The sequence below is a fragment of the Sinohyriopsis cumingii genome, chromosome 18 (assembly GCF_028554795.1).
Source record: "Sinohyriopsis cumingii isolate HCF-2022 chromosome 18, ASM2855479v2, whole genome shotgun sequence".
In the NCBI taxonomy this organism is placed as follows: domain Eukaryota; kingdom Metazoa; phylum Mollusca; class Bivalvia; order Unionida; family Unionidae; genus Sinohyriopsis; species Sinohyriopsis cumingii.
In genome coordinates, this window is record NC_142978.1 from 88,148,501 (window position 1) to 88,436,858 (window position 288,358).

General features: G+C 37.6%; 5 protein-coding genes across 6 annotated transcripts; 1 reads left to right on the top strand and 4 right to left on the bottom strand.

Moving 5' to 3' along the window:
- Positions 1-12,230: 12,230 nt before the first annotated feature.
- LOC149777246 (uncharacterized) lies at positions 12,231-46,225 on the bottom strand. Of its 2 annotated transcripts, none has more exons than XM_089941988.1 (7): positions 46,114-46,225; positions 41,260-41,628; positions 31,931-32,081; positions 31,118-31,305; positions 22,974-24,750; positions 20,287-20,555; positions 12,231-17,998 (listed from the first exon to the last, which is right to left on the bottom strand). In XM_089941988.1, exons 2-7 carry the CDS (start codon positions 41,611-41,613, stop codon positions 17,690-17,692), a joined length of 3,048 nt encoding a protein of 1,015 aa, XP_089798114.1. In that variant the 5' UTR covers positions 41,614-41,628; positions 46,114-46,225; the 3' UTR covers positions 12,231-17,689. The 2 variants fall into 2 exon arrangements, with proteins under 2 accessions (XP_089798114.1, XP_089798115.1); XM_089941989.1 differs by lacking the exon at positions 46,114-46,225 and adding an exon at positions 45,532-46,075.
- Positions 46,226-58,906: 12,681 nt separating this feature from the next.
- Positions 58,907-74,508, bottom strand: LOC149777247 (metalloprotease mig-17-like). Its single transcript, XM_089941990.1, has 7 exons — positions 74,453-74,508; positions 72,939-73,047; positions 71,179-71,349; positions 70,609-70,744; positions 64,218-64,328; positions 63,844-63,885; positions 58,907-63,469 (listed from the first exon to the last, which is right to left on the bottom strand). The coding sequence occupies exons 3-6, from the start codon at positions 71,283-71,285 to the stop codon at positions 63,844-63,846; spliced, it is 396 nt and encodes a 131-aa protein (XP_089798116.1). The 5' UTR covers positions 71,286-71,349; positions 72,939-73,047; positions 74,453-74,508; the 3' UTR covers positions 58,907-63,469.
- Positions 72,988-133,261, bottom strand: LOC149777248 (uncharacterized). Its single transcript, XM_089941390.1, has 11 exons — positions 133,207-133,261; positions 127,551-127,795; positions 93,983-94,072; positions 89,811-89,943; positions 89,300-89,455; positions 88,450-88,522; positions 87,248-87,341; positions 85,802-85,879; positions 80,214-80,368; positions 74,890-74,947; positions 72,988-73,047 (listed from the first exon to the last, which is right to left on the bottom strand). The coding sequence occupies exons 1-11, from the start codon at positions 133,259-133,261 to the stop codon at positions 72,988-72,990; spliced, it is 1,197 nt and encodes a 398-aa protein (XP_089797516.1).
- A 20,136-nt stretch (positions 133,262-153,397) lies between these two features.
- LOC149777249 (cyclic GMP-AMP synthase-like receptor 1) lies at positions 153,398-192,206 on the top strand. Its single transcript, XM_089941992.1, has 5 exons — positions 153,398-153,526; positions 181,133-182,142; positions 186,790-187,051; positions 188,113-188,325; positions 189,117-192,206. Exons 2-5 carry the CDS (start codon positions 181,303-181,305, stop codon positions 189,551-189,553), a joined length of 1,752 nt encoding a protein of 583 aa, XP_089798118.1. The 5' UTR covers positions 153,398-153,526; positions 181,133-181,302; the 3' UTR covers positions 189,554-192,206.
- A 37,286-nt stretch (positions 192,207-229,492) lies between these two features.
- Positions 229,493-279,715, bottom strand: LOC149777250 (uncharacterized). The gene is made up of 5 exons (XM_089941993.1): positions 278,945-279,715; positions 238,216-239,567; positions 235,233-235,494; positions 231,590-231,802; positions 229,493-230,699 (listed from the first exon to the last, which is right to left on the bottom strand). Exons 2-5 carry the CDS (start codon positions 239,380-239,382, stop codon positions 230,275-230,277), a joined length of 2,067 nt encoding a protein of 688 aa, XP_089798119.1. The 5' UTR covers positions 239,383-239,567; positions 278,945-279,715; the 3' UTR covers positions 229,493-230,274.
- Between the last annotated feature and the right edge of the window lie 8,643 nt (positions 279,716-288,358).

The window sequence follows — 288,358 nt, forward strand, 5'->3', positions numbered from 1 at the left end:
TGCTCAACAATAAAATAATGCACTTACTATCTCCTGCAAGGATAACGCTTCCGCATAGTGCATGTGCTAATTTTCCCGCACCACCAACTCATTTCGAGGCCAATGTTTACAGTTACACTTCTGACACAGTGAGTGTAGTGTTTCATCATACATTTTTAAATAAAATTGTAATAATATAATTAGCATTTAACATTGTCTTGAATCTCAAAATTTTAATGATATTTAATATTTATTGCTTCTTAAATGCCTATTATTAGTATGTACTTTTTGGGCTGAGTGTTACATTGTGTAGCGCAACTGAAGGTTATAAACATATGTGGCGTTCACATCGGTCAGTTTCCCTTCAATTGGCACCAGGTTCGTATACAAATGCAATATATGCTATATAATCGGTTTCCAAAAGGATAGGGAATTTCATCATTCTCTAAATAGAAATTAATAGAAAATAATCAAATTAGAAAAGATACATTCATTTCTGCAATATAAACATTTAGCAAATTTCGGTCCTAAAGAAAATAAAAGCCAAATATATAGCGAAGAGTACTCGTAAGTAGGGATATAGGGCCTCTATAACGCTATTCAGTACATTTGTATGACTATGTTTTCATTGTAACAGAAATGGTCATCCATTTCGCATGTTAATTATATTTATTTTAGTTCGTTTGTTATTGGGATTTTAATGCTACCCCTATTCATATTCTTGAAACTTAACAGTAAATTTTATGTGACCAATATTATTTATTTAATATAATTCGTGGAGACTATTGGTTGTACTGACATGTAATGAAATAGAGGAAACATAATGAGAACATACGTTAATTATATTATATTAATTTATATATTTACTGACGTTTGAAGACTAGAATACGAATAATAAGAATTATAGAATAAAAGACTAAGAATAGGATATGTAAATCCTGTTATATTGATTGATTTATTGACATTGGAAGACTGGAATAAATCTTCTATTTTTCGCATTGAGGTTTTATGTTGTTTATATAACTTAGATAAATAATTTCCTCACGTATAAGTAGCTAGTATAAGAAGCCATTATTTCTACAGGGATTTCATCTGTTATCAGACGACCCTCTATATACTACCAGTACATTATAATATTGCAACCAATTCAATGTCTCAATTTAAGGAATGCCGAAGTCCAGAAAGAGGAAGTAATTCTCTAAATGTAAGTGAGCTTGCGCTGAAAATTAAGCCTGGGAGAGGACGTTACAATATATATATATATATATATATATATATATATATATATATATATATATATATATATATATATATAACCATTGTGCATCGTAAGGGACTGACACCTGCATAAGGAAGGCCAAAATGCTACATTTCTCTCTTTCGACCTGAAAGTTTTTCCGCTGATAAATTGGTAGGCAAAGAAAACAGCTATATGGTGGTCGAAAGCTTTTATCATAATGATTGGTGGACATTTAATCATATTATTCCTAATATACTGTCCGCATATAACGTTTACTATAAATATTCTATGTTTAATTTCTGTTGTTTACATTACCATTTATTTAAATAATTGTACCAAAAAATTCAAATGTCCGATTTCTAAGATGCTATACTATGCTAAATTCTGTTTTAAACAAGACCTTAACCTCAAAATAGTAAGTAATTGGATATTTTGATCAAAACTTGTTAATGCTTGACAAATGTACCACGTGAACAAAAATAAATTATCGAAGTATTAAATAAACCATAATGATATGTTTCCTTAACTATATTTTTTTTTACTATTATGCATAACTTTAACACGTCTTCCAAAGATAATCTTCAAACATTTATTTTACGTCCATTCAAGTCATGTTTACAAAACAGGCAAAAAAATTTTCTTACCTGTTATCATATTGTTTCAAGATTTCAGGCCAGCTAGATAACCAAACTTTATTACAATCTATCCCCAAGAATCTGCAAAATTCTTATAATTGAATACTTTCACGTGCTAAACCATGTTTTTCCCTTAATGTAGGCATAGTGCACACACACGCATATAAACGTGGCTCAGATGGATTATGCTTGTACGTTATATTTGCGTATGATGATATTATCAAACTGTTTACAGAGGAAACGACTGCGCAGATGTATTCTACGACGCTTTGAGAATTTTTTTGGTTCTATTATATAATGAGTTCAGAACAAAACAGTACAAAACATATGACCTATACAGAAGAAAGGAAGAAACATTTTGACTTAAACAATACCTTTCATATATGTGATAAATGTTGTTACTAAAGTCAGCGTGAACCGGATGTACAATCACGGGTAATAACCTTCCCGATCATGACCGTTTGGTCCATAAATACAGAAGTCCCGCTTATGACAAATACAATTTAAATTTTGAAAAGACATACATGATCTTTTCTTGAACAATGGGAGTGAAATAAGCGGTAGAATAAGCATACTACATTTATATACTGAAGTAAATCACGAAATTATGCAAATGAGACAGCGGAAGATGATGCTGGTTATGACAAGATCATACCACATCCTTCATTCAGCAGGTGCTTCTATCATAACAATTTACATCAGATGGCCATGAGTCAATACATGACGGTACAAAACTTTGAATGTGCAGAAAAATCTATAGTATATACTGGTTGCCATTAAACTGCTTACATTTTAGAAATTGCTTAATATATACCGAGAGATATGGATAGTGCATGGACTACTTTTTATCTAGTATCGATACTTTATTTGAACGTTAGAACTTATTTATACATTCAGAACAGTGCAAGCAAACATTACCGAAACCGTTATGTGCTCAAACAAAGAAAAACAAACAAACAAGTACGTTATACATGAAAGAAACTTTAAGTTATATGTATAATTAGATTCAAAACTAAAACAAAGATGCAAAGAGTTGTCTTGTTTGAACAACAAATCTCGGTTTAAATCATACATCAAGATAAATATTAGTCTGAGACAAATAAACCGCCGATTCTTTTGAGAAGGATATATCTAAACTGATGAGCGGCTGTGAAAACATTGGGGAAGCAAAGAATAGAACAGTTGTTAAAATTGGTCGGAAAGGAATGAAATTTTCCAAATGTCAAAATGGTATTTCATTTGTAAAAGAACAATAATGTATGAGGATTTGACTGTAGCAAGCATGAGAAACAAAAAGACTAAATTTTGAGAGCTATTTAGGTGGCTTTTACGGTGTCGGAGCAATCGAACTGGCAAAATACTCAACGACCTTGCAGAGTAAAGTATTGTTTCAGAAAATACTAGTTCATATTTTCCCATACAAATGCAGTATACTGCTTATTATATGCTCATTTTGTTTCTTGTAGTATTCTTGTTGTTATTGAGAATTGGACAGAAAAGCAAAATGAGCATGTATGTATAATAAAAAGGTTACTACATTTGTATAAGAAACTATGAACTCGTTTCTTCTGAGCAATGCTGTACGCCTAACGTTGTGCAATATAACTTAGAAAAACTAGCTCATATTTTCCCATACAAATGCAGTTAGTCCCATAAATCCCTCACCCATCTGTGTTGATGCTGACAGTCGATATGTGGGTCTCGTGTCACCTACTTATTAAAATGTGCAATTTTGGTGCATGCAGATCTTTCCGGAACACACCTGCGGAGAGTTAGACACATACCGGTATTTTTCAGAATGGTCACATGACAGTGGCTTATTCTATTCCACGTATATTTACAAGCCGCAAACGTAGGATTTGATCCAGAAATAGTGTGTACATAACGCAAAAGAACCCCTCAGCCGACGATAGCTCAACAGCCACAAGAAATACCGCTTAGTATATAAAATGTACACCGATGTATGCATACAAGATTTTCTGCAGATTTTTGCTGGTTTTAATGAAAAGGCAATATCATCCCTTACAGTGCCATTATTGCTGTGGGTCTGATTTATCGGCATCAAATGCAGTCACCTATAACTAGTGGTCATTTATTTAAGGAATGCTTGAATTTTTCGTTTATTTACTATACCAGAAAGAGAATCATAGAGTATGAGGTTTAATGGCACACCTGATTATGTTTACTAGATGTCGCATAGAGTATGAAATCCGCTGAGCGGTGGAGCCTTCTAGAATAAGAATAATGTTACATAAGGTTGTTATAGGGAGTGATCCAGAGCCCGCTTATTCAATACTACTCTTAATTCTCGCTAGTAGTGCATACAGTTCTTAATGGGATGAAGCACAGAAACCTTTTCTCCATAAGCACCAAATTATGAACAGGAAATCATGGCGAAAAGCTCATCTAAAGACAACTCATATCAGGAAATCCTTTTCCAGAACAGTCTTTAGTTCCATGAAACGGTGCTTGCCTATCAGATGTCATAAACTCTGAACAAGTTCATAAGCAGACTGAACAGGTCGCCGCTGCAGCATCAGTGCATTATATTATGCGTTATCCCAGCAACATATCAGAGATGACACCAAATAGTAAACCACATGTCAGAAATGAGAACAAAACGACAGGCTCACTAACTCAACAATATACATGTATCAGAGTAGTCCTGCGGTGCAAGACATATCACATAATATTTATCTTTTGGTGCTACCAAACAAAAATATCATGTGATACGTCTGACGTTGTAGAACTACATATGAGAGATGAAAACAAACTGACAGGCACGATACTTCAACAGGATATCAAAAATGAGAACAAAATATCAGGCCCACTAACGCAACAGCATATCAGAGATGAGAACAAAAAGACAGGCCCTTTAACTCAATAATATATCAGGGGTAGTCATACAATGTAAGACGTATCACATATTATTTATGTTTTAGTTCTACCAAAATAACAAGATCATGTGATACGTCTCACGTTGTAGGACTACATATCAGAGATGAGAACAAATTGACGGGCACGCTATGTCAACAACATATAAGAAATGAAAACAAAATGACAGGCCCACTATCTCAACAACATGGCAAAAGTGAGAACAAAATGGCAGGCCCACTAAAGCAATAACATATCAGAGATGAGAACAAAATAACAGGCTCACTAATTCAACAACATATCAGAGTAGTCATACAATGTAAGACGTATCACTTATTTATGTTTTGGTGCTGCCAAACAAAAATATCAAGTGATACGGATTATATGGAAGGACAGCACGTCAGAAATGAGAATACATTGATAGGTACGCTATGTCAGTAATGAGACTGCCCACTATATCAACAACATATGACAGATGACAACAAAATGACAAGTCCAGAATCTCAACAACATAGCACAGATGGGAATAAAATAACAGGTCCTGGAAGTAATTTTGATTATGCCCGGATTTTGATCAAGGTATATTAAATATAAATGACTTTGTAAACGTTTCAATTTTATTTGCAATAAATATGCGACAAGATACATAACTTGAAGGGCAATCGATTGAACTTATTCCTCCAGGCAAAATGTCTTACTAAACTAGTAAATTCCCCCCCCCCTCCATTGGTATTATACGGTAATCCGCAATACAATGGTAGAACTGCCCGCCTGTTTCAGAGACTACTGCGTCATATGCGCTTACAAATGTCGCTGGGAAATATCGTTTGCGGCTACAAAGCGATAAAAAAACTTATTGTGCCTTCGCGACACCTCCTGGGTTAATTCTGGTATCGAATGACATTTCCTACTAAGGCTAACACCGTGGCTGTCAGTCTTGTTTTAGGTCAGAGACATTCGCTGATCCTGCGGTAGATCGTTTCATCTTGAGTTATGGACATGTAATTTAAGTTTCTCATGAAACTTTCAGCTTTTACTGATTTGGAAAAGAGATCGAAAGAGATAGACTTGCCTCGTTTAAAAATCAATTATTAAGTGGGCATTGCTGTAATTTAAGCCTTTACCAAGTTAATAATTTCGTGAGAATTCAGATGCATACATTTTATATACGGATACTTTAGCGCTAAACAAGCCTTATAAATCACCCGGATGATATTATTCTAATTCTTGATACACACCGTTGGTATAGACTTGATATCATTAGCATCAGATTCGTGTCATTTTACCAGAAGGTATGGAAAATGCATTATCAGATCATATTATCGTCGTTCTATCTAGATGCTAAGATGAAATAAATTTAGCGATTCTTCCTAATTTTTGCTTTTCTTTCTACAAGCTGTATAAAAATTACGTATTTTCAAATTAATTTTAGTTACAAAATGAGTAGAGTTTCAGAAAATAATAAACAATGTACAAATAGATAATTTGAACGTTTGACCAGAGACACACAACATAAATGGCATGAAACGTCTAACTGATACACGTGCATTTAAAGCTCAAGCATTATTATGTAAGCCGGATATGGGAGTGTTATATTTTCTCACGCTCAATCAGGGCCGTAGACATAATTATGGACCCTAGGAAAAATTCTCCAGTAGGCCATTCGAATCAAATTGTGACAGCGGTGCCCCCCACCCACCCCCACCCCGCCGACCACTGAGTGCCCACCTGAATTTTGTCCCAGTTGTCGGACCCAATCCGTGGCCCTGCGCTGAATATTGCTCTCATTGTTTTTGTTTTCGTTCACTTTCAAAAACAGTATTGGATTACCGAAAAGAATTGCAATACTTTGGAAATAGGTATGAGCCAGTTCGTGTTTACATGTACTTATGGCATTTTCTCAAACATAATTGGTACGTTAAATAATTAAGTTTACTTTGGAATTCATTCTTGCAGGAATGCGTTTAATTTGATACCCTAGCCCCCCATCTGAAGACAGACGTACTGATGCGTGTAGAAAGCAGAGCCAAAAGCGTAACAATAGGAGGTAAATGACGCCAATATCTTCATGCCAAGACTAATTTAATAAGCAAGTAACGGCATATGATACACAAAATGGGGAAACCTTTGATCGATGATTGTATTATTCATGAATTTACATACAGGGAAACTAGTGAGAAGTATTGCTGTTTGAAACATGTTACTCAGTAGACATTTTTATACAGATTGGCTAACAATACTTAATATGTGATGCCGTTATTGTCGTTGCTTTTTAAACTGGCAGTTCTAAATATGAACAGATTTGAAGTGGAAGATTTTACACAAGCTGCTGGGATAAACGCTGCTGACAAATTTGAAGTTCTGCGAAGTCCTAAACTGTAGTTTCTTATCCTAGGTAACTGTTTACTCGAAGTCATCACATTAAAATAAACTTAATCAATTTTATCCAGTTTCAATAAATTATGTTTATATGTTCTCATCAAATTTTAAAAGAAAATAGATATCAGATATATGGTGTTTCCTATATCAACGTTTATACAACAGCTTCCAGAAATGGAACTGACATGTGTGTCAGCGACGTAGAATACGGTAAACAATGCAAGCTTTTACAAATTGACATTATCAAGGAATTACAGAGAGATCATTAACGTCAAAAAGACGACTACCTTGAATAATCTTAACTTTAGATCGGGGATTTATGTCGGAGTAAAGCAATGGATCACTAGGATTACAGTTTTAACACACCGATATATCTGTCTATTCAGTCCAGCTTTTTACTCATCTGTCGACATTTAACTACAATGAAAGAAAGAAGTCGACTAGTACAGAAACTGATTCATGTGGCAGTGGAAAAATGCAGACACATATTTAGAAGGAAAGAGGGATTCTGGCACAAAGAGACACGAACAACGAACAGGGACAGTGAAATAGTATACAAATAACACACAGACTGATTAATGACCTAGTTGATTGTATTGTTGACTGGTTGATGTATATACAACAAGCAGACTGATTAATTACCTAATTGACTGCATTGTTGACTGGTTGATATACAGTAACAAACATACTGATTAATGACCTAGTTGATTGCATTGTTGACTGGTTGATATACGTATAACAAACATACTGATTAATTTGCATTGTTGACTGGTTGATATACATATAACAGTCAAACAGACTGAATGAATACCTGGTTCGCTGCATTGTTGACTGGTTGCTATACAGATAACGTTCAAATTGATTGATTACCTGGTTGGTTGCAAGGTTGACTGGTTGATATACAGATAACAGTCAAATAGAGAGAACGATTACCTGGTTCGTTGCATTTTTGACTGACAAAAATCTACAAATTTATCCCAGTTCATAAACAGTCGAAAGTCCAAAGTGGCATATAACATATCAACTCTTCATGCGTAGAAACATATTCAACGCATGAAACGCCCAGATGTTGAGACAGTGCATTAAGCGACATCTTGGCAAATTGGTAAAAAATGTTATTTGACTAACGGTTAAGATAAACTAGTAGGGATGCAGCAAGCGACCTATGTCCTCGATAAAAACAACGACCCAAATATGTGCGTGCCAGTTCATCTATTAAGGAGGAATCAAATACTGTATTTTCAACTTGCGAACCTTTAAACTATTACATCGTTTTCGCAACTCTTTTGTAAAATAATATACTGTATTGCGCCATTTCGACTGAACTTGCTGTATTGCGCCCTTGGACTGAATTTGCTGCGTTTTGCCCCTGGACTGAATTTGCTATTTTGCCCCTGGACTGAAGTTGCTGTACTGTGTCCTCTAAACTGAACTTTCTGCATTGTGTCCTTGGACTGAAATAATATACTATATTGCGCCATTTCGACTGAACTTGATGCATTGCGCCCTTGGACTGAATTTGCTTTGTTTTGCCCTTGGATTGAATTTGCTGTGTTTTGCCCTTTTGGGATGAATTTGCTGTGCTGTGTCCTTTAAACTGAACTTTCTGCATTGTGCCCTTTATCGAGCGCAAAGAAACTGAGCCTCTGTTGAAATGCTCAGATAGTTGGTTGTCTGACTCCCCCTGCCCAGGTCATTTGACTGTAGCACATATTTAGACAAATTCATGACATATTTCATATACACAAGTAGAGGCCACGATTAGACAATGATGCAACAAGCATGGATAAAAACTCAAAAGTTTGTGTAGATAGTTTAGCTATCGCGGGGATGGTTTATGTACATATCTTCTCCAATAATGATCAAGATCTGCCTCCCCCATCCAATCATCAAGAATGTTTACAGGCTCAAATAAAAAATATGTACGAGACATAATAACGAACCCTGCTAAAACTAGGGTCGAGGGAGTGATCGCTCATGCATGCCTACATTTAGAACCGATATAATTGATGCATGAAAATTGGCAAGATTACTGCAGATAGTACAAAGGACAAAAATTGAATTTGGGAGCCTATTTGAAGAGAGCTACTGGAAACATGGCATCACGAATAAACGTGATGATAAATATGTGCAATCTGCGGGACGAAAGAACTGCAATCCCACGCAGTACATAAATAAAAAGGCAATGTAGCGAATAAAGCACTGCATGTAAGCCTTCATGGTGGGTGAGGAAGCAAACTCCAGGTCCTCATGCACTTTGGCTCTAGTTGTATAACAGCGATCATCGCCGTGATGTCACTGGGTATAGCCACATAGAGGGTTTCCTAGTCTACCGTCTAGTTGGCGACTAACCACGATGTTGTCGAAATAACCATCTCTCCTTCTCTAACATTCGGTCTAACTTGGATTACATACTTTGGTTTAAAGTCGATAAAACATGTTCTGAAGCTGATGATGACTTTTCATAAGGCCTCTGTGTTCTTCCACTAGATTCAAGACTTAATCCTAAAGATTAGATTGATGCGTCTGTATCCTAAATTGGTATCATGTGCACTTCGAATACCCATGTATTGTTAATGGGAGATTTTAAATGCCAGAACTCAAAACGTTAATAATTATTTAAGACTTTATAAAGAATTGTTTTAACTGAAACACAAACATGGGCATTTTCCAAATCTGATGCGTAAGATGTCCAATCCGATAGGTGTGAAATGGCCTTAGCGCTTGTAGTTAGTACCTTGCACATTCCAACAGGTGTGAAAGGACCTAGCGTCTCTGCCAACAGTATAATGTAACCTCTAACAATTAGTTCCCTGCCTAAATGACGTGTGCGAGTACACCTTCGCTTTGATGGACAAGGGGTGGCGATTTCCAGCAAACAGTAAATCCATTTTCAAAAAGGCATAGAAAGGAAAAATAAACCCTGCACTTATTAATATATATGCTAACAACAACGGCTTTGTACTAATGTAAAACAGAATAGCAAGCGTTATAATAACATCAAACTCGTCTGTCCCTACAACTGGTCCCTGTACCTATTAGTTGTATGAAGCCGAAATCTGTATTACTATCTTTTAAAAAGTAACGACAATAACGGCATCGAATATTAAGTATAGTTAGAAATTCTATTATCAGATTTTAAGTATATTTGGTAATTTCATTGTCAAAAATTTAAGTATAGTCGGTAATTTTATTGTCAAACATTAAGTATAGTGGGTACTTCTCTTTCATATCTTAAGCATAGATGGTATTTCTATTGTCAAATTTTAAGTATATTAGGTAATTCCATTATCAAATTTTAAGTGCAGTGGGTCATTCCACAGCTGGGTAATGACTTGAAAACTAGAATAAAATACCAAATTTGGAAACATACTGGAGTTAACTTTCTGCGGCAAGATGTTTGGGTCGTTGGGGAGTGGTATTGATATGCAGGAGTGACCACAACTTAACATAATGGAATGTATGTCCACGAACAGTTCAAAATATTTCTGGAGTGCTTACATATGCCGTTGTTGTTGTTGTTATAGGGTTTAACGCCATTTTCAGCACAAGATAGGCAATGAATAGCGGCCAGTATAAATGTGGAGGATGGACCCAGGAAAAGCCCGGAAAGAACCAACGACCCACTTTCGACCACTCGGGGCCCCGTTTACATATGCTTAAATAACGTACATGCATCAAAGAATAGTTTCACGATGTAGACTATTTGTACCCAGGCAAAAATAGATAATAACATGATCGTATCATGTTGGAATTCATTTGAATGTGTTAAATTAATGAGTATACATTAAAGTATAACCTTCTGAGCCAATCATATTTCGCCGTTGACGTGTGTGCTCCATAGTTACATGTTTTGAAAATGAGAGTCGTTTGTATACGATGTGTGCAGTGAAGACAATGTTTAATTCTTCCATGGAATCGAGTTAATGGTAAGTAAAAACTTTTGCATCTACCTCTGTTCTGTAATTAAAGAAGGGATGTATCGTGGAGTCGCAAACATGGCATATGTAGCTCTTTTTTCCGGTTGTCACATGAGCTCGGCGTTGTCTTGGCAGGTAAATGTCGCACATTTCGTAGTCCGTAACTTCAGTTTGGTACAATGCAGAGAAGTCAGTTATGGTTTGATGAATAGAAAAATATCACAGGAGTAAAACAAGCCATAGAGTATGGTCGTGTGCCTTTAAATACGGAAATAGCAGAAGGAAATCGAGGGTCATGGGTGTAACAAAGTATTTGGCATCTGGCATAATTTGCATTTTGCAAAGCTGTCTGCGAAAGATCTCATAATCCAAACTTTATATTTTTCCTTGTCTAGCCACTGAAGTTGGAATCGAAAGCCATCCATTTCGAAGCTTACAAATGGGTCAAATTTAAACTGCGTCTACTAAGTTCAAAACGTACGAATGCGCAGTGCCTAGTTGTGGAAATTTCCATTTCCGGACAAATTTACTGAGTGAGAGTTTTGGTTTTATTTCTTCTCTTATTTATATTTAAATCTCCAAAGCGAAACTGTTTATTAATTCCTTTAGGTTTCAATAAAATCAAGGCTTTTCAAGGTACCCGGACAATTTATTTAAATTTTCAAGGTGTTTTCAAGGTCTTCAAAGACCAATTCAGTTTTCAAGGCTTTTCAAGGCCCCCGCCTGTTAACGATGGAAGCGTTTAATACTCACCAGAGGGTATCAATACCCAAAGAACCTACCGTCTATACTCGCTTATAAGTACAATCCAATTGCAAACTGCACAGACCCAGATCTGCCATTGCATCATGCACCGGCGGATCTAGGTCTATGCAGTTGGGAGTAATCAGTGTAACAAACAACAGACACTGGTCTGCATGTGCATTATGATATGGTAGAGCAAAATCTTAGTTGTTTGCAATTTGACTTGACTTATAAGCGAGTACATATGGTAACCAAGGTGAGGAAGGAGGAATTCCTCAATAAAAGGCATAGAGGTAACACTACATATCTTTCCTGTACTTAAAGCAGGAAAAAACCCCACAAAAAGCTAGGTACTAATACTGAAGGTAAAAGACAGTCAAATGAACAGAGAGATAGAGACTATGTTCTTTTTCCCCAACAGGACTGTAAATCATGGTAAAATAAAAAGACAACAGAATGGAACAATTACAATTTATTGAAAGAACAAACAAATAAAAAAATCAATAGGAATATGTTCTTATTAACTGTAAATTTTTAAGAATACACCAACAGTAGAAAAAAGAACTTGCAAACACACTTGCAAAGACTTAATGGAAGTAGAACTAATGAAGAAAAATCTCAAGGCCTTTAAATAGTCAAAATATTTATAAACATTCGGGTGTGGAAAGGTTATGACTAAGACACTTTACTTAGGCAAACAAACACATAAACAAAACCTGACTGAGAAATGACCCAAGTCAAATTAGCCTATCACACAATAACCCTATTTTACCAATAAAAAACATAAGCTATGACACATTTCAAAATTCTCACTAACAATGTGGAAACAAAATACTCAAGCTTGTGTATTATTTTATTAGTAAGTGCATGCATGAGATAGCTTATCATTGGAACATACAGCTGGAATCTTATCATGGGAGAATTTTTAGCAATTTAAGTTTCATAGAAGATCACAAAAATAAATCCCATTAAAATGTACAACCTTTGATACTGTTGTCTCTTTAGCAGTCCCTAAAATATAACTGACCAAATTAAATTCCCATTTCTGAACAAAATGGCCAAATTTCTGGCCTGAGAAAATATCTGGTATATGGTACTTTAAGGATTGAAAAAAAAAGAAATCTTCAGGCAAAATGAAATAGCTCCATAACATGATTGCCCAATATAAAGTGTAGCAGAATCAAATAATAGGTGGATAGGACAGATTAATTACAGTGTGGAAAGAAATGGACCAATGACTACAGAACTGCCAGCTTTCGGCTATTTGTATAATGGCTGAATTAGATCAATACTGAAATTATTTTATTATACAGATCTTAATGACTGTTACTGGTCTTAAATTTTAAAGAAGACGTTGATATTGATATAAATTTCAATTTCTAAACTGAAGAAATCTTAATCAGCTTGACCATGCAACATATTGTATTGTTGTTGTTGTTGTTGTTGTAGGGCTTAATGCCATTTTTCAGCACAAGATAGGCTATACATGGCGGCCAGTATTAATGGTGGAGGAAGAACCTGGAAACCCCCGGAAAGAACCACCGGCCCACGAGAAGCTACTGGCAAGCTTTCTCACTTAACCACATTAGCCGAATCCGAGACTCGAACCGACGCAGACAGAGGTGAGATGGCAGTGATCTGTAATGGTAAGCGCTTTAGACCACTCGGCCATTGTATTGTTAAATGTTGTGGTTATGGATTTAATGTAATTTTTAAGCACATTATTGTCATATATGAGACCAATTAACATAACATCAGTGTTCTGTCAGATGTAAGAGACCAATTAACATGACATCAGTGTATTGTCAGATGTAAGACACCATCTCACATAACATCAGTGTATTGTCAGATGTACAAGACCAATTAACATGACATCAGCTTATTGTCAGATGTAAGAGACAATCTCAAATAACATGACATCAGTGTATTGTCAGATGTAAGAGACCATGTAACATAACAGTGGAGACCATGTCACATGACACCAGTGCATTTTCAAATGTTAGAGATCATGCAATATAACATTATGTACTGAATCTACCTATTACTTTGCAATGAAAAATGTCTGTGGATCATCTACTATTTCTGTTTCATATCAACATTAGTTTTATTTCATGCTAGACATTCACTGTATGAACTACACCATATTGAACATATGAAGCAAACCTGTAAATCTGACTGATACATATCTGATAGTTATACAGAGCTGAAAACGTGTATAAAATCATAAATTAAAGAACTACATGTATTTACACCAACATCCATACGTATATATATAATCTTAATGCTGCCAATCAAAACAGACAAAAAGGTGTAATCCAACAAAGAATTACACATTTATGTGAAAGATTTGCCATTGGTAAATTAATTTAGCAATGTAAAGGTTCAAAATACATTAATATTAAATTTTGACATTTCTTTGCAGTTAGGTTCCATACACTGAAGTATAGAGCGGCTAACAAATTTAAAAGAAATGCTTCATTTTTGTGCCTGTATTTATTTCATAAATTATGAGAAAGGTCACAACTGTTTGCAATTACAATTTTCAATTCATTTCATGAATAATTTAGGCCAAATTCTCAACTACAATAATTACACTAATAAATTCAAATACAGTTAAGTTATAATTTCCACTTACACCTATTTTGCATTCATTTTCTTTCATATCACAGAGCATCTGACATGGAATAGGCAGTATTTACAGATGCTACAATGGAAAAATGTGTTTTATTAACAAAGTCAATTTTATGTACAGGCTAAAATATAAACTACAACTCTACACGGCTGAAAAGAACCCTAAATGTGTCAACTTTTTCCAGGTCCAGATTTCATCACCAAAACTAAAGTCTTGACTTGAACACATGTTTAGACTCCAACAATCCAACTGGCTCAAATTAAAATTTAACTTTGAGCAGGCTTATCAAATATCCTAAGTCTTGACTTGAACTTCAAGCATGTTGGTGAAATTGAGAATAGACCTGTGATATTTGTGTCAAAGCAAACTGCATATAAAATGCTGGGGAAGTAACAAAATTTCAGTTGTCCAGTTTTCCATGACAAAGATTTTTTATTATTCAAGGCAGGTAACTCCACTGAAGAGTTGAGTATGTAGTCATGACATGACAGTGATAACAATGACAGTATATCTTGTACAAACAATTCTGCTTTTTGTCATAGAAGGCCTTTAACAATTTAACGTAGCTGGGCTGGTTTGGTTAGTTTTAGGTGTTTTGTGGCACAGCAACACATAATGGTCATCTTATGCTATTACAATTACAGTAACATACCTTGCTCTGGGACACAAAATGGCAGCCACTCCTGATTAATCCAATGGCATTTAATACATCCAAGACAGTGGTTCCCAATCCCTGGGTCACAAGGAGTTTTTTTAGGGTGGCAAACTTTATCAAAAATGTGGAAATGGGGTCAAGAGGCTCAGAAATGTTATTTTTTAGGGTCATGGCCAATAAAGGCAAAGAACCACTAATTTATTTTTCTTTAATGCAGATAGATATAATTACATGATTTCCAAACACAAAATTTACAGCATGCTATGCCAATTTACAGCATGCTATGCAAATTTACAATACTGATCCAAAAATTAATTCAAAATTACTTGTTAGCATATTATAAAATGAAGAAAATGCATAAAACTGCACACTGGTATGCACATTTCAATATCTCAGTATGTCTTTTGTTTTGCATCTGTAAGGAAACAGTTTCTGCAAATAGCATACTTCCAATCTGAATCTAAGCAACAGTGATGTCATGAGCTAAACTGGCTCAACCCAAACAGCAAAACTGTACCAATAAAACACACAACTGTACCAATAAAAACACATGACTATACAAATAAACACACAGACTGTACAAATAAACACACATGATGACCTAATGACACATAAAATATATATATATTTTCCCTTTTTTTGGTAGCAGTTGGCACCATTCATATGCATTGTTTCAATTTACCAGGAATCTATACCAATGCAGTTTAATGGGATATTATTTCTTGAAAACACCATCCAAATGAGTGTGCATGGTAAAGTTTTCTATAAAAAAAACTGATGACTGAAAAAAATCTTGTCTAAATCATGCAATTTTAATAGTACATGACCTTAAGAGATATAGTACATGGTCTTAAGTTCAATCTTTTGTTATAAATTATTTCTTCCTGATGACCCTTTTCATTTATTTTAGCAAAGTTTATACTATAATTTACATAATAATAATGGAATAAATTATATGTTTTCTGATCAGTTTAATTTTATTAAATGATATGCTTTAGAATAAAGGTATGGCTTTCATTACATTTTGTATGGATAATATGCTAGATTTATACTTTCCGGACCAGAAATTAACCATCATATTCCAATTTTCATTCCTCATCTCCTCCTCCTCTATTTTTCTGAAATATATAAAATTAAGCCATTCCAAGTTGGAAGAACTTGTGTCCTAACTTTTATAACGAATTTGCCTAAATAAAATATCTTTTAATTAACTTGCATACCATTTTGAAACTAAACAAATACCATTTATTTAATAAACAGAAAGCCACAAATCTTTTGCAAGAATAGGTGTGATCATGTTATCTTGTATGTTTTGTTTTAAAAAACATAAGAACAAAAGACATTTGACCTGGTCTTACTTTATACGTAGTCCCTTTGCCATAAATTAAAGCTGGTAGGAACAAGTACATGCCTTATACATGTATGCATGAAAAACCTGTGCCTGGAGAGGATGACTGGTTGTGAAAGAAAAAAATCACCCAAAAAACTTTTTGTCAGGTAGATGTCTTCTAAGTTTATTGCTGTATGTTTGTTTTTTTAATTTCACTTTGAAAACTGTTTCCATCACATGACTGACTTACAATAAAAATGTATTTTGATTCTTCACAGCAATTTTAAATTTTATCTACACTGTCATATAACTGTTGTGTTTTTTTCAGTGCACAATGTATCAATATGATACATACAGTTCCACCATCTTAGGATATACTAGACAGTGAGTATCTTCTATGTTCTGATAACTTTTACAGACATAGTTCTTTTGTAAAAAGAGAAAATCATACACATTTATACTTCAACTATTCAACTTTAATTTTTGGTGCCTTAAATATCGTTAAGAAACCCCCATTAAAGCGTAATAATGTGTTTCTTGCAATTTTGTAAAAAGAAAAATGGAGCTTGGTAAAATAAAATTCTGATGTTGAAACACAATTCAGGCTGCAACATGGATAATAACATGAGAAGCAAGGGGTGCACACATCACAAAATATGGATAAATCTCTGACATCTTCAATTTCCTGAATTTGGTTAAACTTTGCTTTAATGATTCCAGAAGTCAGGATTTTAACCCTCAAATGAACAGACAACTAAAGTAAATCCTGCTTAACCAAATGGGTGCCAACCTCATCATGCCACATGCAGGTCTTGGCAAATCATCAAGGATACTGTGATACAAATTGGGTTCTGATGGCTACTACATAACTGTCTTAATCTTGCAAACCACTGAAGAAAAAAAACACATTTACATCCAGAAAACTCCTTGATACTGATTCAATACAATTTTTAAATTACATTCCATCTTTAAGTTCCACTAATTTGAAATTTTTTAAACACCTGTATTTACTCCAGCTAACACATTAACTTGTTAATTATTGACATTGGATGTTTTAAAGGAACAGTTAGACATTATCCAGTCCCGAGACATCTCTTCCCATCTTATGGCAAATACTCCAACCAAAATTAAGTTATATAATCATCAAACATTTAGCATTAGAAGTAACAGACCACAATCTAGGCAAACTGAGCAAGATTTGCTTAACAGATGTGCTGATGCTAACTATACGACTATTTACTCCAAAATTAGATTTTTTTTCTTCAGATGAAATAACAGAGCACAGTTCTGGCAGCTAATCACTACTGTTGAATGATGTCTACTCCCGTGGCTATATTAGCAAGTGTGGCCAGTGTCTCCTGGTCTGCAGTGAAGGTAACATGGGAGTCAGAGGTCATTGTGCCCTGATCACCTGTCTCCTGAATGATCGCAGTGCCCTCCTCAATCTGTTGGATGTCCTGAGATTCGATTACCTGTAACTCCTCGCCGGAGCCTGCAATGATGTACCGCACACCATCAGGGCCCTCTATAACTTGAGTCTCCTGTACATAGGTTGTCTCACCATCTCCAGAAGGCAGGCCGATAAGAAGTACACGCTGTGTGCCATCTTGCTGCAAAAACATACAAATAATGTGTAATCAGCAGCAATAATGTGTGCATTCAGAATATTGTGTTATTAGTAGAATAAAGAGTGGGTTAAAAATTAGGTGTGATTAGGAACATAGAAAATAAGTTCAGAATAATATGTGATTGGCAACAGAATGAGTGGGTTTAGACTAATGTGTGATTAGTAACAAAGTGTGGGTTCAGAAAAAACTGTCTTAAGTACTGACTGCCTATTGTACGATATGGTACATCATAACATGTTTTGACATTCAATCAAATTAAAAAGAACATAAAAAGAAGAGTCATCTAGAGTTGACATATCTCTCCAGTACCACACTTATGTAAAGACCCTTACTAAAAGTAACCCCCAGGTCCCCACTTATGCAATCACTCCAAAAACAGACTTATGTAAAGGCTCTTACTGAATATACCCCAGATCCCCACTTATGTAAAGATGCCTACTGAAGGTATCCCACAGCTCCCCATTAATGTAAAGACTCCTACTGAAAATACCCCCAAAGGTCCCCCACTTATGTATAGATTTCTACTAAACGTACAACCTAGCTATCCATTTATGTTAAGACTCCAACATAAAATACCCCTCATATCCCCCATTTATTTAAAGACTCCTACTGAATCTGAATGTACCCTATGCATGTCGATCATGTCTGGGTAAAATACCTTTAACGGTTTCAGTTATACCATAGATGCAAAAATGTTTATAGACAGAGTGATACACATATTGATAGCTATACTCCACCCTATGTCTTAAATTCTGAGGGGATACAATTATAATGATCTTTAAATGATGTTCTAAAGCCCATTTACTGGCATGTGCAAGTTTCAATGCTTACATAACCATGGCTGATTGATGGCAAATGTTTAAATGAAACATGTTAAATTGCCTAACTGGGGACAACAATCACAGTTCATCATGATATATTTCCATCAATTATCATATACTTTATTTGGTATATGACTGACAGGTGTAGTTTGGATTACAGAGTGTACAACTTAACTGTAGTTCAGATCTGCACATATAAAAAGAACTGCTAGCTCCACTTAGTCTTATCTGGTAAAATTCTTTTTACCTATTTTAATAACTGTTAAAGATAGTATACGTTAGATGAATTCAGGCTGATTTTTCAAGTGCACAAGAGCAGCCACCTTGGTTAGCTGTATGCTTAGATTATGTATGTTTTCTACATGTACAATATCCAAAGAAATTTCAGTCACAGTACATGAAAGTATCTGAGGTATGCCAACATTTTCTCCAATGTACATGTTGCCAATGCAATAAATTTCACATTACACCTGTCACTGTCAGAAGTTCATAATATATGTCAAGCGCAACCATAAAATGGTGCCAAGTATTTTTAAATGGAATAGCCAATCAAAAGTGTTGAAATTGTTCAATAGTCCATAGCAAATGTTTAAACCGAACAGTCTATAACAAAATGTTCAAACTGAATAGTCCATAACAGATGTTTAAACTGAATAGTCCATAACAAATGTTTAAACTGAATAGTCCATAACAAATGTTTAAAAAGCTGAATAGCCCATAACAAATGTTTAAACTGAATAGTCCATAAGAAAATTTTTTAAACCAAATTGTCCATAACAAAATGTTTAAACTGAATAGCCCATAACAAATTAAACTGCATAGCCCATAACAAATGTTTAAACTGAATAGCCCATAAGAAATGTTTAAACTGAATAGTCCATAACAAAATGTTTAAACTGAATAGTCCATAAATGTTTAAATTGAATAGCCCATAACAAATGTTTAAATTGAATAGCCCATAACAAATATTTAAACTGAATAGTCCATAACAAATGTTTAAACTGAACAGCCAATAACAAATGTTTAAACCGAATAGTCCATAAAAAATGTTTAAACTGAATAGTCTATAAGAAATTAACCTGCATAGCCCATAATAAATGTTTAAACTAAATAGCCCATAAGAAATGTTTAAACTGAACAGTCCATAACAAAATTTTTAAACTGAATTGTCCATAAAAAAATGTTTAAACTGATTAGTCCATAACAAATATTTAAATTGAATAGCCCATAACAAATCTTTAAAATGAATAGTCCATAACAAATGTTTAAATTCAATAGCCCATAAAAGGTGTATAAATGTATAGTTTAAATATGATATGCTTCTTACAAATACTAACGATAAAGAGCAACAACTGCATCCAATCCATAAATACCAGGCCACAGAACATTCACTGAAAATAACGTCCTAAGTAAATAAACAGATTTTGTGAAAATCTGGTTAGATCTCACCTGTATTACATCTACATGCAGCTCATTCTCTGCAGAGGATGCCACTGCATCAGCAGGGATAAGTGCCTGAACCTCTGCATCATCCAATGGTTCTGCCTCTGTTTTGATGATAATTGGTGCGCCATGTCGTGTAATTCTCCGTGTTGTAACAATATGAGTCTGGTTCATTTTATCATCCTTCTTCCCGTGACGTGATTTCAGGTGGCGGCGCAGTTTATCGTTTCTGTGGAAGGCTTCTCCACATATATCGCACTGGAAGGGAGTCTCACCTATAATATATAGAACTGTGTCAGTGAAGGTCTTGAGGTTATCAAATATTGAAAGGAAAAGGCAAGTTTTCAATTTCATGAACCCTTATTCCCCTCAAAGTATTATGCTGTAGGTTAAAATAAATACTTCTGATTCTCAAAATTAATGGGCACAACATTCTTTCCCCCTCCAATAATGATCACCTTGTAGAATTATAGCATGAAAACGCTACTGCCATTAGAAATGCAGCTACTACTAGCAGGATACTATATTACTACCATCTTTCATCACCATTTACTGTTACAATGAGGACTATTATTACCACTACCGTTACAAGATGACTATTATCATAACTGTTACAATGATGACCATCATTACCATAACCATTACAAAGATGACTATTAGCATAACTGTTACAATGATGACTATCATTACCATTACTTTTACAATGACTATCATTACCATTACTGTTACAATGAGGACTATCATTACCCATTACCACTGTTACAATGATGACTATTATTACCACTACTGTTACAATGAGGACTATCATTACCCATTACCACTGTTACAATGATGACTATTATTACCACTACTGTTACAATGAGGACTATCATTACCCATTACCACTGTTACAATGATGACTATTATTACCACTACTGTTACAATCAGGACTATTACCATAACATTACAATGATGACTATCATTACCAGTATTGTTATAATAATGACTTATTTCCAATACTGTAAAAATGATGACTATTATTACCATTTCTGTTACAATGATGACTTGTATTACTAATGCGGTTAGCAAAAAATTATGACAGATATCTGAAAAGTTCTGACTATTCTGTAACAACTGTTTCATTTCTTTTTACCTAGCAATTTAATGGCAATTGACAGACTTAGTAATGTTCTATGGAATGATCTGCAGATACGTGCAGGTGAGATAGGTCAATGTCAGTGACACAAAAATGTTGAAAAAGGAGAACAATTTGGCTACTGTGCAAAAAACATACTGTAAAATCCAGGCCTTCTTAGTGTACTCTCTAAATGATATCAAGGCCAACTTGTATAAAGTTTGTGAATGCAATTCTGTCATATTCAAACATTCTGAAGATGATTGCATCTTTTTAAGAATGGTCATGAATTCTGGAAGACCATTTTATGTGACTGGTGAAAAGGAAGTGGCTGTTGTGAAGAAGGCAACTGATAATGATGTTTAATACACTGTGGAAGATATTTCTATTATCATGGTCATTAATTTGTCAGCTCTTTTTAATATCCTCAAGAATCAAAGTGTAGAAAACTTTGTGCAAGATGGGTGCTGTAGTAGCTGATGGCTAATGAAAAACAGACTTGGGGTTGAAAATGCTCAACAAAATAGCTACCTGCCAAAATATGAACATATACTTTTTAATGGGATAGTCACAGGTGATGAAATACAGAGTTATTTTTCTGAACCAGACTAAAGAGAAACTAATAAAATTTGTATTGCAAAAACAAAAGCAGATACCACAAATCGCTCAACAAAAATGAACTGTAAATAGAGTTTTATATACAATAGCTTTTTTGCAAAAGGCATGGTCATCCAGGTAATTATTCCTTACTCATCTGAAGTTATGTGCACCTGTATGCACTGTTGCATGAATCTGCTGTAGTAACAGATTTCCTGAATGCTGTCAAAACAGATTTCCTGAATCTTGTTATCAAAGATTTCCTGATTGACAGAGGATTTGAAAACTGACATATGGTTGGAAGTGCAGTTTTCCAGTCTATGAACAACATGTTAAAAAAGTGAAGATAAAATGGCATTTAATAACTGGATAATCAGACTGAAAAGTTGTGTACAGGTGCATGGTGAGCACTTTGCAACAATACATTGATGTCGGCTGTCTTTAATATCATCAGAATCAAAATTCATTAATCAAAAACTTTCTTATACAGTGCACAATTATGCAGAACTTAAAAAATACTTTTAGATATCAAGAAGACGCGGTAATCAGTTGACTTGTTTCAAAATTTGATAGTGTGTACATGTATACATATGCAGAAAATATGCAAATATAGAACGACATCACATGAATGCTCATTTAAAAAAGTTTATGAAATGAATTGAATAATTTTGAGTCTCTTCAAGCAATGGTGAAATCAGTAAAAAAGTACATTAATGACAATAGAATCATGCAATTCATTAAAAACATTGAATTAGGAAGTTAAATGACTCTGATAACTGTTTATATGCAGATTATGATTTTGTGATAAAAGGAAGTGTTATTAAACATATTTAAGATACAAAGAAAAATACAATATGCATTTACGAACATAAATAACAAACATGATAAATCAAAGACAAATAAAACAAACATACTATCTGAATATTCAGATGCGTTGTAGAAAATAACATAAACAGATAATACGCATACAAATAAAACTAACCTGTATGGACAGCTCTCAGATGGTGCTTGTATCCTGTGACCTCTGTGTACTCTTTCCCACAGAACTGGCACTTGTAAGGCTTGGGTCGTTCCTTGGGATCAATATGAACCAGGGCATGCCGCACCAAACTTCGATAGTATATGAAGTCCTTGCCGCAGGTCTCACACTTGTGTGGGTCTAGACCATTATGTATCCTCATATGATCGTGAAAGTGCTTTCTGCTCATAAATCCCTTCCCACATACATCACAGATGTATGTCTTTGAGCCCCAATGTACCACCATGTGCTGATTTCTTAAAGATGATGATGTGAAATGCTTGTCGCAAATTCTGCACTTGAATGGCTTCTCACCCTTGTGTACCCGTAAGTGGTCCTTCAGCCGACGGGGTGTGAAATATGAATTTCCACAAATCTCACACTGATAAGGTTTATCACCAGTGTGTGTTTGCATGTGTAGTTTAAGGTAGTTCTTGTACTTGAGAGTCTTATTGCAGATAGGGCACACGACAGACTCTGCCTTTGGAGTTGTTGGTAGACCTTTGGAGATTTTCTCGGCTCTGTCTCTGTGGTACTTGACATGATACTTCCACTTGTTACGATCCTTGAAGAGCTTCCCACATCCCTCCCAGTCACACACCAGTAACTCACCAGTGTCAGTATCTTTGGAGGCTGAAAGGAAAAGCTTGTGTTCTCGCCTGGCATGGAGAATCAACAGGTTTCTCTTGAAGAACTTCTTGTCGCAAGAGTCACATGCAAATTCCTCCCCTTCCTCATGCCTTTTTGTATGCTCAGCCAACATTTCCTCTGTTGGCAAACGGACTCCACAGAGCTTGCATTCAAACTTGTTGCTCTGGCCTTCAAGCTGCATCATCTGACTTGTGAACCAGATGTTGCGAACATGGGTCCTGCGATGATCAATGACGCTGTCACGCTTTTTAAACGTTTTTCCACAAAACTCACACTTGTAGGGTCGAACAATGTGAGCAGCACTTCTGTGCATCTTCAAATCTTTTTCATCATCGAAGCCTCTACCACACATCCTGCAGACAAATGGGGAATGTATTGGGTGGGTGTCCACATGCTTGTTCATGGCGTGGAGCTTGGCATAGCGGCGTCCACAAATGTGACACTTAAACATGGCTTCCTTTGTCTTGCAGTTGGACTGGATATGTGTCTCCAGTTCACTGAGGTCAAAGAAGCCCTGCCAACATTTTGTACAGAAACCCTCATAGTCAAAGTGGACTTTACGATGCTCCATTAGCTCTTCAAGTTCATTAAAAGTACATTCGCAGATGTCACACTTCATTGGGAGCTCCATGTTGTGGAACTCTTCAATATGGCTCTCCAACTCATCATGATTTGAAAATTCCAGGACACAAGTGTCACAGATATGCTTGTCCAGCTCCACATTCTCTCCCTCAAAGTGTGCATCTTCCATGTGGCGATCTAGTGTACGCTTCATGGTAAAGATTCGTGAGCATTTCTGGCAACTGTGATCTCCTTCGTCATGCCTCTCCAGTTTGTGGTTTTTAAGGTCTTTAAGTGTGTTAAAGACCTTGCGGCAGATCTCACACACAAAGTAGATGTCATTTGTCCCACCTGTTGGCACCCTGGAAGGACTTAGGCTTGGACTACGTGTGGTCAACCTGCGCCCAGCTAGGCGACGCCGTGGTCGACCTGTATACTGATGGTCATCACCAAGTGATTTCTCATCTTTAGACTTTCCGTCACCTGAAGCACCGTCATCTCCAAATGTTGATAGGTCAGTAGTCTCAACCTGGAGACGGGAAAGGAATAAAACACTCTTCATATGAAAGAAATAACATATGAAAATATCAATCTGATGAATACTTTAATCAAACACTTTTGTTCTGAAAACTATCATAAATAAATTTAAAAATGCAGATGTACAATGGTATTTCTTTATTAAATATTTTACTTTTTATTTATCATCATGAGGGATTTTCCAGTGACTTCTAAAATTAGGTCCTGGACCCATGGAAATAATGAAATATAAACAAAATAATGTAAAATTTAGACTCTAGAGTATCCTTTTGTTTCATATGCTTTTAAGAAGTTTAAAATGTATTTATTTTTTGGGCTTTTCATTTAGACTGAATTTACAAGTATGTCAAGTAAAATAAAATTAAAAAACCTCTTTTATTGCAAACTCTGTCAATACACACACAGTGAAAACCCCACAATAGCACACTTTGTTATAAAATGAATTTGGATAGAACACAATCATGGCATGGGTAAAAAAAATTCAAACATTTTTCTTTACATGAAAAAATAAATATTTTTTCTTCAAAGTATGAATAAAATGTGTAAAAATTTAATTATGATTTTGGGGAAAAGATTTTTTAAAATCTGGATTATAAAAGATTGTGGGGTAGCTCTCCAACTTTTACAGTAATTTCACTAATTTCTTATGTACAATTAGAAAACAAGATGTGTCAAATTCTTGAAGGAAAAAGGGTTTTATAAGTGTGTCTTTCTTTAAACAAATCAAGACCAGCTCATTAAAAGCTGACAAATTTTTATCTTATTATTACTGAACCATGAACAATAAAGCCACTAGTCTTGTTTGTGTTTCTCTTTAATGCATTCTGTTTACAATTTTTGCTCAGGAGAAAAAAGATTCATAATTTACAAATCAACTAAATAAAGTAATTGCTAATCATCAAAGTCAAATCTCACTGCTAAAAGTTCAAATTAAGGGGGTTATGATTCAGGAAAACATAACCCCCACAATGAAAACCACCAATATGGCTTTGCCTTGTTGTTAGACAATCATCAGTCAATCATAGGACCAGTGAATAATATTCAAGCACTCCCCATCAAAATTAACACTCAATCCTCAAAAATTATTATTGCTGTAGTTGCTCAAACAAATGGGTGTAAAGGTGTTAATTAGTGGGTATATACAGTGGATAATGCGATAGTGAAACATAAAGCTTTTACAATTAAAGAGAGACTTGAAGGACTGGGCAGGATTAAGTCAAGAGTTAAACAAATACAATTAGGTTCAAAATTTAGGTGGTCACAAGTGAAGCAAAAAATGTGGTGGTCTGAAAAACTGTCTTACCTGAATTAATAAATCAATTAATTTATCTCCCTTTTTAAGGAAAGAACAACAAACTATCAATGCCTGCTCAACCAACCATCCTACACCACTGAACAAGTTTATGACCTGAAATGTCAGTAGTAGTTTTTGTCATTGCCAAACACAAACCACCCCAACATCATAACCCTTTATTATTTTTTAGCTACTGATCCTTTACATGTACACAGAAAACCATCCCTTCGGTGTTAACACTGACTTGAACAGAACCATTTAAGTTTTGGGGGTGGAGGGATGGGATAATATAATCAAACATTCTACCCACTGTGTTTGCCCTTTAGTGAAGCAAAGTCATAGTTATAAACAAAACTTTTAATGAATCTTGTTTGTTTTTGTTTCCTCTGTCCTTTCGAGAATGACTCAACTGTTGTTAAGGAACTCACTCTCTACCCAAACTATCACTGCCAAACTGGGTCCAGACAGTTTACATATATATATATATATATATATATACCTGTATAATTTTCATCGTAAGGATAATACCTCCTGTATGAATTGTCAGCTCAGGTACACATACTTTTCAAGTCTAAATACAGCTTTCATTAAAAAAATATCTCCCAGTGTCTGAATTATGCATTTTATTTTGGTCAGAAATCAGTTCCTTTGAGCATGTCAAGCATATATGAATGTGTGGGAAATAAAAAAAACCATTTCATGAGTTTGAGTGAAAGTATTAGAAAGAAATTAAGTACTAGGATTCAAATGGCTCTGGCAAACATTTTTTCATTTAGAAGTTATGCTACTTGTTCACAGTTTTGATGGAGTTACTATTACAGACACAACTAGATTCAACTATTGAATACATATGCTCTGAACTAATTAAGCTCAAGTTACAGATTTCATTAACATTCATATTTACAAATGAAAGGCATCTCTGCCAAAAAAGGAAAATTAACTATGTAATGACTGTTTTAAGCAGTTCCTGTTTAATATGGAGCAAGCTGATAACTGTGTCACTGAAGTAGTAATGTCCTTGCTGCCCACCCCCTTATGCACAAACTTCCGACACATAATGATCTATGGTAAAAAGACTAAATATTATACTTCTTTGTGAATATTTTTGATGGAAATTTTGTGGATTTACTCTTATGGATGCAGTGAGATCAGTCAGTAAGCATATGTGTTGATACTTCAACCATTTATGCTTTATGTTAGAAATGTGTCTGCACATGTAACAATGCACTGTTCCATGGTCCTGCCACAAAGTTAGAAAAAGATTTAAGACCTTTTCCAGACCAAATAAATAAAAATTTCCAGACCTAACCACGTGACAAGTTTATTAACCTAATTAGTAATGATAAAAACAGGGGATGAAATTTTCAGAATTTTAGAATAAATAAAAATGGAACGTTTCCTGCATAATTCGAATGTGCTGAATCTAAAACTGAACTCATCTTCATAATATCTTTTCTGATAAATTCTCAGGAAGCACTGAAACATGCACACCATCCACCATTTTTAATATTTTTTTTGGTCACTTGCAAAATCTTGACCTCATGTTATTTAAAGCTGACATTTGTATATTTCTTACATATGGGTATATAGAAATGTTGAGTGTACATTCAGCTATAAAAATAAACAAGACTTTTCATGTGTTCCAGGTACTTCGAAAGCCTTTCTGTGCATTTTTATCAAGTGGCCCCCAACCATGTTTGCGTGAAATACAGTAAACTGTAGTCTTTAGTCATGCACGTTGAAATGATATGTTGCTCTTAAAATTTAATGTTTTATGCATAACTTGTGAATAGAGAATTCAAAATTGAACTCATCTTTATGATATTGTTCCAAAAAAATTCACACCATGCATCCAAAAATTTTAATATTGGTCTTAGGTCACTTTTTGCAAAATCTTAACCTCATGGTTATTACAAGCTGAAATTTGCATATATCTTACATATGGTAATATAGAAATATTTTGTAAACATTCAGCTTTAATGATAAATTTACTTTTTCATTGTTTAAGGTATTTAATAAAGCCTGTCTGTGCCATGTTCAAGTGACCTCCCACAATCATTTATTTCATACAATACCCTAATGATGAGTCATACAAAAGTTGAAATTATATCTTACTCTTAAAAGAGTGCATAACCATTACATTATTCTTGTACATGTGTATGTTGATCTGAAATCAGAATTTAGTAACAGAAATTGCCACTTCTGAATTAAATTATGATAAGATAATTTGGGTCAAATTTTATATGATTGAAAAAAATGACAATGAATAAACAAACTGAAAAATAACTTACACTGAATACTTCCACAAATCTACAATAGATGTCAGTCACATGGCCAAAATTCTTGAAAAATCCATCGTTCACTCTTTCATATTGTACAGGTTTTAACTATTATTACAGTAAATCTGCATGTCTATGGTGTAAATTGTGTATATTGCAACATGGAATTTTGGGCATAAATTCTGTGTACTTTTCTTAATAATTCTAATAAATTTTGAGCAACATCATACAGTTCAAGAAGTATTAAATTGTGAAATCAGAGAGTGCAAGAGAAGGAACTGGCACATAGTTCTCACGAAATATTTAGGATTATTTTATTTTTTAAATAAAGTAGTATGTACAGACAGATATTCACAAAATATGGTATGCATTGGTTTTCTTGTCTTCAAAATAATTAAAATTTTACCTCTTTTTGCATATACTAAACAGTAAATTTTTTTTATTAAATAGGCCTTCCAATGCCTGTAGATATCATGTGTCATTTGTAAATACAAGTCCAAGACTAACCTTGAAAATACATTACACATAAAAAATGTACCCAACGTTTTTAATACAGTTAGTATAATAAATAAAAACGTGTGTATCATCTGATTCCTTGATATAAATATTCACTTTGTCATAGAATGTGCTTTTGTGTTTATAAACTCAATTTATGCTACAGTATGGCCATTATTTACATATTTACAGACCCACATGCCGGGAAGAGTTACTGTAATTGCTAGCAAAAAGCTTGCTCCAAGAATGTCAAATCAAATAAAATCCAGCAAAATTAAAATGAATTCTCACTAGTACAACACAAAACTTAAATTTTACTGAAAGAATCAATGAAATGGTAAAGGTAGATTAATCAATCCTCAATGATTCAGCAAACACCAGTCAAAATTTCGTGGCAGTCTCCCGCAAATTTATTAGCTATACTCACCTCAAGATGTTGCATTCTACAGATGCCTGAAGAGCAGTCACGTTTTCCGGAACAAAAATTTAAGACTTTTAATACCTTTTTTTTTTTGCCATTTTAAAAATTTTCCAGACCTTTTCAAGGCCTGGAAAAGCAATGTTCAAATTTGAGACTTTTTCCAGAATTCCAGACCCGCATGGGAACCCTGATTGTTCTCTGAATAAAGTAAAATTTTAAAAATGCAATCTGGTTTTACAATTTCTCACTTAATGTACATTTTTAATATACACTGATTTAAGATGGCAACTGTGCCAATGAAGCTCTGCACCAACTTCTATCTTCAGCCCCACCCATCATCATTTTCTACAGCTATCTGACTTGTTCATCTATAGCACAATGTTGTCTGGTGATCCATGATAACTGTGCTATACCATTTATTGTTTTGTGGACACCAACTGTAGTGTTATACTGAGGTTTATTGTTTTGTGGACCCGATCATTGTGCTATACTGGGGGTTATTGTTTTGTGGACCTCGATCAATGTGCTATACTGGGGTTTATTGTTTTGTGGACCCGATCATTGTGCTATACTGTGGTTTATTGTTATGTGGACCCCGATCATTGTGCTATACTGGGGTTTATTGTTATGTGGACCCTGATCATTGTGCTATACTGGGGTTTATTGTTAAGTGGACCCTGATCATTGTGCTATACTGGGGTTTGTTGTTGTTGTTGTTGTGGGGTTTAACGCCATTTTTCAGCACGATAGGCTATACATGGCGGCCAGTATTAATGGTGGAGGAAGAACCCGGAAAACCCCGGAAAGAACCACCGATCCACGAGAAGCTACTGGCAGGCTTTCTCACATGCCCACATTGGCTGAATCTTAGACTCGAACCGCCGCAGACAGAGGTGAGATGGCAGTGATCCGTAACGAAGAGCGCTTTAGACCACTCGGCCACTCGGGGCCCCCTATATATACTGGGGTTTAACTGTATTATGTTCAGATTTCGAATGAGGGCTTTTTTTCTTCTTCTCAAAATTGACATTTTAAAATCCCATTAAGTGACATCTTACTAACATGCTCATCAAGATATGAAAAGCTAACTGGATCTTTAATCATAAATATACAGATCATTATTTGCCATAAAAGAAACACAATCATACCAGCAGATGACAATTTCATTACCCAATTAACCTCGACAACTAACTACACTGTTGTGCAAGAGAAATTTCGTAGAAATAAACCAACTTTACATTAAAAAAAACCAGAATGTTCAGGGTCATTTTCCTTGCATTATCCTGATCAGGCTTGAATGTACAAAGTGTAAGTTTCTACCCACCCCCCTGCACATACAGCATACTACTGCAGAATCACTGAATTGGCAAAAATTCACAACCCCAAGAATTGGTCTCAGTTTCAAAATTTTTCTGTGTGTGTGATTTGGATTTTTAACATAGCTTTAACAATTTTTTGTCATATCGCTACAATGTCTGCAGTGTGGCAGTTTACAGTGATGTCTAGAAGTGGGGCATCATGCGACAGACATGCAGCATGATGTCCCACCCAGTCACATTATCCTGACAGCCAGGCCGACCAGTCCTAACATTAACCTCTTAATGCTGAGTGCCTAGCGAGGCAGCTGTTAGTACCATTTTTTAAAGTCTTTGGTATGACTCGGCCAGGGATTGAACCCACAACCTCCCGCATCCGAGGTGGACGCTCTAACCACTAGGCCACCGAAGCAGTCAAAATTGTCCTGTGAGGTTCCAACAAACGTAAGAACAGCAAAAGTGCATGATACTTACAAACCAAAAGGTATGGTTACTACAGGTTTGGCTACACAAATTCTGCGTGCAATAAACATTTAACAAATTTATTTCCTTACTTCCATGCTTTCTTCCACAGCTGACTCTGAATCGGCATCCTCTGGCCCTATCTCTTCCTCCTCCTCCTCATCATCTTCCTCCTCAATGTTCCTTACTCCATCAACAAATGTCCCTTTGTCTTCCATCAGTGGTGTCACCTCGCTAGGGTCAACCATTTGTGGCTTGCTATCTAAATCTCTTTCCTTCCCTAAGAATGGCAACAATATGTAAAGTCCACATACTTCATTAAGGTTAGGGACAGTATGTAAAGTCCACATACTTCATTAAGGTTAGGGACAATATATACAGTCCACATACTTCATTAAGGTTAAGGACAATATGTAAAGACCACATACTTCATTAAAGTAAGGGACAATATGTACAGCCATACATACATACATACATACATACATACATTCACTGGGTTTGATGAACAAGACTGTCACTTTAAAAGTTTTGACTTTTTTAATAGATATTTGTTTGTTGCTCACCACCAATCCCATAAATGAAAACCAAAAAACCTACAACTGAATGGCAGCATCAGGATCTCTACTATAAATCTTCAACTGTAATGCAACAGTCCTTGTGAGAGCATATCCATGATGGTAAATCACTTGCATAACATCATGTATACTGAATACACAAATTAACAAAATATACTTAAAATTGCAATACCCTTGCCATTACTGGCACCTTATGCATGTCACTGCTCTTCAATATGCTATGTGTGTTTGGCAGTAGCGTCTGTGTATTTATTTATGAAACTAATTTTACTTCAAAGGAGAGATATAAACCACTAACAATGTTTATCTTTTTAAAGGGTGCCAACATACCGAGACAAAAGTCAGAGAATTCCTGCATGATCTCCTGTCTGAGTAGCATGAAGTGATCTCCCTTCATGGATCCTACATGGCTACTTGTACCATCAATCACCCTTACAGACACCAGAAAAGACTCTTCACCAGCATTTGAAAGCTGCAAGCACTGTAATATAAAAATAAACACATCATACAGGTCTGAAATGATTTTCCATTGTTTTTCTCTAGCTTTTCATTAGGGACCATAGGTTGAGTTCATTACATATTTTGAAATTTCAGAGGGCATAAGGGCATGCCTGCTATTATTTACAAATAACTTACTGTATGCCATAAATTGTCAACATTTACTCAGAAGCTTCTTTAAATTAATGCAGTATATTCATACTAGTAGATCTCTTTGATACCAAATATTTCTTCAACTATTTGTTGCTGTTTCAAGATTTTTAATAGAACATTATACTAGAACTGAAATTACAGTACCTACATATAAGTAGCTTTATAATGGGTTCTTTAAAAAAAAAATGCTGCACAGTAAGTTGGATTAGAAACTCCAAACATATGAAAGTACCAGATTATTCCTCAAGACAAAGTGGGAGCTGCAAGTTTCAAGCACATGTTGATATAAAAAAAATGCTGGGGCTCATACATTGTAAATACAGAAGCAATCTGATTAAAATCATAGCTACACTGTCCTACAGGAAGATCTGACAGCGACCTGGGTTACGTTCTGGTGACCAAAGTTATTATTTGACCTTTTTAAATGGACAAACATAATATTAATCACACTGACCTTCTGTTAAAGCAATGGATAAACATATTTCTAATCACAATGACCCTCTACTTATTTTATGACAAGGATGGTAATACATATTTCAATTTTAAAGTGATGAGAAATAAATGGTGATAATAAAGTTACTCTTGATTGGAAGATTTTAATATTTTTCTATTTGTTTTCTTCAAAAATGAAGTTCAAGTTCTAAAATTCTGCCTGAAATGCACTGTACCTTATGTTGGTACACAATTAACTTCCAGTATGATTTAATATTTATTAGTGTCATCTCTGACAAGGAAAACCATGCCCACTACTACAATATAGGCATCCTTGACTCAACATTTTCCAGGTATGTATGGTGGGTGGGTGGAATGCATGCAGATTAACAAGAATCAATGAAGTAAAGAGGCAAGTCACAATGTCCATGCCACAATGAGCAATGCCGTGATATACTAGATGAGGTAGGTATTATCCATTGAAATGATTGTCCTGGTGATCTGGATGAATGACTCATGATGGTGATCTGGATGAATGACTCATGATGTGATATACATGGAGAGGTAGGTATTATCCCATTCAAATGATTGACATGGTGCCAAAGAAACCAAGTGTCCTCTTTCTCAAACTCTACACAACAATAAGAAAGTGAGACATAAAAATTAAATTTTTCTATTCTTGTTTCTTTCTTTTTTAATAAAAAAAAAAACAATACAATGATTCCACATTTGGCAAGAGAAAATTTAACATTATCTACAAAATATAAAAGTAATGGAATAGAAATTCAAAATCACAACAGCTTTAAACAATATTTATTAGTAAGCTTTCAAGGCATAATATTAACTGCATACATTGATCAAAATAGAGGAACAAATGGATTGGTAAACAATGAACTGACATGCACTGAATACATGCATCAAACACAGAGGATCAAATGGATTGGTAAACAATGAAATGAATGCACTGAATACAGGCATCAAACACAGGATCAAATGGATTGGTAAACAATGAACTGACATGCACTGAATACAGGCATCAAATACAGAGGATCAAATGGATTGGTAAACAATGAAATGAATGCACTGAATACAGGCATCAAATACACAGGATCAAATGGATTGGTAAACAATGAACTGACATACACTGAATACAGGCATCAAACACAGGATCAAATGGATTGGTAAACAATGAACTGACATGCACTGAATACAGGCATCAAATACAGAGGATCAAATGGATTGGTAAACAATGAACTGACATGCACTGAATACATGCACCAGAACACTGAGGATCAATTGGATAGGTAAACAATGAACTGACATGCACTGAATACATGCATCAGAACACTAAGGATCAATTGGATAGGTAAACAATGAAATGACATGCACTGAATACATGCATCTGAACACTGAGGATCAATTGGATTGGTAAACAATGAAATGACATGCACTGAATACATGCATCAGAACACTAAGGATCAATTGGATAGGTAAAGAATGAAATGACATGCACTGAATACATGCATCTGAACACTGAGGATCAATTGGATTGGTAAACAATGAACTGACATGCACTGAATACATGCATCAGAACACTAAGGATCAATTGGATAGGTAAACAATGAACTGACATGAACTGAATACATGCATCTGAACACAGAGGATCAATTGGATTGGTAAACAATGAACTGACATGCACTGAATACATGCACCAGAACACTGAGGATCAATTGGATAGGTAAACAATGAAATGACATGCACTGAATACAGGCATCAAACACAGAGGATCAATTGGATTGGTAAACAATGAAATGAAATGCACTGAATACATGCATCTGAACACTAAGGATCAACTGCATAGGTAAACAATGAAATGAATGCACTGCATACAGGCATCAAACACAGAGGATCAATTGGATAGGTAAACAATGAAATGACATGCAGTGAATACATGCATCTGAACACTGAGGATCAATTGGATTGGTAAACAATGAAATGACATGCACTGAATACATGCATCTGAACACTGAGGATCAATTGGATAGGTAAACAATGAAATGACATGCACTGAATACATGCATCTGAACACTGAGGATCAATTGGATTGGTAAACAATGAACTGACATGCACTGAATACATGCATCTGAACACAGAGGATCAATTGGATAGGTAAACAATGAAATGAATGCACTGAATACATGCATCTGAACACTGAGGATCAATTGGATTGGTAAACAATGAAATGACATGCACTGAATACATGCATCAAACACAGAGGATCAATTGGATAGGTAAACAATGAACTGACATGCACTGAATACAGACATCAAACACAGAGGATCAATTGGATAGGTAAACAATGAAATGACATGCACTGAATACATGCACCAGAACACTGAGGATCAATTGGATAGGTAAACAATGAACTGACATGCACTGAATACATGCATCTGAACACAGAGGATCAATTGGATAGGTAAACAATGAACTGAGATGCACTGAATACATGCATCAAACACAGAGGATCAAATGGATAGGTAAACAATGAACTGACATGCACTGAATACAGGCATCAAACACAGAGGATCAAATGGATAGGTAAACAATGAAATGAATGCACTGAATACAGGCATCAAACACAGGATCAATTGGATTGGTAAACAATGAACTGACATGCACTGAATACATGCATCAGAACACTGAGGATCAATTGGATAGGTAAACAATGAAATGACATGCACTGAATACATGCATCAGAACACTGAGGATCAATTGGATAGGTAAATAATGAACTGACATGCACTGAATACATGCATCTGAACACTGAGGATCAATTGGATAGGTAAACAATGAACTGACATGCACTGAATACAGGCATCAAACACAGGATCAATTGGATTGGTAAACAATGAACTGACATGCACTGAATACAGGCATCAAACACAGGATCAATTGGATAGGTCAACAATGAACTGACATGCACTGAATACATGCATCTGAACACTGAGGATCAATTGGATAGGTAAATAATGAACTGACATGCACTGAATACATGCATCAGAACACTGAGGATCAAATGGATAGGTAAACAATGAAATGAAATGCAAGATACATGTACTTAAATATGACTATGAATACTAGTCACCCACAAAAGTGAAAGTGTTTACATTGTGAACATGTTCGTTGCTTTCTGTTTGTCTTGGCTGTGTGAAAATGGCACATTAGCTGTGCAAAATTGTCCAAAATGGTGAGTATTCTTAGAAATCCATTTGTCCACAATGATTAATATTCTTAGAAAACCTGAGTGTAATCAGCGATTACACATCTCACCTTTATGAAGCCTTTGGTAGGCTCTAGCAGCCATTGTAAACATTAAGTATGAAACAGAAAATAAATTCACACCATGTGATCTTAACAAAATTTTAGCCCTTTCCTGATTTTTTAAAAACAATTTGTTCTCTTTACATTTTAAATTTTAATCTTTTTAAACTGAAAATTGTAACTTGTAATGAGCATTGTATAGCACATATCATTCTGACACTCACCTATTTACTTACCTACCAACCCACCAACATATTGTACCTACTCTGACTGTGCAGAGAAGACATAAAACAGAAAAACCCAGAACATTCTTTTCTATTGTATCACAGTAGAGGTACTATAGTGAGTTGATAAACCCCCAAGACTAATGATTTAGCATTTTTTTATATATAAAAAAATCACTGTTCTAAAAATATGCTTGAGAAGCTAATATTACTGTGGACCACATGCATCCAAATTTGACTGGGTGAAGGTCACAAGCTTTGAGAACCCATGCAGAACAGGGATATCTCATGCCTCAATAACTGGCTTGATTAACTAGTGTAAGTGTTGCCTTACATGAAAAACCTGCTGCATGAAGTCCACTCCTCCAATTCATATACTCAGTCACATGTAAAACAGTTCACTAGTTGAGTAAAATCTACTTTGTGGCATTATACAATAAATAGCAATTAATCATTTACCATGGAAAGTTTACAATTCAAAAAACATAAATTCCTGCTTCCAACACATTGGTCAGAAAGGACCTACCAAGTAGGTTATGACGTATATAGCTTAAAAGAATCTGTGATCACAAATATTGAACACACGTTATCAGTTCCTAAAATGTAAGCCTTTGTTGGCCTTCTTTGCTTTTAAGAGTAACTTAGATGCATACAATTATCAAGTTTCATGACTGGAGCATCAACAGTACCTATCGCGTAAACTTTTTTCACAAACCTTTAAAAAAAAAAATCAAGCATGAAATATAGGTCACAATCTCTCTTGTCTTTTTAAATAAAATATGCATCCCCTCACTAAATGATGTGATTTTAGACAGGATAGTATTTACACAGCATGCTAAAATCTAATTGGTCCTGAGATGCATGCAAAGCATAACCTAAGCCATTACTATATTAAATATATACAGTGATCTTTTTTGTATGGTGTAGCACACAAAAATGAGATGAATACAATCATCTGATTTAATGATTCAATCAGAACAATAAATACACAAAAATTAATCAAAGTCATATAAGTGCAAATTATGGGTCACAGTAATCTACTTTCATTATGAGGGTGTATTACTCAAGATGCATCCTCTCAGGGAGTTTCATGATTCCAGGTATAACAACATTATAGATTGCAAAATATTGGTAGCTCCAGTGGCCTAAATTGGTACTAGCAGCTGCCTTGCTTGGTGCTCACACACACACACAAAATATAGGTCACAGTGGTTCCTTTTGTTTTGAAAGTATGGCACTAATAGAGATACGTATATGTACAATCAAGTCTGATGATCATCGATCATCAAGTCTGATGATTCCAACAGGAATTGTGCTTGAGACTGAATGCAAGTCAGTTAAGCACGAATATAGATCACAGTGACCTATTTTGGTGATGAGAGCATACAGTGTAGTACACATCAACTTTCACGATTCTAGCTTAACAGTATATTTGAACCTGTCTTGAAAGACAACCCATTCTGCCAAAAAGAAGATAGGTGGTCTCATGACGAGTAATAACGCGATAAAACCAATAAATCTGTGCAAGGTCTTAAGACAAGTGGTTTTCAAAGCAGTGGTTTCATGAGACAGGTTTAACTGTATACATACATACATACATACATATATATATATATATATATATATATATATATATATATATATATATATATATATATACACACATACACACACACACACAGACACACACAGGGTGTACAAAAATCCATTTGGTAAAGACACAATTAACATATCAGGTAAACTGTGAGATGAAGGGGTCACTATGATTGTTTTTGAAAGGTGTGGAAATAGTTCAGATGCATTCAGTCAATTGGTCTGATGATTCTAGCATGAGCAGAACTTGATAAATGATTTTAAAACAGAAAATTTAACCAAAGCCAGTTAAAGCATGAATTATGTGTTAGTTGTCTATTTGTGTGATTGTACTCATTAAGATTCACCACCTCACCAATTTTCATAATTCTAGGCATTACATTATCTATAGTATACGTAACTTTACTTACCATGATTCAATTAATAGAAGGAATAAAACAAAATATGCCATGCAGTATATGTGCTCCCAAAGAACTAATTCTGAGTAAATATTTTATATAGTAAACAGTGTTACATGCCTTAAACTTAAGGAAATAAGGTGGGATATAAAACATGTAATAAACAGTTGCCACATGTACAGTATCTTGTGACTGTTGTTTTGAACTGTTAAAATGAAGTCCTGGGCATAGTAAGTTACAACAAAATAAGGCATCGTTCATTTGCCTGTCAACTGCTGGTGCTTATATACACACACTGTAAAACATAGTTTCTTTGAAGTATGTCCGAAGGGCAGTCCTTTTCACAAGATAAATGCAATGATAAGGATTAACTGTTAATTAGTCACACTGGTCTTATGCTTGTGTACTTTAGTCTAACAGAGTTATCACGCAGTTTAGCCACAGCTGAGCAGAATATGAAAAGGGAGGCTTGTCCTGTGGGAAAATAAAGCGTGTCACTGAGAGAAATGGTGCGGCGCTCACACATTTGGGCAAGGGGTGGGGACAATAGTCGCCTCCCCTAATTTCACCTTTATACATAAAATTTCATGGCTGAGCACTATGTGCCCCTTCACCAAGTTTCTGCAGGTGCCTCTGGCACGTCCTTTGAGTATTTCACCTTTACTGGATATGGAAGAATGATAAATATTTATTGAAACTGGTGATTAAAAAATGCAGCATAAAAACCTCCCCATTTTAGGTCCAAATCTCACTATTTTATTTGTTATTCTCCCTACTTGGTTTTTGAAAAGTTGGCACGTATGGTGAACTCCAATTTCTACAAACCCAAAATTTAATAGAAACGAATTACACTTGAATACTATTCCCACAACTGAAATGATCATGCTTTGTATTGTATATATGCAGTAAAATCCAACTTCAAAGAAACATTGCCGCTGTTCAATGCAACCTTCTACACATCTTACTGTTGTCAGCCAGTTAAGGTGAAACTTTGATTTTATACCTGACCCCTTTTCCTTTAATTGCCACTGTTTAAAATGCCCAAAGGGATAGTTTTATATCAGTTCCAATCATTACAGATTACCGTGTATACATACTACATGTAACCAGCAACATAGACTGAAAGTTTTTTTTTTGTTAAATGTTTTTTTTTGAAGATTACTGAAAATTGTTTTGTCGAAACACGACCATGTCTGAGGGTTTGGGAGTACAAAATCATGTTTTTAGCAAAGCTTCAATTTGATTAAAATCATATTTCAATTTCACGTAGGACAGTGGTAATCTGATTAAGATCATGCCAAGTTGAAAGTAGATTTACTCTTTTCCTCAGGAGAACTATTTTATTTTTCGACAAGCCTGATGGGCACCTCACTTTAAATACAGGACGAGCCCTAACTAAAATTAGAAGGGCCCCAGGCGTCAGACTTTTTAGCACTGTTTAATGATAACTTTATAGTTAAAGCAATCTGGTATAATAGGCACCTTATGTAACTGTTCATGTTCAGTCACTGATTGTGATTCCCTGTATCAGCCAATGACTCTTTCTCTCTAAATATAAAAGTTTATGTAATGGTCTAAAAATGACACTGATGTCTCTTTCAGTTATAGATTTTTGGTAAGTACAATTCATTTTAATTATGTAATACTTTCTGCTACTATTGCAGTGATGTCCATTTCCAGGAGACTAATCCCCAGTCCAAGCTAATTATTCCCTCCTCCAATTTGTACTGAAGGGCCAGAATTGATAGAACATAATGTCTGATTCATTGGGTAACAGTAAGGATGACCTGAACAGTGGAGATCTTGACTGAACATGTGCAGAGTTATTTTGAAACGTGGGCAGTCATACATGTATGCATACAGACCACAGGAGACTGAGAGTGCCCATTGCCCAAGATCCTGACCTGGTGCTGAAGAGACATAAAAGAATAACTTGTTTTTTTTTTTAGCCTCATAGCAAACAAGTCCACCAAGTGTCTCCCTCACAATCACCTTAAACATGAATAGCTTGCTGGACTCCATCTAATAAAAATTCCAGATCAACAGTTTGATAATGCAGATGCTTTGCATGAACAAACAGGTGCAGATTAAAGTGTCTGATGTGCTGCTGTAAAGTTAGCCTGGTTCCCTGACCAATTTCACTATTTCTAATATAAAACACGGATCCAAATCAAACACAGAAGAACAAATTCTCCGGATTTTTCGGCAATGATCATTTTTTTGTAGTTTTTGCTTTTATGCCTTAAGTCCGTATTTTAAGGGTAATTTTTCTAAGACTTACGGCAAATTCGTAAGAGTTGGCAGGTCTGTTATAGATATGACAAAAAAATAAGAGCAGCAAATATCAAGTGGAACATAGCATAATATGCCTGGAGAAAACAGATTACATTTGTAGGTGGTTGGGTCACCTGTATACCATTTACAAGAACTGCAGTTCATATATTGAGTTATAATTAATAATTTTGATTATAAATAAGGAGCTGATTCATCTAATTTCTAAAAGTGCTTTATATAGTATGAAAGTCTGATACTGAGATCAGTACTTTATTTGAATGTACACTATTTTGTAATTCTGTCTAATTAATGTCACCAATTGTTTTCAACTTTTTGATTGATTGATGACCATAATGAATGTAGGTATAGCATTGTATTGTTTTCATTTTCTTCATTCCACAGGATCATTTCTAATTTCATAATGTGTCTGTGAGTTCAGTGCTCTAGTGATGCACCACTTTGGCATAAACAACAAGGGCAGACAACTTTTGTAAACATGATACTTTTAAACACAATTATTCATAAATGATGAAACAGAAAATTATAATAACCCATATCAGGCTTTCATGCTAAAATTGCTAAAAAATATCATTTCCATCAACCCCCATAAATATTTTTTCAACGTAAAAAAAAAAGAGTTAAAATAACCAGATATGCTTATTAGTAAGCAGGCTATTCTCTTTTATATTCGAGAGGACAATTCAGAACCCATGCATATAATGCTTTTTATTTTTAGTGCATCTCTTAATTAAAAACAAAATCTTACCAATTCTTTAATCTGGACCTTGAGTGCCTCAATAATCTCCTGTCTCTCCATCTTGATTAGGTCATTAATTACCTCCTCTCCCGATTCTGTCACTATTTCTGGGTCTGCCTTCTGTAGGGTGTCATTTGAGAGGTGCAGAGGCTGTTGGAGTGCATCGCCAACACCTTGATCAACCATCAGGGTTTCAGTCTGACCTGAAGCATGGACTAGCCCTTCTCCTGCATGCAAAACCACCATTCCTGTCTCATCACCAATAAAACCACTTTCCACTTCCTCTGCAGAAATGATGGTCACCCTGACCCCTTCATCTGTCTCTACCATTTGTATGTCCGCTGAACCTCCTGGATCCTCCATACATCTGCTTTTATTCTATAAGAAAAACAAATATTGTCTAAATCATGAAGGCTCTGTTTAATAAGCAGGTCTTGAAACCAGAATGGTGCAGGTTCAAATCCCACTTAGACATGCAGCTGAGGCATGTCTTCGGCAAAGCACTTATTCAAATTGCCAAATAACCCGTCATGTGTTCATTTGACAATATAAACCAACCAATCGATCGTTTCAAGTTACCTCACCTGAAAATAAATGCAGGGGATGACAACTCCCAAGCAAAACTGCATGTAGCTTGGGCAAATGAAGCATTTTGATGGGCTAGAGAAATTTCATGCAAGTACCTTTAATTCTGCATAAAAGAAAGGAAAGAACTTTTAACTTAAAACCCATTTATTCCTGCACCATTTTATGCTGAGTTGTCTATCAGTTTTGGTAAACTTTCTTTAACAATTTTACTGACAGTAACAGGAGTTTGTTACATATTTCATGGACTGTTGACAAATTTTTGTTACCTAATAGTTACATATTAACAATAATTCTGTGATAAAAAGACATTGTCTTCTTGACATATTTCAATATTGGTCATAAAATCAATTTCCCTCATACATATAATACCAAAGAACTAACATTGCAATGTTTATATATGTAAACAGCTGAGTTCTATTTACTGGCTGTGAACGTATACAAAATTGGTAACCATGTAAATAGAACATTGTTTTATCTGATGCAAATGTCCCTGCTGTGTTTCAAGTTGCGTTAATGATTTTTGCATCATGTACATATTTAGCACTTCCAAACATAGCAACCGCTCCGGTGGCCTAGTGGTTAGAGCGTCCGCCTCGGATGCAGGAGGTCGTGGGTTCGATCCCCGGCCGAGTCATACCAAAGACTTACAAAAACGGTACTAACAGCTGCCTCGCTTGGCGCTCAGCATTAAGAGGTTAGTGTTAGGACTGGTCGGCCTGGTGTCAGGATAATGTGACTGGGTGGGACATCATCCTACATGTCTGCGGCATGATGCCCCAGTGCTAGACATCACTATAAACTGCCACATTGCAGACATCATAGCGATATGACTGAAAAATTGTTAAAGCTACATTAAAAATCCAAATCACACACACTCCAAACATAGCAGTTCCAAACAATATCACCAGATCACTCCACTGGCCTAGTGGTTAGAGCATCCGCCTTGGATGCAGGGCAGTGGGTTCAATCCCTGGCCGAGTCATACCAAAGTCTTACAAAAATGGTACTAACAGCTGCCTCGCTTGGCGCTCAGCAAGAAGAGGTTTGTGGTAGGACTATTCGGCCTGGTGTCAGGATAATCTGACTGGATGGGACATCATGTTACACGTCTGAGGCATGATGTCCCAGTGCTAGGCATCACTATAAACTGTCATACTGCAGACATTGTAGTGATATGACTGAAAAATTGTTAAAGCTACATTAAAAATCCAAATCACACACACACGATATCACCATGAGTCTACAGATGTTTTACCTAATTTGACAACAAAAAAAAATTTTGTGTGCATAAACTGAATCTTGTCAGAATAAAGATGGGTCAAGATATCATTCCCACCCCCACAATCCCTGATGAAGTTGTTCCATATTAAATTTGTCCACATCTTAGATAATACAAGAAAAGGATAAAATATATCAATTTTTTTTACAAGGACAAAGAGAAAAAGATTGATTGAAACTTTGACAAGCAAGACATTATACATGATTCTTTCATTCCTAGTCACAAAATATAGAATCCCGTTTTATTTGTACCACAAGCATATTTATAACAATTTCTACAATTTTTAATCTTTCTCTTGGATAAAGAGGTAAATGAATTAAAAAACTTGCATGATCCTATAAATCATAGCTTTATTAGTAATACTTGCAGGGATCATTCTGGGCTTTGCCAATGTCGCAAAATGAGATTTTTTTCTCCCTTATTGGCGACAAAATATACCATCTGATGAATTTTTTGCAAGAACATTTTTGGCTGTTAAAAATTGTATATAGTTTTAGGTTCTGAGTGGAGAAATTCAAAGGCACCATGACAGGATGATGAAAACTTGGATATACAAGTATAATTGCACTGAAAACTATTTTTCATAAACAAATCCTTTGTTCACATTGATAAACCACCCTAACAGAAACATGACATTGTTATGTCATAATCAGCTTTTGCTGATGTCTGGCCTTAGTACTACTGTATGCCATAAGATAACCAAAAGTCATGATAGCTACAACTGTCCACCTCTGAACGACTACAACTGACCAGACAACAGCAATTTTTTAAAAATCTTTTTGAAAAATTTACCAAAAAGAAAGCTTGTCTGAAACTTTAAAGAAAAACTATTACCTTTAACACACTGATCATGCTGTATATATATTAAGCAAATGGAAAAACAATATGTCTCAGTCAATATTCTACAATTATTTGATGTTGCCACAGCAATAACAAACAGGTATTTGTTTGGTTCATCAGAGAGGGCCTTTAGTGGCACCTTCAATAGCAAATGCACCTTTATCAAAACAATTTGAAGACCTTTGATGAAAGGAAGTCATTAACAAACATAAAAAAAGCATCGTTTCATTTTTAACTGGTTGGATCATATTTATTATGCCATTAAAGTTTCCCGTTTCCAATATTTTGAAACAACAGATATCTGGCCATTAAGTTAAATGAAGGTAGAACATCTCACAAAAATGTTGGTTAAACTCTTTCATTTATACACATTTTCATTTCCCTATGAAAAGTTTCATCCCCTTGGTAGCCTCTGCATCATGGTAGTTGTCTCGGGCTGACCAAAATCTAGGCCAATTTAAGTACATGTAAATGTAGCATATAAATAACTATACAACCACATACTACAAGGATAATGAATATCAGAGTAAACTGAAACATGTTTGTTGACAATGGCATAGAGAGCAAAAGAGGACTTATATACGTTATTTGCATTTTTTAATGGGATTTGACTGATACATGACTTTTCTAACATATGAGCTAGTACTCATTTCATGGATTTTTCACACACATTTACATTATTTAACGCATTGTGAAATGTATTACACAAATGTAAGTTGTCAATATACGAGAATATTTCAGACTACCGGTACGTGTCTTATTTAATCAACATTTCCCTTTTTTTCTCTTTGTAAATCCTAGTCACTGATGATAGGTCACTTCTTAAAAAATTTCACCTGACTGCTTAATTTAAATTTATTTTCAGTCCACCCCCCTTACTTATCTAAACATCTGCTTATGTCAACAATATTATCTTGGTCCCAAGGATGTTGAGATAAACAGAACTGTATTATGAAAATGCCAACATTTTTGAAAATTGGCAACCAAATATTGGGGTTGGCTATTTTTGGGGCAAAACTTTTTTAAAGCCAGCGCGAACCCTGACTTGTAATATCTGTTGCAAATTAAATCCACTCAAATATTAAGTAATGGTTCAAAATGCTTTTACAGTTAAGTAAAATGGTACACCAAGCTAATTTTGATTATTACCTCTCAAATGCAAACTTAAAAATACAGCCATTTTAACTCTGAGTGATTTTGAAACGAAATCCTTTCATGGATTGGAAAACCTATAAACAGTAATACTGCGAGTCTGGTTATGTTGAAACTTTTCTGATCTTTTAGCTATAACATCATAGCCTCAAGAAAAGTATGTAAGGGTACTATAATAATAATAATATTAATACAATGGATGTTCAATTTCATATATCTCATTAACTGAATATTGATTGTCTAAGAAGGAAATACAATTCTGAGGTCTTTTCTTGCATACTTTCTAATACTAAGATTGATATAATCACTTTTATGAAGTGCATGTTAGATGATGCTACCATAATAGAGAGAAGAATAAATACAAAATTGGTAACTTTCAGCCTTTATACCAGTCTATGACTGGTTCTCAAAACTTGGTGTACCTGAACTTTTCCAATCTATGATTATAGGAAGTTGGTCAAAATTTCTCAACTGGACTGTAACAGTTGCAGTCTGGACCGTGTACAACCAGTTATGGCGAATATTACAGATAGGCTAAACCTCGCTTCGGACTTGAGACGGCAAATTCAAACTGCTTTCACTTTAATGGCTATTTGTTCAATACGTGGCACGGCGTGGTCATAAACAAAGCCACAGCACGCAGAAACGTGTGACCTGTATTGCGCCATTTCCAGTCATTGGATTATTGTGTTATTTCTTCTGAGAAATTATGAATTTTTATTTAATTTAAGATGAGAAAGGCCAAGCAGCTGTACAAGAACTAAATCTGGTTTCATTTAATGGAATTTTCAATGCTAAATATTGGCAAAATAAATGAAGGTCAACCCCTATACGGAGTTGCTTGCCCCTGTTCAGAACGCGTCAACGCCATATTTCTCTATCCGTTTTTCTCTTTGGACTGGTCCACGAGCTGTAAGGAGGAAATTTAGGCCTTTAAAATCAATTTTCAAATGTAACTATGCCTTTTTGAGTAATGATTACTTCTAACTTTTTGAAAATCTCACCTTTTGTCTTGAAAAACGAGGATGACACTATGAAATTTGAGAATTTATGAAGTCTTCTGTCTCCCCTGTCCGCGCTTTTCGAATGGATTTTCCGGAGAGGTCAAAGTTCAGATTTGTCCTTTCCGCCAATCTTCGGAAAGATCCGGAAATATTTTAAGGAGTTACTTCCCCTACATAATAACTTTTTAACGATAAATAATAAGCAATGCAGTTCGTGTGTCAAATTTTGCGTATTATTTTGATTTAAGTTAACAATAATTATTTTAATCTTTTTATTTTATTTCTGAGCAACATATTTCAGGAGTATCAATATTAGAGCAAGTTGATTCACTCGTACTTAATGCTATTCAAGGTTCTGGTCGGTATTGTTTGATGTTTCTTTAAACTTTATATTTCTTCCAAAATTTCAATTAAAAAGACCAGAACATCACACTATTTAAGATGCAAACCGTGCTGACTGCAAGTAAGTTTTTTTTTTTTACGCTATAGGTTCCCTGGCTATAATCAAATGGGCTGTAAAGATTGCCCAAATCAGATTAACAAAAACAACAACAAAAAAAAAACAAAAACACAGGCCAAACTATCAACTTAGGCAGCAGTAACTGCCAAAAATAAAAATAATGTTTAAAAATCAGTAGGGGAAGGAAGAGCAGACAAAGAAAATGAAGATTAGATAGGTTAAAACATTAGAAGTATAATGAGTCAAGATAGAAGTGGGGGTGGGGGCTTGGTGTAGTGATACGTAACAATAATATAAATGAAACTTTTCCAGGTATACCAATAATAGTTATTGAAAATATAGTCTACTTGAGTAACCATGGAAGAATGTACTAACAAGTGAGTCACATAAAGGTAGTGGATGGCATATAATAAAAGTATATTATGTTCTCAGAATATTGTACATGGTAAAATTCATAAAAATGGCAACTGGAATTCGTCCAAATTTTACTGAATGGCAACTAAAATTCATGCAAATTTTACCCAATATGTTCATCTGTACTCAATGAAATACCTAATAATAAGGGGTGACATTAACTGGAATGTAGAGTCCATATATGGGAATACATACAGACCTATTAAGTATTATAAAACTATCAAGTTATCAACATACATAGAAAATGAATTAAAGTTGAATTATATTTTTGGTATGGAAACAATGAAGGCAGTTATATAGATACATTTTAAAACCCCCAAAATAGGCATGAAAACTACCAAAAAAAATGCAGAAATATTATGTATATTAGATTATGATATAAAAAATAATGTTGTAAAATTTGAAAATAGGAATACATTATGACAAGGTTTGTGTAAAATTAATAACTCCATATTTCATAAGAAGAATATGCAAAAAAAATTGAAGCTATAGTTTTATGAATTATGACAGTTATAGTAGTAGAATGTGGGATTGGGTGGTAAAAAAATAAAAGTATGACAAACCAATACTGTTAAATGAAATAGAGGCAAAGGTAACAAGTTGAAAATGGTTATATTTTAATTCTAAATACATGTTATCGTTAAAGCTATGTTAAAAATCCAAATCACACACTCTAAATACATGTAATGATAAAACGACTAATAGGGAAAAGCAACAGTTATATATATATATATCTATCTATATGACTATAAATTTCGAGGAAATAAACAAGAGCAGGTAAATAGAGCAGACTTTACAAAAGAAAAAGGAATATATGAAGAAGAAAAAAAGAAAATCAAAAAGACAAACAGCACAACCATTAACGGATAAGTAATGGAAGAATTATGTGTTTTCTATAAAATTGTATACAAAACAGCATTTACCATGGGAAGAAATTGGCAAATACAGCGAAGAAATCAATTTCCCACACATAAAATGTATCTTATGCAGCATGTGAGAATGTTTTACCTTTAGATTTTTTGTTGTTGTTGTTATTGTAGGGTTTAACGCCATTTTTCAGCACACGATAGGCTATACATGGTGGCCAGTATTAATGGTGGAGAAAGAACCTGGGAAAACCCCGGAAAGAACCACCGACCCACGAGAAGCTACTGGCAAGCTTTCTCACATACCCACATTGGCTGAATCCAAGATTTGAACCCACGCAGACAGAGGTGAGATGGCAGTGATTCGTAACGGAGAGCGCTGTAGACCACTTGGCTACTCGGGGCCCCTTTACCTTTAGTAGAAGATATTGTACAAGCTTTAAATCAACTAAATACAAAGTAAGAGCAGGTTCATATGAACTTAGGCAGGTATTTACCAATTGTTCCAAATACATTTACTGCCTTTCACTGAACATTTATGCAGTAATATTTTCTTAAAAGAAGAAATGACATGACATATTAAAGAAGTAATAATTTAACTAATGTACTGTCCAAAGAGAAAGGAGATCGAAACTAATCTCCCTATTACATGGAGATTATAAAATATTTGCGAATGCAAACAATGCTATGAGCAAGATATTAACCGATCTCAACAATATATTTTGTGTCAACAAATCAGAATTCATAATGATGCTGCAAAAATGAAATGTATGACAATTGCAACAAGGCAATGCCTATCCAATAACATGGTTTTACTTCTAACACTAAATATATCACAAACAAATAATAACAAGCTCAACAGGAAGAAAAATTTGCAAATATGATTACTATTTTAGAACAGGAAAACAATATAAAAAAATTACATGAATTAGAGAGTAAAAAGAGCCAGATCATGCCAAAATAATGTAAGTGGTCACGGAATTATCTGGAGAAAAAATGGATTGAAGATGGAAAGTGGTTTAAAATATTTGTTATTTGGAAAACATAAACTGTACAAATAAGATGATGCCAAATTTAGCTAAACAAGATGGAAAGGGGCCTCAGGTTGTCAAGTGGTTTAAAGCACTTGCCTTTATCAATCGCTACGATCTCAACTGTGTCCACATGGGTTCACGTCTCAGGCTCGGCCAGTGTGTGTGTGTGAGAGAAAGCTGCCAGTAGCTTTCCAAGGGTTGATGGTTCTTATTGGGTTCTTCCTCTGCATGTTTTACTGCACTGAGAAATGGAATCCAATCCCAAAACAACATTTACACATAATATACTAGTATATTTAACAGAAACTAAATTATATCACTTTCAAGATTGGCCTATTTTAATTTACTTCTATCTTGTTCGTGTCAGTATCTAATACAGAAACTGCAAAAAGTTAAAAACACAGCTGCTAAGATCATCCCTAGAGTATGAAGAACTTGCATACCGCCTCCTTCTGTAACCTTCACTGGCTACCCATTAGAATCAGAATCAAACAACAAAATCTGTCCATTATGCTACATTTTATTGACTGGCTGCAGTCAGTACACCTATCTGACCTCACCCATGTGTACACTCAATCTAGAAACTTGTGCTTCTCTTCTCATGCTCATATTCTCATTGTTCCCACAGTTAAAATATAGTCATATGGACGTTCTTTTGTGTACCAGGGCCCAGCTACATGGAAGAAATTGCCCAGAGATCTTAGATACGAGGACACTGATCTCATTCAAGAGTGCTCTTAAAACTCACCTCTTGATAGCAGCACTACATATATAAAATCCTGTCCATTTGATGAATGTATTATTTAATTAAATGTAGCTGAAGGGAGAACCAAATGTGGTTAAAACTCACATTAGCCTATTTTTCCATTGACGATTTAAATGACAGAACCATCATAATGGCCTCCACATTAGCTTATTTTTCCATTGACGATTTAAATGATAGAACCATCATAATGGCCTCCTTGAAAAAGATGACTGTTTATTCATAGGTGCAGTGGATACATGAGTGTACTGGTGTCTGTTGACAATTCTTTACTTTGAGAGGATGTATTTACGTTGCGCAGATGCAGTATTTTGACACAGGAGTTTTAAGCTGAGTAAGAATTGCATCATCATAATCAGTTGTACCCCCCCCCATATTTCTTATTTTGACTATAAGAACAGACATAAAGACTTCATGTTTACTTCCTTAATTATTGTCAGCAGTTTTTGTCTTGTAATTTTATGGTGTTTGTTTTTGTAATCTTGTCGTATGTATTTTTATGTTGTAGAATATTGGAAAGCCCTTAGAGGTTTTAAATATTTGGTACTATTCTAAGCTGCATTCTTCTTCTTCTTCTTCTTCTTCTTATTATTATTAAAAATTATATTCTTATCACCATGTAGACCCAGCTGATCTTGAGACTTCAGTGAAGTTTATAGATACATGTATCCCTAAATTGGATAACATTCTTAGTAAATCATCAGATGGGTGAAATAACATATAAAGTAGCGGCAACAACAATTCTTAAAAACAAGCCTAATAATAAAAAAAAATCCAGGACCAGATGGATTTTCAGTCCATTTCTTTAAAGTCCTTTGGAAAGATATTGGACAGTATTGTGCAAGAGCAGTGAGTTTTGCCTATGATAATGGTGAGCAATCAGAAAGAAGGTGTTTTATGTCGCCCGAGATAGTATAGGCCAAAACAATTTTTAAGAAACCGGAAACCCATTTCCTTATTTAATGTCTCATACAAACTCGTATCAGCATACAAATAGACTTAAGCTTTTACTTCCATTAATTATAAGTAGTGACCAAACATACTTAACTAATGGCAGATTCATAAGAGAAAATATCCGTACTCTTTGGGACCTTATGTTTTACTTGAAAAAAATGCAAGTTACCTGGACTTCTTTCAATTGATTTTGAGAAAGCATTCAATTCTAATGCATTTCCTTTTATTGATAAATTTGAAACTTTTTAAATTTTAGCAAGGATTTTCAAGGCTGGATTCATCTCTTTCATAAAAATTCCACATCCTGCGTGATTGTAAATGTTTCCTTTTCACCATGGTTTGAAATCAAAAGAGGTTGTAGATAAGGTGACTGCCTATCATTCTCTTTTTTTTGTTGCAGATGATTAGCTCATGTGATTCAGTAAAAAACAGATATCAGAGGAGTTAAATAAAAAACAGAATAGTCTAGTTTCACAGTATGCAGATGACACCACTCTCACCCTGGATGGCTTGGTTCTAGAGCTTATCCAGTGCGATGTCCAAAGAACTTGCAAATAAGTCCAGGCAACAGTGCACCTGCAATACCAGCAGCTAGCTATGGTAGAAGCGGTAAGACTCCACCTTGATTTGATTTGTAAGGTGCCACTTTTTACTACTGCACTTTGTTTTTTCACTTTGTCATGTTGGCATTTTGTTAGCTTCTGCTAATTAATTGCTTTGCTGACAGTCTTATTTTACAATGGGCAACTTCTAGAAGAGACCAGCACAGTTTGCTTACATTGAGCTTTAGTCAGAGAGCTAGATGAACTATCTGACATGATATTTTATTTAGAGCAGTAAGACAAAAGTTTCTGTAACTGATGTCTGCCTAGCAGTCCTTTGCTCCTTGTTGCCTTTTCTGTTGCGCCAAATATTTTTCCAGAGGCCAATGAACCAAAATTGTTAATATTTTTGGGAAATTATGTGAAACCAGTTTCTGTTATATAATAGTTGTCATCTTACCACTAATAGCATCCAGTGTGTCATCTTACCCTAACAGCATCAAGTGTATGTCATCTTGCCAGTAATAGCATCAAGTGTGTGTCATCTTACCACTAACAGCATCAAGTGTGTCATCTTACCACTAATAGCATGAAGTGTGTGTCACCTTACCACTAATAGCATCCAGTGTGTGTCACCTTACACTAATAGCATCAAGTGTGTTATCTCACCACTAATAGCATCAAGTGTGTGTCATCTTACCCTAATAGCATCAAGTGTGTCATCTCACCACTAGTAGGATCAAGTGTTTGTCATCTTACCACTAATAGCATCAAGCGTGTATCATCTTACCACAAAGAGCATCAAGTGTGTCACTTTCAACTAGAATAGCATCCAGTGTGTCATCTTGCCACTAAAAGCATCAAATGTGTGTCATCATACCACTAATAGCATCCAGTGTGTGTCATCTTACTCTAATAGCATAAAGTGTGTCTCATCTCACCACTAATAGCATCAAGTGTTTATCATTTTACCACTAGTAGGATCAAATGTTTGTCATCTTACCACTAATATCATCAAGTGTGTATCATCTTACCACAAAGAGCATCAAGTGTGTCACTTTCAACTAGAATAGCATCCAGTGTGTCATCTTGCCACTAAAAGCATCAAGTGTATATCATCTTACCACTAATAGCATCAAGTGTTTGTCACTTACAACTAATAGCATCCAGTGTGTTATCTTACCTATAATAGCATCCAGTGTGTGTCATCTTGCCACTAATATCATCCAGTGTGTGTCATCTTATCCTAATAGCATCCAGTGTATGTCATCTTTCCACTAATAGCATGCAGTGTGTGTCATCATACCCTAATAGCATCAAGTGTGTGTCACCATACCACTAATAGCATCAAGGATATGTCATCTTACCACTAAGAGCATCAAGTGTATGTCATCTTGCCACTAATGGGGGTGCGCACCAGTTATTATGTACTTTTGAGAGAATGACGTATGTAAGATGAAGTTGTTTGCATTTAAAACATGCACAGTGGGGAGAATGTTGGCATACCTCTGTGCTAATTCATGTAATGTGGCTGACATTTCTTTGTAAATTGAACTTTTGGAAATTGTAAATGATCTAATCACACTGCTAATTAAAATCATTGCTCCCTTGCGCTCCAAAAAACAGTCTGAATTTGTCTAAAGTCCACTATCCTTAGCAGCTATTAACATAGGGAAAATGAATTTTGCCAGACTAGACAATACCACCTTCTGAAAGTGCAATGAATTAATTACCAAATATATAAAATGTAAAAGAAAGTTATCGGGTCTTTTTTAATACAATTTACCTCTGAAGTTCAGGAAGTGAAAATGACCAAGTGGAGCTAGCACTTTTTTGAAAGGTGTACATCTGGAGTAAGGCCAAGCTGTATACTCTATAACCCATATTACACCCATCAATCACACACCAAAATAAAGGGAATTAAAGGTTCTTTGAACTATACCTAAGATATACAAGGTCTTTTTTAAATAGCCAGTATAACCAGTGAGGAAACCCAGGGAAATTTGTTTTGTTCAAAATATTAATCCTGTGCAAAATATAAAACTGTAGAGTGCCACCTTAAAACAAATATAAAAATGTATGCCATTATTTTCTTATTTTCATATCATTATGTATGATGTTCTGAATAAAATAGTACATTAACATTGATTTTATGCATCAAAATAAAGTTAGTTATGTTTATTTTGCTCTTGCTTACATAATTTGCCATGAGGCCTGTTTGTGTGAGTAGTGTCATTAGTTTTGGGGAAATTAGAAGTATTAGAATATAGGAATAAAGTCAATTTAAATTTAAAACTGTTGCATTAAGTAACAAATATATTGTGAATTTTTTTTCTTTCTCTCGTGTATTTGCAATGAAATTAAAGAACAAATTATGACCAAGCAAATTCTCTTTCTTCCATATTACACAATAAGCAGATATTTTAACCTTTGATGTTCATGAACCTAATTTGTTCCATCCCTTTTCAAACTAAAATTTATTGTTGACATCTCAGGAATAATTCTGGCTAGTTTCATGTTCCTGTCTTTTTAGCATAACATTGGTTGCTATGTTGACAAAATGTAAGTTGCATTTTTAAAATAGCTCACTTTTTATCATGGAGTGGGGGCTAGACTTGTTTAAGATTGACATTAATAAATACTGTTCTGTGGGGGGAAATACAGGAGAATTATTCAAAAAGACTAATTTGATGCTTGTGACTTAAATGTTTCAGCCATGCAATCAAAATAAATCATACAATAATAATACCTATGTGCTCTGTAAAGGGGTGCTCACACATTATTATGTACTTTTGAGAGAGTGACATAAGATGAAGTTGTTTGCATTTATAATATGCACAGTGGGGAGAATGTTGGCATACCTCTATGCTACTTTGATGCAATGTTGCTGACATTTCTTTGTAAATTGTACTTTTGGAAGTTGTAAATGATCTAAGCACACTGCTAACGGAAATGACTGCTTCCTTGTGCTCCTAAGGTCAGCCTGAATTTGTCTAATGTCCACTACCCTTAGCAGCTATTAAAATTGGGAAAATGAATTTTGCCAGACTAGACAATACCATCTTCTGAAAGTGCAATGAACAAATTACCAAATATATAAAATCTTAAAAAAGTTGTCTGCTTCATTTTTTTTACAATGTACCTCTGAAGTTCAGGAAGTGAAAATGACCTAAGTGGGTCTAGCACCATTTTGAAAGGTGCGCATCAGGAGTAAGGCCAAGCTGTATACTCTATAACCCATATTACACCCATCAATCATACACCAAGATAAAGGGAATTAAAAGTGCTTTAGCAGTATGTAAGATATACAAGGTCTTTTTTTAATAGCCAGTATAACCAGTGAGGAAACCCGGGCAGATTCTTTTTTTTTAAAATTCAAACCCTGTGCAAAATACGAAACTGTAGGTTGCCACTTATGGCATCAAGTTCACGTCATCTTGCCAGTAATGGCATCAAGTGTATGCCATCTTGCCATTAATAGCATCATGTGTGTGTCACTTACTTTGAATAGCATCATGTATCAGAAATCTTGTGGGGTAATTACAGTTCAAATGTGATAATTTAGAGCGATGGCTGGTGAATAGATTGAAAAGGCATAACCTTGTATGGAGAAATACAATGCAACCCCATGACTGGGATTTTCTTTTCTTGGTGCAAACCCCAACAGAGATTCTCTTAGTCTTCACAAAGTAAAACGATTTCATAGTGAGTACCCTATGATAACCCTATGAATGTTCTATATCTGGCAATAAAATTACTGCTGTTTCCTTGAGCAAACATGGAATGAAGGAGAAGAGCTTGTGACGTATTGACTATATCAGATCATTGAATGACTAGTATGTGATTTTGATTTTTAACTTAGCTTTAATAATATTTCAGTCATATCGCTACGATATCTGCATTGTGGCAGTTTATAGTGGTCTAGCACTGGGGCATTATGCTGTAAACATTTAGCATCATATCCCACCAAGTCACATTATACTGACACCAGGCCAACCAGTCCTAACAATAACCTCTTAATGCTGAGCACCTTATGAAGCAGATGTTAGTACCATTTTTCTATTTTTGGTATGACTCAGCTGGGGTTCGAACACGCAACCTCCTGCATCCAAAGCGGATGCTGTGATCACTAGGCTACTGGAGTGGTTCCTTGCATGAATCTTTGTGTTCTGCATTACTAATGGAAGTAATTGGTTGAGTATTTCTATGATTTCATGATCAATGCCAATGTTGCTGCTTTTCTACTTCAAACATTAGCTTCAATCGCAATACTAATTCTGCCAGACTTTTTAAGGTATGTGATCTTGACTCGCATCTGTTTCCCTTTTCTAAAAAGATTTAGCAGCTGCATTGACTGGAAGCATCTGTTCAAATTTTTTTCAATGTCACTGTACGATGTTTTGCATGCAATATTGTTGCTATAGTTATAAAAATTGATGTGGCATATAAATCTCATCAAAGCCATTACGATACATTTTAGGAACAGCTTCTGGATGTCTGTGAGAACCATAAAGTTGTTTCCTTGGTAATAATTTAGCCTACTGCTAAGCACCATATTCAAAGGCAAATTGGTTTTTGCCACAACTGGTTATATAATGACAGTCTGGGAAGATAAAGTAGACTTTTTAATGTCTGCTGAATCAAGGTTGATGCTGCACATCTCTCTCTCTCTCTCTCTCTCACTCTCTATATATATATATATATATATATATATATATATATATATATATATATATATATATATATATATATATATATAGTAATTAAACAGCTTTTGGCACTGTTATTGGTGGCGCTGACAACGGCTGTTTATGCAGAACTCAACATGCGCTTGAAAATGTTATATATATTTATTTTGCATTGCTGGTTACTTTTGTTTTCTTGATATACTGTGGGTTATGTAGAATTGTATTTTTGTAGCTGACCTTGTCCAGAATCAGTGACAGTTTTGTAAACAACATTTTTACCATTTTCTCACTTCTGACTAAGGGATAAATATTGTGATTATTATCTTGGTTTGAGTCATGAACATTGTTGTTACCAATTTCTTTATTATAATTTTTTAGACCTTCTAATAATAACCAAGATTTTATCTTTTAAATATTTTGAACCATCATCAGTGAAATTTTGCATTAGGTAATAGATTTTTAGTAAATGCTAATTTTGGGCGAGAAGTATAAACATTTATTTATTGGAAAAATTATTTATTCCTGCAAAAACGTCTAAAGCAGCAATCAGTTTTATCGTTGTGTCCAGCATTTCATTTGGGCTGGAAGTTATTTACTCAAATTCTTTATTCACTGGAAATACAAAGTGCTCATCTAAAATAATATTCTTGGAAATAGATACTTGGATTTAAAGTGAAATTCAAACAAGAATATATTCTTGGATATTATTATTGTGATTCAAGAAAGGACTGTTGGCTCATCATTACTATCCAAGCCATCACAGGCACGACAACGCTTTAAGCATTGGATTTATTTCAGAATATCACTTAAGTTTATTCAGAACTTTATTCATTAGGACTTATGTTAGCAATTCTAGGATTATAGGGGATATAATTTGCAATACCATAGGGTCTTCTTTTTTTTACATTTTCACTTTGTATTTGAGGGAGATATATTATTTGTTGAATTTTACAACACTTGTTCGGTTTTTACTCTTTCTGTTTCCATAGAGTCATAACACAAAATATGGCGATACTGTGTCTAGACTGCTAAACATGTCTTTGCAAAAGATTTCAAATGTGGCTACACTAGAACTTAGGGCAGATGCAGCCTTAAACAGCATACAGATAAGTATACAAATACTTGGTCATGGTTAACAGATGCCAATACAAATTTTCCATGAGGGTATGAACTTTTTTTAGGAAAACATTTCGCACATAGGTAATCCTTGGTAATGAAATGTCATTGTCAGCGCCATATGTTTTTCCATTAGCTGGTGGAACTACGGCTGGCGACATCAACATGAATTTTAACAAATGAGCAATTTAACCACACCAGAAACTGACCAGGATATGGCTACCAAACAGTTTGCAGATAAAAACGTAGCGTCGATGGCAAAATTTTGGTTAACACACCAACCACAGTAAACATATGCATTGGAACTGCGGAGCTGTAAGTGGGTAGATACCTGTATTTTGTTTTTGGTTAACAGACAAGGTGGAGTTTGGTGAAAGATCATCGAGGTTATCTTATAGTTCAATCATTATTTAAGCACCAAGAAGGTTTAAGAATCAAAGTAAACTTGATTATGTTTAAGTTACTGTCGCTATAATAAATTCGAGTTTTGCTCAGATAAAGAATGGGGGCGATTCAGTAGCCTGTCTTTTTCTGACCAATTTCTTCAGCATCAAGTAGTGAATGGGCTACAGCAGGTGTTTAATATAATTTTTTTTTTTGGTGTCATGACTCCATGGTCATAAACTAAGTAAAAGAAAGAAGCAACACCAACACTTTTTGTAATATGTAACAATTTTATTAATCATGTTATAATGGAAATGTGAGGAAGTAAATACAAAATAATCCTGACAAAGTTCTAAGAAAGACCAAAAGAATGCTGTTGCTGTTGTTATAGGGTTTAACGCCATTTTTCAGCACAAGATAGACTATACATGGCAGCTAGTATAAATGGTGGAGGATGAACCCGGGAAAACCCTGGAAAGAACCACTGACCCAGGATAAGATACTGGCAAGCTTTCTCACATACCCACATTGGCTATCAGATAAATGGTTAAAAAGGTAACTTACATGCACAAGATGATATATATATATATATATATATATATATATATGTGTGTAGATAGACATACAGACATATAGATAGGTAACGTTTCAAAGAAGTGCAGACTTTTTTAAAATAATTTAGGACATTACCATTTTGAAACGTATCGTCTTGTCATACTATTTAAAACTATGTAAATAATTTCTTTTACACATTTCTCGCGATGTTGGGGGTGTAGGTAGGATCCCATAGACTGCTTTAATCTGAAGATGCTAACAATAGTGATCTTAAAAGGAATGTGTCATAAACCTGCCTTCAAAAGCGCACATGAAAGTAACACGTACACAAAACTGTACCTTTGTTTGCCGCAGCTTTATGAGGAGCTGCACAAAGATCTGTTTATGGCATTGGTTGTAATACTTAGTAGGAGTCTTCATACAACGTTGTGAGAATTAAATGAAGCCTTCATCTATTGATGATTGTACTAATTGATAAATAAGCATCTCAACTCTACTGAAGTCCAGATGGTCATTCAAGAATACCTTATAAAATAAAATATTGACTTTAATGAGCATCTGATCAGGATGAAGTCAATGACAATGTGGAAAAACTGTTGGTAGGAAAATGGCAATTATCATATTTCAGACTACTAGAGATCAAGAACATTTGATCCGATCATTACAAATCGCAGCTAAAAAAAGGCCAGGATTTGGTCAGTATTACTCGTCTGCATATTCACATGCTTCCACGTTATGAGGTTCTCAATAAAAAGAACGCTTAAATGATGTATTAACAATACACAGCTAGTACACATTGATCCTTGTGCATTTATTTACGTGTTTCTTTTTTCGTTTTGAAATAAATACGTCTGAATGCTATGATACTATCTTTTAATGTAGAGAAAGACGAACCTAGTTTGATTTATAAAGAACAGGGAAGTATCTTATGATGTCATGCTATCACCTATCAGTTCCTTCTTTAGTCTTAGAATAATCACAGACTTTACGAAAGAAGCAATAGCAAACACAAATGAATTGACAATGTTTGATTATGGTTTATTTGAAACACATTTACAGGATGGAAAATATAGATAACACATATACCTAAAAATACGCACATCTGTCTATATAACTATCTATTGATAACGTAGCAATACTGTTTTCTAAAATGAATTAGTTTTGACCTTAAAAACGTTTGTCATGTTTATTTGTTTTAATGTATGTACCAGCAAAAAGATTTCATACTACAAATGTCCGTTCGAAATTTTGCTTTGTTTCGTGTATAAAAAACGTAAATATTCACATCATCTAAGTGCATTTGCTTATTTTTTCTTCTATTTTTCGGGGATTGAACTGAAAACTAACAAATTTCGTGAAATGCATTGTTGCGCATTAGCTGAAATTTGAAAACAAAATATATCAGAAATCGAAAGGAACAAACAAACCACTTGAATTTGTTACCCCTGCGTTTGTCATGATGTTGGACGAAATTATGGACTTTTTAATATTAAAATAAACGACATTTTCATGTAGGCAATCAGATTGTAATTTTGTATTTGTTATGAATAAAAACCATAGAAAGGTCATTCTCTAATTGTACGAATATATACTGATTTTCTAAGACAAGGAAATTATTTTATAACATTAGAATTGACTTTCTAAATAAGAACATGCACCTATAATCTAAGAAAATTTGTACATTTTCTGAAACAAAAAAACAAACAAATAAAAAACCACAAAGCAAAACAGACAAAATAATAAAAATCCCAGAAACAAAAACAAAACAAAAACCGAATTTTCATCATATTATATTATGCATTTCTTGTTTCAAATGGGTCGCTGTCACGCCATTGTGGACAAAAGTATGCCAATTATTAAAAAAGCATGAGTATATTGTTATAAATTGATCCGACTTTTGCTTCATCATAAGGTGTATCAATTTGATATCAAGTTTCTAGTATCATTTTGCATAAAATTCCAATATATTTCTAAATATGTCTCAGCTATTTTTGTTCTTTATGTTGGATGTGTGGTGTTTAGAAGTAAATGAATATCTTAAAGGAATGTTTATATACACAGGTGGGTAATTATCCTTTACGTAATTATTCATACATTGGACAAACAGTAATAAATGAAATTTATTTTCGATATGAACATACACATTTGTTTCAAGTATGCCTTTATCTGATCCACATCAATCCTTAACCTTGTCATCCGATATCTATTCAGAAGTTTTCAACCATAGAGATTTGACTTCCTTGATTTGCCTCACTATACATGTCTTCTTGATTTGCCCCACTATACATATCTTTTTTGATTTGCCCCACTATACATATCTTTTTTGATTTGCCCCACTATACATATCTTTTTTGATTTGCCCCACCATACATCTTTTTTGATTTGCCTCACTATACATATCTTTTTTGATTTGCCCCACTATACATATCTTTTTTGATTTGCCCCACTATACATATCTTTTTTGATTTGCCTCACTATACATATCTTTTTTGATTTGCCCCACAATACACGTCTTCCTCTTCTGTAGCATTAGATTCTCGATATAGGTCCATCATAGTTGGTAAAATCTGGTTATGTGCACGTAGAGACAATTATCGGTTTTTTATTCCGCATACTTATAATTTTCGGTACGCTATTTCATTTTCCATAACTGCATATCCATTTTCCTCAGTGAAGGGATGAGTATTCAGGTGCGATATAGACAAAACCAAAAAGTATGTTCGAATTCAACATGCTTTCCTTAGGTAATATAACTAACAAAACAATATTTATGAGATGCACGTTTCTCTTGATATATTAAAATGCTTGAAGAGGGATTCACAAAAAAAACCCCACAAAGATCCCTGTTGCAATTTTTTGTGTGATTTTGTAGACACGATATAAACGTTTTTATAAATGTTATCATTAAACTAATTTATAATTTTATGCACACGTTTCAACACAGCCTTGAATATGAAATGTTCCAAAATATTTAATAAAATTAGACATCTTTTCTCTGGCAAGTTTCCACTTCATCCAGATATATTCCATACTAAACTGCCTAATACAAAATTAGAACAGTTTTCATGACACACATTTTGTAGCCGAAGTTCTTTATTTTGTCTACAAGATAACCATCATTTATAACCTCGTCCAATACATAAGTGTAAACATCTATTGTTAGCATGCCATATTTGTATAATTAAAAAAAAACCCACCAAAAACAAACTATTTCCGGAATTTTAGGTAGTTTTGTTCAAAGTCGGGTAGAGTCTGGTTCAACACTTTGTAACACTGAATATGAAGTCCTCAGCTGTATACGCACATTAACTGGTCTGTAAGCTGCTGCCTTATCTTCAATCGCAGACGTGCTCCTGTTGGCTGCTTCTTTCTTTATCTCTATACAAACACATACATTAACAACATTCTTTACATAGGTATACATCTTTCAGCATGTCCAGAATCACATATAAACAGATGGAATCAAACATGCACACATTATCTCCGGAAACGATGACAAAAGTCTCTATTGCGGGGCTTTACTATATCATTCCAGCTGGTGAAGAAATAATGTCTTTAATACAGTTTTAAACGAAGCAAATAAACTTGAATTACGTTTCGTCTGGGTTAGGTAGTTTAAAACTTATGGTGATGATACAGTACAGGAGCTTTATAAATGTTTACTATTCAATCACGGAATTTTGAGGTCTTTGTTACTTGTTGATCGAACAATACCCCAAGTATTGGATGACTTTGATGACCTTGTTAGAGATATAACCTGCTCAACGATAGTTTAGAGACCTGTACGTCATGATTTGTTTAAAAAGATACTTTTTTGCATAGGTGGTCATTGAAGACGTGAAAACAAAACTTAATAGGGAGTCAATAAAAGGAAGTTTTCGAAGTATTTATAAACTCTAGATAGGTTACATTTGGATGTGTTTTCCCATATTCTAAAGCCGTAGTCTATCGGTAGTAGTATATGTCCTGAAAAATGAAGCGCAAGCGACTGCGGAAGTAGAAATGTCGACAGTAATGTTATTGTTTTCACAAGCAGTGCACCTATGTGATTGATATCGATATTGTATCTGAAAAGTTTATCAATGTAGATACAAAAACTTTCTTATTGTCAACAATTGACAAGTCTAAACTATTTTGAGTAAGTAATAAGTCCATATGAGAAGGAAAGTGTTGCCTTGTTTTGACTGTCATATATTTCCCTTTAGATGCATTACTATGGTTTCTGTGCTGTTGAAACTAACTTAAGTTAAGCCTCTAGATGTAACAATTTGAGGTTTATTTCCAATGAAGTCAAGAGATTTGTCAGATGTTTGCAGTGTAGAGTCATCATCGAAATGAAGATCGCTTCAGCCAGCTAGCCAGCTTCAAGTAGGCACTGGTTGACATGAAAGCGATGGTGAATTATGGAGAAGTTGGTAATTGTTAAGATATCCAAAAAGATAATTGCTGACATTTTTAAATAATTGTTGAAGGTACAGATATAATAAAAATGGGTTGATAGATGAATCATTATTTTCATTGCCATTATCAATTGCAAGTACTGATGTTAATTTCAGTTTTGTTGGACATTTACAGGAGGTGATACTATGATTAAGTTTTTCTTTCAACGACTAAGATCGATTAGGAATTTTGTGGTAAATTCCATCTAGACTCGCCAGAGTGTAATATTAGTAAAAATGAGTTTCAGTTTGTTTCAAGGGTTCTGGTGAAAGCGCTCGCCTTTAATGATCCCTGCCATCTCACCTGTGTCCGCTTGAGTTGGAGTCTTGGGCTCGGCCACTGTTGATACTTCAGAAATCGTGTCATTAGTTTCCCTTGTGTTTGTGGTTCTTACCGGAGTTTTCCCAGGCCCTTCCTCTACAAGTTATTCTGGCTGCCATGTATGGGCTATCTTGCGCCAAGTAGTTGCATTAAACTCCAAAACAACAACAACAAGAACAGCAATGGTTTGCAATATCATTTTAATCAGTGTAAGAAGCGCACTAAAATTTCACATGGTCTTAGAAGTACTGCATTCGAACTAGATAAACCTCTGAGTCTTTCAGTCACTGTATACATTGAACTACTCTGAACTAATGTATACATCGGGGATAACTTTATCAGCACAAGTGCCCGATATATTAAAGAAATTTCGAAGTTGGTTCTATCAGACTAGACACGAGTATATCAGCAAGTAACGTATGCTTTAGCCAAGGAGAGATGGGTATATTAAGAATGGGTAATTAATTGACGAACACAAGATGCTAACACAATATGCCCATTGGATAGTTTTTGCAAAAGGAAAATAATCTCATGATTATATAAGTGTTACTGACGTGTCACGGGTACAAGTATAGTAACTAACACTATATAACAACTTTCCGTGCATTTCAATAAGAATATAGTGTTGATTTCAATACATCACATTAAAAGAGTGTGAATATCGTAAACGAGTATACAGGGATATATGTATTCAATTCATCAGTGTGTTCTGAACCGAAGTTAGTTTGGAAAATATAAATAAAGATTTCGTATACTATCCAAATTGGAAGTCCTGGTCTTTTATATTTCATAACTGGCTGACTATCACTGCGGTTGAACCTGCAAAATAAAATGGACTACTTAATTTGCTGTCACCTTGTTTTCTTGAATAAACGGGCAAAGTTTATCTGCACAATTCCCATCGTCGTTATGAACATAGTCGTCATCACTGTTATAAGCATACTTCATACGTTAAAGTTTCACTGATTAAATGTTTAATTGATAATTAAAGGTTTGTTAATAAATTTGTTTTTGTGCTTTAAGAAATATCAACATACGAAAGGTTAAATCGTATGGAGGTAAATCGGACGAAGTAACTTGCCAAAGGAGACACCATGTCAAAAATGACCCTGCCTGGTCTCAGCAGGATATGAGCTTGCTTAACGAGTCTGGAAGGCAAAATAGTGTGCCAGTATGGTAAGGGATGTACTCGCCTATTTAGGTGGTTTTGCAACACATGTTCCTTCTATACACCACTGAAAGAACACAAAAAGACAGCAATGAAAGTTTCATCTATATTTGTGAGAAAAAAACAAAAAAGATATATTTTACACCAATATTTCACCAATAGTTCTTAATTGAATTTACAAGCATGTATACGTACATGCCTAACTGACTACATGAAAGCGCGAATTATGGTACAACACACTGAACGGTTTTCATGTCACACTTGAATAATATTTAATTTTATTGCTTCTATCATATCCTTTTGTTAGAAAGTAAAAAAGTACCATAGCCATCTGATTAATGCTTTTGTTCAATCTTGAAAAGAAAGCTATAATTCTGGAGAGAGAGAGAGAAAGATTACCATATTTCTACCACAAATGGTTCCTCTAGCAGCACTGAAATTTGTTGGCAGGCATTTTTTTGTTTTTGGATCCGCACATTTCATGAAAAGACAAATGTCTTTAGTGTCCGTCTTAAAAGAAAAATAAATGACACATAGCTCGAGAAGAAATGACGCAAATTTCGAGTATATGAGATAAGGTACCTAACTAGCCACGTTATGTTCAATAGTGTGTCTACTGGATAGCTGACAAATTTGGTTCTAATCCTGACGGGAATATTTATATTCAGTAGGATGTGAGACATATTTTCAAACGTGTTTATGTGGCCTTTGAAAATCTCAAGGCATCACTACACTAATTATGCATACCTAATATGTTTTGATGAAGTGCAGTGCATTAATTGCAAGCTCAGTTGCATAGTTTTACTTATATAATGCATTAACGTGGAGAGAAAAAAAGAAAATAACTCAGCATAGATCATGTTGCATTATCTCGAAACAGTTATGTTTGAAAGACATTACTCGAAATTTATGCAAGCGACCATTCCAGAAATTACCCTAAATCAATCCTCTCAGTATATGACTGACGGGTTCAGAAGACTCGAAATATATCAAAAATGGCAAATTTATCTCATTCAGACACAGCTAGAAAAGAAGCTAGCTGAGTAGGTTCTATTCTAAATGGGAATTTCAAAATAGAAATGGCAAAATGAGGAAAGGTTAAAATTCCACGAAACAATAACTTCAAACGTCGTGTAACTATGCTACCAAACCATATTTGGGAAACAACCATCTTAAAGTTTAAATAAACAGACCTGACCTTATTTATTGTATGGAGCAATTTTCCATTAAGATGGTTGTTTCCCAAATATGGTTATTAAATAGGTCAAGCATGGAGGTTGTTTATATACTCACAGCGTGACCTATGTCGCATAGAAAATAAGAGTTCTTGCATGCGACGCAATATTCCGTAGTGTATTTGGAGTAGAGAAGCGGTAATGCTTGTATTATTTCGTCTTGTTTTCCTTATAATCTTTTTTTAATTAACTGATCTGGTTTTTAAATATATTTTTTCCTGTAGCTTTTCGTAGTTTTTCTTATGGGCGTTACCAAAAGTTTTACAAAGACCACATTTGTATTTGCTTCATGTTTCTTCCATTATTTGTTTCTCTGTGTTTTTGGACGTTTAACATAGCTTTATCAATTTTAATAAAATTGTTATACCAATGTCAATTTAGCAAAGAAGCAAAAACAAATGAAGTCACTAATAGAGAAGAAAAACAGAAGTATTAGAACAAATACACTTTCAAAATTAATCAGTACGAAAATGCATAATACATTATGAAAGAATTAATAGTTTGCCACATCACCAGAAAACAAAATGGACCCAGAAGAAAGAAAAGCAACTGAATAAGAAGTAAGACCAGCAATGGCATCATTAATTGTTTATCTATAATTGCTTGAGAATTGTATTCGAATGTGACAAGAGCCGAGGGTAAACTATCACAATATACAATATATACTCATTTATATGCAAAGTATACCAGTATCCAATATATAGTCATTTATTTGCAAGGGAATCGATCGTTTTATGCTTTATAAGCAAGGTCATGCTGATAGCACGCAGCGTTAATAACATTCACACGTGCTTCACCAACCTTTGGTTGGTTGTTAGAATCAAGTTGTATATCCAGGCATATACCTTGACCACGTTAATTATATCCAGGTATTTCTTTTTAACCAGGGTATTTTCTATACGGTGTCCAAGGTAGTTTTGTTAATACACCGACTATTTTTTTAACATGACCCTCTGCGTTTACGTCCATCGATGGAACTTTAAGTAAGAAGGCTTTGCCGTCCGTCTATCAACATGACCTTTTTTGCTTGACATCAACCACAAGTTCCAGTAATCGCTGGTGATCTATTAAATGTTTAAATTTTAGGTAGGTAATTTTTGCACGACATCGTACACACTATAAAGACCTGATTGTATTATATATTTTATTATTCTATCACAAAAAGGAAATTCACAGATTCATTTAGTAAAAACGAAGACTTGAAACTCTCAAAGATTCCATCGTCATTGATGTTTCCGCGCAGGCAAAACCTAAACCTTCTAAGCAAGGAGATATATTTCCAAACTCGCTTGTAAGCTAATGATTGGTCCCACTGGATCAGGTAAAACTCAACTGTTGTTAAATTTAATTTTACGATGGCTGAAATGGGATCGGATGTACGTGATTGCACCATCGGCTGATGACAAGCCGTGCTATGAAGCTTGTAAAGATTTTCAAAATGTATTGAATGGCAAGAGTGACAATGCCACCGTTGATTTCTTTTCCACTATAGATGAAGCACCTACTATTGACTACTTGGATTCAAACAAAACCAGTCTTATATTGTACGACGATGGGATGTTTGAAAACAAAGTCAATCCTGCACACATATGTTTAAGGAGGACGGTACAAAAACACCAATGGCATCTATTTGATTCAACGATATTCACATGTGCCTAAAGTCTTCAGTGGCAACTGTAGCATGCTAATGATGTTTCGTGGCATTGATGCACACGGCCTTAGAAACATTCATTGGACCTGGTGTGACGCTGTTCACACGTTGGATGAATTTCATGCCTTGTTTGCGCGAATCAAAAGGGATCGATATAGTTTTGTCACTATTGATCTTACAGATCTCGCATCAATTTAACAATCAATACAGTTATATAATATATCTGCCAGTTATGTCATAGAAGAATATGATCCGAAGCGAGTCCGCAAAGCGCTTATAAGCACCAGCAATTGAATCAAAATTGCATTAAAAAACAACAAAATGTCAAAGATATGGCAGAGTTGAGACAGGCTGCACGAGAAGCCCCTACGGCGGGCATTAAGCAAACATTTACAGTACCGATTAAATCATCAAAGGAAATTGCCGAAAGTGCCAAGGATAATAAAGGGCCACAAGAGCAACAATGAGACAGGTGGCAGCGCTGACTGGAACATAAGAAGAACCGGGTGACTTCGTAATATAGCTAAGCGCACATAGAATTTGAAAAAGAAACTCAAGCACCTGCAAATACTAGTAAATACTTGCCACAGGCGATTGGGGCAGCCAAAGAAGATGTTGGTGATATTGGAGAAGCAGTTGGTGTACTTGCAAATGGTTGTTGTTGTTGTTGTGGTAGGGTTTAACGCCATTTTTCAGCACACGATAGGCTATACATGGCGGCCAGTATTAATGGTGGAGGAAGAACCCGGGAAAACCCCAGAAAGAACCACCGACCCACGAGAAGCTACTGGCAAGCTTTCTCACATACCCACATTGGCTGAATCCGAGACTTGAACCCACGCAGACAGAGGTGAGATGGCAGTGATCCGTAACGGAGAGCGCTTTAGACCACTCGGCCACTCGGGGCCCCCTTGCAAATGGTACCCATGTTCTTGATGAAGACCTTATAGGGGCACTTGCTAGGATACCCAGAGTGTTTCGAATCGATTAGTAATGTTGTTAGAGTCAAACAGTCCACCAAGGCCTTCACTTTGTTTTGGTTGTTGCTCTGATGTGGTCGAGTAGGTCATTTTGGTGTGGGTGTAGCAGGTCGTTTTGATTGTTACTGGTATCATTTTGTTTATTTGTTTGTTTATCCAATTATCATATTCTTCTTGTGTGCGAAATTCAGATCAAACTAAAACTTTCTTCAACATAATTAATCGGAAACGCCCCCGTGTGGCTGACCAAAACACAACTCGCTCATCTAATTGCGGCAAAACAAAACAATATCTCATTAACATTAAAGATATCTAAATTCGAGGTGACACAAATGAAAAAGATCGGTGGAATATTTCCATGATTAGAGCAAATGAAGGTTTTAAATTTTTAGATATGTGATCTCAATATCGTTGGTTGTCGGAGATGAGATGCAAAACGGCGCGTTACGGGCTGTCGGAGCTGCATCCGGGATGCCGCTGAAACAGGTGGTGGGTAGTCACATAGTGCATAGCAATACTGGAAGGTCTATACCAAAAGGAAAACGCCTTGCATTACCTGGAACAAGGCGACAAAATAACTTCAGACAAAGGTCTTAGATTACACGATACAACACGAATATCACTCCATTGACCAATCTTGATTTATTTGTGAAGGCAAAGTCAGTCAATGATTTTCAAGTTGTCTTTATGCGAAATGAATTTGAAATAATAGTGCCACACACACACGTGAAACCGTGACTGTCAAGCTGGATTTGACGACAGGACCGGCACCCATTGGGTTATATATATGGCGACACCATGATATCGTTTGTATTTTGACTTGTATGGGCTTGAATCACCAGTTGAAATTGTTCATTAACAAAGGGCAATAGCGCCATACACGCACGACAACCATTATTCTATTCGATTATACCAGTACAAACTAAATTGGACTGACCTACATGTGGTAATCTTATTGTTGAAGCTTTGACTTGAGTATTCAACAACCCTGCAAGCACTTATTGTTTTCACATTAAAATGTATTCGAAAGTATTTTCCTTTTTGTATAGACCTACCAGGTCAACTATGCGCTATACGTACATTTAATATTATACAAATGTCTATTAACAGTTACAAACACTATTCTCCTAGACAACACGGTCCTGATCGAGCTGAACAGAGGTGCCAATAAAACGGATTTTACTGAGTTTATCAGTAAGGTTGTTACTGGTGTTGACCCATGTGATCTTGTGATTTTTGACCAAAATAGTAAACTTAAGATGTCTAATGTTGACATTCAAGATGCCATTGTCAAGTCAAAATGCACTGTTGTACAGACCTGGAAGAGGTCACTGAAAACGGCGTATTCAGAGACTCTGGCATGTCGGTTGCTTTTGCAAAAACTATGCTTATACCGCCAATGGTGGACTAAAACTATGTGGATGCACATATCGCAGATATGACCTCACCACCGCGCATAGTAGCAATACTTGTACCATACATAGGAATTTTGACCACAGAAGGAAATAACTTATTTTCCCTGATATAAAATGTGTTTTGATAAATGTATATCTCACATCTTAAAGGTGCGCAAGTCTTGATTTATTTATTGTATAAGGTCATTCAGTGAGGTGCGATGGAACAGAAATATTCCAAAATAGTATACATGGTGAGTTATTAATACGTAACCCTAAACATAGAGGGATTTTAAAAGTTGTTTATACGATGTCAATATTATTGGTCGTTGGATATGAAATTCAGTTCGAAGGAATTAACATCATTCCAGTAGGGTACTTACACATTTTTGGCGTTATTGTTTAAGATTAGATTTATCATTATATGCATAATGAATTCTGACCGCGGTGATGAGGTCGTGAAATTTGCAGAAGAAGTGTTGGATCGGGAGAACAGTGATGCAAACATTGATAGCAATGTTTGCCCACTTGTCGACAATATCTACTAAACAATGGTGCTACCAGACCCTAGTATACACTAAAATATATTCTTGTTAGGGGTCAAATATAAATTAACCCTTGGAACAACTTTGATGTACCGCCACCAACTGGAAGGGATCTTGGAATCATTGCATTGCATTGACTGTACCACAAGGTGCAAAACACTCCGGTTCGGTTTCTACAATGGCGAAGTGATATTCACCGCGGTGTCCACCTTGGTTAAGTTCACCGACGAATATTTAACACCAACATTAACTCAGATAAGAAAATAAGGAACTCAACTGTTATTCAGCAAGGACTCACATGTTCTGGTAACATTTATTGGGCAAAGACCATCGTCAGATGTAAAAGGTATAGGAGTAATAGGTATTTTGGTAAATTTAATGGGTATTAAACCTCTGAACGCGCAATCGCTGGAGATTTAAATATTCCACAAAAAGAGACTTTCTATAATTGTAAGATAATTATAACATCAAAAAGGGGTAATTGGCTACAAGTACGAGTGCATAGTACACCTGTACATGACGATTCAAGAAAGGGTCTGCCTATCGTACAAGTTTACTATTACTATGATGGACGCACAATGTTAATGACTTGAAAATAAAATCGAAGAGGTACAGTAGATGCGAGACGAAATCACCAGGAGAAACGCGTTGATATTGAAATGCAAAAGTGTTTTGTCGTAGATGCAGCTGAATTCGAGACTGTTTTGACGGATATTGAAAATCACCGACAACTCCCAGCACAGATAAGGAAACGAGCAGTGGATGTACAGAAAATAAAGGCATGAGTAAACCTATCTTCACTTTCGTGGATTAATCATCTCCGAGTTGCGCACACTATGTAGCTTGCTTGCCAAGTCATGAGGGATAGAGGAGAGGAGCTTCATAAAGAAAGAATACGAGTTAATTCAATTGAGAAATTCCTTATCATATTGTAGAAGGGGCACATGAACGCACTAACGCAGAATAAAACGCACACACTACATACCCCACAGTAAAAGGATTTGGGCCCCACAAAGATCTTACACTGCTCATCGACATTGTACACCTCTCCTAGCAGTTTCAACATAAACTTCGTCCATTCATTTTCGTTGTAAACAACACTCTTGGTTTTCACGCAATTTCTGAAATATAAAAGTGGACCCTTGATATATATATATAGATAGATAGATAGATAGATAGATAGATAGTAATACAGTTGGAAGAAAAAAGAATATAAAAGATATCTGGCAATCTACCTACCGACACAGTTCACTACCTACCTACACAGGTACGTATGAACTGACGTACATATATACAGTCTAGACACAGACAGAAAGACAGACGCGCATATTCAAGGTGGAAAAAATAGTTACATACATACATACTGACATCCCTTGCAATAAAAAATAAATATATTTTATGCGGCTAAGGTATTTATTTATCTATTATTCCCTGCTTTTATGCCTAAAATTGTGTTCCAGCGTAGCGATTTAGGGTACGTTAGTCACCCTTATCAAATGATTTCTGAAACGATTCAAATTTATGATGCAGTATCCTCGACATACATGGTACATACTTATTCTTTAGCGTGCTCTTGAACGCCTCCACAGAGCAGTTGGAGAAAATCCATGGGTTTCTGGAGTATGGCTTTGCTTTGTCAAATTGGGGCGTATGTTCAGTCATAATAAACAAATCCTCAGATTTACAAGCTGTGGCTTTCCCAGTGCCGTCATGTACTGCTCCAAGACTGGAAATAACAAGTAAACAAGGCACATTGGCTCTGTACCAGACACACTACAACTTTCACAGTTAGAACTTCAATCTCTCTTTCGCGATAAGTACAAGTCCACTACTACCTGATATAATTTCCAAACAAACCAAACATTTCACTGCTCTCGAGTCACATATGATATCTTCAATAGAAATATTCAGTTATCTGCTAGTGTCAGTATATACTTAACGATTATAACTCCAGAATATAAACAGTAAAATAAACGACTTTTATTTATTTTTATAGTTATAAAATGTAACTTTCAGAAACATAGTATTATAAATTAAATTAAATCTAAACAATCATAAATGTAATATCGCAAGTCCAAATTACAGACTTTTCCTAACAAATTCCAATGGTCCTGATGGTCCTGATGTACAAATGATGCAATCTAGAGTGTATTCGGATTAATTCACAAAAATTCCAAAATAATATGGCAGTCAAAAGCCATTGAGCACTTTAGTAGTTCCAATAAATGACATAAATATTTCTTTGCGAAATGATATTGGAATACAAGCAAAACTGATTTCAGAGACTGATCATGGAACATGATGCTTTCATACCTTGGACAAATGCTAATTGCTGATATTTAGCCAAAAAGACTCTTCGTTTTGACTATTACAAATTTGTTTTTGTCAATCAAACTAAATAACGACGGCCATATACTTATGTTCATATATATTTAAACAGTTTTGTAACGTAAAGGTACAATAACATTACAAGTGATTTAGTATCCGTTCTAATCCCTTTACTCTCTGCACTGTACCTCCTGTAACCTCCAATTAAGCTTTATGAAATATAATACGTTTAAACTAATAGGAATGAAACAGGAATAAATACTTGTTTAGAAAGCCTATATTTAAACAGACACAATTGAATGTTCCGGAATTCCCTAGTTGCAAGTAATTTCTTATTGGAAGCTTCCTTCAATTGTTTCTAGAGTATTCTGAACCCTAAAACTATATAAATATCAAAACAATACCAACTCTATCAACATTTTATTTATAGCCTACAATTATGAACACAATTTAGCCAGGTAACAATCTACAAACATGGGCAAAAATTAAGCACACTAGGTAACGTGTTATCCACAAATGAATATTAGCCCATCAACAATTTACAACCATGGGCAAAAATTAAGCACACAGTAAAGCTACACATAACAGTTGTACGATATCAAGCCGATAATTTTAATACTATATTTTCCATTGCAGACGTGTCATGTAGTATTAAGTAATCACACCACTAGAATAACACTGAATGTTTACATTCCAGTATTGTAATTATTCACATTTAGGAATATCATCAGTTTTATTTTTAACACTTCATGCAATACAAACTATCATCTGGTCATATGTCATACTATCCTGTTTCAGAAAAAAAAAATGGATTAAATGGACCATATAACAATCTGATCATCATTCTTGTTGGGAATGCTCGGCTACTAATAGTTACACATGTGGAAGTCATGAACTAAGCACATGACACCATAAGTGCTAAGAGAGTGAATGCAAATGTTTGTAGGGGTGGGTGGGTGGCAAATTGAGTCCCAAGAATCGACATACTTATGTCCGAGTTCGTGTGTTGCTGTGCTCACCGTTAGAAAATAATCACCTACTTCGACGACAGAAGTTTTGCTACCCGACTCACATACCCTTCCTGTCCAACAAAGACCTGCAAGAAACAGAGAAACTGAAGACCAGATATCATTCTTATATTCATAAATGTAATAATTGCTCTGATGTGGTGGATGGCTAAAGTATACTGATTAGAAAAACAATCCAATGAATGCTTATGTTTATTTCGTTCATGACAAGGACTGTTCATTCTACATAAATCGCACTCAATCCTTTGTTGTATCAGATTATATAAAAATTTGACCACTTAATATTTAAAACAAAACCAATCTATTTCTCTAGATTATAAAATAAAAATTCACAAACACTTATATTATTGTGAATAAAAGTACCAAATAATCCTAAATGATAACACATTCAAAAACATTCTGGGCTACACCATTTTGGTACATCAGGACCAACAATATTATTCGAATTCATTTGGAACATTCTATACGTTTGGATTTGTGATAAGACATTTACATATATTTTAGCTTGTTTGCTTATTGAAGAACATGACATATTTCACCCCACCCCCCAGAAGATAGCGAGCATATCGGGACAGCTCAACGTAAAGTTATATAAATATAAACTTAAAGTGAAACAGTATTAAGGAAGAAAATGCCTTCCAAATAAGTGCACACACGAAACATCACATGACCAAAGATAAAACGTAACTATGTTAAAATTCTGTAAGAACTACATAAAATAAAAATCGATGTAAGAAATTAAAATTCCTTAAACCTTATTCTCTATAAACAAAAAAGATTTTCTCGGATAGTATATTAGCAGTGTCTAGATGCAGTTCACGAATAATGAAAACCACCCGGGTAATAAGATATGTTCTGATGTTAGCAAGTGTTAAACCTACTTTAGAGAGGAATATATATATGGTAGCGTGACACTGATAATGTAGTTTGGCCGTTTAAAGACCATCTATAAATTGTTTCTTCCTACCTTCCTGCTATTGTTTCATCCTTTGTATATTTCTCTTTCATTCAGTCATGCAGGTTAGATATTTCTCTTTGGTTTCGGTTGTACGTTTTTTTTTTTTTTTTTTTTTTTTCTTTTGTGGACGTAAAGTGTTTGTTTTTCTGAGGAAGAGCTTGTTTACCTCCAAATGGCGGGACAATCTTTCACCTTTGCATCCTTACCATTTTGTGTACCTACTGTTAGGAATCATAAACTAAGTCACAGAAATGAAATCAACAAGTTTTGTTAAATTAAACAAATAATTTATTTCACTAGAATATTAAATGAAAATTTATAAACAACATACATTAGTGTGAATCAAATCCCAAAATAACCCCAAAAGTTCTATCACAAGTCCTAAAGTAATGTAATTCTTTAATGTGTTCTAACTCTACAAACAGGTAATATATTAAAGATTAAGGACTTTTAAGGGACGTTATGTGTTATGAGAGAGAGAGAGAGAGAGAGAGAGAGAGAGAGATAGTACTTACCGCGAACACGGTTGTTGCTAGGTTCGTCCTCATACAAGTCATACCTAAAAATAGAAGTTGTCTTCCCGTGTAGTTGTACAATATTCTATTTTTACAGACTGCCTAACGTTTTACTTCCTCATTTACAGACGAGACCCTGGCATGTATATCGAACTATTTCAATTTGACACTACAAAATGTTATTAGCACACATAATATTAATTTATGACGAAATTTTGGAGAAGGGTCTATTGTATTTTGACAAGACAAACAAAAATAAAAAAATACAAAACCATAATTAACTACCCAAATGAAATCAAAACAAATTATTGAAAGATAGAAGAAATTAATTCATACGCATTCTTGTGACATAGTTTGCCATATGATAAATCCACGTCACCTAAACTTGTTCCACATATGAAATTCGCGTCCTCATGCTTTTCCCAAAAGGCTCTCACCTGCAACTGCAGCACAATTAAAACTGATTCTTCATCATGAATTTCACCATATGGTTTACTAGAAACATAAGAGGTAGCAGTCGAAACCATTATCATGAGATATGGAAAATTCGCAACAGTGCGTATATTGTAGTATACATTCTCTGAATCATGCATGACGCTCCTAAGATATGCATATTTCTGTGCAGTAAAGAGCCGACCATTTAATTTTCTGGAAGCGAGATAGGATTTTGATTTGGCCAGGGATATTTGTTTCTATTTTACTTTTAGATAATAATTCTTTAAATATAATATTATCTTTATTTCCATAAATCTACACCCACTCCATGATCATTAATTCGTCGATCCTTAAAAGTGGAGAACAAAAAAAGGATCTAAGGTCGTTAGACCTTTTCATCTCGAAACCAGTTGATGTTGTTGTTGTTGTTGTTGTGGGGTTTAACGCCATTTTTCAGCACACGATAGGCTATATATGGCGGCCAGTATTAATGGTGGAGGAAGAACCCGGGAAAACCCCAGAAAGAACCACCGACCCACGAGAAGCTACTGGCATGCTTTCTCACATACCTACATTGGCTGAATCTGAGACTCGAACCGGCGCAGACAGAGGTGAGATGGCAGTGATCCGTAACGGAGAACGCTTTAGATTTTTGTCATGTATATCTATATTTTTTTTACTCCTGGTACGTGATTTCATTTCATTTGTGCAATTTGTATTCATGATTGTAAACTGTATATAATATCTTTAATTAAATTTTTCTTACTTGACCTTTGTTATTTATATTTAATTATTTGACCTTTATTATTTATATTCAAGTACTTGACCTTTGCTATGTTTATTTAATTACTTAACCTTTGGTATTTTTATTTAATTGTTTGCATGTTATTTTTTAATTATTTTAAAAATTTCATTACATGCCTTTGTAATGTAACATTTTATGTTAGACTGGATTTTTTCCGAAAATTAAGTTCATTTCTGATTTACATGTATCGACTTTTTATATCTGATGCTGTGTAAACAATTATACATACCTAAATTATTTTCTATTTGTATGGGTTTGAAATCAGAATTATTATTAATATAAGTAAATATGTTCATTTAAATCTAGGTCTAGGTTTCAGAATTTCGTTAGTGTACTTGACATAGTCCAGGTTCTGGTTTCTAAGAACAACTAATATTTTTATTTTTTAAAGGTTAGGATCATTCTAGAAGGTTATTTTTCATTATGTAATATTTTTTTTTTAGATCATGCTAATTGTAACCTGAGGTCAGGTAGAGAACTATATAATAGTGTAACTGAGATGATTTTTCATTCGTGCTTTAAGTTCTAGAGCAATCAAGTTGTATTATATTTTGTGTCCAGTATTTGTTCGGGCTGGAATATATTTTTGTTTCTTCAAATTATTTAAATATAATTGATTATTTTCCCTGGAAATAAAAACGTGCTCTGATACAATTCTTGGACAGTTTCATTCGCTGTAATTTATACTGAATTCAAACCTGGAATTATATTACTGTGATTCAACAAAAGACAGTCTGCAAATCAACACTCTACAAGACACGACAGACACATCATGATTTTCAATTCTGGATTTAATGCGGACTTTTACTGAACATTATTCAGGATTTTACATTATTAGGATTTGTGTCTGTAATTCTAGGATTATTGAAGGGTCTAATTCGCAATACTGTAAGTTTTTTGTCATTTGCATTTGTATTTTAGGGAAATAAATTATTTGTTGAATTTTACAAATCTTGTTGCTTTTCACTTTTTCTGTTACTTACTTTAAGAGCATAGTCTGGTAACACTTGAGTCTGTTAAGAACGCAAAATTACATAGGATATATATATATATATATATATATATATATATATATATATATATATATATATATATATATATATATATATATGAAACCTTATTGACGTCCTTGGGTAAATTTCCTATTGGCTGTTGAGGTTTGTCATTTCTAGAAAGATTCATCGGCTTCCCTTTGGCTCGGGTAGGTCACATAAATAAAGAAATATGAGATAAATTGAGTAGTAAAATCCGTCACGTGGGTTATGTTTTGAAATAAGGAGGGAAAAAAGCAATTTGATTCATTCGTATTTTGGAGTCATCTTCATTTCTTGCGTTCCAGGTGTAAATCTGCAGACGTATTTTGTTTTATGTTATTCGAAAGAAAAATATTTATTTAGACTGTTCAGCGGAAATAGACGGTGCTCATTATATGGACTTTAATATTATTATTTCTGGAACTATTGTAAGATATTCTGGACAATGCCATCTTGATGACGTCATGATTAAAAGCGGACCAGTACATTTCCGGTTTTGAAGGTTATACAGAACTTTACATTCTTTTGGACTCTTATAGAACTTTATCGGGATTGTTTTGGATTCACTTCATAACACCACGTGTTCTTCTCACACTTTGAATTATAACATTGATAATTAAAATGCTGGTTAAGTTTTACAAAACTAGTTGGTTTTTCTTCCGTCTGCTACTTAGTTTATGGCCAGGAAGTTGTAACAATTATGGCGTGACTGACTGTACAGATTTTATATGGGGATTATGGTGTGACTGACTGTACAGATTTTATATGGGGATTATGGTGGTTTTGCTTCTTTCTGCTACTTAGTTTATGACCAGAAAGTCGTAACAATTATGGCGTGACTGACTGTACAGATTTTACCCGGGGATAATGGTGTGACTGATTGCACAGATTTTACATGGGGATTATAACATGACTGACCATATTGGTTTTATATTGTGATTCTGGTGTGACTGACTGTACAAATTTGATATGGGGATTATGGTGTGACTGGCTGTACAGATTTGATATGTTATTTTGTTTACGGTTCAGCGTCGCCAAAATACATGATACATGATAACCCTTGAAAGAGGTAATGAAAGTTTGTCTACCAAGAGATCTAATTAAGGTATGATTTCATTGGATTTGGATGGAATGTAAGGTTCATTATCGAACAGCAAATGTCGAGAATATTTGGGAAAATATTTTTTTTTCTGAGTCCATGTGGACTAACAATCTTTTGGTTCTATGTTAAAGAAATAACGTTCATGTTTCAAGCTTTCTCAACCAGTCTATGAATCAGCCTTTAAGTACATTGGCCACTTTGCAATCGACAAGAGTGATGGGAGAGTTATGTTGTTAGTTGCATTTCTGGGTATAATCCTACCATTGCAGATATAATAACTACGCGAAAAAGATGTCAAATTACGCGCGGAATACCTTCCAAACACAAGATGAAAATTATGTCTTGCCTATTGTATCCTCTGGAGGCTGAGACATATATACATACTGTAATATATAGAGGAGCTCAAATGGGTAATGATATAATATTGAATTTATGAAACGAGCTGAATAATGTCCAGCTTTTGCGAGCCTTGGCCGAACGAAAATCGAACATTATTCAACGAGTTTCATAAATTTATTATTATATCATTACCCATATGAGATTCTTTTTATCACATAGTTTTTATTTCAGTGGAAATTATTTAGATAGAAAGAAGAACGAATAATTTCGTTCATTCTGACATACGGTATAATAAAACAAATCATACTTTATAACAGCACATTCAGTATAGCAACCATTAACATGTAGAGCAGGAGGCCCTCCCTAACTGGTCTGCAAAGATCAAACAGGTGAGACCACCCTCAAAATAAAAATAAAACAAAACACAGAAGACGTAAACAAATTTCTTTCTGAGTCGGATTTGCATCCCATACACACTGCGCAAAGATCAGCTGTGGTTGGATACAGTTCTGTCGGTTAAGACACTCGTTTATGTCCACATTCTTCTGTGAAAAGAGGTTAGTTTATTAACTTATGTAAGTTAACATTTAAACCACGCTTGTATATACGGTTGATTCTATATCTATGTTGCAGATATACCGACCCTCTTCCACTCCGCCATCAAATAAGCAACACCCTAGTAAATTAGCATTTGGTATCCGTTCATATACGGCAGTAGAACGTGCAGACACTAGAGAAACTTAGATATATACATTATTTGTCCCAAGACATTTGTCGCAATTTCAATAATTCGCTCCATACTGGATTTCTGCTTGGTATCGAACCTAGGACCTCTGAATGCGAGATAAGACAACTATCGCCTGCCTTCACTTTCCAGTGCCCATACTACCACGGCCACCTCCAGATCACAATAAAATTATGTTTTGGTATCCGTTCATATACGGCACAATAATGTGCAGACACTCGAGAAACTTAGATATATACATTATTTGTCCCAAGATACCTTGGCACTGGCAAGGTTAGATTTTTTTATTTATATAAAGAAGTAATGTAGCATTACTCCAAGCACTGGCCGATGGAGAATTACTCTTAAGACTACACACACACACACACACACACACACACACACACACACACACATTATTATTATTATTACGAGGATGTATATTAGAATCCCTATGGTTGACGAGTCTAGGAACATTGATTACCACAAATAGTACTACAACTATTCCCACCCTAGCGCTAAACAAGCAATTTTAATAATTCGCTCCATACTGGGTTTCTGCTAGGTAGCGAAACTAGGACCTCTGAATGCGATATAAGACAACTATCGCCTTATATAAATAAATACCCTTATTTTTACTTCTTATTTTTTGTCCTTGTTTTGTAGTTTTACGCTATTTTTCTCATTATGATATTATTATACATAACATAACAAACCCCTGTGGGGGTGACATATCCATATTCAGACAGCCGAAATAATTTTTCCTCAATTTCCTTTCGCGAGTCGAGTTCAAAAATGGTAGCCAAAAATGTTCATTCAAAACAAAACATTCCCGAAGGCGGGGTTAAAATTGTTTCCCACGATCCCAGCCAATCATTAAAGAGGATACTGTACAATAATTTCATTGGCTTATTTGGACCAATCAGAATCACATCAAGTGATATTTTAACATGTGATAATATCAAAAATATGAAAATGCACATGCTATAGGAAAACTATACCTACTATATGTTGCAAGGCAGTGCCGGATGTGGTATAGATAAGAAGTAAACGACGCTGGAAAGCAGAACATATTATTTCATGGAAATTTCATACATGTTATGATCGGACTTCAACATAGGTTCGAAAATGTAATTGCCGAAAAGGGCGAAGAATTAACTTCAGACTTGACTGGAGATATTCCTATTGGGAAATAATAGGTTAATATGTACGCTGACGGAATGATGATTGACAAATTAAGTAGGAATGTTGACACGTTTGGTTGGTATGTTGAATCATTGGTAGGAATGTTAAAAATTTTTACCCATTATTCATGCACTTACCTTGTAAAGAGCATAGAGTGGTCGTATTCAGGAAGTTCCCAGCCAACAAAAATGTCCCATTCAAGGATATCATTAAGGTATTTTTTTATATTGATTGATTTTATTCCGTTGACTATAATCACTTTAGACTCCTTATGTCGGAAGTCAGTTTCCCGCTTCAAATAAAAATGAAACAGGTAAGAACGATCATGTAACTGCGAAATGTCAGTTTTCCTCGATAATCGAAACAAAAACAAGTAGCATTTGAAAAAAGATGTAATGATTATTTGTATTCAGTTTCTAATGTATTATTAAGAAGTGCACGAAATTAGCGATTCTGCTGAAGGGGAAAGCATTACATTTTTTAAAACTTATTTTAATGTATTTGCGTGTATGCATGTGTGAATAGCAATGTGGGATACTACTGCCTCACGTAGACTTCTACTTTACAATTTTTTTGTTTGGGGGTGGGTGTACTATAGCATCAAGATTTATAGCCTCACGTAGACTTCTGTATTAAATTAGGGGATGTACTATAGCCTCAGAACAGAACAGGGTGGGACTGTATAGCCTCAAAAAATATTGGGACTGTATAGCCTAAAAAAAACTATGGGTCTGTTTAGCTACAATATGAATGGAACAGATGGGGGGACCTCACGGTACTGAACCTTGACAACAATGTGCCAAGGGTCTGGCCTCAATCGGATTAAACAGCGGGGAAAAAAGCGAGAACGCATAGCGGGGCGGGAACCCTTAACGTATAGACATACCACATAAATATCGCAACAACATAAACAAAGACACATACACATACTAGTCCGATAAATCAGCCCTCTAAATCTGTGTTGATACTGATGGACGATATGTGGGTCTGATGTGAACTGTTCATTAAAATGTGCAATTTTGCTGTATGCAAATTTTTCCAGAACAAGCATGCGTACACTTTAGACACATACCGGTAATTGGTAACAGCCATATCAAGCGCGAAATTCAAAATGGCCACAGGACAGATGGTTGTGCTATTCCAGGTGGATTTAAAAGTCATCAAACATATGAATTGCTCCGGAAATATAGTGTACATGTCACCAAAATAACTCTACATCCGGCGGTAGCTGCACAGCCATGATAAATACCGGTAAGTGTGTAAAATGTACACCGATGTGTGCAGCCAAATTAGGATGCAGATAATTGCAGCTATCAATGAATAGATGATATCAGCCCCTCACCCGAAAATCAACATCATCACGGATGAAGGGCTGATTAATTGGTCTAATACACATACATACACATCAGCCAAACAAAATGGCAAAAAGAAGAGCTGTTTTCGAGGCAATAGAGTGGCCCCGAAAAGGGCCTTTGGGTTTCTTCTTCATTTTCTTTGTCTTCTGATTTGTTCTTTTTTCCACCGGCATCATAATTTTTCCATAACATTTTTTGTCTTCTTTTTCTTCTCCTTTACCTTTTCCTCTATTTCCTCCTTCTCTTTATCCTACTCTTCATTTTTTCGTTCTCCTCTTCCTTTCCTATCTTTTCGTTCCACGCTCAGTCTTATTCTATCTTCTTCATCCTCTTTTTCCTCCTTTATCAGCTCTCTTAACCTTTCCTTCGTCTTCTTTATGTTGTTTATTTCCAGTTTTAGATGGTGGGGACTGTACTGTACATCCTCCATACTTATCAAAAATTCCTCAACCATCCCAAGATCGTCCACAGCCTCTTGCAAGCACATCAGCTTATTCAAATGGTTGCTCGCCATTTTGGAATATTCAATGTTCAATGGCGCGAATGACTGACTGAAATTAAATAAAGTCGTTTGCGCCGATACGGGCATGTACGACTGCTTAATGCCCCCACCGAGGGGATGCGAGCTGAAAAATTTTTCTCGAGTGGGAAGGTATGATGCTACATCTTCCAACGCATTTATACACTCACAGAGTGCTGTTTGATTTAGCCGACAGGTCGTGGGACAATGAGTCCCATTCGACGTTTATGAAAGGCTGTCATGAGTGGGATTGGACCCAACACGCACTCAAGGTGAATAAATGTCTGTATACTGCAGATAAGACGTCTCGCTGGATTGGGCACTGCTATTATGACGTCACTCCGGTTCCGTGCGTACACGCTCTTCAGAACACCTTATTTAAAGACGAGTGGGAATCGGCCCACACACTCGTCTTTAATGCCCGAGATGGCAGGGAGGTGAGGGACCCGGAAGAGAGACCAAACGTCGCCGGAACGTACCTGAAAGACGCCAGAGTTTATATTAACAAATTCAACCCAGTTGCCTATATACTGGGTGTTCCCTATCACCAATTCTGTCGTAGTCACAGCTGCAATTAGAGTCACGTATTTTAGGTTTAAATTTTCATAGCTTAAATTAATTTCAAAAGCATATTGTGTGCATATCTCTTATTTAAACCAATGTAATAGATCTATGAGGATCTTAGAAAAATTTTGAATATCGAGTGGTTTTGATTTAGAAAGGTGGTCAAAGGATCATATTAAGTTATTAATAGTGTTATTAAGTCGAGATTTTGAGCCAAATTGAAATCTTTTTGTTCTTTTTTTAAAATAGCAATAATTGGTTACCCTGAGAAGGGCTGAGGTTACCCCTCGGAGAATGGATACAGGAACGGCTGGATGTTTTGTGGAGGGCTGAAGCTTTCCCTTCTCCGTCCTGCGTACCCCTCAATACCGCATAAGTCTCTCAGGACTAAGAGTTTCCATTGGTGGTGTTTTTGAATTGTTTTTGATTGTACTCCGTGAAATTTCATGAGCTCATTTATCAGCATCGCCAGGATTGGTATTGGGCAGTCATAAAATTCTTCTCCTCGAATAATGACGTCTACGATGGCTTCCTTTGCATCTTCATATGTTTTCATGTATTTCTTCCCTAGTGATCCATCGTAGTAGAATTTTTGATTGGCCTCTATTATTGTCCGGATTGATTCAGTGAAGCATGTAGCTGCATTGATATTCTGTAGTAGGTATATAAAACCCCATTCATCAAATTGGTCGGCCACATAGTTTTTCACGTCTGTTTGCTGAGTTGTGACTTGTTCTGTCTTGGTTTGACCGCGTCTTGTTTGGGATTTGGTCTTTTGTTTCTTTGGTGTCTTTTTTCGTAACTGGTATACGTTGTTTAATTTTATCTGGTATTGTTCCAGGTTTTGATCTGGCACCATTAGTTGACTACTTTTATGAAGTTACGTCTGTTGGAAGTGTGGTAGTGGTAGGGTTGGTTTTTTTTTTGGTATGCCCACTTATTAGTAGTTGTTTATGTTGTTGTTGTTGTTACGAGTTTCCCAGGATTAGTAGATTTACTTCCAGCAATGTTCCCGCTAGGTGATTTGGGTGGTACTGCAGTAGGAGGTATCGATGTTGCAGCTACTGGGGTTGGTGAACCCGTGCCCACTTGCCGGGTTATGAATGGCAATGCTGTTGCTACCGATCTTCTTAAGTTGTTTGAATCATTAATGTCATGCAGTACTGGAACTGTTAAGGGAATAATTGCCTCGTTTTTCCCCTTTTGGGTGCCCTCTATTGCCATTGACTCCGTTCCACTTGATCCATGACTTGTGTCCACCTCTATGCCCTCTCTTGAGCCTTTTTTTTTCTACTTCTGCTTGAGATCTCAACTGCTCCTGCTGAATATAGTTGGAAAGTTGGAGATGATTTGATAGTTGCTGAAGTTACCCCATGGGTGGGAGCCACTGTAGTGCCGACACTGGGAGTCACTTGTTATAATGACGTTGTGGTTTGCACTTGTAACTTTTGCTCCCTCTGAGAAGCCTCATTTTTGTCTTCTTTGTGCCGATCTTTTTGGACGCGCATTTCTTCAGTTACTTCTATTAGCACCTTTCCAGTTATTTCTGCTATCGTCTTCCCATATTAGCAATAGCGTAGTATGCTTGGTTTGAGCGCAAAGGCCCCATCCTGTGGCGATTTGGAGGTTTAACCCCCATATCACATTCAACGCTTGCTGTTGGAAAAATCCTTCCGTCTCTGACTGTCTTAATACTGTTCATGCTTCTCGCTGCTATGTTAGTCGACGACTATGGTGCGAATCATCATCATCATATTTAAATTAAAGACGTAATCACCCATACGGGCATGCACGTCTGTTTACTATCCGAAACGGACTATTTAATTTATCGTGGGGAACTGAATTGTGCCACATTCCCCACGCATTACTGTTCATAAACAGCACTATTTAATTGAGCCGTCAAATCTTGGGTCAATATGACTGGCTTCATAGACCCTAGCGACCTGAATGAAAGGCTATACACGAGTGGGAATAGACCCAACACACACACACTCATGTTGAAAGGCAATATTTCAGTCTGTCATTAACTGCGGTAGATGTCGACCAAGCAGCATGTGACGCCAGTAGCGATTGGTCGCCACTATGAAGTCACATCGGGACACCCAGGTTGTTATTCCCATCAAGTGGGTTAATTAATTGTTCGTGATGAGAGGAGAAAGTGCATCTCCCTTCACGTATTTAATATGTGCTGAGCACATTTATTAATTCCATGTCCGGCAGTGGCAAGGCAGGATGTTCGGTTAGGGAGGAGCCCGCTCACTCGGAAGGTACCCTTGTTTATCCAGGATATAAATTTTGACCCCCTTGCCAAAATGTTAATGAATTGTCGTCTTGAAGGATTTTTGAAGATATATTGGAGATATTGGTGGCGCGAATGACGAAAAGTGCAGTTTATGTCTCAAGCACGGACGTAAAGGAAAATATCCCCTCTTACCAACTACCCATATCACCTACCAAATCATCCTTAGTGATGAGAGTGCTAGCCTAAGATAATTTTTTAAAATAGAAAACAACACACTGCTACCAAACTATTTGTGTTAAGAGATTTATTTTTTGTTGTAATTTTTTAAAAAAAGCAACAAACGTACGAGCAAGCATACAAACACACTTATACACAAACGTACGGACACACACACACACACACACACACACAAACTCACGGATGCACACATACGGACGTAAGATCAATGCAAATAGGTCTTCAAATTGATGGTTGGCAGATAAAGGAAATAAAAAAGTATATCGGTAACGTGATTTGGAATTAAGAGATTTATTAAGAGACGTTTAGAAATGACTGAAGTTTTATACTTTCAATGTAAAGCCTAAAATCCTGCACGATTCGTTTGAATATTGCCGTGTAATCAGCATAATGTGAAACGAGGAAGTCTCTGCCTTACCACTATTATGTTGGATCATTATTACTAGTACGCCAGCACAGAAAAGAAATATAGAAGGAGCCAGCGGATCTCCTTGTATATAGTGTTGATCTAAAATTAAACCATGAAGATACGTATCTATTCACTACAACACAGGTTTTTATATCATTATTTCATAGAACAAAAATACACTGATTGCATTCGTGAATGAGAAGCTGTAATTTTTATTATGTCAAAACTAGAGCTTTACCAACCCATCGCCTACATAAAGGAACGGTGATCATTATCACATGCAAAATTAGACTTCAATCAGAAGAAGGCTACACTTTTCTTGCAATGGATCGTTTACATTATGTATTCACAATCACAACGCCCACTTGCAAGAATCCAGAGTTGACGTATTTTCTTACCTTGAAAATTACAAATTGACGAAGAGTGACACCGATTGATATACTAGTATCTTCTATTCCTTTATAACGCAGGTCTACCTACACAAAAAAAATACAAATTTGTTAATTCAGAGTGTTTATAATTTACGATTCTGACATGCAACAGCAAACTAATGTTTTTAAAAATGTGTTCAAAGTGTATTATAAATATAGCATATTAAGAATATCTGACCTCTTTTACAATTTGAAGAGATAATAATGAAAAAGAACTAAATGTGGCTATCATCAAAAAAGTATTAAATTTTAAAAGAAGTTAATACAGCGATAGGTCTCTAACCGGACACTATTAATATGTACCGTTTGCAGTTTCACAGAGGTGATAAGTATGACAGAATGCTAACCATTACAACAGCCTTTTTGGGACAATATCACTTTCGTACCTTAAAGATGGAATTGTTACCAAGGGGACCGGGTTACAAAGGGGACCTGTTACAAGGGAGATCGGGTATTAGAGGTGGACTGTTTACAGAGGACACAGGGATAAAATGGACCTGTTACAAAGGAACCATAGTTATCTAGGGGTCTATTTAGGTAGGTACGTTGTAACTACATTTACAAACTTACACTAACGCCAGCTTGCAGTCTGTTTTTGAAAACTATAGATGCATCCAAGTAACTCAAGTCTATTCCTTGTTTAGGTTATCAAAAACAGACATGTAGGTCTCGCTGGATCATACACTGCTCCATTTCTAAATCATCTTTTTCTTTTAAACAAAAATACCTTATGTAATTTAAAAGACTTTTAACTTGTTCAGTAGTTAGATATTCATTGCTTACACCGTTAATAACGTGTTCCATGGTTAGGTATTCATTACTTACACCGTTAATAACGTGTTCCACAGTTGAGTATTCATTACTTGTACCGTTAATAACGTGTTCTACGGTTAAGTAATCATTACTTACACCGTTAATAACGTGTTCCATGGTTAAGAATTCATTACTCACACTGTTAATTAGGTGTTCCATGGTTAAGTATTCATTACTTACACCGTTAATAACGTGTTCTACGGTTAAGTCTTCATTACTTACACCGTTAATAACGTGTTCCATGGTTAAGAATTCATTACTCACACTGTTAATTAGGTGTTCCATGGTTAAGTATTCATTACTTACACCGTTAATAACGTGTTCCATGGTTAAGAATTCATTACTCACACCGATAATTAGGTGTTTAATTGATAGGTATTCATTACTCACACCGATAATTAGGTGTTTAATTGATAGGTATTCATTACTCACACCGATAATTAGGTGTTTAATTGATAGGTATTCATTACTCACACCGATAATTAGGTGTTTAATTGATAGGTATTCATTACTCACACCGATAATTAGGTGTTTAATTGATAGGTATTCATTGCTCACACCGATAATTAGGTGTTTAATTGATAGGTATTCATTGCTTACTCCGTTAATAACGTGTGAATAAAATCCTCTTATCTTCTTTTTCACTTTACGTTCTTTTTGTATTGAATCTGATATGTTGACTAGCGACGAAAATCTGCAAGTAGAAATGAAATATTTATTATATCAATGTGTGCGCATGCGTTGTTGTGCATGAATTGTTTTTGTGTGTGACCAAATAGATGTATACTTTGCAGACGTGAATTCCATGAATGTTGTCCATCTCAGAAAATACATGACAGTAGTAATTTATTTGTATAAGACATAAATGCAATGTTATTGTCTTCACCTTCTTAGTAACTTGTATGACCTTTTCTTCTCGATTCTGATTTGTGAGAATTTAAAACTCGCGAACATGTACGATTTACATTATTTTGCTTGTTTCACCATTGCTCATATCTTCCAATCGCATTGCGAATTCGCAAAAAATAAAATAGTACTTAAGATTTCCAACACCAAAATTTACATAAACCAGAAATATTACCTCGGGCAGTATGCACATACAACAGGGACTCGAACATGGGACATTTGCTATTACCAGATGATTCATATTTGGCCAGTATTGATCCAAGAACATTTGTAAATTATAATCAAGGAGCTATCACTTTGTTGACACCTTAACTCATAACTCAATAAACATTTCATTTGCAGGACTGTCAGTGATAGATAGATAGCTAGATAGCTAGATAGATAGATATTTGGTTCTCTGTGAATAGGAACGATAGCCCCAGCTTGGACGGGTTGAGGGCAGCACAAAAATAGGTATGTAATGTTCCCGCTTTAACATCGTTATTCAGTTATTTCATCTTTGTTTTATTGTTTGGTGGATTTTTCCCTGCCATTCAAAATACATGCAAATAGGGGATAATATGTAAAATGTTAGGTATATAGAAAAACCATGCAATATAGGTGTGTATTTCGAATATATGGATATCTATCAATTTGAATTGGAAAGCAAAACGGTTAGACAAATAAATACAAATATAGATAACTAACTACAAGTTGGGGTAAACAGGCAGTTTAGCAGGTACATAAATAGAACGATATACATAGGGATGTAGGTATTCGATTTATAGATACATATCATTTTAAATTTGTTGATGTAAAGAGATGATACATACATACATACATACATACATACATACATACATACATACATACATACATACATAGACAGATATATTAAAATGGAAAGAGAAACTTACAAGTCCCATATTCCTGAATCTATCAGAACTGTCATTTCTACATCATAGACTTGCTTTACATTGTCCTTTTTAACTGTGGATGGAATTATATATATATATATATATATATATATATATATATATATATATATATATATATATATATATATATATATATGCATTATCTCAGCCTTTTAAAACAGTGAATACTATAAACTATACCTCTTTCGTAGTTTTAATTTAGACTACATTGTAGTTATGTTTTCTATCTGCAATGTTATATTTATCCATGCTGTGATACATTCTCGGTGGGAATGTAATTTTTAAGAACATTAAAGGGATATATTATAATAGAACTGAACTGAATTTGACAATCTCATCGGGTCTTCTGACAGATTTACCATTATCATCCGGAAGTATCTTGCTATCATCATATGTAATGACATCTTTTCATGATCATATGTAATGATATCGTACCATCCGCATATATAATTACATTTTACCATGATCATGTGTAATGATATCGTACCATCCTCATATATAATTACATCTTACCATGATCATATGCAATTATATCGTACCATCCTCATATATAATTACATTTTACCATGATCATATGCAATGATATCGTACCATCCTCATATATAATTGCATCTTACCATCATCATATGCAATGATATCGTACCATCCTCATATATAATTACATCTTACCATGATCATATGTAATAATATCGTACCATCCTCATATATAATTACATCTTACCATGATCATATGCAATTATATCGTACCATCGTCATATATAATTATATCTTACCATGATCATATGTAATGATATATACCATTCGCGTTATTTTTTCCCACTGTTCTCACCTTTTGTCGCACTCTGATGTACACCTGCTACGTTTCGGGATGATAACATAATGTCTCCGTGAGGAGAACGATCTCTTTTGCTTTGTCCCTCTGGAAAACGTCGGGGAAGACCAATAAGTTCTTGGTCTACGTTTATCTCATTGACGTTTACTCCATCTGCAAGATGAGATGTTTTATCACGTACAAAGATTGTAAAGTTAGTTGAGTTTGATTTTAATTTATTTCGCAATTGTCCTTTATCTTCAAATAAAACAAAACAGGATATGGATTTGAACCAAGGTCGCTCTTGACATTAGCAAGGGCTTTGATCAAAGCATTGTTTCCCTACTGTCTCCTGATATCATATATTTAGAACTGTAGCATATAAACTATATCGGAAAAACGCAACAACAACAAATCCAAAAACATCACAAAAGCATCAACCTCAACTTATGAACAATGTATATAGCCCATGGTTCCATTATAACATTACATGTAACCCATGGTTCCAATATAACAGCCTATTACAAACCTTTATTTGCTTGGTCATGTAAAACATATCTTCTGCCAAGAACCTCTGGAACATCCAAAACGTTTCTAGATGTGACGTCAGTCTCCGCCGGTTGGAGGTCATAATTTCTGTCACCAATTCGTATGTTTCCATTCTAGGTTAGAGTGGAAGAGAATGCATGTATGTACATATAATGTAAGGATTTCAGTCAAACTGTATTTCCCCTATTTCTAGTTATCGCTTTAATCAGTTGTCTTATCATTTGTAATATCAGGAATGCGCAAAGAATAGGGACATCTAGAGCTTTGTCTGTTAATAATCGTCATACTTGCTAATACTTTTGAAGACAATGACAAAACCCTGGATCCTGAGATAAAAGAACTAGTCCAGTTGCCTTGTGTAGGATCAAGGATTGGCTGACGTCGATAGTGTTATGAGACACGGGTGTGATTGAAATAAGTTGACAGGCAGCAGCAATGAGGAAAGATGGCCCTTGATTTACGTCAGGACCGAGCAAGCACAGTGTGTTAATTGTATGCAAGTAGGTTTCTTGTCACCTTTTATAAGCCTAGATCCTCTAGATCTCAATCGCTATCGTTTGTATAGTTTTATTCCATTCGAAATACTTATAAATACACTGCCTTATAAAGACTGTGATCTTCTTCTAATTGAAATAAGACCCCACGTCTCTCTACACTCTAACGCTAGCTTTCTATATGGAACTATTTCAAGCCGCGTCCGGTTTTTCATTAACCAGCTATGAACTCGGGTCACAATTTGTACTCCCCGGTCATTACCTACTAATGTATTCCCAGTATATTTTCAAAGACGTTTCCCTGACCTGTTGGTGGTGATACTTGAGTTAGATTTAGAATCCTTGATATGTATTTATACGAAATTGTCTATTATTTAAAACTAAAGTAGTATGGTGTGGTTGCTTGGCAACAGTGCATACAGTAATGAAGCATTACTCGAGAAAACATTCCTCCTGAAATTAGAATCCTGCATGTTACTGTGTATATTTAGCCACAGCAAGAGCATAACCTTAATATATCGCAAACTTGTTCCATTCAAAACACCGACAGAATTTGCAACATACACAATAAACTAGTACGTAACATTCTCGAGAAATCTTTGATTCGCTTCAAGAAACCCAGGTTAAAAATCAAGTTGGGTGGAATTTGAGAAAAGAACTGATTATTTCAACGTTGGTTCAGTATTAAGCTTTATAAAGAGCTGAACCAAGATATCTCCAAAAACATTTCAGCCAGATATGATCTAGTTATGCACTACACTATGTATAGGCTAGATAATCTACACCAGAGTCGAGTTATTCACTACACTATTAGAAGATAGAGAATCTACACCAGTCTAGTTATGCACTACACTATTAGAATCTAGAGAATCTACACCAGAGTCGAGTAATGCACTACACTATTAGAAGCTAGAGAATCTACACCAGAGTCGAGTTGTGCACTATACTAAGTAGAAGCTAAAGAATCTACACCAGAGTCGAGTAATGCACTACACTATTAGAAGATAGAGAATCTATACCAGAGTCGAGTTGTGCACTATACTAAGTAGAAACTAGAGAATCTACACCAGCCTAGTAATGCACTACATTATTAGAAGCTAGAGAATCTACACCAGAGTCGAATTGTGCACTATACTAAGTAGAAACTAGAGAATCTACACCAGAGTCGAACTGTGCACTATACTAAGTAGAAACTAGAGAATCTACACCAGAGTCAAATTGTGCACTATACTAAGTAGAAGCTAGAGAATCTATACCAGAGTCGAGTTGTGCACTATACTAAGTAGAAACTAGAGAATCTACACCAGCCTAGTAATGCACTACACTATTAGAAGCTAGAGAATCTACACCAGAGTCGAATTGTGCACTATACTAAGTAGAAGCTGGAGAATCTACACCAGAGTCGAGTAATGCACTACACTATTAGAAGATAGAGAATCTACACCAGAGTCGAGTTGTGCACTATACTAAGTAGAAACTAGAGAATCTACACCAGCCTAGTAATGCACTACATTATTAGAAGCTAGAGAATCTACACCAGAGTCGAATTGTGCACTATACTAAGTAGAAACTAGAGAATCTACACCAGAGTCGAACTGTGCACTATACTAAGTAGAAACTAGAGAATCTACACCAGAGTCGAATTGTGCAGTATACTAAGTAGAAACTAGAGAATCTATACCAGAGTCGAGTTGTGCACTATACTAAGTAGAAACTAGAGAATCTACACCAGCCTAGTAATGCACTACACTATTAGAAGCTAGAGAATCTACACCAGAGTCGAATTGTGCACTATACTAAGTAGAAGCTGGAGAATCTACACCAGAGTCGAGTAATGCACTACACTATTAGAAGATAGAGAATCTACACCAGAGTCGAGTTGTGCACTATACTAAGTAGAAACTAGAGAATCTACACCAGCCTAGTAATGCACTACATTATTAGAAGCTAGAGAATCTACACCAGAGTCGAATTGTGCACTATACTAAGTAGAAACTAGAGAATCTACACCAGAGTCGAACTGTGCACTATACTAAGTAGAAACTAGAGAATCTACACCAGAGTCGAATTGTGCAGTATACTAAGTAGAAACTAGAGAATCTATACCAGAGTCGAGTTGTGCACTATACTAAGTAGAAGCTGGAGAATCTACACTAAAGTCGTTTAAGCATAGCCTTATATTTCCACGGGTCTTGCCTGGAACAAAATAATGAATTTCATAATATGCATTATGTGTGAAAACAATAAATACATTTATGACTTTCACAACTGTAGCCATTACAGTAAACCTTGCAAAAACGATTAGGTCAAGAAAAATAACTAAGCAAACAAAAACAAATCAAACAAAAACTGAAAAAAGACGGCAAAATGAAAACAGTAAATACAGAAGGTAGTCTTAAAATAATGGAGGGATGAAAGCAGAGAATATTAAAATGTTATATATATCTACATTATGTGTGCTATATTCATAATAATAGTGCGTAAGGCATTTAGTTAATCACATTTTAATGATAGTATCCTATGAACGAGTATGTAATGTAAGAGGAGTTATCAAGTGCATAAAATGATTCATTCTTCAGTTCCATGATTAGTCTAACTTTAATTTTAAATAAACATCACGTGATCCAGCAAGTGGTCGTGGGTTTTCCAAAACGTTTACTGACCTAATTGTTTATTAGCTGGAGTAACTCACGTTACCCTTGTTTACTGGTTCGATGTGCAGTGAAAATGAATCATTGAATATTCCTTATGATTTAGTAATTGCGTATTATCTTTGAATATAAGATAATTATTGTATAGAATTAAGTATTCTTACTGGTACCATTTGTGTTGGAAGAGTTATTGAAAGAACTGATTCATTTATTTAATATAATCATTCTTTGGAATTACAGTGCTCTAAACACTTCATTGTAGATTTCAGATGCGAAACAAGGTGCCATTTTAAATCAAGCAGCTGAACACGAGCCAGTTTTGTTGTTTTAGTGAGGTTCGATTATCTCTCTTGGATAACATAAAATATTTGGTACAAACAATATCGTGGCATGGCTTTTACTTACAAAATCAAATACATGCCTACCTAGCCAGAAAATCTATCAGTTTATTCAAAGAGAATTGAAAATCTGCCAAACGTTGTGCCAGTCCGTTCACTTATATTTTCGGGACTATGCTGCCATGGTTTTTACCTGCCACTACGTGGGACTACGAAAACCAGAAAACCAGAAGGTCTTGTTCTTGTTCATGTGGATTTGGGAACGCTTTTTGTCCTGTCGCCACGCTATGATTATTGTTCTTGCCGTTATTGTTCTTATTGATATTGATGTAGTGATAGTGATGGTGAGGAACCACCGATGTTTGGATTTATAGCCCACCACCTTAGGTCAACTCCTGAACCACTTTGACCACAGCAATTACTCAACGACTAGAGGAAGTTCGTGTTTTCTTATTAATGACTTAAATGCTGTATACAGAACTTGACACAATGAGTGTGTTTGCTTTTACACCCGTAATACCTTGGTGGGCTTAAATAGACAAGTTGTCTTTATCACTAGAACACTGAATCAAACACTGCACACGAAAGAAACTCTGATATATAATTGTGGTCACACGTGCTGCAAACCATGTGTACATTTTATACATGTTAATTGCATAATATACTTACGATGACTCTGTCACAATGTCCATTTGATCTTTTGACACACCTGACAGTCATGAATGCTCCATTCTCCACATCTTGGTAGTAAGCCAAATCCTAATCAAATAAATTTGTGTAAGGCTTTCTTAACCATAGTGGTTATACTGCGTTTGTGTGATGCAAAAGTCACTTCACCACAAACGTAGCAGAAGTTATCTACATTGTTCACTTAAGTAAGAGGCACCTCTGCTTACTTTGGCTAAACAGAAATGTGTCCCTTTGCAAAATCAAATACTGACAAATAAGAGAGCACACCACTGTATGATTTCAGAGCTGACAATGAGCAGTTTGTTTAGCAAAATGATGTAAGCTTACTTACGATTGCATCATCATGACTTCATGGAATAACATGATGCAATTCATATCATGTATGACGCAATACCAGCTTCAGATTGCATAAATCATTGTTTTGCCTAAAAAGAAAGTACTATTCAAACCCAGTCATAAGCTTATTCATAGATCCAGTCAAAGATATATTTTAGTCATTTCTGGTTTAAAGTGAGACCCCTTCCCTTTATAACTCACGTATCCTCCGCCATTCCCAAGTCAAGGGCAGTATGTACTGGCACAGTATCATATCTTTAAAACTACAGCCAATCAACAATTTTAAGAATCATGTTTTCTCAGTGAACCAGAGTTAGTAAAGTTTGACTATATTTATTTCGGAAAAAGTTTGGCTCTAGACAATTATAATCGTATGGATAAATAGTTTTTGAAAGATTTGGGGACGAATATGTTCAAATTGTTTCATTATTTCGAAAAATGGTTTGCATTCGTTAACATCTTATTCAGCCGTGCAAGAGTTTGATTTATATTTCTATAGCTACACAAGAATATAAACGTACGTATGGATTTTTCCATCCTTCTTAAACTTGGCATCGTTAGAGCCGACGGTAATTGAACTGTACTTGTCATCATTGTTAACTATATTTTTTTTTACCTTTCCAAGAGGGATCACGACGTATCAACTTATATCGAGAGTTGCATCATATTCTAAAAGCTCTTGAATGAACTGTTTCGGATGATATAATTCTAGTTGCAATCGTCAAGATCATGGCTTATATATGATGCAGTAAAGCTATCCACATCGTGTGCACTTTAACGTTTTAATTGTTTTTTTTCTCTCAGATGTGACAAAGCCAGTTGAATGTAAATGTTTTTTCTTATTCTCTTTGAACATTATAATTTTAGCAATTTTAAGTCTTTATACATTGATTACTATAGTACTATCTGAGACAACTATTTGTGAAACACCTTAGTAAAACAATGTTTGTGTGTTTTCGATCTGCAACACTTGTACAATGATGACACAGTAATGAAGGAACAAGCTCGAACAGCCTTTTAGTCCAAGATAATTCATTTTGCTGGTACACATCATGGAGACATATAGTGGCATGCCAAGAGATTCAAAGTCAACTTAACTAATAACTAAGAAACATAGATTCAAACAAATGACGATAATCTTTGAGCTGTAACGTAGTATTTTGTGTTTTGATAACTTTTATGGTGAATTGAAAAAATTATGCATGTTTACACCTGAGCGTGTTATTTTTGTTTTAACTAATCCGGGTCGATATAATCATTAATAAATCTTTCGTTCCAGTGTAATTGCAGCTTCCATCTAACCTTTATACCAACAGCATGAATCGAAAAGGACAATAAATCTGATTTCCTCTGCATGGGTTGAATAATGAGATTAAAGATAGGATCTCCCAATACGGGTCACTCAAATTTCAAGAATATCACACATTCACAAATATAAAAAGTCCTTTTTCACATTTGCTTATGTCTTTCATTTTCGTTGTACTATTTGCTATTGTTTCTGTTTGTTTTCACATATGTATTTTAATTTTGGATTCATCAGCTTTTCAATTTCCTAATGTGAAATATATTTAATTTTGGTTAAAGTATGTATAAATTATTTAACTTTATCAGTCATTGGCATTTTCATTTTTTAATTTTGGTTTCTATTTAAATGTTTGGAACTGATTTTTAAAAATACTTTTTATTTAAAATATTTTGTATCTTTGAACAGTTTTACTATCACATTTTATTTAAAATCGTTTTATAGTTTTGAACGTTTTCACCTCAAGACACATGTATAATTTGGTTTTTTAAAAATAATTATTTTGAAGCATTTCTGCAATTTTCTACTGATAAGAATTGGGATCACAGTTTCCACCACCACTATTCTCTGCTTACCGTTGTCAAGTACGATATGCTTCAGTTAGATGCATATAATATATATATATATATATATATATATATATATATATATATATATATATATATATATATATATATATATATATATATATATTTTTTTTTTACATATATAAGTAGTGAAGGGGGGCGATATAGGGACATGGGACTTATCATTAAAAACACCCCTGGGCCTGTATAGGGACTATGTAAATTTAACATGGAGAAAAATCGTGGACCTGTATAGGAACAAGGGAAATTAACATGGGAATCTATTTTGGGTCAGTCTAGGGACAAGGGGAGAAAAAAAGCAATTCTAGGGACAAGGGGAATTGAACATGGGAATAGAGTTTGGGCCTGTCTAGGGACTAGGGGAAATGGAACAGGGTCGGTACCCTATTTTAATATGGTCCCGACCTGATGGGTCTCTATTGTTTTTTGTTTTTTTAAAAAATAAAAAAAATAAAAATGGGGTAGGCAATTGAAAGTCGATCTCTTTTCGAGAAATTGGAGTGGCCCTGAAAAGGGCCTTTGGGTTTATGTTAATATGCGCTTAACATAAAGGACATCTGCGGCATCTTCTTGTCCTCAAGCTGCGTCTTACTGCAGGGCCATAAATCAGAGTCCTCTTGAGGCATCCTTGTCTTTCCACATAGACTCTTCGTATCCACAGACTGGTGTCTGACTTGTGGACAACTGTCCACTTGGATCGGACATACATTAGCATGTCCGTCCTAAACATCATTGAAGAAACAAGGGTGGATGATTCGACTGTGGTCCACATCTTGAGGCGCCGAGAACAGGTACAAGTGAATCAATGCAGTGAACTGCGCTTATTTATAGGTAGAGGAAGGATTGAAACGGATTGAGTTCATTGACCAATCCAAACACGCGTTACAAAATTCAGGCAGTCCGCATCCAATCCGAAGAGAACAGTCTGTGACGTCACGTGGTCTATATAGATTCGCTAGCGCCTGTGCGGTGTCAATCCATGCGACAGTGATTCAACATGACGGAAACTCAGAAAACGATCCATTGGGGTGCACCAGCAGTGGAGACCACCAAAGGGAACCCGGACTTACTTTCAGAAGAGGTAAATTGGGATTTTGTGGATTTTCTTACCTCGCAAGAATTTGTTCCGGAACCTTCGTCACCTTCATTACCGCACGTGGAGAATTTTAGACAGAGACAGAAAGAAGAATTGGAGAAATTTATACAGCGGCAAAAGGAAGCAGAACAAGCTTTTCTCCTACAGCAACAGCAACAAGAAGAAGAGGTAAGAAAAAAACAACAAGAAGAAGCAGCAAAGAAACAAGAGGGTGAAAGTCAAATCGTCACGGTACTGCTGGACATTTTAGCGGAGTTAAGAAGTCTGAAACAAATGTATCAGACTTCTTTATCACGACCGAAGAGAATACGACCTTCCCGAGCTAAACACGCCAACCCTGTGACTAAGCCTACCGTACCACCCTTAGTGATTTCAACCAAATCATCATCATCAGAAGTAGGCCTCGGCCTTGGCAAAGGCTTAAGACAGTTAAAGTTGATTGCTTAAACTCACCTCTACACCAAGATAAAAGGCCCTTTTCAGGGCCACCCACGTCTCTCGAAAAGAGATAGACTTTCAATTGCCAATAATTCAAAAAAAAAACCAACAACCCATTTTACCCCTATATTACGTGTATATGAGTGCGTGAGTGTAGCTTCTTATTTAAAATCAAAACTCAAAGACACTTACCTTATATAATTAATGTATTCTTTTATCAATAGTTACAATCCAATTCACAATTCACAACAGAGCACTTTAAAAAGTACATTCACTTCTTCTGTTTCTTTGTTTACTCTCTCTGTTTTTTAAATTTCTTCACCGTCACAGTCTTTTCCTCCTCCTCTTCCTCCTCACTTTTTTCCCTTCTTCTTTTCTTCTCCTGTTTCTTTTTCTTCACCTGTCTGCTATCTTCCTCCTCTTCTTCCTCTGAAGAATCCCTCTCTTCTTCTGACTCCTCTTGTTTCTTGTTTGGGCAATCTGGAGACCAATGTCCTTTTTCTTGACAATAATAACAGGTATCTTGACTTTTGTCTTTTCTAGCCCCTGTTTTTCTTTTTTGACGGTCTGGACATTCTGAAGACCAATGCCCTTTCTTTTGACAGATATACCAAGTATCTTGACTTTTATCTCGAAAGGAAGGAGAGTAGTCAGTCGGCTGGTCTGAAGAGAATTTTCTAATGACCCCTAGCAAAGCTCTGATGAAACGTTCGATTTGCTTAGTCTCTTCCATCGTTGTGCTCGGTTTGAGAGTGAAATGAATAGTGAAAGGACAAGACACACACCCTTTTATATACGCTGGTCTGCCATGATTATAAATTAGTCTATGGTGTTTAAACTTGAGTCATTTGACGTTTTGCACTCAAGATGAAACGATCCAATTCATTTGAGAAGAAAGAAGAAGAAAGTAAGAGGCAGAAACGTGATTTATCGCCTCGTACCAGAGCTGAAGTCTTGGCACAAATTCATGCCAGTGATTTTGAAGAGGACATGAGTGAACCAGAATCCAAACCCTCTAAACAAAGTTCGCCACCCTTAGTCAACCCTGAAAAATACTATTCCATTCGAGAGACCTTAAAGCGCTCCTCTAGAAAATTTAGAACCACGGCTTACAAATACACGGTGAAGTTTAAAGATTTCAAGTCCGAAGTACCGTTAGAGAAAGCAGAAGGGTTCGTCACTGGGGTGTGGGATTCTTTGCTCACCACACTCAAACGACAATGTCAACCCAAAGAAGACGATCGCTTGAGACTTTCCATACAACACGACGGTTTGAAATCCCCTGTTTGGATCGAGTTTAGCACCCCTGCAGAATTGACCGCTTCCAAAGTCATGGACAAGATTCAACACGTGCAACAATCCAATGACCAGTTTGACATCACCGATGGAAAAGCCACACTCGACATGACCCACGTCTCTCCTCCTCAAGGGACCGGACAACGCAATAAGGTGTTATTGGTGAACGACCTTCGCAGCACCAAAAAGAGTCTCGTCCAACTTCACAATTCTCAAGACCAGATGTGTTTAGCCTGAGCCATCGTGGTGGGACGAACCTATGCCGACAAGAACGACACGGCAGAATGGAAAAGAGACTGGGAGAACATTCGAAAATCGAACCGAGCCAAACAACGAAGTGAAGCAGAACTCCTGTTGCAACAAGCCGGCCTGTCCAAAGACACACCCTGCGGCATTCCTGAAATGCAAAACTTGCAAGATGTCCTAGCTCCATTCTGCACCTTGAAAGTGCACCCTCAAGAAGTGCGCGGACCTCTGTTGTTTCGAGGGAAAGACTTTAAGGACGGAAAATACATTCATGTCTATTATCACGATGACCATTTCGATACCATTACCAGTATCACTGCATTCCTGGGATACAGTTATTACTGTGAGAAATGTGACCATGGCTATAACAATCGAGAGCAACACAAGCATTGTGGATCGAAATGCTCAGGATGTTTGGCCTCTCCACCCTGTCTGAGCGAAGGGCAAAAACCAGTGCATTGTCCTGCTGGTCTGCGCACGTTTGTCAGCCCTGCCTGTTACCAACAACATCTGAAGACGCAAGGTTCACAGCAGAAATGTGCTTGTCAACTCCTGAGATTGTGCCCTACGTGTGGACAAGGCATACGTACCAATAATGCCAAGGCACACGTATGTTCAGGAAAGAACAAATGTCACATTTGTCACCACATCATGGACTTGGATCACGAATGCTACGTGCAAAAATACCAACCCCCACCAGAGAAAGAGGACGGTCACAAGAAGAAAGGCAATTTCATCTTTTTCGATTTCGAATGCATGCAAGAGACCGGTATTTACATTCCTAATTTCTGCGTGACTCATCGAGCGTGCGAGAAGTGCATTCAGGAACCTATCTTCAGTCATTGCCCTTACTGCAGCAAGATTCCCGGAGGGCGTGAAAAAATCTTTCGAGGACCGAACACGTTAGTCGATTTCGCCCAATGGTCTTAGACCCCATCGACAAGACGTGGAGCCAAGAGGACATCGAACGTTACGGAGATTGTCATCGTCATGCCACAGTGATGGCTCACAATTTCTCTGGATACGATGGACAGTTTCTTTTGAGATACTATACGGAACAAGGCACCGAGCGTCCTAAAGTCACTTTGAACGGAGCCAAAATCTTTTTCATGCAAGTGGGACAAGTACAGTTTAAAGATTCGATGAGCTATTTGGCCATGCCTTTGAGTCGAATGCCTAAAACATTTGGAATGACAGAAATGGCTAAAGGGTACTTTCCACACTCTTTCAATACGGAAGCCAATCAACACGCCGTTCTACCCCATTTTCCTGAGGCTCACTGTTACGACCCTGACAACATGCGTGCCGAACAACGAGAAGCTTTCTACGCTTGGTACCAGGCTCACGCCTCCGACCCTTTCGACTTTTAGGAAGAAATGTTAAAGTATTGTCGTTCCGACGTGGACATTTTACGACGTTGCTGTGGAAAATTTCGAGAACTGTTCATGGAACACGGAGGGGTCGATCCTTTGAAAGAAGCTTGCACCATTGCCAAAGCGTGTTCCTTAGTGTACCGGCAACGATTCATGCCTGAAAACACCATAGCTGTCATCAGTCCTCAAACAACCAACTATGTCAAACGTCAATACTCGGTCAAAACCCTACGCTGGTTACATTACTTGTGCGACAAGGAAGACAAGTGGATTCAGCATGCCCGCAACGGAGGGGGCGAAAAGACCATCGGAACGCATTCGGTCGATGGCTGAGACTTAGAAAACCCCAATATCGTGTACGAGTTTAACGGTTGCTTATTTCACGGATGTCCCGTCTGTTATCCTGACCGTGGCACTAAAAATCAGTTTTTACAACGAACCATGGAAGACTTGTACCAGGCCACTTGTCAGCGACGCCTAAAGTTAGAACAGCAGCAGAGGGGGCGAATCGGACATTTTGTCCAATCGTTATTTTGCTTAATTATTACTTTCTGCACTCAACGATCTAGTGTCGTCAGCGCCTGGTAAAAAAAAAACGACGACGTCGTTGGGGGATCGTCCAAACGTCATTTGGTTTAATTAACACCTTCTGCGCGCCGATCCCCAGCGTCGTCAGCGTCCGGTAAGCACATCGACGACCGCGTTGATGTCATCGCCCCCTCTGCTGCTAAGTGGTTATTTACAATGAAGATCTTTATGATCTTACAAACAGAGTGATCACTAACTCCTCCTCCTGTAGATCAATTAGGTTATTTGACTGATCGGTGAGTTTAAAATTAATTCTCGTTAAAAACCGATCATGGCATCGCATATAGACCGGATTAATCGGATTCTCAATGATTAAGTATCCGGGAGGGGCTGTTGGTGAAAACGAATAAAGGATATATCCCTGTTGAGCTTGATTTGATTGCTTGGTATCTACCTGGTAACTCCCTTCGATAACATCACACACTAGATTAATCGCTATCACCGATGCAATATTTACGTTGTATGGAGCAATATGCCTGCCATCATCTCCGTTATCGTGTCTGAGGACAGTTGATGGGGGGGCGTCCGCGGGTGGATTCTCAGGCCATCCTAGTATGGTTCTTATTGAACTGTTATAAATATCAACCATATACCCCGGTGTGCTTATTTCAATCGTCGACGATAACGTCGGTTCATGAACCGTAATAGCGATTTTTGATTCCTTTCCTGTGATCGATTTTATCCTGCGTTGAAATTCCTTATTGATTTGTTCTATTTGGTATGACCCAGTTGGTATTGTAACCTCCTCCCAGTTTGGGGTTCCATCGGGTTTATTTGTCCGTGCAAAAACCAGCGAGTTATTAGGTTGTTGTCCGTTAAATGCGTCCGCTCGGATATTAGGCCAACTGTGATATACTCGCAATTTTGCCAGCGCTATTTCCTTTACTGGAACCGGTGATGGGAAGTTCACACTGAATTCGGGTTTCGTTGACGTTATTGATATCATATTTGTTTGTACCGGAGTGGTGTTCTCCGCGATCCGCTGAAGTAATTGAAACCCTTCGGGGTTCAGCGACATTATTATTATTCGTTGTCTTTAGTGTCTAATTTCAACAACCAGGTGGTTCCGGCTTCCAGTTGAAAATCCTCGATTTTTGACATCGCGGAGCTATATAACTGGACCATCGTGGAGAATTCAACATCGGATACGAACAAATTATCAATCGATAACGAGATCAACCCGGATAATTTCGAGTATGCGTCGGATACTATTTGATGTTTTACTGTATACTCGTTGAGTTTTTTCTGAAAACACGATGATATCTTCCTAGTGATTGCGTTGGCGACTCCAGCAATTGTTGTCATCGCGGAGATAGCGATTGGAACAGCGATCGGGGCTATCGTGGTCACCGTGGATAAAATAACACCGGTACCGGCTACTATGCCCGACACCGAGTACACGACCGCGTCGATGGCGGTTATTTTTCTGCGGTATTTTTTTATTTTTGCACGGTATTGTTCGGAAAGCGTTTTTAAGTTCGCGGAGAATTCTTTTGCGGTATCGAATCGATATTGATGTGACGTCGGTGATACCTCTGATTCAATTTCCTTGGTGGTCATTTTTATTTTAAAAGAGCTAGTGTTTTTAATTACTTAGATTCGCTACAAATTCCACATACCATGTAATGTTTGCCCCGGCTAGATTTCTATCAACGGCATAAATTGTGAACGGTTCAGTTGCGTCCTTGTCTATAATTGTTGATATTGTATTGTTAAACCCGGATGAACTCGACGATAATATATTAAACTGCATCATTGAAACCAGTGTCAATCGATAAATGCCCTTAACAGTTGCGGTGATATTTACTGTATTCTGTGTAGGAGTCCAAGCGAATGATCCATGCCGAATCGTGTATACTGTGTTGACGGTGTTCTCGTGAGGGATTTTTATTTTTTCGAGTTGCTTTGTCATTTTAGGTAGTCTGTCTTTAATCGCCGCAACATCAGTTTTAATCGTTCCTATTTCCTGTATATGCGTGTCCACATCTTTTTTGTTCGCTGCAACCCTAGTAATGAGTGTATTTATTTCCTGTATATGCGTGTCTATACTTTTTTTGTTCGCTATAACATTAATTTTGAGTACTTCTATTTCCCCTTCATGCACGTCTATACTTTTTTTGCTCGCTATAGCATTAACGTTGATTGTTTCTATTCTCTGTCCATGCGCGTCCACATTATTTATGATCGTTGTAACATTAGTAATGAGTGTATTTATTTCCCGTTCATGCACGTCTATACTCCTTTTGTTCGTTGCAACATTAGTGTTGATTGTTTTTATTTCCTGTCCATACGCAGTGATATCATTTATAGTTATTGTAATCTCATCCGGTTTGACATTTTTTTTACCAAAGAATTTATCAACGGCGTTATCGATCCTGTTAACATTTTTTCGTAACGAGGTAAATTGGCCCGACAGCGTCGTAAACTCCAAAATAGTATTTTTTATTGTTGCAAGATTCGGTTCGGTTACCGTCGGGGTTCCAAAAAAACTAGCGGTAGTGAGTTGTATATCGGTCACCGATCTATCTAACCTTGTAAAACCGTCTTGGACTAATGTTACCCTATCCGTCACCGTCGACAGATGTTCACCCGGTTTGAGTCGTCCGTCGACGGTATACAACGCGATAGTGCCCTCGCCGGCATCACGCTGTCGTGTTAAAACGTCATTCAGTGACACATTACCGGATTTCAATTTACCCTGGCGGTCTTGAAATACAACTATTTCGCCCGGGTCAACACTTGTTAGATTCAACATATCAGCGATTTCATCCTCAATTAGTTTTTTTATGTCGGCGGCGGTCGTTTCCGTGGATTCTTTCAGCGCCGAAACCGGTCGCCCCCAGATATCAATCATTATTATTGTAAATGTTATTCTCTAAAATCCGTTGAGCTTCTACGACCCCACTAGTGTATTCGTTTACAACCACATGAGGTGGTTTTCGCGATGATGAAATCGCCGCAAGTACGTTCAATACCTCACGGCCACATATCGGTGGGTCACTTAATCGCTGTGTTGGCAGCGTGGAATAAAAAACCGGGGCTGAACACGCCCGGGCTGAACACGCCCGGATATACCGCATGAACTCTTTCGGCGGGGCTAACCCGTATGAATCAAAATAGACGATCGCACGCGGATCAATCGCGTATGCAACCCAATGAGTTCCCGCTCCGGAGGACCCATCGAGGTTAATTATACCGGTTTCAATATTCCTTGGTACCGCCGGTAATTGATCCCTCATAAAAACACCTCTGAAGTTTTTTATCGCTAGCGCGTTTGCGGCGTCTATTAAATCAAAATTAGACATTGGAGTCATAGACTCAGGAGTCATAGACTCCCGAGTCAATAAACGGTTCCCGGTAGTCTTAGACCCTTTCCCGAGTACCATGAATACGGGGTTCCCGGTAGTCTTAGACCCTTTCCGGCCACGGGTCGTTTTTTTTTGTAGCCTTTCCCGGTTGCCTTCTTCAATGCCATTCCCGCCGCGGTACCAACGGCTCCTAACGCCGCCGCCTTAGCCACTGCTGGTGCGGCCGCGGCAATCAACGCTGGAATCGCAGCTAACAGCGGAAATATCCCACCGGTCTTTTCCATGTTTTTAATTGCTGCGGCTGAAAAATCTATTTGAACACCCTTTTTATTCTTCATCGCATCATTGAAATGTTTTATTTGACGCGCCGTCAACGATATCTTATGATTACCACCCGCCATCTGTGACGGCTTCAGCGTTATTGTGGTCCCGCATTGTTTAGCCGACTTTGATCGTAATTTCTTGACTTGACCATCAGTCAACTCTACACTGACGACACTATACGACATTTTATTGTAAACGCGTTTTGTGCTTTCAATTACATGTTTTCCACTGGCGCATCAACGATTCTCATTCGTCCACCAACACCTTCTAGCAGCATTGATTTATCGCTGAGAATGACAGCAACCGCTCTATAATTAACACCACCCGGGGCTATACGAGCTCTGAAGTGTATATCAACGACGGATTGTCTCGTTAAATCAAGATGTTCCAGCGAAAAATAATAAATCGGATACAGGTTTTTAAAATCAAGTTGTGATATTTGCAAACCAGTGTCGACGTTTTGATCACGACCCATATACGACAGCAATCGATGATACACACGTGCGATATGGTTGTCGCCGTAATTAAGCTGTATATCCTCGGATGGTTCCTGTTGTCCGTTTATTCTCAGCGAAACATCCCTGACTCCTAATTGATCAAATATCATATGGCTGCGTTCTTGACTGCCCAATCGTTCCCTATTCTGTAGCGCTATGAATATATGACGCGGGGCTGAAACACCCTGTTTTGATGCCAGGTGCCATGTAAACGTATCGGCGACGTTATCCTCTTTAGCATCAGTTGTTACCGCTAGCCAACTCAACAACGATTTTCCTCCCTGTTCCATAAATGCTAACAATCGTGCTTCCGTGGTAACTGATGGAGTCAGCACCGGCATCCACAATGCCATTTTAGTTAAAACAACCTTACCGGCAGCGACGCCAGCAGCACGCCATATTGCATTGTTATCATCGCCCCTTCGCGTCAGCGCGATTGTATGCTTAGCCCCATAGACAACTTTTCTGACATTTCTGCAGAATCCAAATATGTGATGGAGTGGAATCGCGCATGAAAACTGTCGGCGTGGTCCTTGCAACATTCCTACTCGTGCTGCGAATCCTAGATTGTAATCATTGTTGGTGCTTTTTATAATATTGAAATTAGCGCCTGGTCTTGCTCTGCGGTCTGGATTGGTTGCTTCAACCTGGTCAACTGCGGTATCTTTTTCCACTAGCACGTTAACGTACTGAAGATGATCAGCGTTATTAGTGGTGTCCTTTGCGAACATTATAGATGGACCCGCCGATCTTGTATAATCATCCGAGTATCTCGCTAACCCAATTATCGTCGTTGCAACATCAACCTCGCGTTCTATTGATTCAATTTCTCGCCCGTCAATAAGATATCTGGCGCTCTCAAATAACGCCATAATACCGTTGTTGACGAAGCCAACTCGAACACGATGGTCATCTGCGTATGGCGCATTATCGGCAGCATTTGTCACGAGTTCTCCCTCGATTTCGATAAACGCTTCACACGGCAGAAAATATTTACTGGTATCTTGGACTTGAAGTTCAATTCGCGATCGTAGGTCAGGTTGCGCTGCATAATAAGAATAATATTGATAATCACGGACAGAATCATCCCTGCGCACTGGGGCATCCATATCAAACGCGGGATCAGCGGTTCGCGCAAACATTCTATTATTTATCATGTTGATATTTTCAATTGCGATTTTTTCGTCGTAAATTCTTTGAATTTAAACCACTCCCCGCTATCGCGTTCATGAGCGCGTTGGTTGCCGCATCGGCGGATGGCTCAGCCATTGATGGCTTCGTCGCCAACGACTGAGTCGTCGCCAACGACTCTAATTTTTCTTCCACGGCGTTATTTATTACTTTACTGACATTTGCAGGCATCACTGTCGTTGGCGACGACTCAGTCGTTGGCGACGAAGCCATCAATGGCTGAGCCATCCGCCGATGCGGCAACCAACGCGCTCATGAACGCGATAGCGGGGAGTGGTTTAAATTCAAAGAATTTACGACGAAAAAATCGCAATTGAAAATATCAACATGATAAATAATAGAATGTTTGCGCGAACCGCTGATCCCGCGTTTGATATGGATGCCCCAGTGCGCAGGGATGATTCTGTCCGTGATTATCAATATTATTCTTATTATGCAGCGCAACCTGACCTACGATCGCGAATTGAACTTCAAGTCCAAGATACCAGTAAATATTTTCTGCCGTGTGAAGCGTTTATCGAAATCGAGGGAGAACTCGTGACAAATGCTGCCGATAATGCGCCATACGCAGATGACCATCGTGTTCGAGTTGGCTTCGTCAACAACGGTATTATGGCGTTATTTGAGAGCGCCAGATATCTTATTGACGGGCGAGAAATTGAATCAATAGAACGCGAGGTTGATGTTGCAACGACGATAATTGGGTTAGCGAGATACTCGGATGATTATACAAGATCGGCGGGTCCATCTATAATGTTCGCAAAGGACACCACTAATAACGCTGATCATCTTCAGTACGTTAACGTGCTAGTGGAAAAAGATACCGCAGTTGACCAGGTTGAAGCAACCAATCCAGACCGCAGAGCAAGACCAGGCGCTAATTTCAATATTATAAAAAGCACCAACAATGATTACAATCTAGGATTCGCAGCACGAGTAGGAATGTTGCAAGGACCACGCCGACAGTTTTCATGCGCGATTCCACTCCATCACATATTTGGATTCTGCAGAAATGTCAGAAAAGTTGTCTATGGGGCTAAGCATACAATCGCGCTGACGCGAAGGGGCGATGATAACAATGCAATATGGCGTGCTGCTGGCGTCGCTGCCGGTAAGGTTGTTTTAACTAAAATGGCATTGTGGATGCCGGTGCTGACTCCATCAGTTACCACGGAAGCACGATTGTTAGCATTTATGGAACAGGGAGGAAAATCGTTGTTGAGTTGGCTAGCGGTAACAACTGATGCTAAAGAGGATAACGTCGCCGATACGTTTACATGGCACCTGGCATCAAAACAGGGTGTTTCAGCCCCGCGTCATATATTCATAGCGCTACAGAATAGGGAACGATTGGGCAGTCAAGAACGCAGCCATATGATATTTGATCAATTAGGAGTCAGGGATGTTTCGCTGAGAATAAACGGACAACAGGAACCATCCGAGGATATACAGCTTAATTACGGCGACAACCATATCGCACGTGTGTATCATCGATTGCTGTCGTATATGGGTCGTGATCAAAACGTCGACACTGGTTTGCAAATATCACAACTTGATTTTAAAAACCTGTATCCGATTTATTATTTTTCGCTGGAACATCTTGATTTAACGAGACAATCCGTCGTTGATATACACTTCAGAGCTCGTATAGCCCCGGGTGGTGTTAATTATAGAGCGGTTGCTGTCATTCTCAGCGATAAATCAATGCTGCTAGAAGGTGTTGGTGGACGAATGAGAATCGTTGATGCGCCAGTGGAAAACATGTAATTGAAAGCACAAAACGCGTTTACAATAAAATGTCGTATAGTGTCGTCAGTGTAGAGTTGACTGATGGTCAAGTCAAGAAATTACGATCAAAGTCGGCTAAACAATGCGGGACCACAATAACGCTGAAGCCGTCACAGATGGCGGGTGGTAATCATAAGATATCGTTGACGGCGCGTCAAATAAAACATTTCAATGATGCGATGAAGAATAAAAAGGGTGTTCAAATAGATTTTTCAGCCGCAGCAATTAAAAACATGGAAAAGACCGGTGGGATATTTCCGCTGTTAGCTGCGATTCCAGCGTTGATTGCCGCGGCCGCACCAGCAGTGGCTAAGGCGGCGGCGTTAGGAGCCGTTGGTACCGCGGCGGGAATGGCATTGAAGAAGGCAACCGGGAAAGGCTACAAAAAAAAACGACCCGTGGCCGGAAAGGGTCTAAGACTACCGGGAACCCCGTATTCATGGTACTCGGGAAAGGGTCTAAGACTACCGGGAACCGTTTATTGACTCGGGAGTCTATGACTCCTGAGTCTATGACTCCAATGTCTAATTTTGATTTAATAGACGCCGCAAACGCGCTAGCGATAAAAAACTTCAGAGGTGTTTTTATGAGGGATCAATTACCGGCGGTACCAAGGAATATTGAAACCGGTATAATTAACCTCGATGGGTCCTCCGGAGCGGGAACTCATTGGGTTGCATACGCGATTGATCCGCGTGCGATCGTCTATTTTGATTCATACGGGTTAGCCCCGCCGAAAGAGTTCATGCGGTATATCCGGGCGTGTTCAGCCCGGGCGTGTTCAGCCCCGGTTTTTTATTCCACGCTGCCAACACAGCGATTAAGTGACCCACCGATATGTGGCCGTGAGGTATTGAACGTACTTGCGGCGATTTCATCATCGCGAAAACCACCTCATGTGGTTGTAAACGAATACACTAGTGGGGTCGTAGAAGCTCAACGGATTTTAGAGAATAACATTTACAATAATAATGATTGATATCTGGGGGCGACCGGTTTCGGCGCTGAAAGAATCCACGGAAACGACCGCCGCCGACATAAAAAAACTAATTGAGGATGAAATCGCTGATATGTTGAATCTAACAAGTGTTGACCCGGGCGAAATAGTTGTATTTCAAGACCGCCAGGGTAAATTGAAATCCGGTAATGTGTCACTGAATGACGTTTTAACACGACAGCGTGATGCCGGCGAGGGCACTATCGCGTTGTATACCGTCGACGGACGACTCAAACCGGGTGAACATCTGTCGACGGTGACGGATAGGGTAACATTAGTCCAAGACGGTTTTACAAGGTTAGATAGATCGGTGACCGATATACAACTCACTACCGCTAGTTTTTTTGGAACCCCGACGGTAACCGAACCGAATCTTGCAACAATAAAAAATACTATTTTGGAGTTTACGACGCTGTCGGGCCAATTTACCTCGTTACGAAAAAATGTTAACAGGATCGATAACGCCGTTGATAAATTCTTTGGTAAAAAAAATGTCAAACCGGATGAGATTACAATAACTATAAATGATATCACTGCGTATGGACAGGAAATAAAAACAATCAACACTAATGTTGCAACGAACAAAAGGAGTATAGACGTGCATGAACGGGAAATAAATACACTCATTACTAATGTTACAACGATCATAAATAATGTGGACGCGCATGGACAGAGAATAGAAACAATCAACGTTAATGCTATAGCGAGCAAAAAAAGTATAGACGTGCATGAAGGGGAAATAGAAGTACTCAAAATTAATGTTATAGCGAACAAAAAAAGTATAGACACGCATATACAGGAAATAAATACACTCATTACTAGGGTTGCAGCGAACAAAAAAGATGTGGACACGCATATACAGGAAATAGGAACGATTAAAACTGATGTTGCGGCGATTAAAGACAGACTACCTAAAATGACAAAGCAACTCGAAAAAATAAAAATCCCTCACGAGAACACCGTCAACACAGTATACACGATTCGGCATGGATCATTCGCTTGGACTCCTACACAGAATACAGTAAATATCACCGCAACTGTTAAGGGCATTTATCGATTGACACTGGTTTCAATGATGCAGTTTAATATATTATCGTCGAGTTCATCCGGGTTTAACAATACAATATCAACAATTATAGACAAGGACGCAACTGAACCGTTCACAATTTATGCCGTTGATAGAAATCTAGCCGGGGCAAACATTACATGGTATGTGGAATTTGTAGCGAATCTAAGTAATTAAAAACACTAGCTCTTTTAAAATAAAAATGACCACCAAGGAAATTGAATCAGAGGTATCACCGACGTCACATCAATATCGATTCGATACCGCAAAAGAATTCTCCGCGAACTTAAAAACGCTTTCCGAACAATACCGTGCAAAAATAAAAAAATACCGCAGAAAAATAACCGCCATCGACGCGGTCGTGTACTCGGTGTCGGGCATAGTAGCCGGTACCGGTGTTATTTTATCCACGGTGACCACGATAGCCCCGATCGCTGTTCCAATCGCTATCTCCGCGATGACAACAATTGCTGGAGTCGCCAACGCAATCACTAGGAAGATATCATCGTGTTTTCAGAAAAAACTCAACGAGTATACAGTAAAACATCAAATAGTATCCGACGCATACTCGAAATTATCCGGGTTGATCTCGTTATCGATTGATAATTTGTTCGTATCCGATGTTGAATTCTCCACGATGGTCCAGTTATATAGCTCCGCGATGTCAAAAATCGAGGATTTTCAACTGGAAGCCGGAACCACCTGGTTGTTGAAATTAGACACTAAAGACAACGAATAATAATAATGTCGCTGAACCCCGAAGGGTTTCAATTACTTCAGCGGATCGCGGAGAACACCACTCCGGTACAAACAAATATGATATCAATAACGTCAACGAAACCCGAATTCAGTGTGAACTTCCCATCACCGGTTCCAGTAAAGGAAATAGCGCTGGCAAAATTGCGAGTATATCACAGTTGGCCTAATATCCGAGCGGACGCATTTAACGGACAACAACCTAATAACTCGCTGGTTTTTGCACGGACAAATAAACCCGATGGAACCCCAAACTGGGAGGAGGTTACAATACCAACTGGGTCATACCAAATAGAACAAATCAATAAGGAATTTCAACGCAGGATAAAATCGATCACAGGAAAGGAATCAAAAATCGCTATTACGGTTCATGAACCGACGTTATCGTCGACGATTGAAATAAGCACACCGGGGTATATGGTTGATATTTATAACAGTTCAATAAGAACCATACTAGGATGGCCTGAGAATCCACCCGCGGACGCCCCCCCATCAACTGTCCTCAGACACGATAACGGAGATGATGGCAGGCATATTGCTCCATACAACGTAAATATTGCATCGGTGATAGCGATTAATCTAGTGTGTGATGTTATCGAAGGGAGTTACCAGGTAGATACCAAGCAATCAAATCAAGCTCAACAGGGATATATCCTTTATTCGTTTTCACCAACAGCCCCTCCCGGATACTTAATCATTGAGAATCCGATTAATCCGGTCTATATGCGATGCCATGATCGGTTTTTAACGAGAATTAATTTTAAACTCACCGATCAGTCAAATAACCTAATTGATCTACAGGAGGAGGAGTTAGTGATCACTCTGTTTGTAAGATCATAAAGATCTTCATTGTAAATAACCACTTAGCAGCAGAGGGGGCGATGACATCAACGCGGTCGTCGATGTGCTTACCGGACGCTGACGACGCTGGGGATCGGCGCGCAGAAGGTGTTAATTAAACCAAATGACGTTTGGACGATCCCCCAACGACGTCGTCGTTTTTTTTTTACCAGGCGCTGACGACACTAGATCGTTGAGTGCAGAAAGTAATAATTAAGCAAAATAACGATTGGACAAAATGTCCGATTCGCCCCCTCTGCTGCTAGAACAGGAAGGATACCAAGTGGTGGAAATGTGGGAACACGAGTACGATCACCGTTTGAAAACCGACCCCGAGTTTAAACGCCTCGTGGAAAGTTACCAGTTCATGGACCCCCTGAACCTGAGGGATAGTTTGTACGGAGGAAGGACCAATGCCACCTGTTTGCTGTACCAAGCCGACGAAGAGAAAGGAGAAGAAATCAAAGACTTGGACGTGTGCAAATATTGTCGCTTTTCTGCAGGACACCCACAATTGTTCACGGAACACATCGACCTGAAAAACATTCGACAATACGAAGGCTTGATCAAGTGCAAAGTGTTGCCTCCCACGGACTTGTACCATCCCGTGTTGCCTCACCATTGTCAAAGCAAACTGATGTTTCCTTTGTGCCGTACTTGTGCCGAAACGTGCAACCAAGACCAACCTTGCCAGCACACCCAGGAAGAACGCGCCTTGACGGGGACGTGGGTCAGCGTAGAATTGTTCAAAGCTCTGGACATGGGATATCAACTGTTAGAAGTGTACGAAATTTGTCAGTTTCCCAAGACACAACAATACCACAAGGGTGACCCCACGCAGAAAGGCATTTTCGCCGACTACGTTGATGCCTTTTTGAAACTGAAACAAGAAGCCAGTGGCTATCCTTCCTGGTGTCACACTCCCGAAGACCAAAAGACATTCAAGAAATACCGGGAACAAGAAGGCATCTCTTTAGATCACATCGAGAAAAACGAAGGCAGGCGATCGTTTGCCAAAGTGATGTTAAATTGCTTGTGGGGTAAAATGGCACAACGTCCGTGTTTACCCAAGACGGAGTATTTGACAGAACCTTCCCGCTGCTTTCAGATGATTCACGACAAAACCAAATTCATGAAACACGCGGACGTCGTTTGCGAGGATTTGATCTTGGTCAATTACGAAGAAGATCTGGACTTTGTACAAGACGACCCTTTTGGAAATGTCATCATTGCGGCTTACGTGACAGCTCATGCTCGCTTAAAATTGTACGAAGCTTTAGAACTGTTAGGGGAACGCGTCCTGTACTTTGACACGGACAGTTGCATTTACATCCATCACCCGAGTCAACAGCACCCTGACATCGAAGGAGACCGTTTAGGAGCCTGGACAGACAAGCATCCCTACGACAAGATTCTAAGTTTCGTCAGTGGCGGTCCAAAAAATTACGGCTACGAATACCGGGACCCAGAAGGAGAAGTGCACACGAAGTGTAAAGTGAAAGGACTGACTCTGAATTATCGTACCAGTCGTGTGGTCAACTTTGGGGTATTGAAAGAAGCCTTGCAATCTGGAGAGGATGAACACTTTAAAGTGACCACCTATCAACCGAACAAGATTGTACGTTTACCTACTCACCGCATCGTCAGTCGATCCCTGGAAAAAGTCTATCAAATCGTGTACCAGAAGCGAGTGAGACTTCCCAATCATTTCACCTTACCGTATGGACACGTCGGTATTGGTCTGTATATAAAAAGGAACCCTAGGCAAGATCGATAGTTCATTGTGACTACCAAGACCAAGCGAACAAGATGAATACTTTCAGAGAAACACAAAACAAGTTTAGAAAGGCACAATTCAAGTGTGGGGCTTCTGAAGTGGAATGCGATTGTGAGCCTTGTGATGGGAACGATGCTGTACGCTGTGACCTTAGCGACGCCGTAAAGCATCATGGAAACTTTGTTCTCACTACCCCTATCATGGAAAGTGATGCTGTGCGTGTCAAACCTGAGGGATGCGAAAGCGATGCCGCTCGTCCTCTTGGACATTTTACTGGGTTTCGTTTTAAAGGTGGGTGTTCACCTTCACGTCTACCTCCCTACGGATGTCATCCAGCCCTGAGCAAACTCCTGTCCATGTCACCCAACCCTCACCGAAACGATCCTGTGAAAGACGAATATTCGTTTCCTGTGCGTTTGTCGGAATACTGCGACTTTGAAAATCGTCTTCAATCGTTCAATGGAAAATGGCCTAAGTATCTGGGAGGACCGACCCCCCGAAGAATTAGCCAGAGCCGGATTGTTCTACTTGGGCGAAGGAGATAAAGTCAAGTGCTTCAGTTGCGGTGTGTCACTTCACCACTGGGAACCACAAGATTCGGCCTACGTAGAACATGCTCGATGGTCACCGAATTGTCATTACTTACCCTTAGTGGGACCGAGACATTGAAGTAACTTACCATAATCTGTTTATGGATACTTTACAAGAGAACATTCGCACTTTGCCTGTGGAGTTGAGAGAAAGGATTTACCGAGAGCTGGTCAAAATACAAGAGAAACGTAAAGAACAATTGCATCCGTTACGTCACCAGTGTTTGAACCACTGGTACCCGAATGCTATACAAGGACTGGTTCAGTTGAAAGTGTTCCATTGGACAGACATTGATCAACGATCCCCTAGTTTTAAAAAGGATTGGTTTGCTATTGATGATTCTATCTACTACATTGTAAACTTACTGCATCGAATTCCAGAGGAAGAGTTAACGAATTACCGACATCTTTTACACAGTGTCAACTTAGTGAAAGAGGAAACTTCTCAACGAATTGTAATGTGTAAATTAGTGACTAAACGATTTAAATTCGACACTGAAGTAAAACCATGTCTGTGCAAACGGTACATTTCTTGTGTCAGAAAGAGGATTTAGTATGACCTATTCATGGATACTTTACAAGAGAACATTCGTGCTTTGCCTGTGGAGTTGAGAGAACGCATTTACCAAGAGCTGGTCAAAATACAAGTCAAACGTAAAGAACAGTTGCATCAGTTACGTCACCAGATCTTTAACCACTGGTACCTGAATGGTATAAGAGAACTGATTCGTCAGAAATTGTTTAATGGTCAGACCTTGTTCAATACTTCCAGGGCCCCGATGATCCACGTGTTGATCATTTTGGTTACTTCGAGATTCACCTAGTGCAACGCATTGAGGAGGACAAGTTAAAGGATTACCAACATATTTTACGTGGAATCTACTTAGCGGAAGAGGAAACTTCTAAACAAACTCTGACGTTTCGGTTACAGTATGCAAGATTTAGATTCCCTACTGGAGAACGAAGATGTCTGGATAGAAAGTACGTGTATTGTTTCCGAAACAAAGAGACTATAAAAACAGGCTGCCATGCCACGATTTATGTCGCAGGTAATTGAACAGATTCCGTGGAAGGAACTCAATGACCATATTCAAACCGTGGATCATTACCATCAATTATTACGAGAACTGTATCCGTTCAATTTGGGACGACACATAGTGTGTGTCTTAGTGACTTGTTTTCTGGGATTTCGTTTACCAGCCGATTCCTTGTGGACTCTTGTACCACCCCATTTAACATGAAAGTAGTGCCTTTAAATGTTCACGAGAGACTCCTTTTGCTCAAAGCCTTACGTTTTCATCTGGATACTTCTCGACCTCTACGTGAAAAAAAGATTCGTCAGCTTTTAGCATCCCAAGACGTGTATGACGATGTGTGTGTAGCTTGTGACTTACACCCCCATTGGACAGATGTCCGTGCCTGGAAAAAATGGGATTTTGAGGTTTGGACCCAAGAAGTGGCTCAGTATGCTCGAGAGTTGTGATCCTTCTTTTCAACGTCCAAAGAAAAAAGTTACTTTTCAACCTGTGTTAGTGACAGTACCAGAAGAACCCGTCACCCAGGACAGGATTGTCGTGGACATGCCTGAAAGACCCTTTCGGGAGGACACTTGTGTGACCTTACCCCCTATAGAACTGGTCAGAACATTACCCCAAACATGTTGTACAAACACTTGTGTTTATTCCACGTTGATGGTTATCATGTGCCTTTTATCGTTGTACTTAAGCCTTTGGCTTTTATGTATTTTTGTCTTTCGTGTTCATGTTTAAAACATTCAATAAATGTGTCCTGAAAAAAAATAAATAAACTCTTGTCTTGTCTGTTTTCGTGTCACAAGTGACATTCCTAACACTATGGCTACCTCTGCTGTCTCTGCTCCCTCTTCCTCTACTGTCAAAGTCATCGACGAAAACTTAGATCGTGCCAGTTGGGAGGCTTTGTATCTTCGCCATCCCTTTAACATGCTCATTGCTGGACCTAGCGGTTCAGGCAAAACCGAATTCGTCAAACGCTTGATCGAACATAAACATCATTTGATCGATCGACCACCGCAGCGCATCGTGTGGTGTTACAAAGAGTGGCAATCGGCGTACAGCCTCTTGCGAGAAAGTCAAGGCGAATCCATCGTGTTTGTGGAAGGCATTCCTAAAGAAGACGACGGCATCGTCTCTGACTCCCGTCAAACCCATTTGATCATTTTCGACGACATGTTCGGAGAAGACGAAGAAGAAATTAAACTGTGGATCACGCGCAAAGGGCATCATCGTAATGCCAGTGTCGTTTACATCACTCAAAATTTGTTTTAACAAAGTAAAGCCCATCGCACCATCAGTCTCAATGCGCATTACGCGGTCTTGTTTTAAAGCCCTCGAGATAAATCGCAAGTGCAAGTCTTAGCCAAACAGTTAGGAACGCCTTGGCTGACTCAGGCGTACGACGATGCCACTCAAACTCCACACGCCTATTTACTCGTCGATTTGAAACCTACGACCCCCGATAATTTGCTATTTCGTACCCACTTGTTTCACCACTGGTGCCAAGACGGAGGGCCTGTCCTGTACACGTCTCCGTCCTCGACTTAACTTCACTCCACAAAAAAATCTATAAAAACCTCAGACCCTTTGTGTCTGTCTCACACAGTTTGAACATGACGTCCCTTCAGTCGCATCTTCCCGTCAAATTGATTCGTGCCTTGTATGGCATCAGTCGAGAAAAAAATCCACAAACACGAACTCGTGTCTTAGAAGCTAGTCTCAAAGAAGTCTTACGATGGTTCACGGTGACGGCACGTCAATTACTCCAAGGGATCATTCAGATTCCTCATCAAACCAAACGCTTTATCGATCGAAACAAAGTCGCTTTGGTCCAACTGGCCGATCCCCGCATCGACACTCAAACCAAAAAACAAATCATTTTGAAACCTGGAGGGAGCGGTACTCTAGGAGGGGTCATCATTCGCTCACTCCTAAGATGGGATCCTAATGCCCCCAAAGTTCTCCCCAAGAAAAAGTCAAACGAAGCTCCAAGAAGAAGAAAAAGACCAGGTCCCCAAGGAGACCCGTGTCACCAAGACCTTCTCCAGTGGCGGGACCCTCCTCTTACCAGACACCACCCCGGAAAAAGAAAAGAAGCCCCCAGAAAAAGAAACAGAGAAAAAGTCCCCAGAAAAAGAAAAGTCCACAGAAGAAAACTAGTCGCAAGAGAGGCACTTCGGCCAGGACGCAACCTTACACTCGCAAACCACGACCTGCAAAGGCGGTGACCGCGTCTCCGGTAGCCTCAGGTTCATTCACTTCCACGTTGATGTCACCAAGAACTGAAGAGTACTTGGAGACGTTGATTACACCAGGAACATCTCCGTTGATGACCCCAAGAACTTCCCCAGTGGCAGGACCTTTAAATTTAGTGGCAGTGGCTGCTGCTCACAAAGTACCTGCTCCCAAAATCAAAGTTCAAGAAAGATCGGGCATGTTACAAAGTTTACTGGATTTGTCCAAGCAAGAACTGGCTCGATTTAGTCCGTTGCGTACCCCTGCACGACGTGTCATGCCTGTCCTGAAGTTGATACGACGTAAAGACAATAAGTGGCGACGCGTTCCAGTATAAAAAAGGCCTGTGACCAAGTAGGGTATCAGTGTTTTTGGTGCTGAAGACTCAAAGATGTCAACCTCCAGAAAACATCCCTCTTCTAAACAGCCCCAAGGAAAGGAAAGGAAAGGACTGCCTCCTCGTTTAGTCAAACATGGGGACATGTTATCTGTCCTGTCCAAAGCTTCTCCACCCCTACGAAAAAAACTCATTCACTCAGCCTCCAAAGAGGTTATCGATGCCGTGTGCAAATGTTATTTGAACGTCTTGAAAGGTACGATCCCTTTGTCCAAACACCAGAAACAATGCTTAGGCAAACATCGTCACGTTCTGCGCCAAATGGTTCAAAAGAAAATTCCCCTTCGTCAAAAGAAGAAGATGTTGGTCCAACGTGGAGGCATTTTACCCCTCTTGTTAGGCCCCTTACTGAAAGGAGTCTTGGGAACCATGTTGGGAGGACTGGTGGGGGCAAGATAAAAAGGCCCTCTGAAGTCCCAAGATCTCAGAATCGACCCCTGACAACCCCATGGAAGGACGAAAACTAGCTTTAGTGCCTTACAAACGATGGATGGAATACCATCGTTGGCAAGAAAAACACACCCCGCATTTACCTCCCAATCCCCATTTGAGCGAGATGTCCCAGTTACAACACGAATTGCAGTCCTTGATGGATCGCCAAGATTTGTCCGAAACAGAAAAATCGCAAAAGTACGGTCAACTCTTGCAACGACTGCAACTCTTTCACCAGAAAGCTTTAGACGAAACAGCTTTATCCACTCTGAAAGATTTTAAGACCTTGATGAAAAGTCCAGCACCATCATCACTACCACCACCACCACTACCAGTGACCAAGACAGAATAAGGAGAAGAAGAAGGGTTTCAAACTCCACCAGAAAAAGTACGCAAGTTAACAACACTACCTACCTCCAGAATTGGATGGATTAAAAAGATGATGACCACCCCTTCTTCATCACAAGAAAAAAAGAAAGTGAAGACAGAAGTGAAGACAGAAGTGAAACAAGAACCGATATCCCCTGTTCCGACATCCTCCTCTTCGACACCTATTGCCGGTCGCACACGCAAAGCATTGCAATCCAAGAAAATACCCCAAGAGAAAATGAGTAGCATCCTCCAAGAGTGGGTGTCTTATTAACACAGAAACAAACACAAAAAAAATGGGAAAAGTCTTAGCCAGCATTTACTACGATCCCTCCCATCCTGCAGGTTACGCAGGAGTTCAAAAATTGTATCGTGCTACCAAAACTCGACTGAAAAGTCTCCGTTTACCTCAAGTGCAACGATGGTTACAAGAACAAGCTACCTACACTTTACACAAACCCATTCGACGCAAGTTTTCCAGAAGTCGCAACCGAGTGGAAGGCATCGATCATCAATGGCAAGCCGATTTAGCCGATGTCTCTCATTTAGCCAGCTACAATCGTGTCTACAAATATTTGTTTTGTGTCATCGACGTCTTTTCCAAATTTGCCTGGGTCGTGCCCTTGACTTCCAAATCGAGCAGCGAGTTAGTGCGAGCCCTGCAACGAGTGTTGAAACAAAGCGGTCGTCACCCTCTTCGATGGCAAACGGACAAAGGTACCGAATTTCTGAACCAAGCTTTCCAAAAAGAATTAATGAAACGTGACATTCATTTTTTTACCACCGAGAATCCCGAAACCAAAGCCAGCATCGTGGAACGTTTTCAACGCACTTTGAAAGAACGCATGTGGAAATATTTTACGCATCACCACACTCTGAAGTACATCGACATCTTACCGCACCTGGTGCAAGCGTACAACCAATCTTACCATGGAAGCATTGGACGTGCCCCGCAAGAAGTGACTCCCGAAGTGCTGGTGTTTGAGCACCTGTTTGGTACGTCCCCGACGAGGGCTGTCCCCAAGAAAAGTGGAGAGTTGACCGTAGGAGATTGGGTGCGCATTGGCAAAGCCAAACGCACTTTCGACAAAGGTTACTTACCTGACTGGACGACAGAATTGTTTCGTGTCACTGGACGAGTGCATGGCCGTCATCCTGTCGTCTTTAAATTGGAAGACATGAAAGGAGAAGTGCTCAAAGGAACGTTTTATTTGCCCGAGTTACAACTTGTCACGAAAAAAGAAGACGACGTGTACGACATCGAAAGCATTCTCGAACGCAGAACCCGTAAAGTGGGCAAACAACGTGTCAAAGAAGTCAAAGTACGTTGGAAAGTATATCCACCCAGTTTTGATTCTTGGATCGACGCTTCGCAAGTCATCGACTATAAAAAGAAGTGACCATCATGCCCTTTCACACAGACGCAGCTACGTCGACCACTCCTTCACCCAGTTCTTCTGTGCAAGATTTACAAAAACAACCCTTGTGGGTGTGGTGAGGAGAACGTGTGCCTAAAACGCAAATCGCCTTTTTCTGCCAAATCTTCGTGGTGTATTGTGTCATCGGGGCAGCCATCGCCAATTTGAGTTTACAACAAGGAGACAAACAATTGTGGACCATTTTATTGAGCAGTTGCATCGGTTACCTGCTTCCCAATCCCTCCCTGAAATTCTCCTCGAACGGGAACCACGGGAACTTTGTGTCCAGTTCCAGTGTCAGTCACCACTCGAACAACAACAACCCCATTTTGGGCGGAGACACGCCTCTGACGTCCAGTAACCCCTCGGACAGCCACATAACTCTGGAATTATGAGTCACGAAAACCAATTTCACTTAACCTTACCCAGTGACAGTTCCATGGAGGTGTTTCTCCACAACATGTTGTGCTGTTACACGGCCAAATTACCTCAGGCCATCCCATTAGATCACGAAGCCCATTGGGAAGTGGGTTTGGTGGAAATGATTCACCCTACACAAATCCAAAACATCACCGAAAAGTAAAACACTTTTGAGATCGAAATCCTGAACGAACAATTGCAACAAGCCATGAATGAAATCGGGTTTTCAGGGGACACAAGACCAGCCAGCAATCCAGCCTTCATTATCTACACCTTGAAAATTCATTCAGGTTATTATTTTAGTGGTGAACATTTGGTGGACACTATTGCGGACAGGTTCAACTTAGCCTTTGGCAAAGCCCTGAACAGAATAAAAAAAAGTGTCACCCTGGAGTACCATAAAGTGGCTCGTCGCTTACTGATGAAATTTAAGGATACCCAAACGTTGTCCATCAGTTTTAATCGTGACTTGCTTGATATTTTAGGCGGAGACACAAAAATGGCTCCAAATTTTAAACCGAAGATCAACAGCAATACAGAATTTTACAAGTTTTTTCGATTCCCTGTAGATCTGAACCAAGGACTGAATTTGATCTTTGTGTATTCCGATGTGGTGGAGTACAACGTGGTGGGACACACCTCTGTGCCGTTACTGCGTGTCATTCCTTTCAAAGTGGATAGTGCCACGACCAGTGACCAGGAAGGTGGAAACACCTATCACGTTCACCGCGAATTTGTACATCCTCACTATTCGCCCGTCAGTAAGTCGTATTTGGACACGGTCAACATTGCTATAAAAGGAGATCTGGGACAAAATATTCCATTCTCCAAAGGGAAAGTTACAGTGAAACTCCATTTTCGAAAACGGTTCTCTTACGACTCGTAAGTCATGTATCCAGTCTACCGAGGGGTTGCTCGACAGCGAGGACACGGTTTAGGAGATATGTTAAAATCAGCCTTTCGTTCGGTGGCCCCGGTGTTGAAACCGATGGTGACACGCGGATTGCACGCCTTGAAAGATGCGTCATTGACGCAAGGCAAAGAATTTCCACAAAATGTCATCATCGACAAACAAAACCCTAAAGAAGCCTTCATGAGGGCAGGCAAAAATGTCTTGCTGCAAAAGGGCAAAGACCTTCTGGGCCGACGAGAAACACCTATAAATGCCCTGCACGCTACCGAGTCAGGCATTCAGCAAGGACAATGCAGAAAGAGACGACGAAGAAAACACCCTTTCACCAGACTTCACACGTCTAAAGCTAGAAAGACAAAGAAAAGAAGAACCGTTCGAGACTTAGACGTTTTCGATTCTTGAAAAACAGAAAAAATGATGCACCGAGAGTCTTGCGCTTGTTCCAAGTCGGAACTGGATCTGTTTGCCATGCCACCCACCATGATGACCATGAAAGAATCCCAGTGGGTGGAATTTCATCCCGTCTCCTCATTGACCGATTCCGCTCCCATCGAGTTTGAAATCAAAGGACAACCCGAAGATTACATCGATTTGAATAGCAGTTACTTGTACTTGAAAGTCAAAGTTCTAGATAAGACAGGAGGTGATATAGACACTGAGCCAGTAGCTCCCGTCAACAATTTCATGCATTCCTTGTTCAGCAGAGTGGACTTGTACTTGAATAACAAACTAGTCAGTAGTAGCATGGATACTTACCCTTATCGTGCCTACCTGGAAAATCTTTTGACGTACGGAATAGATGCCAAGAACACTCATCTCAATGCCTGTGTGGCATGGGAAGCTGACGAAGCTGGCGAGTTTGAAACATTCGAAATTGATACAACTGATAAAAAGAAACAATAAAATAAGGGATTTGTAGAACGAAGAAAGAGAATCACGGGACCCAACACAAGTTTAGAACTGATGGATCGTTTGCATTTGGACATGTGGTTGCAAGAAAAGTATTTGCTGAACGGAGTGGATGTCCGCTTGAGACTGAATCGTAGCAGTACCGCTTTCCATTTATTGGCTGATACTGATGATTACAAAACCAAAATCCAAGAAGCCAGACTCTACGTACGCCGTGTGGAAGTGTTACCTAAAGTGGGAAACGACATCAGTCAGACGTTGAGCAGAACAACCGCTAAGTATCCGATCCGACGCGTGAAAGTGAAAACTTTCACCATTCCTGCTGGACAGCGATCCATGATCGAAGATCATCTGTTCCAAGGACAGCTACCCAAACGTTTAATCGTTGGTATGGTCGAGAATACAGCCTTCAATGGAGCTATCGCTAAAAATCCTTTCTACTTTCAACCCTTTGGCGTGTCCAAGATCGAAGTCAGTCGCGATGGTAAGACCTTGTGTACCCGACCTTTCGAACCCGACTTTGACAAGAAGAATTACTTGAGATCGTACTTGTCCTTGTACGAAGCCACCGGTCAGTTAGGAACCAACACCAGTCACGGTATTACGTACGAAGATTATGCAGGAGGTTATGCTTTGTGGGTTTTTGATTTCACTCCAGACCAAGGCAGCGACGAGGGACATTTCCACCCTATAAAATCCGGCCAGATTCGTGTGGAAATTCAGTTTGCAAAACGACCCCCTGATGTAACGTTGAACGTCATCCTGTATGCAGAATTCGATAATACGATAGAAATCAACAGTTTGAGAGAAGTCATTCTAGATTATTAGAAACCATGGAAGACTGTTATCCCTCTTTACCTAGTGGAGAAACTTTGGAGATGGAATGTGAAGAGACCGTGGAAAAAGAAGAAGTTATCATGATGAAGTCAAGATGGCCAGAACAAGAAGCCCATTTAGGCTCCTGTTTTGCCAAACACTTGGTCGAAAAAATGACGGAATTGATCAAGAAAGATTGCGTTGGATGTCAAAACGATCATCCCAGTCAAATTCAACACGATAAATGCCTGATGCTGAGTCAAAAAGAAAAATTGGACGAGTATCTGGACGAAGCTTGGAGTCTCATCTAGGACGAAGTCGTGTTGCACCAGTGGTATAAGGACTTGCGTGAACATTCTTGTCCACCATTAACCACTCAAGAGATCCATCGTATCGAAGCTCTCCTGAATCAGAGTGAGGAGACGAAACGAAGAAATGTTTATTTGTCAGACATTTTCAAGCAAAAAGTCAGGATCGAATTGATCACTTATTATTACCTATGAAGAAGAAAAAAAAACATGGATCCCTGGGAACTTTATTACCTTTTGAACCACAGTTCGTATACGGCTTCTTGGAATCCTGTCGTCTGTGTTAAAGATGAACTCCCTCATCGCAGACCTCAAGACCATCTAGCTTATGTGATCAACACGGAGGACAGTCATCTCACAGGAATCCACTGGGTAGCCGTTTACTTTCCTCAAGAAGGATGTGTGGAATATTTCGATTCGTACGGATTGCCCCCTTTGGAAGACGATATCATTGACTTTATGAGAAGAAATGCTCAGACCACCCGATTCAATAATGTGAAATTACAAGGCACAGATTCCTTGGTGTGTGGACAATATTGTGTGTATTTTCTGCATCATCGCAGCCTGGGCTATTCATTAGAACATTTAGTGATTCATTTTGATCCTCGTTCTTCTTCTAGAAATGATGTGAAAGTAGATCGATGGTTTTGTGACCATTATGCTTATCGTTTGTCTCAAGCTAGGAAACGTAGTGTCCATCAATGGCCTAATGACTTCCAACAGTGGAAGTCACAACTTCATTCACATCGTTGTCAGCCCTGTTTAAAGTAAAGTGTTAATTTTAAAAAAATGTTTGATGTTATATTGTTGGATTATTGTTAAAAATGTTATATTTGTTTGTTAGTGTTAAGTGATTTTGAATAAAAAATGTTGTGTTTTGAAAAAAATGCCTTTGTGGTTTGTTTGGCTATAGGAATCTTGATTCATGCTCTTTGATTTCTTACTATCCCTCTCATGACACTCATTGAACGTTGCGGCTCGAAAACCGTAGAGGGATGTTTTCCTTCACGTCCGCGCTTTGACTTTAAGAACCGGGGTAAGTTTCCAGTCTAACCATCCATTGTCGACTCATCCTCCTACGAAGATGTGCTCCAAACTAGCTAAGCTAAACGAAGCCTACGTGAATTTGCATAGGGTCAGACACAGTCTGATACCGAAGCCAGAAGAGATAGAGAATGTGAGAATGTTAAAAGTCACTGAAGACCTGATAGAAGAGCTCTTCAGAGAAGAAGTGAACAGGGAGAAAGAAGAATGGACAGAGAAGTACAGACTTCAGAAACAGCAGAGAGAGCAGCAACAGCAGCAGCATCAGCAACCTGAACCTGACAGAGGCTTTGTCGATTTTCGTATCGACACCAAAGAATTCTTCTTCTCTTTCCGAAGAAGCAAACCTATCGCCAGAAAGTCTATCCTCAGAGGACGTCGCATTCTTAGAAACTAAAAGATCGCCCTAGCTTCAACTTCACACAAGCAAAAAAACCCAGCCCTTTTCAGGGCTACCCAATACTCTGGAAAAGAAATAACAATCCATTTGCCAATGTGTGTAGGTAGAGTAGTGTGAATATAAACACTGACTCTTTTTTATAGTGTGAGTGTATGTGTTTGTGTATATGATTGTGTGTTTGTAAGTGCTCACGTACGTTTGTGTGGATAGTAGATAAGGATCATGTTTTTTGCTGTTTGAGGTGTGGGGAGAGTAGATTTGGGGTTTGATTGGATTGCTTTGCGTATGCGGATAGTATATTATTGATTAAATGAAAATTTTTTAGAATAGTGATGGGCAGTATAAAAAAGTGAGTGAGTGTTTCTTTAAGGTCCGCGCGTTTGTTTGGTTATGATCTAGGTAATATAACTGTTGTTTCAGGGGGATGTTTTCCATCACGTCCGCGCTTTTAGTATAAATTGAAAACTAATCGTCAGTTGGGCTACCCATCGTCGACCTGTTAACAGCAAGACAATGAATACAAGGATTGTGAAACTGCTAGAACTCCAGATGCACCTAGAATATGCCAGGCGCATAGTAAATGAACTGGCTGCAGAGACCATAGTAGAAGAGGCAAGGATAAAGAAAGAAGAGGAGGAGAGAAGACAGAGGGAAGAGGAGGAAAAGAAAATAGGAGAGAGGATGACTTACAAGTTACCAGAGACAGAGGATTGGGGTGCTGAAGCCATTCATCCCGCCTCTGCACTCGCAAGAAAGAAAGTAAAAGGAGACTGGGGAAGAAGATGTGTGTGTGGTGCCAGGCCTGGAAGGTGCCATCATTAACCAGGTGTCACTGGAGTTCAAAAAACAAACAGCCCTTTTCAGGGCTACCCAATACTCTAGAAAAGATATAGTAATCGATTTGCCAATGTGTTTATGTAGAGTAGTGTGAATATAAACACTCACTCTTTTTTTTATAGTGTTTGTGTTTGTGTTTGTAAGCGCTCACGTACGTTTGTGTGAATAGTAGATTTGGGGTTTAATTTTAATGCTTTGCGTGTGTCAATAGTAGATTTTGGGTTTGTTTATTGCTGCTTCACGTATGTGGATAGTAGATGATATGAAATGAGAAAAGTAGGGGATGTTTTCCTTCACGTCCGCGCGTTTTAAGTGATAATCTAGGTAAGATCAATTTTGTTTTAGGGGGGATGTTTTCCTTCACGTCCGCACTTTAACTATAAGAACCCACAAAGTTCGTCGTTCGCACCATTCTAAGGAATAACTGAGACAAAATGACTCAAGTATCAGTTTTATTTAATCTGTTGAGAGACATCTATTTTTGGATAATGGATGTAGAATATGTTGTAGGAAGAATAGAAGAGGAATGGAGGCATGGAGATATGAAAGACTTGGTAACCAGTCAAGTTCAAGGCCTAAAGACAGCAAGAGATATCATAGCAGGGATGATAGAAGAAGAAGTCAATAAGTCAAGAGGCTTCATTAACCCACCTTACTTCAGAGTGGGAAGTTTGAAGGAAGCACTGGATCATGTCATCCAAGTCCGGTGCTTCCTAGAAAAGATATTGTACTGGACAGAGTGGAGGAATGTAAAATGGGGGTTGGACAAGATGAAGAAAGGGGAAGATCTGATGAGAAAAGTAACGGAGGAAGAAGTAGAGAAGATTAAAGAGAGATGGAGGGAAGAAAGAAAAGATGAGGGGAAAAAAAAGAAAAAGGAAGTATTTGAGCGGCTTAACAACAATTGGATGAAGATACAGACCAAGTTTAGAGAGTTGGGCCATCCTGACTGGTTACCAGAGTCAGATATAAAGAAGAAGAAGAAGAAAGGATTATTAGGCAAGATAAGGGGATGGATGAAGAAGTGGAGGAAATAGAAGAAGAAGAAGAAGAAGAAGAAGAAACCCAAAGGCCCTTTTCAGGGCCACTCCAATTTCTCGAAAAGAGATCGACTTTCAATTGCCTACCCCATTTTTATTTTTTTTATTTTTTTAAAAAAAAAACAAAAAAACAATAGAGACCATTCAGGTCGGGACCATATTAAAATAGGGTCCCGACCCTGTTCCATTTCCCCTAGTCCCTAGACAGGCCCAAACTCTATTCCCATGTTCAATTCCCCTTGTCCCTAGAATTGCTTTTTTCTCCCATGTTAAATTTCCCTTGTCCCTAGACTGACTCAAAATAGATTCCCATGTTAATTTCCCTTGTCCCTATACAGGCCCACGATTTTTCTCCATGTTAAATTTACATAGTCCCTATACAGGCCCAGGGGTGTTTTTAATGATAAGTCCCATGTCCCTATATCGCCCCCCTTCACTACTTATATATATATATATATATATATATATATATATATATATATATATATATATATATATATATATATATATATATATATATATATAAGGAAGTGAATAATATAGGAACAAGTTTTTTATGTAGTCTGTCGAACGCTTACCTCCTTATCCAAATTTCGTGTCTTCTGCAGCTGGTATCGACCGTCTTTCAAATTTCGTACAACATAAACGTCAGCGTTTGGATCAATTCCATAATTTCTCTTCAAGTTTAAAGTCAGAGCATGTGACCCGTGCATGAATTTGAAAGTCAATTCATCAGCGAGGTCACGGTCACTAAGTGTCCGTTTGCCTGTATGGAATCTTGTGGTCACATCTTTCAGCCAGACCTCTTCCGAGTCAGCAGGTGCTAACAAAATGGAGATAAACCAAAGGTTGACAATATAATGTGATCAAACGAAGGAACGAGCGGAGTAGAGGGACTGCATAGACTTCGATGACTTCCCATTAGTTGGTATACGGATAAAGAAAGAGATAAAGAAACAAATGATCAAACATAGAAGAAAAAAATTAAGAAAGCGAAACAAAGGAAGAGCGACACAAAAAGACAACACATTTGTAACGATTTGTATCTTTTGTTTAGACAATCAAGGAAATCTGTTAGTCATAGTTTAATGCGTTCTATACAGCATAAATAAATAAATAAATAAATAAATAAATAAATAAATGATAATTATCATCAGGACAATCGTGCATGGTGCGAATCAAGCATTTTTCATTGTATTTCAAGAGATTAAGGCAACAATGACATAAATACAAAGTGGAGTAAATCTTCATTAATTTACTCATGAAGAATCCTACACTTGAAACAAATAACCTAGTAAGTTCGAACTGAAATATACGTAATAATGTATTAACCCACGCAAACGTATAGCATTTAAAAAATTTTATATTGAAAAAAGTTAAAATTTGGTCCATTGAAAGTAGAACTCAGTAAAATAAAATTGGCTTTTAGTTTCGTCATTTATGGTATCATTTGACAATGGCTCTCTCGCTCCAACTTTACACCTTATTCAGTGATATTTTGCTCTGTACGGAAATTTGTAATAATATTCTATCAATTTTACATATCGATTTCCAAACTATTTTGCTGAGTAAACAACTTATTGCAACACGTGACTTAAAGTATACTAAATGTTAAAACAAAGCTACCAAAATGCATGTCGGAATATGTTTCTTAATTTCAGTAAATCTAAGTGTCCTGAAAAGTCTTTTAATTTGATAACAAAGAAATGTTAGCACTGAAATGTACAATTTATCTAAACCTGATTATGTAACTGCATGTGTTGGTAGGGAAACAACGTACAAGTCTGAAAATCGCTCTAATCTTAAACCACACACGTTTACTTCCACTTAGGCAGTATGGGGACCGCTCCAGTGGCCTAGTTGCGGGAGGTCGCGGGTTCGAACCCCGGCCTAATCATACCAAAGTCATATAAAAATGGTACTAATAGCTGCCTAGCTTTGTGCTGAAAATTAAGAGGTTAGTGTCAGAATTATGTATCTGGGTGGGACATGATGCCATATGTCTGCGGCATGATGCCCCACTGCTAGACATCACTATAAACTGCCACATTGCAGACATCGTAGTGATATGACTGAAAATGTTTTAAAGCTACGTTAAAAATACAAATCACACACACACACGCACACACCCACACACACACACACACACACACTTAGGCAGTATGGGATTGCGGACCACTTACAAGAAATACTTAATTCTAAAACAGACGTGTTTAATATCTTTGAGGACTACTAACCTCAGAAATTGAAGAGTTAGGTAAATAAATTTCTCAAATAAACATGAGTAAGCTAATGTTTTGTAAAACATATGTTTACATATTATTTTCTGACGAATTTTGCTTAGTTCAAATTATAATCAATACCTATATAAGTATGACTTTAGTATTGCTCACAGCAAATGAAGTAAATCGGTAAACTGTATGAAAGTATTGTGTTGGAATGAGTAACACGTGTCCACCAATGTGACAGGCGTCGGAATAACAACCAAAACTATATGATGGATGGCAATAAGACATAAGTACTTTGCTTTGCAGCAGTGGCTCTGTGGGATGCAAAATGTATACCACTTTACGGTACATATTAAAATAAGTTTATAACTTTTCAAACACCTTTAATAGTTCAATATCTTTATTTGGTTTTGTTTAGTATTTTCTGTCGGCAGCTCTAAACAATCAAAGCATTTGCATCCAATATCAAGAAATACATGAAAGACAGACATACTGGATTATTAAGTGTGAATAAAACTGTCGTCATCATAATTTTGCTGGAAAAGCATAGCAATTAGAAGTACCCGAATGAAAACTTCGAAAGCACCGTGGCGAATTAGGAAATCACACGGCAATTATTCCACACGCATATAAAGCAGTTAAAAATGCCCGACAACAGTTATTAAATATGATTTTTGGATTAAATCAGTCTTACAGCGCTCTGGTTTGTCAGGAGTTAACGCGGATATTGGTCTTAATGCACATTTAATTGTGCCGCTTAATCGTGACAAGGATGGATTTAAAATCACAACACCGTAGAATCACAACGGTGCTTGTACAATCATACTCCATAGTGACACCAAGACAATCAGTTATTAAATCGACAAAGGAATTTAAAAGATTCTTGAGACGTTAGAGAAATACACCAAAACAGTATCATGATGTAATCTTGATAATCCAGTTATATACCAACACCAAAGTATTTTCCTCCACGGTTAGTGATAACTGTGAAAAGTGATGATGGTAGATGTTGGAATAGGCTATTTTTTCTGCGTTACCTCCAGCTAGCCATAATCACAACCACGTAATTATCAGCAATACTTAGGTGAAATCAATTTGGTGACAGAATTTTCGGTGAATGTTAATAAGGCCATATTCAAAACGTTTGAAACTATGAAACCGGATGTCGCTGTTAATGTGTTTACTTTCGATAAATACTTTTATCCACTTGCGCTATATCCTCATGGACAAATTGAGCGCACACGTATTGATTAGTTGTTGTTTGGTTCAGTTCATTACATATTGATAAAGAATCTTGGAAGGTTGCTTGACCTAACGGTAAATAACGAAGTAAGAAACTTCCTTACAGATGTCGCATCCATATATTAGACACCCACAAATCTCCTTGATAAGCATGACTTTTTTGCGGTGGAATAAGTAAACGTTACAGAGTACGATTATGCAAGATCCTCGTGAAACCATTTTGAAGCTTGCAGCAATGCTACAAAATATGAATGTATCCTATATCTTCTATGCGGTCTTCGAATACGTTTATACAGTTCCAACGACAATACAAGAAATGAAACACACATAGGACACGTTGTTGAACATGTCCCATGCGGGTTTTGAAAGCTGTTGTCAGATGTAATGGGCAAACTGAACCGCCAATCGTTATATGGTCATGCATTGCGGGATCTTTGAACGTCCTGAAAGTTAGAACGATGCTAGGCACATCGCTTTCACGAATAGAGGAGGGGCACACAAAGCAATCAATTTTTGGTTGCAAATTAAACCATATCAAACAAGAAAATCCAGTTTTGGTTTATACCAGCTTGGGTCTGAGGGCCACTAAATAACGCAAGCGTCAAATGCACGAGTAAGGGTTATTCCATTCAACATGGAAAAATAGGCTCAGACGACTTCAGTTCATCGGTTCGTTACAGGTTTTGAATCCTTCAATGGACATGTTAGTAATCTAGCGGCAGAAAACTTCAAAATCTCTAGTTTATATTGTGGCACAGATACAGACCTGTTAACGAAAAAAGGCTTGTATCCCTACCAATACATGATAGACTTGGACATGTTAGTCGACATGCAGTTGCAAATGATCGAAGTGTTTAATTCGTTTCTGTCACGTAGGTAATTCTTCGACGAATACGCTAAATCTGGTTTGCATCTGATTGCAAAAACTATGGGTGACTAGCATTATCTCTATCTGTGCACCGATGTGGTGTTGTTCGCTGATGTGGTTGAGGCATTTCGTGATAAGTGTATAAGTTTGATCATACGTACTAGTTTACGTCACCGGGAATGATTTGGAACGCGTTACAATCGAAAACCAACGACGAGATGGATCGATCTCTTTAACGAGCTCTAAGTTAGTGGCGGAGTATCAACGGCAAATCGTCAATACGAGCGCCCAAAATACCCAAACAAAGACGGGTATGACCCCGCTGTTCTAAACAGATGTACTCTGTATCTTTATTCCAATAATCTGTACGAATAGGCATTGATGCAAATCTTACATGTGGGTGAGTTTCAGTGCATTGATTTCACACATATTGACATACAAACACACGTACAAGATTTAAACAGCAATATCAACCATGGATTCAGCTTTGAAGTTGATATAGAATACCCTGAAGAACTGCTGGCACCATATTTGTTGTCAGTGTCTGATGTGTGGATGTCACATTAACATTTCACATTATTTGATCAATCCAAATGTAAATGTATTCAATGCACCAATCTTTTTCCAGATCTCAGGGCAAACCAACCATGTAATTCACGTACGAAATCCGCAGTTGTGCCTGTTATTTTGAATGAATGTAAGTAAGGTTTCTCCGGTGCTTTGATTGCCTCAGCAAGCTTGGATGGTGCCAAATATACAAATCAAAACGGATTTTGCATACAACCGCCACAAACAACTTTGAAAAGGGTTTCGTCAAGCTCATAAACAATTCCATACTTCGGAATAAAATGAAGAATCTTCGAATGCGAATTCCAGTCGACCTTGTTCCTTATAGTGAACAAAACAAGTTTCAAAAGCTCATTGACGAAACAGCATTGGACGCATGACAATTGTATTTGCTTGTGGGCTTGTTACTGTCTATAATAAAAAGCATCCCTTAAGTTGAAAGCACCAATCCGAGTCGGGTCGTCAATACTCGACTTGCCGAAGTTGCACACGTATGAGTTTCATTATGATAAGTTCAAACCATTTTACTAAGACTGAGGCAAGATGCTCTATACCGACACCGACTCGCTGCTGATGGATATAACCACCGTATCAAGTACACTCGAGATCGAACTTTACAACAGCGATTATCCGAAAGAACATCCATTGTTTGATAACAACAATGATAGAGGTTTTTGGAAAATTCAAAGACGAATGTTCAAGTGCAACAACCAAGCAATATTTAGGACTTCTACCCAAAATATATTTTATTCTGGTTAGAACAAAAAGACATTTAAAAGGTCAAAGATGTTCCACAGGTTATTGTGCAAAAGAATCTCAAGCGTGAAATGTTCATGTATCATCTTTACGAGCGATGTGAATTCGTACACGGGGACGCAACAACGACTTCCAGTTCCTCTGATACAAATGTTCTGCTAGGAGGTCTTACCTCCCGTAAATAATATCCACTCAGCTACAGTCCACTTGGTGACAGCGTAACGGTAACTTTTATGGTTAGATGTTTGACCAACCTCTGTAGTTAATACAAAAACATTGGTACTGATGCCTCTGTGGTTAATACAGAAACGTAGAAAAATGTTTCTTTAGAATAGGGTTGACATTAACTTTGACCTTTGCTGCCAACTCACTGACATTTACAAGTTTTATATTTGTGAAAGTTCATAGTCTATCGAAGTTAATAATAATAAATAAATAAATATATATATATATATATATATATATATATATATATATATATATATATATATATATATATATATATATATAATCTATACATACATACATGCATACATACACTCCTCAGTGAGACGAACAAATTGACAGACATACCTGATCGAATATATGCCATGACACTGACGACATAAATAATTACAGCTTGCTTCATTGCGAATTGAAAGATTGCCTGTGTCTCTCTGCAGATACTAGTGAACATAGCCACTGCAATGTAGCCAATATATACAATTTATTGGGTTTATATTATGCAGATCAGGACTAGTTTGTTCTGATTAAGTTTAGATTTATTTATTTGACCTAATTTTAAAAGAAGATAAAATAATATTGGGTATGCTAATTCTCGTGAACGCAGTTTGACTTAGGCCTTTTCAATTACGGCTTTGTGTGGGATAGTATCATATCAAAATATTTATGTAGGCTCAAAAGCTCCCAGAATTGCATACTATTTAATAGAAAAGTACAAAACAATTTAATCAATAGACTGTTAACTGAACCATATCTATCAATCTATGCATCTGTCTGTCCGCAGATCCTTCCATTCTACCATTTATGATCTTGTATTTATCTGCTTGTATAAAAGAAGACTTATTTCTTAACAAAAACATTTATCTCCCAAAGTAAAAACAGCTATGGGGAAAACGTTTGATCTAAAGTATGCAAATGTGTACGTAACTGAATGGGAGAAAGGAAACATTCCCAAGTTGCCAAGCTATCATGTATCGCTGTAACAAGCTGGATGTATTTTAAGGAAATTCACTTATATCAATTGCTATGTACAAGTCGTTGTCATTAACAGTGTGCGTACGAGAGGACTGAAACATGATGCTGTCATCCACGGTGTGCGTAAGAGAGTAATGTTACATGAAGTCGTTGTCATCCACAATGTGTCTAAGGGAGGATTGTTAAATGAGGTCGTTGTCATCCACAATGTGCCTACGGAAGTACTGCCTACGGGAGTACTGTTACATGAAGTCGTTGTCATCCACGGTGTGCCTACTGCTAAATCCCACATGCAGAGGATCTGCTTAGTTGCAACAGTGAAATAGACATTCATTCCCTTTGTCCCTATTTTGGCAGGACAACGGGAAAGAGGCCTCTGAATCAAACAAATTAAGAAAATGAACCCTGGGGTATGAAAACATATAATTAGTTATTCATTTCAACAGACGTTCATCCACTTCATCACGATATGTGCGACATAAGCTAAAGTGTTTTGATGCAAATGTTTCGTAAAGCTTTCGAGATAAGCATACGGGTTACTGCGTATAAATGCTTAAAGTAAATTGGAGATTGTAGTGAAATTCGAACTACCACGTATCAATAAACTTGGTTGTTGTAAGCATTGTACTAATGGCTGCAAGTTGTTTGATTATCTAGTTAATTCAGTCTTGAAAACGTGTAGGAATGTTAGAATTAGACAACATATTGTCTGTAATAAAAAAGATGGTGTCAATGCGGTGCATTGCTTGAAATGAAAAATTTTACTTTGCAATGGAGGAGCATTTTTCTAATATGCAATGCATGCATAAATAAAGCACCTTTCTGCAAAGGGGCATCTACAAATTTTGCCTCTCCAGTTTCATCGTCTTTTTGAACAACAACTCATGCCAACATTTAAGCTGTCGATAGCTTATTGAGTAACTTATTATAATTTGTTTTTCGGTCACGTGTAATTTGATCATATACACATTTAATATTATTTAAAATTTAAAGCAGTATTCCATTCCTAAATTGACATAATAATGCAAGCGATCTCTTTATAATTCATGTCTATGTAGACTGCGATCAAACTCATCACAGATCGTCCAGCTGAGTATTTGTCGTTTGGAGGAAATATGTGTATCGTACACTAAAAATGTTATTGATTACATTCATTGGCATTTGGTTTTTAGAAGAAACAGTGTCTTTCCAGGTTCAAAACATGTGGAGTGCTCAGATGATTGTTTTAACTTTCTATTGGAAGTAAGATGTATTTGAGGTAGAACAGATTTGATTCCTAGAAAATACCTTTTGGTATTTAAATAAGGACAGTGGGATCATGTCCTCTACAATTGGTTTTGTCAACCCTCGAGCTCGTAAGGAATGGGATTTACCCAAGTCGTTCAAGTTCAATAACATCTAGCAGCACTTGTAATTGTAGAAACAATATCTGGAAACTTAGGTATTCAAAATAGTAGTTGTACAAAACGCATTGCACCGCTGAAGTTTCTTTCTCTCTGTGTTATGAGAGTGTAGATGACCATATGAGGTTCCTGATATATTATGATATGATTGTGCTTCACATCTCACCAGTGTGAAGAGAACTCATTAAGCAACATCATCTGGGTAAGAATTGTGACGTAGCAAAATGATACCACTTTAGGGTCAACACTATGTAAGATGTTTTGGGTCACTCATGGGTTTCGTAACGTTGGGCCCTTTGTCTTTGACCCATTTTACAATCCTTGACCACCAGTCTTTAAAGAGCGTTTCTGGTTTTCATGAACAATAAAAAAAACACCATTTTGTAAGACCAAGCAACATCCAGGTCGATTCAAGATGATTAGTGCAAGAAAGGAAGCCTGTTTTTAACACCTGTTGTTGCTCTTTATTGCCTTGTATTAGACAGCCGTAACAAGTAATGACGTGTCACTTATCACCAAGATTGATCGCTCTGTTTAAGCAGGTTTTTCATCCTGTAAACAACGATCAGACTGGTTCTATTAAAGGCAGATGTATTGTGGAAAACATCAGAACCTTGTATGACTTAACGTTTTACACTTAACACACAATGTTATGCGCTTATTGCTATTAGTTAACTTTGAGAAGACCTTTCATTCGGAACGTCGAACATTAAGACAATCATATCATTCTTCAACTTTGAGAGTTCTTCGTCTTGTAATGTAGGAAATATATTACCTTTATATACAGGGCTTGTAATTTCCCCAGTAAGAGTTTGTGGCATCCTTATTTTTCCTTCTACCGTCCAGTCTAGAGACCTAATATAGTCATTTCTCTCTCGCTTGTGCCAATGAAGGTTGGTAACGACATTACATCAGGGCTATAATGTTAAGAAATTTATATTAAGTGTCATGATATTACATAGTACAATTTTGTTTAACTCAATCTTAATTAACTTTTATTGTTTATTGTGTATATTTTATATGTTCTTTTGTAATTTTCAGGCATTTCAAAATATCCACAACGCTTACTACCTTCTAGAACTTTACAATATTAAAGTGAAGATAATGAACTTGAAGAAAGGGTTTCATTATAGAAAACTTAACAATAATCGGACATATTCTTAAATCGAATAATTACAAACTTGAATGAAATTAGAATTGCAAATGTAACATGCGAAGTTGATAACTGTATGGACTTTAACTGAAGTCTTTGCTAATGCAAGATCAGCACAAATATGAAACCACTGTCAAATGTTATTATCCTAGTGTTACGACTCATTGGTCTTAAACTAAGTTACAGAAAAAAAGCAAACACGAACATGTTTTGTGATTTTAAAAAGTAAATATTTCACTACAATACAAAGTTAAAATTAAAAAGAAAAGACTTAAAGTAGTGTGAATTAAATCTCAAATAGTCCTGAAAAAATGTTATGACGAGTCCAAAAGTATAAAGTTCCAAATGAATTCCAGTAGCTTTCCGAATAAGTGTCAATATTGTATGTGATGATGTGCCTTTATTCCGGACGGTAGTAATGTACCAATGACCTAGAGTGTAATGATGCGCTTACAGTATTTTGATATATGACAATAATATAATCCCAAATTATTCTTATCTGAATTCACTATAATTCCAGATTGATGATCCAGTCCAAGAATATTATTGATAAGCACTTAGTATTTCTAATGAATAATTATTTGAATTCCACCCAAATGAAAACTGAACACAACAATAAGATTGATTCAGCTTCAAGATGTTAAGGCAAGAATAAGTCAACAACATTGTTATATAAAATAACTAATACACAAAAATTGAACCAGGAGGAGGAGGATCACAAATTCACTTCTTCAACATTTTATGTTGTCAACAAAATAAGGTCTATCATTAAAACTATAATTTAAAAAAAAACATGGCAAACATTAGGTGCAGCTGTTTTCTCCATCGGGAATAACACTGTCCAAGACTAAGACTAAGATAATGAGCCTAATATTTAATCTATACTCATAGGGGAATATTAGCTATGAATTATATTGTTTAGAACATCAATGTCCCTAGTGAGATAACCATGAATTTGATTTTGAATAAAGCCAATTAGAAAATACAATCATACATTAAATATATTCATAGAGAAGAGGTCCGCAAACAATGCAAAATAAATATACATATCACTAACAAACATCTTTGATTAAATATTTTGTACACAAAAGCAGAACTATATCTCAGTTATTGTGGTGCCTAAAGAACTGAAAACAGTTAATCAGATTATCATTTTCATCATGGTCTTAAAAAAAACCAAACATGCTAAACGGTAAACGTAATATTTTGTCTGTTTGTATTCTTCAGAAGGGTGTATCAACATCAGCAACAAGTAGGGCCCAGCGTTTTGAAGCATGCTCATCTAGTCTAAAAGGGTTTATACAAATACCTTGTGATGAGTACTGGCTATTTATTCAGTTATAAACAGATAATTACGTTTTACTTTATGGCAAAACTTCGTCTTAAGCTCTGAGAGATAATCACAATTGCAATAACATAGCCGGCACTTCTAGCAATTTCATGACTTTTACATGAACAATGTGTGTGAGAATTAACGTACCATAGAAAATTTAACCCAAATAAATTGTGTGTAACATTGATAAGAATGACATGCTACTGAAATGAAGTAGTTGTGTTCATCAAGATTCATCATCAAATTTCACGATTGTTGGTGTATTAGTTTGCAGCGCCTATCTTGCGTGCTGACCTAAATGTACAATATTAAGCTAAGCCAATACCATATAAAATCCAAGTCATCGTGACCACTTTTAGAAAGGTTGAGGAGCCCATTTGCCTAGAACTTATATCAGTTGTGAATAGTTTATGTCCTTTTCATAACATCAACACATCCACAACTGTCCAAACCATTGGCACCATCAACCTGCACCAAATATAGTACAGTTAATCAAATTGTTTATGAGCTTACCCAGTTTAGCGCAAACTATCACCCCATTCGATCACGATTTGTATCAAGTGTAGCACATTTCATCCTTCAGTTTGAAAGTGCTTCTTATTAAATATTCATCTCTCAGGATTGTATCTCTTTTCGTATATTATAGACATTTGCATATACGGCGTGTTATTTTCGCTTAGTTATCTTAAGAAACAATGGGTAATGAAATATACAGATGATATGAAGTGCCGTTTACGGAAACTTCCTGTCTCACTTCTAAATATAGCTTTAATGGAGGCATACTTTCAGTTATCTCTGAATTCACTTGATATCTGTCTAGTTCTGAAGATAGTAATCAAATAATGGTAAATACTTGTATCGTGACCTGCTGTAGAAAGATGGGCTATATTCCTTCTTGAAAGGTCCAGTTATTGTAATATTTTAGTTACAAAAACGTCCTTAATTCAAATTATTAAAATGGGTTATATATACCACCATTGCTCCACTGTGAATACAAAATATTAGAAATATGCCGAAGCATCTGCCTTTTACTTGTGTTCTTGTTTTCGATAGAAGTTTTCGTAGGATCTTAGTACACATTTGAAATTCACGCCCTGGGATTTCATTTTATCTGTGCATATGTCCAGATCTATTGTGGGAGCGTTATCACTTATTAAGCAATGGTTCTCGTACTTTTTTCTTTGTCTCATTTAGATTTCACAGAAGCATGAACAGGATATCAAAAATATAATGTCTCTATGTAAAGAGTTACTATTTAATTTTTGTCACTGATGTCCCTTCCATCCTTATTTATAACGACATTTTCTCTTGTACACGTGTATTTTACCTTTGTGACATCCACACTTCTGTAGGTTTAGAACTATTCAGAACTCAGATTAAATTTAACCACCCCTCGTTTTGAAATATTAAAAGCTTCGTCTTTTTTATTTTCGCACTTTTTCTTTCGTTATGATTTCATACCATATTTACCTGCCATTACCCATTCTTTTCTAAAATGACTAAGCAAACTGCAATCGAAACTGATGGTGACTAGCTTCATATTTATGTTTTAACCTAGGTATATGTGCAACAGTGTAGAACGAGAGATCCGGGTTCACTTCTCCCGTTCTAAACGAATTAATATTATTATTATGATTATTATTATTATTAAGTTCACAGCTGTTCATGCTTTATCAAGTATTTAAAAGGAAATGTTGGATGTAAAGGAAAACAGCACAAACCACGTATGTTTGAAACCCAAATTTGCAAAAACATTTAAGTTCAAGTACTATGTAGATGGTGATGTCACATTGGTTCTTGTGTTCATTGAGTTAGTCCGCTATTAATTTATTTCTGTCAAAATTTGGTCCAAGATAATCGATTGCACCAGGTATGAAAATCGTATGCAAAATTTCTGGAAAATAATCTGACGGAAAATTAAAGAATAAAATGTTGAAGTTTAAGTTAGCATAAACAAATTGCAAGAGAAGGAACAGGCATGAGTAAAATACAATGAACACGATTCGTGATTTCTAAACGTAACTTTTATATTTATATTGTACCTAATGTAAATTACTCGGAATTTTAACATATTGCATTACATTCATCAAAATGATCGAAGATCCATTTCGTCTGCTAAGATATTCTGAATAAACGTATATCAGATTATGTGGACTTATGTCAGCTTGCAGAACGGTTACTGTGAGTATCTGTTAAAGTAAAGAATTGGAATATGTTTGTCCCCCACCTCTCCCTGCCCCCATAATCACGAGAGTTGTGATCATCAATCTTGACAGACTAAAATGTCTAAAATGCCAGTTTGGGCCACCCAAACCTCCAAACGTTTTGTGGCTTAATCTGCTGCTTTTGCTCTCAGCCCTTGCTTCCTTCTGAATCTGCATTATTTATTTCAACAATTATGGTCGTATTGTTCTAACATACAGTGCATTAGTAAACTCTCTTGTCCATAGTGGTTAGAGCGTCCATCTCTGATGCGGGAGGTCGTGGGATCGATTCTCGGCCGAGTCATACCAATGACTTACAAAAATGGTACTAAAAGGTGCCTCGCTTGGCGCTCAGCATTAAGAGGTTAGTGTTAGGACTGATCTGCCTGGTGTCGGGATAATGTGACTGGGTGGAACATCATGCTACATGTCTGCAACATGATGCCCCAGTGCTTGGCATCACTATAAACTGCCGCGTTGCAGACATCGTTGCGATATGACTGAAACAATTGTTGAAACTACGTTAAAAAACCAAATGACACACACACACACACACACACACACACACACACACACACACACACTGTCCCAGCGAGATAAAGCGCGCCTATTAATCTGGGTAGATTTGGTGGGTGTGAAGACAAATGATTGGAGGAGGGAAGGTGCGGAGGAATTGTGCTGCCAGTTTTTATGACAAAATTGATATAATTTAACTGCTCACCGGTATTTTAACCTTATTTTGATTGCACGGCTGAGACTGGGAGCACAATAACAAAGAATAGGCATTTAATAAACCATAATTAGCCGTTTGTAACGACATGATTTGTAAAGATATATTTTAAAGAAAGCTTGTTCATGGTTGAACTAATGAAGAAAGAGTTGATGTCACTGTTGTAATAAATTTGGTCTATTACGATAAAACGAACAGAATAAACAGAATAAAATTAGTTCCACCAAAGTAAATTTGAAAATATATATTTCTGTAACGTGTTATGTATTAAGAAGGGCCTTTATGTATGTATGCATGCATGCATACATACATGCATGAATGCATGAGAAGGGTGCGTGCATGCATGCATGTATGTATGTATGTATGTATGTAGAGAGAGAGAGACAGACAGATAAACAGACCTTTATCCTTTCTTGTAGTACTCATTCAACATTACCTTTAGACAGCATTGTTGTTCGCATTGATCAGATTATGTGTCTATTGATTATAATTTACGTATGCCTAGGATTATCACGTGATATTGCGCTTGAAACCGTCGCACATAATGGAAAATCAACTGCACCGCACTAAAATATTTGATTTTTTAAATAGTATTCTCGGTTCTTAGATAGAAAAATAGAAGTCAAGATCTAACAGCACACAACGAGGATAAAAATCAAGGTATGTGTTGCATGTTTGAATTTACTTGTAATAGGGCGTATGTTGTGCATTAGCAAGTTTGGTACTTGAAGGGCATTACCTGTTTAGAACAAGTTAATATGAAAGTATGTGACTTCTCAGAAAGAGGGCATAATGACAACACAATTTATTTATTTTGCTATCGACTTGAAGTGCTGTCACATAACGTGCCGCCGCAGAAATTGGAACGATTTCAGACAAGATGCGGTAATATGTCAAGTATGACAATCCAAGTCAACAGGGTTAACTGATCGCTACAGTATATTCATCTTCGATCAATTCGACAGATTATGTCAGTTCTGCTTGGTAAGTTATTGAATGTAATGTTTTAGTTAAGCGGTGCCTAATTTTATATGCACAATCAGCAACTGTCCAATGGTCATCCTCATCACTACTATTTACTAAATCATCTCACGATTGATATTCCTTTGCTTAATGAAATCATTGTATTTTCATGTCTGGCCACCTGACAATTTGCAGTTTGTGTGGAATATGCATAAACAATTAGTTTCGTCATATCCTAATTTTCTTTGGACTATTTTTAAAATATGTCGTAGAAATTATAGTTGATGAATTAGTATACGAAAATCCAATCTTCAGTCCAAATAACCACAAGGTGCCAATACGATCAAGGACACGATAAACAAAGAGCCGCACAAATGAATGCAGCAAGGTTCCCATCCTATGCCTTAGGCATACGTTAACATAACTTGCAACCATTATGTTATCATGATAACGGTAACATTATCTTTCAAGTATTCAACTACCATAACATGAATATAATATATAACTGATGGGTGCACATCTTTTAAACTACTGTGTAATTTTAGACATTAGCAAGCAATAAACTGGTAAATCTGGTGGTAGTATAGTGTTTATAATATACCCATCAGTGATTACCACAATATAATGTAAGAACGACTACATATGAATTAACAATAAACTTGCTATTTCAGCACTGCTCACTGGAAGTCATATGTCTGTAATTCATGGTGAAATGACCATGAATCCTATATAAACCTATAGATTTGTTTTGATCTAGAATGCACTTGCAGCAAACTAAGCATTTTAGACTACGATACCATATTCTTTAGTGATGCAAACATGTTGCAGTCCTTAACATTTACAACTTGTATATACCATTTATTAGTTCTGACAGAAAAATATCAGATCTTATTTAATTACTGTTCATCATTCATACTTGCATTTTAGAACTAATGCTGTTCATGTTCATGAGAGTTACGCAAAGAAAATCAGTTTTTTAGTGCCTGTAAACAAACGCTTCTTTTAATTATAGAAACATAATAACATTCTTTAAGCCGAAGAACTCCACATTTTCGAGCGGCACTAATAATGCGCTAAAAAGATAGGAGATACTATGTGTGGTTCTTATACTCAAATAAGGTACAAAACCATACAAAATATGGCTGCTCTGATCATCTTAGAGCACGAAGAACTGATCACATCTGTCCTCGCTCTGTACAATCAATGCCAATCCGTTCGATTTAGAATCAAACATATATAGGTTACTGCATTTGTATGGGAAAATATGAAATAGTTTTTTGGATGGGATACTGCACGACCTTGGGAGTGCAGTATATCCTTCCGACAAAACGAGTTCATATTGTCCCATACAAATGCAGTAACCTTTTTATTATATGCTCACTTTTTTAATTCTACCTAAGGCTTAATTATCTAAACAAAATACGCTACAAGAAACAACGTAAATGAATGTATCCGCATTCGAAGCTAAATACACAAACGCATATTCATCATTACACAAATCAACATTATTACTGCGCACACAACTCCGCCCAGATAAATTTGAACTTAGTCGTGCGCTCGACATAACTATCGAAAGAAAATGGCATGTCTAGTTAAAATTGAAATTTGGAGTCATATTGTGAATGAATGTGCATTGCAACAACTTTTCCATTTGATCTGGAATGAATAGATTTTGGTATTTTTCTCGATTATAGGAAATTTCGTGATTATCGACTGCATTTGTATGTGACAATTCCACATGAAATACATGAGATTGAAGAAACTAGGGAGAAGCGTGTTGACATCTGCAAATGTGTTTCTGATTCTGTCAATGAATGTTTGAAATCATAATGTGGGGAAAATATGAAGCCTTTCAATTGCAATTATCAAAAAAACGCTATGGAATTTAATGCTTATTTTATTTTGAGTGCAGTAAGGAGGATGTAATTGCACTTATCGAAATTACAGAATAATTTCGAAATGTGTAATCCAGATTGAGAACCTATGACATGGCTCATGTATTTCGGATTTGCAGAATTAAGAAAATACATTTTGAGGAAATTCAGGATGTAAAACTGTAAGTTCATTTTATTTTGCCATTCTTATGACCAGCTAAAGAAGAGAGTATATGACTTGTCACATGTATGCTATTTGTAAGGACCTGTTCTTGTGTCTGTTGTACACTGTAGCTAGCCTAAATCCGAAACATTGTATCAACGCGGAATGTGCCAAAGCAGCTGGTATGTGACAGTCCACGAAACATCTGTTTTAGTTCATTGAGAAACAAATTTAAACAACCGCAACGTAAAGAGCCTCTTACGCGAGTGTACATGATTTGTATACAAATCAAAGGTGCTGGCGTCTGCGTCCATTGTTTGTTTACAATAGAAAGTAATTCCTTTATGCACCTGAATGCTGTATGTGCATTGTCGCGCGGGTTCAATATCGGGTAATACTGCACGATTCTGACAATGTAAAGTTAACTGGGGAAAAATGAGCGTATATATATATATATATATATATATATATATATATATATATATATATATATGTATATATATATATATATATATATATATATATATATATATATATATATATATATATATATATATATATATATATATATATATTCTCACTAGGCTATATTTCGTTGATTGGCTTCAGTCCAGTATATCTTTGTGACATCAATCATGTGTATTCCCCATCTAGATGTTTACGCTCTTCTTCCGACACGCGTATTCTCATTGTTCCTACTGTTAAAACAAAGCTATATGGACAATGTTCTTTTGCGTACTTGGGCCATTCTAACCAGCGATTGTCGTTATTTTTTGATACGATAGCCGAAAATAGTTGAATTTAGTCTTGAGTTGTAATGTGGGTTTTCCATGAAATGGTTATTGCTACGACAGACTGAGATCGAGCACATTGTACCTAACAAACACATATCATGTGCCCTAGCGCATATATTCCTCAATTCACCTTTGAGTTAGAGCATAGGATTTCGCAATCAGCTTCTCCAGCTCGACAACATGTAGCATTTTAATTGCACTTTTATGCTGACTTATTTGTTTTGCTGCTTTTGTGTTGCTTTCTCCAGATGTGTGGTCAAGACAATGTATCCATTTAGCTGGCATTTCTATTTTCTTAGTTTTACCCATATCTTTATATACCAGCCTCTTGGAGAGTCAAGAAATACCAAGCTTCGGAATCTATGAATTGCGTTACCACCACAGTAATAGTGTAGTCTTTCACGATTGCATTTTGTTCTCTTGGTTTTACAAAGGTTGATAATTTCAGCGACTTCTCTTTGCTTCACTTGTTTGAGTCATTGCTGTCACTCTCTCCAACTGAGTTTACTATCTGTTGCTCGAGGGATAGCGGACATAAAATTTGTCTGATGTTGCCGTTGATGACAACCGACTGGTGATCTTGGTGCAAATAATTTGATTGTGTTTTCATCCGACAAGAAATTCAGCGAAGAATTAAATTATTGACAGACATAGAGCCTAAAGTTTCTATACGTGTACATAAACCCACGCTCAGTTATGTAATTTCAGTCCATTTAGTACCATATTCGGTTAGAATCAAACGGTAGTTAATAAGATATATTTTAGGTTGACCTGAAGACATTCCAGAATGCAAGCGATTTTTACGCATGGGATATCGTATCGCGCCTGGAGACATTGAAACATTCTTCTGTAAAATTAACAAGAAGTGTTCTAGTCAATGTGGGTGACCTAAACACAAATTAATCAGCTTAATGTGGCCAAATGTAATAAAACCTCGTTGACAACTAAAATTATTCAAGCAAGAGATGATGTAATCGCAAAAAGACAGGTGGAATATTTTTATTCCTTTCAGCTATTCTAGCGTTGTTTCAGCAGCTGCCCCATCGGGTGCTACATCGGCAGCGTTGTACGCTGTTGGAATAGCTTTATAAAGGCGGTTGGGGGATCTGGAAGTTCCATTAAAGAAAGAAAAACGCCTTCGATTACCAGAAACTCGTCGTAGAATACCATCAGCAGAGGTCTTCTATTAGGCAGAATCCACGCGTATATTAACTAACTTTAACTTTACTACGATGATAAAATCAGCCAAGTATGCTTGTGGTGTCTCTATGTGAAATGGGTGTGCAATGTAAAACCGGTATTGTTATACTAGTTTTGAAAACAGCGCTCGTTGGGTAACATTCAATCATTTACTGTAATTAGATCATATAGACTTACGCCACCACTTTAAGTTGTTCATTATTTAACCCGGGGCACTAGCGTCCATCGACTACCGTTATTTGATTTCATTATATCAATGCAAACTCGGTTCGAAGGCCCCACATGCGGTCATCTTGAGATTGAAGTGTTTCATGCACGGGAACGTTCATCAACCCCGCATACACGTATTGATTTTACATTAAAGTAAGTTTGACATTATACAAGATGTCTAATAATGCATTCGACCCTTGCTCAAATAGACGGGACGCTGATATAGAATTATGCAGGTTTGCCACCAAAGCGGATTTAACCTAGTTTATTAGTCTGGTTTTTCTTGATGTTGACAGTGGATAACTTGTGATTTTGTTTCTAAGATCGAACTGGTAAACTGCAAACGTCATATGTCTCGAAAAGAATTACTTTCTTGCCTCCCAATTTTTCTTTTAAAAATGTTGTATAGATGTTTGTCTCTTGTCTGTGTTATCTCTGTACACCCGCTCTTTGCTCAGTACTGTGAAGTCACCTCCCCTAGCTGCAACATTGTTACCAATCTCCCCTACCGTGACGTCAGATGCTATACAAACTCCACTTTCCCTTGTCCCTATACAGTCCCAATATTCCCTTTGTTAAATTCCCATTGTCCGTATATCGTCCCAGGATGATCTGAAAAGTCTTGTCCGTATATCGTCCCGGGTGTGTGTGTGTCTGTAATTCTAATTCACATTGTCCGTATAAATCTTGTCCGTATATCGTCCCAGGGGGGTCTGTAATGCTAATTCTCATTGTCCGTATATCGTCCCCATACACTACTTATATAAAATATTATGGCTGATAGAGGCAGTAACCTCTGTGGTTAATACAAAATCTTAGGCAAATATTTCTTTAGAATAGCGTTGACATTAACTTTGACCTTTCCTGCAATCTCGGTGATATTTGCATGTTTTGTATTTGTGAAATTTCGTAAAGCCTATCGAAGTCAATATAATTTTGATGGGTCTGATATGAGAAAAGAACAAAATAAAAAAAAAAAAAATATATATATATATATATATATATATATATATATATATATATATATATATATATATATATATATATATAAAGCAAAAATCTATACATACATACATACATACATACATACACACACTCCTCAGTGAGACGAACAAACTGACACTCATGTCTGATCGAATTGACGACATAAAGAATTACAGCTTTCTTCATTGCGAATTGAAAGATTGCCTGTGTCTCTATGCACATTCTAGTCAATATAGTCATTACAGTGTAGCTAATATACACAATTTATTAGGTTTACATTCTGCAAATCAGGACTAGCTTGTTCCGATTAAGTTTAGATTTGTTTATTGGACCTAATTATAAAAGCTGATAAAATAATATTGGGTATACTAATTCTCGTGAACGGAGTTTGACTTAGGCCTTCTCTATTACGGCTTGGTGTGATATAACATCATATCAAAATATTTATGTAGGCTGAAAAGCTCCCAGTATTGCATACTATTCAGAAGATAAGTACAAAACAATTTATGTCAAATCGACTGTTAACTGAACCATATATATCAATCTATGCATCTGTCTGTCCGCAGATCCTTCCATTCTACCATATATAATCCCACCTGTTCACATACGCACGCATCTCTCGCACTATTCATTGACTTGTTTTCGCATCCATCTAGCTAGATTTATCTACTTGTTTAAAAGAAGACTTTTCTTAACAAAGACCATTTATCTCCCAAAGTAATAACAGCTAAGGGGAAGACCTTTGATCTTAAGTATGCAAATGTGTACGTAACTGAATTGGAGAAAGGAAACGTTGCCAGGTCGCCAAGCTGTCGTTTAACGCTGGAACAATCTACGAGGACAATAACTTTGCAGAGAAAGATAACTGGATACTAGGATGTATTTTAAGGAAACTGACACATATCAATTGCTTTATACAAGTCATTGTCATCCACGGTGTGCGAGCGGGAGGACTGTTATATGAAGTCGTTGTCATCCACGGTGTGCCTGCAGGAGGACTGTTACATGAAGTCGTTGTCATCAACGATGTACGTATGGGAGGAATGTTAAAATGAATTCGTTGCCATCCACGGTGTACGTACGGGAGGACTGTTACACGAAGTCGTTGTCATCCACGGTGTACGTACGTGAGGACTGTTAAATGAAGTCATTGTCATCCACGGTGTGCCTACGGGGAGGATCGTTAAATCCCATATACAAAGGATCTGCTGTATTTACAGCAGTGAACTAAACATTCATTTCTCTCCGTCATTATTTTGGAAGGACAACGAGAAGTAGATCACTAAATCAAAGAACTTAGGAAAATGAAACCGGAGGCATGAAAAATTCGCAGCTAAAACATGACAAATTATAATTATTTATTCATTTCAAGAGAAGTTCATCCACTACATCAAGATATGTGCGACAAAAACTAAAGTTTTGATGCAAATGTTCCGTAAAGCTTTCGAGACAAGCATTTGGGTTACTGCGCATAAATGCTTAAAGGAAATTGGAAATTTTAGTGAAATTCAAACTACCAAGTATTGATTAACTTGGTTGTTTTAAGTATAAACTTCATGATTGCAAGTTGTTTGATTATCTAGTTAATTCAGTCTTGAAAACGTAAAGGAATGTTAGAATTAGACAACATATTGTCTGTTATACAAAACGATGGTATCAATGCGGTGCATTGCTTGAAATGGAAAACTCATACTTTGCAATGGTGGAGCATTTTTCTGAGATGCAATGCATGAATAATTAAACCACCTTTCTGCAAAGGTGCATCTGCTAATTTTGCCTCTCCAGTGTCATCGTCTTTTTGAACAACACCTCATGCCAACATTTAAGCTGTCGATAGCTCGTTGAGTAACTTATTATAATTTGTTTTTCGGTCACGTATAATTAGATTATATAAAAATTTAATATTATTTAAAATTTAAAGCAGTATTCCATTCCTAAATTGACATAATAATGCAAGCGATCTCTTCATAATTCTTGTGTATCTAGACTACGATCAAACTCATCACAGATCGTCCAGCTGAGTATTTGTCGTTTGGAGGAAATATGTGTATCGTACACTAAAAATGTTATTGATTACATTCATCGTCATTTTGGTTTTTAGAAGAAAGAGTGTATTTCCGGGTTCAAAACATGTGCCGTGATGAGATAATTGTTTTATTTTCTATTGGACCTAAGATGTATTTGAGGTATAACAGATCTGATGCCTAGAAAATACCTTTTGGTATTTAAATAAGGACAGTGGGATCATGTCCTCTACACTCAGTTTTGTCAACCCTCGAGCTCGTAAGGAATGGGATTTACCCAAGTCGCTCAAGGTCAATAACATCTAGCAGCACTTGTAATTGTAGAAACAATATCTGGAAACTTAGGTATTTAAAATAGTAGTTGTACAAAACGCATTGTACCGCTGAAGTTTCTTTCTCTCTGTGCTATGAGAGTGTAGATGACCATATGAGGCTCTTGATATATTATGATATGATTGTGCTTCACATCTCACCAGTGTGAAGAGAACTCATTAAGCAACATCATCCGGGTAAGAATTGTGACGTAGCAAAATAATACCACTTTAGGGTCAACACTATGTAAGATATTTTGGGTCACTCATGGGTTTCGGTAACGTTGGTCCCTTTGTCTTTGACCCATTTCACAGTCCTTGACCACCAGTCTTTAGAGGGCGTCTCTGGTGTTCATGAATTATAAAAAAACACTATTTTGTAAGACCAAGCTACATCCAGGTCGATTAAAGAGGATTAGCGCAAGGCAAAGAAACCAGTTTTTAACACCTTTGTTGCTCTTTATTGCTTGCATTAGACAGCCATAACAAGTAATGACGTGTCACTTATCACCAAGCGTGATCGCTCTGCTGAGCAGTTTGTTTCATCTTATAAACGACGATCAGACTGGTTCTATTAAAGGCAGATGTATTGTGGGAAACATCAGAACCTTGTATGACAATGGATTACATTTAACACACAAAGGTGTGCGTTTATTACTATTAGATGACTTTGAGAAGGCCTTTCATTCGGATAGTTAAACATTAAGACTATCATATCTTTCTTCAACTTTGAGATTTCTTCGTCTTGTAATATAGGAAATATATTACCTTCATATACAGGGCTTGTAATTTCCGCATTAACAGTTTGTGGCATCCTTATTTTTCCTTCTACCGTCCAGTCTAGAGACATAATATAGTAATTTCTCTCTAGCTTGTGCCAGTGAAGGTTGGTAACGACATTGCATCAGGGCTATAATGTTAAGACATTGATATTAAGTGTCATGATATATAGCTTTAATAGTGGAATAAATTCAGCTATCTCGGAATTTCCTTGATGCCTGTCTAATTCTGAAGATAATAATCAAATAATGGCAAATACTTGTACAGTAACCTGCTGTAGAACGATGGGATATAATCCCTCTCGTCCACTTACTTTGAAAGGTCCAGTTCTTTTAACAATTTAGTTGCAAATAGTTTCCTTGATTCAAATTATTACGATGGGTTATGTTTACCACTATTACTCTACAATGAATACTGAATATTAGAAATAGGCCGAAGCATCTGCCTTTAACTTGTATTCTTGCTTTCTATATACGTCTTCGTAGGGTCTTAATACACATTTGGAATACACGCCCTGGGATTTCCTTTTATCTGTGCATATGTCCAGAGCTATTGTGGGAGCGTTATCACTTATTAAGCAATGGTTCTCGTACTTTTTTCTTTGTCTTATTTAGATTTCACAGAAGCATGAACAGGATATAAAAATATAATATCTCTCTGTAATGAGGTCATATTTAATTTTTGTCGCTGATGTCTTTTCCATCCTTCCTTAAAACGACAGTTTCTCTTGTACACGTGTATTTTACCTTTGTGACATCCACACTTCTGTAGGTTTAGAACTATTCAGAACTCAGATTAAATCTAACCACCCCTCGTTTTGAAATATTAAAAGCTTCGTTTTTTTTATTTTCGCACTTTTTCTTTCGTTATGATTTCACGCCATATTTACCTGCCATTACCCATTCTTTTCTAAAATGACTAAGCAAACTGCAATCGAAACTGATGGTGACTAGCTTCATATTTACGTTTTAACCTAGGTATATGTGCAACAGTGTAGAACGTGAGATCCGGGTTCACTAAACGAATTATTATTATTATTATTATTATTATTAAGCTCACAACTGATCATGCTTTATCAAGTATTTAAAAGGAAATGTTGGAAGTAAAGGAAAACAGCACAAACCACGTATGTTTGAAACCCAAATTTGCAGAAACATTTAAGGTCAAGTACTATGTAGATGGTGATGTCACATTGGTTCTTGTGTTAATTGAGTTGGTCCGCTATTAATTTATTTCTGTCAAAATTGGGTCCAAGATAATCGATTGCACCCGGTATGAAAATCGTGTGCAAAATTTATGGAAAATAATCTGACGGAAAATTAAAGAATAAAAATGTTGAAGTTTAAGTTAGCATAAACAAATTGCAAGAGAAGGAACAAGCATGAGTAAAATACAATGAACAAGAGTCTTGATTTCTAAACGTCGCTTTTATGTTTATATTGTACCTGATGCAAATTTCTCGAAATTTTAACGTATTGCATTACATTCATCAAAATGATCGAAGATCCATTTCGTCTGCTAAGATATTCTGAATAAGCGTATATCAGATTATGTGGACTTATGTCAGCTTGCAGAACGGTCAGCAAACATGCATGGAAATGTTGTTATCAATGTGCGCTCTTTGCACGAATAGTAAATTCCATTTGTTTTAATAAACACGATGCTCCACTCTTGAAAGTTCAATTAGTGTATTAATGGAAGACTGACGGGTGGCACGAGAGAAGTGCATGAGCTGTAGGGTTGGGTCTAATGCATTTAGAAATATTCCTGCATGCTGTCACTGTGAGTATCTGTTAAATTAAAGATTTGGAATAAGTTTGTCCCCCACCTCTCCCTGCCCTAATAATCGCGAGAGTTGCGACCATCAAGCTTGGCAGATTAAAATGTCTAAAATGCCAGTATGGGCCACCAAACGTATAAACGTTTTGTGGCTTAATCTTCTGCTTTTGCTCTCAGCCCTTGCTTCCTTCTGAATCTGCATTATTTATTTCACCAATTATGGTCTTAATGGTCCAACATACATTGCATTAATAAACTCTCTTGTTCATGGCTGATACCGGGAACGAAGAGGTACCCACACTGAAATGACTCACCTTGATAACAGTTTTTTGGAATAATTATATCACTATGACTTACAGTCAGCTGGGTGTTTACTTATTCATTTACGATAACGTGCGCGTGAAATGTTAATGATTGTGATGTCGCCTTCTCATGTACGCATTGCAAACGTACCAATTTTACAATGTACGCAAAATGTTGGAGTATACAGCTGTGGGGTTCTATCTTATATAAGTAGAGTCAAATTACATTGACTGGGCCGGGTTTTTTTTTACTAATAGTTTATATTATCGGTTTTTACGTGCTATATTTATCTTCTGGAAGCCTGTATTTTATGTATGAAACAATTGTCAGCATTGGAGTAGTAGAAAGATCGTTATTTTTGCCTACCCCCACCCAACCCCGGAATTTAAAACTTCTAAACAGCAAAAATGATGAACTTGAAAGGGAAGAGATACTGATTGTGTCTTATGTTCATATACGGCAGGCTGAAACGAGGTCTCGCATTATATTGAAGTTCAACAGCTTTCTTTTGTTTTAACTAATGTAACCCAGAATATTCTTTTAGACTAGAAACGTACCGAAAATTTTGTTGATCCTTTATGATCAGAACAATTGAAAATAACAGTAAAGTCGTTATAATTCTATAAGGGACTTATACATACAGGAAGTCGAACTTATTGATCGGTATCACACTGACCCAAGACAAGGGATTGGAGGAGGGAAGGTGAGGAGGAATTATGCTGCCAGGTTTTAAGACAAAATAAATATCATTTAAACGTTCACCGGTATTTTAATCTTATTTTGATTGCACGACCGAGACTGAGAGCACCATAACAAAGAACATGTATCTAATAAACCATAAGACCGACCCGTAGCCGTGTATAACAACAACACCATATTACAAGTACGTTTAAGAACATATGATTTTTAAAGAGTTATTTAAAAAAAGCTTGTGCATGGTTGAACTGATGAAGAAAGAGTTGATGTCACTGTTGCAAGAAATTTGGTCCATTACGATAAAACGAACAGACAAAAGTTAGTTCCACCAAAGTAAATTTGAAAATATATATTTCTGTAACATGATATGTATTAAGAAGGGTCTTTATGTATGCATGCATGCATGCATACATACATACATGCATGCATGAGAAGGGACCGTATGTATGTATGTATGCATGCATGAGAAGGGACCGTATGTATGTATGTATGTATGTATGTAGAAAGAGACAGAGACAGACATACGGACTTAAAAACTTTTCGTGTGTTCTGGTACTCATTCAACATTACCTTTAGACACTATTATTATTCGCATTGATCAGAGTATGTGTCTATTGATTATAATTTACGTATGCCTAGGGTTATCACGTGATATTGCGCCCCAAACTTTCGCACAAGATGGAAACTCAGCTGCACTGTACTAATATATGTGATTTTTTAATAGTACTTTCGTCGTTAGAAAGAAAAGCATAGGTGAACATCTAACAGCACACAACGAGGATAAAAATCAAGGTATGTGTCGTTTGTTTGAATTTACTTGTAATAATGCGTATGTTGTGTATTAGCAAGTTTGGTACTTAAAGAGCAGCAATATCTGTTTAAACAAGTTAAAATGAAAGTAGGTGACTTCTGAGAAAGAGGACATAACGAAAATACAATTAGGGGCCATCCATTTATTACGCAGGCAAAAATCTGCCAAAGCTTGCCCCCTCCCCCTCCCTGTACCCATGCGTACTTCTTTACACCCCACCTGCGTACGTATACTTGACGCACTCCCACCCCACCAATTCTATAGAACGGCCTATATTTAATCCACGCAGAAACGATAATGGGTAATAATATTAACGTGTGTTTAATAAAACAGATAGTCCACCGACGTTGAATGACTGGCTGCATCCAAGAAATAAGCTGCGTAACTTTAAAAAGTTTGTCTAAATGAACCCAGTCAAACAGATTACGGATTAGACGACTTATTATCGAGGTTTCACCTCCCCCCTGCTTCCTATGCGTACGTACATTATCAGTAGACCCCCCCCCCCCATATGCAAGCGTATGCAATTGGATTAAACCCTAATCCCCCCTCCATGCTTACGTACTAAATGGACGGCCCTTATATATTTTGCTATCGACTTGAAGTGCCGTCACATAACGTGCCGCTGCAGAAATTGGAACGATTTCAGACAAGATGCGGTAATATGTCAAGTATGACAATCCAAGTCAACAGGGTTAACTGATCGCTACAATGTATTCATCTTCGATCAATCCGACAGATTATGTCAGTTCTGTTTGTAGCAACAGGGGACACCGCTAGAGGGCACTGATGATCAAGATTAACGTTTTCTCAAAATGTCAACATCATTACACCCGGTACTTTCTCCGCTTTAATATGCAAAAAGCCTACACTATTACATCTGAATGTATTCATGGTTGAAAGGTCAAATGTTTACATTTAGCGGATATGACACTGGGCCATTTCTACAACTTATTCAGCGGGAAAAAAACGAAACCCGAATTTTTCAAAACGCTGAAAAACTAAATAAACGAGCATATATTCTCACCTACTCCTACTTTTTAAATACTTTGGAGTTCTTTTTACGAGAATAATGGTAAAATGTGTGCGAATATTTGCGGAAAACCTACGAATTAAGTCTTTTTCAACGGTCACCCATGTCAGCAAGAACGGTAACTCTTCCCGGCACATGGGTACGTAACAAAATATAAACAATGATAACAATACGACATAATTTGGGTTCAAAAACACACGAAAACTTGATTGTATGAAAAGGCAAACGTTTATAGCAAGGAATCGGATTATACAAACGTACTGTCGTTCATTATACAAAACTTATTACAAAATATTTGTACAACTTTTGTTGTGTAATATATTTTCGAGGTTAGTGACTCGACGGGAGTATCACTCACCGACTCAGTGATACTAGACGTATTGATAATATGTCTGTGATTGTGATCACTGAGATATTATCAATGTCAGGTCATCTGTTCTACGTACGATTCTTATCTAGAGACACTGGTATTAAAATTAAAATGTTCATGTTTAGTAGGGACGGTAAAGAGGTAAAGGTTCAACTATTTTTCAGAATTTTGAAGAATGAAAACAAATTCATTTAAAATTGTTATGCCATTTTTTGTGAATATCAATATGAATATTGTCATCATAAGCCAAGGAACAGAGAATCGATCTGTAGTATTTCTCCATTTAAACAAATACATAATCATAAATATTTCTTGAGAACCAACTCAGTGCCAGTTTCTTCTCTATCTCTGATACCACAACTGTCTTTACTTCATGAACTATGTATTATTGCTCAAAATAATGGCCAGAATTATTATGAAATTATTGCAAATTTAGGACATCCAAAATTTAATGTTGCACCATTCCATGCTGACACTATAGAAATCCTGACTTACTGTAATGAAAACTTGGTGGAAAACCTTTTGTCATTGATTTTATTTTATAGATATAAAAGCTGACCAAATATATGTTATGATAACTAAGTTCTGAAATAGCAATTGTTATTTACTAAATTGTGATTTCAGATAAATGTATATATGTACAAGAACACTGTAATGAATATGCACTATTAGTTTTAAGAGTAACATACAATTTCAACTTGGTATGACTCATGATTATGTTTTTTGTTGTTGTTGTTGTGGTGGTGGTGTTTAATGCCATTTTTCAGCAACACGATAGGCTATACATGGCGGCCAGTATTAATGGTGGAGGAAGAACCCGGAAAAACCTCGGGAAGATTCACCACCGACCCACGAGAAGCTACTGGCAAGCTTTCTCACATACCAACATTGGCCGAATCCAAGACCCGAACCCACGTAGACAGAGGTGAGATGCCAGTGATACGTAACGGAGAGCGCTTTAGACCACTCGGCCACTCGGGGCCCCCATGATTATGCTATTTCATGCAAAAATGTTAGGAGGCGTGTGATAAAAAGGCACAGAAAGTCTTCAAAAGTACCTGGAACATAGAAAAAGTAAATTTATTCTTGAAGCTGAATGTTCACAACACATTTATATATAACCATATGTAAAAAATATGCAACTTTCAGCATGAAGTAACATGAGGTCAAGAACTTTCAAAAAGTGACCAAAGACCAATATTAATAATGGTTTACGGTACATGTGTTTGAATGCTTCCTGTGAATTTATTTGAAAAGATATCATAAAGATGAGCTCATTTTTGAAATCTACAAACTCTAATTAAGCAGAAAATATTCCATTTTAAAAGCAACATATAACTTCAACTTCTGTATGACTCAAAAATATAGTAAGTAGTGAAGGGGGGCACTTTACCGTCAATGGGAATTAGCATTAAAAACACCCCTGGGCAAGATTACCGTCAAGGGAAATTTAACATGGAGAAAAATCGTGGGTCAGATTACCGTCAAGGGAAATTAACATGGAGAAAAAAAAAATCGTGGGGCAGTTTAGCGTCAAAGGAAATTAAACAGGGTGGGCCTTTATAGCGTCAAGGGAAATTGAACATGGGATTTTTTTATATTTTTTTAAAAAAAATAAAAAAATAAAAAAGGGGTAGGCAATGGAAAGGCTATCTCTTTTCGAGAAATATTGGGGCCCTGAAAAGGGCCTTTGGGTTTATGTTAATGTATTCATTAACATAAAGGGCACCGTATTGGTCTTCTTCTTGTCCTTAGGCTGCGTCTCACTGTTGGTCCGTAAACCGGCACTCTTTTCAGGCATCCTTGTCTTTCAACGTAGATCCTACGTATCCACAGGCTGGTGTTTGTCCTGTGGACAACGGTCCACTTGGATCGGACATACATGAGCATGTCCGTCCTGAACATCATGGAAGACACAAGGGTGGATGACTCAACTGTGGTCCACATCTTGAAGCGACGAGAACAGGTGAATCAATGCAGTGAACTGCGCTTATTTATAGGTACAGGTAGGATTGAAACGGATTGAGTTCATTCACCAATCCGAACACGCGTTACAAAATTCAGTCAGCCCGCATCCAATCCGAAGAGAGCAGTCTGTGACGTCTGTTGGTCTATATAGATTCGCTAGCGCTTGTGTGCAGTCAATCTATGCGACAGTGATTCAACATGACGGAAACTCAGAAAACGATCCATTGGGCTGCACCAACAGGGGAGACTGCCCAAGGGAACCCGGACTTACTTTCAGAAGAGGTGAATTGGGATTTTGTGGATTTTCTCTCCTCGCAAGAATTTGTTCCGGAACCTTCGTTACCTTCTTCATTACCGCAAGTGGAGAATTTTAGACAGAGACAGAAAGAAGAATTGGAGAAATTTATGCAACGACAAAAGGAAGCGGAACAGGCTTTTCTCCTACAGCAAGAAGAAGAGGTAAGAAAAAAACAACAGCAGCAACAGCAAGAAGAAGAAGTAGCAGCAAAGAAACAAGAGGGTGAAAATCAAACGGTCACAGTACTGTTGGACATTTTAGCGGAGTTAAGAAGTCTGAAACAAATGTATCAGACTTCTTTATTACGACCGAAGAGAATACGACCTTCCCGAGCTAAACACGTCAACCCTGTGACTAAGCCTACCGTACCACCCTTAGTGATTTCAACCCAATCATTATCATCATCAACATTACGCAGTCCAGAAGTAGGCCTTGGCCGTGGCAAAGGCTTAAGGCAGTTAAAGTTGATTGCTTAAACTCACCCCGTCACCATGAAGAAAAAGGCCCTTTTCAGGGCCACCCACATTTCTCGAAAAGAAATACAATTTCAATTTGCCAATAACTCAAAAAAAAAAAACCCCACCCATTTTACCCTTATAGTACGTTTCTGTGTATGAGTGCGTGAGTGTACGTTCTTATTTTAAAATCAAAACTCAATGACACTTACCTTATATCATTAATTTATTCTTTTATCTATTTTTTACAATCCAATTCACAATTCACAACACAACACTTTAATGAAAAGTTCATTGACTTCTTCTTTCTCCTTGTTTAGTCTCTCTGTTTTTTAAATTTCTTCACTGTCTTTTCCTCATTATCTTCCCTTCTTCTTTTCTTCTTCTCCTGTTTCTTTGCCTCTTGTAAATAGAATTGTCTTCTTTCTTCCTCTTCTTCCTCTGAAGAATCCCTCTCTTCTTCCGAAGAATCCCTCTCTTCTTCTGAAGAATCCCTCTTTTCTTCTGACTCCTCTTGTTTCTTTTTTGGGCAATCTGGAGACCAATGTCCTTTTTCTTTGCAATAATAACAGGTATCTTGACTTTTGTCTTTTTTAGTCCCTGTTTTTGTTCTTTTTTGACGGTCTGGACATTCTGAAGACCAATGCCCTTTCTTCTGACAGATATAGCAAGTATCTTGACTTTTATCTCGAAAGGAAGGAGAGTAGTCCGTAGGCTGGTCTGAAGAGAATTTTCTAATGACCCCTCGCAAAGCTCTGACGAAACGTTCCATCTGGTTAGTCTCTTCCATCGTTGTGCTCGGCTTGAGAGTGAAATGAATAGTGAAAGGACAAGACACACACCCTTTTATATACGCTGGTCTGCCATGACTATAAATTAGTCTATGGTGTTTAAACTTGAGTCATTTGACGTTTTTCACTCAAGATGAAACGATCCCATTCATTCGAGAAGAAAGAAGAAGAAAGTAAGAGGCAGAAACGTGATCTATCGCCTCGTACCAGAGCTGAAATCTTGGCACAAATTCATGCCAGTGATTTTGAAGAGGACATGAGTGAACCAGAATCCGAACCCTCTAAACCAAGTTCACCACCCTTAGTTAACCCTGAAAAGTACTATTCCATTCGAGAGACGGAAAAGCGCTCCTCTAGAAAATTTAGAACCACGGCTTACAAATACACGGTGAAGTTTAAAGATTTCAAGGCTGAAGTGCCGTTGGAGAAAGCAGAAGTGTTCATCACTGGGGTGTGGGATTCTTTGCTCACTGCACTCAAGCGACAATGTCAACCCAAAGAAGACGATTGCTTGAGACTTTCCATACAACACGACGGTTTGAAATCCCCTGTTTGGATCGAGTTTAGCACCCCTGCATAATTGACTGCTTCCAAAGTCATGGACAAGATTCAACACGTGCAACAATCTAATGACCAGTTTGACATCACCGATGGTAAAGCCACACTGGACATGACCCACGTCTCTCCTCCTCAAGGGACTGGACGCAAAAAGATGTTATTGGTGGACGACCTTCGCAACACCAAAAAGAGTCTCGTCCGAATTCGCAACCCTCATGACCAGATGTATTTAGCCCGTGCCATCGTGGTGGGACGAACCTATGCCAACAAGAACGACACGGCAAAATGGAAAAGAACCTGGAACACTATTCAACAATCGGACCGAGCCAAACAACGAAACGAAGCAGAACTCCTGTTGCAACAAGCTGGCCTGTCCAAAGACACACCCTGTGGCATGTTTGAGATGCAAAAATTGCAAGATGTCCTAGCTCCACGATACACCTTGAAAGTGCACCCTCAAGAAGTGCGCGGACCTCTATTGTTTCGAGGGCAAGACTTTAAGGACGGAAAATACATTCATGTCTATTATCACGATGAACATTTCGATACCATTACCACTATCACCGGATTCCTGGGATACAGTTATTACTGTGAGAAATGTGACCATGGTTATAACAATCGAGAGCAACACAAGCATTGTGGATCGAAATGCACAGGATGTTTGGCCTCTTCACCCTGTCTGAGCGAAGAACCAGTGCCTTGTTCAACTTGTCTGCGCACGTTTGTCAGCCCTACCTGTTACCAACAACATTTGAAGACGCAAGGTTCACAGAAGAAATGCGCTTGTCAACTGCTGAGATTGTGCTCTACGTGTGAACAAGTCATACGTACCAATAATACCAAGGCACACGTATGTTCAGGAAAGAAAAAATGTCACATTTGTCACCACATCGTGGACTTGGAACACCAATGTTACGTGCAAAAATACCAACCCCCACCAGAGAAAGAGGACGGTCACAAGAAGAAAGGCAATTTCATCTTTTTCGATTTCGAATGCATGCAAGAGACTGGCATTCACATTCCTAATTTCTGCGTGGCTCATCGAGCGTGCGAGAAGTGCATTCAAGAACCTATCTTCAGTCATTGCCCTCACTGCAGCAAGATTCCCGGAGGGCGTGAAAAAATCTTTCGGGGGCCGAACACGTTAGCCGATTTTGCCCAATGGGTCTTAGACCCCGTCGACAAGACGTGGAGCCAAGAGGACATCGAACGTTACGGAGATTGTCATCGTCATGCCACGGTGATGGCTCACAATTTCTCCGGATACGATGGACAGTTTCTTTTGAGGTACTATACGGAACAAGGCACCGAGCGTCCTAAAGTGACTTTGAACGGAGCCAAAATCATTTTCATGCAAGTGGGACAAGTACAGTTTAAAGATTCGATGAGCTATTTGGCCATGCCTTTGAGTCGAATGCCTAAAACGTTTGGAATGACAGAAATGGCTAAAGGGTACTTTCCACACTTTTTCAATACGGAAGCCAATCAACACGCCGTTCTACCCCATTTTCCTGAGGCTCACTATTACGACCCCGACAACATGCGTACCGAACAACGAGAAGCTTTCTACGCTTGGTACCAGGCTCATGCCTCGGACCCTTTCGACTTTCAGGAAGAAATGCTAAAGTATTGTCGTTCCGACGTGGACATTTTACCGCGTTGCTGTGGAAAATTTCGAGAACTGTTCATGGAACACGGAGGGGTCGATCCTTTGAAAGAAGCTTGCACCATTGCCAAAGCGTGTTCCTTAGTGTATCGACAACGATTCATGCCTGAAAACACCGTGGCTGTCATCAGTCCTCAAACGACCCACTATGTCAAACGTCAATACTCGGTCAAAGTCCTACGTTGGTTACATTACTTGTGCGACAAGGAAGACAAGTGGATTCAGCATGCCCGCAACGGAGGGGCGAAAAGATCATCGGAACGTATTCGGTCGATGGCTGGGACTTAGAAAACCCCAAGATCGTGTACGAGTTTAACGGTTGCTTATTTCACGGATGTCCCGTCTGTTACCCTGACCGTGGCACCAAAAATCAGTTTTTGCAACGAACCATGGAAGACTTGTACCAGGACACTTGTCAGCGGCGCCTAAAGTTAGAACAGCAAGGATACCAAGTGGTGGAAATGTGGGAACACGAGTACGATCACCGTATGAAAACCGATCCCGAGTTTAAACGCCTCGTGGAAAGTTCCCAGTTCATGGACTCGCTGAACCCGAGGGATAGTTTGTACGGAGGAAGGACCAATGCCACCTGTTTGCTGTACCAAGCCGACGAAGAGAAAGGAGAAGAAATCAAATACTTGGACGTGTGTTCGCTGTATCCCTACGTGTGCAAATATTGTCGCTTTCCTGTAGGGCACCCGCAATTGCTGACGGAACACATCGACCTGGTCAACATTCGACAATACGAAGGCTTGATCAAGTGCAAAGTTTTGCCTCCCACGAACCTATACCATCCCGTCTTACCTCACCATTGTCAAGGCAAACTGATGTTTCCCTTGTGTCGTACTTGTGCCGAAACGTGCTATCAAGACCAACCTTGTCAGCACAGCCAGGAAGAACGGGCCTTGACGGGAACCTGGGTCAGCGTAGAATTGTTCAAAGCTCTGGACATGGGATACCAACTGTTAGAAGTGTACGAAATTTGCCACTTTCCCAAGACACAACAATACCGCAAGGGTGACCCTACTCAGAAAGGCATTTTCGCAGACTACGTGGATGCCTTTTTGAAACTGAAGCAAGAAGCCAGCGGCTATCCTTCCTGGTGTCACACTCCCGAAGACCAAATACAATTCAAAGAGAAATACTACGAACAAGAATGCATCACTTTAGACCACATCGAGAAAAACGAAGGCAGGCGATCGTTTGCCAAAGTGATGTTAAATTGCTTGTGGGGTAAAATGGCACAACAACCGTGTTTACCCAAGACGGAATATTTGACAGAACCTTCCCGCTACTTCCAGATGATTCACGACAAAACCAAATACATGAAACACGTGGACGTCGTTCGAGAGAATTTAATCTTGGTCAATTACGAAGAAGATCTGGACTTTGTACAAGACGACCCTTTTGGAAATGTCATCATTGCGGCTTACGTGACAGCCCATGCTCGCTTAAAATTGTACGAAGCTTTAGAACTGTTAGGGGAACGCGTCCTGTACTTTGACACGGACAGTTGCATTTACATCCATCACCCCATTCAGCATCACCCTGACATCGAAGGAGACCGTTTAGGAGCCTGGACAGACGAGCATCCCGACGACAAGATTCTAAGTTTCGTCAGTGGCGGTCCCAAAAATTACGTCTACGAATACCGGGACAAACAAGGAGAAGTGCACACGACGTGCAAAGTGAAAGGACTGACTCTGAATTATCGTACCAGTCGAGTGGTCAACTTTGGAGTATTGAAAGAAGCCTTGCAATCGGGAGAGGATGGAAACTTTAAAGTGACCACCTATCAACCGAACAAGATTGTACGTTTACCCACTCATCACATCGTCAGTCGGCCCTTGGAAAAAGTCTATCAAATCGTGTACCAGAAGCGAGTGCGACTTCCCAATCATTTCACCTTACCGTATGGACACGTTGGTATAAAACATTGGTTGTAAGAGGATAGTTACCCCACCAGAAAGATGACTTCGCCACAGCAAGAATCGAGTGAGAAACCCGATGAGAACTCCAAGTTCAAACCCTACCATTTTCCAGTCTTCTTACCTGACTATTGTGATTGTGCCCGTCGATTGGACACGTTTCAGAAATGGCCTACGGATAGGGAAGGATTACCTTCTTCGCATGTTTTAGCTAGAACAGGATTTGTCTACTTGGGACCTGAGTCAGGATTGGGATACGAGGTACAGTGTTTCGCTTGCGGACTGAAGTTACGAATGGATCTATGTATCTATAAAGATTCAGCTATTCTGGAACATACTCGATGGTCTCCGCACTGCCCTTACCTTTCTATGGCCTTTCCACCCATTACACTACGGTACAATGTTGACGGTACCTTAGAGACGGTACCTTCCAGAACAGGACATAAAAAACGTAAAAAAGGAAAGATGTACAAGCTGGAGACTGCATTGCGACTAGTATAAAAAGGGGGCTATGGTCAAGATCGATAGTTCATTGGGACTACCAAGACCGCGCGAACAAGATGAATACTTTGAAAGAGACATCGTTCCAGCTTGGGGATTGTAAAAAAGTTGTATCTTCCTCTAGTGTGACGAATACTGGATGGATAAGACCCATGCATTGCGACGGAAAATGTCCGGAAGGAAACTGTGATTGTCCATGTGGTTACCATTGTAATTGCTTAACGGAGTTTGCAGACGAGTGCGATTGTGAGCCTTGCGATGGATACGATGCTGTACCTTGTGACCTGAGCGATGCCGTAAAGCATCATGGGAACTTTGTTCTCACTGCCCCTATCATGGAAAATGATGCTGTGCGTGTCAAACCTGAGGGATGCGAAAGCGATGCCGCTCGTCCTCTTGGACATTTTACTGGGTTTCGTTTTAAAGGGGAATGTTCACCTTCACGTCTACCCCCCTACGGATGTCATCCAGCCCTGAGCAAACTCCTACCCATGTCACTCAACCCTCATCGAAACGAACCTGTGAAAGACGAATATTCGTTTCCTGTGCGTTTGTCGGAATACTGCGACTTTGAAAATCGTCTTCAATCGTTCAAAGGAAAATGGCCTAAGTATCTGGGAGGACCGACCCCCGAAGAATTAGCCAGAGCCGGATTTTTCTACTTGGGCGAAGGAGATAAAGTCAAGTGCTTCAGTTGCGGTGTGTCACTTCACCACTGGGAACCGCAAGATTCGGCCTACGTAGAACATGCTCGATGGTCACCGAATTGTCATTACTTACCCTTAGTGGGACCGAGACATTGAAGTAACTTACCATGTCGTTGACGAAGAAGAAACCAGATTGGCTAGGAGTCAAATGTTGGACATCACCGAGACCAGTATTTAAACTTCATTTCAAAAACGATATTGAATCATTACCTAAAGAACTACAAGAGAAGATTTACAAGGAAGTTTGGCAGGGGTTTGCCAGAGTGAAATCTCAATGGGTCACTGTAGAACTTTTGTGTCGAGAAATTCATAAGAGGAAAGTGAAAAAAGTCAACCAGTGTGTTAGATTTCTTTGGGTCAAGGATGCATTCCTCCTATTGTATCGCTTTAGACCGTTTACATCAAAAGAGTTCAGTGACATTTTTGGACGTTACCCTGAATGGCAGTGGGCAGAAATTACTCACTATGTGGATTACTTTTGTGAATTTTACGGACTGACCTATTCATGAATACTTTACAAGAGAACATTCGTGCTTTGCCTGTGGAGTTGAGAGAAAGGATTTACCGAGAGCTGGTTAAAATACAAGTGAAACGTAAAGAACAATTGCATCCGTTACGTCACCGGTGTTTGGACCACTGGTACCTGAATGCTATACAAGGACTGATTGAGTTGAAACTGTTCCATTGGACAGACATTGATCAACGACCTTCTGGTTATAAAAAGGAATGGTTTGGTATTGACGATTCTATCTACTACATTGTAAACGTACTGCATCGAATTCCAGAGGAAGAGTTAACGAATTACCAACATCTTTCACGCAATGTCAACTTGGTGAAAGAGGAAACTTCTGAACGAATTGTAATGTGTAGATTAGTGGTGAAACGATTTAGATTCGACAATGAATTAAAACCATGTTTGTGCAAACAGTACATTTCTTGTGTCAGACCAAAGAGGATTTAGTATGACCTATTCATGGATACTTTGCTAGAGAACATTCGTGCCTTGCCTGTGGAATTGAGAGAATGCATTTACCGAGAGCTGGTCAAAATACAAGTCAAACGTAAAGAACAATTGCATCCGTTACGTCACCAGATCTTTAACCACTGGTTCCTGAATGGTATAAGAGAACTGATTCGTCAGAAATTCTTTCAATGGTCAGACATTGTTCAAAACTTTGAGGTCGCTAATGATCGACATGTTCATGATTATGGTTACTTCGAGATTCACCTAGTGCAACGCATTGAGGAAGACAAGTTAAAGGATTACCAACATTTGTTACGTGGAATCTACTTAGCGGAAGAGGAAACTTCTAAACGAAGTCTGACGTTTCGGTTACAGTATGCAAGATTTAGATTCCCTACTGGAGAACGAAGATCTCTGGCTAGAAAGTACGTGTATTGCATCCGAGAAAAAGAGAATATAAAAACAGGCTGCCATGCCACGGTTTATGTCACATGTCATTCAACAGATTCCGTGGAAGGAACTCAATGACCATATTCAAACCGTGGATCATTATCATCAATTATTACAAGAACTGTATCCATTCAATTTGGAACGACAAGTGGTGTGTGTCTTAGTGACTTGTTTTCTGGGATTTCGTTTACCAGCCGATTCTTTGTGGACTCTTTACGATCAGTACTTACCACCTCAATGGCCTTAAATGGTCACGAAAAACTCCTTTTGCTCAAAGCTTTGCGATTTCATCTGGATACTTCTCGACCTCAACAGGAAAAAAAGATTCGTCAACTTTTAGCTACCCAAGACGTGTATGACGATGTGTGTGTAGCTTGTGACTTACATCCCCATTGGACAGATGTCCGTGCCTGGAAAGAATGGGGTTTTGAGGCTTGGACCCAAGAAGTGGCCCAGTATGCACGAGAGTTGTTCAAGGAAAAAAGTTACTTTTCAACCCGTGTTAGTGACGGTGCCAGAAGAACCCGTCACCCAGGACAGGACTGTCGTGGACAGGCCTGAAAGACCCTTTCGGGAGGACACTTGTGTGACCTTACCCCCTACTATAGAACTGGTTAGAGCATTACCCAAAACATGTGGTTGTTGTACAGACACTTGTGTTTATTCCACGTTCATAGTTATCATGTGCCTTTTATCCTTGTACTTAAGCCTTTGGCTTTTATGTATTTTTGTCTTTCGTATTCATGTTTGATAAAAAAACATTCAATAAACGTGTTCTGAAAAAGTATATAAACTCTTGTCTTGTTTGTTTTAGTGTTACAAGTGACATTTCTCACACCATGACTACCTCTGCTGTCTCTACTCCCTCTTCCTCCACTGTCAAAGTCATCGACGAACACTTAGATCGTACCAGTTGGGAGGCTTTGTATCTTCGCCATCCTTTTAACATGCTCATTGCCGGACCTAGCGGTTCAGGCAAAACCGAATTCGTCAAACGTTTGATCGAACATAAACATCATTTGATCGATCGACCACCTCAACGGATCGTGTGGTGTTACAAAGAGTGGCAATCGGCGTACAGCCTCTTGCGAGAAAGTCAAGGCGATTCCATCGTGTTTGTGGAAGGCATTCCTAAAGAAGACGACGGCATCGTCTCTGACTCCCGTCAAACCCATTTGGTCATTTTCGACGACATGTTAGGAGAAGACGAAGAAGAAATTAAAGTGTGGTTCACGCGCAAAGGGCATCACCGTAATGCCAGTGTCGTTTACATCACCCAAAATTTGTTTCAACAAAGTAAAGCCCATCGCACCATCAGTCTCAATGCGCATTACGTGGTCTTGTTTAAAAGCCCTCGAGATAAATCGCAAGTGCAAGTCTTAGCCAAACAGTTAGGAACGCCTTGGCTGACTCAGGCGTACGACGATGCCACTCAAACGCCACACGCCTATTTACTCGTCGATTTGAAACCTACGACTCCCGAGGATTTGCGATTTCGTACCCACTTGTTTCACCACTGGTGCCAAGACGGAGGGCCTGTCCTGTACACGTCTCCGTCCTCGACTTCATTTCACTCCACATAAAAAAATCTATAAAAACCTCAGACCCTTTTTCGTCTGTCTCACACAGTGTGAACATGACGTCCCTTCAGTCGCATCTTCCCGTCAAATTGATTCGTGCCTTGTATGGCATCAGTCGAGAAAAAAATCCACAAACACGAGCTCGTGTCTTAGAAGCTAGTCTCAAAGAAGTCTTACGATGGTTCACGGTGACGGCACGTCAATTACTCCAAGGGATCATTCAGATTCCTCATCAAACCCAACGCTTTTTCGATCGAAACAAAGTCGCTTTGGTCCAACTGGCCGATCTCCGCATCGACACTCAAACCAAAAAACAAATCATTTTGACACCTGGAGGGAGCGGTACTCTAGGAGGGGTCATCATTCGTTCACTCTTAAGATGGGATCCTAATGCCCCCAAAGTTATCCCCAAGACAAAAGTCCAACGAAGCCCCAAGAAAAAGAAAAAGACCAGGTCCCCAAGAAGAATAACTTCTCCAGTGGCAGGACCCTCCTCTTACCAGACACCACCACCCCGGAAAAAGAAAAGAAGCCCCCAGAAAAAGAAACAGAAAAAAAGTCCCCAGAAAAAGAAAAGTCCACAGAAGAAAACTAGTCGCAAGAGAGGCACTTCGGCCAGGACACAACCTTACACTCGCAAACCACGACCTGCCACGGCAGTGACTGTGTCTCCGGCATCCTCACGTTTGTCCACTTCTCCGTTGATGACACCAGGAACTGAAGAGTACTTGGAGACGTTGATCACACCAAGAACTTCTCCGTTGATGACCCCCAAAAGAACTTCCCCAGTGGCAGGACCTTCCAATTTAGGAGCAGTGGCTGCTGCTCACAAAGTACCTTCTCCCAAAATCAAAGTCCATGAAAGATCGGGCATGTTACAAAGTTTACTGGATTTGTCCAAGCAAGAACTGGCTCGATTTAGTCCGTTACGTACCCCTGCACGACGTGTCATGCCTGTCCTCAAACTGATACGACGTAAAGACAATCAGTGGCGACGCGTTCCAGTATAAAAAGACCTGTGACCAAGTCGGGGTATCAGTGAACTTGTAAAAGATGTCACCTCCAAGAAGCCACAAAAGAAAGAGACAAAGGCAGACGCGTCATCCGACAAAGCGCTTAGCGAAGCATCGACATTACCCTAAGAAAAGACAGTCGTTCCAAGAAAAAGAGGCGTCAACAAAGGGGAGGATTCCTTGGCGATTTTCGGAAAAACATTGTCACCTTTATGACAAAGCGATAGTCCCCCCAAAAAAGATAAAAGGGTGTGCGTTAAGTCATCGACGTTAGTGTCTGTTCGGTGAATGTCCCGGAACCCACAAGCAAAAATGTCACCCTCCAGAAAATCCCAAGGAAAGAAAAGGAAAGGACTACCACCACGTTTAGCCAAACATGGGGACATGTTATCTGTCCTGTCCAAAGCTTCTCCACCCCTACGAAAAAAACTCATTCAAACGGCCTCCAAAGAGGTCATCGATACCGTGTGCGAATGTTGTTTGAACGTTTTGAAAGGCACGATCCCTTTGTCCAAACACCAGAAACAATGCTTAGGCAAACATCGTCACGTTCTTCGGAAAATGGTTCAAAAGAAAATTCCCATTCGTCAAGAAAAGAAGATGTTGGTCCAACGTGGAGGCATTTTACCTCTCTTGTTAGGCCCCATACTGAAAGGAGTCTTGGGAACCATGTTGGGAGGACTGGTGGGAGCAAGATAAAAAGGCCCTCGGAAGTCCCAAGATCTCAGAATCCACCCCTGACAACCCCATGGAAGGACGAAAACTAGCTTTAGTGCCTTACAAACGATGGATGGAATACCATCGGTGGCAAGAACAACGCACCCCGCATTTACCTCCCAATCCCAATTTGAGCGAGATGTCCCAGATACAACACGAATTGCAGTCCTTGATGGATCACCAAAATCTGTCCGAAACAGAAAAATCGCAAAAGTACGGTCAACTCTTGCAAAGACTGCAACTCTTTCACCAGAAAGCTTTAGACGAAACAGCTTACCCACTCTGAAAGATTTTAAGACCTTGATGAAAAGTCCAGCACCATCATCATCATTACCACCACCACTACCATCCTCAAGGGTCACCAGAGATGCTACCCCACAAAGACCTGAGGAAGAAGAGATGCGCGAAGTGTTTCAAACACCGTCATCAGCTCCCATTTCGAGTAAGATTGCAGCATCCTTGTTGACCCCGTCCCCCACACCCCAACGAGAAGAAATGAAAGCTTGGGTTAAAAAGATGATGTCCACGCCTCCTTCGACAGAAGTGAAAAAGAAAGAAGGGAAACCAGAAGTGAAAAAAGAAAAGAAAACCAAAGCCATTCCATTGCCACCTCCACCTCCACCACTACCTTCGACTTCTACTCCCGTAGCCCATTGGACACGTAAATCCGTTTCCAAACCACCCTTTCGACCCACCCAAAGTAGCATCACCGAAGAGTGGGTGACTTATTAACACACCAACAAAATGGAAAAAGTCCTAGCCAGCATTTACTACGATCCCTCGCATCCTGCAGGTTACGCAGGAGTTCAAAAATTGTATCGTGCTGCCAAAACGCGACTGAAAAGTCTCCGTTTACCTCAAGTGCAACGATGGTTACAAGAACAAGCTACCTACACTTTACACAAACCCATTCGACGCAAGTTTGCCAGAAGTCGCACCCGAGTGGAAGGCATCGATCATCAATGGCAAGCCGATTTAGCCGATGTCTCTCATTTGTCCAGCTACAATCGTGGCTACAAATATTTGTTTTGTGTCATCGACGTCTTTTCCAAATTTGCCTGGGTCGTGCCCTTGACTTCCAAATCGAGCAGCGAGTTAGTGCGAGCCCTGCAACGGGTGTTGAAACAAAGCGGTCGTCACCCTCTTCGATGGCAAACGGACAAAGGCACCGAATTTCTGAACCAAGCTTTCCAAAAAGAATTAAAGAAACGTGACATTCATTTTTTTACCACCGGCATCGTGGAACGTTTTCAACGCACTTTGAAAGAACGCATGTGGAAATATTTTACGCATCACCACACTCTGAAGTACATCGACATCTTACCGCACCTGGTGCAAGCGTACAACCAATCTTACCATCGAAGCATCGGACGTGCCCCGCAAGACGTGACTCCCGAGAACGAAGTGCTGGTGTTCGAGCGTCTGTTTGGTACGTCCCCGACGAGGGCTGTCCCCAAGAAAAGTGGAGAGTTGACCGTAGGAGATTGGGTGCGCATTGGCAAAACCAAACGCACTTTCGACAAAGGTTACTTACCTAACTGGACGACCGAACTGTTTCGCGTCACTGGACGAGTGCATGGCCGTCATCCTGCCGTCTATAAATTGGAAGACATGAACGGAGAAGTGCTCAAAGGAACGTTTTATTTACCCGAGTTACAACGTGTCACCAAAAAAGAAGACGACGTGTACGACATCGAAAGCATTCTCGAACGCAGAACCCGTAAAGTGGGCAAACGACGTGTTAAAGAAGTCAAAGTACGTTGGAAAGGATATCCACACAGTTTCGATTCTTGGATCGACGCTTCGCAAGTCATCGACTATAAAAAGAAGTGACCATCATGCCCTTTCACACAACAGACGCAGCTACGTCGATCACTCCTTCTTCACCCAGTTCTTCTGTGCAAGATTTACAAAAACAACCCTTGTGGGTGTGGTGTGGAGAACGTGTGCCTAAAACGCAAATCGTCTTTTTCTGCCAAATCTTCGTGGTGTATTGTGTCATCGGGGCAGCCATTGCCAATTTGAGTTTGCAACAAGGAGACAAACAATTGTGGACCATTTTATTGAGCAGTTGCATCGGTTACCTGCTTCCCAATCCCTCCCTGAAATTCTCCTCGAACGGAAACCTTGTGTCCAGTGCCAGTGTCAGTCACCACTCCAACAACCACAACCAGAACCCCATTTTGGGCGGAGACACGCCTCTGACGTCCAGTAATATCCCCTCGGACAGGCACAGAACTCTGGAATTATGAGTCACCAAAACCAATTTTACTTAACCTTACCCAGTGACAGCTCCATGGAGGTGTTTCCCAACAACACGTTGTGCTGTTACACGGCTAAATTACCTCAAGCCATCCCCTTAGATCACAAAGCCCATTGGGAAGTGGCTTTAGTAGAAATGATTCACCCGACCCAAGTCCTCAATGTCATTCCCCATCAAAATTATTTTAAGGTGGAAATTCATGACCAACAATTGCAACAGGAGTTGGATAGGATTGGCACATATACCAATAAAACCTATGATGACAAAATTAAAACGTGGACCTACAACTTGATGATTCGCGCAGGCTATTATTTCAGCGGTCAACATTTGGTCAGCCCCATAGCCACCAGGTTTAATGGTGTGTTCTATAAAGCTATGGACAATGCCCAAAAAAAGATCACCCTGGAGTACCACAAAACAGCTCGTCGCTTTCTGATGAAATTTCCTGAGGGGTCCAAAATCATGTCTTTCTATTTTTGTGATGGATTGTTTGACATGTTGGGCGGTGACATGGAGATGAGGAAGAAAGTAGAACAAAAAAACCCCCCCGAATTACCAGTCATTTTCGACAACGAGTCTTTTGGCCAGTATTTTCGTACCCCGGTAGAACTGAACCAAGGACTGAATTTGATGTTCGTGTATTCCGATGTGGTGGAATACAACGTGGTGGGACACACCTCCGTGCCGTTACTGCGTGTCATTCCTTTCAAAGTGGATTCTGCCACGAACGCTGACGAGGAAGGTGGAAACACTTATCACGTCCACCGCGAATTTGTCCATCCTCACTATTTGCCGGTCAGCAAGTCGTATTTGGACACGGTCAACATTACTATAAAAGGAGATTTGGGACAAAATATTTCATTCACCAAAGGAAAAGTCACGGTGAAACTCCATTTTCGAAAACGGTTCTCTCACGATTCGTAAGTAAGTCATGTATCCAGTGTACAGAGGGGTGGCTCGACAGCGAGGAAACGGTTTAGGAGATATGTTAAAATCGGCCTTTCGTTCGGTGGCCCCGGTGTTGAAACCGATGGTGACACGCGGATTGCACGCCTTGAAAGATGCGGCACTGACGCAAGGCAAAGAATTTCTCCAAAATGTCATCATTGACAAACAAAACCCTAAAGAAGCCTTCATGAGGGCAGGCAAAAATGTCTTGCTGCAAACGGGTAAAGACATTTTGGGTCGACGAGAGACACCTATAAATGCCCTGCACGCTACCGAGTCAGGCATTCAGCAAGGACAAGGCAGAAAGAGACGACGCAGAAAACACCCTTTCACCAGACTTCAAGCGAGAAAGACCAAGAAAAGAAGAACCGTTCGAGACTTAGACGTTTTCGATTATTGAGAAAGAACAGAACAAAATGATGCACCGAGAGTCTTGCGCTTGTTCCAAGACGGAACTGGATATGTTTGCCATGCCCCCCACCATGATGACGATGCAAGAATCCCAGTGGGTGGAATTTCATCCCGTCTCCTCATTGACCGATTCCGCTCCCATCGAGTTTGAAATCAAAGGACAGCCCGAAGATTACATCGATCTGAATAGCAGTTACTTGTACTTAAAAGTGCAAGTGAAGGAAGGAACAACACCCCCCGCTAACATAGACGCTGATGAAGCAGTAGCTCCCGTCAATAATTTCATGCATTCCTTGTTTAGCGAAGTGGACTTGTACTTGAATAACAAACTGGTCAGCAGCAGCATGGATACTTACCCTTATCGAGCGTACCTGGAAAATCTCTTGACGTACGGAAAAGAAGCCAAGAACTCTCATCTGGATTCTTGCGTGGTATGGAAGCCTGACAAAGCGACTAAGTTCAACAGCCTTACACTTGCTGGGGATGCTCAAAATACAACGGGATTTGTAGAACGACAAAAGAAAATTGCTGGAAGGCGCAGTTTAGAACTGATGGATCGTTTGCATTTGGACATGTGGTTACAAGAAAAGTATTTGTTGAACGGGGTGGATATCCGCTTGAGACTGAATCGCAGCAGTGCCGCTTTCCATTTGATGGCTGCTGATGGTTCCACTTACAAAACCATCATCCAAGAAGCCAGACTCTACGTGCGACGTGTGGAAGTGTTGCCTAAAGTAGGTAACGACATCAGTCAGACGTTGAGCAGAACGACCGCCAAGTATCCGATACGTCGCGTAGAAGTGAAAACTTCACCATTCCTGCTGGACAGCGATCCATGATCGAAGATCATCTGTTCCAAGGACAGTTACCCAAACGTTTGATTGTTGGTATCGTCAAGAATTCAGCTTTCAATGGAGTCTACCACGAAAATCCTTTTGAGTTTAAGCACTACAATGTGTCCAAGATCGAGGTCAGTCGCGATGGCAAGACCTTGTGTACCTTTCGAGCCTAACCTTGCCCAGAAGAATTACTTGAGATCGTACTTGTCCCTGTACGAAGCCACCGGTCAGTTAGGGACCAACACCAGTCACGGCATTACGTACGACGATTATGAAGGAGGCTACGCTTTGTGGGCTTTCGATTTCACTCCAGACCAAGGCAGCGACGAGGGACATTTCCACCCTATAAAATCGGGTCAGATTCGTGTGGAAATTCAGTGTGCGAGTCCACTGGAAGCAGGGAACACAGTGAACGTCATCCTGTATGCAGAATTCGACAATACGATAGAAATCAACAGTTTGAGAGAAGTCATTCTAGATTACTAGAAACCATGGAAGACTGTTATCCCTCTTTACCTAGTGGAGAAACTTTAAAGATGGAATGTAAGGAGACCGTGGAAAAAGAAGAAGAAGTGATCATGATGAAGTCAAGATGGCCAGAACAAGAAGCCCATTTAGTCTCCTGTTTTGCCAAACACTTGGTCGACAAAATGACGGAATTGATCAAGAAAAATTGCTATGGATGTCAAAACGATCATCCCAGTCAAATTCAACACGATAAATGCCTGATGTTGAGTCAAGAAGAAAAATTGGACGAGTATCTGGACGAAGCTTGGAGTCTCATCTCGAACAAAGACGTGTTGCACCAGTGGTATAAAGACTTGCGTGAACATTCTTGTCCACCATTAACCACTCAAGAGATCCATCGTATCGAAGCTCTCCTGAATCAGAGTGAGGAAACAGAACGAATAACCGTTTATTCGTCAGACATTTTCAAGCAAAAAGTCAGGATCGAATTGACGACTTATTATTACCTGTGAAGAAGAAGAAAAAAACAACACAGACAAAACAATGGATACCTGGGAACTTTATTACCTTTTGAACCACAGTTCGTATACGTCTTCTTGGAATCCTGTCGTCTGTGCTAAAGATGAACTCCCTCATCGCAAACCTAAAGACCATCAAGCTTACGTGATCAACACGGACGACAGTCATCTCCCAGGAACCCACTGGGTAGCCGTCTACTTTCCTCAAGAAGGATGTGTGGAATATTTCGATTCGTACGGATTGCCCCCTTTGGAAGACGATATCATTGACTTTATGAGAAGAAATGCTCAAACCACCCGATTCAATAACGTGAAATTACAAGGCAGAGATTCCTTGGTGTGTGGACAGTACTGTGTGTATTTTCTGCATCATCGCAGCCTGGGCTATTCCTTAGAACATTTAGTGACTCATTTTGATTCTCGTTCTTCTTCTAGAAACGATGTGAAAGTAGATCGATGGTTTTGTGACCATTATGCTTATCTTTTGTCTCAAGCTAGGAAACGTAGTGTCCATCAATGGCCTAATGATTTCCAACAGTGGAAATCACAATTTCATTCACAACGTTGTCAGCCCTGTTTAAAGTAGATGGTCAATTGAGAAAAAATGTTTGTGATTAGAAAAAAATTGTTTGATGTTATATTGTTGGATTATTGTTAAAAAATGTTAGAGTTGTTGTTTAGTGTTAAGTGATTATTGAATAAAAAATGTTGTGTTTTGAAAAAAATGCCTTTGTGGTTTGTTTAGCTATAAGAATGTTGGATTGATGCTCTTTCATTTCTTACTATCCCTCTCATGACACTCACTGAACGTTGCGGCTCGAAAACCGTGTGGGGGATGTTTTCCTTCACGTCTGCGCTTTGACTTTAAGAACCGGGGTTGTTTCCAGTCTAACCATCCATTGTCGACTCATCCTCCTAAGAAGATGTGCTCCAAACTAGCTAAACTCAACGAAGCCTACGTGAATTTGCATAGGGTCAGACACAGTCTGATACCGAAGCCAGAAGAAATAGAGAACGTGAGAATGTTAAAAATCACTGAAGACCTGATAGAAGAACTCTTCAGAGAAGAAATGAACAGGGAAAAAGAAGAATGGACAGAGAAGTACAGACTTCAGAGACAGCAGCAACAGCAGCAACAGCAGCAGCAACAACAACAGCAGCAGCAGCAACCTGAAGCTGACAGAGGCTTTGTCGATTGTCGTATCGACACCAAAGAGTTCTTCTCTTTCCGAAGAAGCAGACCTATCGCCAGAAAGTCTATCCTCAGAGGACATCGCATTCTTAGAAACTAAAAAAGAATGCCATAGCAAACAAAAAAAACCAGCCCTTTTCAGGGCTACCCAATACTCTAGAAAAGAAATAACGATCGATTTGCCAATGTGTGAGGGTAGAGTAGTGTGAAAATAAACACTAAATCTTTATTTAAAAATGTGAGGGTATGTGTTTGTGTGTTTGTAAGTGCTCATGTACGTTGGTGTGGATAGTAGATTAAAATCATGTTTTTTGGGTGTTTGAGGTGTATATTTGGAGTTAGATTGGATTGCTTTGCGTATGTGGATAGTCTATTGAAGTGATTTATAAAAAAATTTTAAAATAATGATGGGTAGCATAAAAAGTGAGTGAGTGTTTCTTTTAGGTCCGCGCGTTGTTGTTGTTGTTTGGTCATGATCTAGGTAAGATCAATTTTATGTTTTTAGGGGATGTTTTCCTTCACGTCCGCACTTTCAGTATAAATTGAAACTCGTTCGGCAGTCCAGCTACCCTTGTTGATTGATCAACACCGCCAGAAGAATGAACACCAGAATTGTGAAACTGTTAGAACTCCAGATGCACCTGGAATATGCCAGGCGCATAGTAAACGAACTATCAGCGGAGGCTATCGTAGAAGAAGCAAGAATAAAGAAAGAAGAGGAGGAAAGAAGAGAGAGGGAAGAAGAGGAAAAGAAAATAGGAGAGAGGATGTCATACAATATTCCCGAGACAGAGGATTGGGGTGCTGAAGCGAATCATCCCGCCTCTGCACTCTCAAGACAAAAAGTAAAAAGAGACTGTAGTCAAAGATGCGTGTGCGGCGCCAGGCCTGGAAGGTGCAACCATTAGATAGCTGCATCTGAAGTTCAAAAAATAAAAACCAACAGCCCTTTTCAGGGCTACCCAATACTCTAGAAAAGAAATAACTATCCATTTGCCAATGTGTGTAGGTAGAGTAGTGTAAATATAAACACTAACTCTTTATTCATAGTGAGAGTGTATGTGTTTGTGTGTTTGTGTGTTTTTGTTTGTAACCGTTCACGTAAGTTTGTGTGAATAGTAGATTATGGGTTTCTTAGCGTATGTGGAGAGTATAGTTAGGGTTTTATTATATGAAATGAGAAAAGTAGGGGGATGTTTTCCTTCACGTCCGCGCGTTGCTTGGTCATGATCGAGGTAAGATCAATTTTATGTTTTCAGGGGATGTTTTCCTTCACGTACGCGCTTTCACTATAAAACTAACAGTGTTGGTCATTGGAGCCCATTCTACGGAATAAGCGAACAAGAAGATGCCGGCAGCTTCAGCTTTATACAACGATCTTATGGGAAGTTGGTATTGGATGGTGGATGGATTGAGTGTAGTAGAAAGGGTTGAACAGGAATGGAGGTATGCAGTGACAAAAGACTTCGTCTCAAGACAAGTAACCAGCTTCCACTTATCCGTAAATATTGTAAAAGAAATGATAGAGGATGAGGAGAAGAGAATCAGAGGTTTAATTAACCCACCGTATGTGAAAGTGGGTAAGTTAAAAGAAGCAATAGATCATGTGACGAGTGCAAGGTGCTTTCTAGAAGACATTGTAGAATGGACAGATTGGTGTTTCGCGAAGTGGGGGTTAGAAAAACTTAAGAAAGCGGAAGAACTAATGAGGAATGTGCTGACCGAAGAGGTCAAGAAGATCAAAGAAAAGTGGTCAAAGGAAAGAAAAGAAGAAGAAAATAGAAAAAAAAAGGATGAATTCGAAAAACTGAACACAAACTGGATGAAAATCCAAGAGAAGTTCCGGGCCATGGGCCACCCGGACTGGCTGCCGGAAACAGAAAAGAAGAAGGGGTTGATGGACAAAATAAGAGGATGGTGGAAGAAGTTAAGAAGTTAAAAGAAGAAGAAAAAACCCAAAGGCCCTTTTCAGGGCCCCCATATTTCTCGAAAAGAGATAGCCTTTCCATTGCCTACCCCTTTTTTATTTTTTAATTTTTTTAAAAAAAATATAAAAAAATCCCATGTTCAATTTCCCTTGACGCTATAAAGGCCCACCCTGTTTAATTTCCTTTGACGCTAAACTGCCCCACGATTTTTTTTTCTCTATGTTAATTTCCCTTGACGGTAATCTGACCCACGATTTTTCTCCATGTTAAATTTCCCTTGACGGTAATCTTGCCCAGGGGTGTTTTTAATGCTAATTCCCATTGACGGTAAAGTGCCCCCCTTCACTACTATAGTATTTCATGCAAAAATGTTGGGGGGTATGTGTGATAAAAAGGCACAGCGGGGTTGCTGAATTACCTGGAACATATAAAAAGTCAATTTGTTCTTAAAGCTGAATGTTCACAAAACATTTCTGTATAAAGTATATGTAAGAAATATGCAAATTTCAGCTTGAAATAACATGAGGTCAAGAATTTTCAAAAATTGCCAAAGACCAGTATTAAAAATGGTGGACGGTACATGTGTTTGAATGCTTGCTGTAAATTTGTTTAAAAATATACCATAAAGATGGGTTCATTTTTTGAAATCTGCACACTCAGATTAAGCAGAAAACATACCATTTTGAAAGCAACATATAATTTCAACTTGTGTATGACTCAAAAATATAGTATTTCATGCAAAAAAATTTGAGAGGGTTGATAAAAGGCACAGTGGGGCTTCTGAATTACCTAGAACATATAAAAAGTCAATTTATTCTTAAAGCTGAATGTTCACAAAACATTTCTATATAAAATATATGTAAGAAATATGCAAATTTCAGCTTGAAATAACACGAGGTCAAGAATTTTCAAAAATTGCCTAAGACCAATATTAAAAATGGTGGACGGTACATGTGTTTGAATGCTTCCTGTGAATTTGTTTGACACGATATCATAGAGATGGGTTCATTTTTGAAATCTGCACACTCACATTAAGCAGAAAACATACCATTTTAAAAGCAACATATAATTTTAACTTGTGTATGACTCAAAAATATAGTATTTAATGCAAAAAAGTTTGGGGGGTTGATAAAAGGCACAGTGGGGCTTCTGAATTACCTGGAACATATAAAAAGTCAATTTATTCTTAAAGCTGAATGTTCACAAAACATTTCTATGTAAAATATATGTAAGAAAAATGCAAATTTCAGCTTGAAATAATACGAGGTCAAGAATTTTCAAAAATTGCCTAAGACCAATATTAAAAATGGTGGACGGTACATGTGTTTGAATGCTTCCTGTGAATTTATTTGAAAAGAAATCATTCAGATGGGTTCATTTTTGAAATCTGCACACTCAAATTATGCAGAAAACATTCCATTTTTATATATTCAATAGTTATGAAAAAATCGTCCCCTGTTGCTACTGTTTGGTAAGTTATTGTCTGTAATGTTTGAGTTTTGTGGTAGTGCCTAATTTTATATGCACAATCAGCCACTGTCCAATGGTGACCCTCATCACTATTCCTTACTAAATCATCTCAAGATGCTCCACGATTGATATTCCATTGCTTAATGAAGTCATTGTATTTTCATGTCTGGCAACCTTACAGTTTGCAGTTTGTGTGGAATATGCAGAAACCGTTAGTTTCGTCATATCCTAATTTTCTATGGACTATTTTTAATATCTGTCATAGAAATTATAGATGATGAATCAGTATACGAAAATCCAGTCTTCAGTCCAAACTACAACAAGGTGCCAATACGCTCAAGGACACGTTAAAACAAAGAACCGCACAAGCCAAATGAATGGCGCAAGGTTTCCGACGACCTATGCCTTCGGCATACATTAACATAACTTGCAACCATTATGTTGTCCTGATAATGGTAACACTATCTTTCGAGTATTAACTATCATGACATGAATATAATAAATAACTGATGGGTGCACTTGTTTTAAACTACTGTGTAATGTTTTAAATTAGCAAGCAAGAAATTAGTCATTCTAGTGGTAGTATAGTATTTATAATTTACTTATCTTATTTAATTACTATTCACCATTCATACCTGCATTTTCGAATTAATGCTGTTCAAGTTCACGAGAGTTACGCAAAGAAAAGCAGCTTTTAGTGCCTGTAAACAAATGCTTCTTTAATTATAAAAAATAATAACATTCTTTGAATCGGAGAACTCCACATTTTTGAGCGGCAATAATTATGAGCTAAAAAGATAGGAGATACTATGTGTGGTTCTTATACTCAAGTAAGGTTCAAAAACGTACAAAGTATGGCTGCTCGGAACATCTCAGAGCACAAAGAATGAGCACACCAGTCCTCGCTCTGTACAATCAATGCCTATCCGTTCGATCCAGAATCAAACACAATATATATATATATATATATATATATATATATATATATATATATATATATATATATATATATATATATATATATATATATATATATATATATTCACTAGGCTATATTTCGTTGATTATCTACAGTCCAGCATATCTATGTGACCTCAATCGTGTGTATACCCCATCTAGAGTTTTACGCTCTTCTTCCGACACGCGTATTCTCATTGTTCCTACCTTTAAAACAAAGCCAAATGAACAACGTTTTGTTGCTTATCTGGGCCATTCAAAGCAGCGATTGTCGTTATTTTTTTGCTACGATAGCCGAAAATAGTCGAATTTAGTCTGGAGTTGTGATGTGGGTTTTCCATGAAATGGTTGTTACTGCGACAGTCTGAGAGCGAGCACATTGTACCTAACAAACCCTAGCGCATATATTCCTCAATTCACCTTTGAGTTAGAGCATAGGATTTAGCAATCAGCTTCTCCATCTCGACAATATGTAGCATTTCGATTTTTATGCTGTCTTCTTTGTTTTGCTGCTTTTATGTTGCTTTCACCAGATGTCTGGTCAAGACAATGTATCCATTTAGCTGGCATTTCTCTTTTCTTAGTTTTAGTCATAGCTTTATATACCAGTCTCTTGGAAAGTTAAGAAATACCAAGCTTCAGATTATATGAATTGCTTTACCGCCACAGTAATAGCGTAGTCTTTAACGATTGCATTTTCTTCTCATCTTGGTTTTAAAAAGGTTGATTATTTCTGTGACTTCTCTTTGCCTCACTTGTTTGAGTAATTGCTGTCACTCTCTCCAGCTGAGTTTACTGCAAGAGGGAGAGCGGACATAAAATTATCTGATATTGCCGTCAATAGATTCTGCTCGATATTGGTTGCCTCATAAAGTAGCCTGATTAAGTTGCAGTGCGAAGACTTTACCTTATTCACCTTGGGATAAATGCTTCCTTCGAAGAAGCTAGTTCAGACAGTAGGTATGACACAGTACCATTATTATATAAAATCAGTCTACCTTTCAAAATGAATTTGGTCTGCTGGTAGTTCACAGATAACTTTATTAAAATGCCTCCTTGCCCGTTCTCTACTCTTCATGTCTCGTAATAGATTGTACCCACCAGAACTGGTACGTATCTTATAATTCTTCCATGTTCCGATAACATACTTCCAATATGGCCCCATGCTACATTTTTTCCTAAACTTTGCTGCTTGTACACCACAATACTCATTCATGCAATTTCATTTCTCACAATATTTTGTTGACCTGTTTAAGCCAAGCACAATTGTTTGTGCCGTACACTGTGTCTAAAAGAATAAAAGCATGACTCATTTGCCTCACGTTTCAGCTCTCTCAAAACCTCACGTTTCGTCAGCTCTCAGAATGAGTAAAATACATGTTTGAGCTAGTTTCATGGAATGGAGAGGGAGTTGGATCTTGGACGGCCAATAACCCCGAGTTTTTTCTTAAGTTTAGACTTGAACCTCAATCGTCTTGCTTTCCGACCGACTAACAAACCTCCTGACAAGCCTCCAACAGGTTAATAGTCGCCCCAAAACGCTTAACCCCAGCTGGTTCAGATATACGTTTACATTATTAAATCGTCTTTTCAGATTGTACTGCTTGAAGAAAATTTCAATGCCAATACAAATCACTCACAGTAGATGAGGAAGAAGACGCTCTAGCATGAATGTTAGTGGACATTTCTTATAGTTTTCAAGCCAACATATAGTACAAGTTTACGTGACGTATTTGGTGCAGCCATACAGTATAAAGAACCGTTATGGAAAAGTGTAAAGGCTGTGGAAAGTCTTTTAAAAGAGTATCATCTCACATCCCTCATTGTGAAGGATCGCAAGATATCTCATGTGATCTAAACAACAAGGAAAGATTCGAAATCCATGAAATATGCCCAAAATGTCAACAAAGTTTCAAGCGTCTGGCATCACATCTCCCTCACTGTAAAGGAATAATCAGTGGAGAAACATCTCGGATGCATACAAAATCACAGCAAAAAGGAGCATCCAGTGAAGAAACGTGTCCAAAATGCCATCAAATTTTCAAGCGCCTTGTCTCCCATTTTCCGCATTGTAAAGGAGTACCATCTGAAAAAGCACTTTCTGATGGTCATGATGGCTTGCAACGTCCTTCATCCAATCTTCCAAACAGTAAATGCAAACCAGATGAGGAAATTTGCCCACAATGTCACCAAACTTTCAAGCGCCTCTCCTCACACCTTCCATACTGCAAACATAAATCGGATGAGGAAACATGTCTGAAATGTAATCAGAGTTTTAAACGTCTTGCTTCACATCTTCCCCATTGCAAAGGAAAGGAAGACGAGGAAACCTGTCATATATGTCATAGGACATTTAAACGCCTCGCATCCCATCTTCCACACTGTGAGAGGAAACTCCAAGTAGAATCTTTTCCGAAATCGCGTCTTGATCCCGGACGTACAACATCACGATTTGACGTAAAGCTTGATACCAAGAGTGAATTCGAGTCAGAGACAGACGCTATTAATTATCTAAAGGAAGTATTTCTTCGGGAACTTAACGGATGTGGAACTCCATTCCATTGGTCTATATTCAGCGCTGGTTCACATTACGACAGGACCAAGGTATATAATAATAATAATAATAATAATAATAATAATTATAGGTTGCTGCATTTGTATGGGAAAATATGAACGAGTTTTTCGGATGGATATACTGCACAACCTTGGGAGTGAAGTATATCCATCCGACAAAACGAGGTCATATTTTCGCATTCAAATGCAGTAACCTTTTTATTATATGCTCATTTTCTTATTCTACATAAGTCTTAATTATATGAACAAAAATATGCTATAGGAAACAAAGTAACTGAATTTATGCCGTATTCCAACCTAAATACAAAAGCGCAGATGCGTCAGTACACAGCAGCAATATTATTAATGCGCACATAACTCCGCTCAGATAAATTTGAACTTAGCCGCGCGCTAGACATCACATTCGAAAGAAAATGGCGGTTTGGTCTACTTAACGAAATTTAGATTCATGATGTGAATGACTCCGCATTGCAACAACTTTTCCGTTTAGTCTGGAATAAACGGCTTTTGGTATTTTTGTCGATTCTGCTAAATTTCGTGATAATGACTGGATTTATCTGTGTCAGTTCTACATGAAATGCATCTGATTTCAGCAGCGAGGGAACAGCGAGTTGACATCTGCAAGTGTGTTTCTGCTCTGTTATTGAATGTTTGAAATCATAATGTACGCTATGGAATATAATGTTTATTTCATTTTGAATGCAGTTAAGGAGGATGTAATTGCACTTGGAATATAGTCGAAATTTCGAAATGTGTAATTAAGCTTGAGAACCCATGACATGGCTCATGTAATTTGGATTTACAGTACTAAGAAAGTACATTTTGAGGAAATTCAGGATGTAAAACTGCCAGTATATTTTTTGGAATTCTTATTACTGCTAAAGAAGACAATTTACTCCTTGTCACTTGCATGTTATTTGTAGGGACTCGGCAATTTTATGACCTATATGGCGTCTATCGCTAGTCTAAATTCGAAACATTGTATCAAAAAAATTAACGCAGAATGTGGCAAAGCAGCTGGTATGTGGCAGTCCACGAAACATATGCTTTAGTTTATTCAGAAACAAATTGAATTAACCAAAATGTAAATCGTCTACTACGTGAGTGTACATGATGTATTTACAAAGTAGTTCCTAATACACTATTGGGCACACGTGTCGTGAACGTTAGTGCAATATGAAGTAAACCTGAGTGCAATATCGTTAAATACTGCAAGATTCTGACAATGTAAAGTTAACGGGAAAAAAATGAGCATATAATAATAATACATTTTTAATTAGATTACCAAGGGACTAGGTTCGCTTTTGACTATACTAGGTCATGCCATATTTTAATGACGTTTCCAAATCTATATATGATAAGGGTACTTCATAGAAAATTTTCATTTCTTGACACGAGATTTAGTCTTTACCGTTTTATTAGTGCAAAATGATGATAATGTTACATACCACGGCAAACATCATCTAGCTATACATCAACGTTCCAAATATATGATGTCGTGTTCTGTGCGTGTGATTGAGTGCATACATATACGTGCAAGAAAAAAGTCAATGTTCTCTTTTTCCGGTTATATTTATCAAAACGGATATATTTCTTATTATACTATTCCAAACATTTATTCAACATTTTCTTGTTAATTTTAAAGCCTTCTGCGTCGGGGTCGACGGTTCCTAGTTGTATCGTTGTGATTATGTTTTCTTGGTTTTATTCAATTTTTGCTATCATTGTCTTTTTATAATTATGTATGTTATTTATGTTTGCTTTTTTAGATTTGTTAAGGAGATCGATGTGACTTTGATATAAAAATGTCAGTAATGTTTCTTCACCTTTATAGAAAAACTGGTCAACCAAAATAGTCAATTCATATTCATTATCACTGACATTGTAAGTTGTCTATCTAAGTTATGGGTGAATACTTACATGTATATATGTTTTCCGTTACATATTAGTGTATATTTGTGTATGTATGCGTGTGTGTGTCTGTGACAGAGAGAGGGTGGACGAGAGACAGTCTCTTTAACAGAGTGCTTGATCAACTCTTTTCTCGCTTTCGGAGATAATGCCACTGAACTGAGGTTTTATTTGCAGAACTTTAGCAACGTTTCGGTGAATTCTACGAATCATACCCTGAACGTATGCCAGTAACTACTGTTCTCTGTTATTCGGATCACCTCGTTTTTTAACGGCAAATGTGACCGAGCATTTGCGAATTCGTCTAATATTTTCTTCGCAGGTTGTCCGTCAATTAAACGATCAATCAAATCGTAAAATTACCAGGGTAGTCCGAATGGTTTACGGTTTCTATTTGTGCGAAGAAATTTCAGAAGAATAAAATTTTCTATTTTTCAAAAAACTACTAAGCTGACATACATCCGATTTTTTGAATTTTAATTTTTTAATTTTTTTTATCGCAGATAAAGCAGATATGGTCGGAATAATGGAAGGGTAGGGTGATTAAAATGAGGATATATTTCATGTAAGTAAATTATAGGACTGAGGTCTGATCGCAATGCAGTATAGTATTTATTTTCGTCGGAGCGACAAAACAAGCCCTTAGCCAAAATAAACAAACGCATTCACGGACATTGTGGAACAGACACACACACACACACACACACACACACACTTGCAAATTTGCAGTATTATGAATAAAATATTAATACACCACCAATAAAATTCTTCTTATCACAAATCGTGAACATAACTATCTGCTATTTCCTATTTGTACTATGCTCTGATGTTCGACCGAATGGGAAGTAATCAAAACAACATTTAGCAAGTGTGTTTGCAGTGTTATTTTCAAATGACATGCATTCACAGTTGTTTCCAAATATGTCATTATTTGTATATATGTACCGTTTATGTATGTAATTACTTAGGTAGGTAAGCAGGTATATGTACCACTTATGAATGTAATTACTTATGTCGGTGAGCAGGTATATGTACCGTTTATGTATGTAATTACTTACGTCGGTGAGCAGGTATATGTACCGTTTATGTCTGTAATTACTTTTGTCGGTAAACAGGAATGCACACAGTGAAGAATAACTACTCTCCTTTTCATTAAAGCTCCCCCTTTTAAATATCAATCTGAATAAAGTTTAACAATCCTCATTTGATGTAGAGAATAGGGATGTTCAAGTATGAAATGAAAGCAATGTATTATATTTGTAATATATATTTTCTTTCGACAAATTCTATTTGAGACGACAGAAACAATAAACGTTCTGACAAGACAGTGGTAAAGCATCGGATATACAAGACCGCATACCTGTATAACTTGTCAGTTAAGTGTATGAAAGGAAACCTGAGAGACCGGCATAGGTATTTTATAACTTATTATAATCTCGTGGATCTAAATCACTAGACTCTTTCTAGAAACCATTTCATCAGCATCTCGGTCTTTACAAATCGTTGGACCGCTCCAGTGACATAGTTCAGAAAGTTTTGTCAATGTTGAATCCTTGGCGTATTAAATATATTTAAGCTTCCTTTGAAATATGAAAATAAAGTCGTGTTTACAGTTTTTGTAGTTACTTTGCTATGAATATTTAATTTAATTTAATTTGTTTGTTAGTTTTATTATAGCACATAACGAGAATGATTTTTTAAAAAATATTAAAAACTAACAAACAAATTAAATTTCAGAAACCAAATTTGAAATAATTTTCATATATGCGACCGGTTTACTCAGTAAAATATTAATATGAATGTCCAAATGACGATTATTATCAATGAATTTATCTTGCAAGTTAGGAGAGTATATACAGAAAGTATACAAAGGCAAGTTCAAAATCAATCAACATATGTCTCGCTGAAGTAATATTGGACACTTTTGGAGTGGAGCGGAGTTTCATACCTCGCGAATCCAGCCCTACTAAAGGACAAAAATCGTAATTTCCTGTTATTTTAAATAAAGATTGGGCAGTAACTCTTGCCCATTACTTTCCCTTTATACGACCTGGTGCTGCCAGTTTTTAGCCTCGCTGTTGTGAGAGCACACGTCGTACAGTTAAATTTGGTCTGAAGATGATAATCGACATGGGTTATAAGCGGCCCGAATGGTAGATCTTAGTGTCATTAACAAACATATCGGAATTAGAATATTTAAGGCATTGGTGTAGATCGTGTACAAAGAATAGAGTGTGTGTGATTTGGATTTAAGGCATTGATGTAGATCGTGTACAAAGGAAAGAGTGTGTGTGATTTGGATTTTTAACGTAGCTTAAGCAATTTTTCAGTCATATAGCTACTATGTCTGCAGTATGGGGCATCATGCTGACCCATGTCATCATATACTGACTCAGTGTGATCATACACTTGACCTGTATCATACACTGGCTACATTTTTGGTTTTTACACTGTCTGTATTTGATAAATGTGCTGCAATGTTTTGTGCGTCTGAGTTCGTACATTTGACACTATAGTTAGATGGAGTCTACTGTTTTTTAAATTTAAAAAAACCCATTCATTTACAGCCTTTCTTCCCCAAGGCTTCACTTATAAGTAAGTAAAAGAAACTTTAAAATTTCCTCCATTTTGGGGGGTATATTTTAAAAGCAATTGAGAGAAACAGAGGCACGGAGAGACAGAGGGACATAGACACGGAAGGACTGACGGACAGAGAGACACATGTTGAGAAACTTTTAACAACTGGTTCCTTACTTTTCATTTCAGATAACAAAGATAGCGGGAGATTATGACTTTATTCTATATCCTGACGTAAAATGCATAGCAGAATTTTGCACACAGACCACAACACTCGGTTACTGTAAGGTCACCGTCTGTAAAGATGAACCAAAGTTTGCAGAGATGAAGAAGTTAGAGCTTATAAAAGAACACGACTACTTCTCACCTGGTAAAATGAAGGAATACAGCTTCGAAAAATTTGACAGAATTATCAATGATCCAAGTTTCAGACAAAGTAGGAGAATATACCGTAAGTTTATTCAGTTAGTGCTTAATATTTCAAATTTTGTTGAAAAATGACTGATATGAAATGTTATGGTATGCCATTATTGCTATAACAGTGGATTCAGACAATTCTAACAGGTTGAAATGCAAGTATTACATATTTCAGATTGCTTATAATATCTATAGTAGTCTAACTTGAAGAGGAATACATTAATTTCAAACCTTTTTTTTGCACTTTATATAATGTATAATTGACTTTATAATTGTGTTCGTCATTTAATTGACAAGGAATAAATAAAGTTTTGCTCCAGAGTGAGACCGTATTTAATTGTTTAAAAAAAGATACAGTCTTTACTTTTGATATATACTGAAAATAGGTTCACTGCAAGTCTGATGTAAAAAACATTTAAGTTACACCTATCGATGGTAGCATGTAACAGTTACCAGAAGAGTTTATTATCTTCAGTATGCTTGCAGACCAGGCCCTCCACATTTAAATGCAAATTTCAATTAAATGAGTGTAGCGGGTTCGGTGTTTCCGGTGCGTGTATTGGATCTGCTTGCACTTTGTAGATGTGACCACGAGTTCGGTATGAGACTTAACATATCATCTTGATGAGTACGACCGAGCGGTTGTTACAGAAGGCTGCATTGTATTCATTTTCTTTTATTGTTCAGAAGATTTCAAAGTTATAATCACACAATATTTCAATTATACATCTACATTGATGACCATGTGACTGTTTTCATTTTCAGAAGAAACAGGGTTTTCTTTTCTTCTCATTTAGATAGTAAAATATTTGAATGCACTTTTGTACAGAATGCCGATTTCTAGTATTATGTAACCCATACGTTTTAGACTGGTATTATTATGTTATGCATGAAATTTCTGTAGCTTGAGAAATGTTCATCTGCATTCGATGCGATTGATTGGCTTCTTATCATTTATACTTATATGCACAATCCAACTTTAAATTTATAATGGTACAGTACTGATTATATTTGCTATTAAAATTGTATTAATTAACTCGGAGAGATAAAAAATTGATGTGTGTATATTTATCGCACTTATACGGTTTCTTCCAGGTCTGTTCAGGAATCCGTCAAGCCCAGCTTTCACCATTTTGTACGATGTCGGTGCCGGAATAAAGTTGGAGGTAGATCTCGTTCCGGGTCTACATTTTGATGGCTGGCCCAAATGCAACGCTATCAGAACATGGAAACCAAAATGGGATACTAGCATAGATCTGGCGGAATTGAAGCAGGAGTACTTTTGTGTAGCTAGAGAACATCCAAATGGTTGGTTTCCGTCACTCTCTGACTTATATGTGTCTTTTATTTCCCTCTGCTGGCCTGCTCTCAGGTCTGTATGTTGAAAATTCTGTCTTGTTTACATTTGATTGTTTATTTCCTTTCTTTTATTAACTGAAATTATATGTTCTAGAAGATGCAAAGTAGAAGGCTACTTGAATAGTGTAGTAATTTACCTCAAGTATACAGAGCTGTAGAAATCTACGTGTATAATCCCACTTACTGCATGCAATCTCGATAGTGTATTGGTTTATGGTAGATAATTGACGAATCTCTAGAATCGTTTTAACCAGGTACACTTATTAGCAATGTATCGTTTGTAACACCGAAGTTCTTCTTTAGAAACTTTGATCACTTTGTATGTGTTATATTTTAGGTCTACAGTCAAACTTTATACAGTTTGGATGAAATAAATGATGTTGTCAGTTATTGAATTTATACATGTTACATAGGGCAACTGTCTTGATGTCTTTCCATTAGCGCAGTAAACGTCCTCTGTGTCAGACAAGCTTAGCACCATAAGCGATATGACCTAACTTGCTCACATGTCACCTGGGGCAAGATGAGCTCATGGTAGCCTGGAATTTTCAATAACCAGCAACTAACTTATTGCGTTATATAGATGTAGGTTGGAAATTTGTCAGTTTGTAATAAAATACAATCTATTAAGAATTCATTTGTGTGTGTGTGTGTGTGTGTGTGTGTTATGACATAAATTGCCAATAAAAGTATAATACTAAAGCCTGATACAGCTCTTAAAGTGAGATTTTCTTTATCAGTCGACAAGGTTTCTGATGGACGGATGTTATGGAGGGAGTCCTTTTCTCACACGGAAAAGCTGCTTTGGAAACACGCAGATGGCGCGCGCGAACCACCTACATGTCGAAAGCCTGTTCTGAAGGCTCTCAAATCGCTTCTGTCTGAGTGTAGATCTGACAACACTGACATCAAACATCTATCCACTTTTCATCTCCGTACATTCATGCTTCATGCATTTGACAATAACCCAAGAGACGAAGATTGGGATAAACGTGACATGAAAACATGTATCGAAAACGCAAAAAAAGAACTTAGAAATGTTCTAAATAATAAAGTCCTCATGAATTATTTTGTCCCGGGTCACAATGTTCTGACGGAAGTGCCAAAGAAAGAGGTGGATCTTTTCATAGCTTATATTAACCAATCTCCCAGCCCGAAATTAATTAAGCAAAAGTAATCACAAGCAAGTACATGATTTATGTTTATTGCAGATACTGTTCTTATTGATCAGATACAGCCAGAACTAGAATTCATTTTACTGAGATAGTTAGCATTTCAAGAAGCCTGCATTTTACGCTTTGTTGTAACTGCTGTGTAAACATCGGCCATTCATTACGCCTTGTTGTAACTATTGTTGGTACAGTCCGTAGCTTAGGCTTTGTTATCTATGTTGCTTGCCATTTAAGTTATTGGTGCAAAATATTTTCTGTTTTCCGTAAAATTTATTAGTTTCTATGAAGCCTTGATTTCCTGGGTATTTTAGAGGTCTGATGTACCTAAACAATCCTTCCATTTTGTATAATTTTGTTTTTACTTGCAAATAATAGTTTCATAACCCCCTACCATATTTCATAATACATATGCATGTATCGTCCTATGTTGAATTTTGTGGATTACAAGTCTCAAAGCACGACCTTGAGCTGTTCTCCATCAAAATACCAAGAAAGGCTACATGCAGTTCATAGGAAAATATATTATTTATAAGCGTTGGCTCTATTTATTTGGATGACGGGAATTATTACCGTTTCATTTCATCTGTTATGTTTATTTCATTGGTGTTGTTTGCTGGCTTTTCTCCATGATTATATATTATGTATATCTATGTATATCTATGTGTGATTGACATCGGTCAGTAATCGAGTTAAGGGCCTATATGACTAGCGACATTTATATTGTAAACAACATAATACATAGCTAATATTTCATTGTGTGTATCTATTAAATATTCAGATCATTTTATGTTAATGTTGTCTACCTCAAAATTCTTCATTCCTTCCTTCACATCAGAAGTGGAATCAATCTTATTGTTGTGTTCAGTTTTCATTTGAGAGGATTCATTTATTTAAATTATTCACTGGAACTACACAATGCTCACTGTTGCAGTTGTAGGTTTAACGCCATTTTTCAGCACACGATAGGCGGCCAGTATTAATGGTGGAGGAAGAACCCGAGAAAACCCCGGAAAGAACCACCGACCCACGAGAAGCTACTGGCAAGCTTTCTCACATACCCACATTGGCCGAATCCGAGACTCGAACCCACGCAGACAGAGGTGAGATGGCAGTGATCCGTAACGGAGAGCGCTTTAGACCACTCGGCCACTCAGGGTCCCTCACACAATGCTTATTAATACTTCTTAGACTAAACATGATTTGGGAATTATTGTTAATTAAGTTAGAGACATTTTGGATTATATAAATGTGATATATCTGAACCGTTGACATCGCCACATTCCATGATACTGGTGCATCAAGACGTCCAAAAGTGGAAATTCATTCGAAGCACCACTGGAATTCATTTGGAAATCAAAACAGTTTGACTCTATGTCATAAACTAAGTAATATAAAAAAACAAAACCATCAAGTTTTGTAAAACTCAGCAAACCATTTAATTATCAATGCTATAAATGAAAATTTAAAAAAAAACTTATGGTATTCTGAATTGAATTCAAAATAATCGTGAAATTATTATATTAATGTCCAAAAGAATTAAATGTTCTGCATCAATTTCAAATCGACGAAAATACTGGTTCGCCAATAGTCCTGACGTGTCCAGGATAGTCCCATAGTAATATTATAGTCCAATGAACACTTTCTACTCCACTTAATAATCCGAACAAATGTTTCCTCTCAAATAATATCTAAATACAACATAAAATAAGTATGCAGACCTGAAGTTACAACAAGAACGCAAGAAATGTGAATGAGAAAATTGTCCAGGCCTCACTACCTATATGCAATAGAAAGGGTAAAACACGCATATTTGATGACGAACTTTGCAATTCTAATTTGATCAATGCAGTCATAGATTCTCGGTAATGGAAATGAATGCTTCTAGTCACACTGTTCACCTTTCTATAATCAGTGCACATGCGGAAGTTTTATATGGTTTCGGAACAAATATACATGGTCCACTCCAGTCACTTTTACTCGGCTCTATTAAATCATTCTCCAAGAAATACTGAATTCAAATATTTCTGTTTGAGAGGGTTCATCCTGTACGGGTGTTGTTTCCCATGTGTGCAATTTACAATTTCAGCGTCATGGTAAATTTGATATATTCTTGTCGGAAAATCTGGAAATAAGTGCTCATATTCAAATAATAAATGTTTGAGTTCATTCCTTTCTTGTTGTTGCAAATGTGAAAGTTTCTGGTCCAGATTATTCGTGATTTCTGAGTTCCGAAGATTTGTAACTCCAAAACCAGTAGAGTCGGATTGCATTCCTTCTATTAAATCCTCAGTGAGTGGGACAGGTACTAATTAACTGCATGTTTAACCTGGCTATCCCTCGTAACATACTGGTACTCCTTTAATTTATTTACATCCAAGTAGTACTATTATTATAATTTAACTCATTTTATTCTTAACTTTGTTAGGGCCGTATTACTTAATCTGAATAAAAGTTTGAGGAATGAGCAAGAAGAACAGAACTCTATCACCAGACTCAAAAGTTTTCTCCATTGTAGTTCTGTCAAACGATAATTTCACTTTTCACTTGAATTGCTGAATGCCACATCCAATCATAATCGGCTGTAAAATCTCAGAACCTTGATCAGATTGTACAGATTTGGGGAGCCCAAATTGAATAAAGAATATTAATCAAAGCTTTTACTATTGTTTTGTTTCAGTTTTAATTTTCCTCAAAAGCATTGCCTCTGGGAACCATGTAGACGCACACGTTATGGTCGATACGTATTGGTTACCTGACGTACTCTTAGGTAAGGGACCAACACAATCTACCATTATTCTGCTAAATGGTTCATCAAATGCAGGAATAGGCTGTATATGAACCTTATGTATCTTCTGAATGGGTTTTCCTACCATTTGACAAGGATGACAAGATCGGCAGAATTTAAACATCGCTTTAAATTTTTGCCCAATTGAAGTGATTCAAGATCTTGTGATAAGCCTTGTTAATCCCTAAATAACCAGCCAAATGAGTTTCACGGGCCAGACTAAGAATTTCCTGTCTGTATGATTTTGGACCTACAATTTGATAGTTCACTGACCACTCATCACCTCGGGAGGTCTCCATTTTCTCATAAGAATCCGTTTTTTTATTTAAATAACAAACATGTACTTCTGTGGCTTCAGTTTCACTAATGGCCCTTTGGAACAAACAGATCTCATGATCTTTTTCCTGTTCGACAAGAAGTGATTGTCGTTTGTCACCCTGGTCAGAATAAAGAGAATGAGTAGTTAAAAGAGGATCACTGTGATCAATACTCTTTGATTGATCCAGACAAGGAGTGAAAGTGACCTCATGAAAAGCCTGACCAATACTTGTGAATACTTTTCTGATCAACATCATTCTCAAGAGCTTTATTTGCCATACTTCTAGTAACTGCAAAAGCTGGGTATAAATCAGGGAATTCTTTATCAATAGGATCGACTTACTGACAAGGCTTGTCAGTTACAAGTGGATTAACCACAATTTTATATCAAGCCTAGTAAGAAATGAATTCCCCCCAATGAGAACAAAACACGCTGTTCCGACTGTCAGGGTTCCTGAGACTTAGTCTGATGACAAATTTACACAATAGAGAGGAACATTTGAACCCGCAACTTCCCGCATTCGAGGCGGACGCTCTAACACCTAGGCTACTGGAGCGGTCCATGTAGTATTTGTAAACAGATATGTATTTTTACAATCGAATATCTATGTATTTGAATTTTAGATCTGCATTGTCTTCCTATAAATAATTGTAAACTAAATGTGAGGAGAAATGGCTTTCATGCCAACGAAATCTACCCATCCAGTTTAACCTGTTTATTGAGACAGAGACAGAGAGAGATTTGTTCTGTGAGGTAACATGTCGAATTGAAACTATCACAAGCAAACAAGACACCTTCTATGAAAAGAAAGGAGTAAGCTGCAAGACAATCACACAAACACACACCCTTAAACCCACAAGGATGTTTATACATGCTCACCTTGTTTACATACAAATAAACTTCCAAACACGAAAATGTTGCAGTGGTTAGATACACAATTTTTTATATATTGTAAACAGACATAGACATTGCCGAAGACAAACGTAAAGCATAAAAACACGGAGTGGCAATGATTTGAGTAGTATATATGTTTTGCAAGTGATCTTGGTGCCCCTGAATGTTGTGTTGCTGTCAGTTAACAAAAGAGGGTAAACACGGTTTACAGTTCTTCACAAGCTTACCGTTACAGCCATTTCAGAAAATTAGACAAGCTTCACACCCCTTGCATATATTCGGAAACCAGCAGACACATTAAGTCACTTTCAAAATATGTTTATAATATAGAGTTCAAATGCAATGCCAATGACTGAATGGAGACAGTATATCGATGTGCGCCTGCAGTAGACTTTTCTTAAACTAACGGGATAGTTTGACTATTATTCCGGCTGCTGTAGATGTTACTTTTCCTTCACGTTGTGGACATTCCAGAACCCAATATGCTTTGTGTTTTAAATATAACATATATATTGACTTTAATATCCATGCAATCATCATAAAATGTCTAACATTTCCAACAAGAAAGGAGCCAACCTGAAAATTATATTTTGATTCGCCTCATTCGCTTAGTACCAACTGACGATAGAGATTTTGTAGCAAACATGATTGAACCTGAGCTAACTCTATTTACGTCCACTACAAGACCAAGAAAGCTAAGATCAGGCACCAAAACGTCTTTTGGTAGGTCCTAAAGATTACTTCTACATTCGGTCTTCGCAAAAGTGAAATTAAAATCATTGAAATCTCAAGTTCCGGTAGAGAAACCAGATCTCTTTATTACGAATTTATTTTAGGTAATTTTAGGGAAATCAAAAACAACAATGCCAAGTACAAGATAACGATTATATGAGACTTCCATTACTCACAAAATGTGTGAAGTCTCTTAGGAAGATGAAATTTAGTGCACCAGCACAATTAACTTTTTCCAAAGCTTTGGACACAATTAAACATGTTCCAAAACCTAATGGAAATATTGACAAGACTACGGAAAATCCACTCTTCACATGATCCATGTCTGACCTGCAAAGGATAGCGGAAAATGCAAATTTTTATTGTTAGATCAACACTTCATTACCAAGATAGGCATCGTCCTAATTAGCCATTACCAAGATTACATATGTTTAGACCGTGTCATCGTAGTAACTGAAACTTGTGCCAAGAATGACGATACAGCAGAACGGAAAAGATTTTCCAAAATCATTGGATGATCGGACAGGCCCAAACTACGGCATGAAGCAGAAATTCATTTGCATCAATCTGGCATTACCAAGAGTGTACGGAATTCCTAAAATACGAAATGTTTCGAGACATTCTGGCACCTCGTTATCCTAGGAAAGTATACCATCATGTCGTTCAGACAGATGTGATCAGCGCTTTATCAGTCGTGAGCAACATATGGATTGTGTAGAGGGATGTCGCGGGTGTTTAGCTTCCAGGTCTTGCGTTCTTAAAGGAAACGAAAAACCGCATTGCTCAACATGAAGCTAACATTCGTTAGTGCTATCAATTAAAAGTGACATCGCATGAAACAATTCCAAGAGGTGAAAAGAGCTTGAGAAATTCTGAGAATGTGCCCCACTTATGGAAATTTTGTACAAACAAATAACCAAGTCATACGTTAGTTCACAAAGAAAAAGATGTCGTTATAGTGACCAAGTCGTCGAATTCAATCACCAGTATTACATTGAAAGAAATAACAACGATCTCGAGTTAAATGATGATATGAACAAGAAAAATGACAGACGTATATATTGTGTCTTTTCAGACTTTGAATATTCTCAGTTGCAGTTGGTATACGTAATTGCTGATAACTCATTCCACTTGTGATAAGTGAATTGAAGAACCTTTATTTCTTCACTGTCCAAGATGCTGGAACGTGGACGAGAAAAGATATTTCCTGACCCTTGTACTCTTTTAATTTTGCAGAGTGGATTTTAAACACCACCGACGACAGTTGGAGAGAAGATGTAGATCGTTACGAGAACTATCGTCGATATGATAAAGTTATGGCTTACAATTTTTCGGCTTAGGACGTACAGTGTTTACTGAGATATTACTCGAAACCCATGGATTAGAAATCTACCACTCCAGGTTCTTTATTTCGTACGAATTTTTTTTCACGATTCGAGTTAAAAATGAAATTTAGTCATTTGCACGCCAGCTTCTTCATTTTCGGTTGTGTGCAAAGGAAACTAAACTATAACATTTATTTTCTTTCTAGCAGGACATTGAAAGGTGTGATGCCTGTGTCAAAGATAGACGGCATCGTCACTTTCTTCGAAAACATGAAACAGTCAAAACTAACTAGAGTTGGTTCAACGAGAAAGATTTCTACTCATGCTTATTGGACCGTTCTTAAAAGTGGCCGCTGCTTTGAAAGGAATGGTTGCTGGGCTTCTTTTCAGGGTCTAATGAAAGGTTTGAGAAAACTATAATACTGACACACCTCTCTGGAACAATATCGCACTTGGATCCTATGAAAGGACGAAATTAAACTGTATTTCTTTACAAACAGTGGAAGGAGCTCAACCGTTGGTAGGAACAACGAACACGACATTTATCTCCTAATTGTAATGTCACCGTGATGTCACTCTTGCAACAACGGTTACAGTCGTTTCATCAGAAAGCATCAGATGCTTGAGAAGCAAACCAATAGCAGCAGCTTGAAATTGGATGACAGGCACTACTACTTGGATAACAGAGAAAGGTGGAGAAGAAGAAAGAAAGGTTTATATCTGCTCCTGTAAAAATACGCATGTAGCCAACACCTACGTAAAGGATTGGTTGGATCGCAATAATGACGTCAAAACCCGTGCCTGTCGAAGAAAATAAGTGAAGAAAGAAGTCAAACAAGAACCGATCGCCCATGTCCAGACATCATTTGCTACTACTGCTCGGAGGACGGGTTGAATATTGTATCTAAAATCAATACCTCGCAAATAAAAAAACATCGGCAGTTGGCTATCCTGCTGAGGTGATGAAACCTTAACATAAATACACTTTTAACCAGCATTTACATCTCTCAACAGTTATTTTTATTTAACCTTATGAAGTGACAAATATGGATGCGTTTGCCTACAGCAAAGTTATATTGGCATGACCCAATTATTATAGTTCATAGATCTGCATCAATTAGATCATTGCAAAATAAATATGTAAGAAATTATTTATCCTACAAAAGTCATAAATATGATCGTGGGACAAATAATTTTAATCGTACATTTCTTCAAGGAACTGGTTCGATAACAGATAATCGTTCCTCTCATTTAGGTATCAGATAAAAATGTAGCTACTCCTTAACAGCGCAATTATACCATGAGACTTACTGTTGGATATTTCTGTATGGTTCAAAGTGTCGTAGAAACGATTTCAGCCATCTTAAAAAATCAGTTTGACAGAGGACTGGAGAAAACTTTTAAAAAGTGTACTGATCAACTACAATAAAATTGTTCATCTTATTCAAATGAGTTTTCTCTGACGGCAAAACGATGTCAGTTATTTTTTCTACTCGTTTGTTTGCTATTCTGGAACTTTTATATTCAGTTGTCGATTCTACAAATAGTTTCGCTTCCCTATCTTCAAGATCTAAAATTTGATGTTTATATACACACCTGCTCCGTTGTTCAAGTTATTCGTGTGTAGGTGTATTAATATTATGTTGTCTAGTGCAGGGTAGGTTGAAACATACCTACTCCGTTGTTCAAAGTCATTCGTGTGATGGTGAATTCTGCCATTGCTTCTTACAGTAAAATATAATGTTCACGAGAATGTGTATGTTACCATTTTCATCCTGTCAGGAAATTGCATTTTGACAGTGCTCATAATATTATCAAAAGAGATCTGTGTCAAAATATAGTCTCGAAAGGAAAAGTCATCATGATACTGCACTTTACAAAACGATTATTCATTAAATTGTAAGAATTGCATCATGGTTATTTCATGCATTTTTAGTTTTGCAAAGTGGATTTGCACTTGAATAACAAGCTGGTCAGAAGCAGCAAGTACGAGCTTACCTTGAGGATCTCTTGAACTATCTAGCAGAATGCAAGCACACAAAATTCAATGCATCGTGATGTACAAACCAGATGTCTTGTGTGGCATCAGCAGCAATGAGTTGGCAGAAGAGTTAAGATCCAAGATGCCATAAGTTACATACGACGTATGTACATCTTACCAATACTGGGTAACGATATCAGTCAAGCTCTGAGCAGCCCTGCAGCAATTAATCAACTATCGCGAATGAAATTCAACACCTTCATCATTGCCTCTGCATTCAGATCTAAGACTGAAGGTCATTTATTTCAGCTGCAACTGCACAAGCTTTGTTTTTGACATTTTTAACAATACTTTTCTCAATAGATTTATTCATCAAAACTATATGAGTTCCTATGCTTCAAAATGTTTAACACAGAAGGGACCAGAGAGGGCCAAACATTGCTAACCAGACATCCTGAACCGTTGCCCAAAATAATTGCTTTATGCTTTACTGTTTGAAACCAACGGGATATTAGGAACCAACAGCACCAATGATATTACGTACGACACTTATGCTGGAGGATGTGGTTTGTCGCAATTTAATTTCATTCCAGACCAAGGCAACAAATTATGATATTTCTACCCTATAACATCATGGCAACTCAATGTGGGCCCTCGTGAACACTGAACGTTCTCTTTTACTTATATGCAGAATAAATACAATTTTAATCAACATTTTTAACATTTCACTTTCCCCTGCGATTATCACGGCCCCAACATTAATCATACGGCCAGTTTTAACATTACATTTCCCTCTTGTCAGTGTAATAGTCTTAAACGTTACTCCTATGAACAAATCTTAAATTTACATTGCCTTTAAAACGGCCTATTGTAAAATGGTGACTGTAATGTTAGTTCCAATTGTCCGTATAGTAGCACCCAATACTGCACTAGTCTCGTCCTTTAAACAGAGAATATCCAGATGCTATAATCCGAGAACAAGAACTTATAGCAGAACAAATGATGCTTAACGCAAAAGTACAACGTTCAAACATCATAAGTATATATAGTTGGACATTCATTCGCATAGCATACAAATATTTGCGTTTTGTTTTTGTATTGCGAAATTGTAAACATGAGAGCGTCACAAACTATGAAATGGAACGTTACAATGTATGTTATGAGAGAGACAAAGACAGAGGATTCAAAGGTCTTATTGTTTTCTTTTTAATCAGCCCAATATCCCAGCTTCTTGTATTTACGAATATCGTCTGTAGTATGAGCATCATCTGTCACAATAACACAATTAAGGGTGGAACACCTTTTCTTTCAAAGCGCCAAAACCCTGATTGCATGCACAAAATTATGTATCAGCCGCATCTCAACGCCAAAACTCCGTTGAACACACATTATACTTTATTCTTTGTTATGTGAAGTGATGGGTATACCTGCTGCTAACATAAAATTACATATTGAGATTTGTGAAAGTACTCGTCAGCATGGTCCTTCAAAAAGATCGCGGTAGAAACCGTCTAAAATGTCAGTACTTCAGTATTCCTTTTGCAGAGTATAGAAATCGGATTAAGGATGGAATATATTTGGGGACATTCAGGTCCTGATGGACTCGATGTTGCATGATATCACACCAATTTAACCCCCTTTTCACAACCCTCACCCACGTCAGTATAAACAAATACAAAAACAACTTTGTTGAGGCAATAGCGTCGATTTCATTGTTGATTACCTGTCAAGGACCTACCATTAAATCATCATAGTCGTCATACAAAATAGGGTTTGGCTGAAAACGCTCATTATGGCCTACTACTGTGAAATTTTACTTGAATCATTGGCGATTTATATGTATATTAAACACAAAATTACTATACCTAACATATACACAAAATTCCAATCCAATATTAACAACTCGCTGAGATTTGTAGGTAACGCGGCTGTCTCCTATTCATGCGCTATTAATAACTCGCTAGGATTTTACAAAATAATCAATAATTTATACAAACCCAGCCGAGATATTTTTGATATTCACACAAAATTTATATGAATCGCAAGCGATTTACTGTAATAACCAATCTAAAAAATCCACCTTGGTACAATCAATACTCTCAGACTTTTTATATCCGAACGCAAATGTATTAATTCCATCGGAGCAGCAACTTTTCTCATCAAAATTAGAAAGACCAGATTTTATGATAACATCTGTTTCAATTTTATGAAAATTTGATCTTATTGCCAACATCTCAAGATAACTAGAAAATCCGTCTAGCGCAGCTTTTTAATTATTAAACCCTATCACCTTACCTACCACATTTCTTTTCATTCCATTAGCTCGTTTCTTAACTTTATTATCAGCTAGTTTTAGACAGTAAATTTTACAACGCAATCCGATAAACTCTACGATAAGAAGAAAATCTGTCTCATTGTTAAATTTTCCTATTCCTTTTTTTATTCTCGTCACAGTGGAACCTACTGGGTTTTATTTTGATAATCTGAAAGATGAACCATTTCTCGCTCATCATAAAACGTTTGATAAATATCGTCAGATTTTATATTGTACATAAGTTGTTGTTGTTGTTGTTGTGGGGTTTAACGCCATTTTCAGCACACGACAGGCTATGCATGGCGGCCAGTATTAATGGTGGAGGAAGAACCCAGGAAAACCCCCGGAAAGAACCACCAACCCATGAGAAGCTACTGGAAAGCTTTCTCACATTCCCACATTGGCCGAATCCTAGTCTGGAACCCACGCAGACAGAGGTGAGATGGCAGTGATCCGTAACGTAGAGCGCTATAGACCACTCGGCCACTCGGGGCCCCCATCTTGAACATAAGCGAGTCAGTATCAGTCAATAACAATTCTGTGTCAGGCTACTTAACCTTGACAAAATCGAAATGAAATTCGTACATTTGATATTTCAAGTACTGCCATATATACAGAACTGGCTTGTTCAACTTTAGATTCGTCTTTCTTCGTTGAATGGCTACTAAATTTTCATTAAATGCTTTCATACTGACAAAGTCATCAGATGCTGCAAGTTTATTACGACGTTTCACGTTATTGACGATCCATAATGTATATGGTCTTGCCAAAGACGCTGTTATTCATAGCTTGAAAACGTTATTTTCGAATTCTGTTTTGGCAGCTGCTACTCGTGCTGTGTTTGAGTCGATGCTGCTTTTCATCTACGGTGATTGATTAAATTTTAGCACACGATGAAATTTTCTTAAAACAAGTTTTTGATCAACTGGTCGCCTAAGATTTTTGTAATGTAAAACGTATCTCCGTTTGTCAAGCAGATTAAGAACTAATTCTTTAACAACAGATTTACCACTATTACTAGCATTAGACTAATAATGCCTCTGCTCATCAGATAATAAACTGAAATCGATCAGCATCTACTCTGGACAGAATGGATACTCATTATGCGCATTGTGAACCTCAAAGGGATAGACAATATTAACTTCAATCAAATAAGTAATATCATCCGGCATTGCCTCCGATAGGACGTAGCCATACAAGATATTCGAATCAATATAGGTTGTAAAAGTTGATGGTTCTGTACTATCATAGTCCTGTAGATATTTATTATTAGCCCTGGCATAAGTTTTTATGAACCTTATTCCACCTCGGCTTTCACGTTCTATAAAGTTGAACATATCAGGGTCTGTTAGCAGCTCCAGTTTTATTTTACTGAGCTTGAGTTATGTGTCCCAACTTAATCCAGGTGCTAATTGGTACCACGCTGGGTCGAGTCCGTAGTTATCAGACCTAACGTCTCCGACATTTTTGAATATTTCCGCGAGCAACAGAATGTCTGTCATAAATATATAAAATCATGATAATCTCCAAAGTTTCTGCAGCCGAACGAATCCCATACCGGTTTCGCATTGGCATAATTATCATCACTAACGCTTTCCAGGTTTAACCTAGTTGTTTTATGATAAAAATAGCACTGCCTACGCCAAGCTCATTTGTCAGCTTTTCGTTATATTCGCTAAGCAGGCCGTACTTATCGTGATGTAGATTTATTGTGTAGATAAAAACTCGATAGTAGTTGAAGAGGTCGTTAAATAACAGTTTCATAAAAAGGTTAGTTTTGCCCGATCCAGTTCGTCCTACTATCAGATAATGGCAGTCCGATATGTCATGGTTGGCTATGCTGTTGTTTGATTAATCGCTCCGTGTCAAATTTGTTAATACTCATTATATATCAGGTATTCAAATTTTTTTTATTATCCCGCAGTAATAATAAGACTGAGCTATAACACAACATTATTACGTTAATTGACAGCTCAAACAGGAATTACACCACTACGGCTGGTGTAGATTTAACAAATTATATCAAACAATCTGGGGACACAATGGTAGGCATAAGTATGTCAGGTCAGCGAGTGCTAGACCTTGATACAATATATCCACCAGTCAACCAGGATAACTCACAGGACGTAAGAAATTGCACAACTTATTGTGGTCAGTAATGGTAAGTTATGTTTATCGGGTCGAAAAATGACTGGAAACATCAATATGAGTAAATAAAATGTAAATCTTGAAACTGAATTCCATCCCCCCCCCAACATAAATAATTCACAGGCGGTAAGCTATGCACAACTTACCTCGGTAGATGACTATAAGTTGTCATTATCTGGTGGGCTGATGGCTGAAAATGCAGATATGGGCGGGAAATTAATATTTAATACTCAACATGATACTACAATACCGATCAGTCACGATTCTGTAAGAAATGTAAAGTTTTTCAAGGACAGTTTTGAAATAAGATCCGATGATAATATGGTGGGAAATCTATATATGCGATCGAATAAGATAACAACTACAGCAATTTCATAAGCGGTATCAGATTTAACAAATTAAAATTATGTCGACGATAACATAGCAACAAATACTTCATCACGAGTAGAAAAATCCGGTGATACGACGACAGGTATGTTAAGCGTAAGCTTGAATTAAATAACAACGACTTATAATCCAGTCGCCGTATTTGATCTTACAATTTTTTTTTATTTTTATGCCAACTATCTATAAAAAAATCCGGTGGTACGGTAACAGGTGCGTTTGATATGGTTGCCAATAAGATAACTTCCATGTATGTGCCAGTATCTAAATCCGACCTCACCAATAAACATTAAGTGGACAGTATTACCAACTCGCAAGTGATTGGTGGTAGTACAAAACGGGTTAAAAGTAATGTCGGTCATATTCCACATCTCGCTGATGCTGTTTATAATCGTTGAGGTTTTGTTACATCTGTGTCAAGTTATTATTCGGATAATAATCCAAGTTATGCGTTTGTCTTTAACAGCCTTTTTTTCTGACGGGTTAGAGTGGGCTACAGCCGGAGAAACGCCTAACTTTTGAATCAAAATAGTGTCCAGAAGAAGTAGCAATATGGAGATTTAAATTACGAGGTAGAAAATATGCTAATGTCGTAAGAATTTATAACTGGAAATTGCAAGGATATATTGATGATTCAGAACGGACTATGCTTTATACGGAATCGGATTTCCATATTTCTAACACTATTAATTTTATACTTGATCCTGATAAACAAATAACCATATTTCCGGATTTATGTTGAGTCGCTGAGGGTCCATATCCAGGTTTAACGATGTTTCAGATATATACACTTGGCGATTTAATGTAATTGTAATATATAATGTCTATTAATCCTCCACCGATCAGGGTCGCAAAAGAGTTTTATAATTTTATACTAAACCCGAAAAAGGAGATCGAAATAGTTGATGTTAATTCGCTACACCCAGAGAGTATCGAGGTAGCAAGAGCTGTGAATATGATTGCTCGAATAATAAAAAAATTAACTTTCCGTTAGCAAATACTGCGCTGTAAGCGACTGCGTAGAGCTCCGATTAAAGGTTGAAAAATATTTGATAAATACACTGATCAAGCTAAATAAAGAAAATGTTTTGACTATTGATTAATCTAACCTCGTAAAAACAAAATTTCATGGTGATAAGAAACCAGAGCAAGAGTGACTAAAGAAGATTCACGAAGAGATTGACATACTAGCTGAAACAAGGAAACACAAGTTTCTTAAAAATGGCAAGTTTAAGGACATATTTACTAAACGTCTATTATTTCGTGTATTCGGTATGGACTATTATCATAAAACGACGCTGTTATGAGCAGTAGATAACAGTACCGACACCAACCTATTAACAACAGCATATCTAGTTTTGATAGACTCTCTCACCGGTGATATAGAAAAGGATGACGTATATGGTGAACTAAACGCAGTATCAGATACTGAAAATAGGATTGAGTTGTATGAAGACGTCGAAAGAGATATATTTTTATGAAGAGCTTGACGATATAACAACTGTGAAACCTGGAATTGACCAAGACTATAAAAAACATAAAAGTTCTAAAACCAACTGCGTTGAAAAACTATACTAAAGAAGCTGGAAAGTTACTGACAGAAGAAAAATACAGAAATATCAAAGAGTTGATTCATGGATTCCTAAACCTACCCGCCATATATATAGGGGAAGCAGATATTCTTGGTCTTTTAAGTTTTGCAACAGCTTATGCGATTATCAGGCAGAATCTGGTAATTTAAAGTTTTAAGCTGTGACAGTTATGTTATGTTTGCTGTTATATCGACGAAAAGAAGATATTTATCGTGATTGAGTCAATGATATTACTGAAATACCAACACATTTTAATCCTCCATTTTCATCCTCAGTTTTAACATATATTAGATATGATGATATCTCATCTGAATTGTATGATAAATATAGAAAGGTTCTTCCCGATCATGTCAGTAACAAATTTAGTTCTATGAATGATAAAGTTTCATCTGAAAATATTTTTAGTGCGGCGATAGAAATAAATAGAGAAACAGTTTCATAATAACGAAAAAATTAATAATAAACTTCAATCGTATTTCATCAGGTCTCCAAGGCAACGATAGAGACGAGCTAATCAAATACTATAAGTATTACCATAAAGAAACTTTACTGTGTCAGACAAGCTAGACGATTTTATTGTAAAATATTAAGCGCGTTGAATTATATTCCTAGTTATTAACAACGAGTAGAATTAATTCAGTGGGGGGGGGGGGCACATTAAATTCAGTACTCCTTATAGTCCCGGCGATACGTATTCTTTTATCAGCGGTTAATAAAATGATCTGATCAAAATACGAGAACAAACAAATGTATCGTAAAATAGCAGTATCGACTTATAATAAAATTCTTAAGCAACTTCGAGCTTATCTGCGTGGTGAAAAGTTTATATGTTAGATCTAATACAGAAAATGCAGATCAAAGACGATTTGCTCGTATATATGATACTAAACAGAGTTTCAAAATAAGAAAAAAATACTCTGTAAATTTTTTTTTGTGTGAAATTGCCAAAAATTTCTTTTAAAAACTTACGATAGTAAAATTTTGTGTGAAATACGAAAAATAATAGAATATATTACAGTGGACGATACGACGTTAATGATAAAAAGAAATCTCTTCCGACGTAAGCATATGACGACTATGCTTAACAATGAAAAGTACAGCACGTATTTCAAAAACAGAAATATGATAAAGCTATCTGTTTCGCACAGAAAGTTAGGATTATTTAGTAAGCTTACGTGGGTCACAAACTCACTTTCTAATGCTGCTGATAATCTTTACAATCCAATATCACAAGACAAATACACAACAATCACAGTGGATGATGACTTGAAAACGTTTTATGTCGATACATCAATAGTCTCACATGGAAATTCCATCAAAACGCTAGATCCTGGCTGTCTCATTAGTGATAAGGTTAATCTGTACTTATTTTATCATGACGATGATAGCTATATAATAGTAAAAGCTGAAATTTTGAAAATATCTCGTCAGGTGGCTGTGTAAAAAAATCGTCAAGAGCCTCCATTATGAATCAGACGCTAGCGAATTATATAAACTTTATACGAGACCATCATTTGAGCGCGTGTTGGGAAATATGCAGTCATTGATTATTTATAAAATCCCAACGAGTTATTAAAAGCGATTCATTTTAAGGGACCTACAAATCCCAGAGAGATATTAATAGCGGATTTTGAATTTTATGTGAATGTTAGATATAGTAATTTTGCGTGAATAGGGTTTGGGCAGAGAGTCCTCATTATGGTCTACTACTCACGTAATGTCCTTTTTAGAAAATGCTAATTGTGACCGGAGGTCAAGTAGAGGAATATATACTCTTGTAATTGCGAGGACTTGGTTTATTCCTGCTTTAACATCTAGTAATTTCAAGTTTTATTATGTTGTGACCAGTTGGGCTGAATTTAATTTCTTCAAATTATTGAATTCATGTGATTGTTTTCTCTGGAAATACAAAAGTGCTCTGATAAAAATCTTGCTAGAGACGTTCACTGGAATTTATAGTATATTCAAGCCTGGAATTATATTTTGTGATTCAACGAAAGACTGTTGACACATCAACACTTTAATAGCTACCACAGACACGTCATCGACTTCATTTTTGGGATTTTCTCTGAGCTTTTACTGAATTTTATTCAGGACTTAAAATTATTAGGATTTGTGTCTGTAATTCTTTGATTATTTTGGGATTTAAGTCGCAATACCGTAAGTTCTCATTTTCACTTTTAATTTCAGGGAAATAAATATATTTGTTAAATTTTACAAAGACTGTTTACTTTCGCTCTTTTCTGTTATTTCTTTTAAGAGCATATAATCTTAACACAGGTAAATCTAGAATCTTGCAATTACACCTAAATAATCGCATTAAAAAGATACCTTCATAGGTTTGGCATATTTAGTCATTCCTCTTTACCAAACGGAAAGTTTGATTTCATTGGTGCATATGGCGTAAATATAAACACAAAAAAGTAAACACATAACAAAAATGGTAGAAACATACAAGCAAGAAGGATTTGATGTTAAATGGAGGTGATGGAAAAGAAAAGAAGTTCTCATGTAAAGAAGCTTCGTTTATTGCTTTTCCTGTGCTAAAGTTTTTGTTTTATATATATATATATATATATATATATATATATATATATATATATATATATATATATATATATATATATATATATATATATATATATATATATATAGAGAGAGAGAGAGAGAGAGAGAGAGAGAGAGAGAGAGAGAGAGTGAGAGAGAGAGAGGGGGGGGAGACAGAGAGAGAGAGAGAGAAAGAGAAAGAGAGAATTAAAACAAATGAATGTAAAAATTGATATGGTATTGTTTGCTATTAATTTGGTGGCATTATTTTAGTTTTAGGGAACTAGTATACACCTAATGACCGCTCCGGTGGCCTAGTAGTTACAGCATCCGCCTCGGATTTGGGAAGTCATGGGTTCGATCACTATAAATTAAGAGGTTAGTGGTAGTACTAGTCGGCCTGGTGTCAGGATAATATGACTGGGTGGGACATCATGCTACGTGTCTGCGGCATGATGCCCCAGTGGTAGACATCACTATAAACTGCCACACTGCAGACATCGTAGCGATATGACTGAAAAATTGTTAAAGCTACGTTAAAATTCCAAATCACACACATACACCTAATGATTTCGTTTAAATCGACTATAGTACATCCTGCGACCTTATCTGGGTTCAAATGAAGCGTAACAAGGTTGTTTTTTATATTAATTTTGGTCCCCTTTACTACCTATGCGGACCAACAACAAAAAAAATAATCCCCGATGTATGTCGGCGTAATAACTTGCAGAAAAAAAAATTGTACAGTTTGTTCGCCTAAAATTTCTTCGCCATAAAAGCTACGACTTATTCAGACCACCTAGGTTATTTCTACGTTTGAATTGACCACTAAGAAACGAAAAAGTAAAAGTTCGCGCTCAATTGTTATTTTGCAAGTGATTGGTCAAAATGGCAGCTATCGGCATGCATTGGAGGTTTGATTCGTGGAAATGACCTAAATATCTGAGCATACTTCAGATCCTTTGGTACTTCCGATTAATTAATTTTGCAGTGCCTATAATCTTTATGTTAAAGCGTCGTCATGCTATACTTTGTAAACGCTATAACCGCATTTTACATTCTTGTACATAACTTCCCATAAGGCATTGTGAATAAGGTGTATGTTATGCCCAGGTATGGTAAGTCTGTCGAGGTGATGTGGTGGCTCAGTGGTTTGCATGCCGGACTCACGACCGAACCGGTACAGGTTCGAATCCTACCATCAGATCAGCCTGGGTCAACTGACCTGATGTATCCTTGGGCAAAGGCACTCTATTCCAATTGCCTGGGCTTTTGGAATAACCTGCTTGTGTTACTCTGCCGTAAAGCACCAAACCAGTTTTGATATCAAAGTACAAATCAGTTCTCTGATCAACAAATAAAAGTGTTAACTGGAGTTACTCTGACATCAGCACCTGGACTGTCCTGTCTCCTTTGAGAACTTTGCCTTTCAGGAACAAGTAACTGTTATTTCAGATCAATGTATACTTCGGTTTGCCCCTTAATTTCGAATTCGATAGGTGCTGACATAACGACACAACATGACAATATACCTTTTTGATGTTCGTACATTATCATCATTGTTGGTGGCATAGCAAACAGATTAAGTTTTGACTTAGAAAATTAGCAGGAATCTCGGCGCAACATTCTTTGGCTGATGTTCTTGTTCATTTTCTTATTCATTTCTTCTCTGGGCGACTTCGGTCGATGAAATCTGATAGGTTCTCGATGTTTATTTCTGCGTTGTCCCACTGTGGATAGAGAAATTAACGCCGATGCCAGAAGCGTGAAGCAAATTTATCGAGGTGCATAGGTCCCTAGAAGGTCTTTTATTCTACTTCTTTAGGAATTTGTCTGTCGATAGAATACCACTAACGTCTTGCTTTAGTTTCAGAAATTCGTAGACGGAGCATGACAAAAATCAATAATTTCGTCTCGTCATGCGTTTGATATTGTTCTGTGTTTAACAAGGGGCCAAATCGTGTATACCTTTAGCAAGTGCTATTATCGATCTAAATCAAAAACGATCCGACACACACCCACTCGATCAAATGTGTCGACAATTGCTTTTCCTGGATTACATGTTTCAGCACTTTTGCAGCATAAAGGAAACATCTCTGTGTTAAAGATGACGTAAAACATAATCATAATGAAAGTTAGTCTGTGTAAAGACGTTACATTTGACTAGACCTTCGTATTGGCGAATGTGTTCCAAGTCGATGTTTTCTGTTAACCTTTCATAAGGACCTGTCGCGAATTAAAAATGTTTAACACACAAAAGGATACAATGAACACACGTCAATTTATTTGATTTGATCTTGTTGAAATTCGTCCAAATCATGCAAAAAGTATATAAAATTTGTTTGTCTTCCTAACAAACGGTTTCGTGAATAAAAGGATTGCTGTCTCCGGCATCGTAAGATTCCAGGATACGTTTAAATTCTGGATCTTATTTCAAATATCGGTGGACTCACACTTTTGTGTCACTTCATATCCTTGTCTCTCTCTAAAATGAGGTGTAATTGATATGTTTAGTAGGAGCAGAGAGGGTGAACAGCCTCTAATTGACTCACTATCGAATCGCAAAAATGAGCTTTCCTGAAAATCTCAAAAAATAGCTAAAAAGGGTTGCGGTGGCACCGTGACACATCTGGGATTGTTCACCCTATCTGCTGCTATAGTTAAATAAAAATTATAACAAATAATGCCACCAGAGAGAGGGCGAACATACACTAATTGACTCATTCTCGAATCATAAAATTAATACTTCCTGAAAATCGCAAAAAAAGGATCGCGGTGGTGACTTGGGGTGCCGAAACAACACCATCGTTGCTGCTACTATCCAAAACTTTTATCAAGACCTATACGATAACGCGATCGTGGATCATGTAAGTTAATTGTTATAAATCCATGCGGGGTTGACTGAACCTGACTAAATAAATTTCTAAACTTAATTATTTCCATATCTCATGCTACACCAAGTCTGATGAATATTTCGCAGAGTATGTGTATCAACACCATTAAATACGGCTAAAATATTGCAGTTATTTCTGATCACTTTTGGTATTTGTGTACATCGTTGAGTAACATAAATCACAACTGTGTTTTAAGTCTTCCACGCGAAAATATTCTGGCAGGATTTGATTGCTTATCCAGCATTACATCGTCGTATACAACTAAATTATTAATAAATCCACCAATATCATCTACAGATGGTGCTTCATTAATATCAGTAATAAATTCAATAACATTATCACCGTTTTCATCCAACAACTTTGCATTTTCATTAAAATCCTTAAGTACATCGTAGCATCACTGGTCATCTACAGACGGAGCTACTACATATAACTTATCTCATTGGAACCACCTCATTATCAAATTAAGCAGCAGTTGCGTTTTACCACTTCCAGATGGCCCAATTATAATCATTCGTATAGAATTTGTAAATGCTAGATGATGCTTGACCGGTTCTCGCTTTTTTGTTGCCGAAAAATCAATTACATCCATGATGTAGAAATATAATAAATAATATGGATTTGTATTGTGTGAAATGCAGGACACGTACTCCCACAGGTGGACTAACAACTATTACAACACAAATAACAGACCAGCAGTTACAGGAAAGTGTGAACAATGTGGTACAAAAAATTTAAATTTATTTCTAATCCAAACAGTATAAAAAAGAGGAGGTGGTGTTGCCGCTCAGTTAGCAAAATTACCAGGAACATCATGGGCTAAATACCCAGCGAAAAATACCTTCCCAGGTATGAATATTGCGGTCCTGGTACTCGACTTGATATCCGACTTGACAGCCAAGATCAGCGAAAACCCGGTGAGTATCCAGTAAACGCTATTAATAAAGCAGGTCACGCTCATGATGTAGCTTATAAAAGTGAAAACCTACAAGACAGACATATTGCAGATGTAAAATTAATTCATGCGTTAAATTCCATGAAAAATAAATCTTTCAAAGAATCATTAGCTAATTGGTTGGTGAGATCTGCGATGTAGGGTAAACTAGCATTAGGAATGGTAATTAATCAACCGATTATTATTATAATAAAGTCGATTTATTATAGCCTAAGAGGACACTGGAGGCGTAGAGCAGCAATTAGGAAACTTGCCGAAGCAGCAGGTGTCAAACGTTCTACTGCTGAAAAATGGTTAGCACGACAGGCAATATGGCACCACCTAAAACAATTCAGTACGCACATTTTGATATTAGCGCTCCTAATGAAGTTCATCAGGCTGATATTTTATTTTTACCACACGATATTATCAAAATTTGAAGACGTCGTGTAACGTACAAATACGCGTTAACTGTCGTTGATGTTGCAAGTAGATATAAAGAAGCAGAGCCGTTATCAACAAAGACAGCAACTGAAGTAACTTCTGCGTTTGAACGAATTTATCAACGAGGACCCCTACGATGGCAACAGGTTGATCCTGGCAAAGAATTTCAGGGCGCAGTATCATCGCTGATGAAAAAACATAATGTCAAAATCAGACGAGGACATACTGCAATTCACCGTGATCAAGCAATTGTTGAACGATTTAATCGAACACTTGCTGAGCGGTTATTTGGATATCAGTATGGGAAGGAAATAATTCAAGATACGAGATCTTGCGAGTGGGTTGCAAGACTACCAGGTGTGATAGCTGCATTAAATAATGAAATTACTCGAACAACCGCCATGAAACAAATTAATGCAATTAAAAAAGAAACATATACCCGTACAACGACGTGATTTTTCAAAACAACCAGTGCTGGGTAATGTGACTGTCAGAAATTTATATGAACCTGGTGAATTTGAAGGTGGTAAAAAAAGAGCAACTGATCCTGTCTGGAGTATTACAGTACATGAAATTTCCAGTGGGTAAGATGCACGGTAGACCTGCAATCTACAGGTTAGATTCAACTGCTCCTCAACGTAGATTTACACGTGAACAATCACAAGTAATTCCCGAAGACACACAATTGCCACCGCGATCACTAGCGTCCCTACTTCGATTACACTCAAGGCAGGTCAGCATCACATTTTTGCGTGTATGACCAAGACTGCTATCTTTTCTATCCACGGTAAATTGTCTTGGATCATTATTTGAATATCGCCACAACATTATACAATTACAGTTCGTACAATGATTATTTTGCTGCTTTTTCAACGCTTTGACAAATTCAGCATCGAGATGAAAGTCGCGTTTTTTTCTTGTCACATTGTTTATAACCAGCTAATTTTTTCTTATCATATCACTATCGAGGACATTGGTGGTTTCTGTAACGTATATGACAATTATCCGCAGTTGAGATATTCTCCAGACTCTAAACACTGCGAGATAAGTTAAGTTTGACCATCCGACACGATCATCGAAAATATAAACTCGCGTATCAGAGATGGTTAATCCTTGTGATGAGTGAAATGTCATCGCGTATCCCAGTGTCCATGGGGATTTATCCCCGCTCAGCACATCCTCAACAACACTGACATCAACCAAAACACCATCATTTAATACGAGATTCTATTTCTCAGTACGTCCTGGTATATCAACGTCGACATTCTGTCGTCGTGTATCAGCTGGTCTATAAAACAATGTACACGTAGATCTGAATTTTTTTCCTTATGCAACTGAAATAACCGCTGTTGAAGTGTATCACGAACTATCTTTCTACTTGCCACATCTGCAGAAAATCGTTCATAAAAGTTTCTGAAATCATTTTACGCATTATTTCACACTGAATGTTATTCGGTTGTACTCTGATTAATTTTTTAAAATCTCTATATTTTACATCAAGAGATCTATGATCATCAGTTATCTCCTCGCAATAATCCACAAAATTCTTTTGCCTCCCGTGTGGAGATAACGCAACAAACGGCTGTGGTTGACCATGATCGCCAAACATGATCACAGCTGTATTTATTTATAACAGACAATCGAGAAACATGTTTAATGTATTTTTAGATACTGTGCACACTTCATCCCAAATAATAATTTTTGGAATATATTTCCCGCCCATTCGGTCAGGAGTCCATGTGTCTCCCTTCCATCGGAAAAAGCTATAAGTACATGATCGCACTCCTCGTTGTTTCATTTCTCTTGCGAGTCTGTGTGTAGGTGTTAAAACAACCACATCATCCAAACTCTGTCTAAATAATTCGATCACTCGAGATATTTTACCAGAACTACCCGGTCCGTTTAGAGAAACAGTCTTGTGTCTGGATACTGGATCATACATGGATGCCGCAGACGATAATTCTGATAACTGATTATTTTTGTAATAAATATCTTTGATTTCAACATCAGAATAATTATATAACATTTCTTTTTTTATTTTCCATTCACCCCACGGTGGATCATGAGCAGTAAATTGAGTCACTAATTCTGTATATTTTTTCGATATATAATGAAGCCGTTGCAACTCTGAATGCAGTGGTAGGAAATCTATTTATCATTGATAACCTGAAATGAGTAACATGAGGTGACTCGCAATCAATATAACCAACAATTGTACCTAATCGTGTTCCGTTAGACAAGTAAGCGTTTTCTCGACTTAAAAATATCTCTCTCTTTGTTGCATCTGCGATTATAAAATCATATTCAACATCATCCATGATTAATCGTGGATAATTTCGTTATGATCATATGCCCCGCCTTGAGTAAATTTACCGATTATTCTTCTACCGAGATCCTTTGCGGGTTATCATCATCAGGTGGTGGTAACCAAACTTCGGTCTGAGGACGGTATGATATAATTGCCTCAGTTACAATCAAGGATATTAATATTTTACAATCAAGCATATATCGTAATAAAACTATTGGTGCCCAACGTTTTTCTGAAAAGTGCCTACCAAACCAAACATAACAGATCGGGTGAAGACTTTCAGCAAACTCGAATGATACAATACGAGCGAATCCAGTTTGATCAAAATCAGGTAGGGGTCCATTTATTGATACTCTAGTCATTTCGTTTGTGGGTATCCAAATCTTTTGAAATTTCCAGAACACTCTCCGTAACCAATAAAACTCCCCGGATAACGCGCGACCATATCAACCGAGATAACATTGTTGTAATTATACTTAGCATTCCACAATCCACTGTGTCCGTATTCACAGCAACTTAGTTGAACGTCTTCGAGAAATTCAAATCGTGTTGGGTTCCACGAATTTTTCTCTCTTGCAAAGTGATCAGCAATTGATGGAACTGTAAAACAATTATTTAGTAATTGCTCAATATTCTCCGTTGAAAATTTCTGTGCAAGATTTTTAATTTCTTCGTGGAGAGATTCTTTACGATATATTTCGCCGTTAGGTCGCACAAATTGATCAAATTTTTAATCATCGGAACTCTTAAATAGCCATACTGATACAGGATCGTTTTTACTCATTTCGTGAATAAAATCAAACATATCTCCTTGGTAAAATCTTACAGTTCGATCTCGTGGAAATATTGTGACTGCGTTAGTTCAAGCATGCGCATTATGATCAATAATTCCAATTGGAGCTCCCTTCGACTTGTTCTTTGATTCGTATAAAAATTCTTCGGTAATCGTGTTTAGTTTTATTGGAAATTTTAATTTACTTCCTAACTCGGCGACATCATTTATTGTAGCTCCAGTATCCTTGACCGATTCAACCCAGCTGTTTATTTTTTCACGTCGTAGATCCGTTAAACCATTTCCAGTGTAAAATGTTCGATTACTCCTTTGGCTACGTAATTCAGTTTTAAAAATCTCAATGGCGCAAGATCATTAATGTTTGGTTTATCATTTAGCAGACAAATTCCATAAACAACTGCGGTTATAGGATACGCTCGTTCGTAATGTGGTTTATCAATACCAGTCAACATTCCTGGCTTGGAATTTTTTACTTAGCGCAGCAGTTTTTTCATTAGCAAGGACAGGGTCACGTTTGTCACGGATATTCCACTCAGCGGAATCTGTTTCTGCTAGCACAATAAACTTTATTCTGAAAAAATGTCTTTGATCGTTGAGATAATCAATAATCTTTTTCGCCCTCTCATCGTTCATTGTAGCATCGATGACTTCGTCTATTCCTTTATCCCGGTATTTTTGAAACGATTAGCAATTTCTTCTCTGATGGTTGTAAACGATATATTTGAGTCTCTGATTCTACCCCCGTCAGTAAATACTGGAATGTTGTCCGCAGTAGCACCGAGAACTCTACGAACTACATCATTCCATTTGATATTGCTCGTTTTTAAAACACCGTATCTGTCCTGAAAAACAACAACTTCATCTCGGTCAACTCCAGAGGGGTTCATAATATCAGCGAGTTCATCCTTTGTCGCTTAATTTAACAGATCTATGTCGGATTTATTTTACTCGCAGTAGTATCACCACGGAATCTTCCGTAAATATCTACCATTATTGTCTTCTCTCTTGATCTAAATCAATGATTTTTCAAACTGTTCACTTGTATAATTGTGCACAACTTTGTGAGGTGGCAACGATGGTGTATTTGATACAGCATCGAATACAGCAAGTGCTTCACGGCCGCATATTGGTGGATCGGTTCATTTTTGTGTTGGTAGCGTTGAGTACCAGGTTTTTACGCCCAAGTTCACTTGGGGCGGTGTGACATAGTGCATAAATTCCTAAGGTGGAGCTAACCCATATGAATCGAATAAATAATTCTACGAGGATCAATCGCGTATGCTACCCAGTGCGTTCCAGGTCCAGTGCTGTTATCGAGATTACTAATACCGGTTTCAATATTGTTTGGTTGTTGTGGTAATTGATCTCGCATAAAAACACCTCTAAAGGTATTTATTTCTAGTTGCTTAGCAGCATCAAGTAAATCAAAATTTGAAATCAGACCCTTTCCTCGATCAGTTCTCGGAAGTCTAAGATCTCTTCCGTTTTTTAATCCCCCTTCTTATTGCTTTTTCTGCCAGCTTATGACCAGCATATCCAACAGCACCTAACAAGGCCGCTTTTGCAACGGCTGAAGCTTCAGCGGCCATCAATGCTGATATTTCCGCGAGAAGTGGAAATATACCACCTATCTTTGAAGGCTCCGGCGGAAAGTTCAAATCGTATTCCAGTATTGGATTGTTTGGCTTTATTATGATGTTTAAACTGGTGTGTTGTCAACAATAGTTTGTTTTCACCGCCTGTAATCTGATTGTGTTTTAGCGTTATCGCGGTCCCACATTTTGTTTGCTGATACGGTTTGTAGCTTCTTGATCTGACATGGAGTCAGACTGACACTATCATGATGATATGATGACATTTTATGATAATACTCGTTTTTCTAAATAAGGTGGATTAAGGTAAGACATTAAGATTTTCTACTGGTGCATCAACGATTCTCATTCGATCACTGCCACCCTCAAGTAACATTCCTTTGTCGCTAAGTATGACCGCGATTGCTCAGTAATTAACACCACCACCTGTATTCACGCTGGCTCTGAAGTGTATATCAACGATTGATTGTTTGGATAAATCAAGATGCTCCAGCGAAAAGTAATAGATCGGATATCGTTCTTTAAAATCATGTTGTGAGATTTGTAAACCAGTATCTACGTTTTGATCGCTTCCCATAAACGTCATTAACTGATGATACACACGTGCTATATGATTTTGTTTATAATTCAGTAGTATGTTTTCTGTTGGTTCTTGTCCGTTTATTCGTAAAGAAACCTCGGTAACACCTAGTATGTCAGATATCATGTGAATATGAGTTTGTGAGTTTAATCGATTAGCCCTCTGAAAAGCAACAAATATATATCGTGGTGCAGAAACACTTTGCTGTGATGCTATGTGCCATGTAAATTGCCCGTTAACGTCAGTTTGTATACTGTCCGTGGTTGTTGTCAACCATGACAGTAGTGATTTACCACATGTGTCCATAACATATATTAGTCGTTGTTCTTATGCGATTGTTGGAATCATTACCGGTATCCACAACGAAAGTTTTGTTAGCATTACTTTACCATCATCATGAAGAGGTCTCCAGATAGCGTCGTCGTCGGTAACCTTTCTCACAAGAGCAACTGTGTGTTTAGCTCCAAAGATAACTTTTCTAAAATTTCTGCAAAATCCAAAGATATGTGACAGTGGAATTGCTCATGAAAATTTTCTACGACGCCCTTTCAACATTGAATGGCGTGTTGCAAATCCAAGGTTAAATTCTTGATTAGCACCATGAACCACCGACGCTACATCTGCGTCAATGCCGCCGGCAGCATTTCTTGGTCGTCTTATATCATACTGACTGTCGTCGGGGGCATCATTATTGTCTTTCACAAACATCATTGTGGGACCGGCTGATCTTGTATAATCATCAGAGTATCTTGTCAATCCTATTATTGTTGTAGCAACGTCAACTTCTTTCTGAATCGTCTCGATGTTTTTTCATCAATCATATAAGCAGCGCTATCAAACAATGCCATGACGCCATTGTTGACAAAGCCAACTCGTGCTCCATCTGCATATACAGTATCATCTGTTTTTATAATTTCACCTTCTACCTCAGTAAAAGCCTCAGCGGGTAAAATGTATCTACTTGTATCATGGACTTGTAATTCAATTCTTCCACGCTGATTTGGTAGTCGTGCATCATAAGAATAAGATTGTTAATCACGCAGACTCATCTTTAAGGACTGGTGCTTCCATATCAAGTGCTGTGTCGGATGTACGCTTAAACATTTTTATTATAATTATTTTCGTCTAACACGAGGATTACCGCTTTCGGGAAACTCTGCTTCCTGTTATCAAACTTGAAACAATATTCTTTTCTGCTTCACTGCCCCGCTGATCCATCAATGTCGTAGTTTTTGATTTGCGGCTTGATTTATTATTTTGCTGACATTTACAGGCATGACTTCTGTAGATGGCAAAACCGTCTCTGGTAATTTTACTGGTTGTGGTTTTCGTCGTATTAATCATGCTAGTCTTTCTTTGATTGCCGAAAATGGTTTACCAGCAGCGTTAATGACTGCACCAGGAGCTTTTTCACGAACAACGTCAATAGCTTTCATCGAAAATTGTTTTGCAACAGGTGCTACTTTTGGAGCTAACCTTCTGAATAATCCCTGAACATCACCAAGTCCATCTCCGTAAATCGCTCTGTAGGTTGGTAATCGCGTTTATTACTCTGACCATCTCAGGTCCATGCTGACTGTTGTATACGATCATCTTATTTATTATTCATTTATCTAATCACTTTAGTAGTCATCAACGATTTCATCAATAAGAGATCGATAAACATTAATATCCATGATACCGCCTTGAAATAATCGTCGACTAATAATAGCTGCTTCATTGATTATTTCCGGAGAATTATTACCAGCACGTTTTCCTCCTATGAGAAATTCTAGTCGTTGCACGTCAGAAAGAATATTGTTAGGGCATAAAGTAACAAGACCACTTCCTCCTGGCGTAGTCAGAGAAGAAAAACCACTTTCGGTTGCTACATCTTCCTCACGTGTTGTTTCCGCTTTTTTCTCAAATAGTCTTAAGGGTCTTTCTACTTATTTTTTTAAGTAGCTCTTTAGATCTTTCAAGTTCCGACATCACCTGTTGCTGCGGTGAAGAAGATTGTTGTTGTTCTATTTGTTGCAGAGGTGGAGGAAGCTGATATGAGGGTTCCTGCTGGGGGGTTGGGGTTGTAGTCTTTGTTGTTGTTCTATTTGTTTCAGTGTCTCTCTATAAAGTCTTTGTACTTCTTGAAAAATACTTCTGTATTATTAATCATCATCTCTGGCTTGTTTTTTGTTTCTATATATGCGATATATCCATTTAATAAGATTATCATCACTTACGCCTTCATAACCCTGTTTTAAAATACTAGATTTATTAACCATACTAATTAATAATTAATATTTTTGCAGATAATTTTTCACTTTTAGTATTTTTAATATCTTGGAGAAAACCTTCCATAAATTTTTTAATCAGATCAATATTTTCTTTTCTTACTTTAGGTTTAGGCGTAAGTTCTTTTTTCACGTCGGCGTTTTCAGTACGAACTTTGCCAATACCCACAAGTATTTCTTCAGGTTGTGCGGTAGCAATATCAACTGGATGATTTTGTAAAATTCTTTTTGTTTTCTTAGTTCTTTCTGCTATTTTTGCAGTTTGCTCAGCAGTTTGTTTTGATACTGAAAGATCTTCCTTAATGGCCGTTACGACCTCTTCAGTAATTTCAGCAACCGGTTTAAATAACTGTTCTATACCCTCGCGTATTCAACCTGTTCTTGTATTTTCTTTTGAATGAATTTCTCACAGGAAGAATTTTTTAAATTGCTTCTAGTCGCTCACGTGCTAATCGGGCAGTATAAGATTTTGGATAAACCATTATTTGATGCAATTTGTTTTTAACTTATAACAGCAACGAGGGCACTGTCTCGTCCCAGTCACCACCGCGATCCATTTTTGCGATTTTCAGGAAGGTTTATTTTTACGATTTGAGAGTGAGTCAATTATAGTCTGTTCGCCCTCTCTCTGGTGGCATTATTTGTTATAATTTTATTTAACTATAGCAGCATGGAAGGTTAACAGACTACTATGTGTCACGGTGCCGCCGCAACCCTTTTTTGCGATTTTTTGTTGTTGCGATTTGTAGGAAAGCTTATTTTTGGGATTCGAGAGTGAGTCAATTAGAGACTGTTCACCCTCTCTGCTGCTTTAGTAGTACAATCCGTCGCTGGTGAACGCTGAGAAAGAATGTTTTTGAGGTGACCAGTATGTATGTGTATATATATATATATATATATATATATATATATATATATATATATATATATATATATATATATATATATATTCAAAGAGATTCATAATTTATATTAAATTATCGCTCGTTTGAGATTCCTTTTATCACAGTTTCTGTCTTGGTGGTAGTTACTTAGACAGAAAGAAGAATGAACAACTTCATTTATTCTGTCTGACAACGCACCTTTCTTTTCTTCTGCATAAAATATAGTCCCAAACAAAGTTGAACTAGTAAATGTAGAATGTACTTTTTTTTACAAACTATAAATCAAGGAACAATGGACAATCCGAATAAACAGAACCTTTTTGTAGCGACAAAACTCAAAACAGAATGATCACATTGTTTGATACGGTAGACAGCAGGCCTGGAGTATGTGTTTACCCTAACATGTCACTTTCACAACTAAACATTACATTGTTGCAATTATCATGTGAAATACGATTACTTGATGCAGAAATTCCCATATTTCCTGTAATTTGTTTGTGGCCGGATATTTACTGTATTTAATCTGGAACAGTAGACTGTACAGAAAACGTAAGCAAATTTCAATCTGAGTCAGATTTGCGTCTCACATTTACTACGTAAATATGCTGTGGCTGGATAAAGTTCTGTCTGTTTGGAGACCGGTTTATGTCCACATACGTCGGTGAACAGAGGTGAGTTTGTTTACTTCTGGAAGTTAATATTTAAACCACGCTTGTATATTTAACATTTAATCAACGCTTTTATATAGGGTGTGTTCAATGTTACAGAGATACTGCCCCTCCTCCTTCAACCCAACCAAATGAGCAATACCCTAAGTTTTACTTCTTCTTCTTGTTCTTTTCTTGGAGTTTTACGCCATTTTTCTTGCGATGATATTTTTATATATGACATAACAATCTCCTGTAGTAGCAAATTGTCCATATTCAGACAGCCGAGACAATTTTTCCTTAATTTCCTTTTTGAGTCGAGTTGAAAAATGGCCGCTAAAATGTATATTCAATACAAACCATTCCAGAAGGCGGGGTTCAAAAGGTTTTTCCACAATCGCAGCCAATCAGTAAAGAGAATACTGCACATTAATTTCATGGCCTTATTTGGACCAATCAGAAACACATAAAGTGATATGTTCACATGTCATAATATCAAAACTATGAAGCTGCACACACCATAAGCCCGTGTGATATATATGTATACACTTATATTCTTGGAAATATAGATGTGGATTTATAGTGAAATTCAAATAAGGATTAGCAATATTGTTATTCATCAAAAGACTGTTGGCACATCACTAAGACACAGGACATCAATCGCTCATCAATTCTTCTAGCGTTAGATCTATTTTGAAATACCACTTCAGTTTATTCATTCCTTTAATCATTAGGACTTGTGTTAGCAATTCTAGGACTATGTAGAATTTCTTTTGCAACACCGTATGCTCTTTTTGCCCTTTTCGCTTTGTGTTCTAGGGAAATAGGTTATTAGTTGAAATTTAAAAGAATCATTGGTTTTCGCTTTGTTATATTACTTATTGTAAAATCACAGAGTCGTAATATTGGTTACAATTTCTTTCTCATTCCTGAACGTACGTATGACTTTTTCTTATTCCGTCATAGAACATGTTCACAAGTGGGGCGCATTATCAATAGTTCTCAAGCACCTTACTCCAGCTGGAATTATTTCATGCCATGCTGCTCGTAACATGAAGGACTGGCGAATATTTCCTCGCTGTTTGCAACAATGAGTTATCCAAGACACTCAAGACAGATCTCTCCAAAGTGAATATACTGCTCCGGACTTTTAGATCCTTGGTCACATTTGTTGCCATAGTATCCGTATCCGAGAACTCGTATTGCACTTGTAATAGCATTGAAATGTTCCAAGGGATAATAAACGGGAATGTATTTTCCGTCTGGGAAATCCAGTCCTCGAAATACGAGAGCTCATCCAACGAATTGAGGATATTCTTTCATCCTATAAAGACGTACTAGCATATCTTTGAACTTCCGGAATTACAAATACTGTCTCTTAGTATATGCTAGCATGATACAAAAGAATATCGGCTTCTGACCATTGTTTAGACATGTCCGATTGTCAGTTGATTATTTTCTTAATTTTGTCATTTCTACACTAATTTTCTGTTAGGGGCAGATTATTTAGTACGTACGCATAGAAGGGAAGGGGAGTTAACCAAAATGCGAAGACTTCCACATGGGGGGGGGGGGGCATCTACTGATAACGGATGTACGCCTAGGAAACGGGGGGAGTGAAACTTCAATAATAATTTGTATAATACGTTACATCGGCGTTTTAATCTTAGCGGACACTATACAAACTTTTCAAAATGATACAGCTTATTTCTTTGATGGGCTCCATCATTCAATGTCGGTGGACTGTTTTATTAAACACGTTAATATTATTAATCCTTGATCGTTTCTGCGTTTTTATATAATTCGGGGTGTGTGGAGTGCGTCAGGCGTTCGTACGTAGGTGTGGGGTGTAAAATAATACTCATATCTACAGGGAGGGCTAAAGCTTTGCAGATTTTTGCATACGTAATAAATGGATGACCCTCTAGGCATGAGTTCAAGGCTGCGATTGCACCGGCTAAACAAATTTGACCTTTGTAGTTATTTATCTGAGTAATTCTTATCTTGTAAATCCAAAGCTGATCCACTGATATAACTTTGAGTTGTCCACTATCTTTCGGATTTCACACATGACACATGTGAAGTCTCTTTTCCTTCTGTTATGTTAGTTTCGTCATTAGATTGTCAGACATGTTGAATTTTGTCCATAATAGGTGGAAGAAGCTAATTCCTCAGGTATACTAAACTTCGACACATGAGACTTCAGTCTTTATCAGTAACAGATCGACTCAGATAATCTTGACCAAGAGATTTTCATTGTCATTTCAAGCCCCTTAAAACTAAATAAAATCCGTAATGAAGACAACTGCTTTTTGTTCTGGAACTTGAGACTTATATAATTAAATATCACTCTGTAAATTTAGTTCTTAGTTTGTAATTTTCTGTAAATTTAGTTCTTAGTTTGTAATTTTTATTCATCTGTTAATCAATTATTGGGTAGGTCGAATGTAAAAGTAATCTTAAAGAACTACTAAACTACTTTCTGCTGAATTTGGCTCTCTCGGTCTTGTTATTTAGGCAATGGATGTTAATTCATGACCATTCAGGACTTCTTAAAGTTCGCTGTCGTCAGCTTATGCTAATCTCTAAGCATATGGGTGACAAAGAAAGTCGTCTCTTGGCTTCTTGTTATTTGCTGGAAAATGTTGACTTTACATAGCAATTCACAATTTGATTTGACCTGGGTGCACACTATATTCCTATATTCCAGTAAAGGAATTGTCACTCGTGAGGCAAGTAGAATAAAACGATGCAGATGAACCCACACTTATAGGGAAAGTCAGAAAGAAAAGATTATGGTGTATTTTTAAATTTAATTGTAATTCGTATTTGAGGGAAAATATCAGAAACGTATATGTCTCTTTGCCTTGTTTTTTTTTTCTTCAGAAGGAGCAAACCAGAAGACACAGACACACACACACATGGACGAAGTCAAGTTTCGTTTCATTTGGCTTTTAAAAGAATGGTATCATTCGTCTGACAGACTTGGGTGGTCATTAGTTGAACGTTGGATCATCGTCAGCTCAGCTACAATTCTACGCCCAGGCCTACTCCTGCCACTGCAGTAGTAGACAATGATAACTACTAAGGCTGCATACGTCTAGTCGGTCATGGTGAACATCGATGATGTGACAGAAGGTTCAGAAGCCTAACACATCATTCAGATAGTTTGACTCCACCAAAAACGTCTTGCAAATGCTATGCTGTTTTCTTTTCACTCTGTTTTTCTCGCTGTCGCAAAATGGCTCTAAATCCATCACATCAACATGTAATAGCTAGCAACAACATGGAGTACAGAACAAATATTAAACCAGCCTCAACATAATTGAGATCTACTGGTCCTTTTCACAGATAAAGCGTGTAACAGATTCTGCATGTTACTACTTGTTCCTACATTTCACTACAAGAACCAGTCTTTACTGAGGAAGTATATGATGTGATTTTGAAAGAAACGCTTGTTATATCTACACTCTATGATAGAAAAGTACTGACTAACCTCAAATAAAGGCAATCATTGTAAACAAAAAAGCCATTCCGTAATATTTGATGTGTCCGTGAGATATATTAAATTTACCTACCAATAAGCTGCATAGTGCAAACATCACACGTATTCTGCTGTATAATGCCTGCTGGCAATTTCATTTCATCATTAAATTGGACAATTTAATCATAAATCGATCATTCACATTACATTTATATCAATAAAAACAAATATTGAATGTTAGATGCACAACAATTGTCAATACAAATGCCAATAAGATGTATAACCTATAAAAAGTAACTGGCAAAAGCTTTATTGAGTTAAAATATCAGTATCAGGCATGTGTATGTTACAATTTGTTAAAGTTTCACACTTTTATACTTTATATCATCATTTTGTATGCCTGTAACACCATACTTTATCCTTACGGTAGGAATACAAAGAACTATCCAGTCTAATTCTAGTAAACGAATATACTTTCCATTGAAGTGGTCAGGGCAAGTACTACATTTATGTAGATATCTCCACAGGTTAACTCCAGGAGGTAGCAAATCACATTTTGTCTATGTAATGTTAAAGTTTCAGAGTAACACCAATGCGTTAATTCCTCTAAGGCACATATGTATGAATTAATAAAGATCAATACCTACGCGGCATTTCCTCCAAGCTACATGTCTGTGAACTACTGAAGATTAGGGCAACAACCATAAAGAGCTTTTTTGAAATTAAGGAATAATTGTACGGTTGTATGTTCTAGGATATTTTTTGAAAATCTCCTGGACATCAATTTCTCTAAACATTGCACATTTTGTAGAATGTTTGTAAAATTTTTTTATTTATTTCGTTTAAAATTTAATTTATGTTCCTGTGAAACTTAAGGGGCACAAAAGGGATGACGAAAGACGGACGTATAACTGCTACTTTTTCTAAATATGGATAGATGATTATGGCCATAATAATGATGGTGATGACGATATATTACAAAAAAGAAAAACTCACATTAGCTCAAAATTATCTTTATTTTGGAATTGTTTTTTTTTATAGACTTCATGCAACTAAGAATATTTTATCAAAAGCATAAAACACTCTGCTTCAAGAGCTAAAACGGCAATCAGATGAAGGCGTTGAGCCAACAAACATCACTACAAAGAGTAATATACAGACTACTTGAAACGATGATTATTCCAATAAAGCATTCTACTTCTGTCCAAAACAATATACAGACTATTTGATATGATGATTATTCCAATAAAGCATTCTACTTCTGTCCAAAACAATATACAGACTATTTGATATGATGATTATTCCAATAAAGCATTCTACTTCTGTCCAAAACAATATACAGACTATTTGAAATGATGATTATTCAAATAAAGCTTTCTACTTATGTCCAAAACAATATACAGACTATCTGAAATGTTGATTATTCCAACAATGCATTCTACTTATGTCCAAAACACTATACAGACTATCTGAAATGATGATTATTCCAATAAAGCATTCTACTTCTGTCCAAAACAATATACAGACTACTTGATGTGATGATTATTCCAATAAAGCATTCTACTTATGTCCAAAACACTATACAGACTACTTGATGTGATGATTATTCCAATAAAGCATTATACTTCTGTCCAAAACAATATACAGACTACTTGGAACGATGATTATTCCAATAAAGCATTCTACTTCTGTCCAGAACAATATACAGACTATTTGAAATGATGATTATTCCAATAAAGCATTCTACTTCTGTCCAAAACAATATACAGACTATTTGAAATGATGATTATTCCAATAAAGCATTCTACTTCTGTCCAAAACAATATACAGACTATTTGAAATGATGATTATTCCAATAAAGCATTCTACTTCTGTCCAAAACAATATACAGACTACTTGATATGATGATTATTCCAATAATAATAATGCATTCTACTTCTGTCCAAAACAATATACAGACTATTTGATATGATGATTATTCCAATAAAGCATTCTACTTCTGTCCAAAACAATATACAGACTATTTGATATGATGATTATTCCAATAAAGCATTCTACTTCTGTCCAAAACAATATACAGACTATTTGAAATGATGATTATTCAAATAAAGCTTTCTACTTATGTCCAAAACCATATACAGACTATCTGAAATGTTGATTATTCCAACAATGCATTCTACTTATGTCCAAAACACTATACAGACTATCTGAAATGATGATTATTCCAACAATGCATTCTACTTATGTCCAAAACACTATACAGACTACTTGACGTGATGATTATTCCAATAAAGCATTATACTTCTGTCCAAAACAATATACAGACTACTTGGAACGATGATTATTCCAATAAAGCATTCTACTTCTGTCCAAAACAATATACAGACTATTTGAAATGATGATTATTCCAATAAAGCATTCTACTTCTGTCCAAAACAATATACATACTATTTGAAATGATGATTATTCCAATAAAGCATTCTACTTCTGTCCAAAACAATATACAGACTACTTGATATGATGATTATTCCAATAATAATAATGCATTCTACTTCTGTCCAAAACAATATACAGACTATTTGATATGATGATTATTCCAATAAAGCATTCTACTTCTGTCCAAAACAATATACAGACTATTTGATATGATGATTATTCCAATAAAGCATTCTACTTCTGTCCAAAACAATATACAGACTATTTGAAATGATGATTATTCAAATAAAGCTTTCTACTTATGTCCAAAACAATATACAGACTATCTGAAATGTTGATTATTCCAACAATGCATTCTACTTATGTCCAAAACACTATACAGACTATCTGAAATGATGATTATTCCAACAATGCATTCTACTTATGTCCAAAACACTATACAGACTATCTGAAATGATGATTATTCCAACAATGCATTCTACTTATGTCCAAAACACTATACAGACTACTTGACGTGATGATTATTCCAATAAAGCATTATACTTCTGTCCAAAACAATATACAGACTACTTGGAACGATGATTATTCCAATAAAGCATTCTACTTCTGTCCAAAACAATATACAGACTATTTGAAATGATGATTATTCCAATAAAGCATTCTACTTCTGTCCAAAACAATATACATACTATTTGAAATGATGATTATTCCAATAAAGCATTCTACTTCTGTCCAAAACAATATACAGACTACTTGATATGATGATTATTCCAATAATAATAATGCATTCTACTTCTGTCCAAAACAATATACAGACTATTTGATATGATGATTATTCCAATAAAGCATTCTACTTCTGTCCAAAACAATATACAGACTATTTGATATGATGATTATTCCAATAAAGCATTCTACTTCTGTCCAAAACAATATACAGACTATTTGAAATGATGATTATTCAAATAAAGCTTTCTACTTATGTCCAAAACAATATACAGACTATCTGAAATGTTGATTATTCCAACAATGCATTCTACTTATGTCCAAAACACTATACAGACTATCTGAAATGATGATTATTCCAACAATGCATTCTACTTATGTCCAAAACACTATACAGACTATCTGAAATGTTGATTATTCCAACAATGCATTCTACTTATGTCCAAAACACTATACAGACTATCTGAAATGATGATTATTCCAACAATGCATTCTACTTATGTCCAAAACACTATACAGACTATCTGAAATGTTGATTATTCCAACAATGCATTCTACTTATGTCCAAAACACTATACAGACTATCTGAAATGATGATTATTCCAATAAAGCATTCTACTTATATCCAAAACACTATACAGACTACTTGATGTGATGATTATTCCAATAAAGCATTATACTTCTGTCCAAAACAATATACAGACTACTTGGAATGATGATTATTCCAATAAAGCATTCTACTTCTGTCCAGAACAATATACAGACTATTTGAAATGATGATTATTCCAATAAAGCATTCTACTTCTGTCCAAAACAATATACAGACTATTTGAAATGATGATTATTCCAATAAAGCATTCTACTTCTGTCCAAAACAATATACAGACTATTTGAAATGATGATTATTCCAATAAAGCATTCTACTTCTGTCCAAAACAATATACAGACTACTTGATATGATGATTATTCCAATAATAATAATGCATTCTACTTCTGTCCAAAACAATATACAGACTATTTGATATGATGATTATTCCAATAAAGCATTCTACTTCTGTCCAAAACAATATACAGACTATTTGATATGATGATTATTCCAATAAAGCATTCTACTTCTGTCCAAAACAATATACAGACTATTTGAAATGATGATTATTCAAATAAAGCTTTCTACTTATGTCCAAAACCATATACAGACTATCTGAAATGTTGATTATTCCAACAATGCATTCTACTTATGTCCAAAACACTATACAGACTATCTGAAATGATGATTATTCCAACAATGCATTCTACTTATGTCCAAAACACTATACAGACTACTTGACGTGATGATTATTCCAATAAAGCATTATACTTCTGTCCAAAACAATATACAGACTACTTGGAACGATGATTATTCCAATAAAGCATTCTACTTCTGTCCAAAACAATATACAGACTATTTGAAATGATGATTATTCCAATAAAGCATTCTACTTCTGTCCAAAACAATATACATACTATTTGAAATGATGATTATTCCAATAAAGCATTCTACTTCTGTCCAAAACAATATACAGACTACTTGATATGATGATTATTCCAATAATAATAATGCATTCTACTTCTGTCCAAAACAATATACAGACTATTTGATATGATGATTATTCCAATAAAGCATTCTACTTCTGTCCAAAACAATATACAGACTATTTGATATGATGATTATTCCAATAAAGCATTCTACTTCTGTCCAAAACAATATACAGACTATTTGAAATGATGATTATTCAAATAAAGCTTTCTACTTATGTCCAAAACAATATACAGACTATCTGAAATGTTGATTATTCCAACAATGCATTCTACTTATGTCCAAAACACTATACAGACTATCTGAAATGATGATTATTCCAACAATGCATTCTACTTATGTCCAAAACACTATACAGACTATCTGAAATGATGATTATTCCAACAATGCATTCTACTTATGTCCAAAACACTATACAGACTACTTGACGTGATGATTATTCCAATAAAGCATTATACTTCTGTCCAAAACAATATACAGACTACTTGGAACGATGATTATTCCAATAAAGCATTCTACTTCTGTCCAAAACAATATACAGACTATTTGAAATGATGATTATTCCAATAAAGCATTCTACTTCTGTCCAAAACAATATACATACTATTTGAAATGATGATTATTCCAATAAAGCATTCTACTTCTGTCCAAAACAATATACAGACTACTTGATATGATGATTATTCCAATAATAATAATGCATTCTACTTCTGTCCAAAACAATATACAGACTATTTGATATGATGATTATTCCAATAAAGCATTCTACTTCTGTCCAAAACAATATACAGACTATTTGATATGATGATTATTCCAATAAAGCATTCTACTTCTGTCCAAAACAATATACAGACTATTTGAAATGATGATTATTCAAATAAAGCTTTCTACTTATGTCCAAAACAATATACAGACTATCTGAAATGTTGATTATTCCAACAATGCATTCTACTTATGTCCAAAACACTATACAGACTATCTGAAATGATGATTATTCCAACAATGCATTCTACTTATGTCCAAAACACTATACAGACTATCTGAAATGTTGATTATTCCAACAATGCATTCTACTTATGTCCAAAACACTATACAGACTATCTGAAATGATGATTATTCCAACAATGCATTCTACTTATGTCCAAAACACTATACAGACTATCTGAAATGTTGATTATTCCAACAATGCATTCTACTTATGTCCAAAACACTATACAGACTATCTGAAATGATGATTATTCCAATAAAGCATTCTACTTATATCCAAAACACTATACAGACTACTTGATGTGATGATTATTCCAATAAAGCATTATACTTCTGTCCAAAACAATATACAGACTACTTGGAATGATGATTATTCCAATAAAGCATTCTACTTCTGTCCAGAACAATATACAGACTACTTGATATGATGATTATTCCAATAAAGCATTCTACTTCTGTCCAAAACAATATACAGACTATTTGAAATGATGATTATTCCAATAAAGCATTCTACTTCTGTCCAAAACAATATACAGACTATTTGAAATGATGATTATTCCAATAAAGCATTCTACTTCTGTCCAAAACAATATACAGACTACTTGATATGATGATTATTCCAATAATAATAATGCATTCTACTTCTGTCCAAAACAATATACAGACTATTTGATATGATGATTATTCCAATAAAGCATTCTACTTCTGTCCAAAACAATATACAGACTATTTGATATGATGATTATTCCAATAAAGCATTCTACTTCTGTCCAAAACAATATACAGACTATTTGAAATGATGATTATTCAAATAAAGCTTTCTACTTATGTCCAAAACAATATACAGACTATCTGAAATGTTGATTATTCCAACAATGCATTCTACTTATGTCCAAAACACTATACAGACTATCTGAAATGATGATTATTCCAACAATGCATTCTACTTATGTCCAAAACACTATACAGACTACTTGATATGATGATTATTCCAATAAAGCATTATACTTCTGTCCAAAACAATATACAGACTACTTGGAACGATGATTATTCCAATAAATCTTTCTACTTCTATCCAATGCAGGACAAGCTCAATAACAAACGACAATGATAATTAACACGAGTCTCATAAATATTTGCCATTACTTTTGCTTCATTTTTTCGGGTTGAGAGATTGGTTAAGATAAGCTATGAAAACAGTAGCTTCCTTTTCTGGGACCTCCTGCAGAACATTGTGACCTGGGACAAAATAATTCATGAGGACTCTTTTATCTAGAACGGTTTTAAGATTTTTTTTTGCTTTCTTGAGACATTCGCTCATGTCACTTTTATGCCAATCTTCGTCATTTGGTAGTTGGTCAAAAAACTGAAGCATGAATGTACGGAGATGAAACGTGGATAGATGCTTGATGTCAGTGTTGTCAGATCTGCACTCCGATAAAAGCAATTTGAGAGCCTTCAGAACAGGCTTTCGACATGTAGGTGGGTTACGCGCGCCATCTGCGTGTTTCCATAGCAGTTTTTCCGTGTGAGAAAAGGACTCCCTCCATAACATCTGTCCATCAGACACCTCGTCGACTGATAAAGAAAATCTTGTATAAATAAAAAAATTAAATAATCTGTATCAGGCTTTAATATTAAACATCATCTTTTTTTACCAAGTTATGTCATACAACACACACACACACACACACATACACACACACACACACACACACACACATGGAAATTCTTAATAGATTATACTATATTAAAGGATAAATTCACTACCTCTATCAATCTAACATAAAAATATTGTTTTGTAACGAAGATGACGTGTGAACAGATGGGTAATATCCAAGTTTCCACTAGCTACTGCTTCCTAGACGACGTGTGAGCAGTTGGGTCATATCCAAGTTTCCACTAGCTAATGCTTCCCAGACGACGTGTGAGCAGTTGAGTCATATCACCTTTTGTGCTAAGCTTATATGACTAAGTGGACGCTGATAGTAAGACATCAGGGCAGTTGTACCATGTATAAATTCAATGTTTGATAAGGTCATTATTTTCATCCAAATTGTATGAAAGGTTCCCTGCCAACCCAAAATATTTTTTTTTTTTACAAACTGATAAAAGTTTCAAAAGAAGAACTTCTGTTTTACAGACAATGCAATGCTAATAAATAAGCGTGTTTAGCTATGTTCTGGAGATTTGTCATTTATCTACCACAAAGCATGAAGCTAATCAGACTGCATACAGCAAGAGGCATTATACGCGAAGGTTATTACAACTCTACATGCACGGAGTAAATTACTACACCTTTCAGGCAGCCTTGAACATTTACATCTTCCAGAGCATAAAATGTCAGTTAATAAAAATAGCCAAGTAAAGGAAATAAGACATGAAAAGAGAATGCTGACGATACAAACATGAAAGCTGATAGGCAGATGGAAAGAAGTGCACATATAAAGAGACAAACGGAAACAAACCATGTGGATGTTGTCTCGCGACACAGAAATACTCCTTTGTCAATTCAGCCAGATCTTGCTTGGTTTTCCATTTGGGTTTCCACTTTCTTATCGCGTCGCATTTGGGCCAGCCTTCGAAATGTACACCTGGAACAAGATCTACTTCCAACTGTATTCCGGCACCGGCATCGTACAAAATGGTGAAAGCTGGGCTTGACGGAGTTCTGAAAAGGCCTGAAGGAAAACTTACAAATCAGATTGATATGTACGGATCAATTATTCTGTCGCCCAGATCACAAACAACGCAATGTTAATGCCAAATGCAATCAGTGCTTCACCACTGAATTATGTATAAAATCATAAAGATAAGCTGAAAGTGGGTGAATCCGATAACTCTAATCGGATGCAGAAGATCATTTCTTAAGTTGCAAAACTTAGCAAGTATTCCATAGAACATATCGTCTCGAAATGTATGCGTCGTATGATACTACAAATGTATTTATAGTTAGTGCAAACGTACACCAGTCACTTTACTATCCAAATATATTATCTCTGCATTTTTCAAGGATAGGATTAAATCCTCAGTGTCATGAATACAGTGAGAAAAACAATTGTTCTGACTCAATATCGAGACTGCAAAAGTGTGTAAATATACTGCCGACATTTCCTTTGAACTTGTAAACAATATACGAGTCACTGAACATGTGATGAGAGCAAATTGTTTTCTACAAAGATAAAAACAGTTACATAAAATGGAAAGTATAATTGGGATCTTTCAAGTATATATATATATATATATATATATATATATATATATATATATATATATATATATATATATATAGTTACGAATCTAGGCTCTTTCAAAAAGTAACAGGAAGAAAGTGAAAATAAGTGTTGTAAAATTTAACAAATAAGTTATTTCCCTAAAAATAACAGAAAAAAATGGGACAAAAGAACTTACGGCTTTACGAATCAAATAAAAAAATATTCAAAGAATTAAAAAATAGAAGTCTTAGTAATGAAAAGTCCTGAATGAAACTTAGTTTGAATCCCAATGAAAATCCAAAATGGAAGGTGATGGCGTCATTAATGGTCAGCGAAATGCTTCACTGGCAACAGCCTTTTGTTGAATCACATAAAATGTTATTCCAGTATTTGAATTCTGTATAATGTTTGATAAATCTCCTTGTCCAAGAATTAATTTAGAGCACTAGTATTTCCAGGGAAAATAATCACTTGAATTCAAAGTGATTTGAAGATAATAAAAAAGTTGGCCCAAATCTGGTCACAACATAAAACAACTTGACCTCTCAAGTGTTCATTTACTACTAATAATTCTTTCTCAATACATCAGTAAAAAGTCTAACTAGGACCCAAAACAGACTCTTGGATGGGGGTCAACCTTCTAGAAAATATAGACGTTTGTAACAATAGACGCATGTTTCATATCACGTACTAGCAGCATGGCCTTGACTTAACATAATAATTCTTACTCTGAGAAAGAAAAAAATTAATTTTAAAATTGTTGCTTACTAAAACTATCACCGGTTCTGAATCAAAGTCAGAAACTAGATACAAGGTTTCTATTATTAGTTGTTTATTAAAAAAACAGTCAGGTCAAACAGAATTGAACTGGGTTTCTGGACAATGTGAAATCCAGTAAATAAATTTCCATTACAATAGCATGTAATTAAATAAACAAATTAAAACTAACAAAGAAACAATTAATTAAATTAAAAAATTAAATCAATTACACATAACAATATATCTGACAAACATTAAAAATAACACGGCGTTGAAAGTGTAGGTATAAAGCAATTTTATAAACCAATACTATTGAAATATCGAATTGTGATGCGCCCATGGCGCAATAATGCGTATATTTAAACATTTTTGCAACTGCAATCTTGCAACTGTGTGCTGTCTACTCATTAATCATTAGTGACGTATGAAAATAACCATATAAATTATTAATAATTCCCGTTTTCTAAATAAATTTAATACGGTACACAATTGCATTGTAATCCTTTCTGCTTTCCGCCTCCCCCCCCCCATGCATGAGGGACACAAAAAGGAGAAATCAAGAGTGAGAGAGAAAATAATTTGGGCTGGATGGAAACCTTGAAATTGTACTTACACCAAGTAACCTACAAGAAAATGCTTCGTCGTAATGGTATGTATTCATTTCCCTTCGGATTTATCGACACTGTTTATACAATCAATGCTACAAAGTTGAAAACCCTGTCGTTAATGTACGGTAAATTTCTCGTTGACGTGGTACATATACTGTGATGTATTTAATGATTTGATGTTGTTGTTTCTTAAACCTTATTATAATGTTCTAAAAATCTATTATTATTTATTAAATTTGAAAATGTCCAAAGCCCCCTTCTCTCCATCTCTCTGGATCATCGTAGCAAGATAGGGCGAAACTCTATGAAACTATGAGCATTAAAGGATTTCGCCTGTGTCATCCCACAATGTTTATGGACTTATTTATGAATGCTGGTAAAATTTAAGTCAAACCGAAAAAAAGATGAAAGAAAGCCAGAATCAGACAGAGAGAGAGAGAGAGAGAGAGAGAGAGAGAGTGAGAGAGCTTAATGGTATGTGGCATTGTTTTTACAGCAGAATAATGACTTAGATCAACTGTAAATGTATTAAAATATTTTGATTAACTCTTGTTCGTTCGTCATTTCGCATAATATGTATTCCACACTAACCTCCATGCGCCGGTAAGTGAATGGCTGAGCATTTATTTGAACAGCCGAACTCTCCATGTGTTTGTATTGCTCTACCTTCTTCGTTAAACCATCGTTCATATTTAAATTATATGTGTTTCGTGTATTGATTTAAGCAAAGTTAGAAAAAAGAGAAATTAAACAAATAAAACAAGCTACTTATCAATGTGAAAGGTGATTATAATAGCACCAAAAGGCACAGAACTATATCATGTAGCGGACACACTCGGAAGGGATGTGAGGAGTTCATTCACTCGGTCAATACACAGTTGCCTGTAGTCAATCATAAACTCTGTTCAAAGGGCAAACATGTGTATTTCTTGTGATATAATTAAAGTATAGATGCATTATATGCAAGCCTCATTTCTGTTTAATGAAAGATGTATGCATCTCGTGGTATATCATTGATACAGCTTATATACTATACATATTATATATATGGCAAGGTCCAGAATAACTTTGAACGAATTCACAATAATCCCAAAATATTGCTTTATCCAGATAGTCACATAAGCAATAGGAACGAATTAAGTGTCTCACTCTGTGCTTACATACATCTTCACAGCTTTGTTACGACTTTAAGTCACAATACCTCATACGTGACTTATGTCGAAACACAACCCACCTGATTTAATAATCCAGTGGAAAACTAACCCAAACAAAATGAGATGATAAAGAAATATAAATTGATTTCATAAGATGCGAAAAGTTTCAAAAAAATGTCTTCGATATATATATAGATTATTGACGACATTATAAACTACGTTGTTATGTACTAAGAGCGTTTCGAAATAAATATTAGTTGCATTTAAAGCTGCTGTAACTCTTTAGAGCCACGGGTCTAGCAACATAAATATCATGGCATATCAAGCCCTTTAAATCAAAATATAACAGGTTAAGCACTAAGTGAAACAACTTACGGCGAATTCTTCTCCCTTGTCTGAAATCGGGATCATTGATGATTCTTTCGAATTTGTCAAAGAGGTATTCTTTCATTTTACCAGGTGACAAATAGTTGTGTTTCTGTATCAGATCTAACATCTTCATTGCTGCAAACCTTGGCTCATCTTTACAGACTGTGACCTTACAGTAGCCAAGTGTTGCGTCTTGCGTACAAAAGTCTGCTTCGCATTTGACATCAGGGTATAAGATAAAGTCATAATCTCCCGCAATATTTGTCGTCTGAAATGAAAATTAAGGAAATAGTTGTTTAAACTCTCTCTCTCTCTCTCTCTCTCTCTCTCTCTCTCTCTCTCTCTTTAAGATAGATGAAGATATACCACAAAGATTCGACAATGTGTTCATCATACTTTTAATGTAACATTTACAGTTCCTGAAGATGAATTGTGAATGTTTTTAGACTGTTTGTATCATTTCATATAAATTTCAAGATTGTAAACCTAATTGATCTGATTAGCGATGAAGAAGGAGTTCATGGCAAGACACAGTAATTTTCTTATTACATTTTAACATCCGATATACGGAACTCAAATGCGCAGCAAATAATGCAGCGCATGGTTAATGTGTGGAAATTATTCTCTCTCAAACCTTTGCGCAATTTGTCAACAACCGAAACTAGATAACCTAGTAAACATACTTTCCATAACCAAAAGCATTCTTGGCTAGGTAGCTCTATCTGATTATTATCACGAATTCTGTCCTACAATCAAATTATAAAGCCATTGAAATTACTTATATTGACAATGCATCATTTCATCACTCGATGTGGACAATGAATTAAAAGTTTAGTTTGAGAACTTTAGTCCAGTAAATTCCAAATTGGTCAAGTGACATGCTCACCAAGAATGTTATACAGACAATAACAAAAAGTACACTGCGTGACGTCTATCTTCAAAATTTGATTGGAAATTCATACATTTAATGAATCAGACATTTCAACCCCGGACTTTTTAACATAACTTGTATCTTTTTATATTATATTTGTTATACCTAGATTACTTGCTTCTATAATACTCTTTACAGTCTTGATACAAAAAAGCCACCGAGTCAAGTTTTTACATATTTCTACATATAGTATAGCCCCCTTTCTCACTAACCCCATTTGTTTTAAAATTCAGTGTATTCCATGATGCCTGGAAGCAAGATAAGACTTCTGATAGCCATAAAGGCGGATCCAAGAATGACCTTTCAAATTAGAAACGTAATTCTTTCCTACGTGTAATTTAAAATTAATTGAGAAACAGCTCGAAATACCTGTAACGCTATCTTAGTAAACATGATCCACTACGTCGACCTCAATCGGGCCATACAAAATCACTCCAGTCACACTTCCCTAATTAAATTGCAAAAGGTTGCATGAAGTATAAAATCGGTTTTTTGATTTGTATCTTATCGCACCAAACAGATAATATACAACTGTGACCTTCGTTCGTTTTATTCCATGGTCTAGCCATGATCTATCTCGATAATTCTCACACTATTCGGTCCAACATTATGGAATACTCTTTCGTTTTAAAACAGAAATTCATTTACTTTCTGTACTCGATAAGTGCATACCTTTGGCTCACCGCTGTTGTTTATTATAAGTTTTGCTCTTCTTTTATTGATTTAAATTAAAGATATCATACCCTATTACTTTACATAATTATTTTACATATTTTGTCATCGTTTCAGGATTAGGAATTTTAATTGATGTAGATACTTGTTCAGTTTGCAATATATTTGAGGACTATATGGAAGATTAAATGTAATGGTACATTTTTTATTTTCTTAAAAATGTATAGTAGTGGAAGTAGTAGTAGTAATATTATTATTGGTAGTAGTAATGGTAGTAGTAGCTATAGTAGTAGTATTAGTAGCAATAGTAATAGCAGTAGTAGTAGTAGCAATAGTAGCATTAGTGGCAATAGAAACAGTAGTAATAGTAATAGTAATAGTCGTAGAAATAGTAGCATTAGAATCAATAATAGAAATAGCGCGAGTAGTAGTAGTATTAGTAAAAATAGTAATACTAGTAGCAATAGTAGTAATAATATTAGTAAGTAGTAGTAAAAGCAGTAATAGCAATAGTAATAGTAGTAGTAAGTAGTAGTAGTAATAGTAATAGTAGTAGCAACAGTAGTAATAGTGGTAATATTAGTAAGTACCAGTAGTAATAGTAATAGTAGCAATAGTAACAGTAGTAAAAATTAATAATAGTGGTAGTAGTAACAGTAGTAGCAGTAGTTGTTTCATTAGTAGTAATAGTGACAGTAGTAGTAGTAACTACAGTAGTAGTAGCAATAGCAGAAGTAGTACTAATAGTAGTAGTGATATTAGTAGTTGTAATAGTAGTAGTAGCTATATTATTATTATTAGTATGAATAGCAGTTGTAATAGTAGTTGTAATAGTAGTAGCAGTATTAATCATAGCAGTAGTAGCAGCAATAGTGCTAGCAATATTAATAACAATAATAGCAGTAGTAATATCAGTATTCGTAGTAATAGTAGTAGTAATTGTTGTATTAGTAATAATACTAATAGTTTTATTAGTAACAGTAGTAGTAGTTGTACTAGCAGTAATAGTAGTTGTAGTAATTGTGATAGTAGCAGTAATAGTAGTAGTAGTTGTATTAGTAGTAATACTAATATTAGTAGTGGTAAATGTAGTAGTAGCAGCAGTAATAGTAGTAGCAGCATTAGTAGTAATAGTAGTAGTAGTTGTTGTATTAACAGTAATAATAATATTAGTATTATTAACAGTAGTAGTAGTAGCAGTATTAACAGTATTAGTAATAGTAATAGTAGCAGTTGTTGTATTAGTAGTAATAGTAGTAGTAGTGGTAATATAGTAGTATTAAAAGCAGTAGTAGGTGTCCTTTTATTAGTAGTAATAGTGTTAGTAATGGTAGTAAGAATAGTAGTAGCGACAGTAATAGTTGTAGTAGTAGTAGTAGTAGATACCTTAGTCCTGTCATAATAGGAACCTGTGCTAAATATTGACCATTGGAATGGAGTTCCGCAATCGTTAAGCTCCTGGAGAAATAATTCCCTTAGATCATTAATGACGTCAATCTCCGACTCGCATACACTCTTTGTATTATGCATTTCTTTAAGTTGTGATTTAGTAGATTTAGAATTAAGCCGATTTTTTGGACACTTTTCCTCTTGGAGTTTCCCTTCACAGTGTGAAAGATGGGATGCAAGGTTTTTATAAGTTTTATTGCATAGATGACAGGTTTCCTCGTCTTCCTTTCCTTTACAATAAGGGGGATGTGAAGCCAGACGTTTGAAACTCTGATCACATTTCGGACAAGTTTCTTCGCTGGATTTCATTTCGCAGTATGGAAAGTGTGAGGTGATGTTTTTGAAATATTGACCACACATTGGACATGTTTTGTCTTCCTCGACCCCTTCTTCACATCTTGAATTTATTTCTTCTTCATGAATTCCTTGAAAATGTGGGAGATGGGAGTTTAGATTTTCAAACATTGTATTGCGTATAGAGCATTTTTGATTCCTATATTTCCCTTCACAGCGCGGGAGATCCGAGGAGAGATGCTTCAAGCTATGGTAACTTTTAGGGCGAGTTTCCACGTCGGGACTAGACTTACTGGATGATTCATGTTGCAAGCGATCGTCACGTTTCGAGAAAGATTCTTCTTTCGGCACTCCCTTACAATGGGAAGAATGAGATGCAAGGTTTGTAAAACTTTTATAACATTTTGGACACGTTTCTTCACGGGATGCTCCTTTTTGTTGAATTTCTGCATGAATCAGAGCTACGTCTGCACTGAAGCTTTCTTTACAGTGAGGGAGATGTGATGCCAGACGCTTGAAAGTGCCTCGACATCTTTGACACGTTTCTTCATGCGATGCTCCTTTTTCATGGGATTCTGTATGTAACTTGGATACTTCTCCAATGAATGTTCCTTCACAGTGAGGGATATGCAATGCCAAACGCTTGAAACTTTGTTGACATTTTGGGCATATTTTACCTGTTTCGCTTTTTTCCTTGCTGTTTATGTCTGTTGATACTGATGCTTTGTTATGATCCCCTGGCCCTTTACAATGGTTGATGTGAGATGACAGTCTTTTGAAAAATAATCCACAGCCTAGACACTGTTCCATAACTCTGTTTCACACTGTATGTCTGTGTCTAATGAACCACTTAAATGTTTACCTTATTTATGAATGAAGATTACAATAAATGTCTACTAACGTTCATGTCAGAGTATAATCTTGTTGTCCTGTTGAATATGCGTGAGAGATTTGTCCCAAGGTATAGCACTGAGGTTTTCTTCAAGCGTTACAATCTGAAACGATGATATAATAATGTAAGATAGGATGCAAAAGAAATCAGATTGTTGAGATCCCGTCGGAACGACTGTAGATCTGCTGGAGACATGGTGGAACGTTTTTTACTGGTTGGATGGGGCAGAAGGGTGGATGAAGAAACTTGAGGAAAAACGCACGGATACACCACCACCCTTTGAGACCAACTCACAATTGAGCTTTTATACTTTGAGAAAATTGGAACTGGAGTTCTATGCGCTGTTTTTGTATATAAAAGAAATGCAAATCATTTGTTATAATGCTTAATGTTTGTAGGTATGCTTTCAGACATGGTGCACGGCAAAAACAAGTTTGCTTGGCTTAAACAGGTACAAAAGTTGTGGAAATACTGCATGGATATGTATAATGGTGTAGTTGCCATATCGTTTAGAACAATATATTGTTTTAACCATGCTGGAAGTGCGGTACCAGCATAAATGCAAGTCATGGTGATTACAATATACCAAGTAATAAGAGAATGCGTTAAGGAAGTAGAGAACGGTACAAAAAGACCTTTTCAAAACGTTTTCTGTAAAATACAAAACAAAAAAAAACTCCATTTAGAAGGATGGATTGAGGTGATATAATGAAGACATTGGATTATACATTCCCTCAAGGACTAAACAAATTTCTTGGATGCAGGAGTGGGGGCACATATCCCAAAATGACTACACTGCTATCTTATCAGGCAACGAATACCGAGCGACCTGTTTCTACGACAACAGCGAATAACTTTGATGTTTGTATATACAAGCTCCCTATTGAGGAACAGCCACCTCTCGAGCATTAGACAACATATCCATCCAACTATCGTTGAACTAGGATAACCAGAACATGAGATTGTAAAATACTGTGTTGTTAAAGTGCCCCAAAATACTACCTAGAATCCGAATCTTTGGTATTTCTTAAAGTAAATAAACTGGTATAATAGACTTATAAATGTTGTGTAAAGGGATACGTTCTGATGACCTAAAAGCTGTAAGGAGCTGCACTATAGAAAAGAAGACAGAATTAAAGTGTTATCCCATTTTCGAAACGAGGAAATAACCATTCTGTACACAGCCGAGATGAAAATACTGTTATATAAATCATATGCTACAATTCAACGGCGAACTGAAGCGTATATCCGTAAGGGATGAAAATGGGTGTTGTGTTCAAAGTGCTAGATCTTAGATTATCTCGGCTACAACCATTTCATGAAGAGAGAAAAACCACATCCCAACTCCAGATTATATAGTACCACTTACGGCAATCAATGTGATAAATAATAGCAATCGCTGCTTTAAACAGGACATTTTATTGGCTTTTTAACCAACTACAGAATACACTTATCGACCATGTAAATACAGTCAACAACTAGACAACCTCAACTATTCCGGCATATACTAATTGCGCAAGCGAAGAAGTCACTCTATTTGAATAACTGATAACAGCCGCATGGTGCAACAGAACAACAAAACAAAAAACAACACGTAAGTGACGATGTCTCCTTGTCTGAAGCTTGGCCGACCTCATGGAAGACTGCCACGGTATATCCGCAAATAACCCGCATGTGTCCTTACAGAAGCCAAGCAAGGGCATCCACGTCTTCCAAACATCCATTGACAAATGCTCTTTCCGTATAGTATGATGCAGATTTCAAAAAACGTGTGAGTGGTCCCTGTCTTTGGGCGGCCAGTTGGCCAACAGAAACTTCCTTACTCACCTATATTGTGGCACCACCTAGAATACCGTAAAACTAATAACGGGACGCAATGAAATCAATGACATTAACCAGGAAATTCAACGGCAGATTGCAGCCCTGAAGGCAACCGTACAGAAATCGGCATTCTTGCTAATAAGTGAACCATTTCAGCAGATGCATCAGCTGCGGATTCTACAGGGTCGACATCACAGATTCAAACCTGTGACAGATGTTTGAATGGCCGGCATCAGTAGACTCACTAACGTCATAATTGGTTAGGATACAATGTCGCGTCTGTCATAGTGCATATCACCACCACAACATATGTGTATATTCCATGTGATGCTGTTTGTGGCTCCGACGTGAACGCGAGCATCCATGATAAAGCCAGCAATGGCTATGTTCTCTATACTTTATTTCAGACAATTAGCATAGCAATTATCCGCTAGTAAATGTGTATGCATCACTAAACTGAACCTTACGTTACCTGATCAGAATGGCTGCTTGCTCAACCTCACCAATGAGACCATTGCCGTTGTTTTTTGTTTTAGATGTATTAGAGTCTAAAATGCTTGCAAGCTCACAATTATCGTTCTCGACGAAAGCCGCAGTAAGCAATGAAATCCCCACAACGAATTGTACGCTTACGAGTAATCGGCTCTTGGCGGCCGGTTCATCGTGTACACTGTGGTAACGAACTGGGCGATTTTATTCAAGCCATTGACGAGGTAGCAACGCCACAAAACTTGCCAAAGAAGCCGTTCCGATCAAAAGGAACGTATATTCGCGTGTCATCAATGCTGTTAAAACAGCCTTCACATGTCAGACAGAGGATGCGGCCAGCCCTCACTGCCGCTTTTGGCAAAAGACTACACTTCGATTATAATTGATTACGTGAAAAAGTACGAATTATAAGCCCCAGGAAGAGACTAAGCCTGCAAGGAGGTTCGTCATAAGCAGTGCATTGTCTGTCAAATTGAATTAAGTTGGATGGATACGTTGTCTAACGCTCGAGAGGTGGCTGTTCCTCATTAAGCAGCTTGTATATAAAAACATCAAATTAATCTGCTGTTGCCGTTATTTGTTGCCTGATAAGATAGCAATGCGATGCACTTTTTATAATCCGTTTGGGTTATGTGTCCTACACTCCTGCACTCCTACACTTAGTCATTGATTGTCTGTCGGATTTCGTAGTCCTTTCAGCTTCTGCGGATCACATTGAATACATGTTTTATGTCCGGCTGTTATTAAAAACTATATCATCCACTGGATGTGGGGTAGAATATGATTCGACTCAGAAGGCTGTCTTTCTGACAATTTTGTTATTATTTTCAATATTTTGTATTAGTATGGGCGAAAAGATTTAAGAGTGTAAATTTGTATGGGGGATACCGAATTTGTTAGTGAAATAAATATAAGCGAAATGGCAGTCGATATAGTCGGACAATATTGTTCGTTAGCATATAAATAGGTGCACCTGGCTCAGACTGGAAAGTAAAGAGGTATGTTTGAATAGCTAAGAGAGTAAATGCTTCCATTTCGAGCGCAAAGAGCAGAAGAAGGGTGGGATTTCGAATTTCATATGCTGGAAATGTTGGGCTTGTGTTAGACTTGCTCATCAGATCTTCAAGGGATGGGGTTCTCACATTGGCAATGGACGTGAAGAGATACAAAGCAAAGGCAAAAAGCAATATGACAATGTTATTTGTCGTATACGAACGCGTAATAAATTTTGTTTTGGTGGATTATGGTTGCCAGAGTATGCAAATTAGGTAATGTCTTCCCCAGAGAAATCGGAAACATTGCCTCCATGTGACAAACTAACTAGGAGAGGAAATGAGATACAGGTGAGTGAGGATGAACAACGGTAGGTGCAATTTCCTAGGCACAGGGTTGTTACACCAGTTCCATCTCTCAGTCGCATGGATTAATCCTCAGTTCTGACTCCTAGCAGGAAGGTAAAACCAACTGTTCCGGTTCCAATCCGCAGCGTAATCATGCCGGAAAATATTGATGATCTTAAGACAAAAATACGCACATCCTAACTGTTTCAGTTCGCAGGCAACGAAAGTGAACGTGGAAAGAACCACTGACACTGAATAAAATACTCGAACCTCATGGTATTTAACCACAACATATAAAAACCAACAAATAATTTTTGCGACAATACATTAACGTCTTCGACCTGCTATACTGCCTCGGTATAGGTTCAGAATTTCGGCCAGTTTATGGAAAAGCTCACGACTAAAGAGCAGGCCAGCTCAGAAGCAGCACACCGTGGTCTGTCATTTGTGGGTACCAACACCAATCGACAGAACGTGAGCAGTGTAAATACTAAACGGAAAGGTGGAGCTGGTAGTAATGCTATCACGATGATCTGCTGAAGGGACAAACAGGATACAATTCAAACATTAATTGGTGAGTTCCACGGTGTGGTTTACGAATCATTGCGATCAACACCAGCAAAGTTGTGAAAAAACTAAATTAGAGTGGTGATGAAGCTTAACGCATGCGGGCTCTTAAAGAAGATACTACCCCCTGACATGCACAAAAGATGTCAGTGAGCTCAATGAATTAGGCGTTTGACGCAACTTCAACGTTCTGCTCGCGACTATTAGAGTCTGCTAAAGCTGTCCCAACTTCCGCTCCAGTCTTTACGACAGCCTTTCAGACAAGAATAGCTTTCTGTTTTTCTCCTACTGTGGTGCCACCTGGAAGAGAGTAGAATACATTAGCAGCTTCCTATGAAATAAACTCCATTAACCAGGACATCAAGTGGCAGATTACAGTCCAGAGAAGCAAAGGCACAAATATTAGCCCTGTTGCCAATGAGCCAAAACGTTTTGCAGTGATAGAGATGAGTCTGAAATGTCGACATCACAAACCAAATTCAGGCCTGTGACAGTTGTTGTTGTGGACTGTCATGATTGATACCGCACACCTCATTCTTCATCACTGCGCCAACGGCATAGTACGGATCACCACTGCGATTAGTTTATGTATCGCATGCAACGCCGTGAGTGGTTCATACGTAGTCTCAAGCAACAAAGACAAAACTACTCCTGACTCTGTATCTTTACGTCGAGCAAAAGACAGCTCTTGTAACTCGCACAGCCTCTCCGTGTCAACGTGCCCAACAAAAAGTCACAGCATCAATAATCTGTGCTTCATGTTGACTGGCCACGTGCTTCACCTCCACGAGACAATTACTATTGACATTTACGTCCGAAACCGTTTTCCGCTTTAACAACCTAATTATATTAGAGTGTAACGAGGCGCATTAGACAGTAGCCATCTGCATACCGAGACAGCATCCCCTGCAGACACGCAAAACATTTTAAGAGTACGAGTCGTCAGCGACCAATCATTCGTTTGCACTATGGCAGCGGACTCGATTTCTTTCATGCAATACTCAGAGCAGTCAGTGGAATCACCTCAAAAGTGGTCACTATCGGGGTCTCGGCCGCCAGGATCAGATCATCGCACCAATCATTCGTTTGCACTATGGACGCGGACTCGATTTCTTTCATGCCATACTCAGAGCAGTCAGTGGAATCACCTCAAAAGTGGTCACTATCGCGGTCTCGGACGCCAGGATCAGATCTTCGCGTGATATGGATTCTGCCATGACATTCCTTGTAAGACGCCAGAAAAGAAGCGCTACCAACCCTAGAGGCTGCCGGTGGAAAAAAGGCTGTGATAGCGCAAGCGACTCAACAAGTTGCTGATGGTCCCGGTCGAAACCTTGCTAGTAGACACACGTGCAGACATCATTAAAGTTTCCAAACAAAACTTTCCCCACTCACCGGTTGTGTACTTGCCTGAAACCCATGATTCACTCATCGAAAATTTGGCTATAGATCCAGGTCGTATACCTATACCATTATTAGGAAAAGCCAAAGTGCGAGAGTAATGGCACCCTTTCAGAACGATTATGACCCTGTCCAGACACAGGTGCCCCTGTGCTGCAACACCCCGACCAGCAGCCATACTCGTACGAAGCCTTCAATCACAATCAACAGGGTCGAGTTGAACTTCAGGAGCAGGATGCATCGCTTTACTTTCTCCCCTTTGATGTCTTCATAGATGGTGGAGGCTCATAAAGACAAATTGGACATTTTTCAATAACGGCGTGATGCGATAACAAAGAAGTGAAGTCTTGCGCATTGATTAAATCGATCATACTCGGCCTTGTTTTGTACACCGACAACATCGCCTACACCGCCAGCCAATCGATGCTGTTCACGAAGGACCTAATAGACCATGCCGAAAATGACCAGCTTACTAGGAAACTCTCAGAAATGAGGCAGGAACAGCCACAATGGATGTACCAAATAGAAGGGGCATAAACTTTAACCTAGGCTAGTAGTAGTAAGGGATACCATAAGGTCAAGTAGACCTCTATGTTAAATTGGGGTTGGGGGTAGTACCGTAGGATCAAACGGGAAATTAACATGATTGGACTGTATAGGGTCAAATGAAAATGTATAGGGACTGTATTGGGTCAAATTAAATGTATATCGACTGTCAAATGAAAATGTATTGGGCCTATTTAAAAACAATTGTGTCTATGTATAGCTATACTACAACCTGTGGAACTTCCTACGGGAAAACCTAAGTCTATATTTATAGTCTCAAAGTTCTAGATTCAATGACGTCACTGTACTAGATATTAGGGTAATAATGACAACAGTGTCTGGCCTCAAATGATCGGCTACTGAGTTACAGTATTGCAAGTAGCTAGCCTGAACACGCATTAATGTAGTTAGGTAGGTGAAATGAATTTGATAAGACAAAGGAAGTTTTACAGGGACAAACGAAGATCAATACAAACACGCACACAAGCAGCAAACACTCCAAACGTCATATTTTAGCTTAGAATATAAAAGAAGAAGATGAAACTGCACAAAATAGACTATCCATTACACCACAAAAAATACTATCCATTACATCAACTATGTCATTTAACACCCCCTAAACACACTTTCCCAAACGTCTTGTGTTTAGTTTAGAATGTGAACGAAGAGAATGGAATCTCACAATAAGACATACTAAAATACTATTCATCACATCACTATGCTATCCAGCATATCATACTCACTATGCAAATGCCATGTGTTTGATTAGAATGTAATAGATGGGGATGAAATCTCACAAAATATACAATCCCTTACATCACAAACCACTATCCATTACACCACGTTATATTACAACATCCTATTCTAATCAACATCTCACACGCACGCTATCACAATCGACCATTTTAGCTTATAGTTTAAGAAAGAAGAAATCCCACAAAAATACTCTCGCATGCCTCATATACCATTTAGCATCTGTTATGTGTTTAGGCCCTTACAAAACGTAACAAAAAAGGTGAAGATAACAAGTTTTGTAAAATGTACAAAATAATGTATTTCCCTAGAAAAACAAGTTAAAAAGAGAAGAAAAAAAAACATACGGTCTTACAAATCAAATCCAAAAATAACAACAGAATTAAAAAAAAGTCCTAGTAATAAAAAGTCCTAATGAAACTGAGTTTGAATCCCGATGTAATCGAAAATGGAAGGTGATGACGTATGCTGTGGTCAACGTCGTACTGATGTATCAACATGTCTTTGTTGAATCACAAAAATATTATTCCCATATGAATTATGTATAAATTTCCATAACTATCCTTGTCCAACACTTTTCTAGGAGCACTTGTATTTCCAGGGAAAATATTCTTTAATTTTTATAATTGGAAGAAAAATTAAAACTTCAATTCAAACTGGTCACATCTACACCGTTAAGAGTCAGTGATTTAGAGCCCGACTGGTTAGTTCTTATCATAACATAAATTATAAGTCTGACTAATACGCAAAACATGGGCCCGGATGTGGTCAATTCTCTGGAGAAAAAAAACTAATTGATACATGTTATTTGACACGTAGGCCAGAGATGGTATGATTCAACTTAATGATACTTACTCTGAGAAGGAATAAAAAATATCTTTAAAACGTTGTTTATTAGATACTATCACTGGTTCTGAATCAAGGTCAGGAACTAGGTCAGCATTAGATACAATGTCTCTATAAAGTTGTTTCCGTCAAAAATAAAAAAAACTGAACTCGATTCTATACAACTTAACAATAGTATGTAATGGAGTTTTAAAAAAAAAAGAAGCTGCTTTCCGGCTTCTTAAATTCATGCAGGGTTATGAAAGCTCTAGCATTTCAAGATTATATCCAAAGACGATGTAAAAGGTCAGCCCGTAAAAGATAGAGTTCTTCATAAATGTCAGCAGTGGGATCTCACTTTGTCTATGCTCTTGATACCTGAAACCCTCATGTATTTGCCTCAATCATGCGAACGTTTCACCCAGACCAAGCACCTCACCATTGATGAAAGAATATGTGCGTCAACTAGGGGTTTACACAATGAGGCTCACATTGGGAAAAATTGAGGATGCAAAGGAATTTGACACAGAGTAATGGGAACACCCAGAGCACCCTAAGCCATCCTTCAGTGAGCAGATGGTAAATTACCTTCCACTAAGGCAGTGGTCCCCAAAGAATTGCCCTCGGAGCGTCTCAAGTTCTTCTTTAGTGTCATCGTGTCATCGAAGAAAACTAAATACACACTGATAAAATCTCCGTTGAGGTATATATGTATACAGCAGTACGCCCTCTGCTAAAATTACAGAGGCTACAAAAATACGGGGGATGGCTAAAACAACACATTTACAGTTATGTTTGTGGCGGTGATTGGCATACTAATATTCTTGTCTCCACTATCATGTTTACTCCTGAGGTCGAAGCTTTAGGATGAGCGCTGGATTTGTGGCCGACTTTAATGTCCATACACCCAACCCAACCACATCGTGGTTACTGCATCCAATGTTAACATCAGCATGAAGGAATCAATACAAAGTAGCCAGTACACATTTTAGCTGACGGTTCTACTTCTAAATTGTCAATTGAAAACAATTAGTGTCTCTACAGTCTCAGATTGACTCTGTGTGTCCATGCCCGATGTGTTTTGAACTGGGTAGGATTTGGACCTCAAACTCGAATTACTGTTACATTATTTCAGCTAGAAATTAGTACTGAACGCTTAGATTAATAAACATGAATCAACTGTGCAATAAAACAAGAAACAAATTAGCCAACACCGTGACAAGACGCTTGAATGGCGGACTCCTATGAACTAGGTGATTTTAAAGTTAAGATGTGTCCGAACTGTATTATGAAATACGCCCCTTATTTGAGCCAGACGAGTAGAAGAAATGGTTGGATTTGTAAATAACGTCTAATGTTACCTTGGGTGGGTGGGCGGAGAACCCGAATACAACAATTTACTACCATTCCAGTGTGGATATTCTTAACATGCCTACAACACAGACCTCCAGGACTGGAGTTTGTTCACAAGAACGGGTATTAATCTGGTGTGTTGAAACTGATAAGATTAACTAATGATATAAATTTCCAGTCAATGAAAAACATTGCGTTGTACCTAAGCAAGTTACCTGGAGTTGTACGCTCATTAATATTAGTGTGTACAGATTTACATTGGTAAATTTTACCTGCATGAGTATACCTGAAGATGACTGCATAATCATTATTATTTTATGCGCACATTATAGTAAATGAAAAATTAACACCCAGCTGAGTGTGTATCATAATCATACAATCATTCAAAACCCTATTTACTACGAGATGAGTCATTTCATGGTGGGTACTTCTTTCCTTCCAGGTATCAGTCAGGCGCCAAGTAGTGTCACTAAGAAACTGAATGGTGTACCATATTTACTTAAATGAATAATCCAAATTGAATCGAAATTGAGGGATGGGGGGCAAAAACAACAGTCAAGCCGGTAAATCGGGAGTAAGGGAAGGTTCCATGAATGTATTTCAGTTCGTTATAAATTCAGTAAATTTAAATGAAAGGTCAAAAATTTATATTCCATTAAATATGAAAGTAGTTTTAAGTGTTACGCATTTATGAAGGTAGTAGTAAATGGGAACGGTTTACGGACAATAGGAAAATACATTACAAGACCCACCTGGGATGGTTTACGGACAAATTTTGCAGACCCCATTGGGACGGTATACAGACACTCGGAATTGAGCATGGAATATTGGGACTGTATATCTGACAATGGGAATTGAACATGGGGAATATTGGGACTTTATACGGACAAGGGAAAGTTGGGTTGTTTTAAAGGGATACTAGGAATGGAACGGATGAGATGACGTCACGGTACTGGAAATTAGTAACAATGTTGCAAGGGGCTGACTTTAATCGGACCAAACAGCGGGAAACAACCTAGAACGCTTGGCGGGACGGGACTGGCGGGACAAAGACATATATAACACATACAACATACTTACATGGATTCATGAACATCAAACTAGTATACCTAAACAATGAAAACGATTAAAAACAATTTAGGCAAGAGAGTAAAACAAATTTCGAGGCAAAGCTAAAATATAAAGTCGACTAAAATATTTTAGGCAAAGAGAATAAATATCTTTTCTAGGCATATTAGTGACCCTGAAAGGAGCCTTTGGTTTTCTTCTTTCTTTCTAATGTCTTATATTTCTCCACCAACACCTTATCTTCCTCATCACATTCTTATTCTTTTTTCTCCTTTTCCTCCTGTTCCTCTTTCTCCTTCTTCTATCTCATCTTCCTTCCCTTTTCATTTGGCTCTACTTTTCCTATCTTAGCATTCCATGCATTCATCTGTTCTTTCTCCAACATATCTTACTTATCCTCCTTTTCCTTTTTAATCAGTTCCTTTACTACTACTTCGCCTTTCTTGAGATTTTTTAACTCCATCTTCACACGATGTATACTATAACACCCATATTCAAAGTTCACCAACATTTCCTTCAACATCCCAAGCGTATCTAGAACCTCCTATAATTTCATCATCTTCTCCATGTTGCTGGCCATCTTCTTCGTTTTATTCTGTGTATAATGGCTTGAATCACGAGCGCTTGACTTTATATGCTTCAAGCATGGACGTGAAGGAAAACATCCCTTACACTCACTTTACATATTATCTACTATCCACATATGAGGGAAGGGAATAAAATAACATTATCTACCATCCAAACAAACGTACGCGAACTCACGAACACACACTCTACTGTCCACACAAGGGAAGAGGAAAAAACAAACCCCAAATCTACTCTCCACACACGGGAAGAGGAAAAAACAAACCCTAAATATAATATCAATACAAACGTACGCAAGCATATTCAAACCCCAAATCTACTATCCGCACAAACATACGCGAACTCATACAAACAGAGTATCTAATATCCACACAAACGTACGCAAACTCATGCAAACACAATATCTAATATCCACACAAACGTACGCTGACTGATACAAACACAAACACACACATACATAAACACACACACACACACAACGTACGCGGACTGATACAAACATACACACATATCAGGAAAGGAGTGAGTGTTTATAATCACACTAATCCGCATACATACGAATTGGCAACTTGAATAGTCTCTTTCCTAAAGATCTATTTAGCAACGAAAAGAGCTTTTTCCGGAACTTCAGGTGCACCAACTTAATTCTGGCACCTCCCAGGCTGAGCACCACAAATACATATTCTACTCCAGTCCTAGCAGCAGAGGGGGCGAATCCGACATTTTGTCCAATCGTCATTTGGCTTAATTATTACTTTCTGCAACTCAACGATCTAGCGTCGTCAGCGCCTGGTAAAAAAACGACGTCGTCGTCGGGGGATCGTCCAATCGTCATTTGGTTTAATTAACACCTTCTGCGCGCCGATCCCCAGCGTCGTCAGCGTCCGGTAAGCACATCGACGACCGCGTCGATGTCATTGCCCCCTCTGCTGCTAAGGAGTTATTTACAATGAGGGTCTTTATGATCTTACAAACAGAGTGATCACTAACTCCTCCTCTTGCAGATCAATTAGGTTATTTGACTGATCGGTAAGTCTGAAATTAATTCTCGTTAAAAACCGATTATGGCATCGCATATAGACCGGATTAATCGGACTCTCAACGATTAAAAATCCCGGAGGGGCTGTTGGTGAAAATGAATAAAGGATATACCCCTGTTGAGCCTGATTTGATTGCTTGGTATCTACCTGGTAACTCCCTTCGATAGCATCACACACTAGATTGATTGCTATCACCGATGCGATATTTACGTTGTACGGAGCAATATGCCTACCATCCTCTCCGTTATCGTGTCTGAGGATATAAGTTGATGGATTGAGAAAATCATTAAGAGACTTTCTTAGTTCTGGCGCGTTGTCTCCTGGAAACCTAAAATCGGGTAAATCGGCTTCTGCGATATTATACTCGGTTAGGAATTTTTGTTTATTATCATCGCTGCTATCGGATATTGTTTTAACGATTCGTTCATTGATATATTCCATGTCTGATATAAATTGATTTAACACCTCAACGTGTTTTCGTGCTTTTGTTTTTCGTAGCTGTTCTAGTTGTGATTGGTAATTACGATTAATCTCGATAAAAAAATTATTGATATCATTTAAACTAACTGTGGCCGCGGCGGACAATTTAGGAGTTTCCTTATACGGAAAATACCATTGTATGGTATTCCTGTCTTGAAATATAAACCAGCTGGGTAATAACGCGCTTTTTATAATAGACAAATCAATTCGATAATTGGGATTAATCTCATGATACGATTGCTCATTCGTGTGCAAGTCTGCGGCGATTTCACGAGGTGGATTCTCAGGCCATCCTAGTATGGTTCTTATTGAACTGTTATAGATATCAACCATATACCCCGGTGTGCTTATTTCAATCGTCGACGATAACGTCGGTTCATGAACCGTAATAGCGATTTTTGATTCTTTTCCTGTGATCGATTTTATCCTGCGCTGAAATTCTTTATTGATTTGTTCTATTTGGTATGACCCAGTTGGTATTGTAACCTCCTTCCAGTCTGGGGTTCCATCGGGTTTATTTGTCCATGCAAAAACCAGCGAGTTATTAGGTTGTTGTCCGTTAAATGCGTCCGCTCGGATATTAGGCCAACTGTGATATACTCGCAATTTTGCCAGCGCTATTTCCTTTACTGGAACCGGTGATGGAAAGTTCACACTGAATTCGGGTTTCGTTGACGTTATCGATATCATACTTGTTTGTACCGGAGTGGTATTCTCCGCGATCTGCCGAAGTAATTGAAACCCTTCGGGGTCCAGCGACATTATTATTATTCGTTTTCGTTGTTTTTAGTGTTTAATATTAATAACTAGAGCCCATTGAAGTGGTTCCGGCTTCCAGTTGAAAATCCTCGATTTTTGACATCGCGGAGCTATACAACTGGACCATCGTGGAGAATTCAACATCGGATACGAACAAATTATCAATCGACAACGAGATCAACCCGGATAATTTCGAGTACGCGTCGGATACTATTTGATGTTTTACTGTATACTCGTTGAGTTTTTTCTGAAAACACGATGATATCTTCCTAGTGATTGCGTTGGCGACTCCAGCAATTGTTGTCATCGCGGAGATAGCGATTGGAACAGCGGTCGGGGCTATCGTGGTCACCGTGGATAAAATAACACCGGTACCGGCTACTATACCTGACACCGAGTACACGACCGCGTCGATGGCGGTTATTTTTCGGCGGTATTTTTTTATTTTTGCACGGTATTGTTCGGAAAGCGTTTTCAAGTTCGCGGAGAATTCTTTTGCGGTATCGAATCGATATTGATGTGACGTCGGTGATACCTCTGATTCAATTACCCTGGTGGTCATTTTTATTTTAAAAGAGCTAGTGTTTTTAATTAATTAGATTCGCTACAAATTCCACATACCATGTGATGTTTGCCCCGGCTAGATTTCTATCAACGGCATAAATTGTAAACTGTTCAGTTGCGTTCCTGTCTATAATTGTTGATATTGTATTGTTAAACCCGGATGAACTCGACGATAACATATTAAACTGCATCATTGAAACCAGTGTCAATCGATAAATGCCCTTAACAGTTGCGGTGATATTTACTGTATTCTGTGTAGGAGTCCAATCAAATGATCCATGCCGAAATGTGTATACTGTGTTGATGATGTTCTCATGACGGGTTTTTATTTTTTCGAATTGCTCTGCTACTCTCGGTAGTCCGTCTTTAATCGCTTCAACATCAGTTCTGATTATTTCTATTCTCAGCAAATTCGCGTCTATATTATTCTTGTTCGCTGCAACATTAGTTTTGATTGTTTCTATTTCCCGTGTATTCTCGGTTATACTTTTTTTGTTCGCTGCAACATCAAGTTTGATTGTTCCTATTTCATATGTATGCACGTCTATACCTTTTTTGTTCGCTGCAACATCAGTTTTGATTATTCCTATTCCCCGCCAATACGCGTCTATATTTTTTTTGTTCGCTTCAATATCAGTTTTGATTGTCCCTATTTCCTGTGTATGCGCGTCTACACCCCCTTTGTTCGCTTCAGCATCAGCTCTGATTGTCATTATGTCCTGTGTATGCGCGTCTACATTATTTATGATCGTTGTAACATCAGTTTTGATTGTTTCTATTTTCCGTCCATGCGAGTCTACATTATTTATGATCGTTGCAACATTAGCGCCGATTATTTCTATTTCCCGTTCATGCACGTCTACACTCCTTTTGTTTGTTGCAACATCAGTTTTGATTGTTTCTATTTCCTGTCCATACGCAGTGATATCATTTATAGTTATTGTAATCTCATCCGGTTTGGCATTTTTTTTTACCAAGGAATTTATCAAAGTTGTCATCGATCCTGTTAACATTTTTCCGCAACGAGGTAAATTGGCCCGACAGCGTTGTAAACTCCAAAATACTATTTTTTATCCCTACAAGATTTGGTTCGGTCACCGTCGGGGTCCCAAAAAAACTAGCAGTAGTGAGTTGTATATCGGCGACAGACTTTTGTATCCTCTTGAACTGATTTGCTTGCACGTTAAATTCACCATATAAATCTTTAAACGAATTCGACATGAATATATAATTGCTGTCTAGTGTACTTATTTTTCCATTTATCGTCAAGATGGATTCACCCGGTCTGAGTCGTCCGTCGCTGGTATACAGCGCGATAGTGTACTCGGCGGCATTACTTTGTCGTGTTAAAACGTCATCCAGCGACACATTACTGGATTTCAATTTACCCTGGCGGTCTTGAAATACAACTATTTCGCCCGGGTCAACACTTGTTAGATTCAACGTATCAGCGATTTCATCCTCAATTAGTTTTTTTATGTCATCGGTGGCGGGCGTTTCCGTGAACTTTTTCAGCGCCGAAACCGGTCGTCCCCAGATATCTATCATTATTATTGTAAATGTTATTCTCTAAAATCCGTTGAGCTTCTACGACCAAACTAGTGTATTCGTTTACAACCACATGAAATCGCCGCGAGTACGTTCAATACCTCACGGCCGCATATCGGTGGGTCACTTAACTGTTGTGTTGGCAGCGTGGAATAAAAAACCCGGGCTGAACACGCCCGGACATACCGCATGAATTCGTTTGGTGGGGCTAACCCGTATGAATCAAAATAGACGATCGCACGCGGATCAATCGCGTATGCAACCCAATGAGTTCCCGCTCCGGAGGATTTATCGAGGTTAATTATACCGGTTTCAATATTCCTTGGTGCCGCCGGTAATTGATCCCTCATAAAAACACCTCTGAAGTTTTTTATCGCTAGCGCGTTTGCGGCTTCTATTAAATCAAAATTAGACATGGGAGTCATTGACTCCTGCGTTAATAAACGGTTCCCGGTAGTCTTAGACCCTTTCCCGAGTACCATGAATACGGGGTCCCCGGTAGTCTTAGACCCTTTCCGGCTACGGGTTGTTTTTTTTTGTAGCCTTTCCCGGTTGCCTTCTTTAATGCCATTCCCGCCGCGGTACCAACGGCCCCCAACGCCGCCGCCTTAGCCACCGCTGGTGCGGCCGCGGCAATCAATGCCGGAATCGCAGCTAACAGCGGAAATATCCAACCGGTCTTTTCCATGTTTTTAATTGCTGCGGCTGAGAAATCTATTTGAACACCCTTTTTATTTTTCATCGCATTATTGAAATGTTTTATTTGACGCGCCGTCAACGATATCTTATGATTACCACCTGCCATCTGTGACGGCTTCAGCGTTATTGTGGTCCCGCATTGTTTAGCCGACTTTGATCGTAATTTCTTGACTTGACCATCGGTCAACTCTACACTGACAACACTATACGACATTTTATTGTAAACGCGTTTGTGCTTTCAATTACATGTTTTCCACTGGCGCATCAACGATTCTCATTCGTCCACCAACGCCTTCTACCAGCATTGATTTATCGCTGAGAATGACAGCAACCGCTTTGTAATTAACATTACCCGGGGTTATACGAGCTCGGAAGTGTATATCAACGACGGATTGTCTCGTTAAATCAAGATGCTCCAACGAAAAATAATAAATCGGATACAGGTTTTTAAAATCAAGTTGCGATATTTGCAAACCAGTGTCGACGTTTTGATCACGACCCATGTACGACAGCAATCGATGATACACACGTGCGATATGGTTGTCGCCGTAATTAAGCTGTATATCCTCGGATGGTTCCTGTTGTCCGTTTATTCTCAGCGAAACATCCCTGACTCCTAATTGATCAAATATCATATGGCTGCGTTCTTGACTGCCCAATCGTTCCCTATTCTGTAGCGCTATGAATATATGACGCGGGGCTGAAACACCCTGTTTTGATGCCAGGTGCCATGTAAACGTATCGGCGACGTTATCCTCTTTAGCATCAGTTGTTACCGCTAGCCAACTCAACAACGATTTCCCTCCCTGTTCCATAAATGATAACAATCGTGCTTCCGTGGTAACTGATGGAGTCAGCACCGGCATCCACAATGCCATTTTAGTTAAAATGACTTTACCGGCAGCGACGCCAGCAGCACGCCATATTGCATTGTTATCATCGCCCCTTCGCGTCAGCGCGATTGTGTGCTTAGCCCCATAGATAACTTTTCTGACATTTCTGCAGAATCCAAATATGTGATAGAGTGGAATCGCGCATGAAAACTGTCGGCGTGGTGTTTGCAACATCCCTACTCGTGCTGCGAATCCTAGATTGTAATCATTGTTGATACTCTTTATAATATTGAAATTAGCGCCTGGTCTTGCTCTGCGATCTGGATTGGCTGCTTCAGCTTGATCAGCAACTGCGGTATCTCTTTCCGCCAGCACGTTAACGTACTGAAGATGATCAGCGTTATTAGTGGTGTCCTTCGCAAACATCATAGATGGGCCCGCCGATCTTGTATAATCATCCGAGTATCTCGCTAACCCAATTATCGTCGTTGCAACATCAACCTCGCGTTCTATTGATTCAATTTCTCGCCCGTCAATAAGATATCTGGCGCTTTCAAATAACGCCATGATACCGTTGTTAACGAAGCCAACTCGAACACGATCGTCATCTGCGTATGGTGCATTATCGGCAGCATTTGTCACGAGTTCTCCCTCAATTTCGATAAACGCTTCACACGGCAGAAAGTATTTACTGGTATCTTGGACTTGAAGTTCAATTCGCGATCGTAGGTCAGGCTGCGCTGCATAATAAGAATAATATTGATAATCACGGACAGAATCATCCCTGCGCATTGGGGCATCCATATCAAACGCGGGATCAGCGGTTCGCGCAAACATTTTATTATTATTCATGTCGGTGTTTTCAATTGCGATTTTTTCGTCGTAGACCACTTCCCGCTATCGCGTTCATGAGCGCGTTGGTTGCCGCATCGGCGGATGGCGAAGTCGCCATTGGCGGAGTCGTCGCCGCCAACGACTCTAGTTTTTCTTCCACGGCGTTATTTATTACTTTACTGACATTTGCAGGCATCACTGTCGTTGATGGCATCACCGGTGGTTTCTGTTTTTTTCTCCTCACCAACGACATTAGTTTGTCCCGCGCGGCTGAAAGCGCCTTTCCGGCAACATCTCCAATAGCACTAATACCCCTATCACGAATAACATCAATAGCCTTCATTCCTAATTGTTTGGCTAACGGCGCTACTTTTGGAGCCATTCTTGTAAATAACCCCGCAATGGTGCTACCGAGACCATCTCCATAGTACGCGCGGTAAACAGGCAATCGCGAGTTTACCACGTAGACGAGTACTGGTTTATCATGGTTGTAGTGTATGATCATCTTTATTATAAAAACACCAGTTTTCCAATTAATCATCCACGAGCTCGTCTATGAGCGTTCGATATGCATTAATGTCCATAATACCGCCCGCAAATAAACGCTTGCAAATATCAGCGGCCTCATTGATTATTTCCGGAGAGTTATTTCCGGCTCGTTTTCCTCCGATTAGTACTTCCAGCCGTGATATATCACTGAGAACACTATTAGGACAGGTAACGCCGTAGGATTCTTTACCAACAGAGTATCCTTTTCCTTTTTTTTGGTGTTCTACTCTTAACTTCCTTGTGGAATGCGTCGTAATCGGGATCACCACGTGGTACCGCATCTTTATGTTTACTCGCTAAATACACTATTCTTGCCCAATCCTTTAACGTCTTTATATTTTTCTCATAACCGCTATTAATATACTCATCTCGTATGCCCTTAGTAAAATTTTTGACAGTAAAATCAACTAATTCTTTATTGCTGTTGAAGGCTCTAATTTGATCTATTGTGCTTTTTTTAAGTACATTACGGGGTATATTCCCCCCTTTCTCTTTTTCTTCCGGTATTTCTTCCAGTATTTCTTCCGGTATTTCTTCTTCTGGTTCTCTTGCGGTGGCGCCTAGTTCTTCTTCGGGGGCCATTGTAACATAAGGTTCTTGTGGTTCGGTTATAGCGAGTGGTGGTGGCCTCCGTGTTGTAGCAGCCGCTATTTTTGCAGGGAGTGTTTCTAAAGACCTTTTTGTTTGTTTTGTCTCTGCCGCTATCTTTTTAAGCGCACCGAGGACGGGCACAGTTGCCGCCGTAACATCCTTAGTCGCTTTAGTTACCGGGGCAAAGAGTTGTTCGCTTCCAACAGCAAAATCAGTTTGCAGTTGTTGCCGCGTTTGAAGTTTCTCTCTCACTCTGTCTCGTAACGGTATAAACTTTCTAAGCGCTGCTAGCCGCTCTCTGGCTAGCCGAGTAGTAAGTGATTCACCTACCATTATTGTAAATTGATCCGCAATTTTAAATAATTGTTTCAACGGCAGTGAATAACCCAATGAATACGCTTACGTCATTGCCATACAGGTTCTCATTAATTGTATGTTGTAATCGTTTTATAAAAGAATACTCGCGGGCTAGCGTAAAACGCCCCCGCTTCGATTGCTCGTTTATAACCTCATAATCGGATAATATTTCCTCGCTGTTAAGCCTATCAGATAATACAATTCCTTGATTTTTTAATTTTGAAATCTCAGTTAATATATTATTGATGTCTTGGGGATCCATATTCTTATAAACATCTCATTTCTAATATCAAAAATTTTAATAAAATTTAAGTTTAAAGTTTAAAGTTTAATAAAATTATTGGGGGTCATTTTTGACCCCGTTTTTGTATGGACAGTACAATGCCGTAAATCTCCACTCGAGTGTTGTGGCAGATTGCAGGCATATGGACAGTACAATGCCGTAAATCTCCACTCGAGTGTTGTGGCAGATTGCAGGCATACATGGACAGTACAATGCCGTAAATCTCCACTCGAGTGTTGTGGCAGATTGCAGGCATACATGGACAGTACAAACAATGACGGGGGCGTGGTTTGCACTCAACCGAACCAAAACGCAACCCATAAAAATCAATCATGGTTGCGTAGTTGGAAAAAACCAACCGCGCACACTATGAATGATAGTGTGGACTGCGTTTTGGTTCGTTTTGAACTTCAACGAAGGGGGCTTTATCCCCTCCCCCCCAATTATATAGAAAAAAAAACATCTGACCGTTTCCCGCCAGGCAATTGCCCGCTGCGAGGCGCGAACCCGTAAATTGTTGACTCGAGTTTCATAGTCAAACATGTTTGCATCGGACTATGGACGCACCTAACAAATAACGAGTTTTTAAAAAATATAAGCACGTAGTGCGTTCCAGGTGAACGCGCATAGGTAACTCATTTACATTGAAACAGACGACTATTTGCAATCACGTGACAGCATAACTCTATCATGGCGACTTCGTCATACCCTCACGAGTTATCCCCCTTCAGATATGAAAATCGAATTCTACGTCCGTTTTTACTTGAGAAAGCTGTTTGATATACTCGTTCTGCAACAAATCGTACTGAGGCGCTACAAATGTCAAAATATTTTCCTGCCTCATTCATTGACTGAAATATTTTTTCCTCGTGCGTTGACGTATCAAATGATTTGACGCCCCTTGCTGCTTTTGAGTACTTACCAGTCTGGCCTTTTTTAATATTTTCACTCTGAGAGATAGCTTGCAGATTACACAGTCTGTTATTTTGATAATTAGAATCAATGTGATCAATAACGAGACTATCTTTGATCAATCCGTGGAAACATTCATAGATGATTCTGTGACAGAGATATTTTTTCCCTCCAGCAGTAAACATTAAATACTCGTGATTGTTTTTCCATCCAACCGGTTTCTTCAGTCTACAATTTCTAACAACGCCGTCGCGAGATGCCTCGTAATTGACGAGCAGGGGATGCGGCTGAAATTCTTGGTCCATTTATATAATAATACTACTTGTCTAATTTATTATTTGGTTTAATTATAAATCTTTCAACATAGTCTTGGGGGGTTTTGATGACGGAGTCAGCGGTGGGGTCAATGACGGCGTTTTTAATTCGTTTGTCATAATAGCGTTTTAGTTCCCTGTATCGCTTTCCGCCACAATTAATACACAACTGCGATTTTCCTCTTACACCAACGTGGCAAACCAAGCACGGGAGGGGGCCAAGAGAACCATTACGAACGCTTTGTAAATGATACCCGCAGAATTCACCTCTACATGATTTATTGCACGGGGTTGTCGACCAAATCATCAACCATTTGCATTTATTCATTATACTATATTCTTTTATTTAAATACTTGTTTTAATTATATGGATGAGTTCGAGAGATTAGCAGCAATTAAGCCCTGGAAAAATATTAAATTCAATCTCGATAGCGTTAATAAACGATAGAACCCTGTTGAATAAAATACGCGATTGTATCGATGAATTCAAGCGTGATGGTGCATCTCATAGTTGGTCAACATTTCGAATTGATGGCGTTGTTGATGCTACCATGAACGACAACCGCGCAGCAACGATAATATCACAACTTGACGGTAAAAAGTATTTCTTCAGAGTAAAATTCATTGTCCGGGTGGAATCAGGTGATTGGATCATACGTGATAAATTTGAACCAGTTCTCAGCGACAAGAAAACAGTCATTGTCAGCCGCGACTCCAAGCCGGGGTTGTTAACCGGAATTGACAAACCATACTATGAACGAGCGTATCCTGAAACAGCAGTTGTTTATGGAATATACCCGTTAAATAAGAAACCTGATATCCGAAAACTGAAACCAATGAAACAGTCAACGGGGATAAATTGTGTAGCAGAACGAATAATAGAGCATTTTACAAATGCATGTCGAGGAAACAAATTGACTGATTTACGACGTAGCAAAATCAACCAGTGGGAACTAACCGTAAAAGAGCGTGGAGCAACCATCAGCGACATAGCGAGATTAGAAACATCGCTGAGATTTCCAATAACCGTTACAACGATAACCGGTGAAGTATTATACGAATCGAAGTATAAATCAAATGGGGCCCCAATCAAAATTATTGATCATAACGAACACGCATGGACGCCCGCGATCACAATATTTCCACGGGATAGAACAGTAAAGTATATCCCGGGGGAATTTATACAGGACGGTTTTCTCGCGGAGAGGAAACTATTTGATGCTATTGCCTACTTGTGTAAAAACGACCCTGTATCAGTGTGGTTACTTCGCAGCGCTGAAAACGATGCGGATACCTTTGATCAGTTTGTAAGACCAAACGGTGAATTATATCGCACTGAAGCATTTCACAACAAGATAAAAAAACCGCCATAGAATTTGAGGAGCATGATGAACAACTGCTAACAAATTGTTTTACGATTCCATCGGTTGCGGCTCATGTTGCAGCAAGGAAAAATGCGTGGAGACCAACGCGCAAGGAATTTCTACCGGATGTACAATCCAGTTGTTTGGAGTATTATCACGGTGGATTATGGAACACTGAATACAACCGCGACGCTATGATCTCGGTTGATATGGTTGCCTGTTATCCAGCGAGTTTTCTCGGGTATGGATCCGCCGCTGAGTATTTCAAACGATTTGGACACCCCAGTCATGAAATGACTCGTGTTGCTATTAATGGACCACTGCCTGATTTTGATTTAACCGGATTCGCTCGCGTAGTATCATTTGAGTTCGCGGCAGGACTTCATCGCTGTTGCTATATTTGGATCGGTAGGCACATGTCTGAAAAAAAGTGGTTGCCAATAGCGCTGCTACGGTATATGATTGATTGTAAAATGCTAATTTCGTTGATTGTCAGTGACGCGATTATATCATACCGAGCGCAGACTGAAGTCTGGTTACCAGAACCGGAGCGTCTAGATAGCATAATTGACGAGTCCAGAAAACACATTGATGCCGACGAGGAATATATCGTCGAATGGTCCAGGAGGATATTCAACCAACGAAACCGCGAGGCAAAAGATCTCGGTAGAAGAATAATTGGTAAGTTCACACAAGGTGGAAAAAACTGCGACTACAAACGATATTGCTCACGGCTGATTATAGATGACGCAGAATATGATTTCGTAATCAAGGACGCAGTGGCGAAAAATAGATACGTGAACTGCGAAACAGCTTTCTTGTCCAATGGAACAAGGTTGGGTACAGTTGTTACCTACAGCGATGGAGACAGCCCGGCATACCCGCATTTGAGGGCGTCTATGCTGGGTTATGCTTGCATAAATTTATTCTCGATGATAAATAAATTTCCCGACACCGCGGTTAGAGTAGCCGTTGATTCGTTTTATGTTGACGTAAAGTACAAGGAAAACGTAGCCGGGTTTACTAGTCCGGACGAGAGTTGGGGTACATGGAGAATTAAAAATGAAATACGACGCGATTATTCCCCGTCAGCAGATGTCACCGTTGAAAACAATTACCTACGCGGTGATAAATTGTCAAAATGGTCTAATGCACCACCGTGTTCTGATCCAATTTGTAGACACAAAACAGTTTATTTAAGCGGCTGTGGCGGGTCAGGAAAGACGACTCGGGCAATTGAATTATTTCGAACGCGGGCAAGTATAATCGTGCTTACACCGACCCATAGACTAGCGCGAGAGATAAAACAACGAAATGTTGACGCCGTTACTTATCACAGCTTTTTTCGATACAGCGGCGGTGAGTGGACTCCTGATCGAATGGGCGAAAAATTTATTCCTGAGGTTATCATCTGGGACGAAATATGTACTGTTTCGTTAGACGTTTTACAAATGTTTCTTGATTGGTTGCTGCCCGCGAATACAGCGGTAATCATGTGTGGCGACCATGGCCAACCACCACCATTTGTCGGCGAGGGTCCACATGATTGGTTAAAGGGTTTTGTGGACTATTATGAAGAAACCGATACTGATTACCGAGCACTTGATGAACAACTGCGCGAGGTTAAAAAATTAATCAGATTACAGCCGGATAGAATTCAATGTGAAATAATTCGCGAGGTGATTCCGGAAACGCCGTTAAATGAATTCTGGGAAACATGGAAACCAAACGATTTGATTGTAGCGAGCAGAAAGATAGTCAGAGACACACTTCAGCGGAAGTTGTTTACGTTGCATAAGGAAAATTTTTCAACGCGTCCAGTGCCGTTATGCTATAGACCCGCGGATACACGGCGGCAGAACATTGAAGTTGAAATCCCGGCCCCAACAGCGTCAGGGACAAAAAAACAAATTCTCGTGCTGAATGATATCGTGCTCGTTGATATCAGCGTCGTCGAGGACGCGCTACGTGCTGATAAATCCCCGTGGACGCTAGGATACGCAACGACAATACATTCCTCGCAGGGACTAACCATCACCGACACAATTGTTTGGATGGTTGATAATCGCATCGAATGGTCGAATCTAGTCTATCTTGCAGTGTCCCGAGTACGAAGGATAAATCAGCTTCGAAGAATTGTTATTGACGAAGCCAGTGACGGAGTCACTGACGGAGTCACCGACGAAGTCACCATCGATGCAAGCGTCATTGATAGAAAACTCTCGGGTTACCGCCAACAGGATAAAAAAAAACAGCGGCGTTTTGATATTGATGCCGAATTAATAATTGCGTTACGACAACAACAGAATAATCACTGCGTGAGTTGCAATTGTGTAATGCGCTGGCGTTATTCGGATAAAGACGCTCGCCAAATTACCGTGGACAGGATCGATAACAATCTCGGTCAAGTCAAAAACAATGTGAGATTGACCTGTCTTGAGTGCAATAGACGCAACGGCGCTAGTTAAGACCACGCGGGGGTAATTGAGTATCGTCAGGTATCACTTGTAGTTGCTCGCGTGTAAACCCGCGCTGAGGAGCAGTTGAATCCAGTCTATAGATCGGTGGTCTACCAGTTGATCGTGTTATCGTTGATATGTTATGTGTGGTAACACTCCAAATAGGATCAGTAGCCCTTTTTTTACCGCCTTCAAGCTCTCCTGGTTCATATAGATATCTAACAGTGACATCGCCGAGAATCGGCTTGGAAACGCTATCTATTTTTGATCTTCCGGGTATATACTCGTATTTAATCGCGTCGCTGGGCTTCATGTTGATTGCTCGGGTAATCTCGTTATTTAACGCTGCAATTACGCCTGGCAACCTTTGACCCATTCACGAGATCGTTTTTCTTGGATAAATTCCTTCGCGTACTGATATCCAAATAACCGTTCAGCAAGAGTCCGATTGAATCGTTCAACAATTGCCTGATCACGATGTAGCGCAGTATGACCTCGTCGTACCGCGACGCTATGATGTTTCAGCGTTGATAAAACAGCGCCGCGAAATTCACTACCAGGATCAACTTGTAATAGATTTGGCCAGCGCAGAGGACCCCTTCGATAAATTCTTTCAAACGCAGCGGCTACTTCAGTTGCTGACTTTGTTTTTAACGGCTCCGCTTGTTTGTATCGACTCGCAACATCAACTACAGTTAGCGCGTATTTGTAACCGTTGTCATGCGGCAGAAATAGTATATCAGCCTGATGAACTTCATTAGGCACGCCGACATCAAAGCGCGAGAAGTTGATTTGTTTAGGCGGTGGTAGATAGATTTGCCATATAGCCTGTCTGGATAACCAATTAGCCGCAGTGGCCTTTGTTACCTTTGCAGCGCTTGCAAGCTTACCAATTGCGGCCTTCCCCTTCCAGTATCCTCTCGGAGAATAATAGATGGATTCCATATTGTTATTAATTACCAGCGCCCATCATTAATTTACCTTTCATAGCCGATTTTACCAACCATGAGGCCAATTTTTCTTTGAAGGATTTATCAGGAATAGCATTTAACGCGTGAATTAATTTTACGTCCGCGATATGACGCTGTTGCAGATCGCTACTTTTGTAAGCAACATCATGAGCATGACACGCCTTATCGATAGCGTTTATTGGATACTCACCGGGTTTGGGCTGATTTTGATCATCGAGTCTGATATCTAATCGTGTTCCGGGGCCACAGTAGCTATATCCTGGGAGGTGCTTTTCTCCTGGATACTTTGCCCACGGTGTTCCGGGGAGTTTTGATAACCTGGCTGCAATATCACCTCCTCGCTTTTTTTTTAAAACATCCCCGGGTCTAATAGAAATAAATCTGAATTTCTTTGTACCGCATTGTACACACTTACCAGTAAGTGCTGATCTGTTATTTCTTGTTGTAGCGGTTGTCATATCATTTGTGCCAGTACGCACTCTACACTTCACACAATATAGATCCATAATTTATGTATAGAGATATGAATATAATTGATTTTTCGGCAACTAAAACGAGAGAACCAGTTAAGCATGTTGCAGCGTTACCAAACTCGATCCGGATGATTATCATCGAACCATCTGGATCCGGCAAGACGCAATTGTTACTTAATTTAATAATGAGATGGATGAAGTGGGACAAGTTGTATTTGGTTGCTCCTAGCGTGGATGATCAACGATGCTACGAGGTGTTGAAAGATTTTAACGAGAATGCATCAGCGATCGCTGAAAAAAATGTTATTGAGTTTATTACAGATATCAATGATGCACCAGGTATTGATGATATTGATGGCGACGTTAACAATCTAGTCGTGTATGATGATGTTATGTTAGACAATCAAAAAAACCCAGCTAGGATATTTTCCAGAGGCAGGCATAAAAACACCGACGTGATATATGTCACTCAACGATACACTCAGATTCCAAAAGTAATCAGAGACAACTGTAATATTCTTGCTGTATTCAACGGCGTTGATACACACACGCTACGAAATATTTGGCAGACATGGTGCGGCGGTGACATGGACTTTAATGTTTTTAAAAACTTTTTTAGTCATGCTCAGTCGACCCCACATGGATTTGTAACGATAAATTTACATGATCCTCGGACACGATATCGTATCGGACTTGACCAAATATTCGGTTAGTTGTAAATAATTTTCATTGTAAATAACCACTTAGCAGCAGAGGGGGCGATGACATCGACGCGGTCGTCGATGTGCTTACCGGACGCTGACGACGCTGGGGATCGGCGCGCAGAAGGTGTTAATTAAACCAAATGACGATTGGACGATCCCCCGACGACGACGTCGTTTTTTTTTTACCAGGCGCTGACGACGCTAGATCGTTGAGTTGCAGAAAGTATTAATTAAGCCAAATGACGATTGGACAAAATGTCGGATTCGCCCCCTCTGCTGCTGTCCTGCTTCAAATTTATATTTGTTCTTGGGAGTGCAAAGTTGGGTTGAGCGCCCTCATCATCCCAGTCTTCAATTTCTTCACTTTGTGGGATAGTGAAGATGTCCCTCTGTCTTGTATATTGCAATCGGATCAATCAATCAATCATGTTGAATTATAGAGGTGTGTGCACATATGTGCATGTACCTCTGTATAATGATCGCATAGCGACCTGCTAATTTATCGTAGGGGAAGGAATTAGAGTCTCATCCCCCAGGCATTTATGTACTCAAGGAGCACTGTTAATTTAGCCTCAGGCCGTGGGACTATATAGGTCCCTAACGGCATAAATGGAGGGCTGACATGAGTGGCAATACACCCAACACACTCTCATGTTTTAGAATTAAAAATCTGTTTCACTTGATGGGATGAGTGGGAATTGTGCTCACTCATTCATGTGATTATCAGAAAACATTTATGCGCGCATTGCGCGCTGATAATTTTTGTCTGTCCGTGGCAAGGGAGGAAAAGTGAGGGAAGGCAGGCTGCTGTCCGTTGTTTCCAGGTTGACCTAAGGTGCTGAGATGCAGGAATTTTGAGGTTTATGTTCTGAATTTTTGAAATTTGGAAAGATATTCTGTGCTGTTTAAGGTTAGTAGAGCATGCAAGTAGAGGAAGCGTATTTTTTTAAACTTACGTTTAAATGTATTTTTTTTTTAAAAATAAATAAATAAAGATTAAGGGTTATTGCATTTTATTGTTCCTCAATGTGTGAGGTTTTAGGGTTGTTTAGTTTATTTTTGTCATGCCGTTATTTTATTTCCAGGCTAAGTCTATTTTATTAAGATAGATATCTTTGCCGAATAATCGTGTCCCTATGACGTGTCAAAGACATCTGATCTTATTTATTCCCTTGTTTTTACGTTTATTAGCCTGTTTACTAGTTATGATTTATGTGTTATTTTATTTCAGGCTAACTTATTTTAAAATAAGACAGATATCTTTGCGGATTACTCAGGTCGATGGGACATGTCAAGGATATCTGAACTTATTTTTGGGGGGGTTGGTTTTCCCCCTAATTTTGGGTTTGTTAGCCAGACTGCTAGTTATGGTTGTTTTTAGGTTTTTAATTAAAGTAATCGGGTTTTGTATCAAAAATAAGTTTGGTGGAGGAGGATATTTATTATTGTTAATTGAAGACGGGTTTCTTTGCTGAATACTCAGGTCTCGTTAGACATGTCAGGCTGTTTGGGACTGATTATATCCTATTTTTAACTTCGGTGTTTTCTAGGAATTTTAATATAGGATGTTAAATGTATGTTAGGGTTTTTCAAGTCTAGGATTTCTGGAAAGGTATTTGGAATCGGAGATGATGAGGTCTCCTTATCTATGCTACTTGTATTCATAGTAGGAGTAGTTGTTGTTGTTGTTGTTGACGTTGATGTGGTGCTGAGAGTGGCTGTGGTGCTGCTACCAGATGTGGTGCTGCTACTGGTCGTAGAGGTGTCCTCACATCAGGCTTAACCTCGCACAGAGGTCTGAGCATGAGGTAAGGCAGAATCCCTCTCTTTTTCCTTTCTTCTCTTCTTTCCTTTATTCCTCTTCTCCCTCTTCTTCAAGTCTGGTAGCTCTGGCAATGGCCTACAGAGCCAGCTCATCTAGAATGCGCCTGGTATACATCAGGTGCATCCAAGAGTTTGGGAATTCTGTTAATCTTCTCTAAGCTGATACGTCAACGTTCGATAGTCATACTGATGAACGCTTTCTCTTTATTTGTGAAGCGCGAACGTGAAGGAAAACATCCCCTGACACCAAAGCTCACAAGACCCATTTTACTATCCAGCACGTGGAACGCGCGGACCTAAAAGAAACACTCACTCAATTTTTTACCTACAAACACAAACTACGAACACAAAACACAAACTCACAGACTATTTGACAAGCTAGGGAAACGAAGTGGTTATATATACAATTCTAAATTTTTTGGGACATAAAACAAAAAACAAACGAATTGCTTATAGACACACTTCTATTTTTTAACTTACAGACAAACACATACACACACACATATTTTGGCAATTGAACTAGTATGTCTTTTCTAGAGTATTGGTTTAGCCCCGAAAAGAAATGATTTTGTGGACGGAGATTATGGAAATCTTATCTCTAAGATAGCGTCCCCGTCTGGCGACAGGCTTTCCCACAGGATAGGGTCTGCTTCTTCGGAAAGAGAAGTAGAACTGTTTTGTGTCCACAAGGCAGACGACAAAACCTCTGTCTGGTTCTTACTGCTGTTGCTGCTGCCCTCTGCTCCCTTTGCTTCTTAAGTCTGTACTTCTCTGTCTATTCTTCTTCCTCCTTCTTGATTTATCTCTAAAGACCTCGTCTATCAGGTTTTCGGTCACTTTTACCATCCTGACATTCTCTACCTCTTTTGGGTATCCGACTTTGCCCGACACAATGCAAATGGACGCAGGCTACGTTTAGTTTAGCTAAATTAGAAGGCATCTTCATAGGTGAACGAGTCAACAATGGATGGTCAGACTGGAGATTGCCTCGTTTTGTATTGTTCAAGCGCGGACGCGATAGAAATCATCCCTACTATTTGTGTTGTGTCAGAACGCTATGATAGTTGATTTTAGGGTGAGGGATAGAGAGAAGTCAAAGAGCATGTATAATTATAAAAATTGAAACCAAAAGATAGACAGTTTTTCAAAATACATTTTTTATTCAAACAACTAACAACCAACAATTAACAAGAAAACAAACGATTTTTCAAACAAATTATTATTGATAAGGTTGACAACTTTGTGAAGTGAAGTGAGATTTCCACTAAAGAAAGAAAACCATAATTATCACAAGCCATGGATCTACTTTGTCTTCGTTTCTAGAAGAGTTACGATTAATAAAGTCACTAAATGTTCTAAAGAATATCAAAGACCGCGTTGATGAAGAAAATACACACAATATTGTCCACACACAATGGAATCTGTGCCTTGTAATTTAACATTACTGAATCGCGTCGTCTGTGCATTTCTCTCATAAAGTCGATAATGTCGTCCTCCAAAGGTAGCAATCCATACAAATCGAAACGCTCCATACGACCATCGCGTGAAAGTAAACGGCTACGCAGTGGTTTCCCGGGAGATGACTGTCGTATGTGTCGATGACATAAGTTTCGTGGTCTTGAGGCTTGCCATGAAGCGGTTCATCTTTACCACACCCACTGGATTCCAAAAAGTAGTGTACGAACTGTTGTTCAAAATGTAATAAAGTTCCCAGGTATCCATTTTTTGTTGTGTTTTTATTTTCTTGATTTTTCCACAGGTAATGATAAGTCATCAATTCAATCCTGACTTTTTGCTTTAAAATCTCTGACAAGTAACCGTTTCTTCGCCTAGTCTCCCCACTCTGAACCATGAAATCTTGTATATGATGGACCTCTATGGCAATCAATGAAGGAGAGGAATGATCACGCAAGTCTTTCTACCACTAATGCAACACGGCTTCTTCTGAGATGAGACACCAAGCGTCCTCCAGATACTCGTCCAATGTTTCTTCTTGAATCATCATCATACATTTATCGTGTTGAAGTTCGCTGGGATAATCTTTCTGAGATCCATAGCAATCTTTCTTGATCAATTCCGTAACTTTTTATGCCAGGTGTTTGGCAAACCAGGAGCCTAAATGTCGTTCTTGTTCTGACCATCTGTACCTCATTCCTATGATCTCTTCGTCTTTGTCAGTGGGTTCTGTTTCCACGGTATCATCCCATTCTATTTCCAAAGATTCTCCGCCATTCAAAATAGGATAAGAGTCTTCCATAGCTCCTAACAATCTGAAATGACTTGTCTCAAACTGTTGATTTCTAACGTATTATCAAATTCGGCATACAGGTTAACGTTCACTGTCGCTTCCAGCTGTTTTGCGAACTGACGTTCCACACAAATATTGGCTTTTTGGGAGTGGCTTTTTTCTTGTGGAGGACTTTGGCGGCATTGGGATTCCATTTTAGGAAGAAGTGAATGATGACGCCTCCTAGAGCACCGCGCCTCCAGGTTTCAAAACGATTTGCTTCTTGGTTTGAGTGTCGATGCGGGAATCGGCCAGTTGCATCAAGTCTACTTTATTTCGGTCACACATGCGGTTGCCTTGATGTGCAGTGTGAATGATGCCTTGCAGTAATGGACGTGTTGTCACCATAAACCATCGTAAGAGTTCTTTGAGACTGGCTTCTAAGACACGAGCACGTATTTGTGGATTTTTTCGTGACTGATGCCGTACAAGGCAAGAATCAATTTGACGGTAAGATGAGACTGAAGATAGGTAATGTTGACCCTATATTAGACAGACCCAAAGTGTCCGAGGTTTTTATAGCTTTTTTGTGTTGTTAAGTGGACGACACGGACGTGTACACAACAGGCCCTCCGTCTTGGTACCAGTGGTGAAACAGATTGGTACGAAATCGCAAATAATCCGCGTGGTGGGTTTTAAAATCCACGAGTTAATAGGCGTGTGGGGTTTGGGTGGTATCGTCGTATGCACGAGTCAACCAAGGCGTTCCTAACTGTTTGGCTAAGACCTGGATTTGCAATTTATCTCTAGGGCTTTTAAAAAAGACCACGTAATGAGCATTGAGAATGATGGTGCGATGGGCTTTACTTTGTTGAAACAAATTTTGGGTGATGTACATGACACTGGCATTACGATGATGCCCTTTGCGCGTAAAACACAGTTTAGTTTCTTCTTCGGCTTCTCCTAACATGTCGTCGAGAATGACCAGATGGGTTTGACTGGGGTCAGATACGATGCCGTCGTCTTCGTCAGGAATGCCTTCCACAAACACGATGGAATCGCCTTGACTTTCTCGCAAGAGACTGTACGCCGATTGCCACTCTTTGTAAGACCACACGATCCGCTGAGGTGGACGATCGATCAAATGATGTTTACGTTCGATTAAACTTTTGACAAATTCAGTTTCGCCTGAACCGCTAGGTCTGGCAGTTAACACGTTAATGGGGTGGCAAAGATACAAGGCCTCCCAACTAGGACCATATAAGTTTTCGTCGACGACTTTGAAAGTGGAGGAACAGGGAGCAGAGACAGCGGAGGTAGGCATATTTTTGGGAATGTCACTTTTGACACGAAGACAGACAATACAAGAGTTTTTATACCTTTTCAGGACATGTTTATTGCAATCTTTAAACGTAAACAACACGAAAGACAAAAATACATAAAAGCCAAAGGATTAAGTACATCATTAAAATACACATCACAATGATCAAAGTGGAAGATAAACAAATGACTGTACAACATGTTTTTGGTAAAAAAGATGTCCTAGGGTTAGTGTGTAATGTTTTTAAAGTCTCTACATTCGGTACAGTCACACCGAAATGGTCTTTTGGAAATGTCCATGACAGTCCTGTCCTGAAGGAAATGATTTTCCTTGGTGTCGAGTTCTTCTTCTGGCACTGGCACTAACACAGTTTTAAAAATTACTTTTTTCACTGGACGTTTGAAGTTAGAATCACAACTCTTTGGCATAGTTGGCCACGTCTTTGGTCCAAGCCTCGAAACCCCAACTTTTCCAGTCAGGTACATCTGCCCAGTGAGAGCATAAGTCACAGGTTACACGCACATCGTCGTACACATCTTCAGTACCTAAAGGTTGAAGAATCTTTTTTCCCGTAGAGGTCAAGAAGTATCCAGATAAAAACACATAGCTTTTAACAGAATGAGTCTCTCGTGGACATTTAAGGGTTTTCATGTTTTATTTGGTGTAAAGTATTGTTCGTAAAGAGTCCACAATGAATCGGCTGGTAAACGAAATCACAGAAAGCAAGTCACTAAGACACACACCACACGATGACCCCAATTCATGGGATACAGTGCTTGTAAAAAGATATGGGAATCCTCCTCCGTTTGAATACTGTCATTGATTTCCTTCCACGGCAATTGGTGTATAAATAAAGGTCGGGGCATGGAAGTTCGTTTTTATACCTCTTTTTGCAGAGGCAAGAAGTGTACTTTCTGCAAGAGATGATCGTACTCCAGTGGCGAATCTAAATGGTTTAGTCACTAACTTAAACAAGTTTCTTCTTGATGTAAGTTTATATTGTGTAAAAGATTTGATAATCCTCTAATTCTTCTTCTGGAATTCGTTGCATTATATCATCCTTGTAGCAAAAAGAATCAGTCAAAATAAACCAATCCTTCTCACCCACGTCCAGTTTAACAATGTCTAACCACTGGAATACTTTCATCTGAATCAGTCTTCTTATAGCATTCATGCACCAGTGGTTTAAATATCGGTGATGTAACGGATGCAATTGTTCTTTGCGTTGAGCTTATATTTTGACCAACTCTCGGTATATGCGTTTTTTTCAACTCTAGAGACGAACCACCAATATTCTTTTGTAAAGTCTCCATAAATTATTCAGTCAATATTAATACTTATGTTGGGGTCACTTCTAATTCTCCTCACATTATTTAAAATCTTTTTCTAAAACAAACTTAATAGATATAGTGATTAATTTCTGACCACAACTATTCAGGGTAACGGTCAAGAATGGTAATAAAATCTTCTGATATAAACGGTCTAAAGCGGAACAATCGGACGAACACAGACTTGATCTGAAAAAATCTGACGAGTTTGTTGACTTTTGTCAATTTTCTCTTGTGAATTTCTCGACACAAACGTTCCTCGGTCACCAATTGAGATTTTGCTCTAGCATGTCCTTGCCAAACTTCCTTGTAGATCTTCTCTTGCAATTCGTTTGGTAATCCATGAATATCATTTTTTAAATGGGGTTTAAATACTTGTCTAGTTGTTGTCAAACGTTTGACTCTTATCCAAACTGGTTTCTTAAACGACATGGTTTGCCACTTGAATGACTAGGTTCCCACTAAAGGTAGGTAGTGACAATGCGGAGATCATCGAGCATGTTCCAGGAAAGCCGAATCTTTCTCCTTCCACTCGTGAAGTTACACACCTCGACTGTAACACCTGACTTTATCCCCTTCGCCCAAGCAGATAAATCCGGTTCTTGCTAACTTTTCGGGGCCTAGGTCCTGCCAGATATTTAGGCTATTTTGCTTTGAAGGTTTGGAATGACTTTCAAAGTTGCAGTATTCAGGCAAACGCACAGGAAACGAGTGTTCGTCTTTTACAGGCTCGTTTCAACGTGGGTATGGTGAAATCCGAAGGAGTTTACTAAGGGCTGCACGACATCCGTAGGGTGGTAGCTACTTGCTTTCACGTGGAGAATGACACTGACAATGAAAACCAGTAAGTGATAAGGTGTTCTTTTACGAGTAGCATCGCTTTCGCATCCATCAGGTTTGAGACGCATATCATCACTGTCCATGGTAGGTATGGTAGTAGTAGTAGTCATAGCTAAGTTCCCATGATTTGATTCTGAATCGCTGAGGTCAGAGTGCGGCATCCTTGCAATCGCAAGATACAGCATCGCACTCCTTTTAAGAATCTCCAAACTTGAATGATGTATGTTTAAAAGTATTCGTCTTTCTTGCTTGGTGTTGGTAATTACAATGAACTATCGGTCTTGGACGTTTTCTCTTTCAATATGCTGACCAATATCAACGTGATCGTAAGGTAAAGTGAAGTGATTGGAAGGCTGCACTCGCTTCTGGTACATGATTTGATAGACTTTTTCTAAAGGTCGACTGTCAATTTGGTGTGTGGATAAACGTACAATCTTGTGAGGTTGGTGGGTGGTCACACTAAAATCTCGATCCTCTCTAGACTGGAAAGCTTCTTTCAGCACTCCAAAGTTCACCACTCGACTGGTGCAATAATTAAGAGTCAATCCTTTCACTTTACACTCCATGTGTGCTTCTCCTTGTGGGTCCCGTCATTCGTAGCCGTAATTTTTAGAACCGCCACTAGCAATACTTAGAATCTTGTCGTCAGGGTGCTCGTCCGTCCAGACTCCTAAACTGTCTCCTTCGATGTTAGGGTAACAGTAACTCAGGCGATCAATGTAGATCCAATTGTCCGTGTCAAAATACAGAACACGATCTCCAAACAGTTCTAAAACTTTGTACAATTGTAAGCGAGCATGGGCTGTCACGTAAGCCGCAATGATGACATTTCAATATTCGTCAGCTACTACAAAGTTCAGTTCTTCTTCGTAATTGACTAGAATCAAGTCCTCACGGAGGACATTCGCCAGTTTTCATCTATTTGGTTTTGTCGTGAACGTGAATCATCTGGAAGTAGCAGAAAGGTTCTGTGAAATACTCCGTCTTGGGTTAATAAGGTCGTTGTGCCATTTTCCCCCACAAGCAATTTAGCGTCAATTTGGCAAACGATCGCCTCCCTTTGTTTTTCTCTAGGTGGTCGAAAGTGATGCTTTCCTGCTCCCAGTTATTCTCTATGAATTTATTTCGGTCTTCGGGAATCTGGTACCAGGTAGGATAGCCGCTGCCGTCTTGTTTCAATTTAAAAAAGGCAGCAACGTAGTCGTCGTAAATGCCTTTCTGTATCTCGTCACCTCTGAGGTATTTTTCTGTCTTTGGAAAGTGTTAAATTTCTTACACTGCTAACGGTTGGTATCCCAAGTCCAGAGCTTTTAACAATTCCAGGCTGACCCACGTTCCTGTCAAGGCACGCTCTTCCTACGTGTTTTAACAAGGCTGATCTTGATTGAACGTATCGACACAAATACAGCACAAGGGAAACATCAGTTTTCCTTGTCAATGGTGAGGTAAACCCGGATGTAACAAGTCGATGGGATGCAAGACTTCGCACTTGATCAACCCCTTTTATTGTCGAATGTTGTACAGGTCGACGTGTTCCGTTAGAAACAGTGGGTGCCCTGCGGAAAAGCGAAAATATTTGAACACGTAAGGATACAGCGAACACACGTCAAAGTAGCCGAATTCTTCTCCTTTCTACTCGACGGCGTGGCATTCGTTCGTCCTCCGTACAAACTGTCTCGAAGGTTCAGTGGGTCCACCAACTTATATCTTTCCACGGTGCGTTTAAACTCGGGATCTGATTTCAAATGTTGATCGTACTCGTGTTCCCACATTGTCACCACTTGGTATCCTTGCTGTTCTAACTTCAAGCGCCGTAGAGAAGTGGTCTCGTACAAGTTTTCCATGGTACGATGTAAAATCTGACTTTTAGTGACACGTTCAGGGTAGCAGAGGGGGAATCCGTGAAATAAGCTATCGCTACACTCGTACACGATCTTGGGGGTTTCTAAGTCCCAACCATCCACCAAATACGTTCAGATAGCCTTTGTGCCTCCTCCGTTGCGGTCGTGTTGGATCCATTCGTCTTCATTGTTGCACAAGTAATGTAACCAGCGTAGGGCTTTGACAGAGTTTTGACGTTTGACAAAGTCCGTCGTTTGAGGGCTTATAACAGCCAGGGTGTTTTCGGACGTGAATCGTTGGTGGTATAATAAGGAACACGCTTTGGCAATGGTGCATGCTTCTTGTGAAGGATCGATCCCTCCGTGCTCATTAAATAATTCTCGATTTTTTCACAGCAGCGCCGTAAAATCTGCACTCCGGAACGATAACTTTTAACATTTCTTCCTGAAAGTCGAAGGGGTCTGAGGCGTGAGTGTGGTACCAACCGTAGAAAGCTTCTCGTTGCTCGGTGCGCATGTTGTCGGTGGCGTAGTAGTGATCCTCGGGTAAGTGGGATAGAACGGTGTGATGATTGACTCAGGTATTGAAAAAGTGCGGAAAATAGCCTTTGCCCATTTCTGTCATTCCAAATGTTTTAGGCATTCGACTCAATGTCATGGTCAAGAAACTCATCTAACCTTTAAACTGCACTTGTCCCACTTGCATGTAAATGATTTTCGATCCGTTCTAAGTCACTCTAGGACGTGAAGTACTTTGTTCCGTATAGTATCTCAAAACAATCTGCCCATCGTATCGGGGGAAATTGTTAGCCATTATTGTTGTATGGCGATGACAATGTCCGTAAAGTTGAGCTTTTTTTTCTTTAAAATGGAAAGGGTCTGTTGTGGCAATGTGGAGTTATAAGTTTATTTTTATTCTAATTATTTGGATTCTAAGAGATTAATTCTTCTTCCTGGAAATATTTGAGTGCTAATACAGAATTCTTGGATAAAGAAATTTATTTAAATTTTATTCAGAATTTAAAGACCGAAATATTATATATTATTTTGTGTGGTTCACAAAGGACTGTACACATCAGCTCTATATTGACAACAGTATACGTAATCGGGACTCGAACTTGAACTCATTATAGCGTTTCATTACTAGGACTTCTAAAATGTAACTATTTTAATCGTCTTGGATTATGTTTGGATTTGATTCTTAAAACACTAAGTTTTTTTATTTTTTTATTTTTACAGTATTTTTCCAGAGAAATAAATTATTTGCTAAATTTATTAAAACTTGTTGGTTTCATTTCTTCTTTTGCTACTGTTTATTAGAGCCTAAACACGTAACATACGATAAACCCTAGATCGAAATTTATAAAAATCCAAATTTTGCTAAACTTGGCACATACAATATACAACATTATGGGGGAAACATAAACACATAAAAACCAGCTGCAACTTTAGGCACTAGGGGGTCTCCTCTATGATGCAAGTCTCTCCAATCGTCGATGGTGTTCCGTACCGACTTACCCATGTATGTCAAGTCATCATATTATATGACCTTTGAACTCGTTAATACGCATGCTGGCATAAAAGTAGATATAATGGTGTATGCAAAATGTAATACTTTAATTTGCATTGTTTTGCGAGTGACACTTCGTATCGAACTGAAACTGTTTTAATGAAAACCCAGCATGCCTAGCTATACCGATAGGAGATTTCACACAACGCACCTTCATTAAAAGCAATGACATATGAAGAAAAACAAAACAAAGTACTGCGTTAGCTTATGTCTATAAATAAAAATGAAAGTAAATCCTGCGTAGATGTAAGGCTGTTTCAAGTGTGAATCTGGGTGGATTTTGCTTGTGGAATATCTAAATTTTCGGTAAAAATGTCGTTGTCATCGTGTTGTATATCTTGTAAATTTATTGCGCAAAGGATGTCTAATTATATACGTTTTTTTATAATTTAACATCCCTATTCATGGATCTGCACTAATGCACCAACAACGTGTCTTTCCTGGAATGTTGTATTTTTCACATGACTGATTCGACTTCTGTCTGTGCTAGGTTAAAGTTTCCGTTGGGACGGAAACTTGTGAAGTTAGAATGAAAATATCGGTTATCAGATTAGGAAAATGAAAATGATTCTAATTTAAATGTAATACTGATTAACCTGAGCAGTAACTGAAAAACAAATACACCTTCATACATGCGTAACACTTAAAACTACTTTCATATTTAATCGAATAGACGTTTCTGACCTTTCATTCAAATTTAATGAATTTATAACATATTGCAATACATTCATCGAACTTCCGCCTTACTCTCGATGGGTGGGAACACGACGTTTAACAGCTCAAAATGTCTAAAATGCCAGTTTGTGCAGCATAAACATTTACCGGCTTAACTGTTGTTTTTGTCCCCTACCCCTCAAATCCGACTGAATCTGGATTATTCATTTAAGCAAATATTGTCCAGAAATGATACAGCATTCAGTTTCTTAGTAAAAATTACTTGCACCTGACTGATACCTGGAACGAAAGATGTACCCACTATGAAATGGCTCACCTCGTAGCATTAACATTTACCGGCTTAACTGTTGTTTTTACCCCACCTCTCATATCCGATTCAATTTGGATTATTCGTTTAAATAAATATGGTCCAAAAATGGTAAAACATTCAGTTTCTTAGTAAAATTACTTGCGCCTGACTGATAACTGGAACGAATGATGTACCTATCATGAAATGACTCACCTCGTAGTAAATAGGTTTTTGAATGACTGCATAACTAGGATACACAATCAACAGGGAGTTGACGCATTGGTCAGATATTTTTTCTGTCGCAATTAATGGATGACGTATATCAATTGTAAATGTTAAAAAGTCTATATACCTGTAGGCTGACAGCTACGATCGGGTTTCAATAATGTCGCTTTCACATTATACTTATATTTATCATCGGCAAGTTACCTAAGCCAGCACTTTTTCTCCGGATTACAACATCTCTGCACAACAAAAGAATATCGTATCGATGTCTTAATTTGCTGCGACATTATAGTACCGAAGTTTGTATACACGTCTGTATTTTCAGCATACATTACCGACAAGTGGCATAAAAAGAACCGATGGGTAACGGCGAATTGCAAATTCATTAAAAGATGCAGGAATACCTAAATTACGTCGCAGTAATAGCTAGTGGTTTGTTATTAGTGACAGCAGATTGATTTTTCATATTCCGATTCATCTTCTATAATAATTTATAATCTTCTAATATACATACATACACACACACACACATCTATATATATATATATATATATATATATATATATATATATATATATATATATATATATATATATATATATATATATAATATAATCCAAGGAAAATAAGATGTGACGAAACCAACGGTTTATACATATTTGACATGAATTGTAAATTGTGTGGTGACCAGACATGAAAATAGAATAATGACTACATTACACAATACAATGTCAATCGTAAAGCATTTTGATTTAAATTAGTAAACAATGTCGATTAGGTTGACCAGAAAACAGTGATTGATTGTGTATATAAAATATGACGCTACAATGACACACAACATTACAAACAATAACTTACCAAAACGCAATGGCATAATCTGTCGGGTTGATGGAAGATCTATACACTGTAGCGTTCAGTTACACACTGCTGACTTTGATTGTCTTTCCAGACTGAGTAGTGCATCTGCATCTCGTCCTGACTGCTATGACAGCATCTCGTGTGGCACCACGCCAAGTCGATAACACCATATATAGTTGTCTTATCACCGTGCTCTCTTTCTGAGAATTCACCTACTTTCACTTTAGCGCGTCAGAGACAGGTAATGCTCTACAATTACTAAATATGCTAATTCACAACATACGCCTCATTACTAGTAAATTCAAGCAAACAATGTATCTTGACTTTTATCAGCATTACATGCTGGTATATCTTGACCTATGGTTTGGTTTCTTGCAGCTGATTTTCCATTTCGTGGAAGGATTAGTCCACAATTTCAATTGATAACATTATGTATACTTTAATTATAATCACGGTACACACAGTTTGATCAATACGATCAGCCATAGACCATCTCTTTTTCTTCTCTCTCCAGGTCATACATGTTGATGCTTTGAGGCTTTAAGTTACCATGACAAGGACAACACTCTTACTACCACCCCAAAGTTGACATTCCTTTCATACCTACAATGCAGACCTACAGGATCTAACTGAGCTTCAGCAAAAGAGTACTAATATTGAGCGTTACCACAGACAAATTATTGATATAAATTTCCAGTCAATAAAGTAACTGTACGGTACTTATATGAAGTAAACACCTAAAGCTGTATACTCATTAATATTCTGCGCACATAGTAAAATTTGTAGGTTTACCTGAGTGAGTACACGTGAAGACAACAGCAAAATCGTTAGTAATTTGTGCGCATATTATCGTACATCAGTGAGTAAGCTCCCAATTGGTTGTGTATCCTAGTTATACAATATTCAAAAACCTATTACTACGGGAAGAGTCATTTCATGGTGGGTTTTTCTTTTGTTCCAGGTATCATCCAGGCGCAAGTAATGTTGCTAATGAACTATATGTTACACCATTTGGACCATATTTATTTAAATGAATAATCCAGATTGAGCCGGATGTGAGGGATGGGGTCAAAAACATCAGTTTAAATGTGAAAGGGGGATGGGCAACTGGATCGGGAATTAAAATGATTCAAATTCATTGATTTGACTGATACAGTGACAACATGCACGAATAATATATTTATTTGACCTAACCCTAAATCCCTTACAACACACTAATTTAACCACCGGCCTTCCATTGCTTCACTAATTGGCCTTTTAAGAGTAGAGCACCATGGCAACTTCAGTATAATATACGTACAAAACAGGCACCTTGATAGCAACATTTCATTGCATACTTGCTGTCCGTTCTGCAAGCTGACATAAGTCCACGTAATCTGATATATGCCTGTTTAGAATTCATATTAGAATACAAAATGGATCACTCCATGCAAATGTTGGTTTCAAACAGGAGAAGTATCCACACAAATAGTTTCAGCTGGTCTCTAATCTTATCATTTCTTTTCTTAAATGTACTACTAATATTTACATGAACAACTGCAGGATAAATCATAGTCAAAGAAGTCAATAAATTTATTAATACCAATAGTTTGTATATAATAACACAGCCGAACCCGGATCTCTCGTTCTACTGTTGCACAAAAATACCTAGATTCACACATAACGATTAAGTTAGTCCCCAGCAGCTTCGATTTCAGTTCGCTCAGCCATCTTAAGAAGGAATGTGTAATAATAGCAGGGGTAAAATTTGATATGACATCTTTATGAAACAAATAGTGCGAAATTAGACAAGGACGAAGGTTTTAGTATTGAGAACTAGAGGTAGTTAGATTTATACTTAGTACTAATAGTCATCAACCTACAGAAGCGTGGCTGTAACAAATGTAAAATAAACGTCTACACGAGACATTGTCTTCTTGCAGAATCATAGAAGGTACATCGGTTATAAATTTTCCGCTATCGCATGCATGCTTTGAAAGAAAAATAACTGGGCAAACAAAACAGCACGAGAGACATTATTTAACAAGTGAAAAGATTCCCACAAAAGTTCTCGAAATATATGCAGACAAAGAGAAAGACCAGGGTGAGTATTAACGATTTACACTAAGATCCAAACTATTGACCTCTCCGCTTGATACGTCTTATCTGTAAAATTTAATAAACTATGGAACTCTCCAACACGTCTTATAAGTAAATTTCAGCATGGATCCCTCCGTCTAACACGTCTTATATGTAAATTTTAATAAACTATTGAACCATCCATCACGTCTTATATGTAAATTTCAATATAGTTCCCTCAGTCTAACACGTCTTATATGTACATTTAAAAAACTATAACCTCTCCAACACGTCTAATACGTAAATTTCAATGAGCCATGGTCCTCTCCGTCTGTTACAAAATTTCAATATTCTATAGTCCCCTCCGTCTAACACGTCTTGTATATAAATGTCATAGACCATGCAACCCTCCAACACGTCTTATATGTAAATTTTAGTAAAATAGTCCCTCCGACTAAGACATTTTAAATGTACATTTAAAACACTATAACCTATCCAACACGTCTAAAATGTAAATTTCAATAATCCGTGGTCCTCTCCGTCTGATACAATCTATTATGAAAATTTATATCCCTTCTAGTCAAATCCGTCTAACACGTCTTATATATAAATTTCACGAAACTAAAGACCCTTCCAAAACACGTATTATATGTAAATTTCTTTAAACTATAGTGCCCTCCGTCTAACACGTCTTATGTGTAAATTTCAATAAACTGCAGAACCATCCTACACGTATTATGTGTAAATTTCTTTAAAATACAGTACCCTCCATCTAACACGCAATATGAGAACTTTCTATAAACTACAGACCACTCCAACTTGTCCTAAATGTCAGTTTCAATGAACTATAGACCCCTCCGTCTTGTAACACAAGTAGTGAAGTGGGGCGGTATAGCCTCAAGGGGACTTTAATGTTAAAATAGGGTATATCGAATATAGCGATAAGCGGAATTTAACATGGGGAAATTTAACAGGGAGTGAATGAGGAATGGAACATAGCGACAAGCGATTGGGCTACTCTAGGGACAAGGGGACTTACCATTACCAGCAGGGTATATCCACTCTGGGGACAAAGGGAATTGAACATGTGGAATTTGAACAGGGATGGGCCTGTAGAGCGACAAGGGGAATTAGCATTACCGAATCTCCATATCGAATATAGCGTCAAGGGAAATTGAACATGGGAGTAAAAAGATATCCATTCTGGCGTTAAGAGGAATTGAAAATGGGAATATATCGTGGCCATGTATAGCGTCAAGGGGAATTGAACATGGTGGGCTTGTCTAGCGTCAACAGAAATTGAACAGGGATGGGTCTGTAGAGCGTCATTGGAAATTGAACATGAAGGGACTGTTCTGGGACAATGGTAATTGAACACGGGAGATGGATAGAACACAGACGACGGACAAGAGACATTTGTTTAAAAAAATTAGGCATGAAAATCAATTTCTTTTCGAGACCTCTGAATGGCCCTGAAAATGGCCTTTGAGTTCTTCTTCTTCTGCTTCTTCTACTTTCTCCATTTTTTTCCACCAGTTCCTGACTTTCTCCATTATTCCTTTCTTCTTCTTTTCCCTGTCCGGCATCCATTCGGGGTGACCCATGGCTCTAAATTTCTATTGGATCTTTATCCAGTTGTTATTCTTTTGGTCAAACTCCAATTTCTTCTTTCTAATCTCTTCTTCCTTTCTTTCTTTTGACCATTTTTCTTTGATCTTCTTGACCTCTACCTCCATCACTTTTCTTATTAATTCCTCTCCTTTATTCAGTCTGTCCAGTCCTCTCTGCACATAAGAATACTCGGTCCCAAACAACATATCTTCAAGAAAGCACCTGACTTTGCTTGCATTGTCAAGTTCTTCCTTTAAGCTTCCCACTCTGACATAGGGGGGATTCATTATACCTCTCAACCTCTTTTCCTCCTCTTCTATCATTCTTGCTACAACGTCTTTTGCTACGTTTAGGCTATTAGCATAGTCCAGGTACTCTGCTATCTTCCATTCTTTTTCTACTCTCTCTCCTACATAGATAGCATCTATTATCCAATAGTATCTATGTACCAAGTTGTTAAACAACTCCGTTGCAGCCACCATATCTCGTTGTCTTTATTCTGTAGAATGGCGCGAACGACGAACGCTATGAATACTTATATGTTAAGCACGGACGTGAATGAAAACATCCCCTTCATTTGTCATGTCATATTATATACTATTCACACAAAGGTAATGAGCCATATGATTTAACATCATTATATACAATCCACACACGTCAAGTAGCAAAAACATAACCAAGTCTACTATTCACACACGCGAAGCAGCAAAATCAAGCCCAAATCTACTATCCACACATGAGAAGCAGCAAATACATAACCACAATTTACTATCCACACACGAGAAGAAGCCAAATCAAACCCAAAATTTACTATCCACACACGCTGAGAACTAAAAACAACCCAAATCTACAATCCCCTCACGAGAAGAAGCCGAATCAAACCCAAATTAAACTATCCACATACGCTCAGAAGCTAAAAACATAACAATAATCTATTATCCACACACTCGAGAAGCCAAATCAAACCCCAAACTCTACTATCCACACACGCTGAGAAGCAAAAACATAACCAAAATCTACTATCCACACATGCGAAGAAGCCAAAACGTAACCACCAATATACTATCCACACACGCGAAGAAGCAAATCAAACTCTAACTTTACTATCCACAAATCCTATTATATCTATCCACACACGAAAAGGAGCCAAAACTAAACACTCATCTACCATTCACACACGCGAAGAAGCCAAATCAAACCCCTAAGTATACTATCCAGACAAGGGAGAAGCTAAAAACATAAACACAATCTACTATCCACACACTCGAAGCAGCCAAATCAAACCCCAAGCTCTACTATCCACACACGGGACAAGCTAAAAACATGACCATAATCTACTATTCACCCACGAGAAGAAGCCAAATCAAACCCCAAAATCTACCATCCACACACGCCAAGAAGCAGAAACAAACATATCATTTACTATCCACACAAGCAGACATGTCAAATCAAACCCAAACTCTACTATCCACACACGAAAAGAAGCCAAATCAAACCCAAACTATACTATCCACACACGGAAGAAGCTAAAAACGTAACCACAGTCTACCATTGACACACGCGAAGAGACCAAATCAAACCCCTAAGTATACTATCCACACACTGGAGAAGCTAAAAACATAACCACAATTTACTATCCACACACCTGAGGAAGTTTAAAACTAACCCATAATCTACCATCCACACCCGCCAACAAGCAAATCAAATTCTTACTTTACTATCCACAAACCCCATTATATACCATCCACACACAATAGAGAAGCTAAAAACATAACCACAATCTACTATCCACACACGCAGAGAAGCCAAATCAAACCTCAAACTCCACTATCCACACACGGAAGAAGCTGAAAACATAACCTCAGTCTACTATCCACACACGCGGAGAAGTCAAATCAAACCCCAAACTCTACTATCCACACACAAGAAGAAACCAAATCAAACCCAAACAATACTATTCACACACGCCAAGAAGCAAAACAAACTCTTACTTTACTATCCACAAACCCCATTATATACCATCCACACACATGGGAGAAACTAAACCCACTACCACAATCTACTATTCACACAGCGGAGAAGCCAAATCAAACCCCAAACTCTACTATCCACACACGGAAGAAGCTGAAAATATAACCACTATATACGATCTACACACGCTGAGAAGTCAAATCAAACCCCAAACTCTACTATCCAAACACCGGAGAAGCTAAAAACATAACCACAATTTACTATCCACACACGCGGAGAAACCAAATCAAACCCCAAAATCTACTATCCACACACGCGGAGAAGCAAAATCAAACCCAAAATATACTCTCCACACACCGAAGGAGCAAAATCAAGCCCACAATTTACTATCCATACACGTGAAGGTACAATAACTAACTACTAAATATACTATCCACACGCGAAGAAGCAAAATCAAACACAAAATTTACCATCCACACAGAAGGGAAGGTTAAATAACCACACACTCTACTATCCACACAAACGTACGTGAGCGCTTACAAAACCCAATAATTTACTTTCCACACAAACGTACCTAAGCGCTTACAAAACTCAATAATCTACTATCCACAGACGCGAAGGAGCAAAATTAGAATCATAATCTACTATCCACACACTGGAAGAAGCCAAACTAAACCCAAATTCTACTATCCACTCATGTGGAGAAGCGACCAACTAAACACACATTTACCAGACAGCTTGGGTTATCATCCTTGAGGTTCACTGTACTTTAGTTTATTTACTTCGCTCAAGCCCCAAATTCACTTAGTTTGAAGGGGAAAAAAATTACACCCGGTACTGTAACACTTCTGTCTCTATTGATGTGAGTTTGCTTGTCAAAATGTTTGAGCAAGATTAAAAATGTTTGTCAGTTTCAAAACGTAAAAAAGTACTGAGGCGGGTTAATATTTGATGTGGCAAGAAGAAATAGTGCAATAATCGATACATCTAAATTAAAATATAGATATAAAGTAAAATCACTGAAAACATAAAATAACATCTCGAACATAACATAATCACATCCATAGAAAAAATACACCCTTAAAAAAATATCACAAGGGTGAACTGAAGACGTATGTGATTAAATAGTGACCACAGAATAGTACATCCAAACAAGTCGTGATATATTTCGTAACATGCCTAACATAATTTCAATGAGTTGCCCATGGCATGATCGTTTGTGTGTTAGTTTTCTTGCTTGCGGAGTGACTAATGGTCAGGTACAGAAAAACGCGTCTGATCATCTCGCGGTGCGAATAACAAGTGAAACCAATTTGAAGCTAAGGCAATGGAAATTATCTGTTAGCCAATGAAGTCACTTACAATGTGTAACACATTGTTTGGTTGTAAATTCAGGGCAAGTAGTGTAGCGACCAGCCGCAGAATAAAAAAACACGTGCGATCTTGTCACTGTGCAAAAAGGTACTGAAGTCAATTTGAAACGAACGCGGTAAAAAAAATAAGTATAGCCTATTAAATCGCTTATAATGAGTGATGCATTTTTTTTTTCTAAGGTAGTGTGGCAAAATAATGCCAACGCAAGAGCGTTGTTACCATTGCAGTGCAGACAGATTGTAGTGTAAACTTACAATCACTTCGTTGCGTATTGTACCATTTCTTCTTTCCGCATCAAATATTAAACCACATAAGTACTGGTTCGCGTTTTGAAACTGACAAACATTTTCAATCTTACTAAAACATTTTGACAAGCACACTCACATCAATCGAGACAGAAGTGTTACAGTACCGGGCTTCTCCGCGTGTGTTGATAGTAGATTGTGGTAATGTTTTTAGCTTCTCCGGTGTGTGGATAGTAGAGTGTGGGGTTTGATTTGGCTTCTCCGCGTTTGTGGATAGCAGATTGTGGTTATATTTTCAGGTTCTCCCGTGTGTGGATAGTAGAATTTGGGGTTATGATATGGCTTCTCCGCGTGTGTGGATAGTAAATTGTGGTTATGTTTTTAGCTTCTCCGGTGTGTGGATAGTAGAGTTTGGGGTTTGATTTGGCTTCTCCGCGTTTGTGGATAGCCGACTGTGGTTATGTTTTCAGGTTCTCCCGTGTGTGGATAGTAGAATTTGGGGTTATGATATGGCTTCTCCGCGTGTGTGAATAGTAGATTGTGGTAATGATTTTAGCTTTTCCCGTGTGTGTGGATGGTATATAATGCGGTTTGTGGATAGTAAAGTAAGAGTTTGTTTTGCTTCTTAGCGTGTGTTAATAGTATAGTTTGGGTTTGATTTGGCTTCTTTTCGTGTGTGGATAGTAGAGTTTGGGGTTTGATTTTACTTCTCCGCGTGTGTGGATAGTAGATTGTAGTTATGTTTTTCTCTTATCCCGTGTGTGTGGATGGTATATAATGGCGTTTGTGGATAGTAAAGTAAGAGTTTGTTTTCCTTCTTGGCGGGTGTGGATGGGTTAGTTTTTAGCTTCTTCAAGTGTGTGGATAGTAAATTGTGGTTATGTTTTTAGCTTCTCTCTTGTGTGGATAGTAGAGTTTGGAGTTTGATTTGGCTTCTCCGCGTGTTTGGATTGTAAATGATGGGTTTGTTTCTACTTCTTGGCCTGTGTGGATAGTATAGTTTGGGTTTTATTAGGCATATCTGCATGTGTGGATAGTAAATGATGGGCTGCTTCTTGGTGTGTGTAGATGTTAGATTTTGGGGTTTGATTTGGCTTCTTCTCGTGGGTGAATATTAGATTATGGTTATGTTTTTAGCTTCTCCAGTGTGTGGATAGTAGAGTTTGGGGCTTGATTTGGCTGCTTCGCGTGTGTGGATAGTAGATTGTGGTTATGTTTTTAGCTTCTCCCTTGTCTGGATAGTATGCTTAGGGGTTTGATTTGGCTTCTTCGTGTGTGTGGATGGTAGATGAATGTTTCGTTTTGGCTCCTTTGCGTGTGTGGATAGATATAATAGGATTTGTGGATAGTAAAGTAAGAGTTTGTTTTGCTTCTTCGTGTGTGTGGATAGTATATTGGTGGTTACGTTTTGGCTTCTTCGCATGTGTGGATAGTATATTTTGGTTATGTTTTTGCTTCTCAGCGTGTGTGCATTGTAGAGTTTGGGGTTTGATTTGGCTTCTCGCGTGTGTGGATAGTAGATTTTGGTTATGCTTTTGCTTCTCAGCTGTGTGGATAGTATATTTTGGGTTTGATTCGGCTTCTTCTCGTGTGTGGATAGTAGATTTGTGTTGTTTTTAGTTCTCAGCGTGTCTGGATAGTACATTTTGGGTTTGATTTGGCTTCTTCTCGTGTGTGGATAGTAAATTGTTGTTATGTTTTTGCTGCTTCTCATGTGTGGATAGTAGATTTGGGCTTGATTCTGCTGCTTCGCGTGTGTGAATAGTAGATCTGGTTATGCTTTTGCTACTTGACGTGTGTGGATAGTATATAATGATTTTAGATTACATGGCTCATCACCTTTGTGTGAATAGTATATAATATGACATGACAAATGTAGGGGATGTTTTCCTTCACGTCAGCAACGGAGTTGTTCAACAACTTGGTCCATATACTAATGGATAATGGATGCTAGTGAAGAGACTAGAAAAAGAATGGAAGATAGCAGAGTACCTGGACTATGCTAATAGCCTAAACATAGCAAATGACGTGGTAGCAGGAATGATAGAAGAGGAGGAAAAGAGGTTGAGATGTATGATAAATCCCCCATGTCAGAGTGGGAAGCTTAAAGGAAGAACTTGACAATGCAAGCAAAGTCAGGTGCTTTCTTGAAGAT

Coding starts and splice junctions, on each gene's coding strand:
- LOC149777250 (XM_089941993.1), bottom strand. CDS start 239,382: ATGGAACAGTGTCTAGGCTGTGGATTATTTTTCAAAAGACTGTCATCT. Junction 235,495..238,215: donor CCTATTATGACAGGACTAAG/GTATCTACTACT, acceptor TTTTCATTTCAG/ACGACAAATATTGCGGGAGA. Junction 231,803..235,232: donor ACAAGGGAGAAGAATTCGCC/GTAAGTTGTTTC, acceptor GTTTTCCTTCAG/GCCTTTTCAGAACTCCGTCA.
- LOC149777249 (XM_089941992.1), top strand. CDS start 181,303: ATGGAAAAGTGTAAAGGCTGTGGAAAGTCTTTTAAAAGAGTATCATCT. Junction 182,143..186,789: donor CACATTACGACAGGACCAAG/GTATATAATAAT, acceptor TTTTCATTTCAG/ATAACAAAGATAGCGGGAGA. Junction 188,326..189,116: donor AGCTAGAGAACATCCAAATG/GTTGGTTTCCGT, acceptor TTTCTTTATCAG/TCGACAAGGTTTCTGATGGA.
- LOC149777248 (XM_089941390.1), bottom strand. CDS start 133,261: ATGAAGCAAGCTGTAATTATTTATGTCGTCAGTGTCATGGCATATATT. Junction 89,944..93,982: donor GACATTGTGACAGAGTCATC/GTAAGTATATTA, acceptor ACTCTAACCTAG/AATGGAAACATACGAATTGG. Junction 74,948..80,213: donor CACTCTATGCTCTTTACAAG/GTAAGTGCATGA, acceptor TTATGTTTCTAG/TAAACCATATGGTGAAATTC.
- LOC149777246 (XM_089941988.1), bottom strand. CDS start 41,613: ATGGAGGATCCAGGAGGTTCAGCGGACATACAAATGGTAGAGACAGAT. Junction 24,751..31,117: donor CTGTGGAAGAAAGCATGGAA/GTAAGGAAATAA, acceptor TCCCGTCTCCAG/GTTGAGACTACTGACCTATC. Junction 17,999..20,286: donor TGCATGTAGATGTAATACAG/GTGAGATCTAAC, acceptor ATGTTTTTGCAG/CAAGATGGCACACAGCGTGT.
- LOC149777247 (XM_089941990.1), bottom strand. CDS start 71,285: ATGACTGAACATACGCCCCAATTTGACAAAGCAAAGCCATACTCCAGA. Junction 70,745..71,178: donor AAGAGCACGCTAAAGAATAA/GTATGTACCATG, acceptor TTTATATTTCAG/AAATTGCGTGAAAACCAAGA. Junction 63,886..64,217: donor CCATTTGTGGTAGAAATATG/GTAATCTTTCTC, acceptor GTGTTCTTTCAG/TGGTGTATAGAAGGAACATG.